The sequence below is a fragment of the Sinohyriopsis cumingii genome, chromosome 1 (assembly GCF_028554795.1).
Source record: "Sinohyriopsis cumingii isolate HCF-2022 chromosome 1, ASM2855479v2, whole genome shotgun sequence".
Lineage (NCBI taxonomy): Eukaryota > Metazoa > Mollusca > Bivalvia > Unionida > Unionidae > Sinohyriopsis > Sinohyriopsis cumingii.
The window spans coordinates 74,720,697-75,009,054 of NC_142961.1; the positions used below are offsets into that span (position 1 = coordinate 74,720,697).

The following is a 288,358-nucleotide window of genomic DNA, read 5'->3' on the forward strand; positions in this document are numbered from 1 at the left end:
ATGCATACATGCCAAGCTGACCATGACATAATGTATTGGCATGTTATCTATAAAATTTTACACCGTAACAACATGTATGTATGTATGTATGTATGTATGTATGTATGTATGTATATACGTACGTACGCACGCACGCGTGCGTGCGTGCGTGTGTGTGTGTGTATGTGTGTGCGTGCGTGCGTATGTCTGTGTGTCTGTGTGTGTGTGTGTGTGACTGGACTCAATGTGACAAGTTTTTCAATTATATCGACACTTCTCAAGGTGCATCAGACGGATTATAACCGCTTGTAACTATTCCAATGAAAGCATTTAAGTGGAGCATTTTCTATTCAAGGCATTCCGCGTTTGTATAATGTTTAATAATCAAACTAGACTGTGTGTCATAAATAATTTCTAATGACATAGATTCAGACAATCAAGCATAGAAAGTTCTCTCGCTTTATCTTTTGATCCACCGTAAAAGGGAACAATTTGTGATCCATAAATATATAAAATACACCACTCCTTTTAACAATCTTTCACCCTTAATATCCATTTACATTTGGTGAAGTTCTTCCACCTACCTATATTTAAATGTGCTAAAATGTTATCTCAGATTTAATTTGTGCTTTATTGCAATAACAAAGAAACATATGCTTATCTACAGGTAACATCAATGATACCTGTCCTTTTGTAAATATAATTTACATATTTTTTAATGGAGATCGTTTTGTCAGGCGCATTATTTGCTGAATAGGAATCGAGTGTCCAATAATTTTAAATCAGTTTAGTCGAGTTTAGTGAAGTGCTGATATTTAACAATTACCGGACATAAAGTCGCACTGTATTGTGATATGTGAAAATCCAGTATATTACTGTATATAAAACACAATTGTTATTTATTGTTAAGCCGATGGAATGTATCATGTACAAATTATCACCAGTACAAATATAGAGCATGCGTAAGAATATACCTTTCACGAAGACAGAGTATTTGCGACTACTGCAGTTTAAATGCGATTATTTTAATATAAGTCGTCTGAGGCATGCAAACGTTTATCGCAGGTTTTGATCTTCTGTATTCCGTCTGTATGTTTATTTGTAAGTCTTAATGCCTCCCTCCCCCCATCTCTCTCTCCCTCTGCAATAATATGCATGTTATGTGCACTTCAGTGCGGAGACCATTGAAATATACCTAGATCTTTTTGGAAGACAGAAGCAAGTGTGCTGTATTAATGAACTAATGAATGTAACTCTGTATTGGTTACCCTGAACTCAACTGAGAACCTCAACATGCCAGTCTTAAGTCAAAGAAAACGAAGTTCTTAACAATTTGTTAAATTTCCTTTTAAGACTTAATCGTGCAATCTGCTTTTACAGCTTCTTACCCGTGTTGACCATTATTACATCAACGAATCTTCAGTCTCTCAAGACTTGATTTTCGTCAATCACAATTATAATTCTACTGTTAATGTTATAACGTCTGTATTAAGAACGCACATCAATGAATATTTCTGAAGTTTGCTGTTAGCTCTGGTCAGGTCTTTGTTTTACACAAGAAAATATTTCATACATCTTCAAAATAAATGCGATTTCATAGACTTATGACACTAGCAAATAGAAAGTCAAGCCCAAAACGTTGAGTAAATTCAAACAGCAGATTCTGAGACATTTTGGCTTAAATCCAAATCACACACACACACACACACACACACACACACACATACATAAGCACACACTACATATTTCCAGGTTTTAGGAACGTTTCTCACATGTGGACTCATAATGTCAAACATTTTACCAATAACTAGTATCAGGGACATAATAGCGTTTCCATTGTCAGTAAGTACCATCTATACTTGTTCATAAGGAGTATTAACATGCAAATTGCACATACCTAAATCTGCCGTGCTGTCAGATCTGGGTCTATGCAGTTTATTATAAGTAATCAGTAGAACAAGTAGCAGAGAACATGAAATGCCGGTGCATTATGCAATCGCAGATCAGGGCGTTTGGTGTTTGCAGTTGGATTCGAATTATAAGCGAGCACTTGCGACAATTGAATCCTGCCCGAAACCATTATTTACCGCTGTTTCAAATGCATATTCATCTTTTTATTTCTTAAAAGTTGTTGCTAAAAATGTTGTATTTGAGTGCTGACAATACTGAGTTTAATTAATACATTTTATAAATGTGTTCCTTTTTATAGATACAGAAGTTCAAAGTTCACTAAAATACAGTTGTTTGTCTAAGTGTCTGAGGTGTGTACATTTAATTAGGGATTACAAGCAATCCTTGTAGGCACGTGATTGATGTGGTATACAGGTGGGTAGAGAGGCGGTAGGGTCAATCAGATATGGTACGAAGCAAGGCTGACTGACGTGTCAGAAAGCACATTACCAGTCGTGTCACGATACTAACTACACGATACGTTGCGTATTGTGTACTGTTGTGTTCTTATGATTACTTTCATTTTGTGCTCACATTTTACCTCTATTTTTTCCACATGTCCACTAAACACTTGAAATGTAAAAATTAGAAATAGCGTAATAAAATGTCTCCAAATTTAAATACCGTCTTTCCATGTGTCTGTAAACAATCAACAATTAATGTGTAAACAATCAACAATTAATTTGCTGTGCCATTTGATTTAAGCTTGATGCATGCTGACATTATTGTGTTGCAGCTGGCGTATAGAGCAATACAGGGGCTACGGCACGAAATGTCATATCACCATACAAATATACAAAAGTAGTACAGCACAGTACAATGCCACCTAAGCAAGCAAGTGGGCTTAAGGACTTGCACAATATTTAAAATACTGGGAACAGTATAAATGGAAACGACTCAGACATGAATATGGGCGTGGATTAAGGACAATTGATACAATATTTATAAAGGCATGACCCGGAACGAATATGGACTATGATTCAGACAATGGATACAAGGGGAAATAAATATATATAACGGAATACTACAAGAGAAAATCCTCCGGTTTTCACCGAGACGGATAGCCCCCTATTTCAATCAAGTCGGAGGAATGCTGTCGACGTCGAATGAAGGAGGACGGAATCTTATATTAGATATTACAATACTGAAACGGAAGCGGAAACGGAATAAGGATAACGGAATAAGGACAATGGATAAAGCTTCATATTCTTAATGAAATACATATAATGGTTTCTATAACAGGACTGTCTACACTTTGAGGCATAGAATTCGAGACGAAGGTAACAAGACAATAGAATGTATACCAAGGTATACAACTTGGAAGGAAAGAAGGATATCGATGAATGAACATTCCACAAGAATAGATAGTCTACATCAGGAAAGGAGTTTCATACTTCTAAGGAATGAATGAAGAGACATGTTTAACAGCTTCTTTAACTCTTAACTATTCTCTATATTCTACTGTAACTCTTCTAAACTTTTTGCTAATATAAAAACACCACACGAAAATGTATGTTGTTTTTTTATCTTTTTTTTTTTTATTTACATTCATTAATTATTAGACTCATCTTAGATTTACCAAATGATTTCAACATAAAGTAACTTGGTAATTTGTGATTTCATTTCTCAACTTACATTTGTCTTCCTCATTTGTTAGAGGTACTCTAAATGTACCTAATGATTTCACCCGATTTGCTATCAATTGCAATAACTCGAATTTTCTGAACTAATACGTACATATACTTAATCAGCTAAATTGACAATAAATCCGCTACACATGAACTAGCATGAACAGTTCTCACTAGTTCGATGATGCATAGCGTAAGCGCTGCCCGTGCTTTAACTACGCGACCCTAATTTGAACTCATGCGCTAAGCGATTCCGGTGCTCCTTACAAAGTACAATAATGAATTATTATACTTCTTTCAGATCTACCAAATGGTTTCAACATAATTTGCAAAGATTCCTGAATTTAAATTCGGGTTACTCATTTCTACTAACTAATTACTAGAGTTACTCTAGAGTTACGAAATGACTTCACCAGATTTGCTACCAATTGCCAGACTAGAATAATTTATAACTAAGCGACAATAATTTGAACTCATCCGTTCCTTATTCCTCGCTAGGTTAGTGTTAGGACTGGTCGGCTGGTGTCAGGATAATGAGACCGGGTGGGACATCATGTATCATGTCTAGACATTACTATAAACTGACGTACTGCAGATATCGTAGTGATATGACTAAAATTGCTGAAGTCGTGTAAAGTTATACTTTGATACCATTGGAGATAGATACAATACCGTTCATTTCTTGATAATTTTTAAACACTGATAACCCATGTTGATAGATCCAGAAGTCAATCATGTTTATAAATTCTAATGAATTGTTTATTACAAATTTAAGTTGCATGTTACGATTCATTCCACTTGGGAGCATTATTAGTTTCATTTTATCAGCCGAACTCGGTGCGCGTCATTTTGTAAAATCCACTATTGTTTATTAAACGCGGGTGCTTGGCAGTAAGTGTGAGTGCTAGTCAGTAAGACAGTGTTGGTTATTAGATATGGATGCTAGTCCATAAAGTTTTGTGTTGGTCAGTAAGTGTCGGTAATGGCTTTGTAGTTGCATGTGCTGGTCAGTAGATGTAGATACTGAGCAGTAATATTATGTATTGGTTAGTAAGCGTATGCGATGGCCATTTAGATAGTGTGTTGGTCGGAAATTGTGGGCGATGGTCAGTACGTGTATATATTAGTCAGTAGATGCGAGTATTGGTCAGTAAAACTAAATTCTTTAGTAGGCGTTGGTTTTGGCTAATACATGTATATGCTGGTCCGTATGATTGTGTTGATCAGTAGGTATGAATGTTGGTCAGTAAGATTGTGTTGGTCATCCAGGATTGGTGTTGGCCAATCGTAGCTATGTTCAGTTTCCCTCGACCTAGGCCGTTCCATAATGTTAATATTATGTACGTTTTATGCATAATATTCTCATTCTTCCCATACTATCATTTAATGTTAATCTAATGGACGTTTATACAGTTACATTTCCCCGTGTGCTCATACTGCCATACCGAAGTTAACCATATGGGCTAATGTTAAATTCCTCTTGTGCCCTTGGGCCACATTTCTAAATGTAATGCTGATTTCCATCATGCCCAATGTGCTATATTTTTATACCCATATCGAGCCGTTTATAAATCTGGCTTCGGCTAGTAAGGAAATGAACATTCATTTTAATCTCTCATTCATATAAAAAAATCTTAGAAAAGGTTTTTCTATCCCAGCTTGTATCTCATCTAAATTCAAACAGTCTTTTTTAGCAATGTACAATCTGCATATCGCCCTTGCCACAGTACTGAAACTACTCTTCTAAAAGTAGTTAATGACATTCTCCCTGCGTTGGATAGCGGAAAGATTACAGTCCTCGCCCTCCTTGATTTGTCTGCAGCATTTGACACAATAGACCATGATATAATACTTCACCATCTCCAGCAAGTATTTGGCATTCATGATACAGCCTTACTGTGGTTTAAGTCATACTTGGTCAACAGGACAAAAATTGTATCTGCAAATGGAATACACTCCAGCCCAGTTGATCTATGTTGTGGTGTTCCACAGGGTCTGTTCTTGGACCTGTTCTCTTCATTCTGTACACTCAGTCGCTATCAAGTGTCATAGATCATCATCCAGTGTCTCACCAACTGTATGCTGATGACACCCAAATATACAAATCTAGCCACCCAACTGAAGTTGATGCTACCATCCAAGGTGTAGAGAGGTGCATTTCTGATGTGAAATCATGGATGACATGTTACAAGCTGCAGATGAATGATGATAAAACTGAGGCCATTCTGATCACAACACAAAGACTTTCTCATTCACATCCTTTACCTCAAACAATAAATATCAGCAACACCAACATTAAATTCACGCAATCAGTACGAACCTAGGTGTTACTCTGGACAGTACTGTACTCTCACATTGTACCAACATGCCATGAACATATACAAGGCTGCATATCTTGAGCTGAGACGCATCAGCTCAATTCGCAAATATCTTTCAGTTGATGCCACTAAAACACTTGTGTGTTCATTAGTACTTTCAAGACTGGACTATTGTAACTCAATTCTGTCTGGTTCATCTCAATATCTGCTCCAGAAACTTTAAGAAGTTCAAAACACAGCTGCTCGGATCATACTTAGAGTACCACGATCAGAGCACACCTCCCCGCTGCTCTGTACCCTACACTGGCTATCCATTCGATCCAGAATCAAACACAAAATTTGTTCTGTGTGCAACGTTTCACTGTCCGACTCTAGTCCAACATACCTTTCCGACCTCACCACATGTGTACACACCAGCAAGATACTTACGCTCCTCTTCTGACAATCGTATGCTCATTATTCACAGTATTAAAACAAAGTCATGGACAGCGTTCTTTTGCATACCAAGGCCCAGCAACGTGGAATAAATTGCCCACTGAACTTAGACACAAAGACACAGTCATCACATTCAAGAGTGCTCTCAAGACTCACTTATTTCGACTGCAAGAACAAACTTAAAGACCTAATAATGTTTCCTACCTTAAATATTTCAGCATGTTATTTTTAATGTTTTCTAATTTCATGGTGTTTGTTTTTGTAATCATATTATTATATGTTTTTTATCTTATAGGTGTTGTCTAATGTTGGAAAGCGCTTAGAGCTTCTAAAGATTAGGCGCTATACAAAGTCCTCATTATTATTATTATTATTATCTGCTGCATACCCAAACCTCCTTATACCCTGCCTTGTTACCCAGACTCTTGATGTATCTCACATTTGTATATTTGAAAGAATAATTAGTGAGTTTTATATTTATCAAGATTCTTTTATTATGGACCGGGCCTGACCATAAACTATTATGTATTTCTACAGCCTATTGCCTCAATCTGCATAAGTGTTAGTGGTTCTATATACATGCAGTTAATATCACATTATACTCATTTTAAATCCCTTAACTGAGGATTTTCTGGTATATCTCCAAATGTTTTACTAAAGTATGTCATACAAATAGACAAAATTTGGAATTTTTCATTACAAATACATGTAATATTGAGTATATGTCTTTAAAAGCTGAGTTTACATCAGTGAGTAGTTCTATCAATGTGAATGGGGACATACGGAATTAACCTTACCACATAAGTTTACATTGCTGTGGGGATTAGGGCAAATCCTATGTCAAAATTGTCCATTGGATTTACGGGGGGATGATATTATGGGACAGTAGCGTAATCAAGGGGAATGGGAGACGTGGCGGTATCCACAGGCGACGGAGGACTTGGGGCGCAAAAACCCTTTTGGATCTCCATCGTCGCCCCTTGCGCCATTTACCCCTAGTACACCACTGTAATCCAAACACACATCCTACAATCCAACACCCGCTTTTGATTAATATTGACTACCACCACCCACTATCCAACGAAAAGGGTTTTATACATATACGTTATCACAAACATACAAACATACTATCACACAAGAGTATGGTGTGTGTATAGGGACACTACTATACCCTTACACGCATAAGAACACAAGACATTAGGTAAAAGGGTTTTAAGTTTTAGTTCTAAACAGCATACTGTACGACGTGATCGAATCGCAAGGGGAAGAAATAAATACATCGATGTATATTCCTTGTATTGTTGTGTGTGCAAGACGCTCACGCACCGGGTCAGGCAACACCTGATCAAGAAAAACCCTGACAGTAAGAACACAATCCTCTCATAAATGGCACGGGACTTAATAGAAGATGTCCTGTGCGAATAAATTATCAGAGAAACAGAAGGCTGGGGAGAGAGACAAAGGCAGCATAGACAAGCAACAACAATAACAAGTAGAATGCAGAATGGAGACAGAAAACTTTTCTTCTCCTTTGAAAAAAGCCGGCCCTATGCTGTGGTGAGGCCTGTGATTAGACTTGGCTGTCGTCCAAGATGGTAAAACACAGAACCATTTATCAAGAAAACGACCCTTTTCAGGGCCACTCATGTCTCTAGGAATTAGAGATTCATATCATTCTCTTAAAAGAACGTGTGCTTTTTTTATAGCTTTGTCATGTTTTTTCCTACCAAAACTAAAACTAAAAACTAATCCGTTTTTAAAATGTGTGTTTGGTCGGAATATTGTATGTTTTGTGTGGGTATAGTGGTTGTCTATAAACACTACCTTACCATTGTGTATACGTAAGTAAAACAAATAATAAAAATGCTTTGTTTTAGGCCCACTATCATACTCACAATTCCTACAACAAGGAGCAAATATTATTGATCATATATTTAACAATATCTTGGGATAACTTTCTGCCATAGAAAAATGAGGAAAAATAAAATCCTCTGCTAGAAATCAACGTGACGAAAAATTGCAAAAGTACTAACACCACCACAAGATATAGAATATATGATTAAATAAATAAAACGGGCAAATCCCAGATTTCTATTCTAGGTAAGGGGATCACCGCCCCGGTAGAGGGGAATGGTAGACCAACCCGATTAGGGACTATGTCTGTGGTAAGTTCTGGCCAATCCCACTTAATTGACTCAACCCCAGATCCCACTTAATTGACTCAAAACGGGAACGCCTCGACACACTTCAAACATAATCAAAGGCAAAACCAACGCCACAACAAAATCGACATTAAAAATGGTACTATTTTCGACACATGTGTAAGAACTATATAACAACGACACCTCCACCCCGTAATACACTCGATAACTTGCGTTCTATGTTTCCACTAACCAAATAAATCTGACCTATCCTATCATAACATGCAACCTACTTATTTCTCAACGTAACAAAAATGGCATCGGTGACAAAGAAGGGTAAAGTTCAGGTACTAACGCAGACTTTAAAGAACACGTACTCAGGATAATGTGGTCCAAAGCCCAGGCCATCAACGCTTGGTTCACAATAAATAACTGAACTAAAGGACACGACAAACTCATCTCAAAATTAACTAAGAGTATAAAGAGGTCCAAAACCTAGACCATCAGGCTCCGCCGCACAAGGCGGCAATGTCTGATTCATTACAGCTAACTTTACCATAGGACACACTAATCTGTCCGCCAAAACAAACAGGAATATAAGGTGGTCCAAAATCTAAAACCATTATAGCCCAACGCACAACGCGGTAAAACGTCAAAATCTTAACCCACAAATAAAACACACAAATAAGCATTGGCACTGCCTCATTTGCAAAACAAAGTTAGACCATATAAAGTATACAGTATAAGGTGGTTAATAGAACAAACCACCAGGCCCAGCTACTCAAGGTGGCACATTGTGAACAAAACTAAAGCTCAGAACCAATCTGTGAAGGTGCGATGCTTATTAATTTAGAATGCAACCCAAGGCAGAAACCGATACACTTCACCCCCAACCTCTCAGTTAGACAGTCCACTGAGCACTAGCTATTAGTACAGAGAACAGTTTTCTAAATTAATCACAAGACTACGCCTTTTGAAATTGGGAATAGGTCTAACCTTTTACAATCCAGGATCAACTGGAGCCAATCGGCGACGTCGAGGCGCGAATCTTTCGTTCCCTCTCCTCGGTTCAGCATCCGGATATGATCAAAAATAATGAAGTGTACGCATTAAAGCGTCGAGCGGGTGCCTATCACCAATTCGACGGTTAATTAAGAAGTACACGGTTGCACATGGTCAGTTGGTCGAATACGGCTATAATAAAAGATCAGTCAGTCAGTGCTGTCATTTATTGTTGGTACTGCAGAGAAGAATGACAACCACATGTGAAGGTAGACCATCAGCATGATCAAAAGAGTGGAGCACCTCCTGGGCAGGTGTAAACATTAGAGTTTTACCACCACAAGTAGCATTTAAAGAGTGGAATAATTTCGCTCAGAATCACTAAGGAGCTGTGAGAGGAACAACGAAAGAAGAGATGGAGAAAATCAAGGTAGCGTAAGCGAATGAAAAGTGGTTCAAGGAGCAGATAAAGCAATTTTAGCGCCTGAACCAGAACTGAATGAAGATCCTGTACAAATTCTGATGAATAAGCCACCCTGACTGGATGCCGAATGTGAATGAAGACTAGGAGAAGGGGTCCATTGAGCCTGGTTGAGGCTCGTGGTCTCTAAGAAGACAAGTAGAAGGAAAAATTAAAAGAAATGGGGGTTAAGATGTGCAGCCAGTGCTGCCCGACCTTGAAGGTAGGGGAGTGGTGACAGAGAACCCAATGGCGCGTTTGAGGGTCACCCAAATCTCTAGAAAAGAGAGATACTGATAATTTGTGCAAATGATTAATGTTTGTGTATGTTTTATGTATACCTATTCTGTTAAGAACTAAATCTTTAAACCACTTTACCCCGTTCTTCTATTATTGTATATGCGTAAGAGTATAGTAGCGTCTCTATAAACACTTCGTACTCTTGTGATAGTGTGTTTGTATGTGCATGTCAAAGTATGTGAATAAACACACCTATCCATTTTGGGGATAGTAAGGGTATTTGCTTGGATAGTGGAGTGGTGGTGGTCGATAGTAATCTAGAAACGAATGCTGTATTATCAGGTGTTTCTTTGCAATGTAATAAAAACACATGGTGCTAGATAGTAAGACTGTGTGTTTGGGTAGTATTTGCAAGGTGTTTGAATAATGGGGGTGTCTGTTAGGATAGTAATCAAAAAGCGGTTGCTGGATAGTAGTGGTGTGTATTTGATAGTTTATGTGGTATGTTGGATTGTAAAGGCGTATGTTGGAGTGTAGATAATAAAGTAAACATTACCATAACCAATTGTCTCCATGAACTGTTTTACCCTTTTATACCTTACATTTTTTCCTTGTTGTCCCTATAAACACTTTTGTCCCAATAATGTCGTCGCCATATCAAGCCCATGGACAGTTTTAAAATAAGAGTTCCAGTTGTCTCCCACAATGTGAACCTACGACGTTATGTGAGCTCCCGTACATCCGCACTCAGCCTTATATTACTACTTTAGCATGTAAGAACACGCGTTTATCTTACTGCCTTATTACAAATATTGTTGTCATATTTACAAAATTATTGTGTTGTTAATATCGACACCAAGTAATTTGGCAGATTCCTCAGTTTGTAGCTATACCATCCAATATAAATATCGGATTACTGCTCCTGCATTTTCTTTGTTATATACAATTTTCCAGTATTCTTCTGTCAGCGTAATGAAAGTTGACCGACAGCAATATCCACTCACTCCTTTAACTTCTGTCAAAGCAATGAAATTAGAATAACTGCTATATCCACTCGCACCCTTATCTTCTGTCAGAGCAATGACAGTGGACTGAAAAAAATATCCACTAGCTCTTTTAGATTCTGTCAGAGCAATGAGAAGGGACTGATCGATGTATCCAATAACTCTATTAAAAATCTTCAGAGCAGTAAGAGTGGACTGACAGTTATATCCACTAGCTCCTTTAACATGTCAAAGCAAGGATATATATATATATATATATATATATATATATATATATATATATATATATATATATATATATATATATATTTGTGTGTGTGTGTTAAACTGTACTGTTTGATACATATATCTCCTTTCATAGCTTGTAGTTGAAGAAAATATATTGCACAAACAGTTTATATTCTTGAAATGAAATATTAATTACGGCGGATATTGGTTCTGATATATAACTGGTGACATAGTCCATCAAAAGCGAATACTTTTAATAATTTTATCGGTCTACTAAAGTTATGGATTACAAAAATATAGCACTATAATTTACTCTACCTAATGCTACTACTACTACTACTACTACTACTACTAGTACTGCTGCTGCTGCTACTACTACTACTACTAACAGAGGACTGTTAAGCTCACCATCCGGTAGTTTCCTGCTAAGCGCATAAAGTCTGAGACGGAGCATGTTTCATTTGTACATTAGCATGTGGACTCTCCAGTCTTTGAAAACTTCATTTAGTCCAAGCGCGATTTTGTTGATCGTGTTTTGTCATGATTGAAAAACGTTGTTTACAGCGATATTAACTGATTTCTTACCATAAAGCTTGTAAGCTTTATAGATATTGCAGTATATACTGTTAAACGTATGCCTCGGGCGACTTAGCCGACTTAAAATGGCTCTTAGTTGAGACTGTCCGTTGAAATTACAGTTGCTACAGACGCTAAAATTTCCCAATGATGGACACATATTTGAAACGGAAAAATTAGTTCTCATTGGGATTAGATACCTCATTTGTAAAAAATGGCGTAAGTGTCAGTCTTAATAGAGCATCTCTCTCTCTCTCTCTCTCTCTCTCTCTCTCTCTCTCTCTCTCTCTCTCCGGTAGTCCTACAACGTAAGGCATAGCACGTTGTTTTGTTTTAGTGTTATGTCTTACTAACCAAATTACGGCCTTGTATAGCGTGTTCCGATGTTGTTGACATCGGAATGAGTAATCAAAGTTTCAGGAACAGTTCATACACTTGGCAGCCTATATTGACACTCTTCCACTAATTTATGTGTAATTAATATACTTACTATGCTATCTTTATTGTGGCGGAATGAAAATATGATGCTAGCAGAATGGATGCATTTTCATGTTTCGTTGACATACATTTGAATCTGTTGCAATGCTACGGTAGTCAAGGTATGCCGACTTAAGTTCAGATAGATGCATGTTGGGGATATGTTTCTTGAACGAAATGAACTGCTGCTTACAGTTCCAATAGGCATAATATATTTTTATTTGTTTCATTAAAGAATAATATTTCAACTTAACCCAATTTTGGCATTCCCTGCTTTCATCGCTTTCCAGCCAACTGAAATGTAGGCCAACGAAACTTAAAAACAGATCCATTTCTTTTGTGAGAATTTTAATTTATTAGAGAAAAGACATTAGAGTAAGTAAAGTCTGACTAAACCATCATGACTTTACTTTGTAGAAGCGTGTCATTATTTTAGTTGTCACTTGTGTGAAATATTCCTGAAAATTTGACTTTCATAGTGATGTTAGTCGACATCAAAACATGCTACACAGCGCCATTAGTTAGGCTGTAAGACCTTGATGCCCACAACATAAATACGAGTGTTGAGGTCTTACATTAGGACTATTGCTCCGGTGGCATAGTGGTTAGACTGAGTCCGCCTTGGATGTGGGAGGTTGTGGGTTCGATCCCCGGCTGAGTCATACCAAAGACTTACAAAAATGGTACTAACAGCTGCCTCGCTTGGCGCTCAGCATTAAGAGGTTAGTGTTAGGACTGGTCGGCCTGGTGTCAGGATAATGTGACTGGGTGGGACATAATGCTACATGTCTGCGACATGATGCCCCAGTGCAAGGCACCACTATAAACTGCCACACTGCAGACATTGTAGCGATATGACTGAAAAATTGTTAAATCTATGTCAAAAATCCAAATCACACACAGACACACACACATTCTCTCTCTCTCTCTCTCTCTCCTATTCTTGTGGTAATGGCTGTTTCATTCTATAGTGCAAGTCACACAAGTCATGTATACCTTTAACACCAAATATTTCAGTAATGGCTGTCAGTTTTTAGAATTTGACTCTGCATACCTTTAAGTGGCAAGTATTCACTTCATTTGGATTCATTATACATCCATATTCCTATGGAAGGTTACTATTTAGACAGCCATGTCTATTTAGCAGTGCACATGGCAAAATCAATGTTAAAGTACATAGACATTTTTGGAAAAAATGAACCTAAAGGTGTGATCCAGTACAATCCGGATTGAATGTCGCATGCTGTGATGTCACAACGAAAGTTACGCATATTGATAATCAGATTTGTACAACCCTTGATTGTGACAATTCCACTAGACGCATTCATATTTTGACCCGAGTTAAGTACATGGTCACTCTTGTAAAAGACCGTAATGGTTGATAATTTTCATCAAGAAGTTTCTTGATGACACTGTTAAGGTGCAGATCATTAAAAAATCAGGATTGAATTGACCTTGATTAAAGAAAATTAGTGTTAAATTTTTAAAACAACATTTTATATTTAATTTAAAATGAGTAAATGCGCATACATGACCCATGTGACTTGTACTATGAATAGATACTTGAACCATCTGCCAGTCATTTATAACTGGTTTTGTTAAATAAAAGTGTATGATGTTAACTAATACAAAATTGTTTCAACAATGTCTCATTTTTAGAAATAAGAAAGAAAAAAATTATCAGTAGAAACTGTATAAAAGATCTACTTTCCTTTATCCCCTATTCAAATGCAAGTCTTCTATATATGATACTGAAAACTGAATCACATCCCACTTGATCGCTCCAGTGGCCTAGTGGTTAGAGCATCCACGTCGGATGCGGATTTGAACCCCGGCTGAATCATACCAAAGACTTACAAAAATGGTACTAACAGCTGCCTGTTAGAGGCTCAGCATTAAGAGGTTAGTGTTAGGACTGGTCAGCCTGGTGTCAACACAATATGACATGTCTGTGGCATGATGCCCTAGTGAAAGACATCACTGTAAACAGCCATACTACAGACATCCTAACAATATGACAGACAAATTGTTAAAGCTTAGTTAAAAATTCGAAGCACACACACACACACACACACATCCCACTTGGCTGAATAAAGTCATTGACTTAATGATAATGTACAGTGTTGCAAGCATAACCACGTAACCGACCTTGATTACATATCGTTCATTGCCAAAAATATATTAAGGAATAAGGGTCATTGTATTAAAACCATGATCTCAACCCAGAATGTTGCAGTCATGTATGACTCCATTTGTTGATATAATTGATGATATTCCAAAATATATAATTAAAATTATAGCAGTAATTTATATTAATTACTACATTATGAGAGAAAACCTGTAATGAATAAGTATTAATTCTTGTACTGAATAGAGAGGGAACTAAAGGAGTGAATATGGAAGAGTGGTGTTCCAGAAAACATCGCAGTTACCATTAGATTCAGGAACAGGATCTATTCCTTTGATAGCATATTAATAAAAGAAGATGTGCAGATACGTCAGCTATATACATCAGTGAAGAAGATATCATTTTGCGACATATTTTTTATAAAATAAATGAAGAAAAAATCTATAACAGCAGGTGCCTTTTTAACAATTGCAATAGCCTGAAAAATTTGAAAGTTGCTGATCCCAAGGAGCTGATTAATTGCAAATGGCTGATTATAAATTACGAAAAATGTGGTGGACTCACTATGCTTAAAATACGAGATTGAGAGAGAAAATGTTTTCAGGTATTTGCACTACCTCTTGAGAGAATAAATGGATATATAATTACAAAGACTCAAAACGATTGTAAATATTTATTATTTGAAAACTGTTGCACATGATTATCTGGTGTGTTACTACTAACATCATAATCATTTAATACACTGTTGGGGCCCATGTTCAGTGATTACATCATTTGTTATGTGAATACAAGAATATTGAATATTGTTTCATAGTACAGTAGACACAGTATGTTCTGTTGGATGTTTATTTTAAAATTGGTATCATTGACAACATTTCCTGAATACAGGATTGGAAATAAAGGATACATAAATAAGTAAGTCCACTCTCATTAGCAAGTAATTTATTTTCTTTTATCTGTGAATGCAATATGCCATCATATATAGTTAACCAACCCACCCATAAACATGGTCACATTTTAGACTGGATTCTTCATAGACCTGATAACATTCTACGGTCCTCCCTGGTATCCCATGACCTTGCATCAGATCACCTCTGCATTATATGCCATCTTGACTTATCAGTCCCTAACCCTCTGTCTTTATCTGCTACTAAGAGAAACCTCCATATGATAAATAGAACCAAACAAATGCATGACATCCAAGCTAAACTAACAACTTGCTTACCTCCTACTGCAGAACAACTTGATAACTGTCTGCATTCATTGCTTGACAAACATGCCCCAGCTACCAAGTGCAGAGTATCAATTCAAAAGTGTTTTCCATGGTATAGCAGTGTTAGGGACCAGCTTCACACTGCTAAAAGAGACCGCTGTAAAGCTGAGAGGCTTTGGCTTTCCACCAGACTCACTATTCATAAGCAGATCTATGAAGTCACTAAGAAGAATATCACAAATATAGTCCATGCAGCGAAATCAGCCCACTACACTACTAAGATCATGGAAAGTTCCAGCTGCAAAGAGCTCTTCGAGATTACTAACAAGCTAATGTCAAGGAACAAATCAACACCACTACCATTATTTTCTCTCCAGTCGTCCTTCCGGACATGTTTGCAAATTTCTTCCGTGACAAAGTACAAACCATTAGAGATAAGCTTGACACCACAATTTCAACTGACTCGTCGCCATACAGTTGGGATACAGAATTTGAGCAGCAACCATTAGCAGCATTTGAACCTGTCTCTATGGATTTTGTATGTACAATCCTGATGAAGAGTGCACCAAAGTCATGTGAACTTGATCCAATTCCAACATCACTGCTGCTTGAGTGCTTAGATCCAGTATTGCCTTCACTAACTGTTGTTATTAATACCTCTCTCTCATCTGGGGAATTCCCATCATTTTTCAAAATTGCCATTGTAAAGCCTCTGCTGAAGAAACCAACACTAGACCATAACGATTTAAAGAACTACCGCCCAGTTTCTAATCTCCCATTCATATCAAAAATCTTAGAAAAGGTTGTTCTATCCCAGCTTGTATCTCAAACAGTCTTTTTAGCAATGTACAATCCGCATATCGCCCTTGCCACAGTACTGAAACTACTCTTCTAAAAGTAGTTAATGACATTCTCTCTGCATTGGATAGCGGAAAGACTACAGTCCTCACCCTCCTTGATTTGTCTGCAGCATTTGACACAATAGACGATTGATATATTACTTCACTGTCTCCAGCATGTATTTGGCATTCATGATACAGCCTTACTGTGGTTCAGGTCCTACTTGGTCAACAGGACACAAATTTTATCTGCAAATGGAATACACTCCAGCCCAGTTGATCTATGTTGTGGTGTTCCACAGGGGTCTGTTCTTTGACCTGTTCTCTTCATTCTGTACACTCAGTCGCTATCAAGTGTCATAGATCATCATCCAGTGTCTCACCAATTGTATGCTGATGACACCCAAATATACAAATCTAGCCACCCAACTGAAGTTGATGCTACCATCCAAGGTGTAGAGAGGTGCATTTCTGATGTGAAATCATGGATGACATGTAACAAGCTGCAGATGAATGATGATAAAACTGAGGCCATTCTGATCACAACACAAAGACTTTATCATTCACATCCTTTACCTCAAACAATAAATATCAGCAATGCCAACATTAAATTCACACAATCAGTATGAAACCTAGGTGTTACTCTGGACAGTACTCTCACATTGCACCAACATGTCATGAACATATGCAAGGCTGCATATCTTAAGCTGAGACGCATCAGCTCAATTCGCAAATATCTTTCAGTTGTTGCCACTAAGACACTTGTGTGTTCATTAGTATTTTCAAGACTGGACTATTGTAACTCAATTCTCTCTGGTTCATCTCAATATCTGCTCCAGAAACTTCAAAAAGTTCAAAACACAGCTGCTCGGATCATACTTAGAGTACCACGATCAGAGCACACCTCCCCGCTGCTCTGTACCCTACACTGGCTATCCATTTGATCCAGAATCAAACACAAAATTTGTTCTCTGTGCTACGTTTCACTGTCCGACTCTAGTCCAACATACCTTTCCGACCTCACCCATGTGTACACACCAACAAGATACTTAAGCACCTCTTCTGACAATCGTATACTCATTATTCCCACTATGAAAACAAAGTCATATGGACAGCGTTATTTTGCATACCAAGGCCCAGCAACGTGGAATAAATTGCCCACTGAACTTAGACACAAAGACACAGTCATCACATTTAAGAGTTCTCTCAAAACTCACTTATTTCGACTGCAAGAACAAACTTAAAGACCTAATAATGTTTCCTACCTGAAATATTCTCAGCATGTTTTTATTTTTTAATGTTTTTTTTCTAATTTCATGGTGTTTGTTTTTGTAATAATATTATTAGATGTTTTTTATCTTATAGGTGTTGTCTAATGTTGTAAAGCGCTTAGAGCTTGTAAAGATTAGGTGCTATACAAAGTCCTCAGTATTATCATTATATATATATATATATATAAATAATACAGTCTGTATTGATCACCCATCTTAATAGAGAATATAGGACAAATTCAACAATACTTGTACTTGTAAAACCACAGTAAATTATGCACCAATTGATGCTCTATCTGTACTGTATATGCTGACTTATAAGTTGAATTAGATTGCAAATAATGAAGATCCTGATCTACCATATCATAATGTTTCTGAAAATTAGGGACTATGTTCTTTGTTTTACTGATTACTCCTAACAAATTGCATAGACCCAAATCTGCTGGTGTATTATGCAATGGCAGATCTGGGTCTGTGCAGTTTGCAGTTGGACTTGCCTTATAAGCGAGTATATATGGTATTAATGTATGACAAGCATACTACTGATGCCACTGTAGTAATATTCAGACAGGTTTTATAGTGGGTTAGCTAAGTTCAGCATCACAGTGACACAAGGTTGCTTCTTTCAAAGGTACAGCTGCTGTTGAGGTATGTCAGCTTAACAGTTGGGCACACAGACTGTTTCTTTCCTTCTCTCTTACTTTGGGATTTACCATTGAATATAAAACCAAGGGTTCTGCCTTCTAGTAAGAGTAGAAATGCTCTCTTGCATCTGTAGTGACACTTAAAACCTAGGGTTGTTTGCAGAAGTTATACAAAACAGGAAAGGACAAAGTATCAAAACCAGCATGTGTGATTCATAGTCAAGCTTTTGTGCCATAAATTTAAACTAAAATACCCAGAACAACTAAGCTGTCTAACAAGTGCTCCTCCTACATTTAATTGCTACAATACATATAACATTAAATTAAATTGGTGTTATTGGCATATTTTCACTCTCCATGCATATCAGATTCTGGCTGTTAGTATTGTCAATTGCCCAGAACATTAATTCTAGTATTCTGGATATTTGATACTAGAGACTGTCAACAGGCGCTGTTCTGTTGTTTATCTTCCCAGGTTAACTTAACCTGGACCAATTCATGCCCTTGGATAAAGCATAACTGTTAAATTAATTAATATCCCTTACTAAAACAACAGTAAAGTGGGGGAGCAGGCAGTTGTATAGCTGGGCTTGGTACTATAAGCAACAGTGGTTTTGTATTTTTCTGTAGATTTTAGGTCTGAGTTCACATAAAGTTGTAGAATACTTTCTTGGTGTTTTTGTGACCTTTGAACCTGAATGTAACATTTTTAATCACAGTGGTAATGATTCCAATAATTCTGGAGTGAAGATTTTGAAATTGCTTATTACATGTTTATTGGAATTACATTTGACAGTTCCGGAAACTGTGGATTCAGCAAACCTGTATGTGTTATGTGGATTCAGTGAACTGGTGTGTGTTATTAGCAGTGACTGGTTGTACTGTAAGATATGATTGGTGGTGGTTTTATACGTGTAGAATAGATCTAAATGTTTCATATCAAGCATGGGATGGACTGATGTAAATGACATCAGTGTTTCCCTTTACCCTCATTTGCGCTTCAGAGACCCCCAAATTTTTAATTTAACCCCCAGTTTTGATACCAAAGTTTGTTTTTAACTCAGTCTGACCCCCAGTTTTGACACCAAGGTGATTTTTGACTCTCAGTCTTGCACCCCTAGGGGATACACTGTGACATTGATTTCTAGTCTACTGGTAGACATTTACAGTGTGAAATGGAAAATTCAACCAGCAGTCTAGGCAGTCATAATCCTGGTATAGATGTTGAATAATTATACACTTTATGTCAAAGCAAATTTCAGGGCAGAATTTACAAACAGTAATCAAATACATTCAAGTTTATACAGAACACTCATTTATGTACAGTACTTTCAAATTCTCTGTTGTTAAGCTTTCAGTTAATAGAAGAAATTATTGATGCATTGAACTTAAAGTGATAATTTAAGTATATGGTTAAGAAATAGAAAATTCTGTGACTTTCTAACAGGCAGACTAGATTATAATATTAATCTGGATATATTTTAACAAAACAATTATCAACAGTATTGAAGTATTGATCTGTTTTCTTGTCTTTAGTTTTACTTGACCAGTTGCAAGAATTTAAAATGTAAACATACATTTTCCTTCATGTCCCAGTGATCTTGACAACATTGTAAGAGGCTGTAATACTTATGATTTGAGTAACAATCAAAATAGCTGCTGTTGTCTGTGATATGTCTACCTTTATGTCACAAACATTTGTCAGTTTTATCCTCAGATTTATAAAACAAATTTGATTCCACTGTAATTTAATAGACAAATTTGTAAGACCGTCCACTTGCCCATTAAAAAACTAATTGTGCAAACCATTTTTTTGAAATTCCGAAGTTGAAATGGAATTTAGCTATGTTTGGTATTTTAGATGATTTACATTGTGGAATGTCTCTTAGGAATTAAAGTGTCCAGTTTTCTCCAGAGATGGGGTATTTTATCCATGTGTTGAATCTTAACATGACTCCCTTAGACTTTTGTCCTTTGTATGGATTTTGAAAAACTTTAAATACTGTGCACAAAATTTCACTGGCAAAGTACTTGCTCTCTCTCTCTCTCTCTCTTTTTTGATGTCACTTTGCACACCAGCTTCATCTGAAAACTCATTGTCAAACAGTCTGTCCAAGATATTTTTTTAAACCTCAGCTAATTCTAATTTCTCTGCCTGGATACCCTGAGATGCACATAAACTGCTCATCAATAGTGATACTCTCCCATTATCCTATTGGCATAAGCGCCCATTTTCATTAAATATAACTGCATTTATTACAAATATTAATGTGTGTTGTCATTTTCGAATAATTTAAAATGTATTACAATCAATCATTCCTGATATCTTATAAGTGGACTATTATTTAATATTTCAACTTTGTAAAAGCTGTTCCAGCCTGGGAGTGTGATACAGAAATTTTTTATTCGCCATAAGGAATTACGGTTTGAATATCTCTGTTATGTAAGATTAAATGAGTTTCCAATAAAGCCTGGTCCTGCATTCTTAGAAACCCATCAGTTACCAGAATATCTCTTTAAGTCTAAATGGGCTTCAGTATAACCTGATTCTGCACTTTTAAAACTTCTTAGGCACAAAACTTACATAACATCAGGCTCAGAATGGAATAGTCTTATTACCTGGAGCTGTGCACAGAATGAATTTACGACAAGTTCACTCTTTTGATATTCTTAATATTTGTTCCACAATATTTTTGAAGGCCGATTTTGATTAATTCAGTAGTAGGGAGCTTGAATCAATTTCCTACCTAAAGAAATAACCATAGAAAATAGTGCTGGTAGTACACAGTGGGCTTCAGTATAAAGGTTATTGGCATCTAGTAAAATTTCCTGCAAGTTATTCAGGCCATGTTGTTTGAAAATACATTAAAGTTCTTTACTGAAGGCCAAAATTAAACTACAATTTTGGTCTGTGCCTTCATGCATAATAAAGATGAATTGGGAATTATGACAACCTATTGGATGTTTTGCACACATAATTATTATGCTCAAGTTGGACTTAACTTTTTAAATAGAGATTCAAACTTTTTATATAGAGATTTCAAACTATACAATATATTTGTTGTTTATTTATAATCTGCAGATGTACACAAAAAATATGTTAAATCCATTTTGGACAAAATTGGTGATGAATGTGAAGTTAAATCTTTTTAAAATCCTTTTTGGACAATAGTGGTGATGAATGTAAAGTTAATCCTTTTTGGATGTAAAGTTAAATCCTTTTTGGACAATAGTGGTGATGAATGTAAAGTTAAATCCTTTTTGGACAATAGTGGTGATGAAAATAAAGTCTGATAATTAGGAGAACCATGGTGACATTGGTTTTCAACTTTGAATTCCACATATTTAAATTCTTGTACCACTTGCATGGTGCATTTTTTATGTCAAAACAGGTAAATATATGTGTACACTCTAATTGTATTATTTTAATCGTATATGTTTTTATTTCCAGAACTTTCAAGAAGAAGAAGAAGGATCGTTTACTGACCAATGAAGAAGATGTGGAAGGTGTTTCTAATCCAATTATGGTATGGAAATATTGTATTATCCTCATGTGTTGATGTAATGAACACAGAAAGCTAAATTTATAAACCTGTTGCTTTTCATTTGTTTTATCAGTTGAAAAATACCAAAACGTTAATATTATCATTGGTGTTATCAGCTATGTTTTTAAATGCAGACATTTTCGTAAAGTCATGAAAATTAAAATTAAAATTGTTTCCCATATTTTTGACATTGTCAGTAGGTATTTTTATACACATTGTATGGCAAAAGACACCTAACTTTCTGCAGTTGGCTGCTGTATACATACAAAATTTAAATGAGTTTTAGATTGTATTTTAAGGGTACTGCAAAACCAAATATCAAATTATCTGTGAAGCTTTGCAGGATATCAGATGCTACAGTTTTAAACTTTTTTTTATCCTAACTTATAAATGAACTATAAAGTTCCAACTTTGATTTCCCCTTTGAATACATTCCCTGATCATGTTAACATTACGAAGATGCTAAGCTGTCTTTGAATCTAGCAGTCATGGACAGACAGAGTTCATCTTTCCTGTCAATATTCCATACAGACAAAAATACGAATTTGTTCCCAACCCTTCTTGTTACCTTTTTTCCCCTCCAGTATATGGCTGCTGTTGCTGATTAGTTTTTGCATTCGCTGATAAGATATATTGTATGTAATACCTCTAATGGAATATCATTTACTTGTGTGGATTATTCACCAGCCATCAACAAAGTCGGTATAGTATTTGAGTGGTATTTACTACAAGCTGCAATCATTATTTTGTGAACTTTTTGATATTTATATGAATTTTAAGCAGTTGTGGACTTCATTGTTTTTCTGATCTTGTGCTTTAGCATTGTATTATTGATGGATGTTGTTTATTTGTGCACACCACATCATGTAGTTTTGGAATCATTGATAATTTGTTGTTTATTTGTGCACACCACTTTATGTAGTTTTGGAATCATTGATAATTTGTTGTTTATTTGTGCACACCACTTCATTTAGTTTTGGAATCACTGATGATTTGTTGTTTAATTGTGCACGCCACTTCATGTAGTTTTAGAGTCATTGATACTTTGTTGTTTATTTTGCACACTGTGCGTAGTTTTGCCTGTTCATGTGATAAGTATGATTATTATACTGGAACAATTTCACATTTTTATTTCCAATTTTTGGTAATTCTTTTCATTTCAGATAATGAAATCCTCCAACTGCAAGATTTTAAGTTGACACTCATGATATGTGTCTTTCTTCACAGTTTCTTTACTGTTGTTATTGTTATATGTGAATATTTTGGGTCGTTATTTCTGACAGTTGGTCATGTCATTTCAAATTAATCAATGACAATGTTCTGTGCTTGTGTCAAAGAAGAAGACACACATGATTTGTGTTTTGCTTGCACAGTGTTCAGTCGAGTTATATTTGAACACTTTCAGGTTGTTATTTCCGTTTTGATTTTGTTCTTGTTTGGTGGTGGTGGTGGTTAGGGTGAAATGACCAGATTGTGTACACAGATAAATATGATAGCCCAGATCAGACATTCAGGGCAGACATAATGTCCCAGCTGATGCATTGTCAGGAAGAGCCAGCCTCTTGACACAGACTGTTCTGTCCACGCAGCAGCCTTTCAGCCAAATGTGTGTGCTTTGGGGCTGCCCAGTCAGGGTTGATCTTTTTTTTCTTCTCACTTGTCCAGGACAAGTAATTTTTAAAAAATTCTCTTGTCCCACCTACATTTTCACTAGCCCCAAATTTAACTATCTTGCATAAATTTTGTGAGATGTATGCATTTTAATCCATAGACTAAAAAGAATATCAATAATGTACCACATACTGATTTCTTCAAAGAGCTTAATGTTTAATTGTCAGGGTATTTTATACAGTATTTCTTGCTCCAATATGATAGCATATGTACTTCCATCAGGACAGGTAGAAATGAATTTACTGGAATTCAGACTTTCTCTAACTTCTCAAAACTTTATCAATCGACAGAATGAAGTCTCTTGCTAAGCTTAACACTCTTCTTCACCCAGAGTGCACACAGCATTTTCATGTCAGAAATGGTTTTCATTATTGGTCTAGGGTGTGGGCTGTGTGAAAGAAAGCTTTTGTTTTAATTCACTTTTCATTTCTTTCTCATTTAATTTTAGAATGACCTTTCCTAGTTGAGTGTTAGTAAATCCAACTTAAAGAATTCTCTGCACATGCTGCCTAGCATCATTGCCTTGTGAGGTCCAAAACTGTCCTAAGATTTGCTTGATTAAATCCTCATTTTGTCAGTGCCATTGAATATGCAACCCATGCCAGTTTGGGATACTGTTTACCATACCATGAAATATCTTTACATGAGAGTCAGTGAATTCAAGCCATGGATGATCATCAACCAAATGGGCTGGAATTTCTTTGTCCCTTAGTTGTGTCAGATTTGATATTTTTTGTTTCCACAGTTTGGCTAATGTCTCTTTGGTAAAATAGATACCACTAACTCAGATTGAGTGGCGGACTTACAGTCTATCCCTCTACTTATGCATGGATTCTCCTTCTCTGAATCTTTGTAATGACCATCCTTGCAAAAATCATTTGATAACTGCTGCTTCTGAAATGATCATAATGTACATTTTGTTGTTCAAACACTTATAGCTCCTTAATGTGATCAGCTTGCATCAAATGCCTGATTGCACACTCAAATCAGTCCTCATTTTAATCAATTTAAAAATGAAAGGCTTGTTACTATCATTTAATCAGTTCTTAAAGTGAATTGACACTCATGTCAGTACAGTGCCTTTCAATATTTGCATTGCATTGACTTAGTGGATTGAAATCAAACGGTTATCCACTCAAGAGTATCTGGGTTGAGAAAGCTTAAAATACAGCTAATTAGTCATGCCATATTTGCTTGTTTAAAGTGTTTTGATTGGCCAATAAGTTGTTCTATTAGCCTAATTTGTAGTCAAGCAGTAATAGAACTCAGTGCACATGCAGCATTACCAATGACCACGTATTACTGTATTTCAGCATGTGAATGAGGAGGGGTTAGATTCACGCATTCAGAATGCCGGAGGGCATGAATGCAAGATAAAGGTAGATAAAGTGATTAAAAAAGAAAATTATTGCTTGCCTGGTTGTTAAGAAATGGGAAAAAAGATTTGCATTTGGATTAGCTCTGTGGAAAATTTTACTTGTCAGACTTCAAAAATGAATAGACCGGGACATCAGACTAATATGAGATTTGATCAGCCCTGCCATTTATAGATATGCTTGCAATTAGCATTTTAAGATGGGTTTTGGGGCACTCCTAATCCCACCCCATGATATTAGTACTGAAAATATTTAAAGCAGAGATGGGACACAGATGAAAAGTTATTCTTGTACCTCTTTCAGGTGGGATGTGCCCTGCATGAATGATCTGCTTGATCTAGTGATAGACATTCCCAGGAAAATTCACCTGAGACCCAACCTGCTCAAACAGTCACATTCACAGGTGTTTCATCTCTGCCTAACCAGGCTACTCCTTCACACCTAATTCTTGTCGGGAGAGCCTTGGAAAGAAAAGAATTTAAAGTTCTTTTGTAGAAAGAATCTCATTCTAGAAGAACCTCCACTTTGCAGTTGTGGGGGGTGGGGGAATTGGGAGGTTTTCAGGGACTTGTGTCTGAAACCCATAATTGGCTAACTTTTTTCTCTGGCTTTCTATGATCTTAGACACATTCAGGCATCATGATAGAGCATGTATAGCTCATGATAAGGCTTTATTAGAACAATTAGCCAATTTTGAATTTAATGTTTCAAAATCACTCACCCAGTTTTCCAAGTTGAATTTGTCATGGATACTGACAGGACTCAATGAAGCTGCTGTCATACAAAACGTGTTGCTTGAGAGCTCTGGCTTTAGCATGCAGTATGTGTGAGTTTCATGCCCTTATCAGTGGACCCAGACTATTTATAATTCCATCTGTTTTATGGTCCTGATGATACAACTAGGCTTAATATTGGAGGATAGGCTGCCATCAATAGGCAATCAAACTGTGGTCATCCAACCCGTCTTCTCCATAGATCACTACAGGGAGATGGTGATGCAGAACCCAGTCCATGCATTGAAACACTAGGTAAATTGCACAGAAAAGTGATTCAGGACCAGCAATGCCTCCTTCTTCAGGGCAAAGAGGATATAATCTACCTAGCCCTGTCATCAATGCTTCTTTCTTGTGGTCAAAGAGGACATGACCATCCAAGCTCTGTTGTCATGACTAAAGTGGTTAATATGCTTGGCATATTCCATTATAGATCTCAGGAGATTATTATGTCTCAGCACTTGAAATCAAATCCATCTCATCAAGCCTTGAGTTAGAATGGAACTTTTTGATCTGAGACATAATAGATTCAGTTGGCTGGCACATACAGTCAGCCTTCTCAAACATCTATCTTTGGGACGTAGCTTTGCAGAGACAAGAATTGTGTGTGTGTGTGTGTGTGTGTGTGTGTGATTTGGCATTTTAGTGAAGCTTTTTAAAACAATTCAGTCATATCGCTACAGTGTCTGTAGTGTGGCAGTTTATAGCACTGGGACATCATGCCTTATCCTGACACCAACCCGACCAGTCGTAACACTGACCTCTTAATGCTGAGCACCAAGTGAGGCAGGTGCTAGTATCATTTTTAGAAGTCTTTGGTATACCTTGGTTGGGGTTCGGTCTGCGACCTTGTACATCCAAGGTGGATGCTCTAACCACGTAGGCCACCAGAGTGGTCAGCAAGAATTTAATCTTTTAGGTTCAGTGGTTGTAGCCCAGACCATAACCAGACTATTGTAAAGTTAGCACTGCCTTGTCTCAAGCATAAGACTGTGCTCTTACAGAATTTGCCCAGTGATTTTACTTTGTTAGAAAAAGTGATTAGCTTCCTTTTTGTCATAGGTGACCATCACTTGGTTTGATATTAGAAGTGCTGTTTACCCTCATACAGGGAAGAATCCTTATTCCTTTGAGTGTGACCATGGTAAAGGTAGGATGGTCAGCATTGACTCCTCCTAGTGTCTATTTTCCTAATGTTAATGTGATTGGGGACTGTATTCAAAAGGAAAAATCAGACTTTGTAATAAATTATGTTTCTTTGAGAATACTTAACTGATCCCATAACTATTAAACCCTCCCACCCTCCTTAATTAGTTTTCACTCAAGCAGAAAGAGGTAAATATATGTCACCTAGCTGTGGTGAGGGGAGATAAGGAAAAATTCTTGGACCTCTGTATTTGAGAGGAAGTGGAGCATCATCCTAACAATAATGTGATTGACTCAGAGAAACATAATTTACTAATGAAATTTACTGTCGCAAAGACCTTGACAAATGTGCCATACAGAGTTCTTCAGAAAGATACTACATATATATGTATGTCATAAAATCACATTATAATTAAGCTCCATTTTTAATCTGGAAACTTCTAGCAGTTGTATCATGGAATCTGTATGTTATTTCAGGCTGGGGAAGCTGACTCTGTGCAGAATATAATGCCAGGTGATGGGGAATTGTCATCAGCTGAGGTGAGGAATGATTGAGTACTATTTTAAAAGTGGATCGACCATACTGAAGGGATAAAATTTGTGTGAGCCTTTACATTGAAACAAAGCCATATCTCAGTGGTTGAGACTATCCCTTCCCATTCACATACAGAAGACAGATGATTATTTTTCTTATATCAGCTGCTTCAGATTTAAATATATAGTGAAAATTTGTTGTTAAACATTTTAGCATCCTAAGCAAGCTGAATATTAACAGATTTAGTGCTTTTAAAATTTGCAAAGGTTGTTTTTTAAGATTTTTAACAAAGTTAGTACTTGTGTCCTTAATATTTTTGGCAAAGCTAGTGTTCTTAGGATTATTTATTTAGTAAAGCTAGTTTTCTTAAGATTATTAGCAGAGTTAGTGCAAGTGGTTTTAAGATTATTAGCAGAGTTAGTGCAAGTGGTCTTAAGATTATTAGCACAGTTAGTGCAAGTGGTCTTAAGATTATTAGGACAGCTAGTGTTCTTAAGATCATTAGCAAAGCTAGTGTTCTTAATATTATTAGCTTAGTTGGTGCTAGTGTGCTTAAGATTATTATCAAAAGGTAGTATTATTAAGTTTATTAACAAAGCTATTGTTCTTAAGATCACTAGCATAGCTAGTTTTCTTAAGATTATTAGCAAAGCCAGTGATAGTGCATTTATTATTAGCACCGCTAGGGTTCTTAAGATTATTAACAAAGTTAGTGCTAGTGCCCTCAAGATTATTACCGCAGGCAGTGATCCTTTAATTACTAGCAGAGCTAGTGTTCTTAAGATTTTGAGCAAGCTAGTGCTAGTGCACTCAAGATTATTACCACAGGCAGTGCTCTTTTAGTTACTAGCAAAGCAAGTGTTGTTAAGATTATCAGCAAGCTATTGCTAGTACACTCAAGATTAATACCACAGGCAATGCTCTTTTAGTTACTAGCAAAGCAAGTGTTGTTAAGATTATCAGCAAGATATTGCTAGTGCACTCAAGATTATTACCACAGGCAATATTTTTAAGATTATTAGCAAGCTAGTGCAATTGCTATTAAGATTAACACAGCTAATGGCAGTGCTCTTGCATTACCTCACTGATTCTTGTATTCTTGCATAGTCAGAATCAATAATTTGTCTTAACTTCCTTTGTTAAGTGTGAAATTTCTTTGACAGAAAGTACTCATACAGTATGTTTTGACATAATAGCAGTCCAGCAAGATACAGGGGTCACTTTATCATTGATGTTAGCATCAACCTCTCACAGGTCAAGTTTGTGCTAACCTTTTAACATTTTTTGGTGCAAATAAAACTCCACATTTTGTGGAGCAATAATTTTCAAAAGTTGCTTAGAACTACAGTTTAACCTGATTTTAAAGGAGACTTGAAGGTCTATATATTGTGTCCTTTATGAACAGGTCTCCATTATATTGAGATAAGTCATCCTTTACATTGAGGTGTTTGCCAAGACAGTTTTCCTGTATGCAAAAGTGTTGAAATGCTGTTCATTTGAATTAGAAGAGCTCTCGATAGTAAGAGATTTGTTTTCATTTACACCTCATCAATCTGGACTTTTAACAATTTTAAAACTTTGTATGTCTTTTTGCATATACTGGACTGTTTTGGAGACTTGAATTTTTAGAACTTCCAGATGTAATTTATCCAAGATTATGCAGCAATAAGCAAGTCTTTTTTGTTTGTTTTGTAGATGGTCAGTGAAGAACAAGAAGCCCAGTCCCTCCTACAAACACTGAAGAAAACAAGAAAGAAGAAAAAGAGGGAGGTTTGTAACATTTTCATGCATTTGCAGTTTTGCCTCTGGGATGAACAATACTTGCGATGAGAAAAAATATAATTAGTAGATCATCAAGTGAACACTGTTGGCAAATTTCAGTGACCATTCAGTATGGGTCATACAACCTTGCATTGTCTTTGAATTTGAGGGTTTGTGTTGAAATCTCTTTGAATTTAAAAAAAATGGTTTTATCTTTGAAAAGCTGTTGAATGTATTGACAGTCTTCTTGAATTTTGCCAAAACATTCCCAAACTTTTTATGAAATGTTCAAACTGAATCAATATTTAACTTATTAACTTCTTAATTTTTATTATGATGAGTAAATTGATAAAACTGGATAAAATTGGGTTGATGAAATGACACCTGACTATGCTAGTTACCAGATGGGATAACATCCCTTTGCTGTAGTGATTTGCTAATCACACATGCAGATGGTTGATTAAATAATGAATCTGACCCAACTAGAAATGGGCTGTCTTTACAATTCAAATTGGATGCATGAAAGCATTTATTGGGGAAAATACAAAGCGGTATGAAATACATACAAGAGAGATGTTAATGTTTCAAGCATTGCAGGAAGTACGTTAAAGTCTTATATGAAAAGTGAAAAGCACAGGAGAATAACACTGCTTATTTCATATGCCATCAGCTGGGACATTGTAATTTTGCACAATGGCAACTTTGTGCAATGATGAAGAAAGGAATATATGGAAAAAGTTCAGTTTCCCTAAGAAGAAAAAACTTTTGGAAGCTCTCGTAAACTCCTCGAAGACAAGCTTTTCAAAGCCATATCAACCATGTTAAATTACATTTTAAATTACAAGATTACCAGAAAATGAGGTCAATGGATCTGTAAATCCTATTGAAAATATATCTTAATAATCTTTTAAAAACCGAGATTAATATGAGTAACAGAGTACAACAGTTTGTTACTGTCAATGGCATTTTATTTAAGATTGGCCAGCCTTGTAATGATTGTTGTTTTCAGTCTGAAATTATTGTAATGTTGACATCTTACTATTTTTATTGGTTATTATTATTTGTAATTGCTTAAAGCTGGCTTTCTCAAAGTGTATTGTTGATCAACCTCTTTCTTGATATGGATCAAAATTTGTGTGAAATTTTCTGTCTCGTTTAAAATTGAATGTTAAACACTTTGCTGTCACAGAACCCCAGATTTCATATCTTCATGAGTTGATCCTGTAAAAACTGAAACAACCAAATGGAATTTCTTGAGTGTTTAAGATTTTACTTCATTTCTTGTCAATAGCAATATCACAGAACATTCATTTAAGTTGTTCTGGACAAAAACATTGAGTGTAAACTTTTTCCACACCTATTTTTGTTCGTTACATTGTTACTAGGTTATGGTTGGTCCTTGCACTTATAAATACTGACAAGAAAGGTTCTTGACAGTAAGTGATCCCTGAGGTCAGAGTTCAGATGCATATGGGAAAGAATATTTCCCTACACTATGGAATGCAGTGTTACCACTGACCATCTCTTTGTATACACTATGGAATGCAGTGTTACCACTGACCATCTCTTTGTATACACTATGGAATGCAGTGTTACCATTGACCATCTCTTTGTATACACTATGGAATGCAGTGTTACCATTGACCATCTCTTTGTATACACTATGGAATGCAGTGTTACCACTGACCATCTCTTTGTATACACTATGGAATGCAGTGTTACCACTGACCATCTCTTTGTATACACTATGGAATGCAGTGTTACCATTGACCATCTCTTTGTATACACTATGGAATGCAGTGTTACCATTGACCATCTCTTTGTATACACTATGGAATGCAGTGTTACCACTGACCATCTCTTTGTATACACTATGGAATGCAGTGTTACCATTGACCATCTCTTTGTATACACTATGGAATGCAGTGTTACCATTGACCATCTCCTTGTATACACTATGGAATGCAGTGTTACCACTCACCATCTCTTTGTATACACTATGGAATGCAGTGTTACCACTGACCATCTCTTTGTAGAGATGCAACTGTCTTTGTCACTGTGTTCATCAGTAGATAACCATAGGATGGCTGGTTATATTGAAGTTCCATTTCGGACAAAGAGTGATGTCAGTAATATCATTAGTTCAGTTTTCAGTTATTTCTCTTTTCAAACTGCAATGTTTTTAGTATTTTAAACACGTTATTGACTATTTTATCAGATGTACAAAAAGTTATATGGAAACAAATAATTTCCTGTGTATTAAATATTTAAAATGTTAAGAATAAAAAAGTTCTTTGTGTCAAACATAATTAAAATTTGTATCGATTAATGGCATATTGAAAATTAGAATGTATGTAAATTAAAAAAAGTATTTTGCAGTGCTATTCCTATAGCACATACAGGTAATTTTGTATGTACCCCATAGAATTTGACAGAATCCATATCTTATCATTGCTGATGGACAGAAAGTACAAAAGATGGACCCCAGATGGCTTACTGATTTTTCTTTCTTCAGCTTGATGATGAGTTGATTTCTCCAAAAGATGATTTGGCTGGAGAGTTACGATCTCTTAAAAAGAAGAGTAAGGAGAAGGTAGAGGAGACATTCCGCCGAGAGTCTGAGGAGGAAGGTGAGGGAGAGGAGGAAGAGGAGGTAACTATACCAGAAGTTGCTGATGATGGAACTCTTCCCATGACTGAAGAAGAGGTGGCTGAAACTGCCAAGCCTGTGGAGGGGGAGGAGGAAGTGAGTCGAATTAAGAAACTTCGGAAGAAGAAGGAAGAAGTGGAAGAGAGTAAGTTTGATGGTCAAGCCATTGATTAAGTTTGTGCATAACACTTGTTCTACAAATTTTCTGTAAATTACTACATCAAAATCTTTACAAGGGTTTCTGTTCTTGTCTAGACCTTTGCATTCCACCTTCTGCATGAGCTCAATAATTACTTTGTTTAGATAGTTGCAACATTTTTGAACCAAGTTGTTCGTCTGTGATGTGACTAGAGCTCAATATTTGACAAAATAACATATACCAGTCTCAAATATTTGCCAATATATGGTATCTACGAATCTGATACTATATTATCAAGAAACTTCAATGTTTTTACCCTGCTAGTGACAGATTCAGCAACCAACCTTATTTTGGTAACTAATCTTGTTGCATTGCTTTCCTCCACTGTGTGTTATTTCCTTCCTTCTGCAAAAAGTTTCAGTTTGGATGCCTAAATCTTCAAGTAGATCGATTGAGTCTGTGAATTCTCTATCCATTATAAATACATCATCTTCATGCAACCATTCTCTCCTATTTTCAGTGTTGTTACTAAGGGCATGCTGGCATCGTTATTTTTATTATCACTTATGTATAGACCAATAACACTGAAAATGTGGTGGTAACTATGACCGTCATTGGTTTCACAAGTGGATATCGTTTGTGAATACTGAATGATCAATGTTTGAAATGTAACTGTGAACTTTTCTCTGTGTGTGTGTGTGTGTGTGTGCGTGCGTGCGCACGCGCGCTATTTATGACTAAAATTGCCTGACCGTTGTTTCCACCAAAAATGGTCTTTGCAAGGCATCTAGTATGTTGAGTAATTACGGATCCTCTATCTATGTGTTCAAAGCCAACATTTTTTGGAGTATAGTTCTTAGATAAGACTTTTGTAGCTGATGTGATTGTTCATTTCATGGAATGAACACTCATATTAAATAGTGTTGACAGTAATCTATTTGACATGTCTGATATTAAATAGTGTTGACAGTAATATATATGACATGCTTGATATTAAATAATATTGACAGTAATTTATATGACATGCCTGAATGAAGTTTTGTCAAAAGTATATGTATATATGTTCTGTAGGATATAATTTTTTAATCTCATAGACTTTTGACATGACTTCAGATGTCATTGAATGAAGTCTTATCAATTCCAAGTAGATTGTAATAATCAGTGTCAGTCAGATGTTGACAAGTTAAAATCAGTCTGTTTACCTTTGTTCCTTAGGGCAATGATTCTAATACTGTATATCCACTCTACCATGTTTGTTCTGTTGAAAATGGTTTCTTATCTCAAGTCTGAAATCCTTTCAAAAGCTGCATCTTTAAATCTGTCATCCTCAATATGGCCAGGACAAGACCAGCAGTGATGATTATAATTCTATCAATAAATATGCAATACCTGACAGAAAGTTTGGCCCTCATTCCTTGCATATGCAGCAAGATGAATGAGATAAACCCATAACATATGACAGGAACAAGGTTATCTTTATTTGAGAATTAAAATCAGTTTTTAGGTTCTTTTCTGGTGGATTGCATTATTGTTGTTGGACTAAGTTGTTTCGCGGAAAGACCTACTTGCATCTATACTTATCACAAGTCACATTTTTTTCTTTTGCGGTAATTAGGAATATTCTTAGAAAAACTTTTGAATCTCTTTGTTTCTTGGACTATTAAGGTCTCTTCTTTCTTTGGTCTTAGTACGTTCTGAACCTATAGCATGTGGGTGACTTCTGGGTTCACATAATCTGAAGGAATGTGAAAGAAGGTTGCTAGCACTACTGGTAATGCATAATGGTGCATATAATGATAGTCTAGACCAGAAAAGAAGCGGAGCAAATAGAGCAGTTGTCCCTGGTCCCCCACCCAGTGGGTACCCCTAAATGCGGTGAATTTTTTTAATTAGAAAAGTCTTTTGTTCTGTTTTTAGTATGTATTTTCTAGAAAAATATAATTATTCTAAAGAAATAAAAAAAATTATAGGGCCTTCTGTGGCTTTAATCTGGTCTCAATGTAAGTACTAGCTATGCATGAAAATAAGATGTTATTCAATGTTCAGCCCTTTAGTCTTGATACAAAATTTATTAGGTGTGAAAATAGAGGTGTAATAATCAATTTACAAAAATCAGTGTGAGGAAGTGAACTAATGTTATAAAGTGCTTGCATGTCTATATGCAAAATTTAAAGAAATTGTAGATACTCAGTCAGCAACTCTCAGCCTCAAAATGGAATATATTTATGCTCTTCATGACTTGTAGTCTGATTGTGAATATAATGTACAGTGTTACCCCGCTATATCACACTCCATTATAACACGAATTTGGATACGATACAGTCATAGTGTGGCTCCTGAAATTTGATATACATGTATTTTTCTTGTACACAAAAAAATTCACAAGTTTATTATTGTTTAGGGAAGAGATTGTGCATGAATAATACAAGATAATCGGGTCATGACTCCTGAAATTTTTTATGTATTTTTCTCATACATGAAAAAACTGTTTTTTCTTCTTAAAAGTACGAAAAATAACTTGTAACAAGTTTATTCTGGGAACATGTAGGGCTTCACCAATGTCACAAACTGCGAATTTGTTTCCTTATTTAAGGCAAAATATATCATCTGGCGATATATTTTTTGGGCGACATTGTTGGTTGTTTAAACTTGTATATACAACCATTGGTTTGGAGTGGAGAAATTCAGAGGCCCCATGAAAGGAAGCCACAACTTGATATAAAATGCACTGAAATTTTTCTATTGTTACATAAACAAATTCTTTGTCCATATTGACAAACCATCAATGTATGTGGTGAGATTCGCAGGTGAGTACACAGTGTTGATACTCTATTCATGCTATACATTAGACATGTATATATAAACAGTATACACATATATTTACCAATCCGTGGTTATCTAAATAAAGTAAAATATTATATATGCCTTCTCTGTTTTTACTACAGGTGTATTTCACATTTAATATGCATCAATTTAAGATGATAACTGTGCCAATTGAGCACATATTTTACTGCCTGCATTTATTACCCCCCAACCTCACCACCTCCGCAATTTTTTTGGATACATGCATCATTTTTTTTCAGCTAACTGACCTGGTTGATTATTACACGGTTCAGTCTATAACATAGTTGGGTTCTATGGCTCTCAACTACCATGTTATTGTGGGGTCACACTTTATTTAAAGATAATTTGCAAAAATGGAGCTTCTGAAAATTAGTGGTTTATTTTATTTTTCAGTTGGTATTTGAATCCAATATGTAATTTATTATCAATTTATTTTTAATTTATTATTAATTTATTTATAATAGGAATGTTATGTTGAATCGATTGTTTTATCTAGTGATATGAAATACATTGCAGTCTATACACTTTTATCCAGCATGTGTACTTTTAAAAAGTTACACTTTTTATACTTTTATTTTAAGAAACAATTCAGTTTTGACTTTCAAAAAATACTGAACTTTCCCTTTCAAGTACCTGCTTGCAGTGTCAGCCATCTTTTCCTTCACCAAATCATATAATCCCCTTACTTGTAGGTTTTTTGGCATCTTCAAATTGAATGCTGAAGAATAAAACATATAATGACAAAATATATGCTACTATGTACACTTATTTATGGTGAAAGAAAGAATTAATTGGTGACTAAAAAATAAATTAGTGATGAATATTGATATTGTTTATATCCATCTAAAAATACAACTATTACATGTTACTATATTTAGTGGTATAATGATTTACAAAAAAATACACAAGTGGTGACTTAAGATATTTTCATATAAATATGGAAAATGAAATTATTATGGGTTACTATGTTTATTAAGTGGAAAGGAGAAAGGGGAAAAAAGTTATTTATAGGATTTGAACTCTGTACATTGATGACCATAAGAAGACATTATACCTTTAGACCACGAAACCCCGTACATAGTATGTGATAGTATGTGAGCTTATTGTATTTTGTAGCAACCATGGGGATATTCTTTCTGTTATGTTTGATGCCCAACAAGATATATTTTTGTTCATTTCCTGACAAACAATTCTAGTTCTAATACAGACTTGAATGATAGCATAGAAAATGTGCCATTTACTGCACTATCATTAATTCTCTTGCTGTAGTTTTGTTTGCAGCAGAGACAAAATGTACTTTTTATTGAATTTTCATTATTTATTCAGCCATTTCAAAATTGTACTGCATAGTCTTGAATAAGTGACTCACGTGTGGTAGGCCTAACTTTGTTCCATGCGGTAAGTGATTTGGACAATCTGTTGTTGTTGTTGTTGTTGTGGGGTTTAACGCCATTTTTCAGCACATGATAGGCTATGCATGGCGACCAGTATTAATGGTGGAGGAAGAACCCGGGAAAACCCCCAGGAAGAACCACCGACCCACGAGAAGCTACTGGCAAGCTTTCTCACATACCCACATTGGCCAAATCCTAGACTCGAACCCATGCAGATGGACAATCTATACAGTAGTGTATATATGTACATGTTACTCAATAGCTTTCTGTGATTGAATTATTTTTTTTTATCATCAAAATTCCAGTTCAATTAACAACAGTTCCACAGTGTTGCAAACCAGTATAAATAATGATCTTATAGAGGTATTTTGTCCATAATGTGAGTCGGATACTAATATCTGATTAAGGAAACTGGATTGTCTGTATCATTATATGACATATCATCTGCAAATCAACCCCTCCTGGAATTATTAAAATGTGAAACTTTTCCATAATTTCTAAAGAATATGTTTGTCTGATAAAGTAAATCTGCATTTAATTTCATAATTTACTAGATTTATTTGGTGTATTAATTAAGTTACATGCCTTGTAACATGTTGCTGCGATAAAAGAGTCATTGTTGCTTTGATACTCTATGATGTTTTGAGAATATGCAGCTGATACAGTTTTACAATAACTTATATCGATGCAACTTTGGTTTTATATACATTGGTTGCTCAAGTTTTAAGTACATTTTATTTCCTCTAGGAGCTGTAAATTACACTGGACAACAAATTTTTACAAAAGTCATGTTACTGAAATAAAATTAGTCAATTCTTATCAATTTTTATGTGCTGAACACGAATATGACAGTCAAATTGCAAAATTGGCTCTAGTTTTTTTGTAATCTGCAAGAAATTAATGTTTACATAACGAAATGCATTCCAATAGTAAAAGGTCAACTGTAATAGCCTACCTATAAAAAATCAAGTCATTGACTACATCTTAGATTTCTTCGCCTGTCTCTTGTACAGCTGTTCGGGAGCATCTCTGAGGAGTGTCCAGCAGTAGTCAGCCAGCATTGTAGTGGACCATTTTCCCTGCTATCTTTGTTCCATTGTTGCGATATCTTGATGAAAACGTTCACCGTGTTCATCACTAACAATACCACAGTTGCTAGGAAAGAAATCCAAATGGGAATGAAGGAAGTGAATCTTTAGAGACATATTGCAGCCAAGTTTCTTATACTTCATCAACATGTCTTCTACTAGTTCCTTATAGTTTTCTGCCCTAACATTTCCGAGGAAGTTTGTAGAAACTAGGCGAAAAGCATTCCATGCTTGTTTCGCGTCACCTTCCAGCAAGTTGTTGAACCGGTCATCTTTGAAAAGCTCTCGAATCTGAGGACCCACAAAAACTCCTTCTTTAATCTTTGCTTCGCTGAGTCGAGGGAATTTTTCATGCAGGTATCGGAATGCTGGCAAAGTCCGGTCAATGGCTTTCACGAAGTTCTTCATCAAACCTAGTTTGATGTGAAGGGGTGGTAGCAAGATTTTCTGAGCCTCAACCAGAGCTGGCTGTTGGATATTCTTCTCTCCAATGGCTACATTCTGCCTGTGAGTCCATTCCTTCCTCATGTAGTGCATTTCCCTTGCTCGGCTATCCCACTCGCATAAGAAACACATGTATTTTGTATATCCTTGCTGCAGTCCCATTAAAAGGGCAACTACCTTCAAATCACCACAGAGGTGCCAGCTGTACTTGTTATACTCAATGGAATTCAGTAGCTGCCTTAAGTTATCGTATGTCTCTTTCATGTGGACAGCATACGCTACTGGAATAGATGGAAGAATGTTTCCATTGTGCAAAAGCACAGCCTTGAGACTCAGTTTCGAAGAGTCCACAAATAGTCTCCATTCTTGTGGGTCATGAGTGATTTTTAAAGCATTCATGAGGCCCTCAATATCGGAACAGAATATCAGATTACTTTCCTTTCTGAAGAAAGGCTCCAATTGCTGGTGGCGCTTTCGATATGCAGTAATTGTGACATCTTCTTCTAGAAGATTCCATTGTTGGAGTCTTGATCCTAGCAATTCTGCCTTGTTCTTTGATAAGTCCAAATCACGAATCAGGTCATTTAGTTCTTCCTGTGTTATTCTGTGTGGGGTTGATGATGCACCACAGTGAAAATCTGGATCACTGCATGCTGATGGACCAGGAGAAGAACAGGTCGACTCACCTTTGTCTTCGTCAGATGAATCAAGAGAATATTCTGCTGGAGGTTCTGGAATAGGAAGTCCCTCACCATGTGGAACTGGTCTCAATGCAGACGGAATGTTTGGGTAGACTATTCTCGACTTCTTTCGCTTCGTTATTCCGCCGGAAAGAGGAGGAACCAAGCAGAAGTAACAGTCATTTAGGTGGTTGCTTGGCTCTCTCCACACCATTGGGACTGCAAACGGCATTGATGACCTTTTGCAATTCAACCACTGTGAAAGCTGTGTTGTACATGTAGCACAGCATATATGCGGAGCCCAAGGCTTGTCTTGGTCACCAACCTTGCATCCGAAGTAAAGATGATATGCCTTCTTCACTTGAGAATTGATACTTTTCTTCTGGTTGGCAAATGTCACTTCCCCACAAATATAGCAAAAATTGTCCGCGGTATTAACACACTTTCGAGGCATTACTGTTCTTTATTGTACGTAAATGGATAAAATAATAAGTTTTATGTAACAGTAGCTTGAACTGTCTCGCACAACGTCTAAAATATTTTAAATGCTGAACCTATCTGATTGGGCTTTATATAGTACACTGCTTACGTCAGCTTCAGCAGCCGCCTGGCATTAGTATAATAGGCCTACACATGTATAGTACACTGCTGACGTCAACTTACTTCAGCAGCCGCATGGCATTAGTATTGCATTGCATCAGAAAATGATGCAATCAACTGTGGATGATGTGAGCATGATGGTATTATGCAATGTTACATCATTATTCCGGATGTTGCTGCAGTCCTACTGGAGAAATTTACACAGTGAAACATAGAAAATGAGGTATATGAATATCTTCAAAACGAGAGCCAATACAAATTTTTCACGGTTATATTCGTGTTCGGCACACCAAAATACTACAGATTAGGGCCTTTTCAAGTCAGTAATGATTTCACTGTTGACCAGTGTTACTGGTTATAGAAAATTACAAGTACCAGTTTTATGTATAATATTCAACATTGCATGAATGCCCATTTATCCATAACATTGACATTGGAATCTAACCATTTTCTTTCAAATTAAAGTTTCCTGCATCAGTGAAATATAAGATTTTCAAATATTTCAGTTTGTCTAGTAATGAAAACTTCTTGAAAGTTTCATGTTGCTTCATAACTATGGGGATAGTTTAATTTGCATAAATACATTGCAGTCAGCTGCATTTTTTTCACATTCTACACATCACGCACAGATGCTGATAATGTCATCACACACAGTAAATATACAGAATGTAACATATTTGTAAAGACAAAGGTTTTTCAATATAAACTACATGAAACATCTTTTAAAATAAAATAAATTTTTGGACACTTTTGGTGGTCTATAGTCCCTAATCCTTTATTCCTATATTAGTTTCAGTTAATACAAATCAATTAAAATTCTATACATACTTGGTGTTAGGCTGAATGTCTTTGTTCAAATTTTCAATTGTCATTATTTTTCTTTGGCCCTTTCGTAACTCATGGTGTATATTGACAGGAAATGTGACAGAAACATTGCTGTATTAGTAATATTGGTATAGATTTCCTTCTGTTAATCAGTTATGGTAAATACTGGCTTAAAGTCTATTTTGTCTGATATATTGGAGGTTTTTTTTGCATGAAATACCACATTTAGTTGTGATGTACATTTATCATCAGTCACCAAGTTCATTAATAAAATATCTGCAGTTTGTTTTAACATTTGTTGGTATTTTGGGCTATTGTAAAAGAGCCAAGATTTATGGAATGTCTGGCAAAGATTTATGGAATGTCTGGCCTATAAGCTGATCACCTAACTCAGTGATTCAACTTTATTTAGAAAATATATGTGTCTTAAAGGAAGCATATACAGTAATTTTATAAACATGAGATTGAGGATGAAACAGTTATAAAAGATAAATAAAAGAGATGTATTAAAATACATAGAATTTACTTTTGCGTACTTTCAGCTCCAGTTGAACCTGCTGATGAGGTTGATGCTGCCCCACCAAGGGAGGCAATACCCCCTCCCTCTCCCCCAGAAACAGAGACATTACCTGAACCTACCCCTAGGACTACTTCCCTCAGAGCTCGCATGAGAAGCAGACTGGAAAAGGCTAAGGTAGATTCATTGAGATTTTCCTGACATGGAAAACTTTGATGTTATCAAAGTTTTAATTTTTTGCAGTCCTGAAAAAGCCTTAAGTTTGACAATAAATGAAAAATATAAAGTTTGGTGGACTAATAACATTTTGTGTTAATTTCCCAGGATTTGTGTATAGAATGAAGAATTTCTTTTTATTTACATGTATGTGTTTATGTCTATGAACATTCAAATGTAAGTTTTTTTTATATGCTTCCACCAATATATGTGGAGGTGGTAGGTAGTTTTACCCATGAACATTAATCCTATCACATCATATTTTGTGATGTCCATCAAAAATTGTGTCTGATCAATAACTTTTGAAGGATTGAAATCAGATTAGTATTAGACCTATATCAAGTTTAACCCTCACCTTTTCTTTACAGAATTTAAAAGTTATGATCCCCATTTAACTTTGAAGTTTGCCTTTTAATTGCACTATTTTGGCACAGGCATCTTTGTCATGTGGACACATGTCTCATTTCTTTTTTGTCAGATAATGTTATTGTTTATGTGGCAAGTCAGTTTAGCTTTGTTTTGTATCAGATAGTGCTGTTAATGTGGCAAGTCAGTTTAGCTTTGTTTTTTATCAAATAGTGCAATTGTTTATGTGGCAAGTCAGTTTAGCTTTGTTTTGTATCAGATAGTGCAATTGTTTATGTTGCAAGTCAGTTTAGCTTTGTTTTGTATCAGATAGTGCAATTGTTTATGTGGCAAGTCAGTTTAGCTTTGTTTTGTATCAGATAGTGCAATTGTTTATGTGGCAAGTCAGTTTAGCTTTGTTTTTTATCAGATAGTGTTGTTAATGTGGCAAGTCAGTTTAGCTTTGTTTTGTATCAGATAGTGCAATGGTTTATGTGGCAAGTCAGTTTAGCTTAGTTTTTTATCAGATAGTGTTGTTAATGTGGCAAGACAGTTTAGCTTTGTTTTGTGTCAGATCATGCTGTTGTTAATGTGGCAAGTCAGTTTAGCTTTGTCAGATAGTGCTATTGTTTATGTGGCAAGGTTATTTAGATTTGTTTGTTTTGCAGTATAGGAAAGGGATCAAATACATAGGTGCACACATATGCCATATACCCAGCTTAGGTAGTGTGGACCTAAAAAATATGCTAGGTGTGCATAGTAAAAACTTGATTTACACTCAGATTTTGAAATCTGGTGCAAAGTGCAAAATAATGAACTAATTCAATTTGAAATCTTGATGTAGCAGTTTCTGATGTAGAACCTGAATGCTCTCTTTTGCTGCTTTAATGCATGTACTCTAGTAGACAAGTTATTGATTTACATGGGGAGGCAACTCTCAGCCTCGGAGGCTGTATCTGGTGTTGGTAGCAATAAAGGATAAATGTCTGCTTAAGGACTGAAGTTTATTAGATAAACACATATAATAATATTTATTATGACATTGCTGTAGAAGTTGCTGAGAAACAAAACCCAAAATTGAATCCAGTTTTCTTGTCAACTTTTTGTTGAATTCTGTCAAAGTAGTTTTCATGATATTTTGTTAGCATAAATACAGACACACAGACCATAGTAATAACAGAAGCCCTTCCGTTATTGTGATATCAGTTGGTTTAACAATGAGCCTGTATATTACTAAGGTATAGATAATTTACCTTTATAGCTTACCCTTACAATTTATTTCCTTTTTTGGTTATTGCCCTTGATAAAACTGTATCACTACTCAACCTGTCAAGACTATGCTGTATACAATTGACTGGATTTCTACATAGCTATTTAAAAGAGATGGGGTAGTAGATATATTATCTCTGACACCTAAAATTGAGACAAAAACAAAACGTGATGATAAATTGAATCATCTCTTTAATGATTTTATTTTCTGTGGACAGGAGGAGGCCGCCCAAGAAATCCGTGAAGTTGAGAAAGAGAACAGAGAAGAACGTCAAGAAAGGCTGTTAAAAGGTCGACGAGACAAGCGAGGGGTAACACGATTTGATACAGAGGTAATTATTTTAAATTATGACTGGCTGGTAGCAAATATTAATTCATGGAATTCTTATTTGCATATCAGTTTCTTCATGTAAAAATAGTACATGCATGCCAAGGACCATCATTTTACTTTACCCCAGCAGAACTATCTGAGAGATGAAATGTTACATAATTATAAAGCTGTAAGTCTATTAATTAGGTTTTCTTCATTATTACAAGGTTAACTTTCTGAAATTTTCAAAATAGAAGATTTCTATATGCACAGGGGTAAAAATACCTTTTTACATGATTGTTTTCTTATTTCTTATGCTCTTAAACAATATAACTTCTCTTCAAGAAATTTTCAGTTGGACGTAGTACTCATTTTGGCACAGTTTTAAGTTAAGCACTTTTAAATAATAATACCAATAAAAAGCCAGAAGTGTATTCTTATGTCTTATGTAAACATTTTATGATTATTTTTTTTTACAAGCATACTAACTTAAGGTTAAGGTATTTAACATTGAACATACCATATATGGTCACTTACAAGTCCAATCCAACTGCAAACTTCTAAGTCCCTGATCCATTGACACATAATGAGCTGGCAGATCAGGATCTAATGTTTTTTTCTTTTCTTGGGATTACTTCTGACAAACTGCTTAGGCCCAGATCTTCAGGTGCATTATGTGATAACAGATCTGGTCTGTGCAGTTGAGCTCATCTTGTAAGTGAGTAAACTGTATATAATCGTTTATAAGATGAGTCCAGCTGCAGACACCACAGACCCAGATCTGTTGTCGCATAATGTACTGGCAGATTAGGTCGGTGCAGTTTGTTAGAAGTAATCAGAAGAACAAACAACATAGACCCTGATCTGCAGGTGCATTATGCTTCAACTAATCAGGATCTTTATTGTTTGCAGTTTAACTTGACTTATAAGCAAGTATATATGGTAATTGCTACATAATATGAATAACATTGGTTTTCAGCTATACAAAAACAATTGTCAGAGGATGCAAGTTAAATAAGTTTCTCCAAATTTCATACTGTAATTACAAAATATGGTGTAATTCTAAATATATTTTACTTTTCAATAAAAGCTAAAAGTAAGTACAAATATAAAAAGAACGTGATTCCTGCACAAATCATGTTCATTCAATACACGAGTATGTACAAAAATGCAATAAAAGTGTCCCTACAGAGAATCAGTCATTTTATACACAAATATGTACCAGTACACAGTAAAATTGTCCCTACAGAGAATCATTCATTTTATACACAAATATGTACAAATACGCAATAAAATAAAATTTTCCCTGCAGAGAATCAGTCATTTTATACACAAATATGTACAAATACACAATAAAATTGTCCCTACAGAGAATCAGTCATTTGTATACAAATATGTACCAATACACAATAAAATTGTCCCTACAGAGAATCAGTCATTTTATACACAGATATGTACCAATATACAAAAAAACTGACCAACAGAGAATCAGTCATTTATACAAAGATATGTACCAGTACAAAGTAACATTGTCCTTACAGTGAACCAGTCATTTTATACACATCTGTACCAATACACAATAAAATTGATATGTACAAATAGACAATAAAATAAAGTTGTCCCTACAGAGAATCAGTCTTCTCATACACAAATATGTACCAGTACACAATCACAAAAAATTGTCCCTCTAGAGAGTCATTCATATTATACACAAATATGTACCAATACACAATAAAAGAAAACTGTCCCTATAGAGAATCAGCCATTTTATACACAGATATATACCAATACACAGTAAAATTATTCCTACAGAGAATCAGTCATTTTATACACAAATATATACCAATACACAATAAAATAAAATTGTCCCTAAAGAGAATCAGTCATTTGATACACAAATATGTAGCAATACAAAATAAAATAAAATTGTCCCTACGGAGAATCAGTCATTTAATACACAAGTATATATGCAAATATACATTAGAATTGTCCCTACAGAGAATCATTCATTTAGTACACAAATATTGTACAAATACACAATACAACTGTCCAACAAAGAATCAGTCATTTAATACAGAAGAATATAGAGTTTCAGTTGCCCCAGTCTTCTGCATGAAATGAAACTGACAGTACCATACTGTTAAAAGACCTGACAGTACCATACTATTAAAAGAACTGACAGTACCATACTATTAGAAGAACAGACAGTACCATACTATTAAAATAACTGACAGTACCATAATATTAGAAGGACTGACAGTACCATACTGTTATAATAACTGACAGTACCATACTATTAGAAGGACTGACAGTACCATGCTGTTAGAAGGACTGACAGTACCATACTGTTAAAAGAACTGACATATCCATGCTATTAGAAGGACTAACAGCACCATACTATTAGAAGGACTGACAGTACCATACTATTTAAAGAACTGACAGTACCATACTATTAAAAGTGTTAATTATGACCCTCTTCATTTAAATTTATCTAAATTGTTCTGCTCAGTACCATTATTTCTTATTGAACCCATGGAAATAATACATTTGCAGTGCAGAAGTCTATTCCTCTTGGCATCCCTCAGTTTTCAGAAATAATTCCTGGTCATGCTGAGGAACAAACTGTATTTATCCCAACTCTTGAAAGATCTTTTTGTTTTTAATGGAGATATGTGATGTTGAAATGCATTATTTGATTAGATTAAGAATGACATCATATCATTGTGATGTGCAGCTTCATAAGTGTTTAAATCAAACTTTGCACATACTACAATAGTAATTGTAGAGAACAAAATTAAGTTACTGGAGCCATTATTGGGGTAAATTAATTGTTTGTTATATTGGTTAACTTGTATGATAGGTTCATCAGGAAACTTACTAAGTCTCCATTGCTTGGTATATTTCCTATTTTATCATTTCATTCCAGATCACTAACAAATATAATGTAACTGTCTACTGTATATACTCATTTATAAGTCAAGTTCAGTTGCAAACTGCCCAGACACAGAGCTGCTGTTGCATAATGAACCAGCAGATCTGGGTCTGTGCAGTTTGCTGGGAGTAATCATTAGAACAAACAGCATAGACCTTGAGCTGGGTCATTGTTGTTTGCTGTTTGACTTGACTCATAAGCAAGGATATACTGTATTTAGGACTTGCATATAAAAGAAGTTATGTAACAGAAAAGTTCCTCTTGGGCTCAAATTTTCACTTAGATTATGGACTATCAGTGCAGGTCCAGATTGAAGATTTTGTTTAACTTTAGTCATGAATTTATATACAGGTGAAACTCAGATTATGCCTATTCAGTTGATGCACTTTCATTTTAATGTCATTTATAATAATGAAGCAGAAACATTTGGTTTGTGCCACTGTGCTTGTTTTTAAGCTATCACTGGTTCCATGTGCTCAGACTTGTGCAGAGCCCATGTGTTTGCATATTTACATAACTTTCAGGAACGCATCTATGGCGTAGAGCAAGCATCATCTGTATATTAAGTATTAATTTCTTTGAATATTTTTTTGAGCTGGAGTGGAATTAATTTAAGTCTTTTTATTCAGAATTAATTTCTTCGAATATTTTATTGAGTTGAGTGAAATTAATTGGAAACTTTTAATATGTGGGGCCCCAGGTGACTGAGTGGTCTAAAGCACTCACATTTACTAATCTACTATCTCACCTCCGTCTGCATGGTTGAGTCATGACTCGGCCAATGTGGGTATATGAGAAAGCTTGCCAGTAGCTTCCTGTGGGTCCATTGTTCTTATTTTGTTTTATCCCTAGGTTCTTACTCTACCAGTTATACTGGTTGCACTCTTCCAGTTTTACTGGTTGCCATATACAGCCTACATGTGCTGAAAAATGGTGTTAAACCACATATTGTAATATGACTCATGATAAAGACTGAGTGTTTCATTTAGTGAAGAGCTAAAAAAAGTTTGTTTATTGAAAGTGACTTTTTGACACCATGTACATAAAATAAACTTATTGACACCATGTACATGAAAGAGACTTATTGACACCATGTACAGGAAAGAGACTTGACACCATGTACATGAAAGACTTATTGACACCATGTACATGAAAGAGACTTATTGATACCATGTACATGAAAGAGACTTACTGACACCATGTACATGAAAGAGACTTATTGACACCATGCACATGAAAGAAACTGATTGACATTTTGTAAAACCTCTGAATTTGTACTTTATAGTAATATGATTTTCCATGCAAGCAGATAAGTTTGTTTTTTATTTTCATTGTATTGAAACTTATTTCAGTTACATTGATGGAGGATTTAGATTACCGAAGGAAAACTGCTTTCTTGGGAAAAAATGTTTTAATACCCCACATTAAGATAGTTTCTTTGTTATAGAGATTTAATATAATTTATTTGTTGTGTAAGCTTGGATAACAATGTTATTACATATACAATATAACATGACTTTTATTCCTGCAATTTCAGATTGTAATTTAATCTCAGTTCTATTTTTATTATGTAGAATGATGTAAGGAAAAATAATTCTTCACTGATAGAAACAAAAATTCTTGTTTTGATTTAAAAAATGGATGCTTATGTGAAAATTATGAAAATTGAGGAAGTAATTAAATCTGGAACTCTTGAGTTCTACTATAGGGTAAATAAATGCAATAGTTTAGAATGTCAACACTTTAAATAATTAGATTTGCACATTTTCTGTATTGAATAAATTGTAAATTATATACATTTATTAACACCAGAGATCACAAGGGACATATGATGAGGTAAACATTTTCAGTATAATTTTGACTGTTCAATACATTTAGTATTTTTGTTCCAACTAAAAGCACAATGAATGAGCAAAACACCATATTCTATTTTGTGTCATTTTATACATATCAGGTGGTAACCATGTAAAAGAAAAATCAGGCATTTTCAATTGTAACAATATATTCTGTTGCAAATGAAAATTTGTTTTTGGAAAATAATCCATTGGAAAATTGTAAATTATGTACTTATTTAATTATTTCTTTTTCTTTGTCTTGTAACTGCAATTCTCAACATTTTATTCTGTGTCATGTTTGTCATTAAATAAACAACAGATTTATACAAGTACATAAAGAGATAAATTGGTGTTTTATTCACTTCTTGTCTGTATTTTTGTATTGCACAGCCATCTTGTTTATATTTGCTGGGACAATGCTTGAACATGTAGCATTTGGTCAGGGTACAGAAATGTGGTGGAACATACAGCACTTGTCAGGGGATGTATCAATCTTTGAACATGCAACACATGTCAAGGGATGTATCAATGGTTGAACATAACAACTCATGTCAGGTGATGTATCAGTGGTTGAACATACAACACTTGTCAGGGGATGTATCAGTGGTTGAACATACAACTCATGTCAGGTGATGTATCAGTGGTTGAACATACAACACTTGTCAGGGATGTATCAATGGTTGAACATAGAACTCATGTCAGGTGATGTATCAGTGGTTGAACATACAACACATGTCAGGGGATGTATCAATAGTTGAACATACAACACATGTCAGGGGATGTATCAATAGTTGAACATACAACACATGTCAGGGGATGTATCAATAGTTGAACATACAACTCATGTCAGGGGATGTATCAATAGTTGAACATACAACACATGTCAGGGGATGTATCAATAGTTGAACATACAACTCATGTCAGGGGATGTATCAATAGTTGAACATACAACACATATCAGGAGATGTATCAGTGGTTGAATATTTAACACTTGGTCAGAGGATGTATCAATGGTTGGAAATTAAACACTTTGTGATGGGTGTTTCAATGGTTGAAATTTTAGCACTTGGTCAGGGGATGTATCAGTTGTTGAATGTTTAGCAATTGGTCAGGGATGTATTAGTGGTTAGAGGCCATAGGTTTTATTTAAGTAATTTGTGCATGACGTGTAGCAACTGTGAAGAACATTGATCCAGGTCTGCTGTTGAAGTGCATTTGTGTGATCATGTTGATTTCTGAAACATGTGAAATAATTATCGAAATCAATATAAATTCTATATACAAAATTCTTTTTATATTGAAAGTTAGAATGAATAGACCCTGGTTATTTGCCAGCTGATTAGAGTCTGTAGAGTATAAATTATAAAAAACACTTTGTTTCACATATTTGTGGGGACCTTGAGTGGCCGAGTGGTCTAAAGCGCTCACCATTATGGATCACTGCTGTCTCACCTCTGTCTGTGTGGGTTCAAGTCTCGGGCTTGGGCCAATGTAGGTATGTGAGAAAGCTTGCTAGTAGCTTCTTGTGGGTTGGTGGTTCTTTCCAGGGGGTTTCCTGGTTCTTCCTCCACCATTTATACTGGCTGCCATGTATAGCCTATCTTTTGCTGTAAAATGGTATTAAACCTTATAACAACAACAACAACACATGTCTGAAAATTGGCACGTGTGATCAGTGACATAACTGTGGACAATTTTCAGACTGGGATCCTTGGTTCATGCTCCAAAGGCCTTTCCCTACCTCAAAGAAACTTAGTTATAAGATAGCAACTATTGAAATGCCCAAATTATAACCAAGTATGCTGTTGTTGTTGTTGTAGGGTTTAACACCATTTTTCAGCACACAATAGGCTATACATGGCAGCCAGTATTATTGGTGGAAAGAACCACCGACCCTCGAGAAGCTACTGGCAATCTTTCTCACATATCCACATTGGCCGAATCCGTAACCAAGTATGCACATAATGGACATGAAAAGACAAATTTGTATGTGCAGCTGACATTGGCTGCAGTGTCCATCTCTACTCCCAGGGGCTTAGCTGCTTGCTGATAACTTGGAATCTATTGAGAACTTCATTCAGTAACTCTATATAGATATACACTTACTGGGTATTAAAAGGCAGATTTATAAGTGCAATTGACATGACCCTAGGGTATCTCCCAACCCTCATGGGTCATGACTTGGAAACTATTGAAATCCCCACACTGTAATCCATACATGTACATTCTGAGAATGAAAAGTCAAATATATAACTATCTAACATTGACATCAGGGTCAATCCTTACCCTCAAATTGGACTCATCCCCTGTGTCATAGTCACCTGATTACCATGTACATACATGTACTTACTGGGCATAAAAATACAAACCCTGTCTGAGTAAAACCAAAGACTTATAAAAATGATATTAGCAGCTGCCTCAATAGCCACTTAGCATTAAGAGGTTGCATAATTGTACAAGTCAGTATCATGGCTAATTGCTGATATATATGGCATGGTATATTTATAAGTTTTGGTTTTAAAACATCTGTAAATTATCTTAACAATTACTTTTATATAGCTTTAATTAGTTTCATAAGTGTACATAAACATTAAATTTCTAAATATTTTAAATATGTATACCTAACATCTCACCCCCACACTCCCAAACATCATGTGGAATGGCCAGACATACAGAAAGGTCTCATTTGCATTATAAACCTAACAACTTTTTCTTCAAAATAAAGCATAATTGTATTGTGCTATGTTAGGTGCAATAAATTCATCTTTCTCCATATATGCTTCCCATTTGTAAACACAGAAATGTAGCATATAAACAAAACTATGTATGATGTACATATTTTCTTAGCCAATATCAATACAGTTGTAGAAGAGTGTCCGTACAGTTCAGGAAAAGTGAATTATTTGTTCGCCATACAACATTCGTTGACCATATCACAGCATGATTCTCTTTCTTTTGTACACAAAACAGTTGCACAGTTTGTTTTTACACTAGCTAAAGAGCACATTCCACTGTTTCACATAAATCAGACCACCTGTCTATTTTCCTACATAAATCAATTCTCTCATATTTCTATTATCATCTTCATGGTTTTGACCATTTTTTTAATTTGGGTATTTAGTAGTTTATAAAATACAGTATACTGTATAGTTTATGGTGTACATAATTCTGTATAGTCTATGGCGTACAGTATAATGTATGGTCTATAGTGTACAGTATACTGTATAGTTTATGGTGTACTGTATAGTTTATGGTATACAATATATTGTATAGTCTATGGTGTACAGTATAATGTATGGTCTATATTGTACAGTATAATGTATGGTCTATATTGTACAGTATAATGTATGGTCTATATTGTACAGTATAATGTATGGTCTATAGTGTACATTATAATGTATGGTCTATATTGTACATTATAATGTATGGTCTATAGTGTACAGCATAATGTATGGTCTATAGTGTACAGTATAATGTATAGTCTATAGTGTACAGCATAATGTATGGTCTATAGTGTACAGTATAATGTATGGTCTATATTGTACAGTATAATGTATGGTCTATAGCATACAGTATACTGTATAGTTTATAGTGTACTGTATAGTTTATGGTATACAATATATTGTATAGTCTATGGTGTACAGTATAATGTATGGTCTATATTGTACAGTATAATGTATGGTCTATAGTGTACAGCATAATGTATGGTCTATAGTGTACAGTATAATGTATAGTCTATAGTGTACAGCATAATGTATGGTCTATAGTGTACAGTATAATGTATGGTCTATAGTGTACAGCATAATGTATGGTCTATAGTGTACATTATAATGTATGGTCTATAGTGTACAGTATAATGTATAGTCTATAGTGTACAGTATAATGTATGGTCTATAGTGTACAGTATAATGTATAGTCTATAGTGTACAGTATAATGTATAGTCTATAGTGTACAGTATAATGTATAGTCTATAGTGTATAGTATAATGTATAGTCTATATTGTACAGTATAATGTATGGTCTATATTGTACAGTATAATGTATAGTCTATAGTGTACAGTATAATGTATGGTCTATAGTGTACAGTATAATGTATGGTCTATAGTGTACAGTATAATGTATGGTCTATAGTGTACAGTATAATGTATGGTCTATAGTGTACAGTATAATGTATGGTCTATAGTGTACAGTATAATGTATGGTCTATAGTGTACAGTATAATGTATGGTCTATATTGTACAGCATAATGTATGGTCTATAGTGTACAGTATAATGTATAGTCTGTGGTGTACAGTATACTGTATAGTTTATGGTGTACATTATACTGTATGGTTTATGGTGTACATTATACTGTATGGTTTATGGTGTACAGTATACTGTATGGTTTATGGTGTACATTATACTGTATGGTTTTTGGTGTACAGTATACTGTATGGTTTATGGTGTACAGTATAATGTATGTTTTATGATATACAGTATACTGTATGGTATATGGTGTACAGTGTACTGTATAGTTTTTGGTGTACATTATACTGTATGGTTTTATGGTGTACAGTATACTGTATGGCTTATGGTGTACAGTATACTGTATGGTTTATGGTGTACATTATACTGTATGGTTTTTGGTGTACAGTATACTGTATGGTTTATGGTGTACAGTATACTGTATGGTTTATGGTGTACAGTATAATGTATGTTTTATGATGTACAGTATACTGTATGGTATATGGTGTACAGTGTAGTGTATAGTTTATGGTGTCCATTATACTGTATGGTTTATGGTGTACAGTATACTGTATGGTTTATGGTGTACAGTATACTGTATGGTTTACGGTGTGTAGTATACTGTATGGTATACGGTGTGTAGTATACTTTATGGTATATGGTGTGTAGTATACTGTATGGTTTATGGTGTAAAGTATACTGTAATAGTTTATATTGTACAATATGGTATATAGTTTATAGTGTACAGTATACTGTATAGTTTATGGTATATAGTATATGGTATGGTTTATGGTATACAGTATAGTATATAGTTTATGGTGTACATTGTACTGTATGGTTTATTTTATACAGTATACTGTATGTTTTATGGTGTACAGTATACTGTATAGTTTATGGTGTACAATATACTGTATGGTTTATGGTATACAGTATAGTATATAGTTTATGGTGTACAGTATACTGTATGGTTTATGGTGTGTAGAATACTGTATGGTTTATGGCATACATTATACTGTATTGTTTATGGCATACAGTATATTGTGTAGTTTATGGTGTACAGTATACTGTATAGTTTATTGTGTACATTATACTGTATGGTTTATGGTATACAGTATACAGTGTGATTTATGATGTATAGTATACTGTATAATTTATGGTGTACAGTATAGTATATAGTTTATTGTGTAAAATATACTGTATAGCTTATGGTGTACAGTATTTTGTATGATTTATGGTGTACAGTATACTGTATAATTATTGGTATACATTATACTGTATAGTTTATGGTGTACAGTATACTGTATGGTTTCTGGTGTGTAGTATACTATATGGTTTATGGTATACAGTATACTGTAGTAGTTTATGGTGTACAGTATAGTATATAATTTATGGTTATAAATATTCTGTATGGTGTAAAGTATATTGTAAGATTTATGGTGTATATTGTATTGTTAATGCTGTACAGTATACTGTATTAGTTGCCCATCATTTGCTGTTAACTGCTGACAACTTTAGACTTGTTATCTGACAGCACACTCTGCACCAGCAGATATGGAACTCAATCTTATTATCCTCCTTCTTTTCTGTTGAATGCTAGAAAAAACGATACATCTGAACAGTGACAGTTTTGAACTGCCCTCAAACCCATGATTGTTTTTATGTCACAATAATTTTACTGACAAAAGTTACTTGATATAAGTCATCACTGCTAGCAAAATAAGAAGTAGTTTGAGGACATTGAAATTATATGATACCTTCAGTATTTATAAATTTTAAGGTTGCAGGAATAACATTCAAAATCAAAGGTGTATGTATTTCTTTGATCGTTTAAACATCAGGTGTTATTTTCTATGTCTGTGTTTTGGAGGATCTTTTTTTTTGTACATCTATTTGGATGTTCAGCAGCCAGAAACTTGCAATTTATAACCATCACAATATTTATCACGACATCTCTTTCAGCGAGTCCAGATTACTTATTTCACACTGAATAGAGATGTGGATATTTGAATGATCAAGTACTAAGCTGTTTATTCTAAACAGAATAGATCCTGACTGACCTGCCACTGCATTATGCCGAAAGAGATCTTGTTCTAAGCTGTTGGGTACAAATGGTACAGCTTTCCCTCATTATATCACTTTACTTGTCAATAACTGCAAACCGCATTGTGCACATAACCCTAATGTATATAGCAGGAATGATAAAAATTTCAGTGAATGTGTGTGTGTGTGTGTGTGTTAAGGTAGGGGTTGAATAAACAAAGCAATTTTAGTTAAATGTAGATTTTCACTAAATGATATGTTAATTGTGACAGATAATAATGCTTGCTGTTCATAAGCAAATCTGTAAAGCCGGTGAGAAAAGTGTCACAAACATAAATCATACAGTGATATCGGCCTACTTCAGTACTAAGATCACTGAAAGTTCCAGCTGCAGGGAGCTCTTCCATTTTACAAAAAAATTGTAATATCAAGCCTTTTTGAGTCTGTCTAAATGGATTACATACAAACCTGATGAAGAGCATTCCAAAGTCATGTGAACTTGACCCGATCCTAACATAACTGTTTCTTGAGTACACTGATTCAGTACTGCCTTAATGTAGTTGTTAATACTTCTCTTCATCATATGAATTCCCATCATTTTCCAAAACTGCCATTGTGACGTTGCTTTTGAGGAAACCAGTTCTTGATGCTATACTGCCCTGTTGGCTACCCATTCACTCCAGAATCCAACACCAAATCTGTTTTTAATGCTACATTTTGCTGACACTCTCCGATCCAACTTACATGTCTGACCTCCCTCATGTGTTCTCTCCTCCGAGTTACTTCTTCTTCTGACACTTGTATTCTCATTATTCCAAGTATCACAACCAAGTCCTACAGACAACATTCTTTTGTGTATCAGGGTCCAGAGACCAGAAATGAATTTCCTCATAGTCTCATTCAACAATGCAAGAAAAACATACCTAGATGACTGCAGCAAGAACAGATTTAAAACTTTACAAAGTTTTCTTTATTATTTTCAGCATGTTTTTGTTTGTAATTTTAGGATGTTTGTTTTTATAACCTTGCCTATACATATGCCCTTATATGGTAACTAATATTGTAAAGCACTTAGAGGTTTTAAACATTAAGTGCTTTACTCATTATTATTATTCAGTTAATATATTTTGAAATAAGCTTTTTTTTGATCATTGGATCAGACTGCATCCAGAATTGCATTATAATGGAATGTATTATAATGAGCGAGAGATGTATCCATTTTGCTGTTAAGACACATATTTTAATATATAGAACATATTCTTGCATCTGTTAAGCTTGCTTCAACTAAATTACTCTCTTATTTTTGTATTTTAATAAGTTCCCCATGCTGCATTTTGTTGTTTAAAGTTATAATGTATAAGTAAAAACAGTGAGGTCTTTTTTTTTTTTAATTCTTTAAATTGTTGAATTTTGGTTGGACATATTTTACATTTAAATGATTAATGTATTGATCTTGTACAAAATTACTGGAGAATAAGTTTTTATAATTAAAAGAGGTGCAAGAAAACGACACAATGTCATTTTGAGAGGCAGCACTCTGATAATGGGTAAAATTTATTTACAATTCTTGAGACAAAGCTTTAGAGTAAGCAAGATGCTGTTTTAAGAAATTTCCTTGAAGGAATTGAGACAGAGGCCAGTCTTTGACCTTGGTCTTTAAATGGAACATTTTTTAACAAAAACAGTACTCTTTTTACTCATGTATAAAAGTCACCAGACAGCACACAGCGTAGACCTAGATCTGTGATTATATATTTGAGTTAGTGTTATTTGCTTGAAAATGTTTGATTCTGATCTGCAGTACAAGGAACAATCTTGGTCAACACTGCTCCCTTGAAATCTTAAATGGATCAAACATCACATATCTTTCATAATCTGCAGTGCATGCAATGGTTTATCTGGGTCTATGTTGTTTTCAGTTTGTTACACATTATGAATATGCAAATAGGGAGATTCAGAATGAGATCTGATGCAGTTTTAAGAGGGAATTTTCATGTGTCATAAGACTTATCATGGAAGCTGCCTGTCATGTGTAAATTACACACAAGACTGGAGAGAATTACAGTTACAGGTGAGATGGGATTCAGTGCGAGACATGAAAAGTATAAAAAATAAATAAACTCTATTGATACAGTTTTTAAAGATTGTAAGGCAGTGATTTTATAGATATGAATGGATCGATCTTGAAACCTTAATAGTGTGTTATATCACTCTTTGACAGAACTGTAGGTATTGAGATTGCATGTTAATACTGTACTGTTTTATAACACTCTTGGACAAAACTAGGTATATAGATTGCATGTTAATGCTGTACTGTGTTATAACACTCTTGGACAGAGCTATATGTATAGAGATTGTATATTAATACTGTACTGTGTTATATCACTCTTGAACAAAACTTTATATAGAGATTGCATGTTAATACTGTACTGTGTTATAACACACTTGGACAAAGCTATAGGTATAGAGGTTCTATGTTAATACAGTAGTGTGCTATAACACCCTTGGACAAAACTATAAATACATGAATAGAGGTTTTATGTCAATTGAATAGTGTGTTATAACACTGTTGGACAAATCTATAAGGAGAGATATTGTTAATACGGTAGCTATCCCATTTAGATATTAGTCTGCATCAACATAATTTTCTCAGTATCAAATTTTAGTCCTGAAAGGAAATTGTTTCAGTTTTCTTGTCATCCTAAGGGTTTTGTCTGAGTTAAATATTGAATGATGAATTTTTGAAAATTGTGCTTTGTTGATCTCATAGATGGATGAGGCAGAGCTGGAGAGGCTGGTAGAGTCCAAACAGATGAAGCTGAGGATGAAGAAAGAACAGCCAAAAAAGGAGAAGGTAAAGTGCTTGACTGAGACTCTTCAAAATGCTTAGAGACTCTCTTGTTCTCTGTCTTTATCTATACATTTTGTAAAGCTACTCCCTCCACTTTCTGCAACAGAAATGTGCATATTCTCTTGTTCTCAGTCTTTATCTGTACATTTTGTAAAGATACTCCCCCCACACAATCTTGCTGTCACAGAACAGTGCATATTGTCATGCTCAGTCTTTATGTATACATTTTATATGCTACCCTCCCCACTTCCTGTCACAGAAGCATGCATTTTTTCATGCTCACTTTCTTTATTATACATTTTGTATGCTACCCACCCACTTGCTGTCTCAGAAGGTGCAGATTGTCTTGCTGCAGTCTGTTGTATATCTGCACATACATTTGTTTATGGTTAATCCATCCCAAATCCATTTCATTGTGATTCCATGAGACAACTTAGACAAATGGCATTTTTTACCTCTTTTAGCAAAAAACTTGTTAGCTCAGTTACACCTCTCCCTCAATTAATCAGAAGCACTTGCATCCATAAACATAGAGTGCAGCATAAGCCTGATTTGGATAATATTAACAGATGGGTAGGGCAGGTGCTAGCAACTTTTGTTCATAAATGAGAATTGCAATATCCTATGCGACATATGAATATTTGTGCATTTTAATATTTGTTGTGACAATGAAAATTAAAATACAGAAATATTCATATATTGGATGTTAAGATTTATGGATATTATATCTAAAGAAGTTAGTTAAAGTCTTTAAATTAATTACAGACTTTTAATATAAGTCATGTTGACATGTAGTACTCACAAATTTGTGTTTCTTCTTTAAATATGTTACCTGGTCATACATGTAATACCTTAGGAGAACTACTACTACCTTGCAAATCCAGCCCTCCCAGGTAAATACATTTTTAGCTCAAAAGCTAAAAGTTACCTGGCCATGTAGGTAGCAACTAGAGTGATCTCTCCTTGATACAGGGATTGGTGGCAAATCCTGTGAGTTCTTCTGTTACTACATCAGCTCATGCTGAGTAGTATGCTTTTGACAGAAAGAGAGGACTTACAAAATTTGTATAAGTACTTTTTAAGTTTTACATTAAAACAAGTTAGAGGAATTTCATCTTGAAAGGGAAGTATGCTCTATAAATTTCCAATTTTTCTGTTCTTTCATTCATCAACAATAAGGTTTATGACGTTTCACTGTTATCACTTTGCCATCTTCACATGCTTGGGCACCCTTGGTATGCACCTGCATGGGTGGCAATGGCATTCCCTTTCATTGCTATAATCATATTAATGAGTACAGATCTGGTGTGTAATACAGAAAACGTGTTTAATATTGCTGTACAATTTATGCTATGTGACGGTCATGGATGCATACTGGTAAGTTTATTATGTAATCTAGTCTTAGTATCCACTTCATAGTTAATATAAAGTCAATGTTTAAATGACTTTACTTCTGTAGGAACATTATTGGGCCTTTTTTACAGGTAACATTGTCTTCCAATGGATATTGTAGCTTCCACTTTGTAAGTATTAATAATGACTCTTAGTGCCTTTTTATGTGAAGGTATGGTGTGTACTTTAGAAAACTCGTTTATATTACTGTATAGCTTCCACCATGGTTGGATAAGTGCAGGTAAGTTATCTATACATGGTTTACTCATAGTGTCCACTTTATAGTTACATTAAGTCATGCAACAGCAATGTTACCTGTCTAGGTAATTAAAACTGGACCTTCCTACAGGTAACTTGTTACTAGAATTGATAATTTAGCACCCGCTTGGTAAGTATTAATAGTGGTGCTCTAATTCAACAACCTCAATTACCATCTCTTATAACATTCTCTTTTGGACCATCTATGTGGATCGATATCCTGTACACCATCCCAATGTAAGAACTGAATGTCATGCTAGCCAAGAGGGCCCTGACAACCTGACTTGGCTATATACCTATGATGATGTGATAATGGGCCATGATCACAGTCGATCATACAGTATCATCCACCAGAACAATGTGCTTAGCTTTGTGCCTCAGTACACAAGATCTCAGTTATACAGCAGTCTAACCTGCATAGTGCTCACTAGGCATTTCCTGCAGATGATGTTCAGATTATTCAGGCACTCTCATGGATCAATCTAACTTGCATAGTGCCACAAGACACTTATTGTCCATGATGTCCAGCTCGGTGCCTCAGTTTAAAAGAAATGTCTCTTCACTTGCCCGCAAATCTCTGCCACCCAGAGGAAGCCTCTACTTAGCAACAGCTTGAAAGTAACAGGATCAAACTCATGACACGCTGCAAATGGAGTGAGATGCCATCCTTAACATTATTCTTTGACTTCTCAGGTAGCACAAGAGACGTCAACTTCACTAACTTTATCCAAAAAGAATGAAAACTGGCTCTTAAATTACTATAATGCTTGGACTGTATAAGTTTTCCACCCACTCCCATTGGAGTTCTCTCCTCATTCATCATCAACACTTGCCTGGTCTATGGGTCTTGTATCAGGTGGTCATTGACTAATGATGAATCTACTTTCAATTGCTTCCACAATCTGACAGAGTTACTGACATTTTGGTCTGCTTACATCGTCGATTACAAATTCCAAGTATCTAAGGATGCTTTTCCAAATAGATGCCTTCTCTGGAATTGTAGTTTGTGCTTCTACAAGCCTCACACACCAATTTCCATTTGGATACCCAGTGGTTGATGCATAATGTTGTGACCATCCATAGGATCAGTGTTGGATCTAGTATCTTTCAATAGTTGGAACAAAGCTTACATTCTCCCATTTTTGATTAAACAGTGACATTAGATCTTTTGCTCAAGTGGAATATATCATGGGTACTAACCTGGTTGAACAAGAAACCTTTTGATCTGTTCTCAAGAGTTTCTTTGCTTCACCTCATTTAAGACCTGCATCCCCACTGCATTGGTGAATGACGTGCAGAATCAGCAAATATTTGCCCTATTAATGAGCCCACATACATGCATTTCCGACAAGCTGTGTCACTGTCATTTATGGCAGCCCATGCTTTCACTGCCAAGAACAGACTAATGCTCTTTGGTAATAAATTCCTATGTAAACTGGACACTTCATCTCAAGGTCATCTACAGGACCCAGAGTGAGCTCTGAAGTAGTATGTAAAAAGGACTGAACAGTTGCATCAAGGATGATAATGACTGTTCTCATACCTTACACACAGAAAGTACAATACATGAACAGACACTTCTATCCAGGATAAAGTGGTTATTCATTCCACATATCAGAAATAGCTCTGCTCCAGTGAGTCAGTTCACGAAGTTCGGACAATAGCCACATACATTACTTATGAGCAAGTTTGTTTTCTGTTATTATCCATTCTTTATGATGGAGATCTGAATCCCTTTCTCCAACTTTACTTTCATAGATTTTTCATCCAAAAAAGCTCAACTCAGTCTGTTGGGACCTATACCAGCGCACAAGAGATTACCTTTCCAGATGGTTCAACTGCTTCATAAGGATTTGGCTTTATGACTTCCGTTGGATTTGCATTTGCAGAAGGGAAATACTTTCCCTTTTGAAGCTGCTTCCCAACATATGGAGTCTATTTTCCAGTTGGGTTATCTAGAAGCTGACTCACATAACTTAGGGGAGTGAAGATAGCCTTTCTGGGGTGGAGGGTTTAACTATTCTTTGAAGCTGTTATGATTGGGTAATATATTTGAAGAAGTAACCCATTTCTTTATAGGAAAATATGATCTTTTTAAAATAATAATTACCTGATCATAATACACATACACCCTTCCAGCCTTCCTGCAGTTACATCCATATAGTGTGCCTTCCACTCCAGTAATAACTCAGTTATTCATTGGAATAGGCACATATGCTAGTATCAAGGGGATATCACTCTAACTGCCACTTAGGCTACCTAGGTGGGCAAATAACTTTTATCATTTTAGCTAATAAAATTTAGCCTGAAAAGGCTGGATGTGCAAGGTAGTAGTTCTCCTAAGGTATTATGAAGTGTTAAAAGTTTATTAAAGAAATATTTTACTAGAAAAATCTTTTAACACTTATGGCAGTTTGCTTTGGGAGTTGTAATTGGGTCATGTTAAAAGTTTGAACATTAATATTCTTTTGAGGCAGTTTTTTGTGTGCTCCATATTGGTGTGATTCCTTATCCAGTGCTCATCAAACTTTATATATGGAAGTATATGAAACTGTTCAAGATCACAAAACAATAATTAGGTCAGTATGACCTACTTATTAAAATGATTTTGGTATATTTTATTTTGATTGTATATCTTGGCAAGTAAGCCCTAGAGTTATGCTATTTGTTATGCAAGCTGTTTTTACTGGGTTTTCATCCTAAATCATTTTGAATAGTTGAGCTATGCTGTTTTCTGACATCTCTTTTTTTGTAATATGATTGAAACATAGAAAAATGTTTAGATTTAATGTAAAGATAGAAGAATGTTTATACTTGATGTAAATATAGAAAAATGTTTAGATCTGATGTTAAGATAGAAAGATATTTAGATTTGATCTAAAGATAGAAATATGCTTGGACTGTATTTAATGTACAGTGAGATCAATTGACATACATTATGACCCTGTTGCACTTAAAATTTTGCATGATTTTCTTGATTGGCTCAAAGGTAATATATTGCCCAGGAATATTTTATTAATTGATTGCCTATAGTACATACTATACTTAGATGGCACACCCTAATTGAGAGTCAACACACAATTAGATATTTTAGTATTCAGTTTGCTGTTAAATGTATAATGATAAATTCTATTGAATATATATCAGAAAAATCAGACATTCTGTTAAAACCTATGATTAATGGCTTGGACTTTTCACCTTTAAAAAGGCTTCTTTGTTTATTTTGCAAAAGGAATGAAGAAGAAATGCAAAGTTTCTAATTCATATTTCAAGCCTCAAATTAGTTTTTTTTTAAATAAGAGATATTGTTGTTTCTTGTATATTTACCTGTGTATAACCTATGCCCATTTATGAACGGTATACATCCAGAAAGAATTTTGTCTAATGCTCCAACAGATCACAGTACTGTACAGTGTATGCTGATGTTTGTATGATATTTTCCTATGTATAACTGATACCCAGCAGTACACACCCAGAAATGTCTGATTCTCTGGCAGATTGTAAAATATAATGTTTGTCATAACAATGTTGTATGATTCTCCAACAGACTATACTATATGCTGTTGTCATAGCAATGTTGTATGATTCTCCAACAGACTGTAATATATGCTGTTGTCATAGCAATGTTATATGATTCTCCAACAGACCGTGCTATATGCTGTTTGTCACAGCAATGTTGTATGATTCTCCAACAGACTGTAATATACGCTGTTTGTCATAGCAATGTTGTATAAGACTCCAACAGACTGCTATATGCTGTTTGTCATAGCAATATTGTATGATTCTCCAACAGACTGTAATATATGATGTTTGTCATAGCAGTGTTGTATAAGACTCCAACAGACTGTGCTATATGCTGTTTGTCATAGCAATATTGTATGATTCTCCAACAGACTGTAATATATGATGTTTGTCATAGCAATGTTGTATGATTCTCCAACATATTTTACTATACACTGTTTGTTGCACCAATGATTTCAATCAAGAGCATAAATCCAGATCAGCAAGCACTGTATGTGATATCTGACCAGGGTCAGTTCTCATGACAGTTGGGTGTGCATAACACGGCCGTAAACTCAGAGTGTGTTCTTAATAGCCAGGTATGCTTCATTCAGGATAGCAATACACTGAATTTGGCTAATAATACAACTGTGTGTACTTCATCACTTGTAGGGTGAAATGACTGTTGAATTTAATGACTCACTTTTTTTAATATAAGTCAAGATTAAATGAGAAGGGTCATTTTAAAACGAGTGCAATTTACCACCCAAGGATGGGGTGCGGCTGCTGTGCTTGACTTTTTTTTACTTTACAATACATATGGAATGAGCACATTAGTAAAAAAGAGACAACCATCTGCAAACTTGAACCAAATGTAGTAGCACTTGAGTTAACAAGGAGTGTCGAAATGATGTCAGACTATGATTAAGTTGCATGAAGGGCACACCCGTTACTTTGGGTGGTGAAATTGATTTTTTTAACTTGACCCCTCTTATGTGATCTTGACTTCCATGCCACATTGAGTTTAGAAATTGTGCAATCATTTCACAAGAAAAGTTCCACAGATGCTGAAGAGTTTTAGACAGTTTGACTTGTATATACTTCAGAAGTATGAAATTAAATTTTTACATGCACAATTATTCTACATTTTTTTGTTCCATATAAAATTTGCTTAATATAGTAAGTAATACATTTTTAAAAAAATCCTAATCAGATCATAACAATTAGAAAGTAAGAGATTAATTAAAAGTCTGTTTGGTTTTTATTAACATTATATTTACATAATTCTTTCTCACATTACTTAACAATGTGAATATAATGGCAATTGATAATTGGTTAATTTACGGATTATCTTAATTTCCATTGGCTGTTCAGGTTGTATAAGAACTTAATTCAACTCTTGGATGACTGTATATACTCGCATAGTTAGGTCCAACTGTAAACAACATAAACCCTGATCAGCCTTCACATAATATTTCATTGATTAGTCCTAACAAGCTGCATATACCCTGATCTGCCTTCACATAATGTTTCATTGATTAGTCCTAGCAAGCATCATAGACCCTGATTGACCTCCATATGCTGTTTCATTTTTTAGTCCTACCAGGCTGCATATACCCTGATCTGCCTTCACATAATGTTTCACTGATTAGTCCTAACAAGCTGTATAGACCCTGATCTGCCTCCATATGCTGTTTCATTGATTAGTCCCACCAGGCTGCATAGACCCTGATATACCTTCATATAATGTTTCATTGATGAGTCCTAACAAGCTGCATAGACCCTGATCTGCCTCCACATGCTGTTTCATTGGTTAGTCCCACCAGGCTGCATAGACCCTGATATGCCTTCACATAATGTTTCATTGATGAGTCCTAACAAGCTGCATAGACCCTGATCTGCCTCTACATGCTGTTTCATTGATTAGTCCTACCAAGCTGCATAAACCCTGATATGCCTACACATAATGTTTCATTGAATAGTCCTAACAAGCTGCATAGACCCTGATCTGCCTCCATATGCTGTTTCATTGATTAGTCCTAACAAGCTGCATAGACCCTGATCTGCCTTCACATATAATGTTTCATTGATGAGTCCTAACAAGCTGCATATACCCTGACCTGCCTTCACGTAATGCTTCATTGATTAGTCCTAACAAGCTGCATAGACCCTGATCTGCCTTCACCTAATGCTTCATTGAATAGTCCTAACAAGCTGCATTGACCCTGATATGCCTTCACATAATGTTTCATTGATTAGTCCTAACAAGCTGCATAGATCCAGGTCTGCCATTATGCTTTGGTACATCTTTGTCTGCACAGTTTGTAGTTGGATCCAACTTATAAGCTAGTATAGATGGTAAGTATCAAGTTTAAAGAAAAAATATATTTTGTCAAAAATGATAAATTACTTGTCTTAATTACCTGTCACATTTTGTTTACATAATGTAGCATAGGTTATAGGTTCAGCTACTGCCAATAAATTTCAAGTTAACATATCATTCATTTGATGAACAGATTAATTCTCCAGAGTTATGTTACTATTCTTTGATTGAAAATGTTTGGTCAAAATGTGGGTGTTGAGTCAAAACTGGTTACTGTTGTCAAACCTTTGCAAGCAAATTTTAAGTTGTCAATTCATTCCATATTGAATTGAGATACAGTTATTGATGATGTCATAAGATATGTACATTTTAAGAATTTGAATGGTGAACCTCATGTTACATTTAGAGATCATTTAGATGTAGTTATACCTTATGCAGTTTGCAGTCCACCATGTTGTTGATTACACTGGATTACTGTGTTATTGTAGATCTAAATAATGAAAATAACAATACTTTTTAGGTCTTCAATGCAGTAGTGAAAGGCAGAATATGGTTTGGTCATTGTCAGTCTGTCTTTTCAGTTTTCTGTCTGCACATCAGTACACTAGTCCCAAATCCATTTTAATGTTAACATGAATACAACTGTCCCAAATCCATTTAGTGTCATCATCAGTACACCTGTCCCAAATCCATGTTAGTGTCTCCATCAAAATGCCTTTCCCAACTCCATTTTAATGTCATCATCAATACATCTGTCCCAAATCCATTTTAATGTCAACATCAATATGCCTGTCCCAAATCCATTTAGTGTCAACATCAATACACCTGTCCCAAATCCATTTAGTGTCAGCTTCAATACTCCTGTCCCAAATCCATCTAGTATCAACTTCAGTTCGCCTGTCCAAAATCCACTTAGTGTCAACATAATACATCTGTCCCAAATCCATATTTGTGTCTCCATCAGTTTGCCTTTCCCAACTCCATTTTAATATCAACATCAATATACCTGTCCCAACTCAATTTTAATGTCAACATAGTATGTCTGTCCCAACTCCATTTTAATGTCAACATCAATACGCCTGTCTCAAATCCATTTTAATGTCTTGGCACAAACCTGTTAAACTTAGAATTCTCACACTTTATCATGGTCATAAGTAGATAAACTAATTAGATCTTCAGGCCATTGCAGTAGTTTTCCAGATATTTGTTACATATTGTTAAACTGTTTGACTTTGTTTGTTTAATACAAAAATGTTGTTAGCATGGTTGAACAAAAACCACTTGAGATATATATGTACTTATGAAAATTGGTATGCTTGTTTGCATGCATATTCAGATGACATGTATTTATAATTATTGCAGTATTTACATTTATCAAAGTTTGTTCTTTTTTTTTTTTATTATTTAGGTCTGCAGTTGGGGAAAATCATTTTATAGGTACAAATCTAATTGACCTTTAATAATGGTCGGTTCTTGTGGAAGAAACTGTTAGTCATTCATTCTTTGTAATTGAATATATATAGGGTTCGAGTTACCATATATACTCACTTATGAGTCAAACTGCACAGACCCAAATATGATGTTGCATACTGTGCTGGCAGATCTTGGTCTGTGCAGTTTGTTAGCATTAGTCAGTAAAACAACTAAAATATACCCAAATCTGCAGGCACCTCATAATATGGCAGGTCAGGAGCTTTGTTGTTTGTAATTTGACTACATAGAAGCAAGTATTGATGGTATTCATTAAACCAATTATGGATGAGTCCAGCAGTCCAGAGCTTTTAGTCTAATGGCCAGCATGTGTAAATGACTTTTGTTCAAGAGGTCTTGAATCCAATCCTTACAGATTTTTTCTTTCCTGTTGAGTAAGTCAGATTTATAAACCTTGCTGTATTTAACAAGTTGTTGACGTGAACTTTGCTGTACCTTTGCTTTAACATAAACCTTGTGAAGTTGTAAGTTTAAAACTTTTGAATAAAAGATATTCTGTTGTGTATGGCAGGGTTTGCAAATCCTACAGAGTTTGTCTCTTGGACCAGTTAAGATTTGGGCCATTAAGGTTGCTGGTTTATTAATCCGACCATGTAATGCAGGACAACGACCAAAACAAATAATTAGAACTTAAAATATACACCTTGCTTTTTTATTTGAAAATGCAAGAATAGTAGATCAAAAGTTTGATACAGCAAGGTTTATGAGCTGTGGTCTACTGGTCTTACAGGTCTTGACAACCCTTTGTTGTGTCAGTGTGGGTATGTGAGAGTTTTGACTGCTTTAAGAAAAAGTCAACCCTTTGTTGTGTCAGTGTGGGTATGTGAGAGTTTTGACTGCTTTAAGAAATAAGTCAACCCTTTGTTGTGTCAGTGTGGGTATGTGAGAGTTTTGACTGCTTTAAGAAATAAGTCAACCCTTTGTTGTGTCATTGTGGGTATGTGAGAGTTTTGACTGCTTTAAGAAAAAGTCAACCCTTTGTTGTGTCAGTGTGGGTATGTGAGAGTTTTGACAGCTTTAAGAAATAAGTCAACCCTTTGTTGTGTCAGTGTGGGTATGTGAGAGTTTTGACAGCTTTAAGAAATAAGTCAACCCTTTGTTGTGTCATTGTGGGTATGTGAGAGTTTTGACTGCTTTAAGACAAAGTCAACCCTTTATTGTGTCAGTGTGGGTATGTGAGAGTTTTGACTGCTTTAAGAAAAAGTCAACCCTTTGTTGTGTCAGTGTGGGTATGTGAGAGTTTTGACTGCTTTAAGAAAAAGTCAGCCTTTGTTGTGTCAGTGTGGGTATGTGAGAGTTTTGACTGCTTTAAGAAAAAGTCAACCCTTTGTTGTGTCAGTGTGGGTAAGTGAGAGTTTTGACTGCTTTAAGAAAAAGTCAACCCTTTGTTGTGTCAGTGTGGGTATGTGAGAGTTTTGACTGCTTTAAGAAATAAGTCAACCCTTTGTTGTGTCAGTGTGGGTATGTGAGAGTTTTGACAGCTTTAAGAAAAAGTCAACCCTTTGTTGTGTCATTGTGGGTATGTGAGAGTTTTGACTGCTTTAAGAAAAAGTCAACCCTTTGTTGTGTCAATGTGGGTGTGTGAGAGTTTTGACAGCTTTAAGAAAAAGTCAACCCTTTGTTGTGTCAGTGTGGGTATGTGAGAGTTTTGACTGCTTTAAGAAAAAGTCAACCCTTTGTTGTGTCAATGTGGGTATGTGAGAGTTTTGACTGCTTTAAGAAAAAGTCAACCCTTTGTTGTGTCAGTGTTGGTATGTGAGAATTTTGACTGCTTTAAGAAATAAGTCAACCCTTTGTTGTGTCAGTACAGGTATATGGAGAGTTTTGACTGCTTTAAGAAATAAGTCAACCCTTTGTTGTGTCAGTGTGGGTATGTGGAGAGTTTTGACTGCATTAAGAAATAAGTCAACCCTTTGTTGTGTCAATACAGGTGTGTGGAGAGTTTTGACTGCTTTAAGAAAAAGTCAACCCTTTGTTGTGTCAATGTGGGTATGTGAGAGTTTTGACTGCTTTAAGAAAAAGTCAACCCTTTGTTGTGTCAATGTGGGTATGTGAGAGTTTTGACTGCTTTAAGAAAAAGTCAACCCTTTGTTGTGTCAGTGTTGGTATGTGAGAATTTTGACTGCTTTAAGAAATAAGTCAACCCTTTGTTGTGTCAATACAGGTGTGTGGAGAGTTTTGACTGCTTTAAGAAAAAGTCAACCCCTTGTTGTGTCAATACAGGTGTGTGGAGAGTTTTGACTGCTTTAAGAAAAAGTCAACCCTTTGTTGTGTCAGTGTGGGTATGTGGAGAGTTTTGACTGCTTTAAGAAATAAGTCAATCATTTGTTGTGTCAGTACAGGTGTGTGGAGAGTTTTGACTGCTTTAAGAAAATGTCAACCCTTTGTTGTGTCAGTGTGGGTATGTGGAGAGTTTTGACTGCTTTAAGAAATAAGTCAACCCTTTGTTGTGTCAGTACAGGTGTGTGGAGAGTTTTGACTGCTTTAAGAAAAAGTCAACCCTTTGTTGTGTCAGTGTGGGTATGTGGAGAGTTTTGACTGCTTTAAGAAATAAGTCAACCCTTTGTTGTGTCAGTACAGGTGTGTGGAGAGTTTTGACTGCTTTAAGAAATAAGTCAACCCTTTGTTGTGTCATTGTGGGTATGTGGAGAGTTTTGACTGCATTAAGAAATAAGTCAACCCTTTGTTGTGTCAATACAGGTGTGTGGAGAGTTTTGACTGCTTTAAGAAAAAGTCAACCCTTTGTTGTGTCAGTGTGGGTATGTGAGAGTTTTGACTGCTTTAAGAAATAAGTCAACCCTTTGTTGTGTCAATACAGGTGTGTGGAGAGTTTTGACTGCTTTAAGAAAAAGTCAACCCTTTGTTGTGTCAGTGTGGGTATGTGAGAGTTTTGACTGCTTTAAGAAATAAGTCAACCCTTTGTTGTGTCAGTGTGGGTATGTGGAGAGTTTTGACTCCTTTAAGAAAAAGTCAACCCATTGTTGTGTCAGTGTGGGTATGTGGAGAGTTTTGACTGCTTTAAGAAAAAGTCAACCCTTTGTTGTGTCAATACAGGTGTGTGGAGAGTTTTGACTGCTTTAAGAAATAAGTCAACCATTTGTTGTGTCAATACAGGTGTGTGGAGAGTTTTGACTGCTTTAAGAAATAAGTCAACCCATTCTTGTGTCAATACAGGTGTGTGGAGAGTTTTGACTGCTTTAAGAAATAAGTCAACCCTTTCTTGTGTCAATACAGGTGTGTGGAGAGTTTTGACTGCTTTAAGAAAAAGTCAGCCCTTTCTTGTGTCAATACAGGTGTGTGGAGAGTTTTGACTGCTTTAAGAAATAAGTCAACCCTTTGTTGTGTCAATACAGGTGTGTGGAGCGTTTTGACTGCTTTAAGAAATAAGTCAACCCTTTCTTGTGTCAATACAGGTGTGTGGAGAGTTTTGACTGCTTTAAAAAATAAGTCAATCATTTGTTGTGTCAGTGTGGGTATGTGGAGAGTTTTTAAGAAATAAGTCAACCCTTTGTTGTGTCAATACAGGTGTGTGGAGAGTTTTGACTGCTTTAAGAAATAAGTCAATCATTTGTTGTGTCAATACAGGTGTTGGAGAGTTTTGACTGGTTTAAGAAAAGGTCAACCCTTTGTTGTGTCAATACAGGTGTGTGGAGAGTTTTGACTGCTTTAAGAAATAAGTCAACCATTTGTTGTGTGTGTGGGTATGTGGAGAGTTTTGACTGCATTAAGAAATAAGTCAACCCTTTGTTGTGTCAATACAGGTGTGTGGAGAGTTTTGACTGCTTTAAGAAAAAGTCAACCCTTTGTTGTGTCAATGTGGGTATGTGAGAGTTTTGACTGCTTTAAGAAAAAGTCAACCCTTTGTTGTGTCAATGTGGGTATGTGAGAGTTTTGACTGCTTTAAGAAATAAGTTAACCCTTTGTTGTGTCAGTACAGGTGTTGGAGAGTTTTGACTGCTTTAAGAAAAGGTCAACCCTTTGTTGTGTCAATACAGGTGTGTGGAGAGCTTTGACTGCTTTAAGAAAGAAGTCAACCCTTTGTTGTGTCTGTGGGTATGTGGAGAGTTTTGACTGCTTTAAGAAAAAGTCAACCCTTTGTTGTGTCAATGTGGGTATGTGGAGCGTTTTGACTGCTTTAAGAAATAAGTTAACCCTTTGTTGTGTCAGTACAGGTGTTGGAGAGTTTTGACTGCTTTAAGAAAAGGTCAACCCTTTGTTGTGTCAATACAGGTGTGTGGAGAGCTTTGACTGCTTTAAGAAAGAAGTCAACCCTTTGTTGTGTCTGTGGGTATGTGGAGAGTTTTGACTGCTTTAAGAAAAAGTCAACCCTTTGTTGTGTCAGTGTGGGTATGTGAGAGTTTTAACTGCTTTAAGAAATAAGTCAATCATTTGTTGTGTCAGTGTGGGTATGTGGAGAGTTTTGACTGCTTTAAGAAAAAGTTAACCCTTTGTTGTGTCAGTACAGGTGTGTGGAGAGCTTTGACTGCTTTAAGAAATAAGTCAATCATTTTGTTGTGTCATTGTGGGTATGTGGAGAGTTTTGATTGCTTTAAGAAAAAGTCAACCCTTTGTTGTGTCAATACAGGTGTGTGGAGAGTTTTGAATGCTTTAAGAAAAAGTCAGTTGTTTGTTGTGTCAATGCATGGGTCTGGAGAGTTTTGACAGCTTTAAGAAATAAGCCAGGCTTGGGTATTGTATTATTAAGTTAGTAATATTCAGGAACTTAGCTCTGGATTAAAGAAGTGGTGGTGGAAGTGAAGTGAAAGAGTTATTTGATTCCATTTTCTGGCCAGTCTAGTTTGTCTGCACCTTTGAGATTTAGTTGTCTGTGTGCCTGGCTTCATTGCTGCTGGAAGTCTTAAGTTAGATCTTGTGCCATAGTTAGCTTTCTACTGCTACTGAATCTTTTTACTGAGTTGACTAATCCAAAATTTATAAGTATGTCAGTCTGATCAGTTTTCTGCAGTAGTAGCTCATGCTTTTGAGTCTACAGTTTCTGGGACTTCAGTTTTGTACATAATATACTCTGTTTGGTTTTGAAGCGTTAGATGTCCATTTTCCAAATCCCGCTGTGTGATCTAATGAAAGAGGTATGAATGAAAAATTATAATTTAATGATAGGTTTAATAATAATAATAATATAAATAATAATAATAATAATAATAATGTCTTTATTTAAAGAGGGTAATTCTACTAATTAAATACTAATCTCCCTTGAGGTTCTCTCTCTCTGTGTGTGTATATATATATATATATATATATATATATATAGAGAGAGAGAGAGAGAGAGAGATCTTCCTAAATTTTAGGGGCCATCAAAAAAATTGTAGGGGCCAAGTATTATATTAATAAACCATATGGAGAAAAACAATATATTTTGTTTTGTCAGATAGGGTGTCCATTTAGAAAGGAATTCAGTTTATCTGTATGGTATACCTTTCTTTAACACTGACCTACTCTAATATTACCCTTTAGCATTGATGCCAATTATGGCTGTTTATTTGTTGTATTTTTCAGCCAGTGTATATGCCCACAGCAGAAGAAGCATATGATTTCTTCACACGTAATTTTGAACCAGAACTAGTAGAAGAGCCAGTGGTTGAGAAGGCAGACACAGAGGAGGAGGAGAAAAAAAAGAAAGAAAAAAGTGAAGGAGATGGGGAGGAGAAAAAAGAAGGAGAGGAGGAGACAAAGGAAAAGAAAGAGGGAGAAGAAGAGGAAAAAAAGGAGGGTGAAGAAGTCAGTATATAATTTGCAGTCATATATATGATTTTCTTTTATATCCAAAATCCATCTATTTGTTAAGCTGAGCTATTTTTGCATCATTGTAACAAATATTGTCAAGTGTATAGTTTTCATAATGTTCCATTCATTTGCTTTAAGTGCAGACTGCTACTTGAGAAGTTACTGCATGAATCCTTGTATAAGGTACACTGACATATGAGTATGAATCCTTGTATAGTACACCCAAATATGAGTATGAATCCTTGTATAAGGTACACCCAAATATGAGTATGAATCCTTGTATAAGGTACACCCAAATATGAGTATGAATCCTTGTATAAGGTACAGTTTGGTATGTGCATGAATCCTTGTATTAGGTACACGATGATATGAGTGTGAATCCTTTTACAAGGTACACCAAGGTATGGGCATGAATCCTTGTATAAGGTACACTGCAATATGAGCACGAATCCTTGTAAAGGCACACTGCAATATGAGCATGAATCCTTGTATAAGATACACTGCAATATGAGCATGAATCCTTGTATAAGGTACACTGCAATATGAACATGAATCCTTGTATAAGGTACACTGCAATATGAGCATGAATCCTTGTATAAGGTACACTGCAATATGAGCATGAATCCTTGTATAAGGTACATGGAAGTATGAACATGAGTCCTTGTACAAGATACACTGCCATGTGAACATGAAATCTTGGTTAAGGTAAACCAAGATATGAGCATGAATCCTTGTCTAATGTACACCAAGATATGGGTATGAATCCTTGTATAAGGTACACCAATATATGGGTATGAATCCTTATATAAGGTACACCAAGATATGGGTATAAATCCTTGTATAAGGTACACCAAGATATGAATATCCTTGCATAAAGTAAACTGAGATATGAATGGCATAGACCTATGTCTGATACAACATAATGAACCAGCAGATCTGGCCCTTAATTCTAGAAACTTTTTAAGCATTCAGGTTCAAGCTCAAAGTCCCAATACTTTGACAGTCTGTGACTTAATTTTGATTATATTTAAAACTATAGAACTGTCGAGATTTCCTTAACCAGAGTTATCTTCCAGGTTGCAGAATTTCACTGATCTAGATGTACTCCAGTATGATAACTTATTTTGGGGCCTTGAGCTTGATGATCATGTTACTCATGAGTATGGACAGTGGTCCACTGTTCTCAAATTTCGTTTCACACAAACCTCAGGCTCAGACTCTGAAAAAGTTAAGTTCTTATAATTTTGAATCACAGAACTTCAGGATCTTCTTAACTTAGTTTCGTCTACTTGCATCTTAAATTTAAATTACAAAGGCATATACCAAAGATCACTTCTTATTTTGGGGTTTGGAGTTTGAGCTTGAGTTTCTTGTTTAAAAGGTGTCATGAGTATGGTCCTGATATCTATACTGTTTGTATCTCTACTGATCATAGACTAGATATGGTCCTGGTATCTATACTATTTGTATCTCTGCTGATCATAGACTAGATATGGTCCCAGTATCTATACTATTTGTATCTCTACTGATCATAGACTAGATATGGTCCCAGTACCTATGCTATTTGTATCTCTACTGATCATAGACTAGAAGAACTTACAGAAGGCATGTTGTCAATCATCCTTTGTTCATCCATCTATTAGCACAAGTTTGTTATTGCTAATTATAAACTACTTTGAAGGCTTGCCTTGATATTTTACACACACAAACATTATTACTCAAAAATATCATATGGTTTCAACACACCAAAGTTGAAAGTAGAAATCTCCCTCTCTTGAATTACTGGAAATTCTTTTCAGTCAGTAGAGTGACACTCTCTTTTTAGATTTTGTTTGTACATCCTACCCAATTAAGACACAGCTTTGCATGTGGCACACATCCTCCTCCTGCAAGCTCAGCCCAATGCACCCTTCTGTATGATGTGACAGGCAACTAATGGAGACAGTAGCTGTAGTGGAGCAGTGGTTTGGGGGGTGTGGTTTTGAATTCTTTGATTGGACTGGCCTGGATTGGCTACCATACTGTGTCCTTGGGCAAGGCACTTTACTCCAGTTATTTAGACATGAAATAAACTTCCTATTCTGTGTTGTAAAATATGAACCAAACCAAGTAAAACACTTCAGTATAAGCCGGTCTCATTTACTGTTTGGTACATTAAAGGTCACCAGCCATACTCCAACATTTTTCATTTTACATCAGATTTGCATTACATGAATCATAGTAGTTACACTCGCACAAAAAGAATAAAAAGATTGTCAAGTGTAAAGAAGAAATAATAATTTAATTACTCGAAATAGAAGTATACAATGCTGTTACTTCCCCTTAGCTATGATTTCCCACCTATAGAGGATGCCAACTGGAAATGATGTACATTTATCCCCATAAGATGAAGTACAGGCTTCTTGTTGTTGGAAAATAAAATACTATGGACAGGGAGGAACATTTAGATGAAACTATTGAGAACTAATTTACTGTTCAGCCTTATATTGATATGTGTGCACGATGCACTAGATTGTGTTACTGTTCCATTGTTTCAATTTATTTTAAAAATTTCCATTAATACTGGCATAAAGGAATCAATACTGGCTTCCCTATGTCAGCTGACTTTGTAAAAAAAAAAAAAGAAATCGGCACACTTAAAAGAATCCAAAGGAACCAAAGTTGGCTTTTTGATGTTGGCTGACTTCATAAAAAGAAATTGGCACACTTAAAAGAATCCAAAGTCACTTTCCGGGGTTGGCTTGCTTTTTAGTAAAATAACTTTAGTATTTGATATCCTGTCACTAAGTTTAAGCAATGAGTTTATTGCTCGCAGCTAGTTGTGTTTATTTATCACCCGGGATTCTATTTGCATGCCATTGGTAATCATAATTGACCCAAATGGGCATTGATCTTGGCAATGTACATAGTATACACAGTAATAACTTGCTTTAATAATACTTTTGTAACCCATGCCTGCAAAAAGATTATCATTTGCACTCACAGTGAATGTATTTTCAAATAGTGATTTTTATTTGCGAGATACCATCTTATAGTTAACCTGGATACAATTCAGTCTTGGTCATTTTGCACCTTTTTAATGTATCATGCATGAATAGCAGGTGCCTTCAAGCAATTGGGTGATATTGTCCATTTCATTTGTGATTTTGTTATCTGACATAAGCGATACACACTACAGTAAGGATGCATATGCCAGCCAGCATCCGCTACGTGTACTGAGTTCATAAATATACTTTTATCTTTAATAAATTTTGCATGATGAAAAAAAGGAATAAATGATAACAATGTAAGGTTTGTTTCTTTCATTTTATTTTCAAGTAAGTGTTTTGTTTATCTATTTTATTGTAGTTGGGGGGCACAAGTTCAACATAAAATTATTTCATTTCTTAAGTCTTGGGACATATACCTTGATGCAAAAAAGTTTCACTATGGTATTTAAAGTGTTGGTATAAAGCAAATTCATATACCAATACTGTCGGTATATCAAATTGTGATCCGCCCATGGCGCAATAATAAGAATATATAAATATTCTTTCAGCAGCAGGCCTATAGATCAATGATGAATTTCCAAACATAGCATCATTAATGATGTATGAAAATGACGATAAAAAGTATTAATAGTCCCCGTTTTCTAAAAGAATTTAACATGGTACTTAATTTCATCGCAGTCCATTGTTTTCTTATGTTCCCCTCTCATCTATCATGCATAAGGGGCAGCATATGCAGAAATATGGAGTAAGAGAGAAAAACAGTTTGGGTTTGATGAAAACCTTACAACTGAACTTGCACCAAGTAACCTAGAAGAATATGGTTCGTCAGTTATGAGACACACATACTGTAATGTATTACACATACTGTAATGTATTACACATGCTGTAATGTATTTAATGTTTCATTGTTGTTGTTTCTTAAACTTATTATAATGTTCTAAAAATTAATTAATATTATTAATTAAATGTGAAAATTCCAAATGGCACCCACCACCCCCATTACCTGGTTCTCTCTCTCTCTCTCTCTCTCTCTCTGGATGATCGTAGCAAGATACAGGTGAAAATACATGAAAATACAAGCATTGAGGATTTTTGCTTGTGTCATACAACAATGTCTCTGGACCTATGAATGGTATAAATGGTACAAATTTCCCATCCCTCACTCTATTCGATCCCGTAGCTTCAATCCACCTTTTTTCTGGTAAACAGAGTCTTTCGAAAAAAGAAATAACCCAATCGTCCCATCATGACTCTTTTGGCTACATCCATATGCAACACAGTGCACCATATTTGCTGTACAAAAGTATGGTTGTAAGATATATAGCATAGACATTTACGTAGGGAAATTAAACACTTGAATGGCTAGGTTGAATAGAGGGAGATTGTTGTTGTTGTTGTTGTTCTAGGGTTTAACGCCATTTTTCAGCACAAGATAGGCTATACATGGTGGCCAGTATAACTGGTGGAGGAAGAACCCTGGAAAACCCAGGGAAGAACCACTGACCCACAAGAAGCTACTGACAGGCTTTCCCACATACCCATGCTAGCCGATACTTGGACTCGAACCCATGCAGACAGAGGTGAGATGGCAGTGATCCGGAACGGTGAGCGCTTTAGACCACTCAGCCACTCAGGGCCTCGAATAGAGGGAGAAATGTATGTCATATCTGTTTTTGGCATGTGGAAACTACTGATTGTTTAGAGAGATTGCCGAATAATTTTTTTTCATTTAAAAAAGCAGAGTTTTAAGTTTAATTAAACATTTTTATGGTGTGCATACATAACAAATGCATTTTTTAATGACTATAATAATATCACATGTTTGTACAATATATGTGGCCAGTGACCTTTAAGGATCCCATAAATCAGGTTTTAGCAAGGGATCACTACATTAAAGTTTCTTCTTAAACTCCATCCTTTTAAGTTTATGATTGTTATCCTTTCAGGAGACAACATCCAAGAAGGAAAAGAAAGAGAAACCTGAAGGTAAAATCTATGAGTAATACAGGAAAATGTATGTTATCTTATGATGTAAAATGTTAGGCAGTTATCATTCTTCAGGTACTAATTTGGTTTTATGTTTACTTTTCCATACTTTTAGCATTTTGTTTAATATAACATATGTGAATCAGGTTTAAAACACACCCCACATTGGCCTTGATGTAATTTGGATTTAATTTTATTCATTTTGTTTGAAATGGTCCCTTTGTGAAGGACATTCATTTACACAAAATTTAAAGAAAAAAAAATCAGAATGATTTTTGTTTTGTTGCAGTGCTTTTTTTAGAGCATTTAAATTACCAGCATTCATTATTTAAGTTCTTCTAATGATCAGATTATTACAAATAAAAAGTAGCTTGAACATGAATGCAACAGTGTGTGAGTTTAGCTTGAGCTTGAATACAACACTGCATCTGTGTTGCTTGAGCATGAATACAGTACTCAGCATTAGTGTAGTTTGAGCATAAGTACAACACTGCACAAGACTAGCTTGAGCATGAATACAGCATCAATACAAAACTGCATTAGTGTGGCATGAATATGAATAAAATGCTGTGTAAATTGAGTACAACTTTATCTCTCTGCATTAGTGTTGTTTGAGCATAAATACAACTCTGCATCAGTGTAGCTTGAGCATAAATACAACACTGCATTAGTGTAGCTTGAGCATAAACACAACACAGCATTAGTGTAGTTTGAGCATGAATGCAACATTGCATTAGTATAGCTTGAGCATGAATACAACACTGCATTGGTGTAGCTTGAGCTTGGATAAAACACTGCATCTGTGTTGCTTGAGCATGAATACAGTAGTCAGCATTAGTGTAGTTGGAACATAAATACAACACAGCACAAGTCTAGGTTGAACATGAATACAGCATTGCATTATTATAACTTGAGCATGAATACAGCACTGCATTAGTGTAGCCTGAGCATGAATACAACACTGCATTAGTGTAACTTGAACATGAATACAACACTGCATTAGTGTAGCTTGAGCATAAATACAACACTGCAGTAGTGTAGCTTGAGTATAAATACAACAATGCATTAGTATAGCTTGAGCATGAATACGACACTGCAGTAGTGTAGCTTGAGCATGAATACAGCACTGCATTAGTGTAGCTTGAGCTTGGATAAAACACTGCATCTGTGTTGCTTGAGCATGAATACAGTACTCAGCATTAGTTTAGCTGGAACATAAATGCAACACAGCACAAGTCTAGCTTGAACATGAATACAACATTGCATTATTATAGCTTGAGCATGAATACAACACTGCATTAGTGTAGCTTGAACATAAATACAACACTGCATTAGTGTAGTTTGAGCATGAATACAACACTGCAGTAGTGTAGCTTGAGCATGAATGCAACACTGCAGTAGTGTAGCTTGAGCATGAATACAGCACTGCATTAGTGTAGCTTGAGCTTGGATAAAACACTGCATCTGTGTTGCTTGAGCATGAATACAGTACTCAGCATTAGTTTAGCTGGAACATAAATGCAACACCGCACAAGTCTAGCTTGAACATGAATACAACATTGCATTATTATAGCTTGAGCATGAATACAACACTGCATTAGTGTAGCTTGAGCATGAATACAACACTGCATTAGTGTAGCTTGAGCATGAATACAACACTGCAGTAGTGTAGCTTGAGCATGAATACAACACTGCAGTAGTGTAGCTTGAGCATGAATACAACATTGCAGTAGTGTAGCTTGAGCATGAATACAACATTGCATTAGTGTAGCTTGAGCATGAATACAACACTGCATTAGTGTAGCTTGAACTTGGATAAAACACTGCATCTGTGTTGCTTGAGCATGAATACAACACTGCATTAGTGTAGCTTGAGCATGAATACAACACTGCATTAGTGTAATGTTGAGTAGGAATAAAACACTGCCTTAATATAGCTTGAGCATGAAAACAACACTGCATTATTTGTTTGAACAGGAATACAAAATTGCTTTAGTATAACTTGAGTATAAATACAACTGCCATAGTGTAGTTTGAGAAGGAATACAATACACTGCATTAGCGTAGCTTGAGCATGAATGTATCAGTACATTTGTGTACACTCCCTTTGCAGCTGTATGAGCATTAATTTCATTTTGAATGTTGACAGTAATGTATATTGTATGAAATGATGCTGTTGTTATGACTGAAGTACAGCAAGATTTTGTTGTTGTTGCTAGTTACAAACTTGTATTAAATGGTCACCTGTGGCAAATACAAGTATACTCTTGATACAGGTGACTACTTAAGAAAGGCTGATTTTTTACAATAAGAGATCCAGAAAAACTGACTGTTTAAGACAATTGGTGTCTTAATAGAGGTTACTTTGAAAACAAGTCTGACTATACATCTTGATATTTTATCAGCAAAATGGAACCAGAAAAGTAAAATGATGAATCTTGATATTTTATCAGCAAAATGGAACCAGAAAAGTAAAATGATGAATCTTGATATTTTATCAGCAAAATGGAACCAGAAAAGTAAAATGATGCATTTTGATATTTTATCAGCAAAATGGAACCAGAAAAGTAAAATGATGAATCTTGATATTTTATCAGCAAAATGGAACCAGAAAAGTAAAATGATGCATTTTGATATTTTATCAGCAAAATGGAACCAGAAAAGTAAAATGATGAATCTTGATATTTTATCAGCAAAATGGAACCAGAAAAGTAAAATTATGAATCTTGATATTTTATCAGCAAAATGGAACCAGAAAACTAAAATGATGCATCTTGATATTTTATCAGCAAAATGGAACCAGAAAAGTAAAATGATGAATCTTGATATTTTATCAGCAAAATGGAACCAGAAAAGTAAAATGATGCATCTTGATATTTTATCAGCAAAATGGAACCAGAAAAGTAAAATGATGCATCTTGATATTTTATCAGCAAAATGGAACCAGAAAACTAAAATGATGAATCTTGATATTTTATCAGCAAAATGGAACCAGAAAAGTAAAATGATGCATCTTGATATTTTATCAGCAAAATGGAACCAGAAAACTAAAATGATGAATCTTGATATTTTATCAGCAAAATGGAACCAGAAAAGTAAAATGATGCATCTTGATATTTTATCAGCAAAATGGAACCAGAAAAGTAAAATGATGAATCTTGATATTTTATCAGCAAAATGGAACCAGAAAAGTAAAATGATGCATCTTGATATTTTATCAGCAAAATGGAACCAGAAAAGTAAAATGATGAAGTTTTGCAGAATCCTACTTTAAACAAATCTAGCCCAGTATTTTCAAAACTTTACAAGCAAGAAACTAAGTCTCCAAACAGTTAAATCAGATAAAATACATCTTATCCATTGAAAATTATACAGTTGAAAAGAAACAAAATTTGAGAAAATATGTAACTCAATAATTAATAAGTTTAAAATTATCCACAATTTCGGATTTAAACTTTAGTTTGAGTTTGTGTTAAAAAGTTTAAAGAATAACATTACTTAGTCATTCCATTATAAAACTATACTGGGCTGTAATTATCATTCACAGTTATTCTTACCAATTAAAAGGCAGAATTTGTTAATTTCTGGTAAGATTTTTAAGTGTGCAATAACATTTTTAGCTCAGAATAATCAGTAATGTTTTGTCATGGAGGAAGTCAGTTCCCATAGTAAAGCTTTTTGAGTAAGAAACTCAAGCTTGAGCTCAGAATATAAAAACTTGCACATTCTTTGACTTCGAAAGTTAGAAAGTATTACACTTTCAAGATCCACTGATGGAATCAGGTTGAAAAGTATATCATTACTAGTATCTCCTAATGGAATCAAGTATGCATAACACTTTCACTTAGAATAAAACCAAGTTAGAAAACAAAACACTTTTACTTAGGATAAAATCAAGTTAGAAAACAAAACACTTTCACTTAGGATGGAATCAAGTTAGAAAACAAAACACTTTCACTTTGGATAGAATCAAGTTAGAAAGCATAACCCTTTCACCTACGATAGAATCGGTTAGAAAGCACAACACTTTCACTTAGGATGGAATCAAGTTAGAAAGCTTAACACTTTCACTTAGGATAAAATCAAGTTAGAAAACAAAACACTTTCACTTAGGACAGGAATAAGTTAGAAAGCATAACACTTTCACTTAGGATAGAATCAAGTTAGAAAGCATAACACTTTCACTTAGGATAGAATCAAGTTAGAAATCAAAACACTTTCACTTAGGATAGAAATGAGTTAGAAAGCATAACACTTTCACTTAGGACGGAATCAGTTAGAAAGAATAACACTTTCACTTAGGTTAGAAATAAGTTAGAAAGCATTACACTTTCACTTAGGATGGAATCAGTTAGAAAGCATAACACTTTCACTTAGGATAGAAATAAGTTAGAAAGCATAACACTTTCACTTAGGATGGAATCAGTTAGAATAACACTTTCACTTAGGATAGAAATAAATTAGAAAGCATAACACTTTCACTTAGGATGGAATCAGTTAGAAAGAATAACACTTTCACTTAGGATAGAAATAAGTTAGAAAGCATAACACTTTCACTTAGGATAGAAATAAAGTTAGAAAGCATAATACTTTCACTTAGGATAGAATCAAGTTAGAAAGCTTAACACTTTCACTTAGGATGGAATAAAGTTAGAAAGCTTAACACTTTCACTTAGGATAGAATCAAGTTAGAAAGCATAACACTTTCACTTAGGATGGAATCAAGTTAGAAAGCATAACACTTTCACTTAGGATAGAAATTAGTTAGAAAGCATAACACTTTCACTTAGGATAAAATCAAGTTAGAAAGCTTAACAATTTCACTTAGGATAAAATCAAGTTAGAAAACAAAACACTTTCACTTAGGATAGAAATAAGTTAGAAAGCAAAACACTTTCACTTAGGATAGAATCAAGTTAGAAAGCATAACACTTTCACTTAGGATGGAATCAGTTAGAAAGCATAACACTTTCACTGAGGATAGAAATAAGTTAGAAAGCACAACACTTTCACTTAGGATGGAATCAAGTTAGAAAGCATAACACTTTCACTTAGGATAGAAATAAGTTAGAAAGCATAACACTTTAACTTAGGATAAAATCAAGTTAGAAAGCTTAACAATTTCACTTAGGATAAAATCAAGTTAGAAAACAAAACACTTTCACTTAGGATAGAAATAAGTTAGAAAGCAAAACACTTTCACTTAGGATAGAATCAAGTTAGAAAGCATAACACTTTCACTTAGGATGGAATCAAGTTAGAAAGCTTAACACTTTCACTTAGGATGGAATCAAGTTAGAAAGCATAACACTTTCACTTAGGATAGAAATAAGTTAGAAAGCATGACACTTTCACTTAGGATAGAATCAAGTTAGAAAGCTTAACAATTTCACTTAGGATAAAATCAAGTTAGAAAACAAAACACTTTCACTTAGGATAGAAATAAGTTAGAAAGCATAACACTTTCACTTAGGATAGAATCAAGTTAGAAAGCATAACACTTTCACTTAGGATAGAATCAGTTAGAAAGCATAATACTTTCACTTAGGATGGAATCAAGTTAGAAAGCTTAACAATTTCACTTAGGATAAAATCAAGTTAGAAAACAAAACACTTTCACTTAGGATAGAAATAAGTTAGAAAGCATAACACTTTCACTTAGGATAGAATCAAGTTAGAAAGCATAACACTTTCACTTAGGATAGAATCAGTTAGAAAGCATAACACTTTCACTTAGGATAGAATCAAGTTAGAAAGCATAACGCTTTCACTTAGGATATAATCAAGTTAGAAAACAAAACACTTTCACTTAGGATAGAATCAAGTTAGAAAGCTTAACACTTTCACTTAGGATAGAATCAAGTTAGAAAGCATAACACTTTCACTTAGGATAGAATCAGTTAGAAAGCATAACATTTTCACTTAGGATGGAATCAAGTTAGAAAGCATAATGCTTTCACTTAGGAAAGAATCAAGTTAGAAAACAAAACACTTTCACTTAGGATAGAATCAAGTTAGAAAGCATAACACTTTCACTTAGGATGGAATCATGTTAGAAAGCAAAACACTTTCACTTAGGATGGTATCAGAAAGCATAACACTTTCAGGATCTTTTAAGCTTTTTTGTCTCTGTTGCTTAGTTTTAATTGTGTAGGTACACTAAAGTATTGTATCTGATTAGGGGTTCTTAGTTGCAGCTTTAGTTTCTTGTTCAAAACATTTTGAGAATATAGTGTCAGATCCTGTATTATTGACATTGTTTGATATTACAGTGCCGGATCCTGTATTCTTGACATTGTTTGATATTACAGTGCCAGATCCGGTATTCTTGACATTGTTCGATATTACAGTGCCAGATCCTGTATTCTTGACATTGTTTGATATTACAGTGCCGGATCCTGTATTCTTGACATTGTTTGATAATGCAGTCCCAAATTCTGTATTATTGACATTGTTTGATATTACAGTGTCAGATCCTGTATTATTGACATTGTTTGATATTACAGTGCCGGATCCTGTATTCTTGACATTGTTTGATATTACAGTGCCAGATCCTGTATTCTTGACATTGTTTGATATTACAGTGCCGGATCCTGTATTCTTGACATTGTTTGATATTACAGTGCCGGATCCTGTATTCTTGACATTGTTTGATATTACAGTGCCGGATCCTGTATTCTTGACATTGTTTGATATTACAGTGCTGGATCCTGTATTCTTGACATTGTTTGATATTACAGTGCCGGATCCTGTATTCTTGACATTGTTTGATATTACTGTGCCAGATCCTGTATTCTTGACATTATTTGATAATGCAGTCCCAAATTCTGTATTATTGACATTGTTTGATATTACAGTGCCAAATTCTGTATTCTTTACATTGTTTGATATTACAGTGCCAAATCCTGTATTCATTACATTATTTGATAATGCAGTCCCAAATCTGTATTATTGCCATTGTTTGATAATGCAGTCCCAAATCCTGTATTATTGACATTGTTTGATATTACAGTGCCAGATCCTGTATTATTGACATTGTTTGATATTACAGTGCCAGATCCTGTATTATTGACATTGTTTGATAATGCAGTCCCAAATCTGTATTATTGCCATTGTTTGATAATGCAGTCCCAAATCCTGTATTCTTGACATTGTTTGATAATGCAGTTCCAAATCCTGTATTATTGACATTGTTTGATATTACAGTGCCAGATCCTGTATTATTGACATTGTTTGATAATCGAGTGCCAGATTCTGTATTCTTAACACATTAACCCCTGGTGACGAGTTAAAGTGGCAGGAGGTAGTAGCCTAATGCTGAGCTCTGTAGCATCAAGGTCATGTATGATGCACTAAAGTGGGTGGTATTATAAAAAGGTAGACAGATGTAGCTCTATAATGATACCAAATAATCTGGAATTTCTAGTTGCACTACAAAATACAGAGGGAAAAACCTCATTTCTTGGACCCAATATTTTTCTACCCAAAATTCGCCCGTGGTCGGAATCAGATTGTGTGTCTGGGTTATAGACTTTTTGGTCTTAGACCTAAGGCAAACCAGTATGAACTACAAACAGACAGATGAACCTTTGCAAAAAGTAGGATAAGATGGGCATTTGGAATAAAGAGAGGTCTCGATATGAAAATAATGGGTCCGTAAAGCAAAAAAAAAAAAATCCAACTTTTGCCCTTCTGCTCATGCGCAAGCCAAATAGCAAATGAAGAACGATGTTTCTAACACAACTAGGCAGTATGTTATTGCAAGATCACCTGGAAGTTGGTGTTTTCAGATGTATTCAGAAATAGCATTCAAAATGTGTTTTCTAGTCGAATTTCGGATGAAAATGACAAAAACCTCCAGGGGTTAATGTGTTAACATTGTTTGATAATGCAGTCCCAAAACACGTATTATTGACATTGTTTGATAATACTGTCCCAAATCCTGTATTATTGACATTGTTTGATATTACAGTGCCAGATCCTTTATTCTTAACATTGTTTGATAATGCAGTCCTGAATCCTGTATTCTTGACATTGTTTGATAATGCAGTCCCAAATCCTGTATTCTTGACTTTGATAATGCAGTCCCAATTCCTGTATTCTTGACATTGTTTGATAATGCAGTCCCAAATCCTGTATTCTTGACAGTGTTTGATAATACAGTGCCAGATCATGTATTCTTGACATTGTTTGATAATACAGTGGTCCCCCTCTTATATGGCCACCCTTTCTGCACCAGAAAAGTGGCCTTATATAAGAGGTGGTCTTTCCAGAGGGGGGACAAAATTTTTTGTGAGAAGTATATGTAATGTACATAGTAAGAAAGTTACATGCTTTAAAGCACCTAATATCTTCATTTAATATCTTTGTTTAAAAGTAACATTATTAAAAGGTTCTTCTTGTTATAATAATTAGACTTATTTCAAGCGAATATACATTAATAGTTCTTATTCTTGGCATAAGCTTGAAATGCGAGTGGGTATTATTGTCATACACATTGTAAAACCATTCAAAAACATTTAAATCTTGGTACATACATAATTCTCTTTCCATTTGCTCCATTTTCCCACTGCTGCTGAAAAACCTTATTGGTTATGATGATGTTTATTCAAGTCTTTTCAACATAAAATTGTTTTATTTGAGTCGTTTCTCCATAAAATTGTTTGGCAAGTCCCCCCACCCCACTTACCCAATGTTGTCGAGTAGAATAAATGACTTTCTTCCAAAATAATACGTCTCTGTTTATGTGATGACATGTTAATGTTTGGTAATGATTTATTTGGATGTTGCTAACTGTATGCGATTTAATTATGCAGATGAAACTTTTGTCAAATGGACAAAATGCCTTCTTCATAAAGGAAGCAATAAATGTATTGTCACATGATTTTTATGTCTTTGTATGGTACCCTGTTTTGTTCAAGGTCAAGGTTAATTTCTCTGTGTTAATGCACAAAATCTGTTTTTATTCTATGCTGACTTTGTTATGATCTTGACAATTACGTTTGGTTGTAATCATCAAAAAGAAGAACTTGACAGTTGTATGAAGCCCAAAACTCTATCATTACATTGTTGAGCCCATTTCCTGTAAACGTCACCTTTTATAGACAATGATACAATGATAATCTTACAGTTACATGCACTTTAGTTAAAACTTCTTTCAGTAACAGAAACTTGACGTTGGGAGACGTGTATTGACGATAAAGATAATCTGATTACTTTCCTTACATCATGATATGAAGTAATTATTGGCTCTGGATACATTTGAAACAAACAGTGGCCACTTGTGATTGGAACATTTTACATTTTTGTATTGATATGCTGGCTGCTGGTCGCGTTAGAGGGGTGGCCTTTCTTAAGGGGTACTTTTGCATACAAAGTCATCGGTTCCAAGGGATTTTGGTCATAAGAACCGGGTGGCTGCTGGTCAGGGGAGCCGTTTAAGAGGGGGACTACTGTAGATTGCTAGATCCTGTATTATTGACATTGTTTGAGAATACATTGCCAGATCTTGTATCATTGACATTGTTTGAGAATTCATTGCCAGATCCTGTATTATTGACATTGTTTGAGAATACATTGCCAGATCTTGTATCATTGACATTGTTTGAGAATACAGTGCAAGATCCTGTATTATTGACATTGTTTGAGAATACAGTGCCAGATCCTGTATTTTTTTACATTGTTTGAGAATACAGTGCCAGATCCTGTATTTTGACATTGTTTGAGAATACAGTGCCAGATCCTGTATCATTGACATTGTTTGAGAATATGGTGCCAGATCTTGTATTATTGACATTTTTGAGAATACGGTGCCAGATCCTGTATCATTGTTTGAGAATATGGTGCCAGATCCTGTATCATTGACATTGTTTGAGAATACAGTGTCAGATCCTGTATTATTGACATTGTTTGAGAATACAATGCCAGATACTGTATTATTGACATTGAGAATACAGTGCCAGATCCTGTATCATTGACATTGTTTGAGAATACGGTGCCAGATCCTGTATCATTGACATTGTTTGAGAATATGGTGCCACATCCTGTATTATTGACATTGAGAATACAGTGCCAGATCCTGTATCATTGACATTGTTTGAGAATACGGTGCCAGATCCTGTATCATTGACATTGTTTGAGGATACAGTGCCAGATCCTGTTTCAGGATACAGTGCCAGATCCTGTGTTATTGACATTGTTTGAGGATACGGTGCCAGATCCTGTATCATTGACATTGTTTGAGAATATGGTGCCAGATCCTGTATTACTGACATTGTTTGAGAATACAGTGCCAGATCCTGTATCATTGACATTGCTTGAAGATATGGTGCCAGATCCTGTATCATTGACATTGTTTGAGAATACGGTGCCAGATCCTGTATCATTGACATTATTTGAGAATACGGTGCCAGATCCTGTATCATTGACATTGTTTGAGTATACAGTGCCAGATCCTGTATTATTGACAGTGTTTGAGAATATGGTGCCAGATCCTGTATCATTGACATTGTTTGAGAATACAGTGCCGGATCCTGTATTCTTGACAGTATTTGAGAATATGGTGCCAGATCCTGTATTATTGACATTGTTTGAGAATACAGTGCCAGATCCTGTATTTATTATTGAGATTGTTTGAGATTATGGTGCCAGATCCTCTATCTTTACACTGGTTTTGAGAATGTGGTGCCAGGCTTGGTATTCTTTAAACTGTTTGAACAATAAACACAAACTTAATCTCAAAACTCGTAAATCAGATACGATACTTATGGTGCACCTTTCAAAACAATGGTTGCTTTTCCCATGAGCCCGATCCTTGCCAATGAAAGCAGATGCCATTATGAGAGAAACCAAACCATCTTTGCAGAACTGTAAATATTATGGATTGCACTGCTGACACTAAGGCTCCACAGGTTCAACTGCTTCCTTTGGAAAAAAGGCATCTGAGGTGAAAGCTAGAAAATTTTGTTTTTGACCTCTATCCCACAGTTTGATGTCACTTAGGTAGCAACAGTTTTTCACTCTTGTCATGGGACACAAGTTTAAAAAGGTCTTAAACTTCAGGTATTATAGTTTTATTTTATCTTAAGGTAAAGACTTATAAGAGTTTTTGGAATTTGAGCTTGAGTATTGATAAAACTGGCTCATTGTCATGATCTTTGCTGTGCAAGAATTGAACTGCAACTTTGAGGACAAATCTTCAGATAAATATATTCTATCTTACAGATGAGCAGCCCTTGCTGGAGCCAGAGGAAGACATTATGTTTGGTCATGTAGTAATGTGCCGTGCAGATTATCCAGACCCAGCTGAAATCGAGAAGAAAGAGATGGAGATTCTTTATGTTCCCTCAGTTAAGTCAAGTATGTAATGATACACTTATACATATGCCAAAACATTTCGCTCAGGTGTATTGTACATTGCTAGTGTGATCACTAAAGAGCCATTAAATTTTTTTAATTTTTTTATACCATTGCCATATTTTGTATAGGCATACAGCATTTCTGATGTCTTTGTCTTCCCATACTTCCAATATGTCCATGTACACAGTAAATCCAAAATGTAGTTGATTAAAACTGAATTTGATATGAATATTAGTACCATGAAGACCTAGGCTAACTTTAAAAAATGTACCTTAATCCACCTACCATATATACTTGTGTATAATCCCATTCATGGATAAGCCCACCTCCCAAACTGAAAAAGATAGAAACATTAAAATGTGCATGACCCAAACATAAGCTGACCCATAAGTCTGAGACAGCATGACAAGATGCACACAAATAGTTCTAAATGCATTTATTTAGATAAACCATGTTACTAAATAAAATATTATCTTCAAGCCTGAAGAAAATGAATTTCTCCAGTCATTCAGTTGTTCAACTTTCATCCATCCATACCTTTTGAGGTGCACAAATGATGACACTATCAGGAAATTTTAATGTTGTTGTAGTGTTTAACGCCATTTTTCAGCACACAATAGGCTATACATGGCGGCCAGTATTAATGGTGGAGGAAGAACCCGGGAAAACTGGGAAAGAACCACCGACCCACGAGAAGCTACTGGCAAGCTTTCTCACATACCGACATTGGCTGAATCCTAGACTCGAACCCACGCAGGCAGAGGTGAGATGGCAGTGATCCGTAACGGAGAGCGCTTTAGACCACTCGGCCACTCGGGGCCCGGAAATTTTAATGCTTTTTGCCAGTCATCTGTTTAAAAATGATTACAGGAGGCAGTTTTTTCATGACCAGTCATTTTTATCAGAATAGTTTTCTCACCAACAACATTGACTGTTTTTTTGCTCAGAAGGTCAAAGGCACAACATTGACTGTTTCTTTTGCTCAGAAGGTCAAAGGTCATAAGCATCTCATCCATATTTCTGCGTTGTGATAGTTCGAAAGAGCACTTCTATCTATGATGGATGAGAAACTTCTAAAATGGCATAATTTTTCAATCCAAGTCTTTTGGTAGCTTTTGTGTGATATTCATTTGCTGTAAGAAACAGAAACGTAGCTAGTTCATAAAACATGAACACCAGCCAGCCGATGCAACAAATCTGAATAAGTCTGTTGTTTTTCACCATTTGCAAAGCATGCAGCTGGATTGCAGTTCTTTTGGCAATGTATCCGTTTTGTGTGTATTTTCTCCAATTCAGGGGCTGAAGCAATCCCAGTCTGACATGCCTTCTTTGTTCTTGGCATCTGTTTAGTGCCACTTTGCTTGTCCACTATTCCCATACTTGCTTCTCGTGTACACAAAACTCACTTGCTGCAGCACAGTTGTAATTAGCTATGGCTTATTCAATAACTTTAAGTTTGAATACCATATCAAAAACAAAATTGTTTTTATATCCACCACTATTAATTTTAACTTGCCTTACATTTCTAGGAAGAATAAACTTAAATAACTTTTGATAGTGGCAATATCCTATGTATACTTTTTCATGTAATTTTTCCATGAGTGGTTGGGTATCAAATTGTATTGAATAACTATTTATCATTGTTTCTTTTTTATTACTTGTGGTTTGATTTGGTTAACAAAAATAAGATTGGTTGTCAGTATGGAAATTGTTACACATGAAAACACTTCAAGCAGGTGTGACTGTTATGACTTTGAATAGAAACATGACCCCCACTTTATCTCATTAAACAATACATCAGAGAGGCAGTATGGATTAGTAAATTATTTGGGCAACAAAACAAACTCATCATCCCTAAGGCATTATGTACCCCGGATCAAGCATAGTGGTAGTTATTGTTCTACAACTAATAAAACCTCTTGGCTTTATAAACATCTGAACAGTAGTAGATGATAAACAGTGATTGTGATTGCTCAGTTGTTTGTACATCAAGTGAACTTTTAAGAAAATCTAGGTGGCTGCCTTTTTCTTCCAAAGTTAACATGCCTGTGAAACAAATTCTACAATTTATATTACATATATTAACAATTAATCACACTGACTGGTATATTGCAACTTGCCTGTTATTTACCCTTCTTACGAGTGCATACAATATAAACCCCTATGGAGCCTTTCACACTTGTTGCTTTAAGACTAACAATTTTACATGTATTTCTACTCTTGATACCAAAAATGTTTCTGTCATAAATACTATCAGAATCATAATTCCTAATCTTTTTAGTTTTAATATCTTATTACCACCAAAATAAAGCTAGCATGCATTTGTAAGATACCATAGATTTTAATGATCACTCATTAGTCAAGGGTCAAATAATTGATTGAGACACAAATAATATGGTGGTTTATTTGGAAAATACAAATTCAATCAAACAGACTGATCCCCCCTTTCTTCCAGGTATTTTTTTCTTCCCTAAATTGGCTTGTATGCAAGTATGTACAGTACATTTGACTGAGGCTGAACTTGTATAGTTTGCCCTATCAGTTGAACTGATGTTACACCTTATTGGCATGGGTATCCATGTCTTCTGGACACATTTCTAGTTTGTGTATGTCCACAAATGTAAAAGATTGTGGTTTAAGGATCCAATAGCTGTGAAACCTCTTAGGTCAACTTTAAATAAAGGACACCTAATTAAAGCCCACCATAAGACAGAACATGTGATGTGATCTGTTCATATGTCAACCGATCTGTTTCTTTTTTGTTTCCAGCTTGATTTCTCCAACATTACTAAACCTTTTGAATGACTTGCACTTGGGATAAAAAAAAAATGTTTTATTTTGGGTTCAAAGGTCAACGTCACTGTGACTGAAAATGACAAAATGGTATCAGCACAGTAACATAAGTTCTTCATTACAGACCTACACCAAACTATTTTGATGACTTGCACTTAGGATAATAAAGAAACCTATAGATTCTTGGGTTTAAAGGTCAGTGGTCATGGTAATGGTAAGTCTAACAAGAAAAAAATTATTTCTGCAAGAAAACTTTATTTCTGCAAAATATATGTTTAGTTCAAAACTGCATAATTTGAGAAAAGATCCATATAACTGAGACCTGTTGGTCAGTAATCTCTGGAGTACATACTGCCCTATTAGTGCCTATTGAAGAGAGCTACTTAAAGTGGAGCACACTTAGCTTGCTCTGGATTAAAGACAAAAATCAATCAATCATTGACTTTCATTTACACAGCCACTAAATGTGGATCACACTAAGGGTGTTCTGGATTAAAGACAAAAATCAATCAATCATTGACTTTCATTTATACAGCTACTAAATGTGGAGCATACTACGGGTGTTCTGGATTAAAGACAAAAATCAATCAATCATTGACTTTCATTTATACCACTACTAAATGTGGATCACACTAAGGGTGTTCTGCATTAAAGACAAAAATCAATCAATCATTGAATTTCATTTATACAGCTACTAAATGTGATCACACTAAGGGTGTTCTGCATGAAAGAAAAAGATCAATCATTGACTTTCCTTTATACAGCTACTAAATGTGGATCACACTAAGGGTTTTCTGGATTAAAGACAAAAATCAATCAATCATTGACTTTCATTTATACCACTACTAAATGTGGATCACACTAAGGGTGTTCTGGATTAAAGACAAAAATCAATCAATCATTGACTTTCATTTATACAGCTACTAAATGTGGAGCACACTACGGGTGTTCTGGATTAAAGACAAAATCAATCAATCATTGACTTTCATTTATACCACTACTAAATGTGGATCACACTATGGGTGTTCTGCATTAAAGACAAAAATCAATCAATCATTGAATTTCATTTATACAGCTACTAAATGTGATCACACTAAGGGTGTTCTGCATGAAAGAAAAAGATCAATCATTGACTTTCCTTTATACAGCTACTAAATGTGGATCACACTATGGGTTTTCTGGATTAAAGACAATAATCAATCAATCATTGACTTTCATTTACACAGCTACTAAATGTGGATTACACTAAGGGTGTTATGGATTAAAGACAAAAATCAATCAATCATTGACTTTCATTTATACAGCTACTAAATGTGGATCACACTAAGGGTGTTCTGCATTAAAGACAAAAATCAATCTATCATTGAATTTCATTTATACAGTTACTAAATGTGAGAACACTAAGGGTGTTCTGCATGAAAGAAAAAGATCAATCATTGACTTTCCTTTATACAGCTGCTAAATGTGGAGCACACTAAGGGTGTTCTGCATTAAAAAGAAAAATCAATCAATCATTTACTTTCATTTATACAGCTACTAAATGTGGAGTACACTAAGGGTGTTCTGGATTAAAAAGAAAAATCAGTAAATCACTGACTTTCATTTATACAGTTACTAAATGTGAATCACACTAAGGGTGTTCTGGATTAAAGACAAAAATCAATCAATCATTGACTTTCATTTATACAGCTACTAAATGTGGAGTACACTAAGGGTGTTCTGCATTAAAGAAAAAGATCAATCAATCATTGAATTTCCTTTATACAGCTACTAAATGTGGATCACACTAAGGGTGTTCTGCATTAAAAAGAAAAATAAATAAATCATTGACTTTCATTTATACAGCTACTGAATGTGGAGCACACTATGGGTGTTCTGGATTAAAGACAAAAATCAATCAATCATTGACTTTCATTTATATAGCTACTAAAGGTGGAGTACACTAAGGGTGTTCTGGATTAAAGACAAAAATCAATCAGTCATTGACTTTCATTTATATAGCTACTAAATGTGGAGTACACTAAGGGTTTTCTGGATTAAAGACAAAAATCAATCAAACATTGACTTTTATTTATACAGCTACTAAATGTGGAGTACACTATGGGTGTTCTGGATTAAAGACAAAAATCAATAAATCATTGACTTTCATTTATACAGCTACTAAATGTGATCACACTAAGGGTGTTCTGGATTAAAGACAAAAATCAATCAATCATTGACTTTCATTTATACAGCTACTAAATGTGGATCACACTAAGGGTTTTCTGGATTAAAGACAAAAATCAATCAATCATTGACTTTTATTTATACAGCTACTAAATGTGGAGTACACTATGGGTGTTCTGGATTAAAGACAAAAATCAATAGATCATTGACTTTCATTTATACAGCTACTAAATGTGATCACACTAAGGGTGTTCTGGATTAAAGACAAAAATCAATAAATCATTGACTTTCATTTATACAGCTACTAAATGTGGATCACACTAATGGTGTTCTGCATTAAAGAAAAAAAATCGACAATTCATTGTCTCATTTGTACAGTGAAACCTAACCAGAAAGATCACTGTTATTGCAGACCACCATTTTCTAAATCCTCAGTTTAAGGATCAGTTTTGTTCTCTGTTTTAATGACCTATTTTAAGAGATTACTAGTCTATAGAAACCATACTTTGTTGGCATAAAGAATGGTCATTCTTTGACTTCAAACTTTCATTATATTATTTTTTTATATCCCCTTTGTGTAGCAACAAATGTAATTCAGGATTTTTAAAATGATCACCTGAATGATTCCACCAAAATGAATACAGATGATTAAAGACCATGGTAATAAAGGTAACAGTGAAACTACCAATCAAAGGGCATTAAAAAGTCAATAAAATTTGTGCATGGTGGATGGATGTCCTGTATAATTTTAGTTCTTCAGTTTTTGTTCTTTTAGTGGTGTTAACTTTAGGTGGATTTTTGGGGTATTTCTGTTTTTTCAAAGCCTTGAAAAGCAGAAAATAGAAATTTATCAATGAGTTTCACAAGTTTCCTAAATTGAAGTGAATAGGAGATATATGTTCTGTTTATCACATATTGAAATGAGGTGATCATTTATCTACTTGAATAGAGTATATTCCAGCTTTGGAGTAAAATTGGATGGCAGAATATATGTTTTTGCCTTGTAAGACAAAATGACATGACAATACCCTAAAGACTTATTCAGTCAACTTGAACTTCAAACTGCATAAAACCAAATCTGCTGTTGATCTATGCAGTTTGATAGAAATTATCTGTATAACTTGGAACATAGACCCTGACCTATTGGCACATTATCCAGTGGCAGATAAAGGGTCTGTGTTGTTTGCAAGTAGAACATAAAACTTAGACCCTGATCTGCTAGTATATTATTTAATAACAGATAGAGTCTGTTCTTTACAGTTGGACACTGCTTACACATGAGTATATATGACAGATGTGTAATTTCTGAAAATATGAATGTTGTATCACCGAGTCCAGGTTAATAAAGACAAAGAGGGTTAAAGTTATTTATTCCATGCTGTTTCAGTTCCGTATGCAGAGAAAGTGTTTGATCAGCAGCAGCCCCGTTTCTTGGAGGAAGAGGGATTCTATGTGGGAATACGGCCACAGACTTCTGGTATGAACCAGAATAAAATGGAACACAGACTCCTGAAAGAGGCAGAGAAGGTAAAATGATGATTTCTAGTGTAGTGGAAGGAGAGTAATCACGCAACATTTTTGTATAAAAAAAAATATTGTCTCACCACTCTTCCACTCTTTGGTTTTAACCAGATTTTTCTTTTACAAGGTTATCAATTCATCTAATTTGTTTAAATTAGCAATATAGAATAAATGTTTCATGCAAAGATGTAAGTTTATATCTTAAATATAATGATTTCAGGTCTTTTATGAAAAAGGGCAATTTTTTGGGGCCAAAAGTACTGATCATATGTGATGAAAAAAATAGTAAAGACTAGAAACAGGAAAAACTGTTGCGTCATTTCATTGAAAATAGGTAACTGTTCCTAAAAATAGGTGGCAAATATTCATTGAAGTCAGATCACCTCATGCCACCGTATTTCAGGTAAAATAATGGATAAATTCATTAATCTCTAACTAGTTCCTTGTTTTAAACCTAATTGTATTTGGTTTGGGGGTTGAAAAGGCTTGGGATTTCAGTAACTTCCAAGAATGTCACATTTGTATGTTTGAAATTAATTGCTGATGAGAGAAAATAAGCATCACTGACTTTTCATATTTAATTTAAATTATTTGGTCAAGGGCAACTGTTTGAAATGAATTGCACCCAAGTGAGATTCCTGGAACATAATTGACCCAGAGCTGCCATTGATTAATATGCTGGCAAATTAAGATCATTGCATTTTGTTTAACTACTGATTGCAAATTACCGTATTTCTTGTATTTTTTCGTACCTTTTAATTTTTTGTACACAATCCAGTTTTCAAAATAATAATTATTTAAATGTATCAGGATTTTTCATACACATCACTTTGTATTTTTCAATAAAGTCCATTAAATTATTGAACATACAATTTCTACTAAGAAGATTTACGTTTGCAAAAAAGAATGAAAATACTGTATTGCCATTTTGTTTTTACAAAAATGAATGATTAATTGTTGGATTTCAGACTGCTCACTATACTAACTCTCCCAGCCATGACTGACTGACATCCCCTCTTAAAAAATTCCTGTGGGTGCCCATGTGCATAAGCCCTCTTATTGTCATTACAATATCAACTGGTGTTTATTAACAAACCGTCAAAGGACTTCACAGACCATACCTTTAAGTATTATCACTAATTAGTTCTCCTTATTAAGTCCATCACCATAACATCACAATAGTCTTTTTTTCTCTTTGTAAAAGCTAAAAAGTAAAAACCACCCTGAATAAATACAGTCTAGTACACTGACAAAATTTTGTTTCATCTCTCTCACGCATGCATGCACGCTCACACGCATTAACTACAATGTGATTTCAAGTTCTTTAATTTTTTTTATTGCAATTTGAAAATGAGATTATTGTTCTTGAAAAAATACAAGTTGCTCTTAATTTCTTGACAATGTGGACTCATATCATTGCATACAATTTACCAATAAATAATACCCATAACTAATGTGTTCAAACCATCTTAATTATTTTGCCAACATTACACGACATAACAACTACATATGCTCAAAATGCAGACAAACTTGCATACTGAGACATAATCCTCTCTTTCTCTCTCTCTAATCTTTTGAGTGCTTTTATTTTTATTGTAATTTGATTCTTGAGTTGAGAGCAGAATGAGACAGAAAATATATGTTTACTTTGTACGTTTGTACCGTTAGGTTGTGGAGTAGCGTGTGTTCCACAGAACTTGTTCAGGTATGATCCCTTTATTTTTCATACATGGTCAGTACCACCAATGATAATTATTTATTTTACATATAATTTTTTGTGCACTGAAATTAATAATTATCTTTTCATGTACAAAAAATTACATGAAATACGGTAGTACTGCAGATCTTGATCAGCATGTTCATGGTTGGGATGGGTAACTATGGTCAGAAATGGTAATAAGCAAACTATATTTGATTGTATTTGATAAGAAAACTCTTTGAAGTTTGTACTTGTTACAAGCATTTTTCCAAATTGGCAGTTGACGTCCTATATTTTATTCTGAAATAATTTAGCTTGATAAGAACAAGTAATGTAGGTATAATGAAATATTTTAACTTATGAACAAAAAGAAAACATTTAGATGTCCTTGAAACTCTCCAAGGCAACATGAACCATGTTAGAATTGTATTAACTCTTTTTTTATATAATAAAATTACCGGAGTTTTCGAGTTTCCACCTGTAAAATTTTTTTGCTATAAAAGAGAAAACAAAACTCACCAACTACATTTTGTCACAAACTAGATGTTTGATTGCTAGTCAGGTGTCCTTACCTTCATTCCCATGGTACATTGTTTCATTTGAATACTTACCTTCATTCCCATGGTACATTGTTTCATTTGAATACTTACCTTCATTCCCATGGTACATTGTTTCATTTGAATAAAAGTCAGAGAACCAAACTGTATCCACAGATAGGTGTAGGTAAATATATCCACAGGAGTTTTGTTTCATCAATGAAATACATATACTGTTTAAATAATTTTTTAATTTCAAATCAACCAAGTCACAAAGTCTCGCAGAAAGCAAGCTATCAGAGTGCTGATTAATCCTGATTGCTGCTCCTTGCACAGCTGAGATTCTGAGGAAAATCTTACCTTCCTCTCATCTTCTGAAACAACCATGAATGTGGATTTTCCATCCAAATCCAGAGATGTTGAACCCAAATGCCTGGTTCACATCAGACAGGCCCTCAGAAAGAAATTTCTCGAAACAAGTGTGGAAGATATTGGTCAAGCATGAAGACCCACCAATTTGCAAGCTTATGATGGGAAATGGAGAGTGTTCTACCACTGATGCGATGAGAGACAAATCTATTCTTTGAATGCGTCAACACTGCATATAGCTTTCTCATATAGCTCATCAAGGGGAAGAAATTATTCTCTATCATAATCAAGGTTTACCTTACCGTGGTTTCATATATATTTGGCTATCATGGATAGAAGCATATTTGCCAGAACAAACACCTTTCCAACTTCTTCCACATTTTGACATTTTCTTAGCTCTTTTTGTGCAGTTGAACCTGCCTTGGGTTCTGTTGTAATTAAATAAGGCACCATTAAGCTACTGACTAGAACTTTCATGACTCTTCTCACACATGATCTTCTTTCCAAGTCATGGTGGCTATAGCAGGTTAAGTCATTGAGATACACACCTTATAAGTCTACCCATGCAGTTCTGCAATGATGGTCTGGTTTCTTTCATAATGGCATCAGCTTTCATTGCTAAGGCTCAGACTGTGCCTGAAACTACTGTATTCTTTAGACATTTCATCCCAGCGACATCTGCAGGACCCTGTCAGGGCTTACAAATGGTGCCTGAAAGTGAACTGAGGTGATCAGGAGATGGAGATCTGATTTGTTCTTACCACTAATAGAAGGATGGAAGGATATTTCTGGCCAGGCTCTCTCTTGGATATAATGGGTCATTCATTCATCCTTCAAGAAACTAACTTAAGACCATAATGAATTTCTTTTCCATATCTGGTCATGCGATTAGGACAGCTGCCACACATATAGTATTCGCACAACTGCTACCTGAATGACATCATCCAAGCTGTGAGATGGAGGTCAAAGACAACATGTTCTAGCTTTTAAACTCATTGGCCTTTTATCCCATAGGGCTCAGTTGAACCTGTGGGACATGTCATTAGTGCAGTAGACTACTTTTTCAGGTAATTTAGCAACTTCATAATAATGAAGCCGGTTTTGTGCTGGATTTGTAGGAGTGAAACTTTGTCCATGCATTGAGTATGTGCTAGCCATAGTCTGCATCTCACATGAAACTTCTCACAGTTTCATATATTTGATTAGATAAGAGATAGGTCAGGCTATGTGGTAAGGGGATATAACTTCATCTGCTTGTTACCTATTCTCCCAAAATATTATGCTTGGGAAACATCTTTAAAGAAGAAACAATGTTTGGAATATATAACTCTACCAATGATAATACTTGATTATAATGCAGACACACTCTACCAACGATAATGCTTGATTATAATGCAGACACACTCCACCAATGATAATACTTGATTATAATTCAGACACTCTACCAATGGTGATACTTGATTATAATGCAGACACACTCAACCAATGATAATACTTGATTATAATGCAGACACACTCCACCAATGATAATACTTGATTATAATGCAGACACACTCTACGAATGATGATACTTGATTATAATGCAGACACACTCTACCAATGAATACTTGATTATAATGCAGACACACTCTACCAATGATAATACTTGATTATAATGCAGACACACTCTACCAAACCCATATTCTAGAATTGCATCTCTAGAAAAGTACACACATGTGCTGATGAGTGATATGATTGGGCTCCAGGACCTTATTCTAAAGGGAGACCACTCATTTGACTGATTTTTCAGAAGTTTGATGACTTAAGCACTTTTACTGCTAAATTAAGCCCAAAAGATGTAATGGGGGTCATGATGGCTGAATGTTTTGCTAGGTGGTGGATATACTTCTTGTATATTATTATAATAAATGATTAATATAATTAACCATGCAATCAAGTATACAGAATTAGTGCTGTTCTTATGTTGATGATTTTCGGGTTGGTTTGGCATACAGTTCAAGTAGCTGGTCTTTGCGGCCAGGTCAAACTGTTTCAAACTTTTTAAAAGCAAATCTGGAGGACCAGTAGATCCTAAAAGGAAAATTTTGGAAAGGGAGAATGCTTATGTTCTTTTTGAATGCTGCCAAAATGTCTGCTGAAGCAGATTGAATAGTTTAAATACAGATTTTTGAATACAGACCTTTGCAGAGTTGAATATTTGGAGCCATAATCATCCAGAAACATACAATGTTTCCTATTTCTTTTTTACCATTTCAGGGGAGACTATCCAGCAAAAAATGGTTTGGTGAGGATGGCAGAATTCTTGCCCTTCCAGACCCCTTAAGGGGTACCCCTTCTAGACCTCCAGTTCCTGAGGAGCCAGAACCACATCTGGAAACTGCCTTTAGACATGTTAGAACAGAATACTTGTAGTTTATTTGAGTTTCCTATGCAAATATATGTTACTTTTCAATAGCCTGAGAAATTGTTTATACAATAATTGTATTAATTAACTTACCAATTTTTTTGTACAGTATTCATATTAATGACCTTGCCAATTGTTTGAACAATACTCATTAATAGCCAGACAGATTGTTTATACAGTGCTTATATTAACAGCCACACATGTTTAAACAGTACTTATATTAATACCCAGATATATTTATACAGTACTCATATTAATAGTCAGACAAATTGTTTATACAGTGCTCATGTTAATAGTCAAAAATGTTTATACAGTACTCATAATAATAGCAAGACAGATGTTTATACAATACTCATATTAATAGGCAGACAGATGTTTTGTACAATACTCAAATTAATAGCCAGATTGACTGTACAATACTCATGGACAATGTTTGATCAAATATTTATGTAAGGAGAGTGTTACTTTTAATCAAATGATAGCCATGATGAGTGTCATGTTTGGGTCAAAAGAAGGCACAGAAGACTTTGGGATCTATACACTTAATCTTCGGTAAACTAGCTTAATTTATTGAATCACTTGTGTATCAATTCAGTTATATATCATTCTTTATCATCATACAGCCATGAATGATAATAATATTTCTCACCATCCCAATTTTCAGGCCACAATGAGGGAGTACAATACTCGATACATTGATGGTGCCATTGAGGGTGGGGGTCATTACCAACTTGATGTTGACATCAACAGCATCATATTTTCTCATCACCACCTGTTTAGTCGGGAGCATGTGCTGGCTACCAGACTGACACAGCTGTTTGAGCAGTACATTATACGCAAAAAGAAAAACATGGCAGAATATCTAACAGAGAAGGTTTGTCGAGATATTCTTCTTGAATTGCTGAATTAAACTTTGACATTGCCATGATGGAAACTATTAATATACTTTAATAATACTTAGCTTTAGTTTGAAATTCTTTTTTAAACCTACTTTAAAGCCCCTCAGAATCAATTAGCTGATATTACTCCACTTGTTTTTAAAATGTACATGTATCTTCAGAATCGAAATGACTGGTCATGATTTGTTTGATATTTATATTCAAACTTAAGTAATTATGATTATAATATCTTTATTATTTTCATGATCAGTAAAAATTAACTTAAACTTGATGTTTCCAGTGCTGATATTTATATATTTTTTATAATTCTTACTAGCTGGGAAATTCTGTTATTACCTTAATTGTTATTTTGTTATGGAATTAAAGTAGCTTATGTTTTTAACTGCAATAGGCACCACTAATTCCAGTAGTTTGGTTTTTCTTCTTTGCAGCCAATTTTAATATTTCAGTATCATAATGTCTGTATTTTTTTCATATCTCAGTGCTGTAGTGTTCCTAATTTTTGTCTTTCAGCTGAAGGCCTTGAAAAACTCTTCTTTACATCTTCGAGATCACATGGAATTACACAGGGTATGTTTCTTTGTTCAGGTGTTATATTTATTGTGTTACTACTGGTCCAATGTCCATCCCCAAATGTCATTATACAAGAGGGTCATCGATAAAGTACCTGTCACCAATTATCCATAAAATAATAGCAAAGTTTTTAAATCAAATTTACACTGGTTGAATAGCATTGACTTCTGTTATGTAATTTACAAAGAAAATGGTTTTGTTGGTTTGTGAAATTTTTCAGTAAGACAGTTATTGAGATTGCATCAGTTTTACATAACAGGAAACCTTTGCAGTCAATTACAACATATTTTAAATTGCAAAAGATTTCCAAGGGTATTGTATATTTTTCTGTGACTTTATCATTTTCATTCACTGGACTATTGTTGCAGCTATTAAAATGTTATAAAAATGTTTCTTTTTCATTTGACTGAAGTCAAAACCATGTCTGTTTACAACCTGACTCTCTGAGTTTATAGCACTACAATACAATAAAATATAATGTCATAACAATAATATCCTGATGTAATGATCAAACTATTTTGAGCTGTGTAGTAAGCATTTATTTTACAAAAGTGGATTACTTTAAATCCACCTAAAATAATCCACAAGATCCTCAAATATGTTTTCCTCATGAATAGAAGTGATATTTACAGTTATATTTTATAACTTTTGCTGCTATTATCACAGATACATTTTGGCACAGCCATTATCTTGCTGTTTGGTGCATTTATTGTCTTGCTATTGTCACATACATTTTGGCATAGTCATTATCTTCCTATTGTTACAAGGGCCCCGAGTGGCCGAGTGGTTTAAAGCGCTCTTCGTTACGGATCACTGCCATCTCACCTCTGCCTGCGTCGGTTCGAGTCTAAGATTCAGCCAATGTGGGTATGTGAGAAAGCTTGCCAGTAGCTTCTCGTGGGTCGGTGGTTCTTTCCGGGGTTTTCCTGGGTTCTTCCTCCACCATTACTACTGGCTGCCATATATAGCCTATCTTGTGCTGAAAAATGGCGTTAAACCCCACAACCACAACCACCTATTGTTACAGATACATTTTGGCATAGTCATTATCTTGCTATTGTTACAGATACATTTTGGCACATTCTTTGGCTTGCTGTTATCACAGATACATTTTGGCACAGTCATTATCATGCTGTTGTCACATACATTTTGCACATTCTTTGGCTTTCTGTTATCACAGATACATTTTGGCACATTCTTTGGCTTTCTGTTATCACAGATACGTTTTGGCACATTCTTTGGTTTACTGTTATCCCAGATACAATTTTGGTGCATTTATTGTCTTGCTATTGTCACATACATTTTGGCATAGTGATTATCTTCCTATTGTTACAGTCACATACATTTTGGCATAGTCATTATCTTCCTATTGTTACAGATATATTTTGGCATAGTCATTATCTTCCTATTGTTACAGATACATTTTGGCATAGTCATTATCTTGCTATTGTTACAGATACATTTTGGCATAGTCATTATCTTGCTATTGTTACAGATACATTTTGGCATAGTCATTATCTTGCTATTGTTACAGAAACATTTTGGCATAGTCATTATCTTGCTATTGTTACAGATACATTTTAGCATAGTCATCATCTTCCTATTCTATGTACATTTTGGCACATTAATTGTCTTACTGTTTTGCAAAATATATATACTCATGATATTTTGTATGATTCACAGTATTGTAAAACAATGAAATTATATTTGAATTAACATGTAATGGAATCTTGTCTCAGATATATATGTGTGTATGAAAGCATTCATTGCATAAGATTATAATCATTGACTCTTTTGATAACAGTCTCATTCACTCCATTTCTTTTCTTTTCACAATTTCTTGCAGAAAGCTAAAGAAATTCCAAAATATTTGTTGAAGCATTTTTCACTCATTTTTGAACAACCATTGAATCATTTTATAATTTGGTTTGTCTTGAAACATTGACTATATCTGCACATATACTGGGTCTTTACCTGAACTGGAGATTTGGGGATATAAAATGCCCTTTCTATTTCAAAAACAGGGATGGGAATTTCATAGTGGGAGAATTCAACATTATAACATCAATTAAAAAATGTTCAGGTTTTCAGTTCATCCAAGACAGTTGGGCATGTAGGGTAACAAGTAAGTTTGAAAATAGCTCATACAAGGGTTGTCACTGGATTCACCTTGTATGAAAAAAGTATTTTCATAAAATGACATTTTCATTTTTGGTTTGGCTTTATACTCATGACTAATTTGACCTGATGAGTTGTTTGCCATGCCTTTAGCAAGTATGTGCAAATTAAAATAACTGGTTTGTTGGCTGATACATGTAACTACAGTGTCTAGTCAAGTGTTTATTTTCTGAAGACAACCAAGTACAGTAGCCTGATTCACTATCCCTTTTTGAAACTGAGTCTGATGCTTTCTCTAACAAGAAGAAGAGGATCAGTCTTGAACTAATGCTCTCCCATTCTAGACTAACATATTTCTGAAGAATGAATTGTGCCAAAATGAAATTAAAGTAAATGACAGTAGGGTTATCATTTTAAACACAATTTGTATACAGTTGCTTTATTGTTTTGGCTTGATTGCTGAGAAATTACCAGCAGTATTACATTTGTACATCCTAAAATAGATCCTGCTTTTGAGTAGGTACTTTTAGATAGATGTTTATGTGAATTTCTTGACAACTATTTCAGTCAGAACACAGTGACTCAGACAGGACAAATTATCAGAGGAGATTAACAGACTATAAACTTGAAATCAGGTAATTTTAGTTATGTGTAAAATGAAACTTGAAAAGATTTTATGAAAACTAACAAACAGGGTGAAAAATCTCAGATGCAAAGCAAAGGTGAGGGATAGGTGTTACTTTTTTGACTGTGTTGTCTTTTTTTTACATAGGTGTCAACATTAAATTTTTACATTTAGCTCATTTTCACTTAAACTGTTGCATGTACAGGCAAGAAACTTGATCATGATTGGTGTATTCATCATAAACGTACTGTCCATCACAGGCAAAAGAAGGTCACTGTGACCTACATAACATTCTTAAGTGATTTTACTAGGTAATTGGATTATACTATGGTAAAGCAGGCAAGGCAAAGCATTCTGTAGAATTTGTGTTGTTAGTGCATGATAACTTTCATGTTCTCAGACTTCAGAATAAATTGATAAATTCAGAATAAATTGCATAAAATTCTTTACCAGAATTCTTTATCCATCTGTTCAAGGTTATCTTTATAAGGTTCTGCATTGATTTAATTCTGTCTGATTGTTTTGTTTTCGTACTTGTAATTAGCAGATATTTTTCTCCTATTTGGAATGTATCGAGGAAGAATTATGGTTTTGTTGGAGAATGTTTGATTATTTCAGTTACAGTACCATATATACTCACTTATAAGTTGAGTCAAACTGCAATCAACATAGATCCTGATATGTCCTAGCCTAATATGCCTGCAGATCAGGGTTTATGTTGTTTGTTCTATTGATTGTTCATAAAAAAACTGCCCAGACCCATATCTTCTGATGCAATATGTGACGATGGATCTGGGTCTTTAAAGTTTGCAGTTGGACTCGTGTTTTAAGTGAGTATATATGGTAAATAGATTTTCATTTTTGGACATTTCTGTAAAATTCATATCATGTTAGTAAAATGCTAGATAATATTTTTCGATTCTCTATTTAGACATCATGAATTATTAAATTAGGTAACAATAATGTTCTTTCCAAATTAGGTAATACAGATTAAGCTGAATGTTATAATGATGTGACTGCAATTAACACATAATTATATTCAAGCTTTAATGGAAAAATTGTTTTTTTTTTCTCATTTGTGTACCTAAAATATGAGATGTTAATGTATCATTATTTAAGTTAAAAATTCTAACATAATTAAAACTTGCAATAGCCTGTTGAAGAACACATTATCTGAATATTTACTTATCACCTTTAGGGCCCCGAGTGGCCGAGTGGTCTAAAGCGCTCTCCGTCACAAATCACTGCCATCTCACCTCTGTCTGCATGGCTTCGAGTTTTGGGCTCTGCCAATGTGGATATGTGAGAAACCTTGCCGGTAGCTTCTCGTGGGTCAGTGGTTCTTTCTGGGGTTTTCCTTGGTTCTTCCTCCACCATTAATACTGGCTGCCATGTATAGCCTATCTTGTGCTGAAAAATGGCATTAAACCCAATAACAACAATAACAACAACTTATCACCTTTATGAGAAAATATATTGAAAATTCTGATATTGCATGAACATTTTAGTCCTGCCTTCATTAGAAGAAAGCATGATATAGTTAATCCATTATAGGAAGCAATACTGTTGTTATTGTCTTAAAAAATGGCATGAATTTGAAGTTATGCTGCATGCATTATAGTGTTATTTACTAGTAAAAGATGGCATTGTATGGATTTCTTCTTCAAATACTTTATCTGATCATAATACCATAGGAGAACTACTATTACCTTGCCAAGTCCTGTGAGAACTTCAATTACTACTCATGCAGAGTGGTACACTCTCTACAGACAGAGAGGCCTTGCAACTCGCATACAAGTATATTGGAATTTTTCTACCTAAAAGCCAGTTGGAGGAGCATTTTCATCAAATGGAAGTATATTCCATCTATAAATTTCCAACTTTTCTTTTCATCTTTCTTGGCCAACAAAGTTTTGATATCATTACTTTGCTGTACACACAAAATTAGATGCCCTTGGTACATACCTGCATGGGTCACTAGTGCATTGCATCACATTGTTATAGATGTATTTAAATAGGTGCAGGTCTGGTGTGTAATCTCGAAAACTTGTATATCATTGCTGTGTAATTTCCACTATGGTTGGATACATGTTAGTTTTCTATACTAATCTAGTCTTAGCATTCACTGCATAGCTATATTGTGATGCTATACTGATTTTACCTGTACAGGCAGTCAGTTGTCCTTTCCTACAGGTAGAATTGTCTTACAATGGATATTAAGCATCCACTTTGTCAGAATAATGATGCTTGAGTGTATTTATATATGCATGCGTGGTATGTAATTTAAAATTTTTTTTAGTCATAGCATAGCATTCACTTCATAGTTACCATAAGTGATGCTTTGGTGATTTTACTTGTATAGGCAGTCACTTGATCTTTACTACAAGTAACTTTTATTAGAAATTGTTATTTTAGCATACACAACATAAATATATAACAGTGACGCTCTAATACTCTACCTGTATTAACGGCCACATGCACCGTTTTACTGGTAATTGTCATAGTGTGTAGCTCTGCCAATACACCATCTGAGTTATTAAAGCAATATGCATGCCTACACCAGTATATATTGTCTGTTTTATTTGTCTTAAAGATTTATATCATGGGCAGGACCAAGTGTAAGACAGAAGTCAATGGTTTGTAGTACTTTTGGTACAAAAGTACACCTTGTGGGCCAAAGACATCATCAATTTGCATGCTGACATCAAGGCAGGAAATGACTGGTGACACATTGCACCCAGATTGCTTCATGGCTAGTTGGCCACAGCATTTACTTAATATTTGCGCTTCTCAGGGGAAATAGTCCTGAAGATCCAATACAAGTTAAAATCCAGGGTTATCTAGAATCATTGCAGATGAAAGCATGAGAAGGGGATCGTTCCACCACAATTTCTCTCCATGCCATCAGATATAGATCGCTCTCAGTCAAGACCAAACCAAACGTAGCTTTCAAATGTCTTGGGGATGGCTTACAATGACCGAATATCATGTATTCCATCTCCCACATCTGTACACAGACCCACACTGGGAAGGACATACAGTTGGTGGAGACATTCTATACAGTACCATGACAGTTCCATGCCATAATTTCCTAGGTCACCTATCTATGAGGCCATGAAAATTGTTGTTACGTGACAGCTGAAACTTTGCTCCTTGGAACAAACAATGCATATGAGGTTCCATCTCAGGAATGACTTCACTTGGCTTATGACGGGTGGTCTCTTGCAGGCAAAGCCCTCAAGTTGACAGTTTGTACAGACAAAAGCACAATGGGCTGAGGTGCACATCTCCTTCCATGGAAAAGTTAATCATATTCCAAACAGTCAACAGATATTAGTGGACTCACTGTTCCACACGAATCAATTGGTACAGACAGAATGATCACTTCATCCCCAGGTATTCACTCACATATATGCATGCTGGCATAAACCGCTGCTGAATCTTTTGATGACAAGGGGATTGCAAAACTCCCAACCTTTGTCTCACCAGCCACAGATCTGAATGCCAGGGCAGTTGATGCTCTTTAAATCAATTGGAATGGTTTGGATGCATATGCTTGTCCTCCAACACACCTGTTTCCAAGCATGATACAGAAAGCAAGAGAATCTTAGCGTTGCCTCAACCTAATTGTCCCCTGACAGTGGAGAAAATGGTGAGTCAGTGACCTTATTAATATAGCAGCTGAAATCCACTCGTAAAAGAGATATTTCCACAGATGCTTAAGCAGGTGTTCCAACCCAATCCAAGTTGTTGAACCAGCATGTCTAGATCGTATTTAACAAGCCCTCATGAACAAACAATTTCTCATCAAGTGGTGGGTAATATCACTCATGTGTGACAGGCCTCTATGTAAAGCATATGAGGGAAAAGGGGAATTTTTGTACAGTGGTGTGATCCTGAACATATTGCACCACTGATCACATTAACACCTCAGTCGCTAACTTCCTTCTTTGGCTTTTGATGAGAAACAGCACCACTCACAATAAAACAATAACAAGCCATTGCTATATAATCTCTGACACACTGAATCATTATGGAAGATAGGATATAAGTCAAGACCTATCCAATCTTCTGTCAAAATTTGAGGTCACATGCCTAAAGACATTGGCTTTGTGACCAAAGTGGATTTATGATGGGTGCTAACCAGGCTAAATAAGATGCTGTTTGAACCACTTTCAAGAGCTTCCTTCCTACTTGTACTAGCAATGGCAGGCAGAAGTACATACTTTATCAGTTGACCTGAACTACTTGTAATTCTGACAACATGGGACAGTAGAACTCATGATGGATTCTGCTTTCATTGCTAAGAGTAGGCTCCCATTCATGGAGAATCTGACTTTTGTAGTAAACTACCTGTCTACTCTGTACACTTCATTTCAAGGTTATCTACAGGACCCACTGTGAGCTCAGAAGTGGTATTTAAAAAGGGACAGGTGGATGCATCATGGGAGATCCCACCTCTTTAACCCCTCAAAGAGGGTATGGATGAAGTATCAGCACAGACACTTTCATTCTGGATAAAATGGGTTATTTGTTCTTCATTTTGGGAAATAATCCCAAATAAATGAATTTGACATGCATTTCAGCTCATGAAATTAGGGCAATCACCATAAGTGTTCTATTTGGGTAAAACTATTGCCTGAATGGCATAATCCATGCTGTGGGATGGAGGTCTGCGTCCACTTTCTGCACCCTTTATCTCAGTGATCTTTCATCTTAGAAATCTCAGTTAGACCTGGTAGGACCTATATCAGTGGTGCAACAGGTTTCCTTCCTCTTGTGATTTGACAGTTTCATAAGGATTTGGTTTAACGACTTCCACTGGATTCATGGGAGGGAAAAAGGGACAAACTTTCCCATTTGAGGCTGCTCCCTGACATGTGGAATCAATTCTACATTCCTTTGAAACCTTAGAGGACAGGAGATGGCCTCTCTGGAATAAAGGGATTCAGCTTCCTCTGTCTTTTTCCTATTCTCCTAAAGTATTTTGATTGGTTAATGTATTTGAAGAATAAACCAATTTTTGTTTCTTCTAAAACATATTTATTCAATAATACTTACCCAATCATAATGAACATACACCCTTTTCACAGCTACATCCATATGGAGAGTGTGCTTCCCACTCCAGTAGTATATGAAGTATTCATGGGATTGGTGCCAATTCTTGTATTAAGGGGATATCACTCTAACTGTCACCTAGGTGGACAGATAACTCAACTTTTTAGCTAAAATGTTGGGAGGGCTGTATTTGTGAGGTATTAGTAGTTCACCTAAGGTGTTATCATTGGGTAAGTATTATTGAAGAAACATAAAAATGGTACTAACAGCTGCCTCGCTTGTTGCTCAGCATTTAGAAGTTAGTGTTAGGACTGGTTGGCCTGGTGTAAGGATAATGTGATTGGGTGGGACATCATGCTACATGTCTGCGGCATGATGCCCCAGTGCTAGAAATCACTATAAACTGCCACACTGCAGACGTCATAGCGATATGACTGAAAAATTGTTAAAGCTATGTTAAAAATGCAAATCACACAAATACATTGAAGAAACATTTTACTAGAAAAAAATGTTCTTTTTTTTTCTATAGAAAAACACGTGAACTTCGTGACCAGGAGGAACAAGCTGACAGGACACTTCTTAAAAATATTATCCACACTTGGAAAGAAATGAAAGCTCAGAGAGAGCTTCAGAAGTTTAATAACACACCTCTAAAACTGCAAATCAGAAAGTAAGTTTCATCTCGATTTGGGTAAATTGGGTACAGACTTAGGTATGTTGGAACCAGATTTACATAAATTGGGTCTTGTCTTAGGTAAATTGGATCCAAACTTATGTAAGTTGGGAAATAACAGGTTTGCATTTCAGGATTGTAGGATGTTAGTGGTGGTCTTACAGTTGATGCGTCACCATTTAAAATGGATGTTTGTAACACTAAAATCACCAATAGCATCATTAAATCATCAATACAAGAATTTTATCACCAGTCTACCATATTATAGAAACTTTGATCAAGAAAGTATTTTGAAAATATTATCCATGACACACCAAGTGACATGACTTCTTAATGGCAAACTAATTTCAGATAGTTTATCATGAATTTTAAGATTTGACCAATAAAAAAGTGAGTAAAATTTATATGTATTATAATTAAATTCTTGTATAATCAGGTAGGTTCTGTTTGGTTTTATGAGTGGGATTTGTCTGTGGAATAAGTGGGAATTTGTGGGATGAGTGTGGTTTGTCTGTGGAATGAGTGAGATTTGTCCATGTTACAGTTTCAAATATCAGTTTCATCTTGCAAATGTACAACAATGTTTTTTTGTTTTTCTTAACATCAGTTGTAAAGAAATTGATTTATTAGGGAATATATTATACAAGGATACAGATTATGCATGGTTTGTGAAATCTAAAATTTTACCTGAACAAAACTTGAGGTTTAACCTTAAGGTTTAAAAGGTTTTTCATGTTCTAGTAAATGTTTGGCTTAAGATTCCTATACTTCCTGTTTGTAGACCTAAAAGATTGATTATCATAATTGAAAGTTGCAGTGGCCATAAAAAGATAGGAGAAAAACAAATGGAAGTAAAGTGTGCACACATGATTTGACAGCAAAGTATTTAAGTGCAAGGAATAGCCATTTGATGAAATAAGCATGCTATCCTATTGTACACAAAATATTATAATTGTAAGCACATTAAATATTTTTATTCTCACTGATTTATTAAATGGTTAAGCACAATGAGGCTTGATTATAAGATTGTAAGTGAAGTCTAAATAAGATCATATGAAGTTGAAATCATTTAACCTTCCTTGTCCTGTATGTCATGATAGGCCTGTCCATATGATGACATCATGTGTATGCTGTATAATAACTATGTAATGATAGGCCTTGTCTATGTTCTGACATCATGCACATGCTATATGATGCTGTTTAGTGACAGGCCTTGTCTGTGTTCTGACATCATGCACATGCTATATAATGCTGTTTAGTGATAGACCTTGTCCATGTTCTGACATCATGCACATGCTATATAATGCTGTTTAGTGACAGGCCTTGTCTGTGTTCTGACATCATGCACATGTTATATGATGCTGTTTAGTGATGGGCCTTGTCTATGTTCTGACATCATGCACATGCTATATGATGCTGTGTAGTGATAGTTCTTGTCAGATTTCTGACATCATGCACATGCTATAAGATGCTGTTTAGTGATAGGCCTTGTCCATGTTCTGACATCATGCACATGCTATATGATGCTGTGTAGTGATAGGCCTTGTCAGATTTCTGACATCATGCACATGCTATAAGATGCTGTTTAGTGATAGGCCTTGTCCATGTTCTGACATCATGCACATGCTATATGATGCTGTTTAGTGACAGGCCTTGTCTATGTTCTGACATCATGCACATGCTATATGATGCTGTTTAGTGACAGGCCTTGTCTGTGTTCTGACATCATGCACATGCTATAAGATGCTGTTTAGTGATGGGCCTTGTCCATGTTCTGACATCATGCACATGCTATAAGATGCTGTTTAGTGATAGGCCTTGTCCATGTTCTGACATCATGCACATGCTATATGATGCTGTTTAGTGACAGGCCTTGTCTGTGTTCTGACATCATGCACATGCTATAAGATGCTGTTTAGTGATGGGCCTTGTCTGTGTTCTGACATCATGCACATGCTATATGATGCTGTTTAGTGATAGGCCTTGTCCATGTTCTGACATCATGCACATGCTATATGATGCTGTTTAGTGACAGGCCTTGTCTGTGTTCTGACATCATGCACATGCTATAAGATGCTGTTTAGTGATGGGCCTTGTCCATGTTCTGACATCATGCACATGCTATAAGATGCTGTTTAGTGACAGGCCTTGTCTATGTTCTGACATCATGCACATGCTATATAATGCTGTTTAGTGATAGGCCTTGTCCATGTTCTAACATCATGCACATGCTATATGATGCTGTTTAGTGACAGGCCTTGTCTGTGTTCTGACATCATGCACATGCTATAAGATGCTGTTTAGTGATGGGCCTTGTCCATGTTCTGACATCATGCACATGCTATAAGATGCTGTTTAGTGACAGGCCTTGTCTATGTTCTGACATCATGCACATGCTATAAGATGCTGTTTAGTGATAGGCCTTGTCCATGTTCTGACATCATGCACATGCTATATGATGCTGTTTAGTGACAGGCCTTGTCTGTGTTCTGACATCATGCACATGCTATAAGATGCTGTTTAGTGATGGGCCTTGTCTGTGTTCTGACATCATGCACATGCTATATGATGCTGTTTAGTGATAGGCCTTGTCCATGTTCTGACATCATGCACATGCTATATGATGCTGTTTAGTGACAGGCCTTGTCTGTGTTCTGACATCATGCACATGCTATAAGATGCTGTTTAGTGATGGGCCTTGTCCATGTTCTGACATCATGCACATGCTATAAGATGCTGTTTAGTGACAGGCCTTGTCTATGTTCTGACATCATGCACATGCTATATAATGCTGTTTAGTGATAGGCCTTGTCCATGTTCTGACATCATGCACATGCTATATGATGCTGTTTAGTGACAGGCCTTGTCTGTGTTCTGACGTCATGCACATGCTATAAGATGCTGTTTAGTGATGGGCCTTGTCCATGTTCTGACATCATGCACATGCTATAAGATGCTGTTTAGTGACAGGCCTTGTCTATGTTCTGACATCATGCACATGCTATATAATGCTGTTTAGTGATAGGCCTTGTCCATGTTCTGACATCATGCACATGCTATATGATGCTGTTTAGTGACAGGCCTTGTCTGTGTTCTGACATCATGCACATGCTATAAGATGCTGTTTAGCGATAGGCCTTGTCCATGTTCTGACATCATGCACATGCTATATGATGCTGTTTAGTGACAGGCCTTGTCTATGTTCTGACATCATGCACATGCTATATAATGCTGTTTAGTGATAGACCTTGTCCATGTTCTGACATCATGCACATGCTATATAATGCTGTTTAGTGACAGGCCTTGTCTGTGTTCTGACATCATGCACATGTTATATGATGCTGTTTAGTGATGGGCCTTGTCTATGTTCTGACATCATGCACATGCTATATGATGCTGTGTAGTGATAGTTCTTGTCAGATTTCTGACATCATGCACATGCTATAAGATGCTGTTTAGTGATAGGCCTTGTCCATGTTCTGACATCATGCACATGCTATATGATGCTGTGTAGTGATAGGCCTTGTCAGATTTCTGACATCATGCACATGCTATAAGATGCTGTTTAGTGATAGGCCTTGTCCATGTTCTGACATCATGCACATGCTATATGATGCTGTTTAGTGACAGGCCTTGTCTATGTTCTGACATCATGCACATGCTATATGATGCTGTTTAGTGACAGGCCTTGTCTGTGTTCTGACATCATGCACATGCTATAAGATGCTGTTTAGTGATAGGCCTTGTCCATGTTCTGACATCATGCACATGCTATATGATGCTGTTTAGTGACAGGCCTTGTCTGTGTTCTGACATCATGCACATGCTATAAGATGCTGTTTAGTGATGGGCCTTGTCTGTGTTCTGACATCATGCACATGCTATATGATGCTGTTTAGTGATAGGCCTTGTCCATGTTCTGACATCATGCACATGCTATATGATGCTGTTTAGTGACAGGCCTTGTCTGTGTTCTGACATCATGCACATGCTATAAGATGCTGTTTAGTGATGGGCCTTGTCCATGTTCTGACATCATGCACATGCTATAAGATGCTGTTTAGTGACAGGCCTTGTCTATGTTCTGACATCATGCACATGCTATATAATGCTGTTTAGTGATAGGCCTTGTCCATGTTCTAACATCATGCACATGCTATATGATGCTGTTTAGTGACAGGCCTTGTCTGTGTTCTGACATCATGCACATGCTATAAGATGCTGTTTAGTGATGGGCCTTGTCCATGTTCTGACATCATGCACATGCTATAAGATGCTGTTTAGTGACAGGCCTTGTCTATGTTCTGACATCATGCACATGCTATAAGATGCTGTTTAGTGATAGGCCTTGTCCATGTTCTGACATCATGCACATGCTATATGATGCTGTTTAGTGACAGGCCTTGTCTGTGTTCTGACATCATGCACATGCTATAAGATGCTGTTTAGTGATGGGCCTTGTCTGTGTTCTGACATCATGCACATGCTATATGATGCTGTTTAGTGATAGGCCTTGTCCATGTTCTGACATCATGCACATGCTATATGATGCTGTTTAGTGACAGGCCTTGTCTGTGTTCTGACATCATGCACATGCTATAAGATGCTGTTTAGTGATGGGCCTTGTCCATGTTCTGACATCATGCACATGCTATAAGATGCTGTTTAGTGACAGGCCTTGTCTATGTTCTGACATCATGCACATGCTATATAATGCTGTTTAGTGATAGGCCTTGTCCATGTTCTGACATCATGCACATGCTATATGATGCTGTTTAGTGACAGGCCTTGTCTGTGTTCTGACATCATGGACATGCTATAAGATGCTGTTTAGCGATAGGCCTTGTCCATGTTCTGACATCATGCACATGCTATATGATGCTGTTTAGTGACAGGCCTTGTCTATGTTCTGACATCATGCACATGCTATAAGATGCTGTTTAGTGACAGGCCTTGTCTATGTTCTGACATCATGCACATGCTATGTAATGCTGTTTAGTGATAGGCCTTGTCCATGTTCTGACATCATGCACATGCTATATGATGCTGTTTAGTGACAGGCCTTGTCTGTGTTCTGACATCATGCACATGCTATAAGATGCTGTTTAGTGATAGGCCTTGTCCATGTTCTGACATCATGCACATGCTATATGATGCTGTTTAGTGACAGGCCTTGTCTATGTTCTGACATCATGCACATGCTATATGATGCTGTTTAGTGACAGGCCTTGTCTATGTTCTGACATCATGCACATGCTATATGATGCTGTTCAGTGACATGCCTTGTCTATGTTCTGACATCATGCACATGATATATGATGCTGTTTAGTGACAGGCCTTGTCTATGTTCTGACATCATGCACATGCTATAAGATGCTGTTTAGTGATAGGCCTTGTCCATGTTCTGACATCATGCACATGCTGTATGATGCTGTTTAGTGACAGGCCTTGTCTGTGTTCTGACATCATGCACATGCTATATAATGCTGTTTAGTGATAGACCTTGTCAGATTTCTGACATCATGCACATGCTATAAGATGCTGTTTAGTGATAGGCCTTGTCCATGTTCTGACATCATGCACTTGCTATGAGATGCTGTTTAGTGACAGGCCTTGTCTATGTTCTGACATCATGCACATGCTATATGATGCTGTGTGGTGATAGTTCTTGTCAGATTTCTGACATCATGCACATGCTATATGATGCTGTGTAGTGATAAGCCTTGTCCACACTCTGGCAAATGAGCTAAGATTTAGATTATGAATCCTGTAAGTCATGGTTAGAATCTTGCTCACATTTGAGGCTAAACATGTTAAAAATATGAGCAAAACCTTTGAAGCTAAAAACGATGTATATTGTTTTTCATTTTTATAGGAAAATGAATCCAAGGATTTTCATGTTCAGTGAAAGTCATAGGTCATACTTATTTCTAGGTCCCAACTGTATGCATTGTGGATATTTTGATTTGGGCCTTCTGCAGACATATTTGTATCCATATGTTGATAAGCAGATTAGATTTTCAGACCATAACAGCAGTTCTAAGATATTGTACATGTTATTGACAGTCATCTTGTTAGCATGATTAAGGAAAACCACTTGAGATGTACATATGAAACTATTGTAGGCATGTTTGTATTTATGTGTACATTGGTCTGATTACATTTCAGGTCATGACAGCAATATGTCAGTTTTTGCTCTTATTTATTTTTTGTTATTTTTTTAAAAAAAATTTAAATCTTGTACAATAAAGCAAAAACAACTTTAGGTAGACAAATGAAAGTTAATATCCATATTTGTTTGAGGATGCAGATGTCTTGATTAAATAATTATGCCATTATTGGAATGTTTCTAACTTTTTACATTTTTGGATGTTTTCAGTCTGCAGTGGGGATATGTGTTTTACAAATACAAATCTCATTTACACACCTAAATACAGTCTGCATTTTGATGTTTTCTTGTTTGCTTCCAGGATTTAGATTTTGACCTAAATCTTAGATTTTTATTATGATTTTAGGTTATGTAATTACTACCTTTTTACACGATTAAAAACCACTGTATGCTTCTCAAACTCATCTTGCTTTCTTTGTTAATACAGTGGTCCCCCTCTTATATGGCCCCCATTGCCAGTGGCCACCTACACTATACTGCAAGTTTTTTTTGGCACTGATGAGTTTGTGTGCTAAAGTACTCCTCGTTGGCGGCCACTCGCTGATCTGGCATGTGGCCAGCATTATTGACCAAAAATGTCAATTTTACCCCTCACAAGCAGCCACATTTTATTTTAATGTGTCCTGAACTAATATTTAATTCATATGGTAAGGAAAGCATTCTGATTATTTCTACTGATGTCTTTTTCCCAATGTCAGGTTTTTGTTACAAAAAGAGATGTTGGCTAAAGTGCATTATGACATGTACCACTATTGGCCACCATGTATACCCTATCATTAGCTGAAATTTGGTTAAACCCCGCAAAACCAAGCCATTGTATCAAAATTAAAATATATATTTGACCTCAGGTTCCCTGTCTCATATTGAAATTATTTTTAACGTTCAAATCAGGATTAAGGTAAGATTGGTGCCTGTTCAAGGTCTGAGGCATTTTAGCTCATCTGGTCATCAACCAGAATAACTCATTGGAAGGCATGTTGCCTGTCATTCATCTTCCTTCCGTCCATTTAGTACAAACTAGTTATTGATGTTCATTCTAAACTACTTGGTGGATTGCCTTGAAACTTTACACACAAATTCACTCCAAGCCCTAGTTGGTCCTAAATGACAATGGTGATGTGAAGAATGTGTGCATTTTTACTAACAGACTTCTTGTACTGTCTACTTGGTTGTAAATGAAAATGGTGCCAGTCTGACATCCACTATTGCTACAATTGAAGCCATCTTAATAAATCTTGCCCTTGCTAGTTCTTCTGAGCAGAAAGTCATTTTGACATGGGGTCTTCACCAAAAATTAGAATACGTAGTTGGTTCTGAATGACAGTAATGACAGTCTGACCTGAAATATGGCCATTGTGGCAGCCATTTTGAAAATCTTCTTTGTCGCTATTCCCAAAATGGAAAGTCATATCAGTATGTTTTCACCATAAGATTTCTTATGGTGTCTATTTCATCCAGAATGTAGATTATGCTGATCTGATACAAGATGTTGTCTCCATGGTGGCCATGTTTTTGTTATCCTTCCAGAATTGATGGTCATATCAATTTATGGTTTTCAATGAAAGACTTTTTCTAATATCTAGTTGGTCCTAAGTGAAAGTGTGCCCTGTAGACATCCAAAATGGCTGCCACAATGAACGTATTATAAATCTTGATTCTCATTCTGCTGAATGGGATGATCATATTGACATGGGGTTTTCACCAAACATATTCTGATGTTGTCTAGTTGGTCCTAAATGAAAATGGTGCCAATGTTTTATTCAATATGGCTACCATAAGCAGCTAAATCTTATAACTCAAGAATATCAGAGATGTTTTCATCAGCAGCAGTTCAAAAACAGCATTGTCTTGGATTCTTGGGGAACAAAATAGGGACGATTGAGCATTAGTCTCTTCAAGGGATTCTTGTCATATTTTATGTTTTATAACTTGTTTCTGTCACATGATAGATAGATAATACTATACATTTTCTGAAAGGTTATAAGATGGCTAATATAGTAAAACACAATTCAGTAAATGTTTTCTCAAAAAGAAAATAAATATTAGTAATCTGAATTTCAGAATGTTAAATCTTTTAAAAATAGATTTGAACAGAAATCCGCTGTCATGAAGAAACAGATTCACAGTGTATTTTGTGATTGTAGATCTAGGTATTACTACATTGTTAAGAAACATGTCATAAATGTTTGATAAGACATTTTGTTTTCTTGTTAAGCTATTTAAGTATGTAAAGACAAAATTTAATTTTTTAAAAGTAAAATCTAAACCATATATAGCAAAAGCCCAGACATGTTTATTTAATATAATTAATACTCTGTTTCTCAATTGAGATGCATTTTCCTTTTCTAGACCATATAGAAATACATGAACATATAAATTTATATGTCCATTTTGTTCTAAGTAAAGATAAATATAAAGATACACAATGGCAAGTTTTACAACCATTCATTCTCCTTACCGTAATCAAAAGAAATGAAACATCTTCTATGGACTGAAAAAGGAATACCTGCAATACTTTTTTGTAGATACGAATGTATCAGGTGTCTGACAAAATCTAGATTAGATGAAATATTGTAGATTTGCCACATTGTATGTATACCTACTTGTGTTCTCCATATACATGTATCAGTAATGGTTGATGCTAATGATGTATATTAACATCACAGGGAGGAAGTGGAGAAGAAACAAGACTTGCTTCTATGGAAACAAGAAATCGAAGATGAGATTGAAGAAATAAAGGAAGAATATGAAGATGAGTATTATAGAAAGATGCAGATATATAGTGAAGAATTAGAAAAATACAACAAACAACAGGAAGCCAAGGTAAGAATATAGACTCTTGTTAATTTGATGGCTCATTAGATTGGTCATAATATTTTCTTGTCTTGAACACTACATTGTTTATAATAATATTATGGTCAAAAACCTGCTGCTAATTTTACTATGTTGTGTTAAAATGATATAGTGTACCAAAGACACTAAACTAGTTGCTATTTACCTCCATTATTTTTCTTTTCAAAGTGGCTTTATTGTTTTTTCTAGCATTTTGACAAATTGTTTTAATTGGCTGAGAGGCTAAGATTTAAAGCTAATGCAGAAACACTTGAAGCAATCTAAATGTCAATGATGTAGGATGACAAGGTTGTAGTTATAACACTTGAAGCAATCTAAATATATATGATGTAGGATGATAAGATTGTAGTTATAACACTTGAAGCAATCTAAATGTCTATGATATAGGATGATAAGATTGTGGTTATAACACTTGATGCAATCTAAATGTCTATGATGTAGGATGATAAAAGTGCAGTTATAACACTTAAAGCAATATAAATGTCTATGATGTAGGATGATAAGATTGTAGTTATAACACTTGAAGCAATCTAAATGTCTATGATGTAGGATGATAAGATTGTAGTTATCACACTTAAAGCAATCTAAATGCCTATGATGTAGGATGTTAAGGTTGTGGTTATGACACTTAAAGCAATCTGAATGTCTATGATGTAAGATGATAAGATTGTAGTTATAACACTTGACGCAATCTAAATGTCTATGATGTAGGATGGTAAGATTGTAGTTGTTACACTTAAAGCAATCTAAATGTCTATGATGTAGGATGATAAGGTTGTGGTTATGACACTTGAAGCAATCTAAATGTCTATGATGCCAGATGATAAGATTGTAGTTATAATACTTGATCCAATCTCAATGTCTGTGATGTATGTCATTAAGATTGTGGTTTTTACACTTGAAGCAATCTCAGTGTCTGTGATGTAGGATGATAAGATTGTAGTTATGACACTTAAAGCAATCTAAATGTCTATGATGTAGGATGATAAGATTGTGGTTATGACACTTGAAGCAATCTAAATGTCTATGAAGTAGGTCCATAAGATTGTGGTTATTACACTTGAAGCAATCTCAGTGTCTATGATGTAGGATGATAAGATTGTAGTTATGACACTTAAAGCAATCTAAATGTCTATGAAGTAGGTCCATAAGATTGTGGTTATTACACTTGAAGCAATCTCAGTGTCTGTGATGTAGGATGATAAGATTGTAGTTATGACACTTAAAGCAATCTAAATGTCTATGATATAGGATGATAAGATTGTAGTTATGACACTTGACGCAATCTAAATCTCTATGATGAAGGATGATAAGATTGTGGTTATTACACTTGAAGCAATCTCAGTGTCTATGATGTAGGATGATAAGATTGTAGTTATGACACTTGAAGCAATCTCAGTGTCTATGATGTAGGATGATAAGATTGTAGTTATGACACTTGAAGCAATCTCAGTGTCTATGATGTAGGATGATAAGATTGTGGTTATTACACTTGAAGCAATCTAAGTGTCTGTGATGTAGGATGATAAGATTGTAGTTATGACACTTGAAGCAATCTAAATGTCTATGATGTAGGATGATAAGATTGTGGTTTTTACACTTGAAGCAATCTCAGTGTCTATGATGTAGGATGATAAGATTGTGGTTATTACACTTGAAGCAATCTCAGTGTCTATGATCTAGGATGATAAGATTGTAGTTATGACACTTGAAGCAATCTAAATGTCTGTGATGTAGGATGATAAGATTGTAGTTATGACACTTGAAGCAATCTAAATCTCTATGATGTAGGATGATAAGATTGTAGTTATGACACTTGAAGCAATCTAAATGTCTATCATGTAGGATGCTAAGATTGTGGTTATGACACTTGAAGCAATCTAAATGTCTATGATGTAAGATGATAAGATTATAGTTATAACACTTGAAGCAATCTAAATGTCTATGATGTATAATGATAAGATTGTGGTTATGACACTTGAAGCAATCTAAATGTCTCTGATGTAGGTCCATAAGATTGTGGTTTTTACACTTGAAGCAATCTAAATGTCTATGATGTAAGATGATAAGATTATAGTTATAACACTTGAAGCAATCTAAATGTATATGATGTAGGATGATAAGATTGTAGTTATAATACTTGATGCAGTCGAAATGTCTATGATGTAGGATGATAAGATTGTAGTTATAATACTTGATGCAGTCGAAATGTCTATGATGTAGGATGATAAGATTGTAGTTATTACACTTGATGCAATCTAAATGTCTATGATGTAGGATGATAAGATTGTGGTTTTTACACTTGAAGCAATCTCAGTGTCTATGATGTAGGATGATAAGATTGTGGTTATTACACTTGAAGCAATCTCAGTGTCTATGATCTAGGATGATAAGATTGTAGTTATGACACTTGAAGCAATCTAAATGTCTGTGATGTAGGATGATAAGATTGTAGTTATGACACTTGAAGCAATCTAAATCTCTATGATGTAGGATGATAAGATTGTAGTTATGACACTTGAAGCAATCTAAATGTCTATCATGTAGGATGCTAAGATTGTGGTTATGACACTTGAAGCAGTCTAAATGTCTATGATGTAAGATGATAAGATTATAGTTATAACACTTGAAGCAATCTAAATGTCTATGATGTATAATGATAAGATTGTGGTTATGACACTTGAAGCAATCTAAATGTCTATGATGTAAGATGATAAGATTATAGTTATAACACTTGAAGCAATCTAAATGTCTATGATGTATAATGATAAGATTGTGGTTATGACACTTGAAGCAATCTAAATGTCTCTGATGTAGGTCCATAAGATTGTGGTTTTTACACTTGAAGCAATCTAAATGTCTATGATGTAAGATGATAAGATTATAGTTATAACACTTGAAGCAATCTAAATGTATATGATGTAGGATGATAAGATTGTAGTTATAATACTTGATGCAGTCGAAATGTCTATGATGTAGGATGATAAGATTGTAGTTATAATACTTGATGCAGTCGAAATGTCTATGATGTAGGATGATAAGATTGTAGTTATTACACTTGATGCAATCTAAATGTCTATGATGTAGGATGATAAGATTGTGGTTTTTACACTTGAAGCAATCTCAGTGTCTATGATGTAGGATGATAAGATTGTGGTTATTACACTTGAAGCAATCTCAGTGTCTATGATCTAGGATGATAAGATTGTAGTTATGACACTTGAAGCAATCTAAATGTCTGTGATGTAGGATGATAAGATTGTAGTTATGACACTTGAAGCAATCTAAATCTCTATGATGTAGGATGATAAGATTGTAGTTATGACACTTGAAGCAATCTAAATGTCTATCATGTAGGATGCTAAGATTGTGGTTATGACACTTGAAGCAGTCTAAATGTCTATGATGTAAGATGATAAGATTATAGTTATAACACTTGAAGCAATCTAAATGTCTATGATGTATAATGATAAGATTGTGGTTATGACACTTGAAGCAATCTAAATGTCTCTGATGTAGGTCCATAAGATTGTGGTTTTTACACTTGAAGCAATCTAAATGTCTATGATGTAAGATGATAAGATTATAGTTATAACACTTGAAGCAATCTAAATGTATATGATGTAGGATGATAAGATTGTAGTTATAATACTTGATGCAGTCGAAATGTCTATGATGTAGGATGATAAGATTGTAGTTATAATACTTGATGCAGTCGAAATGTCTATGATGTAGGATGATAAGATTGTAGTTATTACACTTGATGCAATCTAAATGTCTATGATGTAGGATGATAAGATTGTGGTTTTTACACTTGAAGCAATCTCAGTGTCTATGATGTAGGATGATAAGATTGTGGTTATTACACTTGAAGCAATCTCAGTGTCTATGATCTAGGATGATAAGATTGTAGTTATGACACTTGAAGCAATCTAAATGTCTGTGATGTAGGATGATAAGATTGTAGTTATGACACTTGAAGCAATCTAAATCTCTATGATGTAGGATGATAAGATTGTAGTTATGACACTTGAAGCAATCTAAATGTCTATCATGTAGGATGCTAAGATTGTGGTTATGACACTTGAAGCAGTCTAAATGTCTATGATGTAAGATGATAAGATTATAGTTATAACACTTGAAGCAATCTAAATGTCTATGATGTATAATGATAAGATTGTGGTTATGACACTTGAAGCAATCTAAATGTCTCTGATGTAGGTCCATAAGATTGTGGTTTTTACACTTGAAGCAATCTAAATGTCTATGATGTAAGATGATAAGATTATAGTTATAACACTTGAAGCAATCTAAATGTCTATGATGTATAATGATAAGATTGTGGTTATGACACTTGAAGCAATCTAAATGTCTCTGATGTAAGTCCATAAGATTGTGGTTTTTACACTTGAAGCAATCTAAATGTCTATGATGTAGGATGATAAGATTGTAGTTATAATACTTGATGCAGTCGAAATGTCTATGATGTAGGATGATAAGATTGTAGTTATTACACTTGATGCAATCTAAATGTCTGTGATGTAGGATGATAAGATTGTAGTTATTACACTTGATGCAATCTAAATGTCTGTGATGTAGGATGATAAGATTGTGGTTTTTACACTTGAAGCAATCTGAATGTCTATGATGTAAGATGATAAGATTGTAGTTATAACACTTGAAGCAATCTAAATGTCTATGATGTATAATGATAAGATTGTGGTTATGACACTTGAAGCAATCTAAATGTCTCTGATGTAGGTCCATAAGATTGTGGTTTTTACACTTGAAGCAATCTAAATGTCTATGATGTAAGATGATAAGATTGTAGTTATTACACTTGATGCAATCTAAATGTCTGATGTAGGATGATAAGATTGTGGTTTTTACACTTGAAGCAATCTAAATGTCTATGATGTAAGATGATAAGATTGTAGTTATTACACTTGATGCAATCTAAATGTCTATGATGTAGGATGATAAGATTGTAGTTATTACACTTGATGCAATCTAAATGACTATCATGTAGGATGCTAAGATTGTGGTTATGACACTTGAAGCAATCTAAATGTCTATGATGTAGGATGATAAGATTGTGGTTATGACACTTGAAGCAATCTAAATGTCTATGATGTAGGATGATAAGATTGTGGTTATCACACTTGAAGCAATCTAAATGTCTATGATGTAGGATGATAAGATTATAGTTATAACACTTGAAGCAATCTAAATGTCTGTGATGTAGGATGATAAGATTGTAGCAGCAGGGAGGGCGAATCCTACAAGTTACTTTTCCGAGACACCCCTTCCACTGAAACTTTTCCCGATAGAAGCGTTATTTCCATGAAATAACACTTTTATTCAGAAAACGAGACAAAAAAAAATGTCCTTGAAAATGCTTTGTATTTCCGCTGATATAACGCGAGTTACTTCAATAAATCCGACTCGTATCCGACATAATTTCCACGGTGAGGTATCATCGAAAAATCAGGTGTAGTTTGCGCCTCCCTGCTGCTCTACGAAGACGAAGATTTCCAAGGAAACATTTTTATGTTAACCATACAATGTATCAAGTCCAATACGGTATCTTGTTCTGGGATCGTGTAAATTTATTGTCACAAATCCGTGAGGTTTTCTTTGAGCATGACTGAAGAAATTTTTAAATTTATTTAAATCCATATCGCCACCACACCAGGTTTGATGAATATTTCTCAGCGTATGAACATCAACTCCATTAAACACAGCAAGAAGATTACAGTTATCCCTGATTACCTTTGGTATTTGTGTGTAACGTTGAGTAACATAAATGACATCGGTGTTTTTATGACGACCCCGGGAAAATATTCTTGCAGGATTTTTTTGCTTGTCCAGCATCACATCATCATACACTACTAGGTTATTTATTTCCCCGTTAAGGTCTTCCACGGACGGAGCTTCTTCAATATCAGTTATAAATTCAACAACATCCTCGCCGTCTTCACTCAGCGCTTTTGCTCTCTCATTAAAATCTTTTATAACATCATAACAACGTTGATCATCCACAGACGGAGCTATCAAGTATAGTTTGTCCCATTTCATCCACTTCATTATCAAGTTCAGCAACAGCTGTGTTTTACCTGAACCGGATGGCCCAATTATAATCGCGCGGATAGAGTTTGGTAGCACTGAATTATGCTTAACTGGCTCCTTTCTTCGCGTCGCAGAAAAATCAGTGATCTCCATTTGTATATAAAGAATAATAATTATGGATCTATATTGTGTGAAGTGTAAGGCACGAACCCCTACAAACGACATAACAACCATTACAACAAAAAATAACAGACAAGCACTTTCTGGTAAGTGTGCGCAATGTGGCACAAAAAAATTTAGATTTCAAAAAAAAAGCCTGACAAAGTCAGCGGAGGTGACATCGCAGCAACCCTCGGACGACTTCCAGGTACCCCTTGGGCTAAATATCCCGGAGAAAAGCATCTCCCAGGATACAATTACTGCGGTCCAGGGACCCGACTAGATATCAGACTTGATGAACAATCTAAACCAAAACCGGGAGAGTATCCGATAAACGCTATCGACGCAGCGTGTCACATACATGATGTTGCTTATCGAAGTAAAGATCTACAAGACAGGCATATCGCGGATGTGAAATTAATTCATGCACTAAGCGCCATAAAAAATAAATCATTTAAGGAGTCACTCGCTAATTGGTTAGTAAGATCAGCGATGAAATCTAAATTAGCATTAGGCGCTGGATAATTAATAACAATGGAAGCGATTTATTATTCCCCGGCCGGGTACTGGAGAGGTAACTCAGCAATTAATAAACTCGCCAACGCGGCATCAGTAACACGCAAGGTTGCCAAAAAATGGCTGTCAAAACAAGCAATATGGCAAATCTACTTACCACCACCTCGACAAATCAATTTTGCACATTTTGATGTTAGTACCCCCAATGAAGTTCATCAGGCTGACATACTATTCCTGCCTCATGATACTGTCCGTAGAAAAACATACAAATACGCGCTAACAGTAGTTGATGTTGCTAGTAGATACAAAGAAGCAGAACCGTTAGCGACTAAAACAGCCGCTGAAGTTGCTTCTGCGTTCAAACGAATTTATCAGCGAGGACCTCTAAGCTGGCCCCGATTATTACAAGTTGATCCTGGTAAAGAATTTCAGGGTGCGGTGTCATCACTGACAAAGCAGCATAACGTTACCATACGACGAGGACATACTGAAATTCATCGGGATCAGGCAATTGTTGAGCGATTTAATAGAACACTCGCTGAGAGATTATTCGGATACCAGTACGCGAGGGAATTCATTTACGATACGAGATCTCGTGAATGGGTTGCAAGACTGCCAAACGTGATAGCCGCACTGAATAATGAAATTACCAGAACAACAAACATGAGACCTGTAAATGCAATCACAAAAAAATATATACCCCGCGTCAGTGAACGTGTTTCAACGCAGCCAACGACGCTAGCGTCCCCGTTGCTGGGTAATGTCACCGTTAGGTATTTATACGAACCCGGCGAACTCGAAGGAGGAAAAAAAAGAACAACCGATCCCACATGGAGTGTTACCACACACAAGATATCCAGCATAACCAGATCAACTGGGAGAAACGCAATCTACAGATTAGATTCAACTGCTCCTCAGCGTGGATTCACACGCGAGCAACTTCAGGTGATTCCCACGGATACACAATTACCACCTCGATCACTTAAATAACTGCAGCAACACCTCTGCGTCGATTACACTCAAGACAGGCCAGCATTACATTTTTACGCGTATGACCGAGATTGCTGTCTATTCTATCCACGGTAAATTGTCTTGGGTCGTTTTTCGGATACTGCCACAGCAATAAACAATTACAACTCGCGCAGTGATTATTCTGACGCTCACGTAACGACAACACAGCGTTGATATCCAGGTTAAACTCTCTATTATTTTTCTTGTCGCTTTGTCGGTAACTGTCTAATTTTTTTCTTATTTGATCTTTTTGCGTTAACTCAACAACGGCTGACTTCGTTGACGTATCTAATACAATTCTTCGTAACTGAGCCATCTTTCTTACTCTGGACACGGCTAAATAAACTAAATTTGACCATTCGATGCGGTCATCAACGATCCAAACAGTTGTATCAGAAATAGTTAATCCTTGTGCTGAATGAATCGTCATAGCATATCCTAGTGTCCACGGTGATTTATTTATTGCTAATGCATCTTCGACCGCATCGACGTTAACTGTTACTATATCATTCAATACTAAATTTTGTTTCTCTGGTTTTCCGGGAATATCAACATCAATATTCTGCAATCGTGTATCATCTGGTCTATAACATAACGGCACTTCCAACGTTGGAAATTTCTGCCGCTGTAACTGAAATAGTCGCCGCTGAAGTGTATCTCTGACTGATTTTCTACTTGCAACAATTAAATCATCTGGTTTCCACGCCGTTAAAAAGTTATCAAATGAAGTCTCTGGAATTATTTCACGCATTATTTCACATTGGACTTTATTGGTTTGTAGCCTAATTAGTTTTTTAAACTCCTTTAATGTGTCATCAAGCGCTCTGATGTCATCACGCATTTCCTCGTAATAATCAACAAACCCTCGTAACCATTCGTGTGGAGATTCGCCGACAAATGGTGGTGGTTGACCATGATCGCCGCACATCACAACTGCGGTATTTTTCGTTAACAACCACGTCAGGAACCGTTGTAATGTATCCAGCGGCACAGTGTCTATTTCATCCCAGATGATTTTCTCCGGGATATACTTCGTTCCCATTCGCGTAGGAGTCCATGTACCGCCGCTGTATTTGAAAAAGCCGTGATAGGTGCAGGCCTTTACTCCGCGTTGTATCATTTCTCTGGCAAGTCTGTGTGTTGGTGTTAGCACGACCAAATCAGAACCGCGAAATAGTTCGATTGCACGAGTTGTCTTACCACAGCCTCCAGGTCCGTTCAAATAAACTGTTCTGTGTCTAGCAATTGGATCGTACACAGAAGGCAACGACAAAGTTGTCCACGACAAGGTTGTTGATTTACGATATTCATCTTTAATTTCAACATCAGCTGATTCACAGTACGCGTGCAACTCTTCCTTTTTTACTCGCCATGTTCCCCATTGATCATCCGATGTTGGTAAATCTAACGCTGTTAAATCGTCTTCGTTAATATAAAACGAATCTGTTGCAACCCTTACCGCGAAGGGAACTCTATTCACCATCGACAATAAATTTATAGAAACATAAGCCAGCATAGAGGATCTCAAATGAGTGTACTGAGCTGAATCACCGTCGATATAACTAACAACTGTTCCTAATCGTTTTCCAGGCATCCCCGGCAATGATATTATTATATCCTCGCGGCTACAAAATGTATCTTTCGCAGTAGTATCAGCGATAATAAAATTTAATTCTTCTTCATCCATAATTAATCGACTGTGATGTCGTTTATGATCATATGCTCCACCTTGAGTAAATTTACCTATCAATCTTCGGCCGAGATCTTTACAGTTGCGCTCATCATGTTTATACGCCAGTGTGCGTAATTCTTCTTCAGACGCTGTAGGATAATTTAATTTTAAGTCAGAATAACACGCAGTATCAGTTGGAGTTGGTAACCAAACTGAGGTTTGTTTTGAGTAACAAATAATCCCCTCACTGACAACAACAGATGTTAGTATTGTTTTGTCAACCATAAACCGCAACAACGGAAACGGCACCCACTTCCTTTCGTGGAAATGTCTGCCAAACCAAGCATAATTAATAGGATGTAACCGTGTTGCAAATTCGAACGATTCCACGCGAGCAAATCCAGTCAGGTCAAAATCAGGTAAAGGTCCGTTAATAGCTACTCTTGTCATTAAATTTGTGGGATGTCCAAATCGTTTAAAGTATTCAGCGCATTCGCCATAGCCAAGAAAACTTCCTGGATAGCACGCAATCATATCCACCGATACCATATTATCACTAACAAATACACTATTCCATAAACCGCCGTGTCCGTATTCGATGCAACTCTGCTGAACATTCTCGAGAAAACTCTTCATGGTTGGTTTCCAATTATTTTTTTGTCGTGCTATATGTGCGGCAACACTTGGAACAGTAAAACAATTAGTTAGTAATTGATCAACTTGCTCAGTTGAATATTTTTCTGTGAGCGCTTTCATTTCATTTTGTAACTCCGCAGTTCTATATATTTCTCCGTTCGGGGTCACGAACTGGTCATAATCACCAACTTCAGAACTTCTAAACAACCATACCGATACCGGATCGGTTTTACTCATTTGATAAATACAATCAAACATACCCGTGGAATAATACCTTATAACACGATCGCGTGGAAATATTTTAACTGATTCCGTCCAGGCGTGGCTGTTATGATCAATAATTGTTATTGAAGCTCCACTACGGTTGTATTTCGATTTATACAATTCCTCGCCTGTTAGCGATAATACCGTTATAGGAAATCTTAATAATTTTTCTAGCACGGCAACATCCTTAATTGTGGCCCCTACATCTTTGACTCGATTAGCCCATGTTGTTATTTTATTTTTTCTGATCTCAGTTAGACCATTTCCACGTGCTGCGTTTTTAAAATGTTCCATTACTCGCTCAGCTACACAATTTAACACCACTGATGTTTTCATTGGCGTGAGTTTATCTACACTTGGTTTCTTTATCGGATATATTCCGTAAACGACTGCAGTTACTGGATACGATCTGGCGTAATACGGTATATCAACCCCCGTCAACATTCCTGGTCTAGAATTATTGCTCAACAAAATAGTTTTCCTTTTAATGTCAAGGATAGGATCATTTTTATCACGGATAATCCACGTGTCATCGTCGTTTTCGTTGACCACTTTGATAATAAATTTTATCTGTATGAAATATCTTCTATCGTCGAGATACCCAATTATGTTACGCGCGATTGTATCGTTCATGGTAGCATCAATGATAACGCTCGCGTCGGGGATAATTTTATATGTCGACCACACATGTGCGGCACCATCACGACGAAACTCTTCCTTGGCATTCTTGATAACACCAAGCAGTTCCTTTAACTCTCTTCGTCGTGGATCAGCGGTTAACCGGTCAAGATCGAATCGACCGCCTGCGGGTTTTATTCTGGATAGTCTTTCAAAACTCATTATTATAATTAAGACAAGTATTTAAATAGACAAAAATATTATATATAATGAACGAAAACTCAAAGAGTTTCTCTGGAAATGCAAAGCATTTCTCATGCAAGTGGATCAAACTAAATTCATCAGCGCCGTGTAGCAGACGTTGCAGAGGCGAATACTGTGGACAACATGCTCAACAGGTCCGCGGTGGGAGTCTAGGACCGATACCGTGTATCAGATGCGGCATTGGAGTACGAGGAAAAACGCAATTATGTTCAGCGTGTGGGGGGAAACGCTATCGAGAACTAAAACGGTATTATGATAAAAAAAATCCAGACTCGAACACTCTCTCGGAGCGTGATTACATAAATAAGTTTTCAGACAAATTATGAATTAGACAAATGATTTGCTTATAGTATAATGAATCAAGAATTTGTTCCACATCCAACTATTCCAAATTATGAGGCAAACCGAGATGGCACGGTGCGACACTGCACGCGAAGACGACCAGTTGGTACAGTTGATAATGCTGGTTATTTAAGATTTACTGCCACGTGCTCAAAGAGGTATTTATGTCATCGTTTCGTCTATGAGGTTTTTAACGGAGTGATCCCTAAGGGTTTTGTCATTGATCACATTAACGGTAACATACTTGATAACTCTATAAACAATCTTCGCGTGGTCACTCAGAGCAAGAACTGCCTACTGGGTAACACAGGGCGTTGTAAAACAGTTGCAAGAAGAGCTATTAAATCTATAAACGCAGGTGAAGAAATTGTATTCCAGTCAATAAACGCCGCCAGTAGGTATTTCGGTATTTGTTCACCTGTTGTACAGCATGTCGCAACCGGGATCTACAAAACAGCATTTTCCAAGAAGCTCAAACAGAAGATTTCATTCTGTTATATCATTGACAACAACGATAACTCAGTATAAGAAAAAAAACGAAGAGTTTCCACAGAAACGCTAGCGTTTCCCAATTTAAAAATATAAAAATATATAATAATATGAATCACGAAAACATAAATGTCATAATTGTTGAACTCGAAAAATTGCAACAGCGGGGTTTTAATATTTTACTAGACACTGAAACAATTATGTCAGATTTTGAATCCTTGAATGAGCTATCACGGTCCGGGAAGAACAATCTCCCTGCCAGATATAGGTTCATTAAGGGTTTGCAAGATCGCATTTACAGATCGCTTGCCACGATAACGTCCAATCAGGTATCTGAATTTATTCCACTGTGCGTTGCAGTTGAGAAGATCAGGCTTGAATTGTCATCCGAGTATGAGACTCGAAAATTAATTAACACCAGGGTGAGACTGTTAAAAGGGTATATAAAGAATTCAGACGCGGACCCAGAAGAAGTATAAATACCACCGCGTGCACGCCAGCGTGGAAATGTCGAGTTGAGAAATTCAAAGAATTTCCAGGGTAAAAAAAAAGTGTATTATTTTTTTTTGCCTTTGAATTTCTCAACTCGAAGAGTTTCTCATCGATGAGTGTTCAGGATTTGCTTGAGCGTTTCAACATCAATACAACAATGAGAATAGTTCATAATCTGTTCTCGTTGACACCAAGCTGTGATCATATGATTTTGCTGTAGCTGTGTTAATTGTGACGACGTCAACAAGAAGTCTTCGTCGCCGTACACGTCAACGATTATTCGAACGGGGAAATACTGTCCCGAGAAGTCCCTTGGACTTCCAGAGAAACTCTTTGAGTTTCCAGAAACGCTAGCGTTTCCAAATGCGGTTTTTATTGCCGTGTGAAGAATTTGCTTATCATGAATATGAACTCGTGCGTGGATGTATTCACACATTATACACAACTGTTTTTTTTAAATGCGCGCCTGCGTGCTAAGCACTCGCACGAGAAACTCTTCGAGTTTCCAACGATGCTGGTTTTGATGGGGTATTTGCACGCGATGACGAAAGTGGACCACTGCAGAAAAAAAACTATTATTATGGATCCGTTGACTTGTCCTTGTCCTCGAAGAGTTTCTCATGCAGAGCATTTTAGGATTTCACCAGTAAGTTCACCGAGATTGTCTCGCCACGCAGGTCCAACAAATCCCCCCGTTGGTCGGTGAGTTTAAAATTTATCGTTGACAACCACGGATTATTACACCGCAGATAGACCACATTGATTGGTTCTTGCACAATCAGAAAACCGGGGGGGTCTTTTGGTGTGAACGTATACAGGATAAACCCCTGTTGGGCCGTCGTTGTGTCAGCGCTAGCGCTGTAGCTACCGTCGATGACGTCACATACAAGATTGACCGCGATAACATCTGTGATATTTACGATCCCGGGTGAGATGTGTCTGCCATCGGATGCTGTACTGTTGTCGTGTCTTAAAATAACAGGTTGTGGTTTTGTTCGCGTGTACGTGGCAGAAATATCTTCGAAAGATTCCGCGACAAGATCAGAGACCGATTTTCTCAGCGAGTGCGCGTTATATCCAGGAAGTTTAAAATCTGGAATATCCTTTACGGGAATACCAAATCGGGCTGCAAACTCCGATCTTTTTTGGTTTCCATAATCATCTTTGTAATCCAGTAGATTCTGAATTATTTTTTGATTTATAATTTCCATCGCGGATGCGAGTTTGTTTAGTTTTTCTATGGCTGTGATAATTTTATCGCGCGAACTTGTTAAATCAGAAATATAATCTTGAAAATACACTCGCAACAGTTCTAGCTGTTGTTTATGTGCTTGTTTGATCGGATTAAAAAAATGAGCTTCTATATCTTCTATAAGGTAAAAACGGGATTCCCTGCCTGCTACCCCTATATCAAAGGGGGAAACTGGTTTTGTAAACCAGGATTCTCCCGATTGTAATTGATCTGAAAATAATAAATAATTGCCGTACACGAGGTCGTGTAGTTCTTGTTTATCGGTCATAAAATCCGATTTTTTAGGTTTTGGTGGACCCGGTTCGACCTCGGGTCGTTTTTGTGGCCATCCTAATACGGTCCGAATTGAGCTGTTGTAAATATCCACGGCGTATCCCGGTGTTGAGATTTCAATGACCGCAGACAGCGTTGGTTCATGAGCTGTTATAGATATTTTGGCTTCCTTGCCGGTGATTCATTTTATTTGGTGTTGTATCTCATTATTGATTTCTTCGATCTGATAACTCCCAGTGGGTAGCGTAATTGTATCCCAGTCGAATTCGTCAGAGTCGGCTTTGGTTTTCCACGAAAACACAAACGAATTATTTGGCTGCAGATCACCAAATGATGCCGCTCTGATATTGGGCCAGCTGTGATACACACTGAGCTTCGACAACGCGATTTCGTTCACCCGAATTGGAGTTCGAAAATTAATACCGAATTCTGGTGTCGTCGAGGACACTGAGATCATTGTGGTCCTTACCGGTGTTGTGTTTGTGACTATTTGCTGAAGCAGTTCCTGTGGCGTTGCCATCAGTGACATTATTTATTTGTTTAGTTTTCAAATAGTCATTGTACACATCTGACATTAGTTTGAATTCAGAATCTGATATCAACGCAGCGTCGCTGGATTGCGCGTCTAACGATGATATCAGCGATGATAATTTCTGATATGCGGTCGTGGCTGTATTTAATTTTGTCGTGTAATCGTGTAATTTTGTGTTAGCACACGAGGATATTTTTTTTGCTATGATGCCGAAAACTCCTGCCGCGGTAGTGGTCGTACAAACAGAGATCGTGGCGGCGACTGCAATTACCGGAGTGACCGCTGATAGTATTACTCCCGCGGATGCAACAACGGCAGATACTGAATAAACCATAATGTCTAACACTGTTATGCGTCTGCGGTATTTTTTTACCTTTCGACTGGTTACTTCGATGACAGTTTTTAACTCAGATTGCCACTCACGGACTTGATTATACCGATATTGTTGAGCATCTGGAAATCCTTCGGATTTCAACGTTGACATTTATTTAAAAATCGCTGGCGATTTCAATTACTGGTAATTTTCAATTACGTAACCAATTGAGGCGTTGCAGCGACGAATTCCAAACACCACCAGTAAGATGTTGATGTTAATTCCTTGTCGTCGGCTACAAGCATAAATGTTTCCTCGGTTTCGCTGTTTAGTATTATAGTTACAACCCCCGAATACCTATCGGTGGAATGTCTCCAAGGATATGTTGTGAAGATTTCAAATTTAGCGGCTGAAAACACAGACAACCTGTAAACACCGGTGGCTCTTGCTGTATATTTGATAGTGTTATTTTCTCGTGACCATGTTGCGAATCCCGATGATACCGTGAATACGATGTTGGTGATATGCCCGGGAGTAACTCCAGTGGGAACTTTAATCAAACTGGTTTTGTTAACGATATCAGGAATACCCGATATGATATCCTGCTGTCTTTGTTTGATCGTGCTAATGTCGGTCTTGATATCAGCGAGGTTTACACCGACGACTGGAGGAGTCCCAAAGAACTTATCCACGGACTCATCAGTTTTTGCGAAGTTTCTTTGGAGTCTTTTAAACCCGCTCACGTGAACATCATACTCTGACCGCAGCGTATTTAGTTTACCGTTGACGATGTCCACATATTGTTTGTTTGACGCATCCTGGTCGGATTCGGGATTCGCTAACGCGGTTATTTTGTTTCCGCTCATGTCAAGTCCGCCGGTCATTACGTCGCCGGATTTTGTTACTTTGTCGCTGACTAGGCCAACAACGAGTTTGTGCTGCGCGTCGACGTATTGTTTGTTTGCGGCATCTTCGGGACCTTCCGGATTTTTTAAAACGGTTATTTTGTTGCCGCTCATGCTGAGTTCGCCTGTCATCGTGTCACCGGCTTTTTTCACACATTTATCAACACCTTTATCAATACTGTCTTTGATGCTTGCGATTGATATGTTCGAGTCCTTGATCCGGCCGCCATCACTAAATGCAACGAAGTTATCCTTGGTAGCTCCAAGAACTCTGCGAATTATATCATTCCACTTAATGTTGCTCGTTCTTAGTTTTCCTTGCCTGTCTTGGAAAATAGCAACTTCATCTGGGTCAACTCCAGCTATATTCAAAAGATTATCGACTTCATCTCGGGTCGCATATTTTGAGAGATCAACATCTGTGCTTGGTTTACCTCTTCGTGTGAAAGGTCTTCCGTAAATATCCACCATTATTCTTATTGCTGTTTTTTAAATGCGAGCATGAAAATGCTAAGCATTTCTCGATGCGGTATATTCATACACTACTTTATGAGGAGGAGTTGCTGGATTTCTTGAGATTGCATCAAGAACATTTAAAACCTCGTTCCCACAAATGGGCGGATCAACTAATGTTTGTGTTGGTAGCGTCGACTGCCACACTGGAACATTAAAAAATCTGCTGTTGAGAGTGCGAGGCACTCCGCGGACATACCTGAGAAACTCAGTTGGCGGTGCTAAACCGTACGAATCGAAATAGATAATTCCACGTGGATCGATCGCGTAAGCAACCCAGTGAGTTCCCGGACCATCTTTGTTGTCGAGATTGATAATGCCAGTTTCTGGATTATTCGGTTGTTGCGGTAATTGATCTCGCATGAATACTCCTCTGAAATGTTTTATGCGCAATTTTTTAACAGCATCGAGTAAATCAAAATTAGAAGCTGGAAGCGTCAACGGCGTTAGAATTTTTTTGGATACCATGATGCGGGAGTTCCTGGTAGTCTTAGCCCTGATCCGCGAGCGGATCTCCCCTTTTTTTTCTTGTATCCGTTTCCCGTTGCCTTTTTTAGTGCCAGTCCAGCTGCGGTTCCAACTGCACCAAGTGCTGCTGCCTTTGCTACGGCTGGTGCTGCCGCGGCAATCAACGCCGGTATTGCTGCGAGAAGAGGAAATATTCCACCGGTTTTAGTCATGTCCTTGATAGCTGCAGCAGAGAAATTAAGTCGGACACCGGTTTTTGCTGTTAGTGCCTTATTAAAATGTTTAATCTGAGTATTAGTCAACGACAGCTTGTCTGGACCACCAACAAGTTGATCTCGTTTTAGTGTTATTGATGTACCGCACGTGCTTGCATTCTTCGATTGCAATTTCTTTGTTTGACCGGAAGTCAAGGCGACATTAACGTGACTGTATGACATTATATCCTAAGTTTGATTTTAATTGCGTTACATATTCTCGATTGGAGCGTCGATGACCCTCATTCATCCGCCAACACCTTCAAGCAGTATTGCTTTATCGGAGAGTATGACAGCAATCGCTCTAAAACCAGCAGGCGGGCCGGCGGGAAACTCACCTACACGAGCTTTGAAGTGTATATCAACGACAGATTGTTTTGTTAGATCCAAATGTTCCAGCGAAAAGTAATAAATCGGATACAGCGTTGTAAAATCCAGTTGTGATATCTGCAACCCGGTATCAATATTTTGATCGCGTCCCATAAATGTCATCAAACGATGATACGCACGTGCAACTTCATTTCGCTCATAATTTATTAATATATCCTCGGACGGTTCCTGATGCCCGTTTATCCGCAGCGAAACCTCAGAGACAGCAAGTTTGTCAAATATCATATTACTCTGTAGTTGGGAAGACAACCTCGCATTTTGCTGGAGTGCAACAAAAATATGTCGCGGCGCTGATATTCCCTGTTGTGATGCTATGTGCCACGTAAACTGCCCGAGACCGGCACCTTGAATGGAATCTGTTGATGTTGTTAACCACGATATCAGTGATTTACCGCCTGTGTCCATGAAAGAGAGTAATCGTTGCTCTTCAGTGATCGATGGGGACATCACTGGCATCCACAAAGCAAGCTTGAATAATATTACTTTACCGCCAGCAACACCGTCTTCTCGCCAGATAGCGTCAACGTCATCACTTTTTCGGTTAAGTACAACTGTATGATTGGCTCCAAAAATAACCTTTCTGACATGTCTGCAAAATCCAAAGATGTGAGACAGTGGAATTGCGCATGAAAATCTCCTACGTTCACCTTTTAACATTAATTTACGTGTAGCAAAACCTAAATTGTACTCTGGACTAGGCCTTAATATTGAAAAATCAGCACCTGGCCTGGCCGCAAATCCAGCCGGTTGTGGGTCTAAAGCAGTGCCTCGTGCTGTTTGTACTTGAATAGCAGATCTGTGTTCAGGATGATCAGAATTATCCTTAGCGAACATCATAGTCGGACCAGCTGATCTAGTGTAATCATCTGAGTATCTCGCTAATCCCAGGATTGTTGTAGCAACGTCAACATTATCCTGAATTATTTCAATTTCTCTTCCGTCAATGCTGTATGAAGCACTTTTGAACAGCGCCATGATACCGTTATTAACAAAACCAACTCGAACATTTTCTCCGTATGCTGTATCAGCGACAACATCTGTTACAAGTTCACCCGTGACTTCAAGAAATGCTTCAGCGGGCAGGAAATATCTACTTGTATCCTGGACTCGTAATTCAATTCGTCCGCGTTGATTAGGTACTGTTGCCTCATAAGAATAATACTGATAATCGCGCACGGATTCGTCTTTGAGTGTTGGTGCATCCATGTCGAACGCTGGATCAGATATAGGTTTGAACATTATATAAAATTATTGTCTTCTAAAACGAAATCCGCTTCCTGATATCAGGCTTGTATTTATTTGTTCGGGTGTTTGGGTTACAAGCTCTGCAAGTTTTTGATTGGCAGCCTGATTTATTACTTTACTGACGTCCGCGGGCATAAGTTCAGTACTGGCCAGTTTCACCGGTGGTGGTTTTTTTGATCTGCGAATTAACCGTGACAGTCTGTCCTTGATTGACGCGAATGCTTTCCCGGCGAGATCACCAACAGATCCAAGGGCTTTATCCTTAATGACATCAATAGCTTTCATCGACAATTGTTTTGCAATCGGTAATGCCTTAGGGGCTATTCTTGAAAACAAACCAGTAACTGTATCACCGAGACCATCTCCGTAGGTTGCTCTGTAGACTGGTAATCGCGAGTTCACTACGCGGACTGGTAACACGCTAGCGTGTCTAGGTTGAGAATTGTGCACGATCATTTTATTTAATTATTGTTTCTCTAACTAAATTTGCTAGTCGCTGTGGTAACCGTCTGCGAGTTCATCAATGAGTCCCCGGTAGATGCCGATATCCATGATGCCACGCTGAAATAGTCTCTGACAGATATCTGCGGCCTCGTTTATAATTTCCGGAGAGTTGTTTCCGGCACGTCTTCCTCCGATGAGAACTTCTAGCCGTGATACATCATTGATGATATTATCAGGGCAGATAGCACCGCCGTGATAACCATAGCCGGTGTATCCACTTCCCGATTTTGGTTGTGAAATATTCCATGATATACCGCCAGGAGCTAATGTCGGCGACTTAGGAGGCATCGGCGTCCCAGGTCGTTGGGGGAAATCTATCTCTAACGAATCCTCGTATCCACTTGGTTCTCTCGTTTCTATTTTTAGTAGACTTTGTTGTGGTGTTTGTATTCTTGAAGCAACTGTCTGCTTTTTTTGTTGTTTTTGTTGTATTTGTTGTATTTTTGCTTGCTTTTTTTGTTTAGCATCTTCCCTTTTTTGTTGTAGTTCTTCCTGCCTTTTCTTGACCTCTTCCCTTTGTTGGTCTCTTAATTTTTTATTAACCCCAATTACACCCGTTTTTATAAAATTATAGGTATCATCGGTTTTAGATATTCGAGGGATACCCCGGTGTATTTTATACACATAATCTCGCCACTCATCCTGAGTCATACCCTTGCCAGCTCCTGGATTTAAAAATTCTTGCCTACGAGAATAATTTAAGACGATCCAAGTAGAAAACTTTTTAAGTTCATCTGCGTTAGTAAGTGGAATATTTCTTATTTCTTCAATACCTTCTTCAGTAAATTTGTTTATAAATGTTTCCTTGGCAACTGCACCTGCACCTGCATCTGCCACCGTTTGTTCTTTTTTAAGTTCTTCTATGGCCTGAAGCAAACCTGGCACTGATTTAGTAGGATCAACAGGGTCAATTTTTCCTGTGATAGCAGTTTTAACCTCAGTAGTAGCTGCCGTAACAGGTTTGAATAATTCCACGGCACCTTCCGCGAATTCAACTTTTGCTTCTTGTCGTGCTCGTAATTTTTTTTTGACACTATCACGGACAGGAATAAATCTTTTAATCGCTTCGAGGCGTTCTCGGGCTAGTCTAGTTGTACGAGATTCTCCGATATTTGCCATTATTTATTTGTCCATGATTTAATTCCCCCGCATGGATTTGAGCAGCAGGGAGGCGCAAACTACACCTGATTTTTCGATGATACCTCACCGTGGAAATTATGTCGGATACGAGTCGGATTTATTGAAGTAACTCGCGTTATATCAGCGGAAATACAAAGCATTTTCAAGGACATTTTTTTTTGTCTCGTTTTCTGAATAAAAGTGTTATTTCATGGAAATAACGCTTCTATCGGGAAAAGTTTCAGTGGAAGGGGTGTCTCGGAAAAGTAACTTGTAGGATTCGCCCTCCCTGCTGCTATTGTAGTTATGACACTTGAAGCAATCTAAATCTCTATGATGTAGGATGATAAGATTGTAGTTATGACACTTGAAGCAATCTAAATGTCTATCATGTAGGATGCTAAGATTGTGGTTATGACACTTGAAGCAGTCTAAATGTCTATGATGTAAGATGATAAGATTATAGTTATAACACTTGAAGCAATCTAAATGTCTATGATGTATAATGATAAGATTGTGGTTATGACACTTGAAGCAATCTAAATGTCTATGATGTAAGATGATAAGATTATAGTTATAACACTTGAAGCAATCTAAATGTCTATGATGTATAATGATAAGATTGTGGTTATGACACTTGAAGCAATCTAAATGTCTCTGATGTAGGTCCATAAGATTGTGGTTTTTACACTTGAAGCAATCTAAATGTCTATGATGTAAGATGATAAGATTGTAGTTATTACACTTGATGCAATCTAAATGTCTGATGTAGGATGATAAGATTGTGGTTTTTACACTTGAAGCAATCTAAATGTCTATGATGTAAGATGATAAGATTGTAGTTATTACACTTGATGCAATCTAAATGTCTATGATGTAGGATGATAAGATTGTAGTTATTACACTTGATGCAATCTAAATGACTATCATGTAGGATGCTAAGATTGTGGTTATGACACTTGAAGCAATCTAAATGTCTATGATGTAGGATGATAAGATTGTGGTTATGACACTTGAAGCAATCTAAATGTCTATGATGTAGGATGATAAGATTGTGGTTATCACACTTGAAGCAATCTAAATGTCTATGATGTAGGATGATAAGATTATAGTTATAACACTTGATGCAATCTAAATGTCTGTGATGTAGGATGATAAGATTGTAGTTATGACACTTGAAGCAATCTAAATCTCTATGATGTAGGATGATAAGATTGTAGTTATGACACTTGAAGCAATCTAAATGTCTATCATGTAGGATGCTAAGATTGTGGTTATGACACTTGAAGCAGTCTAAATGTCTATGATGTAAGATGATAAGATTATAGTTATAACACTTGAAGCAATCTAAATGTCTATGATGTATAATGATAAGATTGTGGTTATGACACTTGAAGCAATCTAAATGTCTATGATGTAAGATGATAAGATTATAGTTATAACACTTGAAGCAATCTAAATGTCTATGATGTATAATGATAAGATTGTGGTTATGACACTTGAAGCAATCTAAATGTCTCTGATGTAGGTCCATAAGATTGTGGTTTTTACACTTGAAGCAATCTAAATGTCTATGGTGTAAGATGATAAGATTATAGTTATAACACTTGAAGCAATCTAAATGTATATGATGTAGGATGATAAGATTGTAGTTATAATACTTGATGCAGTCGAAATGTCTATGATGTAGGATGATAAGATTGTAGTTATAATACTTGATGCAGTCGAAATGTCTATGATGTAGGATGATAAGATTGTAGTTATTACACTTGATGCAATCTAAATGTCTATGATGTAGGATGATAAGATTGTGGTTTTTACACTTGAAGCAATCTCAGTGTCTATGATGTAGGATGATAAGATTGTGGTTATTACACTTGAAGCAATCTCAGTGTCTATGATCTAGGATGATAAGATTGTAGTTATGACACTTGAAGCAATCTAAATGTCTGTGATGTAGGATGATAAGATTGTAGTTATGACACTTGAAGCAATCTAAATCTCTATGATGTAGGATGATAAGATTGTAGTTATGACACTTGAAGCAATCTAAATGTCTATCATGTAGGATGCTAAGATTGTGGTTATGACACTTGAAGCAGTCTAAATGTCTATGATGTAAGATGATAAGATTATAGTTATAACACTTGAAGCAATCTAAATGTCTATGATGTATAATGATAAGATTGTGGTTATGACACTTGAAGCAATCTAAATGTCTCTGATGTAGGTCCATAAGATTGTGGTTTTTACACTTGAAGCAATCTAAATGTCTATGATGTAAGATGATAAGATTATAGTTATAACACTTGAAGCAATCTAAATGTCTATGATGTATAATGATAAGATTGTGGTTATGACACTTGAAGCAATCTAAATGTCTCTGATGTAGGTCCATAAGATTGTGGTTTTTACACTTGAAGCAATCTAAATGTCTATGATGTAGGATGATAAGATTGTAGTTATAATACTTGATGCAGTCGAAATGTCTATGATGTAGGATGATAAGATTGTAGTTATTACACTTGATGCAATCTAAATGTCTGTGATGTAGGATGATAAGATTGTAGTTATTACACTTGATGCAATCTAAATGTCTGTGATGTAGGATGATAAGATTGTGGTTTTTACACTTGAAGCAATCTGAATGTCTATGATGTAAGATGATAAGATTGTAGTTATAACACTTGAAGCAATCTAAATGTCTATGATGTATAATGATAAGATTGTGGTTATGACACTTGAAGCAATCTAAATGTCTCTGATGTAGGTCCATAAGATTGTGGTTTTTACACTTGAAGCAATCTAAATGTCTATGATGTAAGATGATAAGATTGTAGTTATTACACTTGATGCAATCTAAATGTCTGATGTAGGATGATAAGATTGTGGTTTTTACACTTGAAGCAATCTAAATGTCTATGATGTAAGATGATAAGATTGTAGTTATTACACTTGATGCAATCTAAATGTCTATGATGTAGGATGATAAGATTGTAGTTATTACACTTGATGCAATCTAAATGACTATCATGTAGGATGCTAAGATTGTGGTTATGACACTTGAAGCAATCTAAATGTCTATGATGTAGGATGATAAGATTGTGGTTATGACACTTGAAGCAATCTAAATGTCTATGATGTAGGATGATAAGATTGTGGTTATCACACTTGAAGCAATCTAAATGTCTATGATGTAGGATGATAAGATTGTAGTTATGACACTTGAAGCAATCTAAATGTCTGTGATGCAGGATGATAAGATTGTGGTTATGACACTTGAAGCAATCTAAATGTCTATGATGTAGGATGATAAGATTGTGGTTATCACACTTGAAGCAATCTAAATGTCTATGATGTAGGATGATAAGATTGTAGTTATGACACTTGAAGCAATCTAAATCTCTATGATGTAGGATGATAAGATAGTGGTTATGACACTTGAAGGAATGTAAATGTCTATGATGTAGGTCAATAAGATTGTAGTTATTACTCTTGAAGCAATCTAAATGTCTTTGATGTAGGATGATAAGATTGTGGTTTTTACACTTGAAACAGTCTAAATGTCTGTGATGTAAGATGATAAGATTGTAGTTATAACACTTGAAGCAATCTAAATGTCTATGATGTAGGATGATAAGATTGTAGTTATAACACTTGAAGGAATCTATATATCTTTGATGTAGGATGATAAGCTTGTAGTTATAACACTTGAAGCAATCTAAATGTGATGTTCAATGATAAGATTGTGGTGTATAATTGGCGACATGACATCTTGTTAAACCTTTCTATAAAGAACACTTAAGGGATAAAATAATGTTGTCCTTTGTGGACAGGTGAACTTTATATAGAGACAAAATGTTTAAAAATACTTTAGAAAAATGGTTGATTGTAATTGTCCTTAAAAGCAAATATCCTTCATTAAGAAGTGTGTGATGAGGTAGATTTGACTGTATTTAATGAATGCTTGCTAGGGATATTGGTCTAATAATATTTCCTTTTTATTAAAGAATGCAGCCAGGACACGGCAGCAGAACAAGGGAAGAAGAGGATCCAAACAACGTCGCCAGAGTACTGAATCTGGTGCTGCTTCAGGCACAGATGAGCCTGTTTCAGAGGTATTGTATAAAAATACATACTTGACTCAATGGATGAAGTGTTCTGTTTGGCATAATATTATAAAGTTTTCCTATGATGTAGAGAATATGTGCCTTAATGATAGATCATACTGTTGTACTATTGAGATCTACTGCAGCAATTTTCCTGAAACATTAGTATGCCATTAATCTCCCATTGAGATCTAGTGGCACTGTGTTTGATATGTTTGAAGATGATTTTACATAACAATAAATACATGAAACAGAAACCAAGGTAAATGAGGGTGTTTCTGGACAAATCTTCCCAAAACGTACATTTAGTGATATAATGACTAGTTGATTAACTTTTGCGGGTTTAATACTATTTTTCTGCATATGATATGCTATACATGATGGCCAGTATATCTGATAGAGAAAGAACCTGGGAAAACCCCTGTTCAAACTCTTATTTTGAATGTATTTGGTATGCAATTTATCAACTTAGTGACTGATTATACAACAATAGTGATTGTTCAGAAAGACTTTGAAACCTAGGACTTTGCCCTACAGAAGATATTTGCAAGCGGAAAACTATGTATGATAGTTATATTGATGCTTGGTTTTATTTCCAGGAACAGGCTCAGTTAGACAAGGAGGTCTTAGATGAGGAAGACCTCCCTAAACCAGAAATGCCAGAACCATTTGAGGAGGGGGAATTGAGGGAGAAAATAACTGCCAAGGCCAAGGAAATACGAAGAAGACCAGGTCAGTGTCATTCAGGTTATTTTTAAGTATTTCTTGTATGATAAAATGATAAAGGGGTGTGTAGAATTGGTTTAAAGATGTGTCTTTTATGAAAATGTTTTATTGAAGAAAATTTGATGTAGCTTTAATAATGTACGTTGTTAAACAAAATCTTGATCTTTCTTTTAGTGAAAAAGTCAACTTTAGGTACTTTGATTCCGAGTTTTTCATGTTATTGTGGGTTTAATGCTATTTTTTAGCAGATGATAAGCTTTACATGGCAGCCAGTATATCTGGTGGAGGAAGAACCCAAGAAAACCCTGGGAAGCACCAGTGACCCATGGGAAGCTACTGTCATGCTTTCTCACATACCATTTTAGACTGAAACCCACATGAACAGAGGTGAGGTGTCAGTGATCTGTAAAGACCAGAATCTTAGACTACTTGGCCCCTTTATATTTGTAATTCAAACATTATCAAAACTATGGAATTTATGAGAGAAGGATAAATCACATAATGTTGCACTTAACATTGTTTCACTTGTTTCCTTGTATTTTTCTTGTTTTTCACCTTAAATTTAAGATAATTTGGGGGTGGGTAGGATTACAAACAGCATTTGTAAAATTTATTTGTTTGTTTCTGTCTATTATATGCATAGATAGTTTCCATGGATGCAAGGGATAATCATGTTTATTTCAATCAAATTTCAGGGGAGCCTAAACTTCATCTTGAGCTCACAACTACCGGCACTGTTACAGCCACTCAGCAATGTCCTCGGTAAATAGCATTCTGTCAAGGGTTACAAGGACTTCGCTTGCCCACTGGACTAATATCCAGATTTTTTCCTGGACTAAATAAATCCCAGATAAGTTCATCAACTGCCAAATTAACATTATTTACTTCATGTCATCAGTGTACCTATTATACGATGCAAATTTTTCACCACCTTCATAGTCTGCAGTGTTTTTCCTGAAAAATAATACATGTAATTTGCATGATTTTTTTTTTCTAATGTGCATTCCCAGGATAGTCAAATCATACCCATGTGGAGTTAGATTTTTAGTACAGACTCTACAAGCCATGACCTAGACACTGATCTTTTCTCATGGGTGATATTTCCTGAAAGCATACATTGGGAAGATTCTATTATTACCGACCAAAAATTTGGATTTTTTTTTTACCAGTCTGTATTTTAAGCTTGGTAAACTGCAGATGAGCATTATATTCCTCGCTTTGAAGATTGGACACTATTGGTTTACCAAAGAATCTTTATGTCTCTACCAATTATGTGCTTATATGTTATTGTTATTAGAATTAGTTGCTTTCACTCAGTTGTTAGACTTAATTGTCAAGAATGATGATTACGGTATGTTTTACCTTTCAGAGGGGAACAATCAAGACGTGAAGATGTGTCAAAATGCAAGGTGTTTGTTAAAGTCCTTTTCAACAACAAGGAGGTGTCAAGAACAACTTCAAAGTAGGTGTCATGATGTTTAACATTTTTGCTTGTAGTACTATTACATTACAATAAGCATTTACTACAGTTGTCTTCATAAAGTACCATGTCTGATATGGGCTGATTTTGTGGAAACAGGGTTGTGAGGCTCATAAAAACTGTTTTTGAGGATCATGGCCAAAAAGTTTGTACCATTGTACGATAGTGATGGGAGGAACCAAATTTCAGGGGATAGCTGACTCAAGATGTAGTTGAGCTTATTTCTTAATGTTAATGAGATTAGGTAAGCATTCTCTGAGAAACATAATTAAATTAACAAGTAACAATTTACTTTTTAGCTACTGTACTTAACATATTGATTGGTTTTTGAGATAGTATTAAATAGCATATCAATTCAAACTTGAATCTTATGTCTTTTTCCTCAGTCTTTATGTTAAAGTCTTTGCTTGGAAGTTAAAAGATACATATATATCATCTCAATAATGAGAGTCTAATACCACATTTGCAGTCCTGTCCTCAAGATTGATGTCACAGATTGAGATTTTAATTTTTTTCTGACACAATTTCCTGGTTGCTGTATAACTTTATAGAGATGGATGAGGTAATTGGATGGAACTTGGAACACATGTATATCATTTAGAACGTGTGTCGTGTATCTCATTGGGGCTTCTGTCTTCAAGGTTAAGGTTGCAGATAAATGTTTTAAGTTCTATTATATTTTCCTTTCTAATCTATAAGTTTAGAAGAATTCAAGATAAATGGTTGAATTGAAATGGCATAATTAGAAATTGTGTTGTAATTTGTATATCATGTTGGGACCCTATCTTCAAGACTAGTGTCATATGTCAGTGCTTATTTTTAGTTTCTGTCACAGTAGGTGGAAGACAGATTTACTGAATTAGCTTAACACTTAAATTTATGGATTTGCCTTGGACAGAATTAGACGAGGAAAAAAAAGGATTTTGGCAAGGACATTAGAAACAATGGCATTTTGGCAAGGAGATTAGAAAAAAATGTCATTTTCACATTACATTTTATGCATGATGTTTAAATTAATGGTTTAAAACAACTACAAAATCGGTGAGAATTGGTAGCCCATAAAAACCAGTGTATTCACAAGAGTCTAATTTTACATAATCTTATGCAGATGGCAATGATGACTGATCTAGGTTGGATTTTTATGGTAACATTGTTCACTGAATCCCAAGGGGATCATTAAAACCTTTTTGATATGACTAAATCAATTATTTTCAGGCTTTTGTCACAAGATTTTAAAGTCAACTTTGGGCAGATATTGAACTTAAAAATCGTACAGTGGCCTGAGAGCATCAAATTCCAGGTGAGTCTGATATAAATGGTACTTTTGATAACTTGCTCTGCCTTCATTCTGTGTGATATAAATGGTACTTTTCACAATTTGCTCTGCCTTCATTCTGTCTGATATAAATGGTACTTTTCACATTTTGCTCTGCCTTCATTCTTTCTGACATAAATGGAACTTTTGATAACTTGCTCTGCCTTCATTCTGTCTGATATAAATGGTACTTTTCACAATTTCCTTTGCCTTCATTCTGTCTGATATAAATGGTACTTTTCGTAATTTCCTCTGCCTTCATTCTGTCTGATATAAATGGTACTTTTCACAATTTCCTCTGCCTTCATTCTGTTTGATATAAATGGTACTTTTCACAATTTCCTCGGCCTTCATTCTGATATAAATGGTACCTTTCACAATTTCCTCTGCCTTCATTCTGTCTGATATAAATGGTACTTTTCACAATTTGCTCCGCCTTCATTCTGTCTGATATAAATGGAACTTTTGATAATTTGCCCTGCCTTCATTCTTTCTGATATAAATGGTACTTTTCACAATTTCCTTTGCCTTCATCCTGTCTGATATAAATGGTACTTTTCACAATTTGCTCTGCCTTCATTCTGTCTGATATAAATGGAACTTTTGATAATTTGCCCTGCCTTCATTCTTTCTGATATAAATGGTACTTTTCATAATTTCCTCTGCCTTCATTCTGTCTGATATAAATGGTACTTTTCACAATTTGCTTTGCCTTCATTATGTCTGATATAAATTGAACTTTTGATAACTTGCCCTGCCTTCATTCTGTCTGATATAAATGGTACTTTTCACAGTTTGCTCTGCCTTCATTCTGTCTGATATAAATGGTACTTTTCACAATTTGCTCTGCCTTCATTCTGTCTGATATAAATGGAACCTTTGACAATTTGTTCTGCCTTCATTCTGTCTGATATAAATGGAACTTTTGACCATTTTCTCTGCTTTGTTCTATCTGATGTAAATGGAACTTTTGAACATTTGCTCTGCCTTTATTCTGTCTGATATAAATGGAAATTTTGACCATTTGCTCTGCCTTTATTCTGTCTGATATAAATGGAAATTTTGACCATTTGCTCTGCTTCATTCCGTCTGATATAAAAGGAACTTTTGACAATTTGCTCTGCCTTTGTTATAGCATACTTCATGTTTGGAATATAAAGTTAAATTTTATTTATTCTGGTTTAATGGTACCATAAAGTTTGTCAATATTTACAACTAATGTTTCAACAATGTGGTATCTGACATGGATTAAACCATTAAAGTTGAATTTGCTTACTTACTCTAACATGCCTTAGAACAGGAATTCAATTTATGACTTCATAAATATTAAATGGTATCATCCTGTTGTCTTTTCTTCTGATGAAAACAATTGTGTATTTTGGTTTTTCCCCCGAATCATGTCATTATGATTTGTAAATATTGAATGAGACTGGCACAAACTCGTCCTTTTGAGCAGATGACATCCATATAAAGGTAATAATAATAATAATAATAATAATAATAATAATAACAATAATAATAATATGTGCAATAAAAAATTTCATATGGGGACTATGAGTATCAGACCTTAATATATAGGTGACTGCAGCATAGAAATGACAACTGATTTTAATTTACAATGTAACTGTAACTTCAAGTCAGGTTTCTTCTGTTAGGAAGTACCATCTGTACTTGTTTATAAGATGAGTCTAACTGCAAACTGCACAGACCATGATCTGCCATTGTATAACATTCTGAACGATCTGGGTCTGTGCAGTTTGTTAGGAGTATTGTGTGAAGATACAACATAGACCATGATCTTCAGGTACATTGTGCTATGGCAGATCAGGATCTTTGTTGTTTGCAGTTTAACATGACTATAAGTGTGTACATATGGCATGCTTGCACTTTATGAATTACTGATTCTTTGTTACACTCTTTGTATTCATAGGACAAATATAATTTCAGATTTTTGAGAATTCTGGGTTTAGTACTGATCTACTAGCAGAGCTGTTTGCTGGTATCCCAGAAGTGTCTGTCACATCACAGGCTGTCCAAATAGAAGACATGGAATTTAGCAGTGATGTGAAAATTCAACATAACCATGAAGGAGTGGGCAGTGGTTAGTAGTCCCTTGTTTAATGGTTATTGTTTTATGTTAAGCCAATATACTTTGTTTGCATCTTTTATTTATTGCTGATATTGTTATTGTAAGACTCAGCATGTTTTTAAGTAAGGAATTACATGTTTCAATAATCATGGCCCACATTAACAGAAAAGAAAGATACAGAGGTCACTTTCTGTGGTCATTGTTGTCATGACCAACAGTTTTGCAAGGTTTCTGTTTAGGTTTCATTTTGAGTATTAGCTTACCATGGCATTAATGATTATTACAAGATCTCTTTCATCAGATAAATCATTTTGAAGTTTTTTTAAAACATAATCCTTCTAACTGCATTACGCACCTTTTAAGATGCTTCTTTAGTTTATATTTATGGGGAGGTCAGATAGGTGTATTGGACTGGAGCCAGTAAATGAATTGTAGCATAGTGAACAGATTTTGTGTTTGAGTCAGCATTGAAGAGATAGCTAGTCAAGGTTGCAAAGCAGGGGAGAGATGTGTGCTCAGTTCTTTGTATCCTAAGGATGATATAAGCAGCTGTGTTTTGAACTTTTTGAAGTTTCTGTAGTATATACTGAGATGCGACAGACAGAAGAGAATTACAATAGTCTTGTCTTGAAAGTACTGTGGAACACACAAGTATTTTAGTAGTATCAGCTGAAAAAAAATTGTGACTGGAGCTGATGCATCTCAGCTGAAGATATCCAACCTGGCATATACTTGAAGGTATAATGAGAGCATAGTGTCAAGGGTGACACCAAAGTTTCATACTGACTGTGTGAATTTAAGGCTGGCATTGCAGATACTTATTGTTTGAGGTAAAGGATGTGAATGAGAAGGTCTTAGTGTTGTGATCAGGATGGCTTCGGTTTTATCACCATTCACCTGCAGCTTGTCATCCATGACTTTGCATCAGAAGTGCACCTATCTACACCTTGGATAGTCACCTCATCTTGAGTTGGGCAGCTACATTTGTATATATGATTGTCATCAGAGTGTGTATGACCATGTATGTCAATCTGTGACACTTGAGAGTGGCTGAGTGACTGTCTAGAATGAAGAGACAGGGCTGAGAACAGAGCCTTGTGAAACACCAAAACATATATCAACTGGGCTGGAATGTTTTCCATTTACATGTACAATTTGTTTCCTGTTGACTAATGAGGACTTGAACCATACTAAGGCTGTATTGTGAATACCAAATATGGTAGGGTGATTTGCAGACTGTACATTGATAAAAAGACTATTTTAATTCGTATGAGATACAAGTTGGATAGCATTTCTAGATATTTGACATGAATGGGAGGTTAGAAACAGTTTGGTAGTTCTTTAAATTGTTATTGTCAATTACTGGTTTTTTCTTCAGCAGTTTTGAAAAATAATGGGAATTCCCTGGATGAGAGAGAAGTATTTATAACATAGGTACTGATTCAGTATTGAATCCATGCTCTCAAATCGCAGTAATGTTGAAATCAGATCAAGTTCACATGACTTTGGGGCATACCTAATCCATAGAGATGTTCAAATGCTGTTAATGGATGCCATTAGTATTCTGTATCACAACTGTACAGATGAGTCAGTTTAAACTGTGTTGTCAAGCTTATCTCTAATGGATTTAACCTTGTCATGGAAGAAATTTGCAAACAGGTCCAGAAGGTGACTGGGAGTCAAGAATGTTGGAAGTGGTGTAAATTAATTCCTTGACATTAGCTTGTTCATAATCTTGAAGAACTCTTTGCAGCAGGAACTTTCAGTGATCTTAGTACTATTGTAGACTGATTTTGCTGCATGAACTATGTTTGTAACATTCTTCATAGCAGCTTCATAGATCTGCCTTTGAATAGTGAGGCTGGTGGAAAGCCACATCATCTCAGCCTCATGGTGTTATCTTTTAGCAGTGTAAAGATGGTTTAACACTTCTAAACAATGGAAAACACTTTTGAATTGATACTTTGCACTTGGTTGCTGGGGTTTGCATGTTTGTCAAGCAATACACACAAGCACTAATCAAGATATATTGCTGTAGGAGGTAACAAAGTTGTTAGGTTTGCATGGATGACATTAGTTGGGTTCTATTTATCATTGGGAGCTTTCTCTTAGTAGCAAACAGAGATGGAGGGTTATGGACTGATATTTTGAGATGGCATATAATGCAGAGTTGATCTGATGGCAGTTCATTATGACACCAATGAAAATTGAAGAATATTATTATCATGTCTTTGAAGAATCCGGCCTAAAATATTTCATTGTGTGTGAAATTTGGACCAGTTCAAATGATGTGTTGTTGAAATTGAAAGTTGTAGTATAGCTAAGATTGTGAATTGTGGAGTTCTTTATGATGATGGCAATTCTATCTCCACAGGAGTGGCATGGGAACAGCTAGATCAAATAACTGGAGGGCATTAGATCCACACACTTTGGCTCATGGTCTGATTTTCTTAATAGCCATTTTTCTGTTAGGAAAATGACACCAGTATCATGACTGTTGATAAAGTTAACTATTTCTATGTACCTTTCTAGTTGTCCTACTGACTGAGCATTGAATAATGCAATGCACAGTGGTTGCTCCGACTTCAAGGTTGATGATTTAAGAGGAATTTGAATTAAGTTTTTTCAAATGAACAGATGAGTTTTCAAATTGATGTGAAGGAAAGGGTGAAAGGGAGATAACTGGAATTTTTCTTCCTATTATTTGCCAGCTGGCTTTGAAAAATTTCCTCTTTTGCTCCTGTTTATATTAAAGTAAATGAAAAATAAATATTGTCCCAGGTCATTAAGTAGTATGGAGCACCAAGGAGTGATTATTGAATGCAGTGATGAGGGTTCATCATAGTGTAAATGGATTGACTGGAGAGATTAATGTGATAGCATGTTCAAAAAGAAAAGGTAGTTGTAGCAGTGGGGCAAGACAACTGAGAAAAAGTCTAATAGTTCTCTTTCCCAAGACAAAAATTAAGAAACACATTCTAACACAACAGCCAATGCATGATGAAATCACTGATGTAGATAAATACTGACAACAAACACATAAATAATGAAAAATGGTACAAAAATCTTTAGTAGTCCCTCAAACCTGTTAAGGAATAGTGACCATTTTGAATGCACTAATGTGCCTGCCGTCATAGTTGTCTTTTACAACCTATACAAGGGCACATCTGGCCGTTTTTACATCCTCAAGCCAGCAGGTCATCTGTACAGTGGATGATGGGTAAAAAGCATGAATTTTTTGTACTTTGTCCAAAGATGGTGAACAATAGTTATCTGTGGTTTCATTACCACCTGAGGTGTGATGCAGTAGTTAGTGAATTAATTTTCATGAATTTGCCCAAAAATAAGGGGCTTAATTGGTTCTTAATTTGTGAGGATTGGTTAGAGTGTCCTATAGTTGGAATAAAACAATAACCAGGAACACACCTCAGAGATACTGTAGTAGTTGTCATGGCATATCTATGTACCTTGGATACTAAATGATATCGTACCTTGAATACCAAGCAAAATCACACTCCATCATTATGGGTGAGTTCCCTCTGATGACTTGTTTTGACCAGGACAGTCCAAAATTTATATTTTCAAGCACGAAATTAGAGAACTTTGTTTTACAAAAGAATCCATAAAGGTATCATCTTACTTTGACATGGTTCTATTTTGCCTGGTGTATTTGAGTCTGCGACTGAATTCTCTGCCATTATTCCATCAATTTACCCCATTTCACACTGTATCACTACACTGAAGTACATCTGAGGCAGAATTTTGTAGAAAAGCCAAGAGATGTTCTAATTGGGTATCTTATTGACTCTAGATTGATCCTTATTTACTTTCTACTTAAAAAAATTTCTGACATTGAAAAATAGTAAATTCAGAGTACGCTTTCTAATAGTTGATCTTCTTTCTAGGACGCCCTTTCTCATTTGGTTCCAAGGGTACAGACACTCTGATCCTCATGACAACAGGAAGACTTACTGCCAGTGTTGCTTGGGGTGTAAATGAGAATGGAGTCCCACTGGTCCCACCTACAGGACCTGGGGGTCCATACAATATCTTTGAGTGAGTATTTATATGCATCACTAAGAATGGGGCATATTGTGTCCATCTGTCCACTTAAGTATTAAGTTTAGGTCAGTTTCCAGACATCAAGACTGGGCACTATTCATGTAATAAAATCACATTTTTAGTTTAGTGAAAAATATCTACATGTTTGAGATAGGTCTTTACCAAACAGATTATTAAATGCTCTTTTTTAAAGTTTTAAAAGCTACTGTTTATACATGTAAACTCTGTACAACACCCCACACAAATACAGTTTCATTAACTGACATTGCCAGAAGTCAGACATGCTATTTACCTGTGACATGTTGGTTTTTAATCAAGTCCACCATGACAGAACCTTTCCATAGTGTCTGTGCACATGTCCATCCATCCACCCATATGTTCTTCCATCTGTCCATCACTCTAAATTAAGTTCATTGTTAAAGTTTTTTGTTTCCAGCTGAATAAAAAGCAGGTTCAATATTTTGTTATATAAGGTCCCTTTGTTATGGTCATGCTTATGGCAAAAGAACTCAAGGTAATTGAGTTTTTCACCATTGGCACTTTCTGCATGCAGCAATGGGTAAACTGCACTCTTTATTTTGAAATAGCTTAGGCCAAAACTATACATTCTTGGATAATGCTCTGTATATAGCATTGAAACCCAGCTACAGTTTTGTTCATACATTATATAAAGATATTTTACTACATACAATTTCATGACAGTATGGAGTCAGTGTATGTACATATGGTCAGTTGGATTTATATTTATAAAGATGGATGTTCAAGTTTAACATGAGTGCCTCAATTTTTCTTTGCAGTAAATTAATCTTGATGCTTTTGTCGTAATAGCCTACTTAATTAGAGCATACCATTTTGATAAAATGAGCTTTGGCTTGAGAATGTCAACAGCACATGTTGTTCCTTACTTTGGGTGAGTGTTAGTCTTGGAATTCTACAGTAGTTTTAATCATTTTGATAGCTGCTGTTAATTGCCTAAACAGCATTTTCATTTTTCACTGTCATTTCATGTACATCAGACATTTAGTATCAAACACTTAGCATGGTTCAGACAGTGAAGTATCTTTCACTGTCATTGTATACCATTATATTGAAATCACTGTACATTTGAACCTGACACTGATGTTGATCATGTTGAAATATTGGATCATTTTACTGGTAGGTGAATAATTACATAAATTAATGTGTTGATAATAAAGAATATGTTTGCATGATAAAACTGAGTGTGCCGAAATAATACAACATATACTAATGTTTTTGTTTTATTTTATTACTTGGACCATGTATTGCCAACTATGTTGCTTGGATACACATAGATAATTTATAGAATAAAAATAGAATTGATGCTTAGGAATCAACTTACTCTTTTTTACCTGCTAGAGTAATAGAATTGCTTTTAAATCTTTTATAAATGATGCTGATCTGTTGTTAAATACTTCCACCATTAAAAAAGATAGAAAAAAAATGTAAGTGACATCTTCTCAAATGTCACTGACAGAACTGGACTGAATTTAATAAGAAGCAGCATGGCTTATGAATACTGCTATATTAAATAGAGAAACCTTTCAATTTCTTCATAAAACTCACTCATGTATGCAAATGATGTGTGTCCTCCATTATGTGTTGCCTTCATTACCTAAAATATATGTCTGCTGTTAATAAAAATTTTAATTGTGTCACCAGAAAAGACTGCTCAACAGACTTTGACCAAATTTGACAGAAAACATCCTAGTATGTAGACTTAAAATTTATATAAATGATTCCAATCTGTAATTAGATGTGGGCACTCTGCCTAGAATGTAAAAACCTTAAAACAACTTTATCTCAAAGTATTTCACCTTTGACAGCAATGTTAGTGTTGTATAAATAATGTGGATCTCCATGAAATTTGAATGGATTTACAGCAATATAAAAAGAAACCTTGAAATAATTGCTTTCATAATATACTGTTAGCAAAATTTTACAGATGTCTTGTTAAATTAGATTTCTTAGCTAGCTTATCTTTAAAGGGATTACAGTGTGCAGGTGATCTTAGATTGGACCTCCTTTTAAGAACATCAAATTTGCAGTTACTTAATTTTGTGATTACACTTTCCTCATGATAGTATAAAAATATGTGGTTTGTAGTATGATTTATTATTATTATTATTATTATTACAGTGTGACCCCGCTATAACATGATTTTTGGGATCCATAAATTCTGACTATGTTATGAACAAACCATGTTATAAGCAACCAAGTCAGTTATCTGAAAAAAATGATGCATGTTCCCCAAAAAATGTCTGGAGGTGGGGAGGTGGTAATAAAAGCAGGCACAAAAATATGGTACTTCATTGTCGCAGTTACCAACCTAAATCAGTGCATATTAAACGAGGAATACACATGTAGTGAAAACAGGGATTGCATGTTTAATATTTTGCTTTATTCAGAGAACCACGTATTGGTAGATTTAAATGTGTATCATATAGTCGGTACACTTTCCCTATAGTGTGTGCAGTTTCATATTTTTAATGTTATGAATATATCACTTTATGTGATTCTGATTTGACCAAATAAGTCCATGAAAATATTGTGCATTATTTTCTTTACTGATTGGCTGCAATTGTGGGAAAACTTTTTTAACCCCACCTTCTGAAATTTGTAAAAGTTTTCAATGAATATTTTGGTGGACATTTTTTTATTTGAGTCACAAAAGGAATGTGGACAAAATGGTCTTGTCTGTCTGAATATGGTCAGTTTACCACAACAGGGCTTGTTATGTCATGTATAACATAACATAACTTGAAAAATAGCTAAAACCTCAAGACAATAACAACAACAAGTGAAACTGAGGGTATTGTTCTGTTCACAGCAAGTGTGTGGGGTGGGGGTGGAGGGGATGGTAAACCTGTAGCATGGAATCCATCCTATATATAAATGTGGTTTAAGTGTTAACTTACAGAAGTAAATGTACTCACCTCTGTTCATAGAAGAATGCGGACATAAACCAGTCTCCAAACTAACAGAAGCTTATCCAACCACTGCATATTTATGCAGTAAATATTGATGCTGTTGTTGTCAGGTTTAACGCCATTTTTCAACACACAATAGGCTATACATGGCGGCCAGTATTAATGGTGGAGGAAGAACCCGAGAAAACCCTGGAAAGAACCACCGACCCACGAGAAGCTGCTGGCAAGCTTTCTCACATACCCACATTGGCTGAATCCGAGACTCGAACCGGCGCAGACAGAGGTGAGATGGCAGTGATCCGTAATGGAGAGCACTTTAGACCACTTGGCCACTTGGGGCCCCAAATATTGATGCAATTCTGACTCAAAATGAAATTTGCTTACATATTCTGTAGTCATCTGTTCCAAGTCAAGTACTGCAAATATCGGGTCACAAATACATTACAGTAAATATGGGAATTTCTGCCTCCAGTAAACCTTCTTTCACATGAATATTGCAACAATGTAATGCTTTTAAGAAGAAATGTATCATGTACAAGAAAAATACATGTATACGAATTTCAAGAGCCATGCTGCGAGCATCTTCTGTTCAAAGTCATACACAATCTCTTCCCCAAAATGATAATCTTACTTACTTTTAAGAAGAAACAAATATTTTTTCATGTACAATCAAAATACACATATATAAAATTTCAGGAACCATGCCATAACCATGTTATATCTGAATTTGTGTTATAACAGAGTGTGCTATAACAGGGTATTAACTGTGAGGTTATGTATTATTTCATTACAAAATTCCTCTTGACAGGTCCATGAAGAAAATGGATCCAGTAGCTGCCATTGGAGCTGCTGGGGTCATGGATCTGCAGAAGCTTGCTAAATGGTTTTTAGCATCCAGGCTTGATCCAAACGATCCCAATAATGCTGACCTTGTTTACATGCTCAGGGTGTGTACATGTTTAATCCTTCATTGTAAATAGTAATCGCCTAGTTTTTCAAACAAACCTGTTACCAGGAAGATTTTTGTAAAGACTTATTTTTCTGCACGAATCATTGAAACTTTTTACAAACAGTTAAAATATTCTCCAGATATGGTAAGTGTAATACCATGTAAATTTTAGATTTTCACATAGTTTTGTATTAAATCCACAATAGATGTATGACCCAAAATAGCAAATTAAAATGGCTGTGAAAATTTCCTGGAGTTTACTAAATTTGTTGGTTTAGCTTCTTTCCGTTACATAGTTTAAGACCTAGAGTTCCAACAGAAAGTGGTGGCTCATCTGGGATCTGAATTTTTTCAAAGCATTTCAGACATGAAAAATATAGTTTGTAAAATTGTAAGTGACATTGTTTTAGAATTTTCATTGTCCTGGGTAAAGATTTTAATTTCACACATTTGAGAAATTTTTAGTGAAACCAGCAAGCAATTTACAATGTCAGCTAATGTAATGAACTTATTTTCAAGTCCTACCCAGGAAGGGTTAGGGTCTACAAAACAGGACAAGTCACTTGAGCTTGCCAGACATTAAGGTCTTTCTGAACCAAGAGCGTCATTAACAAAATAAGAGATAAAAAATATTTTGATTCAATAATTGATGGAAAGAGAAATTTTGGCTCATAGTGACTTGAGTTTGATTAGTAAGTCTGTCTCTGGTTTTGATGCAAAATTAAAGAAATTACAATTTAAAACCAGATGGAATTAACATTAAGAAAGCTTCAGCTTTATAAAGATATGATGAAAATGAAAAATCTGAAAGAGGAAAAGGAGAGGCAAATGGAAATGCAGAGGGAGAGAAGAAAGAAATGCAAATGCAGAAAGAAGAAAGGGAGAGACAGATGGAGATAGGAAAGTGAAAGGCAGAGAGAAAAATAAGAAACACAAATATAAATTCAGAGAAAGGATTATGAGAGACAGATGCATAGAGAGAGAGAGAGAAATGTAGATACAGAGTAAAGAGAGGAAAATAAAGAGAGAGAGAAAGAAGAAAGGGAAAGTAACACAATTTAGATTAAAAGAATTAGAACTGGCAGATAGAGGTCATTCCCCCCACCCCCACCCCCCACAAGTACTCACAAGTTCCAGTTTGATCTTACCAGAAATATTAGATTAGTATTCACTTTTCAGGAAAAAGAAGTAGATAAATATTTTCTTCCTTTAAAAAAAAAAGATAGCATTGAACTTTATTACCAAGTGTACTTATCAGTAAAGCTCATGAAGTCTACACTACAATGTGGTTTATACCAACAAATGTTAACCCTGTTTTAAGGATTTTATTTGTGTTACCTTCATCAGTTATTTCATACACATTTTACAGAATTTTAACATCTTCCTTTTTTACATTACATTCTTGTACCTAATTATACATTTATTTGAAAGGCTTATTCTTTCTGCATTTGTTTTCACTTTAAATTTACATTTTTTTAACTTAACTTTATGTTGCCACTACACAGTCACTTTGTGATGAGATGTAGTAAAACACTACATACATACATACATACATACATACATACATACATAAATACATACATACATAAATGACCATAAAATGTGGCTGCTAGTACTTTAAATGGACAAACTTTTAAACAGTTTCTCAAAACTATGGAGAGGAAGCATTCAGGTATAAAAGGCTTTTGATTTCTTTTCAAATTACATTCATCCATCATCAAATTTGGCCACGGTTACTGAAATCACTTTTGAGAATTTGACCACTTTTTACAGGAAATATCTGGACATTAAGGCCTTTTAATATCATACAAATGCTGCAAGTCTGCCATCCAATATGAATGACAACACAAAACAGAGAAATATTGAAACCTTTGTTTCCTAGTAAGCAATCAACTGTATTGGAAGAAATATCAACAGAAAGCATTCTACTGGCCTAGAATTCTTGGCCAACTAAATGGGTCTCTTATTAGAATGATATTTGCAATGTGTTTCAGCCCCGAGAAGGAGATTTCGGACAGCTCTTACCATCAGACTTTTTCCGCTTAGAGCAGCTTCAAGAGGAATTTGACCTTGTTCCAGATGAGGAAATCAACAACAATAGACGCTTCCAGCTCCTGGAATTGAGGGACTTGGAAGTGCTGGATTTCCGCAATTTCAAGATGGTTCCTCCTTTTGACAGAGAACTTGCCAGAGACATATTTATTGTAAGTAGCTTCTAACAAGAAAGCATTTAATTTGCTGCTTTGCATGTAGAGTGGAACATGCAGGGGGAAAATAGCATAAAGGATGTATGCTATAAAAGAATAAATTTTCATTGGTAGGTAGTCCTTTATATGGAATGGTTTTCCTGGACCACTTTGTGCTCATCTGTTTAAATATATGTTAAGTTTTGTCATAAGCAATTTTAAGTTACCGGTAAGTGAGATTTACTTGAATAAATAGACCTCGTTTACTTTCATTCAAAACATTTTGAAGTTAGGAAGAATTGTGAAGAAAAAAGATGAATTTTTTGTGCCTGTATTGTTATGATTTTGTGGACATAAAATAAGTTTTGTGCCTCTGTTGTTTTGACTCTTGTTTCTCTCAAATAATATCTAAACATAAATACATCTGCAGACTGTTGTTACTACAAGAACTTAAGAAATAAGAAAGGATAAATTGTCAAGCTCCACATGCTTATATACCAGCATAAAGGGTGTAAACATTGTAATATGTAAATGAAGTGTATGATAAACATTGTAATATGTAAATGAAGTGTATTATAAACATTGTAAAATGCAAATCAAGTGTATTATAAACATTGTTATATGTAAATCAAATGAAAGAGAGAAATAAACTGGCAATTTTAAAAACATTTTAGGCAGTTAGGACTTGGAATGGGCATATTCATTCTGGTGTGATAATTATTTATAGTTATTCATGAAACTTTACTACAGCTACTTTTCTGAGGTCTATTTTTTTTACAATGTAGCTCTCTGTTTTTCAAAAACATGTTGGATTCAACTTTAGTTTCTTTTTATCTGTATTACCAGGATAATAATTCATTTATATATCAAAATGTATAATTTCATTGAGATATGTGATATAGCTGTACCAATATGAATAATAAATCATGTTTAATTTCTAAATCAGCTAAGGTTTTCTTGTTTGATTTGTATAAAAATTTTATTTTCACAGGGATGTCAGAGGATAATTTAATGGTTGCAATCCTTAAATCATTACATATCAGACAAAAGGTTCACAATACTTATTTGGATGTGTCTTGGGGAATCCTTGGGGAATCCTTGGGGAATCCTTCAAGCTCATAGATGACCATGACATCACTAACTGGTTTAGTCTCTTTGAGTGAGTGGCTGATCATGCCAATTTATGATCTGAATTGTCTATCACACACTTGACAGGAGATGCATTTGGGTTTGCCTAATCAATAGACCATGTGCTTCAGTTCTGAGATTTACACTGCTCATGCTTCTTCATAGCCTCAGCAAATCACCTCCATTCAAAGTCTTGAGATCCAGTATGGATGAGACACCACCATGTGCAATGATCCTGTGCAAGCTCTTTCCAAGACCCAGGGTCAGTGTTGAAGTTTTTCAGAAATGACTCAAGGAAATCTATGAATCATTTCTTCTGACCACGCAGAGATTGTATTCCCTCCAGCTCGCCATAGAAAATCTTCTTTGGTAGTTGCTTTTTTGACATCATGGTGATGTGGCCTGCATATATTAACTCTGATTTCATCAGCAGTCTGAGGATGCCTGGAATGCCTACCCATGTGAGAATCTCAGTGTCTGGGAACCTGCAATATTATCATTTTCAGTTTCCTCAGGCAGCCCATGTGAGAATGATTCAGCTTCTTCGCATGGTGTCTGTACACCATCCAGGTTTTACAATTATACACCAGGTATCAGCAACAGTGAAGTTTTTAGACATTAAGATTGATCCTGTTGAACTCCCAGACACTTGCCAAAGGCCACACTGTTTGTTGCATCATTAATATGGACTGCACATGAGAGTGTGCTGCCAAGATAGTTGAACTAGTCCTCTGCCATGAGAGTTTGGCCATTTACTGTGATGGTAGGCTCTCTGTAGGGCTTTCCTGGTTCAGGTTGGTGCATCACTTCTGTTTTCTTGATACCGGTTGTGAGATTGAAATGGTCACAGGCATCTCTGACTCAGATTTGGCATTCAGGGAACAGCCATATCTGAGTCAGAGATGTCTGTGTTTCCATCTCAATCAGTAAACTGGAGATCACAAACAGTTATTTCCTGTAACTTATTCTTTGCCTGTAGTCTTTTCAGATTGAAGGGCTTGCCATTAGTCAGTATCTAATGTCAATCACAGCATGATATTCATGAAAGGCATCATTAAGCATAGTAGAGAAGATTATACTGAAGAGGGTTGGGGACAGCACACAGTCCACCTTGACTTCATTGGTAACTAAGAATATTTCAGATGACTTGCTGTTGTCCATGACACAAGCGATCATGCCATCTTGGAATTGTCAAACCATCATGATGAATTTCTCAGGGCAACTTAATTTGTCATGATCTTCCAAATGCCTCCATGGCTACCTTCCTTAGATGATGAAGTCCTGTCTTCTAATCAGGCCTTCTGTAGCGGGTGTTTCTCATTAAGAAATTTATGTATTTCAGAATTGTTCTCATCAAACCTATCTTGATATATACATGTAGAGGGTTTTGGATGCAGTTTGCTACGCAGAGCCTCTAGAGTATGCCCCATTGTTCCTTGACCTTCTTGGAGTTTATGCTGATTGTATCCAGTTGGCTGCAATTTTTTAGACAAATGCCATTTAACATTCTCCTGTTTCAATTTGGCAAGATTAAGATTTGTGGGCACATTTTAGCCTTGTGACTCGTTGCTTGGCAGAATCTGGACATTGCGCTTGGCAAATATGAGCCTGTGACCAGTCAAGATTTATGTATTTCTCAAGGTCTTTGTTGCTGGAACTTCCTGCCTGTCTCATCTTCTGATGATGTCTTAGTCATTAAGATGTCAGTGCTTGGAACTTGGGTGCATCTAAGACATCTTGTTGCACTTTGGCAGACACTGTGTTGGTGATAGGACATTTCTTCAATAGGAGGAGTCCATTGATGTTGCATTTGACAAAGCCATTTTTACCAGTGAAACTGGCCATGTCTGGTAATCTATTTCCACTCTAGCACTGAAGCCATCAAATATTTTGAGCTTGTCTGTCTTTGATATTTCTGCCATAAGAGACTCCAGGTCTCAAATATGGCATGTCCTGCTAGTGTAAGTAACAGAAGATGGTACTACCTGTGACTTTAGACCCAAAATGGACAGCTATACCCTTGGAATGCATGTGATTCTACCAGCTTGTAGGCCAGCAATGCTATAGTAAAGGCTGTCTACCACACACTGTTTTGAGAATACAAAAATACCCCCAAAATTTGAATAAAACAAACAACAAAACACATACTTTTTTGTTCATTATACCAACATATTAGAGAAACCATCCAGAACTAGTATTCTCTGGAAGAGAAATATTTGACCAGAGCAATAAAGCATGACTGAGTAATCGGTTTAAAATTTTTAAAAAGAGAAAATAAAATATGTGCACAGTAAGCTGTTAATTGATTACCTTATCATTATAATTTCGAGTTTTAAATATAAAGGAAGGATTTTTTAAGGTGTTTTAAGTAATAAAGGGATCAGAGTTGGACCATGATAGCGTCTGGGTCTTTGATGAAAATCTGTCAACCTTTGGCAAATGAGAGATAAAATGGAGAAACCAACCAAAAAAAAACCAAAACTTGAGTAATGTTTTTGATTTGTTAGTCTTGTTTAAATAGTAGATTATTGCTTCAGATGTTTTTTTGTGTGGAATATTTAGTGATATATTTTATATTTGTGTTAAGTTCATGTCAAAATGCCAAAACATGAGATTTTTCCCACTGCTAAGAAATCACTGACAAAAAAATAGTAAAGTTCAGCAATACTTGGATATCATAGTTTAAGTGTGTGCATGTGAGTAGCAAATGTCCTGGGTTTGCTTTGAGTTTCATACAATGTGGATTCTAAGATAGCAAATGTCCTGGGTTTGCTTTGAGTTTCATACAGTGTGGATTCAAAGAAAGCAAATGTCCTAGGTTTGCTCTGAGTTTCATACAATGTGGATTCTAAGATAGCAAATGTGGGAAGACATAATATTACCAAGCATATACAAACACCATCACATAGGAGCAGTGAGTCTTCCATAACAAACAGACTCACTGATTTGAGACTGGATCAAAATTGAATAAAGTGACACTTGTAGACTTTGCAAAGTTCATGGCAGAGCACAATTTACCATTCCTCAGATCATTCTACTAAACTGGTTAAAGTAATTTTTCCAGACTGTGAGATTGCACAAAAATTTTCTTGCCATCTTACAGAGATAACACAAATTGTTGCTCTGGTCCAAGGCTGCCCCAATGAACAGAAACGTTGAAATATACGAGTCCAAAATTCATTGTTGTAATTGATATATCAAATGAGCAGGAAAATAATAAATTGTTCAGTGTTCTAATCCATGTGTATGATCAAACAGTTCAGATTCTTCGGTATTCCAGCATGTAGCATAGACACAAGTGAATGATCATTGGAACAGTGAAACAGATTTTTATGTTTTCATTTAATTCTTATATTTTAAATTTAGGGAAATCCAAATCAGAAAGCTATAGAGAGACTGTTAATCACAATGAATGTCATACACTGTAAACTTAATAATCACAATGACTGTTATCAGTGGTCACCAGATTGCAGTCTTAATAATGACAATAACTGTCATCAGTGGTCACCAGATTGCAGTCTTAATAATCACAATGAATGTCATCAGTTGTCATCAGATTGCAGTTTTAATAATCACAATGAGTGTCCTCAGTGGTCACCAGATTGCAATTGTAATAATCACAATGACTGTCATAGACTGTGATCTTAATAATCACAATGAGTGTCCTCAGTGGTCACCAGATTGCAATCGTAATAATCACAATGACTGTCGTAGACTGTGATCTTAATAATCACAATGAGTGTCCTCAGTGGTCACCAGATTGCAGTCTTAATAATGACAATGACTGTCATCAGTGGTCACCAGACTGTAATCTTAATCACAATGAATGTCATAGACTGTGAGCTTAATAATCATAATGAATGTCATCAGTTGTCGTCAGATTGCAATCTTAATAATCACAATGCCTGTCATCAGTGGTCACCAGACTGTAATCTTAATAATCACAATGAATGAAATAGATTGCAGTCTTAATAATCACAATGTATGTCCAAAGTGGTCACCAAATTGTAGTCTTAATAATCACAATGACTGTCATAAACTGTGATCTTAATAATCACACTAAGTGTCCTCAGTGGTCACCAGATTGCAGTCTTAATAATGACAATGACTGTCATCAGTGGTCACCAGACTGTAATCTTAATAATCACAATGAATGAAATAGACTGCAGTCTTCATAATCACAATGTATGTCCAATGTGGTCACCAAATTGTAGTCTTAATAATCACAATGACTGTCATAAACTGTGATCTTAATAATCACAATGAGTGTCCTCAGTGGTCACCAGATTGCAGTGTTAATAATAGTCTTAATAATCACAATGAATGTCCTCAGTGGTCACCAGATTGCAGTCTTAATAATCACAATGAATGTCCTCAGTGGTCACCAGACTGTGATCTTAATAATCACAATGAATGCCCACAGTGGTCACCAGATTGCAGTCTTAATAATCACAATGTCCTCAGTGGTCACCAGATTGCAGTCTTAATAATAGTCTTAATAATCACAATGAATGTCCTCAGTGGTCACCAGATTGCAATCTTAATAATCACAATGAATGTCCTCAGTGGTCACCAGACTGTGATCTTAATAATCACAATGAATGCCCACAGTGGTCACCAGATTGCAGTCTTAATAATAGTCTTAATAATCACAATGAATGTCCTCAGTGGTCACCAGACTGCAGTCTTAATAATAGTCTTAATAATCACAATGAATGTCCTCAGTGGTCACCAGACTGTGATCTTAATAATTACAATGAATGCCAGCAGTAGTCACCAGATTGCAATCTTAATAATCACAATGAATGTCCTCAGTGGTCACCAGATTGCAGTCTTAATAATCACAATGAATGTCCTCAGTGGTCACCAGACTGTGATCTTAATAATCACAATGAATGCCCACAGTGGTCACCAGATTGCAGTCTTAATAATCACAATGTCCTCAGTGGTCACCAGATTGCAGTCTTAATAATAGTCTTAATAATCACAATGAATGTCCTCAGTGGTCACCAGATTGCAATCTTGATAATCACAATGAATGTCCTCAGTGGTCACCAGACTGTGATCTTAATAATCACAATGAATGCCCACAGTGGTCACCAGATTGCAGTCTTAATAATAGTCTTAATAATCACAATGAATGTCCTCAGTGGTCACCAGATTGCAGTCTTAATAATCACAATGAATGTCCTCAGTAGTCACCAGATTGCAGTCTTAATAATCACAATGAATGTCCTCAGTGGTCACCAGACTGCAGTCTTAATAATAGTCTTAATAATCACAATGAATGTCCTCAGTGGTCACCAGACTGCAGTCTTAATAATCACAATGAATGCCAGCAGTAGTCACCAGATTGCAATCTTAATAATCACAATGAATGTCCTCAGTGGTCACCAGACTGTGATCTTAATAATCACAATGAATGCCCACAGTGGTCACCAGATTGCAGTCTTAATAATAGTCTTAATAATCACAATGAATGTCCTCAGTGGTCACCAGATTGCAGTCTTAATAATCACAATGAATGTCATCAATGGTCACCAGATTGCAGTCTTAATAATCACAATGAATGTCCTCAGTGGTCACCAGATTGCAGTCTTAATAATAGTCTTAATAATCACAATGAATGCCAGCAGTAGTCACCCAACAGTAATCTTGTGAAAGATATTAAAAATGCTTATGGATTTTATATTTTTTAAAAAATCAATTTTGCAGTGAAGGGAAAGATACACAACTGTTCCCTTTTTATGTAATTGACAAGATACTCACTATTATTAAATAATTTTAATTGTAAAGTTTTCCATCAGAATCAGAATCTCATGTTTATAACTTGCTGTTTTCTTAAAGTATGAAGAGATGACATTATTGCAGAAAATGTAAATGTTTTGTTTTCAGCTACTTAAACCAAATAAAATTTATGCCAATAAAAATGTACTGGTGGAGAAGTCAATTTTCTGATCACAATTTGCAAAACTACTTGTTTGAAATCCTGGGTCTGTCACATGTATGAGGTACCAATTCAATATTTGGAGGTTCTGGTAAGAAAGGAGGCTGTCCAAGAAGTTACAATCTAAGATAAAACATATTTCATTATGATGGTGAATTAATTTGTTATAGTAATTTTATTTGTTGTTGTGGTAGTTGTTGTTGTCCTCTTAATCATGAACATTATAATGCATCATTATAATTATTTCCAATGATACTTTCATTATCACAATAAACAAAGTTGTTATAGGTATTCATCTTTTTTTTTAAATTGTGGTGATACTGACGATGATGTTATTATTTCATCAGGAGTTTGACAGGAAGAAGAGGGAGGAGCAGAAACTCAAGCAGGTGGAAGACATTGAATCTCACAGGGCAGCCATTGCTAGGTTCAGGCAGAGAGTGAATATTGTTTTCTTACCTTTATAGCTCATCTCTGTGTCCATGTTGGCACCACACAGATAAAGCATTTACATATGTACACCCTAATAAAGTGGCAGCTATTCTTTCATCTTAGGTCCTAGGCAGTAGTTTACAGTGGGTTTCATAGCATCTACCCCAGGGCTGAAGGGCAAATTTTGTATATGTAAATTTTAGGTAGCTCATGTCTAAGTAGGCTTTTCCACCCTGTATAAATATTGTGATATCAAGACTCATTACATTTGGAGAGGGGATACATCTTGGTGAGTACTGTCACAATAATAGGTCACTGTGACAAATATTTCTTGCTGCACTGGCACTGGTTAAATTTTGCTTTAAGTTTATTTCTCAAACTCTGTTCACAGTATAATAATCAAAATGGATGATTGTATTCATCTCTAGTAGTACCACACCCTTACAAAAAAAGAAGGTCATGGTGACCTACATTTCACATTTTACTGATGCAGGTTAAGTTTTTTACTTTTAGCTTATAACCAAATAGGTTTTAAACACCCAGTATGCATATTGTTGTACCAAGGTTCCTGAAACTTGGTGAGGGGATGTACATTCGACCCATATGTCATGTTTCACTGACTTGGGTTCTGTTTCAAGCATTGTTCATGCCAGAATCCTCAGACTAAGCGATTTTATGTATCTCTGTTAATGCAAAGCTGTTACAATAAAAGAAGGTCCTTTGGTGAGATTATGTATCTTGAAGATAACTGCAGATTTATGTCTTCTGTTGTTTTGTTAATTTCCTTTAATTATGGTGAAACAGTTTCTCAGCACACTGCACAAGAAAATTTAATAATTATCAATCATGTCATTGAAAAGTAAATTGATTACAGATTCATGATGGAATTAACTGCAAGATTGAACCCAGTTGAATGAAAATTATATGCCTTCAGTTGTATGATGCATTTGAATATCATCTTTTGTAATCTATGAGCTAGTATGTGTTGTGTCTGCTTTTGGTTACTTTCAGTCTGTGTACATATATACATCTTCAGGTTCGTGAGCAAGTCATGCAGCGTTTCAGAGTACTAGCCCATCAGAAGAAACTGGATGATGTGGTTAATGAACCAGCTGTGCCAAATGTTGCGTAAGATGCATTTCTAATATAACATTTGTACTAATAAATGTCTTTTACATTTTGAAGAAAAAAATTTGCAATAGCTAAAATGTTCCAGAATGATAAAAATGCAGCCAGAAAATTGTAATTGGCTCAGTAATTAGAATGCAAGATTTACAAGAAGAAGGGTACATTTTCTAGTCTTTCCATTTGATCAGCCTGGTTGGATACCTTGGTGTAACCATCATTATGCAAGGCACTTTACACTAATTGCTTCAGCATTTTTAGCCTTCCTGTGTTGCTATTCAGTAGAAATAAAAACACCAGAAGAACCAACCAACATAAAATTCAGGCAGTCAAATGTTTGTTTTCTACAAGTAATTCAAAAGTTTGAAAACCATACATCCCAGAGTCTATTAGCAGTTTGTCTTAAATTCCTTCAGTTTTCATGCATTTCGTCAACATTTAAACTCATAAAAATTGATTGTAAATATAATATCAAGTTTAAAACTTTGTGTTAAGTGTGAAACTGTGTTAATTAAAAGGCATGATAGTGTTAAGTATAGACTATTAAGTGTAAGATTTGATTTTGTTCACTGTAAACTCTTGTTAAGTGTAAGACTGTGTTAAGTGTAAAACTTGATAGTGTTAAGTTTAAAACTGTTGAGTGTGAGACTTGATGGTGTTAAGTATAAAACTCTTGTTAAGTATAAGACATGATGTTGTTAAGTATAAGACCGTTAATTTTAAAACTTGATGGTGTTAAGCATAAGACTTGATGGTGTTAGGTATAAGACTGTTAATTGCAAGACTTAATGATGTCAGCTATAAGACTTGATGGTGTTAAATATAACATTGTTAATTGTAAGACTTGATGGTGCTATGTATAAGACTTAACTGTAAGACTTGATCGTGTTAAGTATAAGACTTGATGGTGTTAAGTACAAGTCTGGTAATTGTGAGACTTGATGGTGTTAAGTATAAAACTCTTGTTAAATATAAGACTTGATGGTGTTCAGTATAAGACTGTTAATTGTAAGACTTGATGGTGTTAAGTATAAAGCTCTGGTCAAGTATAAGACTTGATGGTGTTAAGTGTAAGACTGTTAATTATAAGACTTGATGGTGTTAAGCATAAAACATGATGGTGTTAAGTATAAGACTTGATATTGTTAAGTATAAGTCTGTTAATTGTAGGACTTTATGGTGTTAAGTATAAGACTTAATTGTGAGACTTGATGCTGTTAAGTATAAAACTATTATTTTGTACAAGACTTGATGGTGTTAAGAATAAGACTGTTAATTGTAGGACTTGATGGTGTTAAGTATGAGACTTGATGGTGTTAAGTATAAGACCTAATTTTAAGACTTGATGGTCTTAAGTATAAAACTGTTATTAAGTATAAGATTTGATGGTGTTAAGCATAAGACTTGATGGTGTTAGGTATAAGACTGTTAATTGTAGGACTTGATGGTGTTAAGTATGAGACTTGATGGTGTTAAGTATAAGACTGTTAATTGTAGGACTTGATGGTGTTAAGTATAAGACCTAATTTTAAGACTTGATGGTCTTAAGTATAAAACTGTTATTAAGTATAAGACTTGATGGTGTTAAGTATAAGTCTGTTAATTGTAGGACTTTATGGTGTTAAGTGTAAGACTGTTAATGGTAGGACTTTATAGTATTAGAATAAGACTTAATTGTAAAACTTGATGGTGTTAAGTATAAAACTCTTGTTAAGTATAAAACTTGATGATGTTATGTATAAGACTGTTAATTGTAAGACTTGTTAGTATTAAGCATAACACTTGATGGCGTTAATTATAAGACTGTTAATTTTAAGAATTTATGGTGTTAAGTTTAAAACTCTTGTTAAGTATAAGACTTGATGGTGTTGAGTATAAGACTATTAATTGTAAGACTTGATGGTGTTGAGCATAAGACTTAATGGTGTTGAGTATAAGCCTGTTAATTGTAAGACTTGATGATGTTAAGCATAAGACTTGATGGTGTTGAGTATAAGACTGTTAATTGTAAGACTTGATGATGTTAAGCATAAGACTTGATGGTGTTGAGTATAAGACTGTTAATTGTAAGACTTGATGATGTTAAGCATAAGACTTGATGGTGTTGAGTATAAGACTGTTAATTGTAAGACTTGATGATGTTAAGCATAAGACTTGATGGTGTTGAGTATAAGACTGTTAATTGTAAGACTTGATGATGTTAAGCATAAGACTTGATGGTGTTGAGTATAAGACTGTTAATTGTAAGACTTGATGATGTTAAGCATAAGACTTGATGGTGTTAAGTATTAGATTTAATGGTGTTAAGTATAAGACTGTGAATTGTAGGACTTTATGGTGTTAGGTATAAGACGTAATTGTAAGACTTGATAGTGTTAAGTATACAATTCCTGTTAAGTATAAGACTTGATGGTGTTAAGTATACAACTCTTATTGTGTACAAGACTTGATGGTGTTAAGTATAAGACTGTTAATTGTAAGACTTTATGGTGTTAGGTATAAGACTTAATTGTAAGACTTGATGGTGTTAAGTATAAAACTCATGTTAAGTATAAGACTTGATGGTGTTAAGTATACAATTCCAGTTAAGTATAAGACTTGATGGTGTTAAGTATAAAACTCTTATTGTGTACAAGACTTGATGGTGTTAAGTATAAGACTTTATTTGTAAGACTTGATGGTGTTAAGCATAGGATTTGATGGTGTTAAGTATAAGACTGTTAATTGTAAGACTTGATGGTGATAATTATAATACTTGATGGTGTTAAGTATAAGACTGTTAATTATAGGAATTGATGATGTTAAGTATAAAATTGTTAATTGTAGGACTCTGGTGTTAACTATATGACTTAATTGTAAGACTTTTTGGTTTTACGTATAAAACTCTTGTTAAGTGTTAGACTTGATGGTGTTAAGTATAAGTTTGTTAATGGTAAGACTTGACGGTGTTAAGTATAAGATTGCTAAGTGTAAGACTTGATGGAGGTAAGTATAAGATTGCTAAGTGTAAGATTTGAATGTGTTAGGTATAAAACTTTAGTTAAGTATAAGACTGTGTTAAATCTTAAACTTGATAGTGTAAGTTCAAAGCTGTTGTGTGTGAGAGTTGATGGAGTTAAGTGTAAAACTATGTCAATCTGTAAGACTCGATTGTGGAATGTGTAAACTGTGTTAAGTTTAACTTGATGGTGTTAGGCATTGGATTTAATGGAATTAAGTGTAAAACTGTGTTAAGTCTAAGACATGATGGTGTTAAGTGTAAAACCTGACTATTAATTTTAAAACTGTTAAGTGTAAAACTGTGTTAAATGTAAAAATTGATTTGGCAATTTTAAGACTTGTTTGTGTTATGTTTTTATATTTCTACTAAGTGTAAGACTTTGGTGGTGTTAGTGTAAGACTTTATATTGTTTGTGTAAGACTTGATGGTGTTAGTGTAAGACTTGATGGTGTTAGTGTAAGACTTGATGGTGTTAGTGTAAGACTTGATGGTGTTAGTGTAAGACTTGATAGTGTTAGTGTAAGACTTGATGGTGTTAGTGTAAGACTTGATGGTGTTAGTGTAAGACTTGATGGTGTTAACTGTAAGCATGTAACTCAGTTAAATAATAAACTTGATGGTATTAAGCATAAAACTTAAGTGTAAAATTTAATGATGTTAAATGTATACATCTGTGCTAAGTGTACAACTTAAAGATAGTAAGTGTCAGTCCCTGTCAGTTGTAAGACTTTATGGTGTTTAGTGCATATCTTAGTGTTATGTGTAAAATGTGATGGTATTAAGTGCATAACTGATGTAAGTGTGAGACTTGATGGTGTCAGGTGAAAAAGCCAGATACTAAAACATGTTTCTAGAGCCCACATGTAGGGGATACAAATCTTGTATTTGAAGATCATAGGATGGGACTGAGTTTCAACTTCTGCTGAGAGACATTTCTTTAGATTGAACAAATAAGACAGGTGGCAGCCATACTTTTGTTAGAATTTATGAATAATAGTTTGGCAGCAAAATTTCTGATTAAAGCCAAGACTCCATTATTACAGACAAATTTGAACAAGAGTCAGTCCAAGCTGATTTGCTGTCAAGAAAGGATGTTCCTTATTCAGATTTAATTGGCTATGAGATACTATCTGAAATAGTTAATGCCTGATTTATTATCTATCAATGAGATACTATCTGAAACAGTTAATGCCTGATTTATTATCTATTAATGAGATACTATCTGAAACAGTTAATGCCTGATTTATTATCTATCAATGAGATACTATCTGAAACAGTTAATGCCTGATTTATTATCTATCAATGAGATACTATCTGAAACAGCTAATGCCTGATTTATTATCTATCAATGAGATACTATCTGAAACAGTTAATGCATGATTTATTATCTGTCAATGAGATACTATCTGAAACAGCTAATGCCTGATTTATTATCTATCAATGAGATACTATCTGAAACAGTTAATGCCTGATTTATTATCTATCAATGAGATACTATCTGAAACAGTTAATGCCTGATTTATTATCTATCAATGAGATACTATCTGAAACAGTTAATGCCTGATTTATTATCTATCAGTGAGATACTATCTGAAACAGTTAATGCCTGATTTATTATCTATCAATGAGATACTATCTGAAACAGTTAATGCCTGATTTATTATCTATCAATGAGATACTATCTGAAACAGTTAATGCCTGATTTATTATCTGTCAATCATCTTCAAATGCAGTGTACTTTCTGTTTATTGGAAAATCTAAATGTTATGATCTGATGCCAAGAACAGTTACATTTTGGCTGATTTTCCATTTGAGCATTGGAATAGGGATAAGAGTGCTGTGGTTTTAGATCAGAATAGGATGACAGTGCTGCAATTTTGGATTAGAATATGGATAACTGCTGTCTTTTCAGATTGAACTAGGGATAACAGTGCTGAGTTTTCAGATTAGAATAAGAACAACAGTGCTGTGTTTTTAGATTATAATAGGATAACAGTGCAGTGTCTTCAGATTAGAATTGGGATAACAGTGCTGTGTTTCCAGATTAGCTCATGCATTGTTGATGAAACTAAATGTATGACAATATAAGCACTGGTACACATGAGCAAAATACAGTCAGTAACTACCCTATAGCTCTAAAGTATAGTTCTTTTCATGTATCCTCAGCATGATAGGGACAAGCTTGATGAGGCAGTTAGAACGGAAACATCCCATGCGGCCACAGAGGAAGGAGAGGAAGAAAATTACGGCCCAGGCCATTAAGGGTGATGAAAAGGAAGTCAAGATTCTGGTTAATATATTGAGGGCTGGAGACATTCCCATCAGGATGTCCTTGTCTTCTAGGTTAGTTTGCATTCCATTGTATAAAACTTTAATGACAAGCTTATATGGCTTGAGTGCATACACTGTAAATAACTTTAAATTTGAAGATATCAAAGTTTTTGGTTTGATTGAAAAATACATATTTGTTGATACTTAATTTTGGAGATTTGTCATTTTAAAAAATACAGTGACATAATATTGAGCAGTTATGCATAGTTCTCAATAAAACGTTATGTGGACATTCAATTCCACACATTTGGAAGCAAACTGGCTTAATCTCTACAGCAGCAATTAGGTTGAATAATTAAGTTATTCATTGCTAACACCTGGTATAGATGGGGAGATTGTAAACAAAGAGAATGCCAATATCTTTTTCCACACAAGTATGACCTAAAAAATTTCATTCTATTGCTGGAACCTATAGTAATGAGGGTTTTAATTGTTCTTAAAGACTACTGTCATGACATAAAGTTCTCTACAATTTTGGATTAGGCAGTAAAAGAAAGACATTGATGGTAAACTGCTTTTCTTAATGCCATCTTTGATATATACAAACAGTTCTGTCAAAACTGAGTTTCACTTCCTCAACCAGTATCACATTGTTATGGACACGTATAGTTAAAGAGCAGAAAACTTGAAGTAAAATCCTTTACCATCGATAGCCTTCCTGAGGAGTCCTGTGCTAAGGGAGAAGTTCTTTCTCTGGGAACCACATATGATGTTAATGAAGCTCATGAAATCACAGGATTCCCATACACTAAAATGAGTCAAGTACAGCTCAAACTAGTGGTAAATTGTGAGATACTTGATTGAAAATGGAATTATGAAAGCAGCAAGAATGGTCAGTACTGGGTAGAAAATAGCCCATTGTTTGTAAAACAAAGGAATACTAAAACCTACCATAAATCAGCTTTATGGACTTCTTCAAATTTTTTGAGCATTCACAGTAAAGCTGTCACAAAGAAAAGTTTCACTCTGTAACACACTTTTCCTGATGCCTCTGATAAAAAGAATCTATGATCTTTAACTCAAAAAAATTGGATAAATAATTTTTTTTATTAAAAATGTGACATTGTTTTATAGCACTTTGCTGCCATGGTAATATATCCTATTGTTTTCTCTGTGATGATTTTTGCTTGGGTAAAATAAATTTAGTGAGTCAAGTGCAACAAAATGATCATAAAATATAAAATTCTGGTATTTTGAGGGAATGAATTGATATTTCAAGAGAAAGTATTTTTAATGGTTGTCTTCAAAACCTTTATTTTTTCAGTTAAGTTTGAGGTTTTTTGGACTATTTTAATTTTTACTATTTTACTTATTACCATGACAGGCCCAGGTACCACTATGCCTAGGTACCATGACAGTTCCAGGTACCACTATGGCTAGGTACCATGACAGTTCCAGGTACCACTATGCCTAGGTACCATGACAGGCCCAGGTACCACTATGCCTAGGTACCATGACAAGCCCAGGTACCACTATGCCTAGGTAGCATGACAGACCCACCCATGTTGGTCTGCAGGTTCTATGCCATAGCACCCAAGTACCATTATGAAACCAATGCAGTCCATAACCTGTTTGTGGTCCATAGCCTTTATGTTTCCATCAAGGTCCTTGCAATAATTGACAAATGTTGAATGGCTTCATGGCCTGTCATGACATACCAGTATGGTACCAGCTATGGTGACATTACAGTCCCTGACACCAGACTAGTATACACTGACTTGTGCTTACAAGCTTGATCTTAAGTTCTTGATGTAATGATATGAGTGGATGAATCACAGTGTGCTTGAGTTGTAGACTTATTAGATGGTTATCTTTTCTCAGCAATCAAAACAAAAAGCCTAAATGCTTTTATTGAGAACCCCATGGGTACTTGTGCAGTCAAATCAGTGTCTTGTATATGGCTCATGCAATAACAGATCAGCTCAGTACTCACTTACCTTATGCTGTAACTTATGTAGTCTTGTGGTGGAAGAGATCCATTTTTGTGTCTGCTATCTGGGCAGTCATTATGTAATCTTTCTTGGATTGCAATAGGCCACTTACATGGCACACCTCATGGGTCCATTAATACAGAGCCAAGCCCTTTTTCCTTTTTATCTTGGAGAAGATAAAGAATAGATAGGAAAGACTGTCTTAGGCAGGCATGATGGGATACATTTCTTCTCTTTCTGCTGATTTGGTCAGCTGTAAAACCATGCTTACACTTTCTTTATAACATTCTTTTTGGAGAAATTCAACTTTTCCATTGTAATGAGAGTCATTACATCACTGTTGATAATTTGCAGGACCTCCATGCTACATTCCTTGCCCTAATCCCTTAAGTGATAACCTTCATTTCATATGTCCTAAGAGGCTGGTACTAAGTGGATGTCCTGCAGTGCTATTCAACACAGGGAGGTTACTGCAGATGACTCTTGTTGCCTAAGGCCAGTGGCACTCTTTGGTTGGGTATAGACCAGTCTAGGGCACTTCCCTTTGGTTTGAACATCATTCCCAGGGTTTTAAATGTATCATGGACAGAACTGTATCACTTTTCACAGCCACCATTATGTCAATGATTTCCATCTAATTTCACATTGTTGGCTTATCGGTAGTTGTCAAACCATGTTGAAATACACATTTTGTTTGTGTTCTTTGGCCAGCAGATGTTTGATTTGTTGTATTCATATCAACTTCTTTGAAAGGATAATGGTCATAATGTAATGAGTTAGTTATAAAACTGATAAAAACACAATATTCTCTTGTCATTCAGGAACAGATTTTGCAGTATTTGTTATGTGGACTGAATGAAAGAATGTACTTTATTAAATGAAGCTCAGTCTGTATCAACTGAAAATAATGCATGCAAGCTTATCTCTTGCCAAAAATGGTTTAACTGAATTCAGTTCCATTTGGTAATGTTAGACTAGAACAATGAGCTGTTTAATTGATTTTGCTTTTTCATAACTGTCATCAGTCAATTTGATGCTAGGGTTGACAGATGAGCAAAACAGGAATCATCATTATGTTTATTTGTGTTTAGTGGAGTCTGCTTAAAAACAAGAAGTCTATGGTAAAAATAAACATGTGTCTAGCTCTTGAGAAAATGTGTTGCATGGACATGTACATTTCGGTATGGAAGTTGTACCCAGAAGCTGGACTAGAGGTTGTATTTTGGCCAGTGCTGTGTTTATTTCATTGTGTGGGAACATGTTAAGCTAACAATTTAAAAGTGACTGAGGAAATGACTAGAGAAAAAGATCCCAACATTTCTCACATTTTTCAGTTTAATAAATGAATAAATAGTCCATGCTGACATTGGTTCATTGTCTAATTACTGTCATGAACTCACTAATACTTACATGTGATTTTTAAAGAATGTATTGTTAATTTTAAATCTTTTATGTTTCATGTGGTAAACTATAAAAAAATTTTATCTTGAACTTATACCGGTACTTAAGCTGAGGAGTTTTATGAATATGGCACTGGCTGGCTGGTTGACTGACTGGTTGGCTTGCAGGCTGGCTAACTGGTGCCTAGCAGTTTCACTAAACATCTCATATCAAATATCCTTCTTTAAATTTACATTCTTTAGCATCTTTCATATTGCTTGATTGTTCACAGAATGTTAAGCAATCATTAAGGATTAAAATAAAGTCATAATGATTTTAATTCTCTTTAATAGAGCCTGTTTTATTTCTGAGGAAGACTTCAAATGATTTCCTCAAATTGAGGAATATCTTTACTCATTTTTCAAAGGATAAAAAGATTCTAAACCTTTTGGCTATTTTTCATTCTTTCTACTAGTTTTACTTTTAGAAGGAAAAAAAACAACATTTTCAGAAATATTACAAGCATGATGAGGTAAAATCTTTAGGAGAAATTTGGAGAAAAATGTAACGAAACTAGGCTTGGTTTGATATAAGAGGTGACTATTTTAGGAGGTGATCAGCACACTCCATGCTTCTTAATTCAGCATCTGCATTTTACAGGATGGTCCATTGCATAAGTCATCACATAAATGAGTTGAAAGAGTGTCTCTTTGTAAAATGAAATAAATGCACATTAACAATGCCCTTTCTAATTTTGAAGGACTGCTGGTGGTGGTGGCAGGCCTGACACTGAAAGAAAGGGAAAAGAGGTAAGTCTTGGCCCCATGTATGTAAAACTTTATTTCAGATGTGTGCACTCATTCATGCATGAACATCAAGGTCATCTGCAAAACATCTATATAAAGATTGTTAACAGGTCATGTATTTGAAGGTCGTGCTTTTGAATAACTATTAAAAACATTGTATACTTCAAAATCAGCAGTAAAGAAATCATGGGCCTAAGTTAGCTAAAACTTTCGTTCTTGGGGTAATTTGATAATTATCTATTTTTCTGGCTATCAGTTTCATGGTTTTTGCTAGAAATGACATCATTTGTGGGAAATTTATGGCCATGCTTCCGGTGGGTGAGAGGATCTTATTAACCCCCACCCATTGGGATATAGAAAGTCTATCCGTCTATCTGTCCATTTGCTAATCATGCTTCTTTTTCTGGATCATAACTCCAAAACTGTTCAAGATATCTTTTTACACATATTAGGCTAGTTGTCCAGGTGTGCCTTTTGTTATTAACAGTTCTTTACTTTGAACACTTGTTAATGTTTTTGTCCATTTTTCTGTCCTTCCACCATCCATTATCCACACTTTTTTTTCCGGAGCAAAACTTACCAGTAAACACTGTTTAACAAGAATTATAAATAGCTGAAGGTACATCTACACCACTGTTAGTTTAATATATGTAACCGAATTTCACAGGTGTATCTTAAATTGTTTGGAGTGTTGCCATGGAAATAATGTAACAAAGGCACATCTGAACTACCACTGTGATATGGTTACCAAGTTTCATGGCGATATCTTGAACAGTTTTAGAGTTATGTTCCAGAAGTGTGCATGATGGATGGATGAATGGATGAATGAAAAGACAGAGAAAAACATGAAAATATTGAACCTGAATAATGGTGAATAAACAAAAGGCATATTGACACAAGTATTTTAATATGTTTACCAAGTTTCAGTCCTTTTTTGAATAGTTTTTGAAGTTATGTTTCAGAAATGAAAGTGTGAATGATGGATAGATGGATGAACAAAAGGAAGAAGACTAAAATTACTGAATCTATAGCATTGGGAATGGCAAAAGAGACATCTGGACAACTAGTCTAATATGTGTACCAAAGTTTGGTGATTAAAGAGATTGGTGAATTATTCAACACTTTTGATCAACTCGCTTTAAAGATGGCAGGTTTTCTAACAATTTTATATTAGTATCCTCCCATCTCATTCTCAGAAAGGAATACGCCCATCAAATAATAAATCCTTGAAAGGCATATGCCGATCAAATGATAAATCCTTGACAGGAATATCCCATCAAGTGATAAATCCTTGAAAGGAATATCCCATCAAATGATAAATCCTTAAACGGAATATCGCATCAGATAATAAATCCTTGAAAAGAATAAGTTCATCAAATGGTAAATCCTTGAAAGGAATACACCCATCAAATGATAAATCCATGAAAGGAATATACCTATCAATTGATAAATGCTTTAAAGGAATACACGCATCAAATTATAAATCCTTGAAAGGAATGATTCCATCAATTGATAAATCCTTGAAAGGAATGAACCCATCAGTTAATAAATCCTTGAAAGGAATAACCCATCAATTGATAAATCCTTGAAGGGAATGAGCCCATCAGATGAAAATTCCTTAACAGAATGAACCCATCAATTGATAAATCCTTGAAAGGAATATCCCATCAAATGATAAATTCCTGAAGGGAATGAGCCCATCAAATAATAAATCAGTGAAAGGAATGAGCCCATCAAATAATAAATCAGTGAAAGGAATGAGCCCATCAAATAATAAATCAGTGAAAGGAATGGGCCCATCAAATAATAAATCAGTGAAAGGAATGGGCCCATCAAATAATAAATCAGTGAAAGGAATGGGCCCATCAAATAATAAATCCTTAAAAATCACTCATTTAAGTTTCTGATATTCTGCATATGAATAACAGAGATCTGTACAAAAGACATGTACAGTCTAGAATTTTTTAAATTCTGTTATGTATATACTCGCTTATAAGTTGAGTCAAACTGCAAACAACAAAGATCCTAATCTGCCATAGCATAATGCAACTGCAGATTCAGGTCTGTATTTTTTGTTCTACTGGTTACTCCTGTCAAACTGTACAGCAGATCCGGAACTGTGTAGTTTGCAGTTGGACTCTAAGTGAGTATAGATGGTACATGTGAATTTCCTAATAGTAATGGGGACAGTTAACATGGAAAGGACATATAAAGGGTATGTACACATGTAATGGTATTTGACGATGAAATATTCATCTATCAATCCTTAAATTTGCAGGAGGTTCAGGGCATAGTAAGTACATATATTTCAATAACCACACAATTAATGAGCACCACATAATTAACATGAATTTCGTCTTGTTTCCATGTTCTTTTTCCTGTTTCTAACCCGTGGTGTTTGTCATTTTTGTTCTTGAAGGTAAAGATTTCTTGTATTTTATTAATGCATTTTATTTTCTGTTTGTAAGCCTATGTTTTCTGTTGCTGATAGGTATGAAGGGGTATAGGTACACAAGATGGCAATCTTGATATGGTTATCTTAGTAAAATTTTTTACATCCTTTCAAGTACAAATACATAATTACTTTTTTTCCAAAATGACTTTCCTCAGTCTTGACCTATAAAACATTAAGAGAATAAAATCAATACATTTGCTTTAAAGTAACTTCAGCAAATTTTATAATTATTTGACTTGAAGATTATTTGAAAATAAAGAATCAGGGTCTGTGTTCTTTTGTTCTGTTGATTAAGCCTAGCAGAATTGCATAGACCCAAATCTGCCTGTGCATTATGTAATGGCTAATCCAGGTCTGTGTTCTTTACAGTTATATCCCACTTGTACATGAGTGTTTATCATAGTAAATTCAAAGAGAGTTTGTTGTGACTGAAGAAAACTAGGCTTATCAATCTGTAATATGTGTAATATACTAATCATGTAATTGAATTCATAATATGTGTATTTAATATACTAATCATGTAATTGAATTCATAATATGTGTATTTCATATACTAATCATGCAATTTAATTCATAATATATGTATTTAATATTCTAATCATGTAATTTAATTAATAATATGTGTATTTAATATACTAATCATGTAATTTAATTCAATTACTACATTTCATGGGTGACAAGAATGAATAATGCACATTTGTTTACCCATGCTGTTTATGTCTGTTACCCTGTTAAATGAGAGATTTGGTTATTCTTTAGGTTGTGTAAGTATTTATGTACATCATTATGCATATTCATTCCCGTGATTTTGTTGTCATTTTCTTTCTTCCTATCTGTTCAAAGAAATCGGGTTTTTTTGGTTGTAAATGTTCTATCATCTCAAGACATTTTAAAAATGTGCATGGTCTTATTTTTGTTGACAAGATTGTGTTTCATTTTGATGATAGTATTCATTGAATTCAAAATTGTTTTTCATTTTGATGATAGTATTCATTGAATTCAAGATTGTGTTTCATTTTCATGATGGTATTCATTGAATTCAAGATTGTATTTCATTTTCATGATAGTATTCATTGAATTCAAGATTGTATTTCATTTTCATGATAGTATTCATTGAATTCAAAATTGTATTTCATTTTCATGATAGTATTCATTGAATTCAAGATTGCATTTCATTTTCATGATAGTATTCATTGAATTCAAAATTTTCATGATAATATTCATTGAATTCAAAATTGTATTTCATTTTCATGATAGTATTCATTGAATTCAAGATTGCATTTCATTTTCATGATAGTATTCATTGAATTCAAAATTGTATTTCATTTTCATGATAGTATTCATTGAATTCAAGATTGTATTTCATTTTCATGATAGTATTCATTGAATTCAAAATTTTCATGATAGTATTCATTGAATTCAAGATTATATTTCATTTTCATGATAGTATTCATTGAATTCAAAATTGTATTTCATTTTCATGATAGTATTCATTGAATTCAAGATTGTATTTCATTTTCATGATAGTATTCATTGAATTCAAAATTGTATTTCATTTTCATGATAGTATTCATTGAATTCAAGATTGTATTTCATTTTCATGATAGTATTCATTGAATTCAAAATTGTATTTCATTTTCATGATAGTATTCATTGAATTCAAGATTGCATTTCATTTTCATGATAGTATTCATTGAATTCAAAATTTTCATGATAGTATTCATTGAATTCAAGATTGTATTTCATTTTCATGATAGTATTCATTGAATTCAAAATTGTATTTCATTTTCATGATAGTATTCATTGAATTCAAGATTGTATTTCATTTTCATGATAGTATTCATTGAATTCAAAATTGTATTTCATTTTCATGATAGTATTCATTGAATTCAAGATTGTATTTCATTTTCATGATAGTATTCATTGAATTCAAAATTGTATTTCATTTTCATGATAGTATTCATTGAATTCAAGATTGTATTTCAGTTTCATGATAGTATTCATTGAATTCAAAATTGTATTTCATTTTCATGATAGTATTCATTGAATTCAAAATTGTATTTCATTTTCGTGATAGTATTCATTGAAATAAACTGAATTCATAAGAATGTTGGAAAAAAGATTTAAGGTATAAGCTGAATCAAATGTTAATATCATGCAAGGACAGTTTTCTCAGGTGTTAATTTTTTAAGGAACCATGGTGGCTAGTGGTTAACATGTGGGTTTAAATCCATACCAGGCAGGGATAGCTCCCATTGACTTTGCATGATATAGCCTTTCATCTCCAAATTTTGGAAATGAAGTTTATTGAATTCATGTTCACTTCCCAAGTCTGGTTATAAAGAAAACATTATGGTTCATGTAACCATTTCAAATCCTTTGGAAAGATAATTCCTTTCCTTCTCAAAGCATGGATTTCTTCAATAAAAGCCAAATTTTATTGGGATCAAATTAATGTTATCCTGCAGAATAAATCTGGATTCCAGCATGTTATATAATGGTGAGTCAAAATGAGAGCGTCTTCTAATTGAATGATGTGCTTTTTTAAATGTATCGTGAATTACATGTGCATGTGCATGTTTAAATTCAGATGAGTGCAATTATTACTACATTGTTATTATCAATGACAGAAATTAAAAACAAATACAATGAATTCAGTCTGAGCAGACAATTTAGAACACTGCCCAGAAAAGGAAAAAAATTGCAAATATTCCTTTTTGTTCCTATCACTGAAATATTCAGCCTATACATAAATAAAATTTGCTCACACATTTTGAATTTTGAGTGTCTGAAATATTTATCAGTGTACCTCGAAGAAGAGACAAATTAAGGATTCTTTTAAGCATCATTTTCTCCTAAAATGAACTTAAAGCTGACTTGATAATCTCTTAAAGCTTCATTTTCTTTGTTGTTGTTGTTGGAATCCTTGATTGTTACCATGGTTTTGAGTGTTGCTTAATGACACTTAATAGTCTGTACAGTCCAGGTTTACAGTAAAACTGGAGTATTACATGCAAAAATTTTTTTCAAAATAAGAGTTAAAAATGTTTCTGAATAACTTAAAGGTAGTAATTTAATGTTTTGCAGAAAATATTGTGACTTTGGATATTTGTTTCTTCTAAATCAGATGATCAAAGCTAAACTATTTTTTACATTTTTGGGTTTGGTGTTCATCATTGAAAATTGGAGAAGCTATGCAAATCAAGTGTTTTTATTTCATATTTGATTTCTGTTGAGTACTAACAATATTTTAAGTTAAAGTGAGTGAAAATCAACAATTTGAGATAACTTTCCATCAGTGAATGATAGATTGAAGCTGATGATGCAATAGTTGCTAATCATGCATATATTTTAGAAAATTACAGGCATAGTAGTAAAAGTAATGCTGGACATTGCTTTAAGGAAGGTATATAAAAATGTATTCCATTGGTTATATAGTGTGTTATGTATATTTAATCTATATTATGTGCTTGTCTTTGTCCGTGATTGAAAATTGCCTATCTGACTATTGTCATTTTTTAAAAAAGATATTTACTAAAATATGAGTTAAAGGCCCAACCTTGTTTACTAGCTTAGAATGTTCTGGAAGTGAACTTGTGGACAATTTGATGAAATTTTCCATTAGAAATTAATCACATATAGATAATTCCAGATCAATTTATTGTGTCTTAGGTCAAGCTAAAATGTTTAAAACAAGACTTTGTAAACAAATTCATTCAGTACTGTTTCATATCAGTCTTTGCAAATCTGTGATCAGAGTTTGCAGTTGTGTTCAGATATAATTTGAGAGAAATTATTTATTTAAATTATTCAGTGCAAATATAAAGTGCTCATTGACTTTTTGGACTAAAACACTTCTTTTGGATTATTAAGAACTCATTCAAAGATGTTCTGGATTACATCATTGTGGTACAGCAGGAAATTCAAGTCTACTAAAATTTATTTGGAACATTCTATACTTTTTGAGTTGCTATAGAATATTTAGGATTATTTGGAATTTAATTCTCAATACTGTAAGTGTCTTTTGGGTTTTCACTTTGCATTTAAATTGTTTGTTGAATCATATTAAATTGTTGGTTCATTTCCTTTCTGTTACTTACTGTATGACCTGGAGTTGTAACAAGTGTATTAATTGAGTAAATTGATTGCTGGCAAAGCAAATTGATTTTGTATTCAAGGCCATAGTGTTTTTAGGAGATCTGATGTGTGTTATGCATAGCCTAACTAACCATTGTTAAATATACATGCATTATTGCTATTATTTAATTATATTTAAATATACATGCATTATTGCTATTATTTAATTATATTTAAATATACATGCAGTATTGCTATTATTTAATTATATTTAAATATACATGCATTATTGCTGTTATTTAATTATATTTAAATATACATGCAGTATTGCTATCATTTAATTATATTTAAATATACATGCACTATTTCTGTTGTTTAATTATTAAATATACATGCAGTGTTATTGTTAATTATATTTAAATATACATGCAGTATTATTGTTAATTAATTATATTTAAATATACATGCAATATTATTTAATTATATTTAAATATGCATGTAGTATTACTGTTGTTTAATTATATTTAAATATATATGCATTATTATTGTTATTTAATTATATTTAAAAATACATGCAGTATTCTTGTTATTTAATTATATTTAAGTATGCCATTATTAAATTTTATGTAATCAAACTTTCCTGATTAGTCGTTTCTTGTGAGATACACATTTGGTCTCTACAAAGAGGCTCTCGGGCTGTGACAGTGTCTGAACCCAACCTTAAATATCAGAATGGGTCTAAAACAATACTGAACCTCACTGCCACAAGAAAATCTAGTCTGTAAATCTAATATATATATATATATATATATATATATATATATATATATATATATATATATATATATATATATATTAAAAATCATAAATACATGTATATATATATATATATAGTCCAGTGCAAAGTTTTGACTAAGACAAATTTGATACAGCTGACATGTTTCTTAGAGTAAGTAACTGAATGTGAAAAAAATATTACCCAAAAAAACAAATATGAAAATAATTGTCTTAAACATAAAAATTTGAACTTAAATCTATCTACATTATTGACAGTTGGCATTGTGACAGAAGAACAACTCAATATTTCTCTGGTTCTACCTTTTGCCGACCTTTACTTAGAAAGGTTGTTGGATCTTTAAACAAATCATCTTGGCCAATGATATGATGAAGATATATGTGCATATGTTAATTGGCTTTTTACACTGGCAGGGATATTTGCATTATTCGGGTTCTGAATGCTGCTTCAGAGAAGCAGTTGAAGACAATAAATCAAAGTGTCTTTATTTTAAAAACTGCATTTCCACATTATGTACCTATATTTAACCCTCATTTATCCAGAATCTGTTTAACTGACAATTGATTGTTCTAACAACACAAATGGGAACAATTTCTGTAATTTCATGCATAGTTTGAATTTTTTTATTCAACAGTTATATGTATTCAGCATTTTTAATAACAGTGGTTTGTGTTGGATAAATCAGATCAGACTGTGTATTTATACTTTACTACAGCATTGTTTCGTGTTAGTATGGTGTGCATGTGAAACATAGAACATTCCTATGGACAATATTTATGATAATTTATAACAGTTAAAATTATTCATTGTCCAAATTTTCTTTTTCGCAAGCATTTGGCATCCTTATAGGGAGACTTCATTGGGTGCTGTGATATCTGATAACTGAATTCTGAAGTCTTATGAGAAAGAACAGGATGCCCATTCTAGTTACATTTGTTTCCATTAATAATATGTAAAAATTACTAAATGGGTGGGAGGAACTCACAAGAGTCATCACTTCACAGTAATGGCTTAATAGAGATAGATTCATGGGTAGTTAAGTCTGTATGCTTCAGAATTGAAGATGTATAGATTTTCCTTTTCAATTGATAGTCATTGGTGCGTCCATTTGTGGAGGTAATGTTCCAGCACAACACAGTCAAGACTTCTGTTGCAGATGGACCAAATCCCAGCTTTAATGAAGAACTGGAGCTTAGTTTTAAGTAAGATTTTCTAAAATCCCATCAGATTTATAAGATGCCAACCATTTCCTTTTCTTATAGTAGTGTTATGCATAGGATTCACTTTATCAATTCATGTTCATGTATCTGTCTGTCAGCATCCATTTTGTCTGCCAGCCATCCACCCTATCCAGGCTATTACCCATCTTTTACTATTCCTATGGAGATAAAACTTTCAATATGTGTGCATGTTTGAATGAAGGTATTTCCCAAATGTAAACTTGGTCACAGTGACCTACTTTTGATTTGTTTTGGCTCTGATTTCAATACCTTTTCACCTATTGCCACCAAAGTTGCAATTTGGTTGCATCTTGAGTTGAAAGTACATATGAAGTGCACCAAAACACGGTGTATTTGATATACTTTTCACGGATTATTCGACATTGCCTAATTGATTCATGTTATATTAGTGGGGTATTTTGTGCCAAAACTTGGTGAGTGTAATATAATTTTCAGGAATTATTTACCATTGCCTAATTAATTTATGCCACAGAAGTAGGGTATTTTGTGTGCTCCAGGACACAGTTTCACTAAATTTATAACAGTCTTAAATTGAGATTTTGCATTATCTCACATTATTTCTGAAAATACTGGGATATTTGTGCAAGGTAGATCTAATACAAAGGATGAAAAATAAGTCTTTAGTTTTACACTTGCAAATCTGGGAGTGCTTTGACTTTTTAATAATTCACTGAGGAATTCTGCAAAAGACTATGTTCACTTTTCACTAAAATCATCTCTTCATCACATTTTAATTCTATTTTTCAGAATGTTTTTGATATATTTGTACTCCATGTAACAGTTATATTTTTGACATGAGTATTAGATTTTTACCATGTTTTTAAGCTAACAGTAATACTATACACTTGACTGATGTTTTGTTTACCCCCATCCCCAACATGCACAAATGAGTATATTCATATAATTTGCAATCATTTTCAAAATTCAGCTGTTTGGTATATACCATGGTTGGCAGATATGGACCCCATCTACTCTGTTAAAAGGGTGGAGGGCTGCAAAATGTATTCATATTTAAACACTTTATATCACACAAGTTAATCAGCTTTAATTAGAATAGAAGTTGGTGTGCATGACTGCTTTGTCTCCCTTTGTATGTCTTTCATTTGTGAGCATAAAATAAACCTGTAATCGCATATTTGGCTTGATGAAACTTTGATGGCCATTGATTTTCAGTTCTCAAAGTGATTAATGAATTTTACCAACAGTCTCAAGATGAGAGTTTGTTTTTCCACTGTCATTACTTTTAATAAGCTTGCAGCTGTTTTTATTCCAGGATCTGCTTGATCACAAGTTGTGCAGTTGTTATTGCTGCCTATTGACAACAATTTTAGTTAATCCATTTAATAATTAGGGTAATTAAGGCAGTTTCATAGCCTCAGGGTTTAATATTTAATCGCCATGTTTTGAGTATAAGAAAACCATTCCTTTGTTTACATTCCAACCTGATTTTTTTTCATAAGGTGAGCTAAAAGAATTCTTGGTGTCCTGATAATTTTACTATCTAAAATTGGGGCCTTGAGTGGCCGAGTGGTCTAAAGCACTCTCCATTATGGATCACTGCCATCTCACCTCCGTCTGTGTGGGTTCGAGTCTAGGATTCGGCCAATGTGGGTGTGTGACAAAGCTTGCCAGTAGCTTCTCGTGGGGCAGTGGTTCTTCCCGGGGTTTCCCGGGTTCTTTCTCCACCATTAATACTGGCTGCCTTGCATAGCCTATCATGTGCTGAAAAAGGGCGTTAAAACCCCACAACAGCAACAACTATCTAAAATTATAATAAAATTGTAAAAAAATATGGTGTTCATAAAATTTAAGGGTCTGACTATTTTGGTTAATTATTTTGTTCACAAAATATGAGCTAACCTGTACTGAATCTTAAAATTTGTGTTAAATTGTATAAAAGTCATGTGATTGTGTGAATTTGGATAAATGCATATCAATTATTTGCTGGTTTAGCTTCAGTTAATTGAGACCACAAACTTAAACAGATCAAAAATATAAAGTGAGAAGTGCCTGAAGTTTCAGCAGTTTTTAATTTAGTTGCGTATGAGTTATTATTATTATTATTATTATTATTATTCTGCAGAGCTCCCAATGATGACTATACCCCAAGCAGTCTCCAGCAAGTGACTGACATTATTTTCCTCAACCTGTATGATGAGATGGTTGTGAATATCCAGGAGGTAAATGCTGTTCTTGTTTACTTGTACAGTAACTCATATGAGGCTCACATGGGACAAAATAAAACAATGAAAATGCTTTATTTTGGTATGGGGCAAAGTTACCTTTCCAAAGAGGGCCTTTCTCAAGAAGGATACCTTTTTGAACAATAACATTTAATTATTCAGAAAGTTTCATAAATCTGGGATGAAATGAGCACAAAAATTAATATCAGTAATACAGTATCTGTCACTGTTATTTTGCTTACCCTTTTCCCGTCAAATACGTTATTTAATCACATTAACATTAGGAATTACTTGTTATCTCCCGACTCCAGCCCTCCCATGGACTTAATAAAGTTTATCAGTTGATACTGTGTACAAAGGAAAGTAACTGCTACAATTACCTCCCCTTCACTAATTGGCGCTCTGAACACAAGATAACCTAATTTTTAACTTTTGCTACAGGTTGACATCATGTACTGAGAATCTATGGATTTTTATCCTTTTTTGTTAACCATTCAACAGTCTTATTTGGTGGTACAATAAGTCAAACAATCATACAATCATGTGCATGCTACGTTTTTGTATATTTGGTGAAATTTCAGATATCTTGTGTGGGTTTGTTACTGCTTCATATGACTTGTGTTTACATTAGTAAAACCATATTGGAGCTATGTAGTACTACAGTACAGCTATTCTTGTGCATTATTACTCCTTTGTATATATATAATATCTATTTACCCTGATGTATTTATATATCAGTATATACTTCACTACCATTTTGTTAAATCCTTGTTAATTTGATCTGTAACTGTGTTTCTTTCCATTTGGTGTTACTTTGCATGTCTAATGATTAATTAAAATAATTAAATTTTATTTTACAGAAAAGTTCTAAATATTTAGTTATTTAATAAATATTTACAGTTATTTGGAAGAATTTATATTTATAAAGTTTGAGGACAGATTCTTTATCTTCACATTTTACAGCTTACCTTTTCATTGAAACAATGTGGCCAGTTTTGTACTGATGTGAAGTTAAACCCTGTTCATAAATACACACTGAAAATTAAATGAAGATCTGATGAGAAATGTTTGTTGTATAACTAAACTCGACTCACTTTGCAACAAGAATGCAGATGACAGAAAGATATATTATTATAGGTGGAGCTTGTAATGAATGAATATTGAAACAAAAGAGAATATATGCACTAGTATTGAAGCATATAGTCTGACATGGTACATTTAATACAGTACAAATTAAAAAATGCTAAGATTTTTTTGTGTTGTACTGTTTTTTTTATACATGTGTGCCATTCAACTTGATACAAAAATTCTTTTACTGCAGAATGACAATAAAATGTATTTCTCCACTTAAGTGCACTTTGGTAACCATGCCTAAGAATTTGTTATACAAAATAAAATTACATAATAAAACCATAGCCAGGTTTCCACAGTGGCCTGTGACATTGTTATACAAAGTAAAATTACATTATATGACAATAGCCAGGTTTCAACAGTGGCCTGTGACATTGTTTAACAAAGTAAAATTACGTTATTCAATCATAGCCAGGTTTTCAACAGTGGCCTGTGACTTTGTTATACAAAGTAAATTACATTATTCAACTATAGCCAGGTTTCAACAGTGGCCTGTGACTTTGTTATACAAAGTAAAATTACATTATATGACAATAGCCAGGTTTCAACAGTGGCCTGTGACATTGTTTAACAAAGTAAAATTACGTTATTCAATCATAGCCAGGTTTTCAACAGTGGCCTGTGACTTTGTTATACAAAGTAAATTACATTATTCAACTATAGCCAGGTTTCAACAGTGGCCTGTGACTTTGTTATACAAAGTAAAATTACATTATATGACAATAGCCAGGTTTCAACAGTGGCCTGTGACTTTGTTATACAAAGTAAATTACATTATTCAACTATAGCCAGGTTTCAACAGTGGCCTGTGACTTTGTTATACAAAGTAAAATTACATTATATGACAATAGCCAGGTTTCAACAGTGGCCTGTGACTTTGTTATACAAAGTAAATTACATTATTCAACTATAGCCAGGTTTCAACAGTGGCCTGTGACTTTGTTATACAAAGTAAAATTACATTATATGACAATAGCCAGGTTTCAACAGTGGCCTGTGACTTTGTTATACAAAGTAAATTACATTATTCAACTATAGCCAGGTTTCAACAGTGGCCTGTGACTTTGTTATACAAAGTAAAATTACATTATATGACAATAGCCAGGTTTCAACAGTGGCCTGTGACTTTGTTATACAAAGTAAATTACATTATTCAACTATAGCCAGGTTTCAACAGTGGCCTGTGACATTGTTATACAAAGTAAAATTACATTATATGACAATAGCCAGGTTTCAACAGTGGCCTGTGACATTGTTTAACAAAGTAAAATTACATTATTCAATCATAGCCAGGTTTTCAACAGTGGCCTGTGACTTTGTTATACAAAGTAAATTACCTTATTCAATCATAGCCAGGTTTTCAACAGTGGCCTGTGACTTTGTTATAATATACAAAGTAAAATTACATTATATGACAATAGCCAGGTTTCAACAGTGGCCTGTGACATTGTTATACAAAGTAAAATTACATTATATGACAATAGCCAGGTTTCGACAGTGGCCTGTGACTTTGTTATACAAAGTAAATTACATTATTCAATCATAGCCAGGTTTTCAACAGTGGCCTGTGACTTTGTTATACAAAGTAAAATTACATTATATGACAATAGCCAGGTTTCAACAGTGGCCTGTGACTTTGTTATACAAAGTAAATTACATTATTCAATCATAGCCAGGTTTTCAACAGTGGCCTGTGACTTTGTTATACAAAGTAAATTACATTATTCAACTATAGCCAGGTTTCAACAGTGGCCTGTGACTTTGTTATACAAAGTAAAATTACATTATATGACAATAGCCAGGTTTCAACAGTGGCCTGTGACTTTGTTATACAAAGTAAAATTACATTATATGACTATAGCCAGGTTTCAACAGTGGCCTGTGACTTTGTTATACAAAGTAAATTACATTATTCAACTATAGCCAGGTTTCAACAGTGGCCTGTGACTTTGTTATACAAAGTAAAATTACATTATATGACATTAGCCAGGTTTCAACAGTGGCCTGTGACTTTGTTATACAAAGTAAATTACATTATTCAACTATAGCCAGGTTTCAACAGTGGCCTGTGACTTTGTTATACAAAGTAAAATTACATTATATGACAATAGCCAGGTTTCAACAGTGGCCTGTGACATTGTTATACAAAGTAAAATTACATTATATGACAATAGCCAGGTTTCAACAGTGGCCTGTGACATTGTTTAACAAAGTAAAATTACGTTATTCAATCATAGCCAGGTTTTCAACAGTGGCCTGTGACTTTGTTATACAAAGTAAAATTACATTATATGACAATAGCCAGGTTTCAACAGTGGCCTGTGACTTTGTTATACAAAGTAAATTACATTATTCAACTATAGCCAGGTTTCAACAGTGGCCTGTGACTTTGTTATACAAAGTAAAATTACATTATATGACAATAGCCAGGTTTCAACAGTGGCCTGTGACTTTGTTATACAAAGTAAAATTACATTATATGACAATAGCCAGGTTTCAACAGTGGCCTGTGACTTTGTTATACAAAGTAAATTACATTATTCAACTATAGCCAGGTTTCAACAGTGGCCTGTGACTTTGTTATACAAAGTAAAATTACATTATATGACAATAGCCAGGTTTCAACAGTGGCCTGTGACTTTGTTATACAAAGTAAATTACATTATTCAATCATAGCCAGGTTTTCAACAGTGGCCTGTGACTTTGTTATACAAAGTAAATTACATTATTCAACTATAGCCAGGTTTCAACAGTGGCCTGTGACTTTGTTATACAAAGTAAAATTACATTATATGACAATAGCCAGGTTTCAACAGTGGCCTGTGACTTTGTTATACAAAGTAAATTACATTATTCAATCATAGCCAGGTTTTCAACAGTGGCCTGTGACTTTGTTATACAAAGTAAATTACATTATTCAACTATAGCCGGGTTTCAACAGTGGCCTGTGACTTTGTTATACAAAGTAAAATTACATTATATGACAATAGCCAGGTTTCAACAGTGGCCTGTGACTTTGTTATACAAAGTAAATTACATTATTCAATCATAGCCAGGTTTTCAACAGTGGCCTGTGACTTTGTTATACAAAGTAAATTACATTATTCAACTATAGCCAGGTTTCAACAGTGGCCTGTGACTTTGTTATACAAAGTAAAATTACATTATATGACAATGGCCAGGTTTCAACAGTGGCCTGTGACTTTGTTATACAAAGTAAATTACATTATTCAATCATAGCCAGGTTTTCAACAGTGGCCTGTGACTTTGTTATACAAAGTAAATTACATTATTCAACTATAGCCAGGTTTCAACAGTGGCCTGTGACTTTGTTATACAAAGTAAAATTACATTATATGACAATAGCCAGGTTTCAACAGTGGCCTGTGACTTTGTTATACAAAGTAAATTACATTATTCAACTATAGCCAGGTTTCAACAGTGGCCTGTGACTTTGTTATACAAAGTAAATTACATTATTCAACTATAGCCAGGTTTCAACAGTGGCCTGTGACTTTGTTATACAAAGTAAAATTACATTATATGACAATAGCCAGGTTTCAACAGTGGCCTGTGACTTTGTTATACAAAGTAAATTACATTATTCAACTATAGCCAGGTTTCAACAGTGGCCTGTGACTTTGTTATACAAAGTAAAATTACATTATATGACAATAGCCAGGTTTCAACAGTGGCCTGTGACTTTGTTATACAAAGTAAAATTACATTATATGACAATAGCCAGGTTTTCAACAGTGGCCTGTGACTTTGTTATACAAAGTAAATTACATTATTCAACTATAGCCAGGTTACATTCAGATTTCATCATTGTGTACTTCATGCAACCTCACCACATTTGGCAATGGACAAAATTTTCCTGAATTTGCATGAAGCTATTACTTACATATCTATATGTTGAATGTATGTATCGTGGCAAATCATCTGTCCGATCTTTTGGCATGAAAGCTGCCAGTTCACGTCTACATCAGCCACCAAATTAGCAAGCAATAGTATTGGTCAGCAGTAGACTGGAATTTAGAATATTTAAAAGTTTGACTGACAGTTGAGCAGAGTAAGTAGTTAATTAACTATACCAAAATAAACTCCCCAAAAATGTTAATTTTTTCCATGTTTTTCAGGATGATAGGGAACGTGGCACTAGCATTCATCAGAGGATAGAGAAACACTGGCTGGGGAGCCTCAAGATTCCTTTCTCCACTCTCTACCTCAATGGCAAGGTAAATGATCTTTACCCTGTATACAGTTAAATACAACTACATTCAGCATCATCTTTTATTTTCTGTCATGCAGTATGCCAGCTAATCAGGGTTGACACTGTTTGCTTATGATTTTGAGCCAGCATTATAGACCCAATCGGAACATCCTTGGTGCTTTCCAGTGCAAATGGAATAACACTGACATTCAGAAGAGGCTCAGAGGTAGTCAGTGATGCTTTCCAAATCAGTCAGTTTTTGGCAGACAAATATCTGGTTTATACATGTGAAGATACTTCCTTATAATAAAAGAAAGATGAAGAAAGATATTGAAAATAACATTGAGTGCGTTTCAACAATCATTGAATACCAAGACTTTTAATTTTTGAGTGTCATTTTTTAACAAAAAGAAAAGTTCCGTTTCCTTAGCCTCAGAACTATTAATTATTTTTCTATTAATGATGATGTCTTATTGAATGGTTATGATGTTAATAAGGTTACTATGATCAAATGACACTGAATGTCTTGAATAAGGTATTATGATCAAATAACATTCAATGACTTGAATAAGGTTATTATGATCAAATAACATTCAATGACTTGAATAAGGTTAATATGATCAAATAACATTCAATGACTTGAATAAGGTTATTATGATCAAATAACATTCAATGACTTGAATAAGGTTATTATGATCAGATAACATTCAATGACTTGAATAAGGTTATTATGATCAAATAACATTCAATGACTTGAATAAGGTTATTATGATCAAATAACATTCAATGTCTTGAATAAGGTTATTATGATCAAATAACATTCAATGACTTGAATAAGGTTATTATGATCAGATAACATTCAATGACTTGAATAAGGTTATTATGATCAAATAACATTCAATGACTTGAACAAGGTTATAAATGATCTAATAACAATAAATGACTTGAATCAGGTTATTATGATCTAATAACAATAAACGACTTGAATAAGGTTATTATGATCTAATAACAATCAATGACTTGAATAAGGTTATTATGATCAAATAACATTCAATGACTTGAACAAGGTTATAAATGATCTAATAACAATAAATGACTTGAATCAGGTTATTATGATCTAATAACAATAAATGACTTGAATAAGGTTATTATGATCTAATAACAATAAATTAACTGAATAAGGTTATTATGATCTAATAACAATAAACGACTTGAATAAGGTTATTATGATCTAATAACAATGAATGAACTGAATAAGGTTATTATGATCTAATAACAATAAATGACTTGAATCAGGTTATTATGATCTAATAACAATAAATGAACTGAATAAGGTTATTATGATCTAATAACAATAAATGACTTGAATCAGGTTATTATGATCTAATAACAATAAATGAACTGAATAAGGTTATTATAATCTAATAACAATCAGTCACTTGAATAAGGTTATTTTGATCTAATAACAATAAACGACTTGAATAAGGTTATTATTGTCTAATAACAACCAATGACTTCAATAAGGTTTGGAGTTGTGAAATTCAGAGGCCCCATGAAAGGAAGCTGCAAACTTGATATAACATGCACTGATATTTATCTGTGGTTACGTAAACAAATTCTTTGTCCATATTGGCAAACCATCTTAATAGTGCATTGTTATATCATAATCCACTTATCTTGACATCTAGCATGAGTATTGTATGTTGTGAGATACCCGCTTTTTTGTCGTTGACATTTCTGGTAACGGAGATCAACCGGACGAGGCATTGTCTCGTAATCTATCTTTCGTTGGATTTTCGGCCACTCGCTAGTAATTAATATATTTACAAAAACTGACATCTGTATGTGGATGGTATGTAAAATTCTTCTTCTTTTCACTCAGAATTAAATCCTTCAGAACACTCACATTTTCTGTAGTAATCTCTGTCATCAGACCAGAACACCTGCATCTCTATCGTCCGTTGACCCTTTTTAAATTTATGATGCATGCATGTAAGGCAACATCACTCCACTACTGTAGATGTATACAAAACCAAAAAACTCCCAGATCTTACTTGTTGGTCTAGTCAATAGGCAGGGAGGAACAGTACCTACAATCGACCAAAGGACGGGCAATTATTTTTTAAAAATGTTTTCAGATAAAAATAGTTTGCTAAAATTTCAAAGAAAACAGATTACCTTTGAAGCACCGATTGTTATGAAAACATACTTAGCAAATGGGAGAAAAAATATCAGTCTCAATCATGCAATACAATTATTTGATGTTGCCACCACAATAAGAAATGGGCATTTCTTTGGTTCTCCAAAGCTGTCCTTTCGGGATGACTTCAATAACGCATGCACCCTTCATCAAAGAAAGCTGACTACAATCTTCAATAAAAACAAAGAACCTTTCTTCAAAGGAAGTCAGTACCAAACTTAAATAAAAGCAATGGCATCAGGTGGATCGTTTCATTCATTATGTGATTGTGCTATTTTTTCCACTGAATTCAAACCTATATGACCTGTGACATAACTAATGAGTATTTTAAATCTCTGTATGCATATTTTCGACGGAATTACTTGTTTTATGGACTCAATGTATGTGATGAGATTCGCTGATGAGTACACAGTATTGATTCTCTATTCATGCTATGTATTAGACATGTATTTATAAACAGTATACACGTATATGTACCAATGCGTGGTTCTCTGAATAAAGCAAAATATTTTATATGCCTTCTCTGTTTTCAGTACAGCTGTATTTTCATTTTATATGCATCGATTTAAGATGGTAACTGTACCAATGAAGCACATATTTTGCACCTGCATTTTTTAACTACCCCCCTCCTGCAAATTGTTTGGGGTACATGCATCATTTTCTTCAGCTAACTGACCTGGCTGCTTATAGCACAGTTCGGTCTATAACAGTCGGTTTCTGTGGCTCCCAACTACCATGTTATAGCTGGGTAACACTGTATTTACATCTAAAGTCTTTATCTAGAATGCAGTGGAACAGGCTGAAGCTGTTCTGATAAAGCATAGATCCTGATCTGTCAGTACATTATGTGAGAGCAGTATGGTACATTGTATTTGATTTTGTATGGTACATTGTATTTAGTTCTTTATAATACAGTGTATTTAGCTCTATATGGTACAGTTAATTTAGTTTGCTATGGTACATTGTATACAGTTCTATATGGTACATTGTATTTAGATCTGTATGGTATGATGTATTTAGTTCTATATGGTACATTGTATTTAGTTCTATATGGTACAGTGTATTTAGTTCCCTATGGTACATTCTATTTAGTTCTGTATGGTAGTGTATTTAGTTATGTATTGTACAGTGTATTTAGTTCTCTATGGTACAGTGTATTTTGTTCTGTATGGTACATTGTATTTAGTTCTATATGGTACAGTGTGTTTAGTTCTCTAAGGTATGTTGTATTTAGTTCTGTATGGTACATTGTATTTAGTTCTCTATGGTATATTGTATTTAGTTCTCTATGGTATTATGTATTTGGTTCTATATGGTACATTTTGTTTGGTTCTCTATGGTACATTGTATTTGGTTCTATATGGTACTGTGTATTTAGTTATGTATGGTACATTGTGTTTAGTTCTGTATGGTACAGTATAGTTCATTTTGTATAGCACATTGTAATCATGACATAAAAAACTGTAAATGATATGCCTTGGCAAAGTCTGTATGTCATTGAGCATCTAAAAACATTAGCAGCATTGTTTATTCATTTACCAAATGTTCTTTTTTCATGTTCCTTGCAAAGTCAGTTTTATATCCTAAGTTAAACAGCATGAGAGGAAAGTGTGTGTGTGTGTGTGTGTGTGTGTGTGTGTGTGTGATTAGGATTTTTAACATAGCTTTAAAAAAAAATCAGTCATATCTCTATGATGTCTGCAATGTGGCAGTTTATAGTGATGTCTAGGACTGGGGCATTATGCTGCAGACATGTAGCATGATGCCCCACCCAGTCACATTATTCTGACACCAGGCTGACCAGTCCTAACACTAACCTCTTAATGCTGAGTGCCTAGCAAGGAAGTGAGAGGAAAGGAGTGGCATTCCTTTTGCATTGAATATCCTATCTCTGCCCTTAGTTTCAGCCCCAGTGTCTACTCTAGTAACATTCCCTCTGCCTCTTTTGCTAATTCAGTGAGTGAATGAATTCCAAATGCATGGTTCATTTTTGGAATCAATCAGTAATATCCTGGAGAAAGCTTGCTCTTTCTTAAATTTCTGCAGGTTATATCTAACTATAGTATAATTATGTTTGGAGTATTGATTACCTATAACTATAGTATAAATCTGTATTGAGTGCTGGTTACCTATAACTATAGTATAAATCTGTATTTAATGCTGGTTACCTATAAATATAGTATAAATCTGTATTGAGTGCTGGTTACCTATAACTATAGTATAAATCTGTATTGAATGCTGATTACCTATAACTATAGTATAAATCTGTATTTAATGCTGGTTACCTATAACTATAGTATAAATCTGTATTGAATGCTGATTCCCTATAACTATAGTATAAATCTGTATTGAATGCTAATTACCTATAACTATAGTATATGTCTGTATTTAATGCTGGTTACCTACAACCATAGTATAAATCTGTATTGAATGCTGATTACCTACAACTATAGTATATGTCTGTATTCAGTGCTCGTTACCTATAACTATAGTATAAATCTGTATTGAGTGCTGGTTACCTACAACAATAGTATATATCTGTATTTAATGCTGATTACCTACAACTATAGTATATATCTGTATTGAGTGCTGCTTACCTACTACAACTATAGTATAAATCTGTATTGAATGCTGATTACCTATAATAACTATAATATAAATTTGCTGATTGCCTACAACTATAGTAGATGTCTGTATTCAGTGCTCGTTATCTATAACTATAGTATAAATCTGTATTGAGTGCTGGTTACCTATAACTATAGTATAAATCTGTATTCAATGCTGATTACCTATAACTATAGTATAAATCTGTATTGAGTGCTGGTTACCTATAACTATAGTATAAATCTGTATTCAATGCTGGTTACCTATAACTATAGTATAAATCTGTATTGAGTGCTGGTTACCTATAATTATAGTATATGTCTGTATTTAATGCTGATTACCTATAACTGTAGTATAAATCTGTATTGAATGCTGATTACCTATAACTATAGTATAAATCTGTATTGAGTGCTGGTTACCTATAACTATAGTATAAATCTGTATTGAATGCTGATTACCTATAACTATAGTATAAATTTGTATTTAATGCTGGGTACCTACAACCATAGTATAAATCTGTATTTAATGCTGGTTACCTACAACCATAGTATAAATCTGTATTGAATGCTGATTACCTATAATTATAGTATAAATCTGTATTGAATGCTGATTACCTACAACTATAGTATAAATCTGTATTGAGTGCTGGTTACCTATAACTATAATATACATCTGTACTGAATGCTGGTTACCTATAACTATAGTATACATCTGTATTCAATGCTGGTTACCTACAACTATAGTATAAATCTGTATTGAGTGCTGGTTACCTACAACTATAGTATAAATCTGTATTGAGTGCTGGTTACCTACAACTATAGTATAAATCTGTATTTAATGCTGATTACCTACAACTATAGTATATATCTGTATTGAATGCTGATTACCTATAATTATAGTATAAATCTGTATTGAATGCTGATTACCTACAACTATAGTATAAATCTGTATTGAGTGCTGGTTACCTATAACTATAATATACATCTGTACTGAATGCTGGTTACCTATAACTATAGTATACATCTGTATTCAATGCTGGTTACCTACAACTATAGTATAAATCTGTATTGAATGCTGATTACCTATAACTTTAGTATAAATCTGTATTGAATGCTGATTACCTATAACTATAGTATAAATCTGTATTGAGTGCTGGTTACCTATAACTATAGTATAAATTTGTATTTAATGCTGGGTACCTACAACCATAGTATAAATCTGTATTTAATGCTGATTACCTATAACTTTAGTATAAATCTGTATTGAATGCTGATTACCTATAACTATAGTATAAATCTGTATTGAGTGCTGGTTACCTATAACTATAGTATAAATCTGTATTGAATGCTGATTACCTATAACTATAGTATAAATTTGTATTTAATGCTGGGTACCTACAACCATAGTATAAATCTGTATTTAATGCTGGTTACCTACAACCATAGTATAAATCTGTATTGAATGCTGATTACCTATAATTATAGTATAAATCTGTATTGAATGCTGATTACCTACAACTATAGTATAAATCTGTATTGAGTACTGGTTACCTATAACTATAATATACATCTGTACTGAATGCTGGTTACCTATAACTATAGTATACATCTGTATTCAATGCTGGTTACCTACAACTATAGTATAAATCTGTATTGAGTGCTGGTTACCTACAACTATAGTATAAATCTGTATTGAGTGCTGGTTACCTACAACTATAGTATAAATCTGTATTTAATACTGATTACCTACAACTATAGTATATATCTGTATTGAATGCTGATTACCTATAATTATAGTATAAATCTGTATTTAATGCTGGTTACCTACAACCATAGTATAAATCTGTATTGAATGCTGATTACCTATAATTATAGTATAAATCTGTATTGAATGCTGATTACCTACAACTATAGTATAAATCTGTATTGAGTGCTGGTTACCTATAACTATAATATACATCTGTACTGAATGCTGGTTACCTATAACTATAGTATACATCTGTATTCAATGCTGGTTACCTACAACTATAGTATAAATCTGTATTGAATGCTGATTACGTATAACTTTAGTATAAATCTGTATTGAGTGCTGGTTACCTATAACTATAGTATAAATCTGTATTTAATGCTGGTTACCTATAACTATAGTATAAATCTGTATTTAATGCTGATTACCTACAAATGTAGTATAAATCTGTATTGAGTGCTGGTTACCTACAACTATAGTATAAATCTGTATTGAGTGCTGGTTACCTACAACTATAGTATAAATCTGTATTTAATGCTGATTACCTACAACTATAGTATATATCTGTATTCAATGCTTGTTACCTATAACTATAGTATAAATCTGTATTGAGTGCTGGTTACCTACAGCTATAGTATATATCTGTATTTAATGCTGATTACCTACAACTATAGTATATATCTGTATTCAATGCTTGTTACCTATAACTATAGTATAAATCTGTATTGAGTGCTGGTTACCTACAACTATAGTATAAATCTGTATTTAATGCTGATTACCTACAACTATAGTATATATCTGTATTCAATGCTTGTTACCTATAACTATAGTATAAATCTGTATTGAGTGCTGGTTACCTACAACTATAGTATATATCTGTATTTAATGCTGATTACCTACAACTATAGTATATATCTTTATTCAATGCTTGTTACCTATAACTATAGTATAAATCTGTATTGAGTGCTGGTTACCTACATCTATAGTATATATCTGTATTCAATCCAGGTTACCTATAACTATGGTATATATCTGTATTGAGTGCTGGTTACCTATAACTATAATATACATCTGTACTGAATGCTGGTTACCTATAACTATAGTATACATCTGTATTCAATGCTGGTTACCTACAACTATAGTATAAATCTGTATTGAGTGCTGGTTACCTACAACTATAGTATAAATCTGTATTTAATGCTGATTACCTACAACTATAGTATATATCTGTATTCAATGCTTGTTACCTATAACTATAGTATAAATCTGTATTGAGTGCTGATTACCTACAACTATAGTATATATCTGTATTCAATCCAGGTTACCTATAACTATGGTATATATCTGTATTCAATCCAGGTTACCTATAACTATAGTATAAATCTGTATTGAGTGCTGATTACCTACAACTATAGTATAAATCTGTATTTAATGCTGATTACCTACAACTATAGTATATGTCTGTATTCAGTGCTCGTTACCTATAACTATAGTATAAATCTGTATTGAGTGCTGGTTACCTATAACTATAGTATAAATCTGTATTGAGTGCTGGTTACCTATAACTATAGTATAAATCTGTATTTAATGCTGATTACCTACAAATGTAGTATAAATCTGTATTGAATGCTGATTACCTACAACTGTAGTATATGTCTGTATTCAGTGCTCGTTACCTATAACTATAGTATAAATCTGTATTGAATGCTGATTACCTATAACTATAGTATAAATCTGTATTGAGTGCTGATTACCTATAACTATAGTATAAATCTGTATTGAATGCTGATTACCTATAACTATAGTATAAATCTGTATTGAGTGCTGGTTACCTACAACTATAGTATATATCTGTATTTCTATAGTATATATCTGTATTTAATGCTGATTACCTACAACTATAGTATATGTCTGTATTTAATGCTGATTACCTATAACTATAGTATAAATCTGTATTGAATGCTGATTACCTACAAATGTAGTATAAATCTGTATTGAATGCTGATTACCTACAACTATAGTATATGTCTGTATTCAGTGCTCGTTACCTATAACTATAGTATAAATCTGTATTGAGTGCTGATTACCTATAACTATAGTATAAATCTGTATTGAATGCTGATTACCTATAACTATAGTATAAATCTGTATTGAGTGCTGGTTACCTACAACTATAGTATATATCTGTATTGAATGCTGATTACCTATAACTATAGTATAAATCTGTATTGAGTGCTGGTTACCTATAACTATAGTATAAATCTGTATTGAGTGCTGGTTACCTATAACTATAGTATAAATCTGTATTGAGTGCTGGTTACCTACAACTATAGTATAAATCTGTATTGAGTGCTGGTTACCTATAACTATAGTATAAATCTGTATTGAATGCTGGTTACCTATAACTATAGTATAAATCTGTATTTAATGCTGATTACCTATAACTATAGTATAAATCTGTATTGAATGCTGATTACCTATAACTTTAGTATAAATCTGTATTGAGTGCTGGTTACCTATAACTATAGTATAAATCTGTATTGAGTGCTGGTTACCTATAACTATAGTATAAATCCGTATTGAGTGCTGGTTACCTACAACTATAGTATAAATCTGTATTGAGTGCTGGTTACCTATAACTATAGTATAAATCTGTATTGAGTGCTGGTTACCTATAACTATAGTATAAATCTGTCTGAAGTGCTGGTTACATATAACTATATTATAGTACCACAAATATAATAGTCTCTATTTGAGGATGATTTTGCTTCTGTTTTTAAGATTGATGGTAAATTTACCATTGACACTCCTCCCATCCTACTGGGCTATGGTCATGAACAACCACAGGGTGAATTGGAACTGATGATCAACCATGATGTCAGGACAACACTTAGCATCTTCATGACAATAGAGCCACCACTTACACAGCCAGAGCATGTCAAAGAAAAGGTTCGTACTGCAGACTGACTGTACTACGTATGCATTTTTTTTCAACTTAGGGAATTCAGGTGCTTTTACCTTGTAATGGTGCAAACAACATTTTCTGTTAATTTATGTAGGAAATACAGACTGAGAGACATGGTATTCTTTTTATGCCTTCACTGATTTTTGAGTTGGTAGCTTGGTGTGATCCTGTTTATCCATCCTGGGAACCTTGGTACAGACAAATAAAATTTGATAGGCATATGTTGTAAATGCAGATGACCTGATTACGACATGGTTATGCCACTGTGATGTTTCCATTTTTTTTTCAATTTTTGAACTTTTTGGATTCTGACTTTTTATGGTGAAAATGTTAGCATGAGGCCAAAAACCACATTCATAGAGAAATTTTGTTTTCATTTCAATGAAGCAGTTGTTTCATAATTTAAAGAAATTCGAACTTTTTTTTAACTTACACATCTAAGACCAGTGGTGTCATACTTGAATTCCAGACAAATCTAGTTACATTTTGATTTTGTTTGGCTGATTGATGTACGATGGCACATCAGTACCTGAAAGATTATTAGTGCTGCAGCAATGGCAGTATAGTGTCTTGAACAGAGACACTGCAAAAGTTTGCCCATCTGGGCATGATTCGTCATCATACTTAATTCTGTCCCCAGACATGTTTTTACTACCTTCTATTTAAATCAAGAAGTTATCCTAAATTTTGGATTAGATACACTAGATATTAAAAATTCTTAGTTGAACTGAAATAAAATGGTTTCAAAAATCTTGTACATGATCTTCATGAAAGGCTAGATGCCTATGAAATTTGAAATTTTCTACGACATTTTCAGTCATTAGAAGGAAGTGGTTGGAATTTGTTGGTTCAGAATACTGCTGTATATCTTTTGAAGTGGAATTGGAGTTATGCTTAAAAAAGTGGAACTTGTGTGATTAGAACTTAAAGTACTTTTATGGGATTGGAAAAGAAATGGTAAGAATATAAATTTTTATGCTCTGGAGTGGATTAGGAGAAAGTGAAATGTTCCTGAAGCAGAAATGGAGGGTTGATATCCATTTGAACTGCAGTGGACTTTAGGATTTGTTTTTACAGAGATCATATCTATGGGTCTACTGAAATGGAGGAGCACACATAGACCCAATGGGTTCTCTATGCATGATTTCATGAAATCATGAATATATGCCAAAATTTAACAAATTCTCCCATACAAATAAGCATGTGAAAATAACATGGAGACAATTTGCCATGAGACTGTTGAATTCTGCATACAAATAAGCATGTGAAAATGACATGGAGACAATTTGCCATGAGACTGTTGAATTCTGCATTCAAATAAGCATGTGAAAATGACATGGAGACAATTTGCCTCGAGACTATTGAATTCCACATACAAATAAGCATGTGAAAATGACATGGAGACGATTTGCCATGAGACTATTGAATTTCACATACAAATAAGCATGTGAGAATGACATGGAGACAATTTGCCATGAGACTATTGAATTCCAGTATACACATAAGAATGTGAAAATGACATGGAGACAATTTGCCATGAGACTATTGAATTCTGCATACAAATAAGCATGTGAGAATGACATGGAGACAATTTGCCATGAGACTATTGAATTCCAGTATACACATAAGAATGTGAAAATGACATGGAGACAATTTGCCATGAGACTATTGAATTCTGCATACAAATAAGCATGTGAGAATGACATGGAGACAATTTGCCATGAGACTGTTGAATTCTGCATACAAATAAGCATGTGAAAATGACATGGAGACAATTTGCCATGAGTCTATTTAATTCCAGTATACAAATAAGCATGTGAAAATGACATGGAGAGAATTTGCCATGAGACTATTGAATTCTGCATACAAATAAGCATGTGAAAATGACACGGAGACAATTTGCCATGAGACTGTTGAATTCTGCATACAAATAAGCGTGTGAAAATGACATGGAGACAATTTGAAATGAGTCTATTGAATTCTGCATACAAATAAGCATGTGAAAATGACATGGAGACAATTTGCCATGAGACTATTGAATTCTGCGTACAAATAAGCATGTGAAGATGACATGGAGACAATTTTTGGCATGAGACTATTGAATTCCAGTATACACATAAGAATGTGAAAATGACATGGAGACAATTTGCCATGAGACTATTGAATTCCACATACAAATAAGTATGTGAAAATGACATGGAGACAATTTGCCACAAAACTATTGAATTCTGCATACAAAACAGCATGTGAAAATGACATGAAGACAATTTTTGGCATGAGACTATTGAATTCTGCATACACATAAGCATGTGAAAATGACATGGAGACAATTTGCCATGAGACTATTGAATTCCAGTATACACATAAGCATGTGAAAATGACATGGAGACAATTTGCCATGAGACTATTGAATTCCAATATACACATAAGCATGTGAAAATGGCATGGAGACAAGTTGCCATGAGACTATTGAATTCCACATACAAATAAGCATGTGAAAATGACATGGAGACAATTTGCCATGAGTCTATTGAATTCCAGTGTACAAATAAGCATGTGAAAATGACATGGAGACAATTTGCCATGAGACTATTGAATTTAAGATTATTAATTTCACTACTGACAATTGCATGTTGGGATTATTAATTTCATTACTGACAAATCTAAATTAAGCACAGTCATAGGACATTCTCTGATTTTAAAGTAAATAAACTTATTTTTCAGATTTAACAGTACTTGGCAAGACAGATTTATAATTGAATGGGGGGGGTACCATATCTGAACACTTTAATTTCTGTAAAAGTGATAAACAGCAGAACATTCTGTTTCAATCAGATTTTGTTAATGCTTTCTAAGATGTGTAAAGCAAAGTTGTCTTTGTGATTATCTAATAGAACACAAGAAAGGATAAATTCCTTGTAATATTTTTAAGGTAAGATATTATTAGAATTAAGATTGAAGTTTTTTTGTAATCATGAGGAAGGGAAAGAAACAATTTTTATTGAACATGTTTGATGACTTTTTATTGCAGTTTACATCAACAGAGCATGAGAAACTATTGGCTCATGCTGAAAATTGGCAGCGGAACTTTGAAACCAAGTTCCCACAGCGAGAGATTTTAACAACAGTAATTGATGTAAATGGAAAGTCAGTGTTTGTTACCCGATACTTCAAACCATTACAACCTCCAGAAGAATTGATTGCAAAGGGAGAACAGAGTGCTGTAAGTAGATACAATCTGGACTTGTTAATCAGATTCCTATTTATCCAGTTATTGCTCTGACATGATGCTAGGAATGGAGATTATTCATTGTGGGCCCTGGGAAATGTTTTTATCTTTAGTCCAACATTCTGGCTATAGAAAGGATTTGAAGCATAAGTAGAAAATGATTTACTGATCTGTGTTATTTACTTGTGGCTGTGGCAGTGAAGAGACCCTAAAGGGGCACCTGGCTGTTTTGATAGACAAACCCTGGCCTCATATCTGTATAAGCTCAAATGGCTGGCTTGCAAACCCTTTCATTCATTCATCTCTTTTGATGGTAGCAGGCTGCATCAGAGTAATGAAGCAAGGTTGCAAGTCTATACACCTGTACAGACACTAAAACAGGTAATTTTACCTGTCTGATGAATATTAAATGAAGAGTGACTGATGAATGAATGGAAACTTTAATGCAAAACAACTGTAGAGTGAACCCAGAATGAATACAAAAGAAATTATGAATGCAGATAGAAAGTACAAAATGCAGAATGGTGAACAATAAACTAAGGAAAACAAAGTGTGAATGTTTTTTCTTGAAGAGTTTTTAAAATCAGTAAAATAGGGTGCAGATAAATAATTCAGTTCCCGCTGACCATAATGGTAATGTTTTCCATAATTACTAGATTTTCATGGAAAAACCTGCAAAACACGCTTTCAAACATGCATGATTCCTCCAGGAGTAAAAATGTAAAACAAAGAAAATATACGCTGCACAGCTCATTTTTGAGTAAATTCTCATGTATGCCTGCTATCAAAATCTGGCCTAGTGAGATCTCCCCTTGTACATCTGGTACTACCTGTGTGGCAAAAGCAATAAAATGAAAGTGATTTATGGTTCAAGCCTGGTATTGCATATATGCCACATTGCATTCAGAGAATCGCTCTGCACAACACACTTTCACATGGAGTCCTATCTGATGACCACTGTGAAGTGGATGTGACCTTGATAAAATAGGTGGGGTTTACTGTGGAGTGGATATAGCCTTGCTAAAATAGGTGTGGTTGACGAGTGGATGTGGCCTTGATAAAATAGGTGTGGTTTACTGTGGAGTGGATGTGGCCTTGATAAAATTTAGTAACTATTTGCAGCTAGTGTGACATTCAGTCTCTTAAATGCTTTATTTAATATAGTCCACCATACATAGTCTGGATCCATAACTTGTAAAATAATTAGTTGTATGTGACTAAAACAACTCCATGCCAGTATGCATGGTCTACAGTACAGCCCACATGATTTTTTGAATCCCCATGCTTTGTGGTACAGGTGGAGAGAGAGTGGAAAGGATTACAAAAAATAAAACATCTCTCTGCACGTCCTGATGGGGTTGTCATTGCTTCTCACAGAGAATCGCTCTGCACAACACACTTTCACATGGAGTTGTATCTGATGACCACTGTGGAGTGAATGTGGCCTTGATAAAAAAGGTGTGTTTACTGTGGATTGAATGTGGCCTTGATAAAATAGGTGTAGTTTACTGTGGAGTAGATGTGGCCTTGATAAAATAGGTGTGGTTTACTGTGCATGACCCCTGCAAGCATGCTTTAAATTAGTTTAGAGAAAGAGATATAGAGAGAGGAACCAATTTATCCACATTGTTATCTCTTCTGAGAGCAATTTTTCAGTTACTTTTTGATGGAGAAAAAAGTGATAATTTAGTTATGTATAATCATTAGCTACTTCTAACAAAGATAATGTATGACACATAATGTCAAATCAGATTTTAGATAATATTAACATAATGAAAATGCCTTGCAAAATTTATTGATACTACATTTTCTGCAATAAATCTTATCTGAAGAGGGTTCGGGACAGCACACAGCCCTTCTTGACTCCATTGGTAACTGGGAATGGTTCAGATGACTTGCTGTTGTCCATGACACAAGTGAGCATGCCATCATGGAATGGCAGAACCAGGACAATGAATTTCACTGGGTATCCTAATTGCGCCATTATCTTCCAAAGACTTCCAAATTTGACTGTGTCAAAAGCTTGTATCATTTTGATGAGTGTCATGTACAGGTTGGAGTTCTGTTCATGGCATTTCATCTTGAGCTGATGAGCTGAAAATACCATGTCTGTGGTCCCTTGTCATTTCTGGAAACCACACTGACTTTCACTCAGGAGTTCTTGATTGATGTGATGTATGAGGTGATTCAGCAGAATTCTGGCAGTGATTTTGCTGGCTATTAACAGCAAGGAGATGCCTATTGCCTCTTCTCTTCTATGATGGATGCATCCTTGTATTCCTGGGGTATATTTCCCTTAGTCCACACTGACTGGAAGAGTTCAGTCAGTTTCTGTGCCATGTGCAAACCTCTGACTTTTTATACTTCTGCCAGTGTAGCATTGTGCTTTGCCATTTGACAGCAGGTCAGTTGCTTTCTGTTTCAGTCGGCATTGAAGGATCAGCAAGTGGTATGGTGATATGTTGATTTCTACTTGTGGCAGACAGTCATTTGCCTCCTCACTGATTGATGACTGTAAATTGAGGATGTTGTTAAAACATTCTGTTCGTCACTGAAGTATATTTTCCTTGTCAGTAAGAAGCATGGTGCTGTCAGCATTCAGTATTGGAGATGATCGTGATGACTGTATATAGCAAAATCTTTTCTCATCAAACCAGTCTTGTTGTTTGCTTTTGGTGGCACAAAGAGTTTTGGATGCAGCTGAGTAGACAGAGTCTCTGAAGGATGCCCAGTTTTCCTTGACATTCTTTAGTTTTTCAGTTTATGTCAATTGTATCTAGTTGGCTGCACAGTTCTTCAACAAATGCCTGTTTCAAATTCTCCTGTTTCAGTCTGGAGACAGCAGATCTATTTAGTTAAATACACAAATAAATAAAATATAATAAAGTGATAAAGAAGGGTATGAATAGCAAGAGATACCAATTATAAATGATTTGCAAAGAGATAGTACATTATGGCTAATGAATAGAAGATATGATGTCGCCATAAAAGTTAATATGAACTTGAGATTTCCTATGAGCTAAATAGATGAAAAAGAATGATCTCTGTCTCTGTGTGTGTGTGTGTGTGTGTGTGTGTGTGTGTGTGTGTGTGTGTGTGTGTGTATGTGTGGCAGACAGTGTATAGTGTGCAGCATCCAGAAGTTTTCAAGAAATATTAGTTCTACCTGATGTAATTCTTTTATATTATGATGCAGGAGATCACAGCATGATGTTAGATGGATTCCCCTGATACACTTGTATGTCAGACATCTTTGCCATGAAATTGACAAACCTCTTGCTGATGTTGTATGTTTGATGGTTTCTACTCATGTGCTTGTATGTTTGTACAATAGCTAGAAAGATAACTAGAAACTAAGTAGTGTACATAATGAATGTACTCACCAAATGATCACATTATATCCATAACAATAATTCTATCAAAAATCTGCACCAGAAAGCATATGTTCGATTCAAATCCAAATACTTATTTTCTTATTAATAAACTCACACAAACTTATGAATCCTTATAAGAAAGTATATTTTGTGAAATATTTATATAGGCTGGACTATGGACTGTCCAAATGGACTGATTTTTTACAGACCCCCCAAAAGGCACAAATCAGACAATGGTAGTTTCTAATAGTGTTGTTCCGATTATCGATTATAATCGATCATCATTTGGTTGAGCGAACCAATAAGATAATTCATTGTGAAACTCCATAATCGATTATGTGTAAAGGGAGACTAATTTTTAGTTGTATGCAAAGCACAAAGGTTAGTAAAACTCCCAGCCACTAAAGTTGTCCTGAAATTTATTAATTCCCTTCACAACTACAAATATGAAACCATATGATATTTCATAGGTGCAAAATTTCATAATTAGGAACATATAGCCATTATTACATGATGAAGTTGTTAAATAGTTGAGTTAATAAATTTAAACACATTTTGATGATTTGTTTCAGTTTTAAATGCAACATTATTTGTAGTATTTGTAAACAATGACAAACAAGAAAACCATGTCCTTCTACACTTAAAATTATAGACACATCACATATGAATGAAAGGATTTTGGGGGATTGTAGCAGTATTTCAGTTGCACATGACTTATCAGCCATAAAAAGTTGCGTTCATTTAACAAAGGTGTAGAACAAAAATAACACACAACACAATAGACAAAAATGTAATATTATTATCAGGTTAAAGTATACATGTCATTAAAAGAGAATACTCCTGTACATTTACTAACATCTTGAACTATTGATCAAAGATATAACTGAAAAACAAACAAAAAATAAAATTTACTCTTAGTAACCGATTATAATCGATTATCAGTTGGTTAAGTGGAACCGATTATCGATTATGAATTTCTGACCGATTCCCATCACTAGTTTCTAATAAGAAATTTGTATTTAGGCTTGAAAAATACTTTGATTTAAACCTGTATTGGTTATTAGGCCTCGTATTGTACATGAGGTGAACATGGAAACAGATGTAAAACTGCCTCTTGGATTCTCTGTAAACAGTACAATGTGATTTGTGTACCCAACTCTAACCATCAGAGATTTCACTTAACTTTCTTTTACAGCTAGGTTTGTCAAAAAATCAGTGTCATGTTTTACGTTACATTCAGATTTTTACCTTTAGTAATTATGCGACTGTAACCACCACAGACATAATATTCATTTATGCATAGTTTATACATAAATCTTTTGTAAGGGAGATATAGAATCATTTATAAATATGTTTAAAGGATTTCACACCACCCCCTCCCACCCCCATCATTTTCTTAGAAATGCACTTTTATTTTGGATGTTATTGAAATAATTTTTTTTGTATTTTTACAGGAGTTGGTGGCAAGATATGTGTCCCTGATTCCATTTGTCTCAGATTCTGTTATCTTTGCTGGCCTTTGTGATATTTGGAGCACCTGTGCAGTAAGTATTGCTGTTTTGCTAAAAATGAGTGTATATTCATTTTCTATCGTAGATTGGATTATGACATGTTGGTCTGTCTAATCATCAGTAGACATGATTGTGACATATTGGTCTAATCATCAGTAGACATGATTGTGACATATTGGTCTAATCATCAGTAGACATGATTGTGACATATTGGTCTAATCATCAGTAGACATGATTGTGACATATTGGTCTAATCATCAGTAGACATGATTGTGACATATTGGTCTAATCAGCAGTAGACATGATTGTGACATATTGGTCTAATCATCAGTAGACATGATTGTGACATATTGGTCTAATCATCAGTAGGCATGATTGTGACATATTGGTCTAATCATCAGTAGACATGATTGTGACATATTGGTCTAATCATCAGAAGATTGGATTGTAGAATGTTGGTCTGTCTAATCATCAGTAGACATGATTGTGACATATTGGTCTAATCATCAGTAGACATGATTGTGATATATTGGTCTAATCATCAGTAGACATGATTGTGACATATTGGTCTAATCATCAGTAGACATGATTGTGACATATTGGTCTAATCATCAGTAGACATGATTGTGACATATTGGTCTAATCATCAGTAGGCATGATTGTGACATATTGGTCTAATCATCAGTAGACATGATTGTGATATATTGGTCTAATCATCAGTAGACATGATTGTGACATATTGGTCTAATCATCAGAAGATTGGATTGTAGAATGTTGGTCTGTCTAATCATCAGTAGACATGATTGTGACATATTGGTCTAATCATCAGTAGACATGATTGTGACATATTGGTCTAATCATCAGTAGACATGATTGTGACATATTGGTCTAATCATCAGAAGATTGGATTGTAGAATGTTGGTCTGTCTAGAATAGATCTATGTGTGTGTGTGATTCGAACTTTTGATGTAGCTTTAGCAATTTTTTGGTCATATCTCTATGATGTTTGCAATGTGCCAGTTTATAGTGATGTCTAGCAGTGGGGCATCATGCCGCAGAATGTAGCATCATGTCCCACCCAGTCACATTATCCTGACACCAGGCCCACCAGTCCTAACACTAACCTCTTAATGCAGAGCGCCCATCGAGGCAGCTGTTAGTACCATTTTTGCAAGCCTTTGGTATGGCTCGGCTGGGGTTCGAACCCACGACCTCCCACTTCCGAGATCGACACTCTAACCACTAGGCCACTGGAGTGGTCACAGAATAGATTTGTAGCTTGTTAGTCTGACTAATCATCAATAGATTGGATTGTGGCATGTTGGTCTATCTAATCATCAGTAGATTAGATTGTAGCATATTGTTCTCTCCAATCATCAGTAGATTGGTTTGTAGCATATTGGTCTATCTAATCATCAGTAGATTGGATTGTAGCATGTTGGTCTGTCTAATCCTCAGCAGATTGGATTGTAGCATGTTGACTGTCTAATCATCAGTAGATTGGATTGTAGCATGTTGGTCTGTCTAATCATCAGTAGATTGGATTTTGAAATGTAGGTCTGTCTAATCCTCAGTAGATTGGACTGTAGCATGTTGTCTGTCTAATCATCAGTAGACTGGATTTTAAAATGTATGTCTGTCTAATCATCAGTAGATTGGATTGTAGCATATCGGTCTGTATAATCATCAGTAGATTGGATTGTAACATGTTGGTCTATCTAATCATCAGTAGATTGGATTGTAACATCTTGGTCTGTCTAATCATCAGTAGATTGGATTTTAAAATGTATGTCTGCCTAATCATCAATAGATTGGATTGTAGCATATTGGTCTGTATAATCATCAGTAGCTTGGATTGTAGCATGTTGACTGTCTAATCATCAGTAGATTGGATTGTAGCATCTTGGTCTGTCTAATCATCAGTAGATTCGATTATAGCATGTTGACTGTCTAATTATCAATAGATTGGATTGTAGCATGTTGACTGGCTAATCATCAGTAGATTGGATTGTAACATGTTGGTCTGTCTAATCATCAGTAGATTGGATTGTAGCATATTGGTCTCTCTAATCATCATAGATTGGATTGTAGCATGTTGGTCTATCTAATCATTAGTATATTGGATTGTAGCATCGTGGTCTATCTAATCATTAGTACATTGGATTGTAGCATATTATTCTCTCTAATCATCAGTAGATTAGATTGTAGCATATTGGTCTCTCTAATCATCAGTAGATTGGATTGTAGCATATTGGTCTATCTAATCATCATAGATTGGATTGTAACATATTGGTCTCTCTAATCATCAGTAGATTGGATTGTAGCATATTGGTCTATCTAATCATCAGTAGATTAGATTGTAGCATATTGGTCTCTCTAATCATCAGTAGATTGGATTGTAGCATATTGGTCTATCTAATCATCAGTAGATTGGATTGTAGCATATTGGTCTCTCTAATCATCAGTAGATTAGATTGTAGCATATTGGTCTCTCTAATCATCAGTAGATTGGATTGTAGCATATTGGTCTCTCTAATCATCAGTAGATTAGATTGTAGCATATTGGTCTCTCTAATCATCAATAGATTGGATTGTAGCATGTTGACTGGCTAATCATCAGTAGATTGGATTGTAACATGTTGGTCTGTCTAATCATCAGTAGATTGGATTGTAGCATATTGGTCTCTCTAATCATCATAGATTGGATTGTAGCATATTGGTCTCTCTAATCATCAGTAGATTGGATTGTAGCATATTGTAGCGTATTGGTCTATCTAATCATCAGTAGATTAGATTGTAGCATATTGGTCTCTCTAATCATCAGTAGATTGGATTGTAGCATATTGGTCTATCTAATCATCAGTAGATTGGATTGTAGCATATTGGTCTCTCTAATCATCAGTAGATTAGATTGTAGCATATTGGTCTCTCTAATCATCAGTAGATTGGATTGTAGCATATTGGTCTCTCTAATCATCAGTAGATTGGATTGTAGCATATTGGTCTCTCTAATCATCAGTAGATTGGATTGTAGCATATTGGTCTATCTAATCATCATAGATTGGATTGTAGCATATTGGTCTATCTAATCATCAGTAGATTGGATTGTAGCATATTGGTCTATCTAATCATCATTAGATTGGATTATAGCATGTTGAGTGTCTAATCATCAATAGATTGGATTGTAGCATGTTGACTGGCTAATGATCAGTAGATTGGATTGTAACATGTTGGTCTGTCTAATCATCAGTAGATTGGACTGTAGCATATTGGTCTCTCTAATCATCATAGATTGGATTGTAGCATCTTGGTCTATCTAATCATTAGTATATTGGATTGTAGCATCTTGGTCTCTCTAATCATCAGTAGATTGGATTGTAACATGTTGGTCTATCTAATCATCAATAGATTGGATTGTAGCATGTTGGTCTCTCTAATCATCAGTAGATTGGATTGTAGCATATTGGTGTCTCTAATCATCAGTAGATTGGATTGTAGCATATTGGTCTCTCTAATCATCAGTAGATTGGATTGTAGCATATTGGTCTCTCTAATCATCAGTAGATTGGATTGTAGCATATTGATCTGTCTAATCATCAAGAGATTGGATTGTAGCATATTGATGTGTCTAATCATCAATAGATTGGATTGTAGCATATTGATCTGTCTAATTATCAATAGATCGGATTGTAGCATATTGATCTGTCTAATCATCAATAGATTGGATTGTAGCATATTGATCTGTCTAATCATCGTTTTAGAATTTGATTTATATGCAGTATGTTTGACTCTTACATCATTAAATTTGAGATTCATGGAATGCTTGCAAGGATGGGTAAGGTCCTGATAGTTCCAACTTCAACTTGAAAATAATTTCTTTTAAAAAATAAACCTTAAATTTTTTATTTGAGAAATGATTTATTCATTATAAACTACATTGTGCTGTCTTCTGTAAGAGGAGGGGTATTTTGAATGAAGATGTATGATTTTTTAAAATTAGTTTCCAGTAATTAATCTATCTTCTGTGAGGGTGAACTACTGTATCCTCATCTGTCTGCAGTAAATGATTCACCACAAAAATTTAAATAATAATTTCTCAGGTTCTCAGAAATCTTTGTTTTGTTGAGATTCTGAATGTTCTGCAGTGCTCACATAAAATAGAAATTGTGAGAAAAAGGTCATTCTTTGGAAACCACTAAATGATCATCACAAAAGTTCATTCTTTGGAAACCACTAAGAGATCATGGAAAAGAAGTAGAGGCAGTGGCTTAAAATAAAGAATGTGATGTTTTAAATTGCTTTTTAGATGAATTTTTTTATAATTATTGTCTAGATAATTATCAACTTAGAAAATGTTAATATAATTGTGTCAGTTTTGTATCAGCTTTATGTTAGTTTTATGTCAGTTTTGTGTTAGTTTTGTGTCATTTTTGTGTTAGTTTTATGTCATTTTTTTGTTATGTCAGTTCCATAACCTTAGGTAATGTGTCATCTTATTTAAATCTGAGAAGTTTATTGTTTTGCATATCTGCAAGTGTCATGCATGGGTGGACAAAGGGCTGCATGCAGAAATTATTGATATTGCATTGCAATTTTTTTAATCCATCAGAGTTGCTTTTAGTAATTATTTCACTCATGTAAATGCAGAATGAGTCAGTATTTCTTGTTTGCTTGTTAAGTTTGTCTACATTGTGTTTTAACAGATTTTGTACAATTTATATAAACAAAATACATATCAGGTTTTTTTTCTTGAACTTGAATCTGTTGTTGTTGTTGTTGTAATAGGGTTTAATGCCATTTTTCAGCACAAAATAGGCTATACATGGCGGACACTATTAATGGTGGAGGAAGAACCTGGGATAAACCCGGAAAGAACCACCGACCCATGATAAGCTACCAGCAAGCTTTCTCACATACCCACATTGGCCAAGCCTGAGACTCAAACCCACGTAGACAGAGGTGAGATGGCAGTGATCCGTAACGGTGAGTGCTTTAGACCACTTGGCCACTCAGGGCCCTGAACTTGAATCTGTAATTCCATGATAATTGTATTTTAAGTAATTCATTTGTCTTTTAGGCAAAACAGCAATCTCCTATGCCCTTTCTTGTGGCATGTTTTGAAAAGGCAAAATGATTAAAAACTGAGAAAGATCTAGTGTGTAATTATTGATACCCATTTTCCCACCTATTGTATTTGATTTTTATTTTGTTGCATTGTATCTGAAACAAGTGTAGATTTCAGCACATGCAGGTTTATTCTTAAATTATCATATGTATGTGTCACATTATATGATTTCTGCATATAATTTGAAGCTGACATACCATGTACAGCACTCATTCACTATAAGGCCCTTCTTTATTATGTGATTCCTGTTTTAAATTCAGTATGGTTATATAGGGGTTAGAACACAAATTCGTTTTCCATAGATAAGAATGTAAATGTTTGGGAAAATAAGACTGTTTTGTGTGCTAGATTACCAGTACATAAAACATATACTTAGTAAGTGCAAACTTTGTGAATAATTAAGATTATGTACTTAGCATCAGTTTCTCAAGATAAATATCCCTAAATTAAGGTAGCAGTAAAAACTACCTTAAGTATAATTTTTGCACTGGACAGACACTAAATAATTTTAGTCAGCTGGAAGAAATTGAAATTATGTTTTTGCACAGACAGAATCAGTATAAAAGTTGAAAGCACTGACAACAGTCATGGAATTTAGTCACAAATTCCATGATGATATTACAGCCAGTGGCCTGATCTCAAGTATGGAGTATGATATCCAGTTTTCCCAGACTTTGAGACTGGTACCCTGCTAAGATAATAATTAATGTTGTGACTCCATACCAAAAATGTGATTTTACAATAGTCAGCCATATTAAAGACTCTTTCACTAGCAGTATCTGTGCAAAAGCAATTGTGTTTTACACTCATAATTTACAAGAATTTGTTGATGCACTCATACTTTCACAAATTTTGTTATTTGTCCAATTTTTGACCTGCTTTGTAGTTATCAGTTTTAAAATTTCCTTTCAAAACAACACATATTCTGTTCACAGTTCATTCCCAATATGATTACATTGGTTCAGTCTAGCACTAGTTAAGTTGCATAGCTAGTAAGTATAGGGCGTAAACAAAAAGGAAGTAATCTGTAATTATTACACTGACAGCAAGAAAATAGATATTGTGGTATGATTTTGGCAACTATTCCATACCACTGAAATCATAAACTTTCTGTTGCAAATTTCATTACTCGACACATGGAAGTGAACAGTCTATACTCACTTATAAGACAAGTCCACCTGCAAACTGCACAGACCCAGATCTGCCATCATATAATGCACTGGCAGCTCTGGGTCTGTATAGTTTGTTAGGAGTAATCAGCAGAACAAACAACATAGACCTAAATCTGGTGCATGATGACATGGCAGATCAGGATCTTTGCTTTTTGCAATTTGACTTGAGTTTTAAGTGCGTATATACAGTATATCTGGCTAACATTACAGTTATATGGACAATGATCTGTCTTTTAAGCTGTTAAGAAGAGGGAGATCACTCTTTGAGCCCATCACTGTCATCTCTCAGGGAGTCAGATACCACTCTATTCCCAAAACCATGCAGCTTTTCTTACCTAAATAAGAACTATAAGTTATTATTATTTCTTAAAGAAGCAGTAGTTTTATAATATATAATAACACTGAGGACATCCCACAGACTGTGTTGTGTATATCTACATTGTGTGCTTGACTTTTGTCATATTTCTAATTAGTAAGCAATATGTTTACTTGAATTTGAGTTTAAGGCCAGATTTTGTTTATAAGTTAGTGGGATTTCATTTGGAAATCATTATTAACAATAGTCAAGTGAAATATATATAAAAAGAGACTTTGTAAACAAATATTCATTTCTATTTCATTTCAGTTTTGGGGAATCTATGATCATAGTTTATAGTTATGTTCAGATATAATTCTAGAAGCATTATTCATTTCAATCATTGATTGGAATTACTAAGTGTTCACTGACTGGATTAATGCATTATTTTTGGTCTTTTTTAAATTCATTCAAAGACATTCTGGATTACACTATTGGTACTTAGGAAATATTAGACCATTGAAATTCATTTGGAACATTCTATACTTTTGGACTTGTGATAGAACATTAAGGATTTTTTGGGGTATAATTCACAGTATTGTAAGTGTTTCTTAAATTGTCACTTTGTAACTTAGAGGAATAAATTGTTTGTTGATTTCACTAAACTTTTTGGTATTGCTTCTTTATGTTACATAGTTTAAGACCATAGAGTTCTAACAATAATAACATGGAAAAGATGGAGAAAACTTAATGAAAAAGTAGGAAAATGTCTGTAAACTTCTATTGGAATTACATAATAGTTTATACCATCATGTTTGAATTTTAAACACATACAGTAGCTATTGAAGATTTCTGGGTATATCCATCTGTTTTCAATAAGAAGTTGAAAACCTTTTGTTAAATCTTGCTGTAAAAGATTACAAAATATTTTAGGTATTCGATGATCCCCACTTTGAGACTGGTACCCCACAGTTAATTATGAGTGGTCTCATTCTTATGTTCCAAGATTCATACCAGACACTTATCAGAAAACTGCCTATTTATTGACTAAATGTAGGCATTTGCCTAAAGTATTTTAAATATATATAGTAAAACCAAAATTGCCTTACCCTTTTACACATCTCTTCATGTTCCAGAGAAGAACATTTCCCCAAATTTAGCAAGAAAACAAAAATTCACTTTAGTTTTATTTGCGTATTTATGTACTGCCAATATACTGCTGTCTTATGTCAGTGTGCAAATGTATAATATTTTCTTATAAATATGTAGATCTTACTGATTTCCCAGGAAAAATATTATCATACTACAATCTGATGATTTACAAATTAGAAGACTTTAACAAAATTATGGTGATTTATTTCATTAACAGCAATTCCTTATGATGTTGTCGGGAGATGAAGAAGAGCATGCTGTGTTGCTGGCAAATTATTTTCTAGCCCTCAACAAGAAGACCTGGCTTATTATTGGTAAATAATATTTTTATCACTAATAACCTTTTTGCGCACAAATGGTATTGTTTGGACCCAATATCAGACCAGGATTGTGTGCAGTAGGATGAATATTCTGTTGCACATTTTAAATGTTTGGTTTTTAACTGTCTTTTATGGGATATTAAATCATGGGAGGCAAAACAGACTGAGTTAATTTTACTTCGGTTTAGAGAGCATCAACCAGAATTCTGCTATGATGAGTTATACGGATAAGAAAACCGATCAGGGGTCAGGGGTTAACAGACAATAATAACAGATGGGAGGAAAGACTTCCTCTTTACTTTAGGCAGCTTTTTTTAATATGTTATAACTTGGACTACACAAGCCACACAAGTATATAGTCAGTACTAAATAAAAGTTGTTAGTCCAGACCATGCATGTGATTCCATCTGTGGTATGGGCAAAAATACTGTTTTAGAGCCTGTCTACACAAATACCATTTTATAATTGATAGTTTATGGCCAAAAGGGGGATATTTATTGAGATGTTAAAAATAATAAAGGAAACATAGGTTCACAATCATGACTTTTGAGTCTTTGATAAAATTTACTGAGGTGACATAAAAAGGAGACACTAACCAAAAATGTATCTCAGCAGAAAAACTTGCATACGTATTTTGATATTTGTCTTGTTTATTGTGTTTTACAAAATCCTTTAGGAGGAATATTTAATAGCAGTTCTTCTCTTTTGTGGTCATTTCATGTGAAATCGATGAAATTTACACTTTCTTCAGCTGTTAGAGAAAGGTCTAAGAAATGTTACAGCAGGTTCAACAGTGCAGAGTTTAAGTGGATGCAAGTGAATAGCGAAAAGATCCTGAGTTTGCATTGTGTATTTCATGTAAAGTTGATTTTAAGATAGTATATGGGGAATGAAATTATAGCACCAGGCATTTAAAATGCATAAAAGTCAGTAAAATACTCTGCTGATTTAGAAGTCAGTCTACTGATCAATAGTTTCAAATCTTCAGATTTTTGATGTCCTGGTTCGGTCACATGTATGCCAGATGATTGAGAAACTGAAGAGAATAGGTATTTGACATTTAGTACATCTTTCTTAATTTTGTATTCAGGTTCAGCTATTCCTGAAGGTCCCACAGCCTATGTGCTGACAGAAGAGAAAGATGATTTCTGGATCTGGAATGCTGGGACCGGCAAACACTTCAGTGTACGAGACAGCAACTGCCCACTTCAAGTTGTAGGGTGTTTGATCAATAGTGAAAATGTGAGTTACTATTTCCTAAATATTTCACTCCCTCCTAAAATTGTGACCCTGTAAAGTGATTGTCTCATTGCCAGAATTCACTTAGATTAGTTCATTTACCTTTTGAATAATTCCATGGTTCTGTGGACAGTAATTACTATTGATTATACTCACTGTCAGAGAGATTGTAAAAATGAGACTTGCTTTCCACATATTGTTACATGCAGTGTATTCTGGCAGTTGTTTTGACTTTTGATTGGTCTATTATACTCTGAGGTAGAACAGGTTTTAGGGCAATCACAAATTGACTGATATGGACACTCTTTGACATTGAGAGTACATACATGACACTTTGTTTTCCAACCCTTGAGTTAGTTGTGGTTTAAATGTGTCCATTCCATGTGTCACACTGACCTTTTCATTGGTTTGATTATTACTTGTGCATGACAAACATCTGTCTGGAATCAGCAGTTTTAATTTACATGTTATTTTGTCTTATGAACAATGTGGTCCCCATTTTAGATCACCTTTTTCCCTGAATTTGTTTTCATTGTTCTTTATTGTGGCAGCAACAAAATGATGTCAAGCCATGATATAAATTTTTACCTTTGATGCAAAACAATTCTGGCTTATGTATTGATGTCTATTCATCCATCTAGCATCAAGTCAAGCTTTGTGTTTTAGACACTTCTCAGACGCTGTTACTTGTAGAGTCACATAAATTGATATATATAGATGTGCTGAGTACACCACACTATTTTGTGAAAATTAGGTCACTCTAACCAATCTTTCAGAGTCCAGTAATATGACCAATTTTAGCAGGAACTATTGCCTTTAGAATCACATAACATGGTATGGAACTATGTCTTGAGGAGCTTTACAGTCATCAGTGAAAATCTCTGTTCTTACGACCATCATAAATGTGGCAAGATATAGTGTGTCACCTATCTCTGTCTGCTTGTCATTCTGTTTACATGTAGATATAGCGTGTCACCTATCTCTGTCTGCTTGTCATTCTGTTTACATGTAGATATAGTGTGTCACCTATCTCTGTCTGCTTGTCATTCTGTTTACATGTAGATATAGTGTGTCACCTATCTCTGTCTGCTTGTCATTCTGTTTACATGTAGATATAGTGTGTCACCTATCTCTGTCTGCTTGTCATTCTGTTTACATGTAGATATAGTGTGTCACCTATCTCTGTCTGCTTGTCATTCTGTTTACATGTAGATATAGTGTCACCTATCTCTGTCTGTTTTCATTCTGTCTACATGTAGATAAATGTTCAGTCACTGCAGTTGGACATCCATGTTCCATAAACACACTTCTAGTTTTGTCTTAATGCTTCACATAATGTTTAGGTCATACAGACCCCAAAATGAGTAATTTTACCTTTGGAACAATGAATGAACGAAGCATGAATCAAGAATAAACAGAATATGAATGCAAAATAAATGATGAACACAAATGTAGGAAGCAAATGCAAAATGATGAATGATAAACAAAGATTAGAAATACAGTCTCAGATATCTTTTATTTAATTAAAATAAAATGTAGCCCACAGTACTTAAACTTGAGACTGACATAACAGTTAAAGTTAGTAGCTTTTAAAATATTTTAGTTTTCACAAAGTAATGTGTTATATTCACTCTAGAATCACTTAGGTCTTTAATGGAGTTCTTCGTGAATAAATGACTGATGTGATCAGTGCTTTCAGAAGCATTAATGTTTGAAGGTCATTTTACCAGAATTAAAATATTATACTTGTTGGTAATTACTTGATATGGTATTCATGTAAATGTAATCAGGGCATTGCAACTGTCTTTTTGGGGGGAGGGGGGATAATTTGATTGCTTTTTCCAATGATTAACTTAAGGTGTCATCGATTACTCCATATCACTGTTGAAAAGTGTTTCATTTGGTGCATATCTGTACTTTTTCTTTGAGATAAAAGTTTTATATTTGGAAAACAAAACATATTTCTCATAAGCTGGCAGATGTTTTGGAGATATTAATTGTTATTTGTGGTTACCTCCTTGTCCATCCCAGCATATAAAGCTGGTTAGAATTTTAGATGTGATTCGATTAACTTTCCAAATACCAAAGGTTTTTATATTTACAAATTTTAAAAGGCATTTTGAATAAGGTTTTCTACTTTATAGTGTTTCTAAAGATTCCAAATTTTCCAGAGATTAAGATTCTGGGGTTTTGTACTTGCCCACCTCCCTTCAGGTGTTTCCTGTTGAGTGTTTCATTGCCTTTCTTACCTATTTCTGTGAGCTTAGAGTCGTCACTTAAGGTCTTTTTTAAAAAGTTTCTGTTTTTCTGCCTCTCCCCTTTAAGTTACCATTTGTATATGTTGTTGATGTGCTTGTTTGTTTTGTAGTCTGATTGGAATACACAGATCCAATTTTCTCAGCTGTCATGTTTTGAGAAAACAAAAGTTGTTTTCTGCCTATTGCATGAATGTATGCCTTGCCTCATCCAGTATTTTGTTATAGTAAGATAAATTTCAGTTATATTACATATTTTATTTTAGTTTTTGGGGGTGTATATTTACATATATATATTTATTTTTATTGTATCATTTTTGTTAGTTTGAATTGCACTGTCTTTGTTCTCTAGTGAGAATGATAAACCTTTCTCTTGAAAATAGGTGCCTATCCACATGATCCACTGCACTGATTAGGTTAGAAACATTATAAGCCTTTGTATTGTATCTAGATATAAAAGGTAATTGAGGAAACAAATGTCCTTTGCTATCCAGATTCTGGAATGTGGATTGGAAGATTGTGACATGACATTTTCTGTAAAATCTGCATTTTGAGCTGATCAAAAACAGGATAGCAAATTAATATGTTAATTGATAAGTAAAACCAATATAAAGTCAAACCTGTTTTAATGGTCACCTTTATTCAGCAGTCACCTGTTCACATCAACTTTCTAATTCCACCCCTAGGAAATTTCCTATATAAATTACCTGTATGTAATGGTCATCTGCCTTAAGCGGTCACTACACATTGACCATTCATTCTATGCAAACTGAAATTTTGCTTCATGAGGAAGGTATAGGCCAGATAAATGAATATCATATGAATCAGTATACAAACATTTCTTATTTTGCTTATACTTTTAACTCCAGTCAGAGTTGTCATTAGTCAAGTTCAAAAGTGAGGCAGTTTTTATCATTTGGGTAGAGGGTCAAAGCAATTTGTTTGTTGGATGATGGGAGTAGCTGTGTTGTTGCAGCAAAAATGGATGTAGCCTCTTGTTCCCGTGTATCTTTGTCTATTTACCAGAGAATTGAAGCTTTCTTAGAAGAAAAAACTGGCTTTGAGAAGAGATAATAATTATATCCATTTTTGTTATGGTCAGGGGTCATTCAGTATTCAAAATGTGTCTGTAAAAGCAATTGAAGTTCATTCATGGGTCACAAATGAATAATCATATATGGTTTCCTTTGATTTTCTGTTCATCAGATTTCATATGTAAGCCGACTGTCTTTTGATCTTGTTGAGTTGAGCAACTGACTAACCAAGATATTATTTTAATAATGTGAACAAACTAAGATCAGTGTATATTTTTATGTCGGCGATGATTTCATTCAAAAGACGGATTAAATTTAGCAGGATACAGTAATCGTGTGTTGAACACAAATTTGGGAGAGAACAACATGTACACATACTTACGATTTTGTTGTACAGTTCACATAAAACAACCTTGATATAATAATAATAATAAAAATAATATTAAATGTATGGTATTTGTTTGAATACAAATTTTAAGAGGTGAACCCATATACAGTGGTCCCATGAGTACAACAGCCAGGTTTGCTTTTTCCTGTGAGTGGCCACTAGTGACAGGTTTAATGATATGTCAGCCTCCTTTTCAGTATTTATTAACCTTACTTCTGCTGTTTTCTCTTAGATTTGGGCCAACATTCAACAGTATGAAAAACCAGCCCAGCTGTCCTTTGCCCTAAGTGATTCCAAGTGCTGGAGTACTTTGTTTGGCCGGACATTCCCCAGTCCTAGTCTTGGCTCAGTACAGGTAGATTACAGTGTGTTGGGTGTTGGTTGGAATCACATCCGTGAGTTTCAGAATATCAACTGTAAAATAATTTTTTCTTGATTAGCCTGTGTTGACATGGTAACACTTAGGTATACTTTTCTTTCACTACCAAAAGTGACCATGTTAATGTTTTGCATTCAAGTTTTGGCAATAAGTTTGTGCAAGTCCATCAAGGTGATGAATACATCAAAATGTATATGCAGATGAGACATCAGGATCCATAGAACACTTTTTCCAATTTATTTGTGCATAGAAGTACATTCCAGACACACTTTGTTTTTGTTCTTGTTGGATTGTTGTCCAGTTCAGAAATCTTTTATTGTCATTAGTCCATATGTCTAGTCTTAAATTTTTGGATAGACAGACTGACAGAAAGATGTACACCACTCCCTCGATAACTTGCGCCCTGATAACTCACGAACACACTTATAACATGGGATCAGGCATGGATCCCATTTTTTAAACTAGAAAATACCAAAAAATGTATTCCTTTTTGTTGAACTCGGAGAAAATCGTGATCAAAATTTTTAACAGAAACTGGTATATCACTCATTTCATCATTAAAAATGGGGGTAGGACCTGGAAATTTTAATCAACATTGTGAAATATCAACTTCAAAAAGATTTCATAACATTTGTTACATTTTCTTTCCAAAGACATTCGTAATACACCATAATTAACGATATTCAAGGAAATTATGATCAGTGAATATGTCACTTTTGCCTAGTGGAGTAAGTACTTCACTAAATAAATAACAATTAAATAATTTTTTGTATCAATTAAAATTTGAGTTCAAGTTCTATCTTTTAGTTCCTTTTAAGTGTAATCATCATAAATGCAATGTGTCCTGTTGTAATTAAACGTAAAATGTGTCAATCTACCATAACTGCTCTGTCTGCAAGCATTTCTCTGAGAACCTAACCTAGGGCAAGGCAGACAAGGCAACCACCATGGGCCCCATGCTTCTCCACAATGCAGTTTTTCATTTGGGGCCCAGCACTCATCACTTGCTGCCTTGGGCCCCGCTAATCCTAGGGCCAGGCCTGTAATTAAGTGCCAACCATCTTTTGATATTGGACTAGTGGAAACATTTGTTGTTATTGCACAAAATAAAAAGTGGTCCTCCTTTTCTATTATCAAGTTAATTATGTCTTTTGAATCAAATAAAGGAGGTGGAATAAACAAAAAATTTAAAAGGCATACAAATCCTTAAGAATGCTTAAGAACCAGCGGCTTCGGTTATATGTCAGGTAACTTATTTCACTTGACCAATCAGACACTGTTATAAATAGTATTGTGTACGTAATCTAACTAAACTGCTTAAATTAACCTACTCAACCATAACTGTGATTAAAGATAGCAAGACAACCATAAAAATGAGTACTTCATAAAATATAGAGCTTTGTTTCACAGATACAGATCATTTTGAGGAAAACAAGTTTTAGAGAGTTTCTGAATTCACACGTAGAGTGATTCTCAAGGACAAAAAGAAGTTTCACTGTTACTTGCAATGAAATTAAAGCATCACTATTTTGCTAATTGAACAATTCAGAAATTCAGTTTCAACTTAGACATGAAATGTTGTTTTTTTCTTATACAAAGGAATCTTGTTTTGTAGTGTATCAACAGTTAATCTGGTTCCTGGCTTCATACACTCTTTGTTTTGCAACAACTATTATACACCAATCCAGGAACCAGACTAATCAATAAAAAAGAAAGACATGACATAATACACAAATGTTTTAATGACTACTGTGATGGTTGTTGAAACCAGTTGGAAACATGTTATCAGTCTTTCAGATTTTGGACATTTTTAAAATAAAAAATGTGATTTATACAGAATAACAAACAACTTCATCAAAAAAAGTGCTTTATTGACAATTATTCTTAATGCGATTATAAAATGAGGATTCATTCAGTAAACAGGCCAGTTCCCCCCCCCCAACCCTGTGGTTCTCTGGATGTCTTTTGTCTAGCAAATTTTTGGGAGGTCCCTCGGTAACTCACACCCTCGCTTATAGTACGGTCTATGTTTTTGGACCCTGATGTGCACAAGTTATCAAGGGAGAGGTGTACTGACATGACAGAGAGATAGACTGTCAGAATGACTGACATAGAATTACAAAGAGACAGACTGGCAGAAAGATAGACTGACAGATAGACGGACTGGGAAAGACAGAATGACATAGACTGACAGATAGATAGACTGATATATAGACAAACTGACAGACAGACAGGCTGATCCATGAAAGCAGTCTACATGGATATTGTAGATTAAATGGTTTATGATTGATTTTCTGTAACATATATTTCACAGTACTGAGGGCCTCATAGCAGTTTATGGACTTGGCATGAGTCCTTACCATCATACATTATTTCTTAAATAGGTGGTGTATGAAATTTTGTTGTACAGCATTTAATCAGCTGTTGCATTTATTTAAGAATGACATTTTGAGGAATTTGTGTTTGCTAATATATCTTTTTGGAAACTAGGATTTATCATATTTGTTGAAAAACTTGCCAAATAATATCACTTATTCCATCATTTTTCCACTTGACAAAGTCACTTATTCTGCTATCTGTTCTGGGCAAGTAATGTCATGGAACACTTTATAGTTTGGGACAACCACAAAACCTTTATAGCTTTACATTTTCAATATAGTTTTTTTCTCCCTTCTTTTCAGCCTGAGGCATTATACTACTTCTCCACAGACAAGGTATATGTTCGAGACCTGCAGGAGAAGATTGAACAGATGTTGAAGAACAAAATCATGGACTGGCGAAGTAGACATATTACTCGCTGGAACCGACATTGTACACAAATTATTCGAAAGCTATTACCAATGTAGGTTGACAAAATTAGCATCAGACTCTTGATAGCAGGCAGCTGGCTCCATTATCATTAAACTTTCTTGATATTTAGAGGAAAATCTCAATCTCTCCATTCTCTGTCATGCAAAATACTTTGGGCATTTTAGCGGTGGCATTATGTCCCAGTCAGAGATTTTGAAACTGAATTGCTTTTACAGGATATTCTTTGCAAAAGTAAATGTGATGGTCACATATTGGTGAAATTTAATTTTAAAAAAAAAACATTCAATGGAGATATAACAATATAACAAGCTGTGCCAAAGAAAAAAATATGACATACGTAATTATTAAATGTGCCAGAAATTATTTCAGTTTTGGTTTCAGATTTAGCGCTCTTTAGTATTATCATTATCATTGCATAGTTCATTGGTTTCCACTCAAGCTTATTATTTTTTTAAATCATATTTTCTTTCACTTTCTCCCAGTATTTTATTCCACTCAGCTGTTTTTAAAAATTAATTATTAATTTTATTAATTGATAGCAAATGGACTAGTACCTCTGAAATATATTAACCTTAATGGGCATTTCCAGTATAGTTGGATTTTGAAGTTTCATTTTATCAGGTCCCAAAATAAGTTCTTTAGGATGATAAATAAATATTAGTTGTTATTGCTGTTACTTTTTTATCTTAATATAGGCCTCGGCTTTTGCATATCTTGTTCTAAAGGTATAATGTGCTGACACACTACTACAGTTTAGTTTAGAAACGTGGCATTGGGGACTGATGTATAATACAAACACTGGGGCAGTTGTTCAGTTACAGTGTTTTTGATAAAGTCCAGGAGATAAGCTTTCATGCCTCTTTTGTGGCTATAGAGTATTTAAACCATTGGGAAAAACTAATGACTAAACAAGCCTAGTTGGCAACACCACTGCTTATTTTGTCTGACAAAGAAACAATGTGTAAACTAGACCTAGTCATCTTTGAATTAAGCTTATTCAGAGACACTTTTATTGATTGTCAAACAAAGAAACAATCTGCAAACTGGACCTAGTGACCTTTTAATTTTTTAATTAAGGTATTTTTTGACAGTTTAATGGATAACCAATTGAAAGACAATTGGATCTAATGATATTTGTGTTATGTTTTGACCAAGGTCCATAGAAAGGTCACAATATGTGCTGGTCAAATCCATTAATCTGCCAGCCATGACAGACAAATACTGTGATTTCATGATCTCTGGCCTCAGTCATTCACAAGAACTGGATCAGAGCTACTGAAGCAAAACAAAAGTAGACATAAATAGTTACTACTTTGATGTCTTTGATGTGGTACGTGCTTATAGTAAAATTACAAGCTATAATGTTTACTTGCTTTGAGTCAGATGCCACCATCTTGAAAAATGTGAGTTGAGGTCTTGTTTTGTCACTAATTTTGATGTGCAATGTTTTGTGAATATGATATTGCACATGAAAGACACTGAAGTAAGAGCTGCTTATATCATGTGATGTTCTTGGCCATGAGACCACAGTTTGCAGACGTTTTGCAGCTGATTGTTTCAACAAAATGAATTTTAAAACTAATGCATACAATTTGGGTTTGGTTTGGTGTTCTGTCACCACAATACAAGCAGGACATTTAGTGCCTAGTTAGGTTAAGACTGAGGTGATTTAAATGCCTGTTTGTTTGTGCAAGAGCCTGTGTCACATTCCTGCAGCTTACTGTGTAAATGAGGTTGCTCCAACTCTTAAAAGTAGCATAGATTTATCATTGCACTCACTTTTCATGACTATATTTTTTTTTCAAATTACTAATGTTTACATGGATAGATTAAGGTATGGTTTGAAAGTTATAAGATATGCATGGGTTACATAATTATTAGATTGTAATTTTGCCAGGTATATATTTTTGGGGAATGAATATGGGGTATCATTCATAATGGATCAGCTGCTGAATCAAGCATATGATTTTTATTTCAGATTTTGTATATTGTTTTTTTCTATTGCTTCATTAGTTTTATTAGTCTTATTATAAAAAAAAATTTTCACAGAGCTAAGACATTAAACTAGTAGATCTATAACATTTTGATTGGCTTCTATACTAGCAGATTTTTTATCAACATAAATTTTACGTTTTGAGGAAATTGAAAAGAAAACAAGTGTATTTCTTGCAATAAAATGTATTCTCTTCATGCTGTAATAAGACAGTAAAGGTTTAGCATGAATCAGATTCTAAGGGAAGCGGTACAGATATAATTAATGAAAACTAGCAAGTGTATTGTTAATTAAATGAAAAAGGAAGAGTTGGATATCTAATAGTTGACTGCAATGATTTGTTTAAAGTCCACAAGCATTCTTAGTTTTTTTAAGATCAGTGACTGGTGACTCTTAAAGATATTCATTATGATTATTAAAATTCACTCTTAGCTGACTCTCAATAGTTTTCTGGTCCAGATTTCTCTTGAACCACTTTGTATTTTGCAAAAAAAGATTGAATGTCCTCTTTGTATCAGCATTAGAATGTGGCAAAGACAAAACATGAAAGAAGTTATGTAAGGCTTGACTGCTACCCAAAACTTCTGTAAGCTAAGTTCTCCCCAAGGAATAAGTTCCTGAGTTGAACTTAAGATGTACTCCTGGACCTCATATTTTCTAGCTGGTGATTTTTATCATTGAGGGAAAGCATGTGTTTTGGCATTTAGACATGAATTGAGGTACAAAAAATATATGAGCTCCCCAGAAATATTGCTCTAAAACATCCTGAACAATGCAATAACAGTTAAACAAAACAGAAAATCAAAATACTTACTCATTTGTTTCTGCAGAAATTATTTTTGGGTTGGTCTTTCTGTTTTTAAATTTCACTTCTGCCAAAGGTTAGCCAATTTTTGTTGAGAGACCCAAAAGTCATTGTGGACCACTTTTGATCTATTACATTTAACACCTAATAAAGCATCTTGCATTTGGCCTTTAACACTCCACATTATAACATTAAGGTTTTTCGATTACAGCTTGTTAAGTAGACATGTTAGCCTTCATAATCTGATTACTTGGTCATGCATCATTGCACCGTTCATTGTGCTATAAAATTTTCAGTCCCCATTATACTGGTTCATCTGGTTTCTGTAATGTCAGGATGGAACAATACCATGGGGGATCATTTGTCTTTTAAAAAAAATGTTTTTTTCTTCTTCAACTGTATAATGGTATGTGACAGATGGCATTCTAAACAGCACTTTTGTCCTACCGACAGTAGAATCACATGTACAAAATTGGATTGTTTTCTTCATTGTTTTACATCGGAAGTAGTGTCTTACATCCTCACACTTACTACAGCCTGTGTTCATGGGATGGTTCATTTGCCAAATTCACCAGTGATTTTAATTTCTACATAGTAATCACTGTTAATTCACTATTTTTGTAGATTACCAATTTTATGGATTTAATTTGTTTTAACATATCAAGAACTGAAAGCCCCAATGAATAGTACTGTAATTCTGCTGTGGAAACAATAGATGTTATTCTCAAAATCCATGAAAATGTTGTTTTTCATAAAATAATGAAAATTCACTGTTCATTACAAAAAATGAATTCACAGTAAACTTTTTTGTTTCCCTTTTTTAGCTTAGAAGAAAACCTTGGTAAACCTGTTGGACCACAACATCTTACTGAACTGGAACAACAGTTTGGATCATACAAGGTAGATTTATTTCTTAATGGCCTTGTACAGACTGGTAAAATGCATCTTTCTAACCTTGATTGCCTCAAACATCTTGCTACAGTATTCCCGTTTGATGCGTAGATGTTGAAGTAACTTTTGCCAGTATATATATTTTTTGCAGTGAGAAGTTACTTATGATTGCTGAGGGAAATACCCAGGAAAACACCCTGGAAAATAGCCAGGGAAACACCCTGGAAAATAGCCAGGGAAACACTCAGGGAAACACCCTGGAAAATAGCCAGGGAAACAATCATATTAGAGTTAAGATGCTACAGGACCAGCAGCTTGCAAGAGTTGAAAACATTTCTGTGCAAGTCATTTTTGGTCAGTTGCCCATAAGTCAATGAAATATTTAGAAACAAATGTCAGATTTCTAAAGCAGTTTCCTTTATTTTTCCATTTTGGGTAAGTAGAATAGCTTAAGATTTTTCCAGCATTAATTTAACTTTATAAAGGAAATTAGAGAAACTCAACAGAGTAATCAGATTTGTGTTGTACTGTGTATGCATAGATAGTAATTAGTATTGATCTGAGCATAATTGTCAGTCTGGCTATTACAGCATGTAATCATTTTGACATCAAGGCACACATTGAGATTTCTGTCATGTGTCTACTCTGTAACCTAGTCTCCTTTGCAGACTGGCCAAATACTTTTGTCCTCTGCCACCCATTCTCCTTTGTAAAATGGCTAAATAGTTTTGTCCTCTGTAACTCATTCTCCTTTGCAGAATGGCCAAAATGTTTTGTCCTCTGTAACCCAATCTCCTTTGCAGAATGGCCAAATAATTTGTCCTCTGTAACCCCATATCCTTTGCAGACTAGCAAAATAATTTTGTTCTCTGTAACCCATTCTCTTTTGCAAAATGGCCAGATACTTTTGTCCTCTGTAATACCATCTCCTTTGCAGAATGGCCAAATACTTTTGCCCTCTGTAATACCATTTCCTTTGCAGAATGGCCAAAATGTTTTGTCCTCTGTAACCCAATCTCCTTTGCAGAATGGCCAAATAATTTGTCCTCTGTAACCCCATATCCTTTGCAGACTAGCAAAATAATTTTGTCTTCTGTAACCCATTTTCCTTTGAAGAATGGCTAAATAGTTTTGTCCTCTGTAACCCAATCTTCTTTGCAGACTGGCAGAATAATTTTGTCCCCTGTAATCCATTCTCCTTTGCAGAATGGCCAAAATACTTTTGTCCTCTGTAACCCATTCTCCTTTGTAGAATGGCCAAATAGTTTTGTCCTCTGTAACCCATTCTCCTTTGCAGAATGGCCAAATAGTTTTGTCCCCTGTAAACTCATCTCCTTTGCAGAATGGCCAAATAGTTTTGTCCTCTGTAACCCCATCTTCTTTGCAGAATGGCTAAAACATTGTCTTCCGTAACCCATCTCCTTTGCAGAATGGCCAAATAGTTTTGTACTCTGTAACCAAGTCTCCTTTGCAGACTGGCCAAATAGTTTTGTCCTCTGTAACCCCATCTCCTTTGCAGAATGGCCAAAAGTGTCTTCTTTCACCCAATCTCCTTTGCGGACTGGCAAAAATAGTTTTGTCCTCAATAGCCCATTCTCCTTTGCAGACTGGCCAAAACGTTTTGCCCTCTGTAACCAAATCTCCTTTGCAGACTGGCCAAATAGTTTTGTCCTCTGTAACCGAGTCTCCTTTGCAAAATGACCACATAGCTTTTTCCTGGTCAAGACCATTGTAATATTAACTCAACTTCCATAAACTGGTCACTTGCATAAAATGGCCAAAATATTATGTCTGACAATGCTAGGTTTGGGGAAGGTTCAGTTAAATATTTTGACCATCTATAGCTTTTTCTTTACAATGGTATCATACCACATGCAGGGCACATTTGTACAAATTAGACCTTTTCAATAGTTTCCATAAAAGGAAAATACACACAAATGCTCTGAAAACCATGAAGTTAACTTTTGATAGAATTTCTTTGTTATAACAAAATTGGCTCTATTCGAAAGGGTCCTGGCAAGTAGTAACATGGCCTTTGAATATTGAAAATTAATCTTAGCAGGACAAACATTTGACACACATTCATCCATTGGTCTGGTTGGTCCTAAATAAACAGTGTGCCCCTTGGGAATCCAGTATGGCCACCACAGTTGCCCTCTTGAAAATTTTGTTATTACTACTCCTTAATGGATTACTGTAATGACATGGGCTTCTCAATAAAAGACTTCTTACAATGTAATTTTTTGCTCTGAAAATTGTTCTAATCTTACACCCATCATAGTGGTCATCTTGAAATTTGTATCATTACTTCTAAATGGATAGTCCCAGAGATGCTGCTAAGATGCACGAGTGTGCAAATTTGCATGAATTTATTACAATTTTGCACTTTTGGAAAGCAGTGATGTGCAAGAACTCATGCTTTGCACATATGAAAATGTACTCTGCACAGTATATAAGTTGTATTTAACTGTTAACCCATAAAGTATGTGTCCTGACAAAAGTTATGCCACTGATAGAGGTCTCATTGTACTTGTTTACATGCGTCTTTCTTCAGGTTTACACATCTGGCTACTTCAGCTTGACATGAATGGTTGTTAAACTAAATTTGATTGGCACATTGGATCCTTGAACAAGCATTCTGATGTAGCTTTAACCATGCATTCGTCAATTAAGTTTTATTAACACAAAAGACAGGCAACCTAGAAGTCCCAGTAGCCATCTTACAACATGTTCATCCTCAGATAATGATTTGGCAATTTCATTTGGCTAATACTAGCCGATGATAATAATGACGACAATGATTTTTAAAGGTTTGAAGTTTTTCCAGTTATTATTATTAGAGCTCAAGCGTTACTGGAAATGCCATCGACTGACTTTGAACCTGTGATGTCAAATATGAGGCTAGTATACAAGGTGGATGAACAAAATGAGACAGCATGCAGGTCAACAAGCCAGTTTAATTTAATATACCAGTGCTATACTGTCGGTAGTATATCAAATTATGATTAACCCGTGTCATAAATATGCATATTATTATGGTTTCAGTACACATATAGTGTTGTTTTAAGAGTAGACTATTACATCTGTACACTCTAGGTCAATGATGAATTTCCCCTTGTTGTTGAGTTTAATTATAGTGGCGTGCGCACAATTGTTCATGTGCCACTTTAAAATTTCCCCTTAACAATTGTTACGAAAATAAGAACATAGAAAAAAAAATAGTAATTCCCATTTTGAAATGATAAAAAAGTGTTACACAATTTCATCCAGATCCACTCAACTTCTTATCTCTCTCATGTGGGATAAAACCAGATGGAAGTCAGTGAATGAAAGAGAAAAAGAATTTGGGCTGGATGAAAACTTGAACTTAAACTTAGACTAGTATTTTCAATATAAATTAACACAGAAGCTCAAAAGGAAGCCAATTGACTATTTCCAACAGGATTGTGAATAGCTAAAATAGATATATATTTTGTATTGACCGCATTGGGAAGGATGTGAAGGGTTCACTCCTTCTGTCAGTACAAAGTTTCCTGTAGTGAGTCTTATGCTCTGTTGGAACAAAAGTGTGTGCATTTTTATGTGGTATAAATAAAACATGTATTGTATGTACTTGGTATCTTTGATATACAACTCACTGTAGACCACTCCAGTGGCCTAAGTGCTTAGAGCATCTGCCTCAGATGTGGGAGGTCAAGGGTTAGAGCGCTAGCTGAGCCATACCAAAGACTACTCAAAATGGTACTTGTAGCTGCCCCACTTGGTGCTCGGCATTGAGAAGTTAGTGTTAGGATTGATCAGTATGATAATTTAAATTGTCAAAATAGCATTTATGTGTGAATCATTTTTGAAGCCGATTTAGGCAGCAGTTAGCTATCAGCAAAGCCCAACAAAAATAAGTTCAGAAATCCTGCTCAAAGGAGTTTACCAGCAAAAAACAGGAGGGAGGCAATTAATTCTTTGCACATATGTCAACTTGGTTCTGACCAGGATTAGCTCAGAGAATCCAGCAGAGAAGTTTGAACACCAGGACAATCCATTCTCTTGTGAGTGTAGTGATGAACACTACTGACACTTGCATTACCTACGAAACCTCTACTGAATTTATATTTGAATTGTAGCAATTTCAGCATAGTGTGAAAATAGGGGAAATTTTGGGCATTTAGCTTGTGTCTATAAAAAAAAGTTTAGAGCACTTATTGAATTTAGTGTATGGATGACAAGCTTCTTCACTGTTATTTTATCGAGTTTCCAAATTTTCAAATTTGGGCAAAATATAATATCAAATTTTTGTCTCAGCTTTATTCCTTAATACCCATACATCCTCATTCTTTTCCAAACAAGTATATGAAAACCTTAAAGGAACTCATAGGTCTCCATGTAGGAAGGGCAGGAGCTGTTGTGGCTCCATGTCAGAAGGAAGATGGGCAGGTGCTGTATTGGCTCCATGTAGGAAGGGCAGGAGCTGTGGTGGCTCCATGTCAGAAGAAAGATGGGCAGGTGCTGTATTGGCTCCATGTAGGAAGGGCAGGAGCTGTGGTGGCTCAATGGTTATCATTATAGATATATGACTCAGTGGGTGCAGGTTTGAATCCTAGCATCAAATCAGTCTGGGTCAGCTACTGTGGTGTGTCAAGGGCAAGGTACTTTACTGAAATTTTCTCAGCACTAAATAACTTATTTGTGGTGCTGTGCCATTCATTTTTTTACATGTATCCTCAGAGCTTTTATTAGTAAAGATCCCTGCTTTAAAACCTGGTTTCTTTTCAAGAGCTCTCACTTTTCAAAATTGTGTCTACGGTTTCCTCTATTCACTCACTATACTCAACTCTTGTAATTCTTTTTCCTTTTTTGGGGGAATTTTTTTAGCTTCAATTCAGTTTTCCAAATTCTTCAAAGAGTTTTTAAATTTGTGTTTTTTCAGGTATCAGGCTTCCCTATCAATCTTCCATTTACTGAACTGAATTCCATTATAGAGGCAGTGTATGCAACAGGAGTCCATGCTCAAGAGTCCAGAGAAATAGAGTTTGCACTCGCAGTCTATGTCCATCCATATCCAAACTCCATCCTGTCAGTATGGATATATGTTGCTTCTTTAATTAGGCAGAGGTAGTGGTGGAAGCAGTGACAAAAAGACATTGTGATATGATTAAGATGTAACCTCAGCCAGTATTGTTATATTCTGTCCAGTGCTGATATTGTTATATTTTATCCAGCAGCTGATATTGTTCTATTCTGTCCTGCACATGGCCTGGAAATCGTAAACTCCTGAGCTTGAGTTTCAGCTTGGCATTTTGTTTTAACCAGTCACAAATGATGTAACATTTTGAAAGCTCATTTCTGATTGGCTGATAGTGGACACTCAGTTTTATCCTCAGGCTCAGAGTTTAATGATCTGAAAGCTAGCAGATCAGAGACTACACAATTAGTTTGAAATAGTCAAGAAACAGTGTAAATTCAGATCTCCAAGTGCATATTGTGCCAGTAGATCTGGGTATATACTATTACAGATAGATGTGTATTATATGAGGGTAGATTATACGGTTGATCAAGATGGAGCTGTGAATCCAGTAGAGCCTTGACTGATATTTTGACCACTTGAATATTATATACAGTCTAGCTCATATAGTATTTGGTATTTGTTGGACAGGAAGCTTTTTTCTAAATAGAATTCTTAATAGACCATTTACTATTTACTGGCTGAAAGAAAACTTGTCACAAGAGTTACTTCTGTGACTAGGTATTTTCTGCCGAAAATTTATGGTAGCCATTTGCCATTTGCATTTACAGATAGCAGTGATCTGAAAAATTATTCAAAAGTTATACTTTAAATGTCATCAGATTTTGCAAATGTCATGAAGATGAACCCTTGAAAAATATGCTTTTATTTATATCACTCAAAGAAGGTATTCATTATACACCTTATTAATCTTCTAACCATGAATGAGCCATCCAATCCAAATCTAGAAAAAAGATCCTGTTGTCTTCTCATTACACATACCATGCTCTCAAACGAAGCTAGAACTAATTTTTCCTCAACGTTTCCTGTTTACAATTGAACAAGTGTGAATAACAACGCCAACGTCTCACTTGACATATAAATGGAAATGAGAAGCATTATTCTTAACAAAGCTATATCATCAAGTTCCAACAACTGTCCAGTCCTGCTGTCAAATTAATGCTGTCATTTCCATGCTAAGTCCCCAGCACAGCTTCTTACAATGTCCCGCCAGAAACAGTTCAGATCCTATCAGCCGAGCCTTGAATAGAAACTTTCATAGTTATTCACGTGGTGATATCTTCTGCGATACAAAATTTGATAATTTCACAATAGCTGTAAATCACATGTATGATTCTGCTATTGCCAAGCATCAAAGAACTAGTGCTATAAACAGTGATAGTAAAGAATTTAATGAGTGACATTGTTATACACATTTCATTCATAAAATTTATAAAATTGCACATATCAGCTGATGAAATTTGATTTATGAGTTAAGATGAAATTTATATCAGAAAGGTTGAAATCATAAGCAATTTCTTCATTTTTCAGTTACTTTTTGGGAATTTTGTTAATTTATTTGAAAATTGATTGGTATGTAGCAAAAATACCAGTATCATGGTAATCTTGATTGCTAGATCACACCTTGTCGGCATCAGAAACTCCAGAACATGACTCAGTGCCTTGCATCTCACAATGATCTGGCTCTTGATATGATCTCACAGTCAAGATCAGATTACTTTGATAACAGTGTGTGTGTGTGTGTATATATATATATATATATATATATATATATATATATATATATATATATATATATATATATATATATATTGTCCTACTGGAGGAAAAAAAATGTTAATATGTTCCCAAGAACCACACCTCTTGTAATTGGCAAATCAGCTGTTGTAAAATCAAGGCGGATTGAATCCTCATGTATACATAATCAGGTAGTGATATCAAAGGATTTGTTTGTAGCTGTTTGAATTCTGACAGAGATAAAATGACTTTTATGAGAAGTATAAACAACCAGCTGTGGGAAGTGAATGAAAGTGTAAGAAAGAACTATATGGAAAGTACTGTTTTGAAATGATACCTGTAAAAGTAAATGATACCACACAGATATTTGCAACCTACATCATACAAAATGGGGTACTTTTGTAACCATCCCTGAGCAAAATAAAAAAGATCCTGTGAAGAGAAAGGATCATCAAGTTCAGTTTATGTTCAGCTGCTGTCAGAATCATAAGTCATTTTGTTACAGGGGTGACTGGCTTATGATAATGTACATTTTTTGAAGGCGAGTAGTTTAAACACACAGTAACAGTGACAGATTACATGTATATTAATGGCAAATCCTTGGAAAATGTCAGCACAGTGATGGTGGACAGCATTGTTGGATCTCAATCAATTAATGACTATATTCAAGTGCAAACAGTTTGATTTTAGTATGGTAGAATTATTTTTTTTTTTCAAACTTAGCAGAGATAGGTGATAACATTTTGATTCTGGATAAATTTCAATACTGCAAAGCCAGCTTGTATTTACAAAATATCGTGTTTTAATTTAAAGTTCTTTATTCTTGATGTACAGTTGAATTATGAATAAAAAAAGGAAATCTGCAATTCTTGTCCTTCACTTAATTGATCATTCCTTCAAGAGCACATACAATTTGTGATTCTTGTCCCTCACTAAATTCATCATTCAGGTGGGTAGCGACCTGGAAGTTATTGAGTCAGATGTCTATTTATTCATGTCATGATTGACCCGAAAAATTAATTTGGCAATAGTTAACAATATCAGTTTTGGCAGAAAATGATCAAGTGAAGTATCATGTTGTTAATTCATTTTACCCAACAGAAGAAATGTTTTTTATGGTCTTGAAAATATTTTGTTTGTAATGTCCTTTTTCAGTGTTCAGAGCAATATCTTGCAATAGATGTATACTCACATTAAAAAATAATGATCTTGACTCTAAAAAAAAGTGTATTGCCACTTACAAGGAAATGGCCATAAAGTTTCACCATTGGAATGGATTAAATTTATGTGATCAAATATTTATGGGAGTACCACTATGGCAGTTGCTGGATTTTGAATATCCGGATAGATTTTAATGGCTGTGTGAAAAAGTGGAATAAAGGAGATTTCAGTTCCATTGAGTTGTAAAATGTGCAACAGTTATACTTTGAATCATGCAAAAGACCAATTTTATCTCTGCCTTTTTATGAGAATTGGGATATTTTTCATATTTCTGTCCATCCATCCTACCAACCTTCTATCCATCTGTCTTACTTTTCTTTCTGCTTTATTGCTATTGAGCTATTTAAGAGTAAGGAATTAAACATGATCTATTTCTAGATTATTATATGGTGGCATGCCAGGTAAATATTTTAAGTTTTACGTCACACTTTACCTTTCACTATTTAACTTTGAAGTCATTCAAGATTAAGAGGTACAGTTTTGTATATTGTACATCATCGTTAGTTTCAAAGGTGTGTTGCATACCACATTGTCAAGGTCACATTTTATTATTGAAAGATTTTGTCACACTTTCTCTTCCACTTTATAATTTCAAGCCATCTTATATTAAGAGATAAAACTTGTGTCACTAGATGGCATGGCATGTACCATATTGGGAGTTCTATCTTCAAGGTCAAGGTCATGACTCAATATTTTTTATTTCCATCACATTTTCATTTTCACTCTATGACTTTAGAGCCAGTTGAGATTAAGGGATGAAACTTGATGTGGTTGCATATCCTTATTAGAAGGTATGTTGTGTTCGATGATGTAGGTTGTATCATTAAAGTCAAGGTCATGGCTCAGAATTTGAAGTTTACCATTCCTTGTGCTCCACAACTTTCAAGCCTTGTGAGATATAAAGATGAAACTTGGTATACTTGTATATCATCACCAGAAGAGTTTTTGTGAATCATGTTTGGATTCCTATCTTCAAGGTGAAGGTCATGGCTCAATATTTTGAGCTTTCCAGTATTCTTTACGAGAGCTGTTTGAAATTAAGGGAAGAAACTTGATCATAGTGATATTTTCACTAGAAGGTGTGTCAAGGTCATATCTTAAAGGTCAGGCTAACAGTTCATAATTTGTAGTTTTCGCCACAGACTTTCTTTTTGTCCTGTTACTTGAAAGACATTAAGATTGAAGGATTATACTGTGTGTACTCTTATGTCATCCCTGGAATATATGTTGTAAACTACATTGGGCAGAGTTCTGTCTTTAGGCCAGGGTAACAGCTCTGTAAATTAATTTTTGTATATCTTCAGATCCTGAATATTTTTAAAAACCATAAACTATTGGCTAAAATAATTTTCGTATGCCTTATTATTTTTTGACGGTGTTTCACAAAAATATTTTGCCTGAACTTAAGTTTTGGGACATGAGCTAAGGAGATCCAGTGCCTTATTTTTAAGTTAGAGTCTAAGCATGTCTATCAGTAATTGTACAGCAAAGTTTGCTTCAGTCAGTCATTAATACAGGGTTCCCACACTACTGGGAAATTGGGAAAAAGTCGGGAGAAATGATAATTTTATTCCCGACCATGAAAAGTCCTTGAATTTTGCAAATATTGATGTAAATCGGGAAAAACCACGACATTTTCCGCCACCACTTGATGTCCGAAACAATTACATCATTGAGTTGTAACTGAACTGATTTTGAGTTGAATTTAACAATTTATGACCAAAATATTCAGAGGTTGCAGTACATATCATTTGGGTATCTGCCATAAACACATTTGTTGGTATAATGGTACCAATTGTACAACCCCAGGTGGGCGGAGCTTAAGGTGTAGGAACGTTGTATTCACAAATAAAAACAACAACACTAGCTGTTGTTGGTGCATTATGTAAGAGTTGTACTTTCTGTTAGGCTTAAAAAAGTTAAGCCTCTTGGCAACATGATTATATTAATTCCTATCTAAATCATATTTTGTATTTTTTATGATTTTTTAAAATGTGGTACACATGGCTGAAAATATATCTATTGTGACTAGATAACTCCTACCCCTGCCTAGTTCCAGCAGAGCTATCTCTCATAAGTGCAGTGGAGTACCTGGTTTTGTCCTTGTCAAATTGACATTCTAACATTGTTCTCTATGACAGTGTGTGACATGCATGCTGAGATAGGATAGAAAGTATATTTATTTCACAAAACATTAGCATTGAGGTCTATGGAAAAACAATTGGTACTGTGATACCTGTTGAGTCAACACAAACACTTAATGGATTAGATTCGTCTAGTAGACTTTTTATCCCCCAGACAGCTCGATAACCTAGTCTAGCATCACCAGAAGCCAATAAAGTGGTGGCAAAGCCTAGCTGTTTACCGGAAGGCTGAGAAAACTTAAACATTGTTAAATCGAGTAAAACCCGCATTAAATCGACATGAACATTATTTATTTTCTCATAAATTGCGAGTATTTAAAAATCATTATTTCTTTAATCTGATGAAAGACAAAGTAAAACTAGGATGTTGATGAAATTTGACCTAGTACTCGCAATTTGCATTGGTAGTCGTGCGAGTGCACAGATTTCACAACCCACATGTTCATGACCTCATAGATACCATAGTAACATGAGATCAATAATATCCCATTTTAAATGTTGTAGAAAAGAATATTAAATGAAAGTAGTATGCTGGCTGTAATAAAAATTAAAACTCGAAAGAACCCAAAATTATTTATATTTATTCCTAGTATAACTGCCAGGGTTTTGTTGTATCATGTGACTACCACATTAAGTTTTGATCTGTGCTTGATGAATCTGGCTTGCCAGATTGCAGTGACAGCGACAGGTTTCTTGTCATTCTTCTCCAAATAAATATGTTGAGAATTATATGTTCTTTCTGGTTTTTACAAAATTGAATTTTGTACAGCAACATTAAAAAGGAGTATGCTGTTGATATCATGTGACTATTCAGATTTGTGAAGTCATGTGACTAGTAATGCAAATGGTGAATACTGGATCAGGTTTCATATATGCTGTAGTTTCGTTTAGACTGTCAGCGGATTAAGACATAACAATTATAATACTTGCCATTTCTGAGAAAATAAATAATTTTCCTATTGATTTCATGCAGGTATGAGTTGATATAACATCGTTTAAATTTTCTAGGCTCACTAATAAGCGACTGCTATATTCTGCTACCACATGGTGGCAGCAAATTCCAAATTTTTAATAATGCAATTTCTCTTACCCCAGATCGCAACCTAAATATCTATGGGGTGGGAATCTGTGGAGGAAATCCAGATTAGAAAATGAACTGCTATTCGTTTTAAGCTAAATTTTGTTGTCCAAAATGTTGAATCTGAGCTGAAATTTGGTGAGAAACTATTACACAATGACATGCGGCTTGAAACATAGATTTCAGAACTTAAGTGGAATGACAGAGAAATGGGGGAAATTGTGGTCCCTTGTATTAAATTAACTGACAATACAAGCCCCGGTATCAGTACAAGTTTAGGAACTGGTTTATCAAATTACAAGAAGACAAGTTGATTTTACAGAAAATTCAATCCTTTTTAATACAGCTATTATAAATTTGAAGGTCTTCTTTCAAAATTTAATCATCCCTCTTGTAAATGTTTTTGAAATGATGGATTTTGGACCAAATCATCTTAAGGAGTTTTAAGTTGTTTGAAAAATCTTGTCTTGGGATTTTATTGGCACAGATAAATTCAGGGGTAAATGTTTTTCCTTACAAGATAAAATTCTAATATTTTTCATTTATTGTTTTTTTTCATGCTGTGATAGGAAGTATTACTTTGTATAATATACATGTACATAGTTATATTAAATTCGACCATTAATTTAGATAACCTAATTCAAATCCCTATTAATTTGTCAACCTTTGTGTCAACTATCCAAGAGATTCCTCTGCGTATTGCATTATTCAATGCCCAATCAGTAGGACCACCAGAAAAGTGCACAGAAATAGTTAATTTTATCAACGACCAGAATATTGATGTCTTTTTTCTGACAGAAACATGGCTAAAAACATCAGGCGATGAGCCCAAGTGTGTGGATCTAACACCCACTGGTTACTCCATCAAGTCATTCCCCCATAACTCTCGTGGAGGTGGAATTGCTGTCATCACAAAGAACTCCATGATCAAACATCTTAACCACACCACAACATTCAATTTCGACCACACATTGTTTGAACTAGTCCAAACCACACTCACACTGGAGCAAAGGTCAGTTCATTTTTTCTGCCTATACCACCCTCCTTCTAGTAGAAAAAACAAGCTGGCTGAATATCTCTTTTTGGAGCAGTTTCCAAATCTCCTGGAGTATGGAAATTTGATAGGTGGCAACCTGATTATTCTTGGAGATTTCAACTTTCACTTTGACTGTCCTGGAAACCCAAACACATCAAAACTCATAGATTCCATTAATGTTTTCAACCTCAAACAGTCAGTTAACCAACCCATCCATAAACATGGTCACATTTTAGACTGGATTCTTCATAGACCTGATGATAACATTCTACGGTCCTCCCTGGTATCCCACGACCTTGCATCAGATCACCTCTGCATTATATGCCATCTTGACGTATCAGTCCCTAACCCTCCACCTTTATCTGCTACTAAGAAAAAACCTCTGTATGATAAATAGAACCAAACTAATGCACGACATCCAAGCAAACCTAACAACTTGCTTACCTCCTATAGCAGAACAACTCAATAACTGCCTGCATTCATTGCTTGACAAACATGCCCCAGCTACCAAGTGCAGAGTATCAATTCAAAAGTGTTCTCCATGGTATAGCAGTGTTAGGGACCAGCTTTGCACTGCTAAAAGAGACAGCCGTAAAGCTGAGAGGCTTTGGCTTTCCACTAGACTCGCTATTCATAAGCAAATCTATGAAGCCGCTAAGAAGAATGTCACAAATATAGTCCATGCAGCGAAATCAGCCCACTACACTACTAAGATCATGGAAAGTTCCAGCTGCAAAGAGCTCTTCGAGATTATTAACAAGCTAATGTCAAGAAACAAATCTACACCACTTCCAACTACCTTCTCTCCAGTTGACCTTCCGGACGTGTTTGCAAATTTCTTCCGTGACAAAGTACAAACCATTAGAGATAAGCATGACACCACAATTTCAGTTGACTCATCGTCATCATACAGTTGGGCTACAGAATTTGAGCGGCAACACTAGCAGCACTTGAACCTGTCTCTATGGATTTCATACGTACAATCCTGATGAAGAGTGCACCAAAGTCATGTGAACTTGATCCAATTCCAACATCACTGCTGCTTGAGTGCTTAGATCCAGTATTGCCTTCACTAACTGATGTTATTAATACCTCTGTCTCATCAGGGGAATGCCCATCATTTTTCAAAAACTGCCATTGTAAAGACTCTGCTGAAGAAACTAACACTAGACCATAACGATTTAAAGAACTACCGCCCAGTTTCTAATCTCCCATTCATATCAAAAATCTTAGAAAAGGTTGTTCTATCCCAGCTTGGATCTCATCTGAATTTAAACAGTCTTTTTAGCAATGTACAATCTGCATATCGCCCTTGCCACAGTACTGAAACTACTCTTCTAAAAGTAGTTAATGACATCAGCTCAATTCGCAAATATCTTTCAGTTGATGCCACTAAAACACTTGTGTTTTCATTAGTACTTTCAAGACTGGACTATTGTAACTCATTCCTGTCTGGTTCATCTCAATATCTGCTCCAGAAACTTCAAAATGTTCAAAACACAGCTGCTAGGATCATACTTAGAGTAACACGATCAGAGCACACCTACCCGCTGCTCTGTACCCTACACTGTCTATCCATTTGATCCAGAATCAGACACAAAATTTGTTCTCTGTGCTACGTTTCACTGTCGGACTCTAGTCCAACATACCTATCCGACCTCACCCATGTGTACACACAAGCAAGAGATACTTACGCTCCTCTTCTGACAATCGTATACTCATTATTCCCACTATGGAAACAAAGTCATATGGACAGCGTTCTTTTGCATACCAGGGCCCAGCAACATGGAATGAACTGCCCACTGAACTTAGATGCAAAGACACAGTGATCCCATTCAAGAGTGCTCTCAAAACTCACTTATTTTGACTGCAAGAACAAACTTAAAGACCGAATAATGTTTCCTACCTTAAGTATTCTCAGCATGTTTTTTTAGGTTTTCTAATTTCATCGTGTTTGTTTTTGTAATCATATCATTATATGTTTTTTATCTTATAGGTGTTGTCTAATGTTGTAAAGTGCTTAGAGATTCTAAAGATTAGGCGCTATACAAAGTCCTCATTATTATTATTATTATTACATAATTATTTAGAATTAAAGGTTTGAGAGGAAACAAAACCAATTTATGTTCATTATGTTGTTTCCATGTAGCAACTTAATGCAGGTCAGAAAAGTTAGAATTTGTATTCTGTACATTGTAATGACAATATATGCCAATTTCTAGCAATAGAATCAAACTTGTTTCATGTGATACATTTTGTGGTTTTGTACACGATCATCTTTTCTGACTTAGATGTTTTGGAGAGTCTTGAAATAGAAACATCTTGAGATTTAGAAAATGCATTTTTTTTTTAAATCTGAAATGTTTTATTTATTCCATTCAGTAATGGTCATATGTGAACCTTGAAAACGTAATTTCTTCATGGAAAAACCCTGGAAATGACCTGGAATTTTACCTTCTGAAAAGCTTGGGAACCATGTCAATAGGTACATATATTTTTTTCTTTCTCAGAAAACTTTTTCTTAACAAGAAATATTTAATGTGAACATGAACTTACTGATTACTAAAATAATTTTTAAATCTTTGTGTCACTTGTCATAAAAGATTCACCCCATTGTTTTTATATAGCTGCCATTTTGTGCAAACCACCACATGATGGTGTTTCTCTAAAGTGAGGCTGGCAAAGTGATCATATGTATAAGAGACTGAATACACGATGATCTTGGAAGATTTCAGTAGATACATTATTATGATGAATTTTATTTTTATTTATTTATTTATTTATTTATTTATTTAAAATATTCTTGTCAAATTTTTTATCATTATTTCTTTATTGTAATGGCTTGAGCCATTAAAAAAAATATTATCAGTAACAGTTGCACAGCAGTCCACATTAATGTACTGTTAATTGAGTGTGACAGTCAGCTGATGAATAAATGTAGTGGGGCATGATTTTGTATGGTTCAAGGTATAAATATTCAGTCATCAAATGGCATTACTGAAATTACCTTTGTACTTGTGAAATGGAGGTGATAAGATGAATGAGTCTGCCTTTAGGACTATTTGTGTGGCATTGAGTTTATATATAGGACTGTATGACACTGAGTCTGCATATAGGACTATTTGTGTGGCATTGAGTTTGTATATAGGACTCTGTATGACACTGAGTATGCATATAGGACTATTTGTGTGGCATTGAGTTTGCCTATAGGACTCCGTATGACACTGAGTCTGCATATAGGACTATATGTGTGGCATTGAGTTTGCATATAGGACTCTGTATGACACTGAGTCTGCATATAGGACTATTTTTGTGGCATTGAGTTTGCATATAGGACTCTGTATGACACTGAGTCTGCATATAGGACTATTTGTGTGGCATTGAATTTGCATATAGGACTCTGTATGACACTGAGTCTGCATATAGGACTATTTGTGTGGCATTGAGTTTGCATATAGGACTCTGTATGACACTGAGTCTGCATATAGGACTATTTGTGTGGCATTGAGTTTGCATATAGGACTCTGTATGACACTGAGTCTGCATATAGGACTATTTGTGTGACATTGAGTTTGCATATAGGACTCTGTATGACACCGAGTCTGCATATAGGACTATTTGTGTGGCATTGAGTTTGCATATAGGACTCTGTATGACACTGAGTCTGCATATAGGACTATTTTTGTGGCATTGAGTTTGTATATAGGACTCTGTATGACACTGAGTCTGCATATAAGACTATTTGTGTGGCACTGAGTTTGCATATAGGTCTGTCTGTGCAAGGAAGTTGTCATTGAGTAAAAGCATAAGTGTACTGCTAGTACAGAACCTCTTGTATGCAAATTCTCCAACAACTAGTGCAACAAAAACTGGACAGTCTATTATTTTTATTATAAAAATGTCTGAAATCATTCATCATCATTAAAATCATCATTAAAATCATCATTAAAATCAACTGTGGCCCATCAGATCTAAGTATAATTGGGAATGGGGTTAAAATGCTTGTTTAAAAGCAAAATAAAAAACAGGATTTGTAACATTATAAACTGAAGGTCGCCAGGACCAGTAGGAAGGATTCCATTGTGGGCTGGCTGATAATTAGGGAACAAAATTCCTAGGTTTTTCTCACTGATTAGCCTGGGTGTTTAAAAAAGACCATGTATAAATTTTTTATTGGTAAAGAAATGTGTCAGTTTGGTTTATTTTGGTGTATGATTGATGGGTGTAATTTGGGCTGTAAGGTACGCAGCTTGGCCTTACTTCAGATGTGCATCTCACAAAAGACTGCTATCTCCACTTGGTCATTTTCACTTCCTGGACTTAAGACATAAATGGGAGAAAAAGCAACAGATAACCTTTTCAGGGTTTTTTTTTGTTTTTCTGTTTATTTTATAATTCATGTATTGCACTTTCAGAAATTAATATTTTCTGGCAAAATTAATCTCCCCTTTAATAAGTGCTAAAGTTGGATAAGTTCATTTCTGATGCATATGCTTTATGCCGTCCATTGTTTCTCTAATACCATTAGTAAAGAAATTTCAGTCATTACATGAATGTAGCCTGGAAGTATGCCAACATTCTCTCCATTGTACATGAAAGCAGCCTAGGAGTATGCCAAAATTCTCTCCATTGTACATGAAAGCAGCCTAGGAGTATGCCAACATTCTCTCCATTGTACATGAAAACAGCCATGGAGTATGTACATGAAAGCAGCCTAGGAGTATGCCAAAATTCTCTCCATTGTACATGAAAGCAGCCTAGGAGTATGCCAAAATTCTCTCCATCGTGCATGTTGCCAATGCACACAGCTTCACCTTATACCAGTCCCACTTTTAGATGTACCTAATAAATGTAGAACAGAACCTTAACAAACCAGTCTGCATATCTTTGGACTGCATTTGATGTTGTTGATGTCATGTTCTGTACGTTGACCCCAAGTAGCTGAGACACATTCAAGTATGGGTCTTGTCATGGAATTGTATGCAGTAAACTGGCTATGCTCTATATATGAGCAAAATTTTACTCAGCTTTTATTGCCATGTACAGTGTTATACAAGAGTGGTTTATTTTTAGTTTTTGCAATTTCAAGACACTGAGTTAGGTTTACTCATTGCTGTTCTCACAATGTGCATACAGTGAGAAACCCTATTAGCTCAAGTTCTCTGGTTGTGGATTTTCACTACAACCAGGGTACTTTCTGAAGACATATACATTCTTCTTGTTTTATGATAATATGAGTTTTGTCAGAGAATCATCCACTTTATAGGAGTAATCTTCAGGTATATAGCTCTTTTTCATGGCGAGTCATAGAACCTTGTAGGGTTTCATGCTGTGGTCAGTAATGACATTGGATCAAAGGACTACACTTGTTTAGTTGCATTGAGGGGCCAGAAATTCAGAATGACTGGGTCTGCAGGGACAAAGATTTATCTAGGGATCCTTTGGCAGACTAGTAGGCATGGGTCATGAATGATTGCTCAATGACCATTCAACATGGGCTGTGGAACCAAAAATATATCATGATTGTCAACTGGATGCCATGAGATACTTATGCTCCATTTTTTGAATCACTATTTTTCAATATCACTTCATGAGTGAAATCAATAATTCAATATCGCTGTATGAGTGAAAATCAATTTTATATTTATCATACTTGTTGAGGAACCATAGTGGAATTGGGCTTTTTGGTAATGTTTTAGCATGCTTTCTTCAAGGCAGGTCACCAGAGATGGAGTCCCCAAGATTTTTTGCACTACTGGTGGACTTCACTGTGTATACATGGATGGTGTAGTTGGCAATAATTGGGTGGTATTTCTTGGTCATCTTTAACACCCCACATTTATCTGGCATAGAACCCTCAGCCATTGGGACTCCATAATCTGGCAAGTCATTGATATATGTCAGAAATGGGGTGGGGAGTCCTCAACTGTGCCTTGGGACACCTAATGTGATTAGCATAACAGTTGACCTGATATTGTCAAGAAGAATGTCTTGTAAACAGTTGGAGGGAAAGTTGTCAGTCCTGCTAAAAGTGTTTTTTTCTGACACCATAGTGATGATGCTTCTTTAAGGGGCATTGATGGAGTATTCTGTCAAGGGCATCGAAAAATCCAAATGGATGGCATTAATCTGCTGGTTATTTTCCAAGCCCTTTGCTAGGTCATGTATGGAATGAATATGTTGTGTGTCACATGGTTTTAGTGCTAGCAATGGGCTAAGTATGTTGTGATGCTTAAAGTGTGACATGATAGAGCTGCATATAATGTATTCCAGTGTGACATAATGAGGTGTTTATTATATGTTCCACTGTCACATGATAGAGATGTGTATGACGTATTCCAGTGTGACATGATAGAGCTGTGTATGATGTATTCCAGTGTGACATTATAGAGCTGCATATGATGTATTCCAGTGTGACATGATAGAGCTGCATATGATGTATTCCAGTGTGACATGATAGAGCTGCGTATGATGTATTCCAGTGTGACATGATAGAACTGCGTATGATATATTCCAGTGTGACATAATAGAGCTGTTTATTATGTGTTCCACTGTCACATGATAGAGACGTGTATATGTTCCACTGTCACATGACTGTGCATAATGTGTTTCAGTATAACATGATGTAGATGTGTGTGATGTTGTTGAAGTGTGGTATGACAGAGCAGTGTATGATGTGTTCCAGTGTGGCATGATAGAGCTGTGTATGATGTGTTTGAAGTGTGACATGACAGCTGTATATAATGTGTTTGAAGTGTGACATGACAGCTGTGTATAATGTGTTTGAAGTGTGACATGACAGCTGTATATAATTTGTTCCAGTGTCTTATGTATGATGGTGGTCCAAGATATTGGCCAGTAGTTTGCTGGTGGTTGCCTTCTTCAAGACTGGTGTAACTCTGACTTTTCTTCCAGTCGTCAGGATACTACAACTGTCTAGGGACATTTGGAAGAGTTATGTACATGTCAACATATCTTTTTTCATTTACTTACAAATTGAAGTTTATCATCTATCTCTGGTCTAAAGATCTGCATATGTATCTTTTTGCTGTTCAATTTTCCCATATCCTCTGGTTTCTATTCACTGTTGTTGGAGGTTGTAGTTTAAGAAACGAATATGAGGTACTGCATTGTTTCATTAGCTCTATCAATTCAAAACTTTATGTATCTAGTTCATTATTTAATTGTCACAAATGTTCATACCTAAATCATAAACCATTATTTCACATTAAGTTGTAGTGTATTCTTATGTAGCCCATATACACCTACTTAGTAGCATGGATATTAAGTTCTAGTGTATTCTTATGTAGCCTATATACACCTACTTAGTAGCATGGATATGAAGTTCTAGTGTATTCTTATGTAGCCTATATACACCTACTTAGTAGCATGGATATTAAGTTCTAGTGTATTCTTATGTAGCCTATATACACCTACTTAGTAGCATGGATATTAAGTTCTAGTGTATTCTTATGTAGCCTATATACACTTACTTAGTAGCATGGATATTAAGTTCTAGTGTATTCTTATGTAGCCTATATACACATACTTTGTAGCATGGATATTAAGTTCTAGTGTATTCTTATGTAGCCTATATACACATACTTTGTAGCATGGATATTAAGTTCTAGTGTATTCTTATGTAGCCTATATACACCTACTTAGTAGCATGGATATTAAGTTCTAGTGTATTCTTATGTAGCCTATATACACCTACTTTGTAGCATGGATATTAAGTTCTAGTGCATTCTTATGTAGCCTATATACACCTACTTAGTAGCATGGATATTAAGTTCTAGTGTATTCTTATGTAGCCTATATACACCTACTTAGTAGCAAGGATATTAAGTTCTAGTGTATTCTTATGTAGCCTATATACACATACTTAATAGCATGGATATTAAGTTCTAGTGCCGGGTTCTTCCTCCACCATTAATACTGGCCGCCATGTATAGCCTATCTTGTGCTGAAAAATGGCGTTAAACCCCACAACAACAACAACAACAACAAGTTCTAGTGTATTCTTATGTAGCCTATATACACCTACTCTTTATCACTTGAATATCTCTGCAATAATGGCTCTAATATTTCAATGATGGTGGCTGGAATAAATTTGTGTAACTTATTTTGATGAATGAAATAAAATAGGGTCCTTAAAGGGTATGGTATAATTTTTGTCATTTTTATATTTTACCGGCGGGTGGGGGGTGGGGGGTACCTGGTTGTGTAGTTTTAGTCAATTGTTTTAGGATGAGGGTAGGGTGTTGTCTTAAAATATTTTTGATGGGGACTAAGATAATTTTGGTGCATATGCATTCTCTGCAAAATGATACAGAAGTTTCAGAAAAGTGTCCAGAATTTAACCAGATTATTTTTTTGATGACATCTCTAAATTACTGGAGGATAAATCTAGGGTTATGGATTGAAAATTGACCCTCAAAATATGTAACACTTATAAGTTAAGGAGGTAAAGAATGTCACTTGGGTTATATAAATATTTAAATCATTCATTACATTTTTTCCATGGGTGATTGTTATGTATATCTATATTATGTATATCTTTTATATCATTATAGTTGGTAAGAGACATTTAATTAATAATATTTCAAATACTAATTTCTTTATGATAGTAAGTTTGCACTTTAAATAAAGATGAAGTGATTCTTGTAAAAACGGGGCATACATTCATTCATAGTTTCAAGGTTGAATTGTGCTCTTATTCATGCAATCAAGTGATTTAATTTGACTGCATTTGACAGGTTTTGTTGAAAGGTAGTCAAGTGATGTAATTGGACTTCAGGTGACAGATGTTGCTGAAAGGCAATCAAGTGATTTAATTTGACTGCAGGTGACAGGTTTTGTTCAAAGGCCAGCAAGTGATGTAATTTGACTTCAGGTGACAAGTTTTGTTCAGAAACAAGCAAGTGATGTCATTGAACTTCAGGTGATCTGGGTTTTTTTAAACGTAAGCAAGTGATGTTATTGGACTTAAGGTGATCTGGTTTTGTTGAAACACAAGCAAGTGATGTAATTAGACTTCAGGTGATGTGGTTTTGTTGAAAGGCTAGGATTACCTAAGTACTTTTTTCGATTTTGCTGAAGCATCTGATCATGTTTACTTGTTGATGCTTATCCTAGAATCAATACGTGACTGTTTCTGAAACTATATCTTAGCTTTATATATAAGAGATGAATTGTTGAGAACTGGATATTCCTACTAGAAACACCAGTCTTAGAATAAATTTAGTTGTTTAATTGAGAGGATTTATTTATTTAATTTAATCATTCGTTTGAATTGCAAAGTGCTTGGGCTATTCGGATTTAATAGCTTTTTAAGAATTACTGTGAAATTATTTAAAGACATTTTTGATAATATATTATTGTGATTCTGTAATACCATTGGTACATCAGTACTTGTATAGAACATTTAGGATTTCGTTTACCATCCTTTAAATTATTTTTATTTATTTTAGGGAAATAAGTACATGTATAGAACATTTAGGATTTCATCTACCATACTTTAAATTATTTTTAGTTTTTCAATTTGTATTTTAGGGGAATAAATTATAACTTGAATTTTACAAAACTTGGTTTCTGCTCTCCTTTTTGTTACTTAGTTAAAGACCTTAAAGTCGTAAAATGATATTGAAACATCTGTCAAACCAACGATGAACAGATACAACTTAAACTTTAACCAACTGATGTGGGTATAATTACTTCAGTAAATTAGATTATGCCTTTGAAAATAACAAGATGGAAAGGTTTAACTATTTTATGATATATGATATCTAAATAACGTACTTAAGAGAACCTCACATCATATATGGTGTAACGAATTCTGGAAAGACAAAGTTGCACTAGAGTTGCTGGAGACTAAATATAGGAACTTCTTTAATTACACATTCGTATTCATTGGCAATAGGACCTATACTAGAAGGTGGTTCTTTCAAGTAATCACTATAGAGCCTGATGACAAATCAGATAAGTGATTAAAATTGCTCATAGATATATTTCAGAATACTAAAGCACTTTTTCTTCTTCCATACCGCTCTGGTGGCCTAATGGTTAGAGCGTCTGCCTCGGATGCGGGAGGTCGTGAGTTTTATCCCCGGCCGAGTCATGCCAAAGACTTACAAAAATAGTACTAACAGCTGCCTCGCTTTGCCCTCAGCATTAAGAGGTTATTGTTAGGACTGGTTGGCCTGGTGTCAGGATAATGTGACTGGGTGGGACATAGTGCTACATGTCTGCGGCATGAAGCCTCAGTGTTAGACATCACTATAAATTCACACTGCAAACATCGTAGCGATGTGACTGAAAAATTGTTAAAGCTACGTTAAAAATCCTAATCTCACGCAAACACACACACACACACACTTCTTCCTCCAATAATGTTCTGGGTTCCTCTGGAACATACTTGCACATGGTGTGAACTAGGTATATGTGATAGGAGGTCTACGTACAGCTAAAAACAGGCTAAAAACATCCATGGTCTGGAGCTAAGCGATCCCTATACCAACCCCTGCTCTGAAAAGCATCAATGGAATTTGCATTGACTAGGGTGACTGATATGGAGTTCCACAGGCGGATTCCTAATGGAGAGAAGGGTTCTTTGAATGCGTTGACTCTGGTGAAGGGGATTAGAAAACTGCATAAATGTCCTCTAGTATATTATCATGTCTATTGGAGGTATGGTGCTGCTGGAATGTCAACTAGCTGGTGTACTATCCGGTACATCATAACAGCTTTAGCTTGTTGGCGGCGAGATTGAAGCTACCAGCACAGAGGGTGAACAGACTTTTGCTGGAACGTCAGTTTGAAAAAATAAAACTTCCTACGAAAACGAAAAAAATAAGGTCACTAACGCTAAACCGAAGCCTCTAACTTTACTGAGAGTTTCTCTAATTGGAATATTTTATTTGTTACTTTGTCTTTATCATTAGTGTTTTTCTAAATTTTTATGTGTATTTTCATTTACCCACTCAACGTTTAATTGAGGTTTCACCCTTTCTGCTGCTATAATTAGACCATTATTTATATCAATAAATGACAACAGGTACGGAGTCTTATACAGCTAGATTGGCTCGAGAAAGATTAGAAGCAATCAAAAATTGTCTTCCTGTTCGTGGTTCTGTTAGACAAAAAGTTTAAAAATGTCAAGAATCTCAGTAAAATTTGCTGAAGATAAACAAAACAGGTATTTAAACCTATTACAGAAGCAACTGAAAAAGTTGCAGCAGTTACTGAAAGTCTTTGTCCAACATTAGAACAGACTGCTAAATATACTAAGAAAACAATAACAACAAAAAAACTTTTGAAAAGAACTTCCAGCCGCAATAGTTGCTGCTCAGCCTCCTCCTGCTGAAGGTGGAGATGAAGAAAAAATAGAACCAAAAAAGATACAAATAAAGAAAAGAAGGAAAGGAAATGGTTTTAAGGAAAAATTTACTGAGGAAGGTATACGAGTAATAAAAAAAGATTGGCATGAGTGAACTAGGAGCTTTTGCTGCCGGAATTTATGCTCAAAAACATTTAAAGTCCGAATATATCGATAATGTAGGTCGTGTAGCGTGGCAAAATTGGATTTTTTTTATACATCAAAATCGTAATCAAGTAGATACAACTGATATTTTATACGTAGCTTATGATAAACAAATAAGACAATATCATGCAGGCCTTACAGGGAAAGGGAAAAAAACAGCAAGAATAAAGACAAAGAAGAAAAATCTCCTGGGGAAGAACCTCCTCAGCAAGGACCTCCTCACCAAGAACCTTCCTATAAACTTCCTCCACCGCAGCAACAATAAAACGACAACAAAAACAACCACAGTCACCAACAAAAAATCATCGAGATTTATAAATATATTTACTCCTGAAAGTATTAAAGAGATTAGAAGTGATCGAACAAAGCAATAGATATTGCTGCATATGGATATGATCAAAGAAAAAAATATGTTAAACCTGACTTTGTTAAAAATCGAAAAGCTGAAAATTTGGGTTAAAGAGATATATCTAGTTGTTAAGGATAAAGATTCTCTCAGTGTAAACGATCCGGATTTTATTAAAGTTCAACAAAAAGTACAAGATAAAAAAGGTTCAGATTTTCTTAAGTTATTAATGAGATCATCTGCTGCTGAAGAAGAAAAATTTTATGATGTAAAATATGACAATCCTCCAGGCACTACTGGAAGTGGTTTTTCTTCACTGACAATGCCAGGAGGAAGCGGTCTTATTGCTTGTCCTAACTATTCTTTGTGACGTAGATAGATTAGAAATTCCGATTGGAGAAAAACGTGATGGAAATAATTCGCCGGAAATCATTAATGAAATATCTGATATTTGTCAAAGATTATTTGCTGGCGATATTATGGATATCAATGGTTATCGTTCTCTCATTGATGAAATTGATGATGATTATTACGGTGATTAGATAAATAAATGATAAATAAAATGATTATACATCACACTCAGCTTGGACCAATCATGGTTAGAGTAGCAAATTCGCGATTACCAGAATATAAAGCGATCTATGGAGATGGAATCGGTGATGTTGTTCAAGGTCTGTTTAGAAGGATAACCCCAAAAGCAATACCGATTGCAAAACAACTATGAATGAAAGCTATTCATTTGGTTCGTGATAAAAGTCCTAGCGCAATTGGTAATCTTGCCGATAAAACATTCTCGACAATCAAGGATAGACTAGCACGGTTAATTAGACAAAAACCGCAGCAAGTAAAATTGCCAATCACTGAAGTTATGCCTGCAAATGTCAGTAAAATAATAACTCAAGCCACAAATAAAAAACTAACAGAGTTGGCTGGTGAAGAAGAAAAAGAAAAACTAGCAGAGTTGGCTGGTGAAGCAGAAAGAAATATAACTGCAAATTTAGACGATGATAAATATAATAAAATGTTTAAACATATATCTGATCCAGCATTCGACATTGACTCACCGATTCTCAAAGATGAATCGATACGTGATTATCAGTTTTATTATTATGAAGCAAGACAACAAAATCAGGAAGGAAGAATCGAATTACAAGTTCAGGATACAAAAAGATATTTCGTACCCGCTGAAGCATTTATTGAAGTAGATGGGGAACTTGTAACAAATGTTGCAGCTGATACGCCATATGGTGAATTGCTACGTGTTGGTTTTGTTAACAATGTAATTATGGCGTTGTTTGATAGCGCTACATATATGATTGATGGAAGAAATATTGAATCAATTCAGAAAGACGCCTACTTTACTATGACGATATTAAGTTTAGCAAGATGTTCTGATGATTATACAAGATCAGCTGGTCCATAAATGATGTTTGCTAAAGATGTTACCAACAATGCTAATCATGTTCAATATACTAAAATAATGACACCTATAGATACTGCAGCTAATCCACGACCAGATGATTTTGAACATGCAGCTAGACCAGCTGCTGCTTTTGATATCATAGGATTCTGTAGAAATGTTAGAAAGGTTATTTTCGGGGTTAAGATACAGTTGTACTTGTAAGAAAAAGGAATGACAACAACGCAACCTGGCTGGGTGCTGGTGTTGCTGATGATGGTAAAGCAAATATAATAAAAATCTCACTGTGGATGCCAGTAATGACTCCAACATTCGCTGAAGAACAAAAATTAGTTTCTTTTATGGGTCAAGGCGGTAAATCATTGTTATCACGGTTAACAGTGACCACATATGGCGTTCAATGCACCGTTCTAGGTGTATTTACCTGGCATGTAGCATCACAACAGGGTGTTTCTGCACTGCGTCATATTTTTATTGCTTTGAAAATAATAATCGATTAAACTCGCAAGAACGTAGTCATATGATATTCGACCAACTCAGGGTTACCGAGGTTTCTTTAAGAATAAATGGCCAACAAGAGCCAGCTGAGGATATATTGTTAGATTATACCGCCAATCGTGTAGCACGTGCATATCATCGTTTAATGACATTTATGGGACATGATCAAAATATAGACACTGGTTTACAAATATCACAATTAGATTTTACAAAATTATATCCAATCTATTACTTGTCGCTGGAGCATCTTGATTTAGCACGACAAACTGTCATTGATATACGCTTCCGAGTTCGTGTAAACGACATACCCGCTGATGGTCACAGAGCAACTGCAGTTATTCTTTCAGATAAAGCAATGCTACTTGAAGGCGCTGGTGGAAGAATGAGAGTTGTTGACACACCAGTAGAAAACATGTAATTAAATCGTTCATGATATTATAAAAATGACGGGTTCATAGTAAAAGTAAAGAAATATCGCAGACGTGTAGTTAATGTTAATGTAATTGTTTATTCAGCGTCTGCTGTTATTGCTGGAACCGGTGTATTGTTATTAACAATAACAATGATGGCACCAGTAGTTGTAACAATTTGTGTTTCAACTGCAACAACGATTGCCGGTATTCTTAATATCATTGCAAAAAAAAAGTATGTACGTGCACAAATGCAAACTTGCATGATTATATAATAAAATTACATACAGCGATGTCAGCATACTCCAAATTATCCTCGTTATTATCAACGAACCCTGGTGATGAAGAAATATCAGATTGTGAGTTCATGGAGATGATCAAAATATACGAAGAAGCAATGACTGATTTAGAAAATCAGGATTTAAATAATAATGTCAACTCCACTGACGTCGTCAGGCGAGCTATTTCAACAGATCGTAACGAATACAACTCCGTCAAAAACAGCAATGATATCAGTGAGCTCAATTAATTCAGAATTTAGTGTTAACTTTCCAACTGCAATTCCAGTGAAAGAAATCGCGCTAGCATAATTACGAGTATATTACAGCTGGCCAAATATCAGATCAAAATCATTTGATGGATTACAGGTGAATAATTCGCTTTTATTTGCAAATAAAAATAAACCAGATGGAACCCCGACTGGTTAGTTGTTTCTATTCCTACAGGAATGTATCAGATCGAACAAATCAATGATGAATTCCAGAGCAGATTAAAATCTATGAGCGAAAGAGAAGCAAAAATAGCTATAACAGTTCACGAACCAACATTATTATCGGCTGCAGTTGAAATATATTCTCCAGATTACGTTGTAGATATTTATCAGTCATCAGTTAGATCTGTGTTAGGTTATCCTGAAATTCCACCAGAGTATCATGGACCACTAGAACCAAAGTTAAATGAAATTTTAACAAATGAGAAAAAATTTATAACAACTCCAGAATATCGAGATGGATATCCGTCGCGTCATTATACAGATCATCGTGTTAAACTTTCTGATGGTACAATATTTCCTAAAACAGTGTTTTCAATAATAGATTTTGATGAAAAAACTTCCGATCATATTGTTTTTGAAAGAGATTTCAGATCATTTGCTGATAAAATTAAAACTGAACATATAACTACATTCACAACATTAGTGCAGTTATTTAAAAATTATATCCTGGAGTATCCTAATAACGATCTAAGAAAGAAAATTACTAAAACGATACAACTTTTAAATCAAATTGTATCAGATCTTGAATTTGCTAATCGAGTTACCATTGAGATTATAAATGCTAGCACTTATGATATAGGAGATTAAAAAAATAACAAGCATCGGGCAGTTATATATTAATCACTATCAAATAGCTGAAGCGAATTTCTTAAAATTTGTACTACCAGGATTTGAAACGGATGATCTAAAAAGAAAACTTAACGATATTATCAATGAAAACTTTCCCAAAATACTCGAGTCAGGGAGAAAGATAGCCCAACCAGCATCTCGTCTAAGACATAACAATAATTCGCATGGTGAAGGTCGTATATTTCACCAGGAATCGTTAATATAACTTCAACAATCGCAGTCAATCTTGTATGCAAAGCAATTGATGACAGCTATCAAATGAATCTTGAAAAATCAAATCAGGCTCAGCAAGGATATATTTTATATCCATTTACTCCCCAAGTACCTCCTGGATATTTTATTGTATAAGAACCTATTAATCATGTTTATCTACGTTGTCATAATAATTTATTATCAAGAATATATTTCAAACTTATTAACCAATCCGGACACTTAATTGACCTGCGTGAAGAATTTCTTAATATAAATCTCTGCGTAAGATCTTAACGATTTTCAACCTCAGCGTGAAATCAGATCTTTTTTAGTCTGATGACAAAATTATTTCTTTGTATAAAATTGTAATGGAAAATCCATCCGGTTTCGTAATTCTTGAGGGTGAAAAAACCAACGATTCTCTAATTGATTTATCGATAAATCGATAATTTCTTGATAAATTCTTATATAACACACCTTAAAATGATAGTTTTCAGAACAACAATTACACAATATCCAGTCAACACAGAACAATTTAGTGTTAATATAGTTATTGATGAATACGGCAACGAAGATTTATTGTTGACGCAGGAAAAATTAAATTAACTGCTGCGAGAACATATTTCTATGATCACGTGCGATAGAGGTCAGATTCTGAATTATGCACATTCATAGAAATTAATCATGTTAAAAAAATATTGCTAAGTCTGAATAAAAATTCTGATTTCATTATTCTATAAAAAAATTACAAAATATATTATAACAGAATATTTTTTTACTGATTCTCTCTAATCACTCTCACTAGTTACGTTGTTACTACAATCACTTTCATAATTGACAGCGTTTTCGCTTTCATGATTGATATAATCTTTTTCAGTTTTCTTATGCGTGTATTGATGAGGTGGGTTTTTTTTCGAATTCGTTAGATAATTTTCATCTAATGTTCTCAATTGCGATCGAAAGAAGAACGAATTTTTTAAACTTCTATATCTTTCACTGCTGATAAAGATTGTAACATAATTTGATGAATGGTTTTAATCAATCGATTTTCAGCTAATAGTGTATATCCGCCTTAAAATTTACGATTTTGTAATGATCAAAAATCACAAATAATTTTCACTGGATCAAGTTGAATTTTTATAGCGTCATGTTTTAATTTTTTAATGGCAGAAATAATAGCATTAGTATTTTCAAAATTTATTTTATTAAATGCTTTACTTACATCTATTCACTCTCGAAATCAGCTCCAGTCTGACATGGATAGAGAAATTCTAGCTTGTTTTTATAGTCAAACATTTTGGGAAAACCCATAATTCTAGAACATTCGAGAGAAGCATATGATTAAGTTATTCTGAGCGTTCTGGAATTATGGGTTTTCCCAAAATATTTCATTATAAAAGCAAGCCAAAAAATTTCTATTCCCAGTCAGACTGGAGCTGATTTCGAGAGAACAGAGGTAAGTGAAACATTTTATTAAATACGTTATGTTAATTATGATATAGATTGCTAGTTAATTAATTACAATGACAAAAATTAATTACGATCTACGGAGAAAGATATACTACAGAGTTAGATCTCGTATTTCAGGTCAGTGACATCAAGAGAGGAAGGTAACTGCTAAATTACTCTGTCAAGGAGAGGAGAATTATCTCCCTTTAATAATAGTGAAATTTGATTGAGATATCAGAAAAATTATTATATCTTACATGTTTTGTTAATATATCTGATTCCGGTACTTTCTACAAAGATGACAGAAACCTCAGAATGATGAAACAATTATTCTATCTTGATATTCGATCATCATGAAAATGTCTTATATGTCTTATGATGGGGATACTGTCCCAATATTATAATATATAGTAATTCCGGATTTTTCACCACCGACGATAGAACTCTCAGAATGAAAAAATAATTATTCAATCTTGATATTTGACCCGACACAAAAATGTCATATGTCTTGCGACTGGTGAAAAGTCCGGTTTATTATACATTATATAGTAATTCGGACTTTTCACCACCGACGATAGAAACATCAGAATGATAAAAAAAAACGGCAATAGCTTGCCATTTAACTCGACACAAAAATGTCTTGTGTGTCTTGCGAGTGAAGCTCTCCAGATATTATATATATATATATATATATATATATATATATATATATATATATATATATATATATATATATATATATATATATATATATATATATATATATATATATATATATATATATATATATATATATATATATATATATATATATGTAGTAATTTGGATAGTTTCCTCACTCGCAAAGATATATATATATATAGGATGATCTATTTCATTATCAATGAAGTCTCAGATTGATAAAAAAAGATTAAATAAATAGATAGTAATAAAATATTATGTAATATCAAGCGGGATAAATACCTAATTAACTCTTGTCGAAGAGACAGTTATCTCTCTTGAACAATAATGAAAAGTTATTTTTTTGTTTATATTTCTTAGAGAAAGCAGATTTGTGTATGTTATTTGCTACAGAATGTATAGAACCCTGTAAATATAAATATATTTGCCAGCTGCATTCATTGATTGAAATATCATTTCTTCGCCAGTCTATAAATTTGTAGATACAACTGATCATGCAGTCTTATCGTTACAGCCAGTATTACCGGATTTACAATTTTGGCTTTGTGTGACAGCTCGTAAATTAGATAAATTATTATTGATTTTTATACAATATGATCGACCATAAGACCGTCTTCGATTAATCCATTGAAACATTCGTAGACAAACCTATGAGAATAATAATTTTTCATCTCATCAACACCAAACATTACATAACCATGATTATTAATAAAACCGACAGTTTTTTTTAGTCGACAGTGTCTGATTACACTACCATGAGGCGCTTCATAATTTGTAATGGTTGGATGCTTTACAATCGTATTTAGCTCCATATATATAATATAATTTGTTTAAATGATTATTAGTCTTAATCATTACTTTGAAAATCTTGCCAAATAATCTTCTAAACTTTTTATAACTTTGTCATTATTGTCGGTGTTATTTTTTTAATATAATATCTTTTGAGCTCTCTGTATTTTTTACCACCACATTGTACATTCCATCGCGTTTCTCCTCTAACTCCAACACCGCATTTCAGACACGGTTTTGGTCCTAGATTTCCATTACGCATGTTTTGCAAATGATATCCGCAGAATTCGTTTACGCAGGCTGTGTTACAAGGAGTCGCAGAACATATCATTAACCACCTGCATTTATCCTTTGTTTGAATCATTATATATAGCATTATATATATCATTATATATCATTATATATATATATATATATATATATATATATATATATATATATATATATATATATATATATATATATATATATATATATATATATCATTATATATATATATATATATATATATATATATATATCATTATATATATATATATATATATATATATATATATATATATATATATAGAGAGAGAGAGAGAGAGAGAGAGAGAGAGAGAGAGAGACAGACAGACAGACAGACAGACAGACAGACAGAGAGAGAGAGATACATATAGAGATACATATATAATATTTCAATTTTAAAAAATTCTTAATTTAAAATGGATGAAATCGAGAGATTATCCACGATTAAGCATTCTAAAGATAAATTTAATCTTGACAGAATATCCCCTGTCTTACCGATAAAAGCTCTGGTTGATCCGACAAATAAAACCTTGATTAAGAAAATTCATGACGCCATGAAAGAATTTCGCAAAGATGGCGCATCTCATGTGTGGTCAACATTTAAAATCATGCGAAACACCGATGGTGTCAATGCTACGATGAACGACAAACGAGCGGCAATGATCACTAATTATCTCGACAATCGAAAATATCTTTTTTTGATCTATTTTTATTTTAAGTAAAGTTTTTTGTATTACCAGAAACAAACAATAATACTTGGATTATCCATGACAAATATGATCCTGTCCTTCAAAATGAAAAAATTGACATACTGAGTAAAAATTCCAAACCAGGAATGTTGACTGGTGTTGACAAAGCGTGTTATGAAAGAGCTTATCCTGTAACCGCGGTTATTTACGTATTATATCCGATAAATGATAAACCCAGCGTTAATAATTTAAAACCAATTAAATTTTCAAGGCTAAATTGTGTAGCCGAACGAGTAACGCAACATGTTACCGTTTTGAATCGTGGAAACGGTCTAATGGATAAAAGACGTAAAATAACAAATGAGTGGGGAGAAATTGTTAAAGATACCAGTGCATATGTCAAAGATGTCGCTGAGCTAGGAAAGCAACTAAAATTCCCAACAAGAGTAAAAACGATTACTGGAGAGATTTTGTACGAATCAAACTATAAATCAAAAGGAGCTTCCATTGACATTATTTATCATAATGCGCATTCGTGGACTAATACAGTAACAATATTTCCACGAAATCGATCTGTTAAATTTGATAACGTTGATATATTCGATTTTATTAATGAAATAAGTAAAAACGATCCTGTATAAGTATGGTTACTTGAGTGTTCTGATGATGAAAACTTTGATTAGTTTGTACGACCTAATGGCGTTATTTATCGCGCAGAATCTCTCCACCAAGAAAAAATTATGCGTTAAAATATACCGATGATGTTGAAGAAATAATTAGTAATTGTTTTACGATTCGGTCAGTTGCGGCTCATTTTGCTAGAGAGAACAATTCGTGCAAACCAACTCGGTTTTGATTGTCTCAATGATATAATATCGAGATGTGTCGAATACGAACACGGTGGATTATGGTAGCATGTTACCCTGGAAGTTTTCTTGGTATAGGAGAATGTCTTAAGCATTCTGAGCGATTTGGTCATCCCACACATGAATTTACCAGAGTATCGATAAACGGACCATTGCCAGATTTTGACTTGACAGGATTGACTTGTATCGAGTCATTTAAGTTTGCCGAAAATCTTCATCCGATTTGTTATGTCTGATTTGGCAAATATTTGTCAGAAAACATTGGGCACCAACAGTATTATTACGGTATATCCTTGATGTAAAAATACTGATATTTCTGACAGTAAATGAAGCAATTATATCATATCGTCCACATATAGAAGTTTGGTTACCGCAACAAACGAAATATTCTGATGATGAAAATCCTGATATAACTGATTTTGAGAATAATATGGCAAAAGATCTCGGCGGAAATATAATCGGTAAATTTACCTAAGGAGGATCATATGACTATAAACGACATTGTACAAGATTGATTAGATTTTATAATTGATGATACAACGAATAAACAAATACTTGTATAAGTCGAAGTATTGTTAACTTATCGGACGGAATTAAATTAGGTACAATTGTGGGTTATATTGAAGGCGAGTCACCGCAGTTTACTCATTTAAGATCTTCAATGCTCGCATACGTTTCGATAAATCTATTAACAATGATAAATAGGGTTTCTATCTTTGCTGTCAGGGTCACTACGGATTCGTTTTATATTAATAAAAAATATTCAGGATTGTTGGGAAAATTGAATATCGGCATTTATGCATCATGGGGAGAATGGAGAATAAAACAAGAAAATATACTTGATTATTCTGAATCCGCCGACGTTGAAATCAAAGATATTTATTACAAAAATAATCAAATATCAAAATTGTCATTAGCACCGTCCGTGTGTGATCCTGTAGCTTGACATAAAACAGTTTATCTCAATGGACCCGGATGTTCTGGTGAAACAACTCGTGTGATTGAACTATTTCAGAATTTTGATACGGTCGTTTTAACCTACACACACAGACTTGGAAGAGAAATGAGAGAAAGAAAGATTGAATCATATACTTATCAAAAATTATTTCGTTGGAAAGGAGATAAATGGTCTCCTAATCGAATGGGCGAAAAAATACATTCCAAATATTATCGTTTGGGATGAAATTTGTACAGTGTCGATAGAAACATTAAAAACATTTCTTGATTGGCTATTGACAAAAAATACTGCTGTAATAATGTATGGCGATCATAGTCAACCGCCACCTTTTGTTCGATTGTCTCCACACGAATGGCTGAGGAATTTTGTAGATTATTAAATAACTGATGATCATAGAACACTTGATCCAGAATTAAGAGTCTAAGAAATTAATCAGACTACAACCGAATAAAAGTCAATGTGAAATAATGCGTGAAATAATTTCAGAAACTGCTATAAACAAATTTTGGAATTCATGGAGTTCAATGATTTGATAGTGGCAGGTAGAAAGATCGTTCGTGATACACTTGAACAAGATTTATTTCTCTTACATGAAGAAAAATTTCAAATCTACTCGTACCATTGTGTTATCGACCAGTTGATACGCGACGGCAAAATATCGACGTTTATATACAGCGTCGTCAGAAAAACAAAATGTTATCTTAAATGATATTGTTTTAGTTCCTGTCAGTGTTGATGAGAGCGCGTTATCCATGGACAAAACTCCGTGGACGCTAGGATACGCAATGACGATTTATTCATCTCAAGGATTAACCATCTCTGAAACAAATGTTTGGATCGTGAGTCATCGTATCGAATGGTCGAATTTAGTTTATGTAATGGGAGAGAATTGTCCCGCCAAATTTGGTTTTCGTTATCTAGGGGTTGACCGCCCTCGATGTTATTGCCCGGTTCGAGTAAATATAAATATAATTGGTGAAACTTACAGGTGAAATAGAGATCTGAGCATGTATATAGAACAAACCAACACGAGCCCCTGTACACGTAAACAAACAATTTAATCAATTACATAAAAACACTGTGAAAATTCATTACATCAGGAATATACTCTGCTTTTAGAAATTTAACTTTAACCGAAATACAAAGAAAACGCAAATAGATTTAAATAAAATAGCCGATCTGTTTAATGATAGATTTAGTTCATCATAGGATCGAGTGAACAATCGAAGTCAATGTCTTGTACGATTGCATAACCTGCTCGTCCTCAGTTTGTCTTGCTTCCACTGTAGCTGTTCAGACCCTTGGATCTCAGGATGATACTTTCTACCATCCGTCTCAGGATATTCTCAGAATACGTATTCAGAAATTAATACGTCTCAGGATTGCGTCACAGGATAATACGTCTCATACGTCTCAGGAGCTATTTTCTCCCTTTTAAATAAATATAAATAGAGACAACCTAAATTTCCCGCTATTTCTGAAACAGTTAATTCTTCATTATTCCCCCTCGTTATCAGATTTCACTATCAGTGCTAAACAGATGCTAAGACTATCAATCGACTCCACATGTCCTATAATGACCCTAGTTAGTCAAATGGCTAATTCGTTACGCCTTGACCTTACACATTAACACATACGCGAGGCCTGTGGTTCTGAGCCAGCCTCAATTTACACAGCGAACAAATAGGATACATCACATCAATCAATTACTAGATAATTTCAGTCAATACACACTTATTCTTAATTATAGGTGAAATCTTCTAAATTCGGCGAATTCACACGGATTCTCGTAATCAAATTAACTAATGTAATGTACTAAATTCTTAGAACATAATTCTTATGCAAACAAGACAACAAATTCAAACAATTCGTCAAACTTATCTAAAGAAGATTAATGTACGACATTCCTATGCATAAACTCAACACAGTTATACTTCATAAAGCAAATTATTACACGAATGTAGAAAAAAGATTCATGCAACTACAAGTAAATAACTTCAGCAAAGCATTATATGTGGCATCAACAAATTACATGTAATTGTCACACTACCTTTGCTTTCAACGTTCCTCCTTCTAATCGGCAAATTATTTCGTCGGTTCCTTTCGACAATAGTCCTCTTTGGACAACAGTTCTTTTTTTACTAGGATTTCTTGCAAATCCCCGGAACATACTCTGGTTTCTCACGTAGAAAAGCTTAGAATGATTAGAATTTCCGATGTGACAATTTTAAAAGCTAGAAAATTTTGTGTGGGAAACACGCCCCTTATTCAACGTAACCAATCAGAATCAAATATCTCTGCCGCCTTTTTCCAGAGGCGCCAAAGTCAGGGTCAGCTTGACCTGGTAGTTTGAGTAACAGAGTTTCTGCGATTTCTCAACTGTGACAGCTTTACCATGAAAAATGAAGTTTTCCTTGTCCCTAATAGTCCGCCTGGCTGCTGTATAAACAAATGTTTAATTAGGAACAAAATTCTCCCTCTAAAGGACATTACCGTACACGGTAGTATGGGGATATGATACGCGCCTGTCTCAATAAATCTAATTAATGGTTCTCTGGTCTCAACTAATGTATTCTCGTTAGATCACCAGAAATTTGCCACTTCACAGTTTACCTCGCAGTGTCTAGAGTTAGAAAAATATCTCAACTGCGGAGAATGGTCATAAACTTTACATAAACCACTGGCGACAACAACAAAGTTGTTGTTGGCGATGTTATTGACAATGATATAGTACTACAAAAATTAGTTATAAACAGTGCGACAAAAAAATATTCGCGACTTTGATCTTGACGCTGAATTTATCATGACATTAAAACAACATCAAAATAATCACGGTGCGAGCTGTAATACAGTAACGTTGTAGAGCAATATTCTTAATAATCAAAGACAGTTTACTGTAGACAGAATTAATAGTAAGTTTGGTCATACACGCGAAAATGTAATGCTGACCGGTCTTGAATGTAATCGACGTCGAAGTGCTAGTTTACAAAAGTGAATGGGGTGGTTATTGTGTGTCTTCAGGAATTACTTGTAATTGTTCACGTTCAAATCCACGCTGGGGAGCAGTTGAATCTAATCTGTAAATTGCAGGTCTACCCGTGGAGATTACCACGCTAGATATTTTATGTTTTGTTACACTCCAAATAGGATCAGTCGCTCTTTTTTTTACCACCTTCAAGTTCACCAGGTTCATATAAATATCTTACATTAACATTACCTAATACTGGTTGCTTTGAAAAGTCATGTCGTTCTATTGGTATAGGATTTTTTTTTTGTAATCGCATTAACGGGTTTAATAGAAGTTGCACGAGTAATTTCATTATTCAATGAAGATATGACACTTGGTAATCTTGCAACCCATTCACGAGATCTCGTATCTTGAATTATTTCCTTTTCATATTGATATTCAAATAACCGCTCAGCAAGTGTCCAACAATTGCCTGATCACGATGAATTGCGGTATGTCTTCGTCTGATTTCGACATTATGTTTTTTCATCAGAGATTATACTACACCAAGAAATTCTTTGCCAGGATCAACCTGTAATAGTTGTGGCCATCACAAGGGTCCTCGTTGATAAATTCGTTCAAAAGCAGATACAACTTCGGCAGCTGTTTTATATGATAGTGGCTCTGCTTCTTTATAATTACTTGCAACCTCAACGACATCAACGCGTATTTGTATGCCAATTGACGTCCACCAATTTTAATAGTATCGTGTGGTAAAAATAAAATATCAGCATGATGAGCTTCATTAGGAGTGCTGACATAAAAATGTGCATGCTGAGTTTGTTTAGGTGGTGGTAGTTAATTATGCCATACTGCCTGTCGTGCTAACCATTTTCAGCAGCAGAACATATAACTGCTCTACCGTTCCAATATCCTCTTGGGCTATAATATATCGATTCCATTATTTCAATAACTGGTTGATTAATTACCGACTCCGAACAATAATTTACCTTTCATCGCAGATGTTATTGCCAATCTAGCTAATTTTTCTTTAAAAGATAAATCTTTTATAGAATTTAATGCATGAATTAATTCCACATCTGCAATATGTCGTTGCTGCATATCTTTACTTTTATTAGCGACATCATGAGCGTGACATGCTTTATCAATATCATTTAAATGATACTCTCCAGGTCTTGGTTGATCTTGTTTATCAAGTCGGATATCAAGTCGGGTACTAGGACTACAATAATTATACCCAGGAAGATGTTTTTCTCCTGGGTATTTAGCTCAAGGAGTTCCTGGAAATTTTGACATTAATGTAACAATATCACCACCAATTTTACTGGTAGAAATAAATATATATATTTTTGTACCACATTTTACACATTTACCTGTAAGTGCATGTCTTTTATTTTTTGTTTTGTTATTATTGTTGTCAATCCACGTGTAGGGGTGGATGTTCTACATCGAACACAATATAGATTTATATTATTTATTACATTTGTATCACATGGTTGTCACTGATTTCTCAGCGACACGAAAGCAAGAGCCAGTAAAACATATTTCAGTATTACCGAATTATTTCAGAATGATAATAATAGGTCCATCCGGATCAAGTAAAACGCAATTATTCCTTAATTTGATAATGAGATGGTAAAAGTGAGACAAGTTATATTCAGTTGCACCATCAGTTGATGATCAGATATGCTACGGTGTACTTAAATTTTTAATGAAAATGCAAAATTGTTAAATGAATATGGTGACATTAATTTTATAACTGATATTGATGAAACACAGTCCGTATAGGAATTAGATGGATTTATTAATAATCTCGTAGTATACGATGACGTAATGCTGGACAAACAAACAAATCCAGCAAGAATATTTTCTCGAGGTAGGCATACAAATACTGATGTGATTTATGTTACTCAGAGATATACACAAATATCTAAGGTGATCAGAGATAACTGTACCATTTTAATTGTGTTTAATGGAGTTGATACACATACTCTGTGAAATATTCATCAGACTTGATGTAGTGGGGCTATGAACATGATGAAGTTCAAAAACTTCTTTTCAAAAGCACAATCTGCTCCACACGGATTTATAACAATAAATTTGCACGATCCTAGAACAAAATATCGTGTAGGTCTTGATGATAATAATAATAATTATAATAATAATAATGAGGACTTTGTATAGCGCCTAATCTTTAGAAGCTCCAAGCGCTTTACAACATTAGACAACACCTATAACATTAAAAACATATAATGATATGATTACAAAAACAAACACGATGAAATTAGAAAACATAAAAAAACATGCTGAGAATACTTAAGGTAGGAAACATTATTAGGTCTAAGTTTGTTCTTGCAATCGAAATAAGTGAGTTTTGATAGCACTCTTGAATGAGATCACTGTGTCTTTGTGTCTAAGTTCAGTGGGCAATTTATTCCACGTTGCTGGGCTTTGGTATGCAAAAGAACGCTGTCCATGACTTTGTTTTCATACTGTAAATAATGAGTATACGATTATCAGAAGAGGAGCTTAATTATCTTGCTGGTGTGTACACATGGGTGAGGTCGGATAGGTATGTTGGACTAGAGTCCGACAGTGAAACGTAGCACAGAGAACAAATTTTGTGTTTGATTCTGGATCGAATGGATAGCCAGTGTAGGGTACAGAGCAGCGGGCAGGTGTGCTCTGATCGTGTTACTCTAAGTATGATCCGAGCAGCTGTGTTTTGAACTTGTTGAAGTTTCTGGAGCAGATATTGAGATGAACCAGACAGAATTGAGTTACAATAGTCCAGTCTTGAAAGTACTAATGAACACACAAGTGTTTTAGTGGCATCAACTGAAAGATATTTGCGAATTGAGCTGATGCGTCTCAGCTCAAGATATGCAGCCTTGCATATGTTCATGACATGTTGGTACAACGTGAGAGTTCTGTCCAGAGTAACACCTAGGTTTCGTACTGATTGTGTGAATTTAATGTTGGTGTTGCTGATATTTATTGTTCGATGTAAAGGATGTGAATGAGAAAGCCTTTGTGTTGTGATCAGAATGGCCTCAGTTTTATCATCATTCATCTGCAGCTTGTTACATGTCATCCATGATTTCACATCAGAAATGCACCTCTCTACACCTTGGATGGTAGCATCAACTTCAGTTGGGTGGCTAGATTTGTATATTTGGGTGTCATCAGCGTACAATTGGTGAGACACTGGATGATGATCTATGACACTTGAGAGCGACTGAGTGTACAGAATGAAGAGAACGGGTCCAAGAACAGACCCCTGTGGAAGACCACAACATATATCAACTGGGCTGGAGTGTATTCCATTTGCAGATAAAGTTTGTGTCCTATTGACCAAATAGGACTTGAACCACAGTAAGGCTGTATCATGAAATCCAAATACATGCTGGAGACGGTGAAGTAATATATCATGGTCTATTGTGTCAAATGCTGCAGACAAATCAAGGTGGGCGAGGACTGTAATCTTTCCGCCATCCAACGCAGAGAGAATGTCATTAACTACTTTTCGAAGAGTAGTTTCAGTACTGTGGCAAGGGCGATATGCAGATTGTACATTGCTAAAAAGACTGTTTGAATTCAGATGAGATACAAGCTGGGATAGAACAACCTTTTCTAAGATTTTTGATATGAATGTGAGATTAGAAACTGGGCGGTAGTTCTTTAAATTGTTATGGTCTAGTGTTGGTTTCTTCAGCAGAGGCTTTACAATGGCAGTTTTGAAAAATGACGGGAATTCCCCGGATGAGAGAGATGTATTAATAACATCAGTTAGTGAAGGCAATACTGGATCTAAGCACTCAAGCAGCAGTGATGTTGGAATTGGATCAAGTTCACATGACTTTGGTGCACTCTTCATCACGATTGTACGTACGAAATCCATAGAGACATGTTCAAATGCTGCTAATGGTTGCCGCTCAAATTCTGTATCCCAACTGTATGGTGACGATGAGTCAATTGAAATTGTGGTGTCACGCTGATCTCTAATGGTTTGTTCTTTGTCACGGAAGAAATTTGCTAACATGTCCAGAAGGTCGACTGGAGAGAAGGTATTTGGAAGTGGTGTAGATTTGTTCCTTGACATTAGCTTGTTAGTAATCTCGAAGAGCTCTTTGCAGCTGGAACTTTCCATACTCTTAGTAGTGTAGTGGGCTGATTCGCTAGATGGACTATATTTGTGACATTCTTCTTAGCGGCTTCATAGATTTGCTTATGAAAAGTGAGTCTTGTGGAAAGCCAAAGCCTCTCAGCTTTACGGCGGTCTCTTTTAGCAGTGCAAAGCTGGTCCCTAACACTGCTATACCATGGAGAACTCTTTTCGAATTGATACTCTGCACTTGGTAGCTGGGGCATGTTTGTCAAGCAATGAACGCAGGCAGTTATTGAGTTGTTCTGCTGTAGGAGGTAAGCAAGTTGTTAGGTTAGCTTGGATGTCGTGCATTAGTTTGGTTCTATTTATCATACGGAGGTTTCTCTTAGTAGCAGATAAAGGTGGAGGGTTAGGGACTGGTACGTCAAGATGGTATATAATGCAGAGGTGATCTGATGCAAGGTCATGTGATACCAGGGAAGACCGTAGAATGTTATCATCAGGTCTATAAAGAATCCAGTCTAAAATGTGACCATGTTTATGGGTGGGTTGGTTAACTGACTGAGGTTGAAAACTTTAATGGAATCTATGAGTTTTGATGTATTTGGATTTCCGGGACAGTCAAAGTGAAAGTTGAAATCTCCAAGAATAATCAGGTTGCCACCTATCGAATTTCCATAGTCCAATAGATTCGGAAACTGCTCCAAGAAAGAGAGAGTCAGCCAGCTTATTTTTTCTACTAGGATGAGGGCGGTATAGGCAGAAAAAAAAATGGACTGACCTTTGCTCCAGTGTGAGTGTGGTTTGGACTAGTTCAAACGATGTGTGGTCGAAATTGAATGTTGTGGTGTGGTTAAGACGTTTGATCATGATAAAACATTTGGTTGATATAATAATGATTTAATTATAACAGCAGAGAGAGTGCGACCTCAATGAAACGTCCGGTGGGTAAACAAAAACACACATACAAATTTAGAAAAACACTAACGATAAAGACAAAGTAACAAATAAAATAGCCCAATTAGAGAAACTCTCGGTAAAGTTAAAGGTTTCGGTTTAGCGTTAGTGACCTTATTTTTCTTTTCGTTTCCGTAGGAAGATCAATTTAGAGGCTTCGGTTTAGTGTTAGTGACCTTATTTTTTTCGTTTTCGTAGGAAACTTTATTTTTTCAAAAAATGACGTTCCAGCAAAAGATCTGTTCACCCTCTCTGCTGCTAAGCTCCTCCCATTCCAAATGTTGGAGCATGGTGGAGACGCTGCTGGTTAGTCGATAATCAACAGTAGTAAACCGTTCTTCCCTTCGTTATACTGCTTCAAGTTTGGCCATGTTTGCTTTGGTAGATGGGTCCCAAATGGTCGACGCATACTTCAACTGTGGGCTTACTAAGGATTTATAGCACGTAGCCTTTACTTGTTTGGGGCGTGTATACAGATTTCTTCAAAATAATGCTATTGTATTGTTTGCCGTCTTTGTAACAGAGTCAATGTGCTGTTTCATAAGGTGCTATCAGTGGTGACTCCCAAATATTTGGCCTTGGATGTCATTGTCGTGTCAGAATTGAACTCCATTTGCCAGTCATTTTCCCATCTTTGTCTGGTCTAGATCTCCGTATATTAGTATAACTTTCTCATCTGCGTCCTTGATTTGCACTCTTATCTCAATAACATATGGCAGTTTGATCATTCAGATAAATTATCCTTGGCATCACTCCTTCTCAAATTGCGCCAGTTAAAACATTTGCGATTTGCCATCTCAGTTAGTTCATGTTTGGTTTCTGAATATGTTTAGTAAACTCTAACCATTTTATGAGAAAGCCCATTAATGTTACACGCATGGTTTTCAATATTCAAGGTTCTGTCAATATCCAGTCAATATATTTCTTTATTCTTGATTCGCAGAGAGTTATATATTTGGGTCAGATATATATGCCCCTATGTGGTAGGAATTTTTGTATTATGACATGATGACCAAAGAATTGGGTACTTACACTACTCACTTAAAGGGTTTGCCATTAGAGTTAGATGATGCACTCGTATTCATTGTCACATTGAATAGTGAACGCTTGTATAAACTAATTAAACTCATACTTTCATAACTTTTTAATACCCTTAGAAAATTTATTTTCTTCTTTATGTGTCCAAAAGAAGTGTTGCTTACTTCCTAATCCACATAATTCTAGTCTTTAAACAGGCATGAAACATTTCCAGAATTCCTGTATAGCAATACGGCACATCTTGTATTTAAACAAGCATTGTACTTTTACAAAATTCCCGTACAGGAACATCACACATCTCATCTTTAAACAAACATGGAACTTTTACATCATTCCTTATAGAAGCATACATCTCGTATTTAAATAAGTATGGAACTTTCTTATTTATCAGTAATATGGCATATATTGTATCAACTGAATGATCACTGATATCGTACAAATTTATATTTTGTCCTATCCTCGTAGGTTTTATCAGCTTGAATAGTTAGCCATACAGAATTTGTATATGTATATTTTAGTGTGTTGTTGTTGTTGTTTCCATACCTAATGAATCTGTATCGGTATGTTTTAATGTGATATGTTCTCCCTACTTAATGAATCTATATCACTGTTTTACTGTGATACAGTCTCCATATTTAATGAACCTGTATTGGTATATTTTAGTGTGATATGGTCTCCATATTTAATGAATGTCTACTGGTATGTTTTAGTGTGATATGGTCTCCATATTTAATGAATCTGTATCGGTATGTTTTAATGTGATATTTTCTCCCTACTTAATGAATCTATATCACTGTTTTACTGTGATACGGTCTCCATATTTAATGAACCTGTATTGGTATAGTTTAGTGTGATATGGTCTCCATATTTAATGAATCTCTACTGTTATGTTTTAGTGTGATATGGTTGCCTTACTTAATGAATCTGTTTTGGTATGTTTTACTTTGATGTGGTCTCCATAAATAGTGAACCCGTACCGGTATGTTTTAGTGTGATATGGTTTCCATACTTAATGAATCTCTATCGGTATGTTTTAGTGTGATATGGTCTCCATACTTAATGAATCTGTATTGGTACATTTTTGTTTGATACGACGTGTATACTTAATGAATCTGTATCGGGATGCTTTTAGTGTGATATGGTTTCCATACTTAATGAATCTGTACCGGTATGTTTTAGTGTGATACGGCCTGCATACTTAATGAATCTGTATCGGGATGCTTTAGTGATATGGTTCTGCTACTTACGGTGGTGCTCATTTTTATTAGATTACATACATGATTGTTTTTCTTGCATCTAAAAATGTAAATCAACAATAGATATGTATTGATAATGCGACCTTCTTTTTCATACTAAGTCTGCATCTATAATTGTTTTTACAAATGAGATGTCTTTCTTATATTTGGAAAACGTTTTCTCATCAGTTTTAAATGGTAGTCGTGTACATATCGTTTTTAAATTAAAATTATTCATTATATCTTTAATATCCTGATAGTTTAAGAACTTAAAAATAGAACTTTTAGTAAGTGATGAAAAGAATGAGGTATTGCATAATAGAGCTATCTGTATATTCATAAGGAGAGATATCCTTAAGGTTTCCTCGAATACTTTTGTTCACTAGTTCTAAAATGCTTTGTGGTTTCCATAAATTTATCATAAACAAAACATTTTACTTTCAATGATTCATTTATAAATATAATGCTATGGAGGGATTTAATTTTCCTTTTAGTTGTAACTCTCTTACTATCACTAACTTTGTGAAATATGAAATCTTTCAAAATGAGATACAATTTTCATCGCTGATTGGAATGATCGCAACTTCTCTATTATGATCATTACTAACCAAAGTTTTGACGAATAGATGAGCATCGTGACCTGATAACTCATGGAAGAACAAGGGGATGTATTGTCGATACCTTTAAATGATATTGCAGGCTTTTTCTACCGTGTAAAGGTCATCTTGTTCGTCATATAGAGATAATACCTCTTCGTAGAAAGTTGTCTCTTTGTCCTCACCATTTTAAATTTTCTAATTCGCACGCTACACGATCGCCTAAACTGAACTTCCTTATTTTCAAAATGTCTGCCATGAAATTATGCAAATAACCTTTGACAAAGCTTCTGTTGTGAACTTCTTTCACTCTGGCCTCGTTTAAATTCACATAATCCAAGATGTTCTGGTTTTGTTAGTAATATAAATTTATTCGAATGTTACTGCTACTATGCTATCTTCTTGCTTCTAGGGAGACCTCTCTAAAGAGCTATGATATGTATTGTCATAACTTTCTACTAAGTTAGATAATAATATAAATCCATTTTCTAGTTTCAATCTGACCTTAGTATTTCTAAATTCTAGTCTTCGATATATATTTAACTCTCTTTACCACATATGTCGTTTTATTCGAGTGAGAGAAGAAATATTCTACACCTTCCTTATCCAATAACTTTTTTACCTTCCGATTATAATATTCCTTACCCTCGTCTTTTGTGGCATACGTTTGTCAAATACAAATTTTACTTTTTGGACTCATGTAAATTTTGAGGAAACTTCTATAACAGTCAAATATATATCCAATGTCCTCCTAGGATTGCATCTCATCCAAGTCTGCTTGCATTTGATTGTCATTATGTCTCGCATGAATCCTCCTAAGTGGGAATCGTATTCAACATTGCTGAGTAGTGTTAGTCGATTGGTGGGTTAGCCATTCTTTCAACACTGCATATGTGATTGTTTTGCTGTTTTGCTTGATTCGTTGCAAATGAAGGGTAGTACTAAGGTGCAAACAGATTTTCTTTTCGCGAAAAGATGAAATAAGTGTACAAAATAACTCGTTTTTACTTTGTTTCTTTACCAACTTAAAGTATTCTATTTTAAATGAAAAATAATGACAAAAATATTGACTAATTCAATTACAACATGTATTTTCATAGCATTTGGATACAGAACCAGTCAGTATAAAAATCGGTATGTAAAATGACTTGTGAAAGAAAAAAAGTGCGAAAAGAATTCATAACTTTTTTATTTCTTTAGCAAATTAAATAAAATATTTTTAAATGAAAGTGACAAAAACACTAATGCATTTGCATGTATTTTCATAACATTTCGGTCACAAGACAAGCAAGTGCAAAAAGCAGAAATAAGTGCAAAAAGAACTTTCATTTTCTTTATTTATCAGATTCAATAATTCTTTATTTAAACGAAATGCAATGACAAAATGCACAGACTAATGCTTGTACAACATGCATTTTCATAAGAGGGTAATATCCAGGTAATTTGTTTAAAAAACATTAACGAGGGAACAGTAATAATAATAATAATAATACTTTTTAAAAAAAGAATATTACTAAGTTCTATGTGTCGAATTTTGAATTGCATTGAACCTTAAAGTTGAATACATTAAGAATTAAAATTTTATCACATTTTAGCCAGAAAAGTCTTTGTGAAGGGTCACTTAGACCTTTCTTCTTTTCTCCCCCCCCCCCCCCATGTCAGTGTTAAAACTTGAAAGGTTACCATCTATGACTCAGTGAGAGTCAAACAGGGTATTGCTACGCTGTCCTAAGACGGTATATATTTGAGCTACCAACCATTACCGCTTGATAGGAACCCATGTCAAATTTTCATTTTCAAATGGAAACTGATATACCCCGTACTTCACAGATTCTATACCGTCTAAATATGACGAAAGAATTATTTATTTTGGGAAAAATTTAGTAACCGCTGCTTACGATTTAGCATAGTAAATTAAGGCGTGTACTTCAGAAGTAATGTGTATTTAAAGTGACGACCTTGGTCGAAATTCTTTATTCTTAAATATCATGAGAGAGAGGAGAAGTCTGACTCGCAGAAGCCTAAAAAGAATAATGATTTCCTCGTTAAACAAGAAAAGGGGACCAAGTGGCTGTCTTGTAAGAAAAGACAGGGTTTAGTGCTAGGACGCATCATTTCTGAAAGAACAGCATTAGGGTACGCAATTTTAATTTTCCAAGTAATTTTCTATTTTTGATTGTTTGTTTTATGCAAATGTGTTTGATATGACTAGGAACCATACTATGTATCATTTATTCAATTTCACGGAAATTTGTTGATGCTAGAGTTGTTATGCAATATATCTCTTTAATTTTACAGTTACTAGTTCATTGATAGACTTGACGATTGCATGCTATCCAAGTTTTCATATGTGTATGATTTCAAAGGTTATATGAAATAATTTCCTTAGTATGTTAAGACCATACTGATTATCGTGAGTTAACGATAATAGCATATTTATATCTGATTTTGTAATATTTGAATAATCTTGTAAGTTAGATATTGCTGTGAGTTAGAATTTTGTGAATTTTCTGCAATAGTAATCGAGCATGTGATAGCGTAGGTAAAGAGATGCCGTAACGTTCGATATACCGCTAACGTGTTAATTATGGCTGGTCCATGTGAAGCGAGGGTGATGATCTATTGGATTAAGTCAGAATTTATGCAGTGTCGATAGCTAGCATGCTTCTGAGTAAAGTAAGTGAGGAAACTGTATGCACGTGTAGAATGTGGTACATACAGAGATTCAGGGATACTTTTGTCCTTTAAGGAACAGCTTTCTGGGGAGAGACGGGACAGTCCGAAGATAAAAGTCCGATAAAAGAAGTGACGAGTTTAGAATAAAGGACTAGGAGGACCAGGAAGGGACGAAGCGTTCGAAATAGGAAGGCTCGAGGAAATAAGACGTTGATACATCGTCATGGGAGGAAGGTGATGCTATTAGTCGTGGACATTGCGCTCTTTTCACCACTCGTTGTTATGGTGAAATAAATCCAAATTAGACACTGCTATTAAATTCTCTTGACATAACTTAGATTGAATTAGAGTTGCTGCTATTAATTGTTATTGATTAAAAAATATTATTTTATTAAAGGATGCTCGTACTGAATTATTTCTTCCAAATAGTCTTGATCAGTTCTCTTTAAATTCTATCTTTCCACTCCCACCGGGCTATGATATCGAGGGAGGTCATCTCTAGATAACGCCAGGTAAATCCAATTAACCACCCCTCTTACTAAGAGGGAGACGTCACATTCTCGAATTTACGTGTTTTATGTTATATTTTGAGTGTGTAGAAACAGATAAGTCTGGAATTCGAATTCATTTCAGGTCTCATCAGAAAAACAAATACTGATCGGAGTGTCTGCACATTATTTGACGCAAATGATTTGATATTAGTTGAACAGTTGCATGTCATTTCTTTATTTAAAAAAATAGTGTGCCTTTTGTTTTCTGCGCGAAAGATCTCTTCCATACAAAAGCATGAATCCATAGTCCAAAATGTAACGAAATATACATAAATATAATCTACTATGCAGTATGGTGTACATAATTTAACAGTGTGAATTGCAGATGTCATTGTGATACATAGCAATGTCAAACTGATGTATGACTTATTTTACAGCAGGTTAAATCTGTGGGATGTTTAACGATTCAAGCTCTTTTGCACTTCTGTTAGGGACTTGATTGTGTATTACTGATGTTCCATTTCATAACTGTCAGCCGAAAATGGACAAGAGGGTGAAGATTAGGTTTTGTTTATCGAAATGTCTGTGTTGAAATGTTGCAGAAACAGCGTTTGTACTTGTTTAAATTTTTGTCATAAGTTGAAACTTTGCAGAGATCGGTTTATCAAGTTACACGGGGTAAATGGTGACTTTTCCGAACCCTAGCAGGATGTGTACTAATAATAGTGATTGGGGGAGAAGTGGGTCTCAAGCAACATATCTGGTTTTATAAACGAATTACACCGCCAAAAAAACAGGCAATCTAGTTTTGTGCGAGGCAAAAAGCTCTTGCCTTCGGGATCGGCGAGATCTCTCGTAAAGGTTGTCCAAGGGAAGAGCAGGAGATAGTCTATGAGAGACACTTAACCAGGGGTGTAAGGAGGCGATTCTCCTTAAGGGAATAAAAAAGCGAACGTCAAAGCCAAAGGTACTGTGTCTAAATTTTAAACATAATTTTCCTTTATACGAATCTTAAGATACGTTTTTTGAATTGATTGGTCTTAAATAATAGATGAATCATGTCTGCTAACAATTGATAATTCTTAGATATTTATAGGATGTTTCCTGTTGATGAATTGTTTTAGTGTATTTAAGCTAAGTGAATTTTGTTAGATCTATTTGTTCAATGATTACGCGAATTCTTTTCACCTCTGAATCGCTTATATTCACGTTTGAGCAACGTTACGGGATATAGTTCATTGGCCGTATGAGTTCATGTGTCCGACATTTAGTCCAAAAGAGATTAATAATTCACACTGCAGGCGTTTAATTGTCTTTAAGCGAGAGCAGACGGTGATATCCATCAATTAGCAGTCAAAGTAATGGTAGAAAATTGAGCGTATGCGTACAAATACGGCATTTCTTTTTTTTATGCAAGCTTATGACCTTACGCCAATTAGCAGTGAAATGCCTATTGTGAAATTCGAATCTGAGGGAGGGAGGCGTGTATGTTCTGTTCAAGAAGTAAAGCAACGAACAGAGAATTAGGCCGAATTTATTATAGCTTCCACAACTGATACATAGAGTGAGCGAGCGAAATCAAGTTGGTTACTTATTCCTTATTACCCGATTCAATATTTTCACATACATTTGAATACTTATTCCTTATTCACACCGAGCTTTTTTATTTATTCATTATTCCCAATTCAGTATGATTGGAGAAATACGAGTGCTATATGAAGCTGAATATAGACAGATCACGTACTATATGTAGGAATGGTTTAGGCTATTGATAGGAATACGTGTTTAGTAATTTGATATAAGATTGATACAGGTACCTGATATTAACCCAAACCCCCCCCCCCAACAAAAAAAAAACCAACAAAAACAACACGCAGATGTTAATATACTTTATATATAGTTTGTACTAATTGAACACCTGCCGAGAGGATTTTGATTTCAACGTCTCCTGCATATTATCTAACTAGGGACACGTTCTAACAGTAGAAAACGTTTTTTTAACAAATTCGTCAAAACGATTTTGAGAAATCTACAGCTAGATGAATGTCGTAAGATACATGTCGTGAGAACATTATATCTTTATACAGTTTTGACATGGAACCTTCTTTGATATTTTATCTCTATGGGATAGAGTCAACTCTCGAACGAAGTCCTGACAAATTTCGTCGATAGCAAACCGCGATATAAGGGACGTCCGATGGGTATCTGGTATGAAAAACACGCATAGATTAATAGACTGAATCAAGAGTTTGTACTAATTGAAGCTCTGATTAGAGGGTTTTGATTTCAACGCCTGTTGGACAGTACCAGGAGCAGCAGAGGGGGCGAATCGGACATTTTGTCCAATCGTTATTTTGCTTAATTATTACTTTCTGCACTCAACGATCTAGTGTCGTCAGCGCCTGGTAAAAAAAAAACGACGACGTCGTTGGGGGATCGTCGCGTCGTCATTTGGTTTAATTAACACCTTCTGCGCGCCGATCCCCAGCGTCGTCAGCGTCCGGTAAGCACATCGACGACCGCGTCGATGTCATTGCCCCCTCTGCTGCTAAGAGGTTATTTACAATGAAAATTATTTACAACTAACCGAATATTTGGTCAAGTCCGATACGATATCGTGTCCGAGGATCATGTAAATTTATCGTTATGAATCCATGTGGGGTCGACTGAGCATGACTAAAAAAGTTTCGAAAAACATTAAAGTCCATGTCACCGCCGCACCATGTCTGCCAAATATTTCGTAGCGTGTGTGTATCAACGCCGTTGAATACAGCAAGAATATTGCAGTTATCTCTGATTACTTTTGGAATCTGAGTGTATCGTTGAGTGACATATATCACGTCAGTGTTTTTATGCCTGCCTCTGGAAAATATCCTAGCTGGGTTCTTTTGATTGTCTAACATAACATCATCGTACACGACTAGATTGTTAACGTCGCCATCAATATCATCAATACCCGGTGCATCATTGATATCCGTAATAAACTCAATAACATTCTTTTTAGCGATCGCTGATGCATTCTCGTTGAAATCTTTCAACACCTCGTAGCATCGTTGATCATCTACGCTAGGAGCAACCAAATACAACTTATCCCACTTCATCCATCTCATTATTAAATTGAGTAACAATTGCGTCTTGCCGGATCCAGATGGTCCGATGATAATCATCCGGATCGAGTTTGGTAACGCTGCAACATGCTTAACTGGTTCTCTTGTTTTAGTCGCCGAAAAATCAATTATATTCATATCTCTATACATAAATTATGGATCTATATTGTGTGAAGTGTAGAGTGCGTACTGGCACAAATGATATGACAACCGTTACGACAAGAAATAACAGATCGGCGCTTACTGGTAAGTGTGTACAATGCGGTACAAAGAAATTTAGATTTATTTCTATTAGACCCGGAGATGTTTTAAAAAAAAGCGAGGAGGTGACATCGCAGCCAAATTGGCAAAACTCCCCGGAACACCGTGGGCAAAGTATCCAGGAGAAAAACACCTCCCAGGATATAACTACTGTGGCCCCGGAACACGATTAGATATTAGACTCGATGATCAAAATCAGCCCAAACCCGGTGAGTATCCAATAAACGCTATCGATAAGGCGTGTCATGCTCATGATGTTGCTTACAAAAGTAGCGATCTGCAACAGCGTCATATCGCGGATGTAAAATTAATTCACGCGCTAAATGCTATTCCTGATAAATCCGTCAAAGAAAAATTGGCCTCATGGTTGGTAAAATCGGCTATGAAAGGTAAATTAATGATTGGCGCTGGTAATTAATAACAATCATCCAAGAAAAACGATGGATTCCATCTATTATTCTCCGAGAGGATACTGGAAGGGGAAGGCCGCAATTGGTAAGCTTGCAAGCGCTGCAAAGGTAACAAAGACCACTGCGGCTAATTGGTTATCCAAACAGGCTATATGGCAAATCTATCTACCACCGCCTAAACAAATCAACTTCTCGCGCTTTGATGTCAGCGTACCTAATGAAGTTCATCAGGCTGATATACTATTTCTGCCGCATGACAACGGTTACAAATACGCGCTAACCGTAGTTGATGTTGCGAGTCGATACAAACAAGCGGAACCGTTGAAAACAAAGTCAGCAACTGAAGTAGCCGATGCGTTTGAGCGGATTTATCGAAGAGGTCCTCTGCGCTGGTCAAATCTATTACAAGTTGATCCTGGTAGTGAATTTCGCGGCGCTGTTTTATCAACGCTGAAACATCATAGCGTCGCGATACGACGAGGTCATACTGCGCTACATCGTGATCAGGCAATTGTTGAACGATTCAATCGGACTCTCGCTGAACGGTTATTTGGATATCAATACGCGAAGGAATTCATCCAAGAAAAACGATCTCGTGAATGGGTTAAAAGGTTGCCAGGTGTAATTGCAGCGTTAAATAACGAGATTACCCGAGTAATCAACATGAAGCCCAGCGACGCGATTAAATACGAGTATATACCCGGAAAATTAAAAATAAATAGCGTTTCTAAGCCGATTCTTGGCGATGTCACTGTTAGATATCTATATGAACCAGGAGAGCTTGAAGGCGGTAAAAAAAGGGCTACCGATCCTATTTGGAGTGTTACCACACATAACATATCAACGATAACACGATCAACTGGTAGACCACCGATCTATAGACTGGATTCAACTGCTCCTCAGCGCGGATTTACACGCGAGCAACTACAAGTGATACCTAACGATACTCAATTACCCCCGCGTGGTCTTAACTAGCGCCGTTGCGTCTATTACACTCAAGACAGGTCAACCTCACATTGTTTTTGACATGACCGAGACTGTTATCGATCCTATCCACGGTAAATTGGCGAGTGTCTTTATCCGAATAACGCCAACTCATTATACAATTGCAACTCGCGCAGTGATTATTCTGTTGTTGTCGTAGCGAGATTATTAATTCGGCATCAATATCAAAACGCCGCTGTTTTTTTTTATCCTGTTGGCGGTAACCCGAGAGTTTTCTATCAATGACGCTTGCATCGATGGTGACTTTGTCGCCGGCTTCGTCAGTGGCTTCGTCAATAACAATTCTTCGAAGCTGATTTATCCTTCGTACTCTGGACACTGCAAGATAGACTAGATTCGACCATTCGATGCGATTATCAACTATCCAAACAATTGTGTCCGTGATGGTTAGTCCCTGCGAGGAATGTATTGTTGTTGCGTATCCTAGCGTCCACGGGGATTTATCAGCACGTAGCGCGTCCTCGACGACGCTGATATCAACGAGCACGATATCATTCAGCACGAGAATTTGTTTTTCTGTCCGACCTGGAATTTCAACTTCAATGTTCTGCCGCCGTGTGTCCGCGGGTCTATAACATAACGGCACTGGACGCGTTGGAAACTTTTCCTTATGCAACGTAAACAACTTCCGCTGAAGTGTGTCTCTGACTATCTTTCTACTCGCTACAATCAAATCGTTTGGTCTCCATGTTTCCCAGAATTCATTTAACGGCGTTTCCGGAATCACCTCGCGAATTATTTCACATTGAATTCTATCCGGCTGTAATCTGATTAATTTCTTAACCTCGCGCAGTTGTTCATCAAGTGCTCGGTAATCAGTATCGGTTTCTTCATAATAGTCCACAAAACCCCTTAACCAATCATGTGGACCCTCGCCGACAAATGGTGGTGGTTGGCCATGGTCCCCACACATGATTACCGCTGTATTCGCGCGCAGCAACCACTCAAGAAACATTTGTAAAGTATCTAACGAAACAGTACATATCTCATCCCAGATGATAATGTCGGGAATAAATTTTTCACCCATTCGATCAGGAGTCCACTCACCGCCGCTGTATCGAAAAAAGCTGTGATAAGTAACGGCGTCAACATTTCGTTGTTTTATCTCTCGCGCTAGTCTATGGGTCGGTGTAAGCACGATTATACTTGCCCGCGTTCGAAATAATTCAATTGCCCGAGTAGTCTTTCCTGACCCGCCACAGCCGCTTAAATAAACCGTCTTGTGTCTACAAATTGGATCAGAACACGATGGTGCATTAGACCATTCTGACAATTTATCACCGCGTAAGTAGTTGTTCTCAACGGTGACATCTGCTGACGGGGAATAATCGCGTCGTATTTCATTTTTAATTCTCCATGTACCCCAACTCTCGTCCGGACTAGTAAACTCGGCTACGTTTCCTTTATACGCTACGTCAACATAAAACGAATCAACGGCTACTCTAACCGCGGTATCGGGGAATCTATTTATCATCGAGAATAAATTGATAGCGGCATATCCCAGCATAGACGCCCTCAAATGTGGATACGCCGGGCTGTCTCCATCGCTGTAGGTAACAACTGTACCCAACCTCGTTCCATTGGACAAGAAAGCTGTTTTGCAGTTCACGTATCTATTTTTTGCCACTGTGTCCTTGATTACGAAATCATATTCTGCGTCATCTATAATCAGCCGTGAGCAATATCGTTTGTAGTCGTGGTTTTTTCCACCTTGTGTGAACTTACCAATTATTCTTCTACCGAGATCTTTTGCCTCGCGGTTTCGTTGGTTAAATATCCTCCTGGACCATTCGATGATATATTCCTCGTCGGCATCAATGTTTTTTCTGGACTCGTCAATTATGCTATCTAGACGCTCCGGTTCTGGTAACCAGACTTCAGTCTGTGCCCGGTATGATATAATCGCGTCACTGACAATCAACGAAACTAGCATGCTACAATCAATCATATACCGTAGCAGCGCTATTGGCAGCCATCTCTTTTCAGCCATGTGTCTACCGATCCAAATATAGCAACAGCGATGGAGTCCTGCCGCGAATTCAAATGATACTATGCGAGCGAATCCGGTTAAATCAAAATCAGGCAGTGGTCCATTAATAGCAACACGAATCATTTCATGACTGGGGTGTCCAAATCGTCTAAAGTACTCAGCGGCGGATCCATACCCGAGAAAACTCGCTGGATAACAGGCAACCATATCAACCGAGATCATAGCGTCGCGGTTGTATTCAGTGTTCCATAGTCCACCGTGATAGTATTCCAAACAACTGGATTGTACATCCGGTAGAAATTCCCTGCGCGTTGGTCTCCACGCATTTTTCCTTGCTGCAACATGAGCTACAACCGATGGAATCGTAAAACAATTTGTTAGCAGTTGTTCATCATGCTCCTCAAATTCTATGGCGGTTTTTTTCATCCTGTTGTGAAATGCTTCAGTGCGATATAATTCACCGTTTGGTCTTACAAACTGATCAAAGGTATCCGCATCGTTTTCAGCGCTGCGAAGTAACCACATTGATACAGGGTCGTTTTTACACAAGTAGGCAATAGCATCAAATAGTTTCCTCTCCGCGAGAAAACCGTCCTTGGAGAATTGTTCTCCCAGGAATTCTTCGGGGATATACTTTACTGTTCTATCCCGTGGAAATATTGTGATCACGGGCGTCCATGCGTGTTCGTTATGATCAATAATTTTGATTGGGGCTCCCTTCGATTTATACTTCGATTCGTATAATACTTCACCGGTTATCGTTGTAACGGTTATTGGAAATCTCAGCGATGTTTCTAATCTCGCTATGTCGCTGATGGTTGCTCCACGCTCTTTTACGGTTAGTTCCCACTGGTTGATTTTGCTACGTCGTAAATCAGTCAATTTGTTTCCTCGACATGCATTTGTAAAATGCTCTATTATTCGTTCTGCTACACAATTTATCCCAGTTGACTGTTTCATCGGTTTCAGTTTTCCGATATCAGGTTTCTTATTTAACGGGTATATTCCATAAACAACTGCTGTTTCAGGATACGCTCGTTCATAGTATGGTTTGTCAATTCCGGTTAACAACCCCGGCTTGGAGTCGCGGCTGACAGTGACTGTTTTCTTGTCGCTGAGAACTGGTTCAAATTTATCACGCATGATCCAATCGCCTGATTCCACCCGGACAATGAATTTTACTCTGAAGAAATACCTTTTACCGTCAAGTTGTGATATTATCATTGCTGCGCGGTTGTCGTTCATGGTAGCATCAACAATGCCATCAATTCGAAATGTTGACCAACTGTGAGATGCGCCATCACGCTTGAATTCATTGATACAATCGCGTATTTTACTTAACAGGGTTTTATCGTTTATTAACGCTTTTGGTGTGTCCTTGAGGACTCTATCGAGATTAAACCTAATATTTTTCCGGGGCTTAATTGCTGCCAATCTCTCGAACTCATCCATATAATTAAAACAAGTATTTAAATGAAAGAATATAGTATAATGAATCACTGCAAATGGTTGATGATTGGGTCGACAACCCCGTGCAATAAATCATGTAGAGGTGAATTCTGCGGGTATCATTTACAAAGCGTTCGTAATGGTTCTCTTGGCCCCCTCCCGTGCTTGGTTTGCCACGTCGGTGTAAGAGGAAAATCACAGTTGTGTATCAATTGTGGCGGAAAGCGATACAGGGAACTAAAACGCTATTATGACAAGCGAATTAAAAACGCCGTCATTAACCCCACCGCCGACTTCGTCATCAAAACCCCCCAAGACTACGTTGAAAGATTCATAATTAAACCAAATAATAAATTAGACAAGTAGTATTATTATACAAATGGACCAAGAATTTCAGCCGCATCCCCTGCTCGTCAATTACGAGGCATCTCGCGACGGTATTGTTAGAAATCGTAGACTGAAGAAGCCGGTTGGATGGAAAAACAATCACGGGTATTTAATGTTTACTGCTGGAGGGAAAAAATATCTCTGTCACAGAATCATCTATGAATGTTTCCACGGATTGATCAAAGATACTCTCGTTATTGATCACATTGATTCTAATTATCAAAATAATAGACTGTGTAATCTGCAAGCCATCTCTCAGAGTGAAAATAGTAAAAAAGGCCAAACTGGTAAATACTCAAAGAAAGCAAAACCCGTAAAGTCATTTGATACAACAACTCACGAGGAAAAAATATTTCAGTCGATGAATGAGGCAGGAAAATATTTTGACATTTGTATCGCCTCAATACAATTTGTTGCAGAACGAATATATCAAACAGCGATCTCAAAAAAGACGGGTCATAGAATTCGATTTTCATATATAACATCAAAGGGAGATAACTCGTTTTGTGATAGCGTCGCATGACAAGAGTTACGTCCCTTGAAGTCTAATTAATGTTGCGTCCCTTGAAGTCCAATTAATGTTGCGATTAATTAATCATTTTACGATGAAAACTAATGAAATACACGCTATTATCTAACAGCTGTATTCTTTTTTTTAATGTTTTATTTGAGTATTTGGTTTCATTTAAATGCCGTGAAACACCATTAATAAGTATTTAAGGATTCAAACGATTCAAGGGAATTCAAATTAACACACACCTTGTGACTGACGCCGCTGTATTAGTCACTTTATATACAAGATGACTCGTTATAAGCCTGGGGCTTTCGAAAGCCAATTCAACTAATCAAAACTAACCCACGCTCTTGACCCGGGCGTGTGGTTGTCTTTTGTTCACAATCATGCAACCGGGTTAATTTAATTGGGTTGCTTTTGATTGGTTGAATTGGCCGTAGAGTTCCGCCCCGCCGTTTTATGTTTGTGCTGTCTTGTGCCGTCCCATCATCCATCAATCATTTCATTGTAAATATATTCATCCTTAATTAAGTACATGTAGTGATGTCCCCCAAGCATATCTTCTGGGCGGTCTACGATGACGTTTGTCACCCTAGGCCTCCCTCCCGGAGATGTATGCTTTGGGGTTCCAAGATGTGAATGTCCTTAATTAAGTATATGTATATGCCTGTAATCTGCCACAACACTCGAGTGGAGATCTACGGCATTGTACTGTCCATGTATGCCTGCAATCTGCCACAACACTCGAGTGGAGATCTACGGCACTGTACTGTCCATACAAAAAACGGGGTCAAAAATGGCCCCAATAATTTTATTAAAATTTTTGATATTAGAAATAAGATGTTTTATAAGAATAATGAATATCGAAGACATCAATAATATATTAACTGAGATTTCAAAATTAAAAAATCAAGGAATTGAATTATCTGATGGTCTCGACAGTGAAAAAATATTATCCGATTATGAGATTATTAACGAACAGTCGAAACGGGGGCGTTTTACCCTGGCCCGCGAGTATTTTTTTATAAAACGATTACAACATACGATTAATGAGAACCTGTACCACAATGACGCAAATGCATTCATTGGACTATTTACTGCCGTTGAAATAATACGAAAAAAACTCGGACGTGTTTATGAACGACGCCGGGAGATTTCTAGTAAGATCAAAAACATTAGAAGGATTATAGACGAAAACTCCGTGGAGCTCCCGATGGTACACTCGGCGGAAAATTAGAAAATTGCGGATCAATTTACAATAATGGTAGGTGAATCACTTACTACTCGGCTAGCCAGAGAGCGGCTAGCAGCGCTTAAAAAGTTTATACCGTTACGAGACAGAGTGAGAGAGAAACTTCAAACGCGACAACAAATGCAAACCGATTTTACTGTTGGAAGCGAACAGTTATTTGCCCCGGTAACTAAAGCGACTAAGGATGTTACGGCGGCAACTGTACCCGTTCTTGGTGCGCTTGAAAAGATAGCGGCAGAGACAAAACAAACAAAAAGGTCTTTAGAAACACTCCCT

At 35.0% G+C, this 288,358-nt stretch overlaps 1 protein-coding gene and 1 pseudogene across 4 annotated transcripts; one reads left to right on the top strand and one right to left on the bottom strand.

Annotated features, from left to right (window-relative positions):
- The first annotated feature begins 11,884 nt into the window (after positions 1 to 11,884).
- LOC149807134 (coiled-coil and C2 domain-containing protein 2A-like) lies at positions 11,885 to 237,495 on the top strand. Of its 4 annotated transcripts, none has more exons than XM_089962521.1 (45): positions 11,885 to 12,180; positions 21,985 to 22,060; positions 27,522 to 27,584; positions 29,275 to 29,349; positions 31,856 to 32,135; positions 40,547 to 40,698; positions 42,570 to 42,683; positions 47,406 to 47,429; positions 56,463 to 56,546; positions 71,026 to 71,247; positions 76,190 to 76,229; positions 87,453 to 87,587; positions 93,934 to 94,073; positions 98,928 to 99,062; positions 99,740 to 99,949; positions 100,488 to 100,544; positions 103,233 to 103,300; positions 108,878 to 109,018; positions 117,857 to 118,013; positions 142,354 to 142,461; positions 143,052 to 143,184; positions 143,874 to 143,940; positions 144,548 to 144,640; positions 145,874 to 145,958; positions 147,921 to 148,074; positions 151,968 to 152,118; positions 155,881 to 156,019; positions 158,016 to 158,225; positions 165,630 to 165,722; positions 166,751 to 166,842; positions 172,007 to 172,183; positions 176,243 to 176,291; positions 178,567 to 178,581; positions 184,709 to 184,818; positions 186,941 to 187,037; positions 192,311 to 192,409; positions 201,716 to 201,883; positions 204,931 to 205,122; positions 209,957 to 210,046; positions 217,975 to 218,071; positions 219,168 to 219,319; positions 223,226 to 223,348; positions 226,054 to 226,214; positions 229,806 to 229,881; positions 234,797 to 237,495. In XM_089962521.1, exons 1-45 carry the CDS (start codon positions 12,176 to 12,178, stop codon positions 234,983 to 234,985), a joined length of 5,298 nt encoding a protein of 1,765 aa, XP_089818647.1. In that variant the 5' UTR covers positions 11,885 to 12,175; the 3' UTR covers positions 234,986 to 237,495. The 4 variants fall into 4 exon arrangements, with proteins under 4 accessions (XP_089818647.1, XP_089818656.1, XP_089818665.1 ...); XM_089962549.1 differs by lacking the exon at positions 11,885 to 12,180 and adding an exon at positions 19,184 to 19,385; XM_089962530.1 differs by lacking the exon at positions 178,567 to 178,581.
- Positions 32,338 to 33,541, bottom strand: LOC149807135 (uncharacterized; annotated as a pseudogene).
- Positions 237,496 to 288,358: the final 50,863 nt, after the last annotated feature.

Coding starts and splice junctions, on each gene's coding strand:
- LOC149807134 (XM_089962521.1), top strand. Junction 148,075..151,967: donor CCATGAAGGAGTGGGCAGTG/GTTAGTAGTCCC, acceptor TCTTCTTTCTAG/GACGCCCTTTCTCATTTGGT. Junction 229,882..234,796: donor AACAGTTTGGATCATACAAG/GTAGATTTATTT, acceptor GTGTTTTTTCAG/GTATCAGGCTTCCCTATCAA.